Raw genomic sequence first — 288,358 nt, 5'->3', positions numbered from 1 at the left:
ATTTCTCATAGGCTGTATCAGTAAAATATGGAACTCTTTCCAATTTAATTACAATTTCCAATTCCACATAGCAATCAAGAAGGAATGGAACCTCACAGACCCGTACAACAAACTTTGGTTTTCACCTTACAGTGTTTCAAACGGGAAAAGCAAAGAGTAGAAATTGAATTCACTAATAATGTGTAGTTTGAAACTTTTAAAATGTTCCCGCAAATTTTAATCACAAAAATATAAATAGAAGTTTTAATTCAAATTTGGTTAGTTTATGACAATAGTGCATATCATAGACCTAGCTAACAAGATAAACAATCAGTTTCTGAGAGATGGGACTTAAGGTGGCTGCTCTTCTGAGGGCAATTTACTTTATGTGATAAGTTATACAAATAGCCTTGTTTCTATATAGCAAATAGTGCCAGCAACAAAAAGAATAAATTTATCCAATCTGAAGTGTGGCATCTTTATACTCACTGCTGCGAGAATCAATTGAGTTTTGTGTAGGGAATACCCCACTCAGAGTGTGTAATTGGTGCTATTTCCTACAGAATGTAATAACTTAAAGGGGGTAACATTATTAAATATTTTTCTTTTTTTTAATGAAGATTTTCAGACTGGACTCTGTTACCCAGCATTGAAGACAAGAAGATAATCTGTTCCCAGGCTTCTGTTACTGGAGCTTCTAAGGTTGTTATGGGGAGGTGTGTGAGAGTATCCTGGAGTGATATTCTCTTACTTCTATTCAGTGTTTCTAAGACGCCATTCAGAATTACGATAGAACTAAAAGCAGTATCAATGGATCAAGATTCCTGCTGTTATATCAGAAATGAGCATCCTCTATATTAGCACAGATAATTCCTTTCTTTAAGATCTGATGTAGCAAGGCCAAAGGTCAGACAGACAATTTGAAGACAATCAAAGCAGAGATCAAACTAACCACTGATTGGGTAGGTCTGGGTATTCGACTACCTATATCCAACAGTGCCTTGTGACTGAAGTTTCAGGACAATGAGAAGGAATTTCTTTAGCCAAAGGGTGGTGAATCTGAAGAATTCATTGCCACAGAGGGCTCTGGAGGCCAAGACATTGGGTATATTTAAAGTAGAGGTGGATATGTTCTTGATTAGTAAAGGTGTCAAAGGTTATGGGGAGAAGGCAGGAGGGGGAATAATAAATCAGCCATGATGGAATGGCAGAGCAGACTTAATGGCTGAATGGCCGGATTCTGCTCCAATGACTTATGGTCTAGTGGTCTGATTAATAAAGAATGGTTGCACCAGAACAGTAACATAACAATAAATCAGAATCTACAAAGACATCTACAAGGAGCACTACCACAAGAAAGCAATATCTATCATTAAGGACCGCGCGCACCGTTCAGGTCATGCTCTCTTCTTACTGCTGCCATCGGAAAAGAGCACAGCAGCCTTTACTCCCATACCACCAGGTTCAGGAACAGTTAATACTCTTCATCCATCAGACTCTTGAACCAGCATGGATAACTTCACTCCTATTGACTTACTTTCAAGCACTCTACAACACTTCTTCTCAGTACTGTTTATTTATATATTTATTGATCTTTTAAATTTGCACTGGTTGTCATCTATTGCGCTTTGGCTATTGTGTGTAGCTTTTCATTGTAGTTTTCTGTTCGACTGTGAATGCCTGCAAGAAAATTAATTTTAAGGGAGTATATGGTGACATATGAGTACTCTAGAAAAAAAATGTACTTGTTAAAGATGACAGGCATGCTATTTCCTTGGGCAAGTTTATGACAGAGATGGTGAGATCTCTGTTGGAGTTACTTCACTGAATCTTTGCTGGGTTATTGAATAATAAACCCATTATACCACTGGTAGGAATCCTTAGCAGAGGGGAAACTTTCACCATCAGCAAGAGTCACTTCCTTTGGCACCTGTGTTGAATGCTGATGGGATTGGTCAGAGAATAAACAGATGGTGGAGGAAAGAAGACAGAAAATAATCCCATAGTTTTATGAAGATGAAACTAATTGAAAGAATCATATTATATCAAGCAGAGGGTTTGGTCAATGGATTCATTCCAGGATGAGCCAATTCATTCTTCTATGCACCACAGAGAAGCATGGCCTTCATCAGTTTTCAAGAATGCATTTTGTAAGACATTGTTAACCATCTTAAACAAAGACCATCAGACCATAGGACATAGGAGCAGAATTAGGCCATTCAGACCAATGAGTCTGCTCCGCCATTCAGTCATGGCTGACTTATTATCCCTCTAAACCCCATTCTCTTGCCTTCTCCACGTAACCTTTGACACCTTTACTAATCGAGAACCTATCAAACACCACCTTAAATACACCCAATGACCTGGCCCCCATGGCCGACTGTGGCAATGAATTCCACAGATTCACCACCCTCTAGCTAAAGAGATTGTTCTTCGTCTCAGCTCCACAGGAATGTCTTTGTATTCTGAAATTGTGCCCTCTTGTTCCAGACCCCTCCCCTTCCCACTGTTAGATGTCCACTCTATCTAGACCAGGGGTGGGCAAACTTTTTGACTTGTGGGCCACAAAGGGTTCTAAAATTTGACAGGGGGGCCGGACCAGGAGCAGATGGACGGAGTGTTTTGGTAATACACCTCATAAGAGAAAATAAAATATCATGGGATATGTAGAAAACGTGCTTTAATTTCAATTGAAAATGAACAAATGCATTCCAACAAAATATCTGTCTTTGAAGTCCCATGGTATTTAGCTATTTATTGAAATGACTTTTAAAACACTGAAAATTAAATGAATAAAATACAGCTTTTTTAATAGTAACAGTTATTATTTTAAAGCACTGAAAATTCTGTTATCCTTCAAGATATTATCATCATCACTCTCCTTTTGACTGTCTTTATTTCAAAAACGGTAGGAGATGCAGATCTACTTGACCTGCTCCTTCTTATTCAATTGTCCCCTGTGCCAAAACTCAACAACGACCCGCACAAGGAAAGAACAGTGATAGCGCGCCAGTATGCGGAGCGCGTTATTTGATCTGGAGCGCATTTTTTATTTTGAGAACGTACGTGCACCTGCGCACTACTCATGTCCATCACTTAACAGAAATGACATGTAACATGTAAGGCTTATTGAAAAAAATATTTTCAAATGCATTTTTCACACAACACAACGAAGAAACTTATTTTTAATTTCAGTGGGAACAGTGTTGTCGGTCTCCCTTTTTAGCCAGCGCATCAAAGTCTGGATTTAGTTTTGTTGTGGCGATTTTCAGGATGGATCTGAGGTGTTGGTCAGTTAACTTGGATCTGTGGCTGGCTTTGTTGATGTTCATGACGCTGAATGCCTGTTCACACAAATAGGTCGAGCCAAACAAAGAGTAAAGCGCAAATGTGGAGTAATACGCTGCACCTCAACAAAGATCAATGTGTAGCGGTGTGCTACATGCAGTGCTAAAATTACGACACGGAGTCGGTAACTGCAGTTGAAGAAAAAAACTTTATTCGAAATCCCCAGCCTCATTTTTAAGCCTCCTTCAACCTGCCCCCCGTGGTGCAGAGGCTCCAAAGCTCTGTGCTCGCAAATCCCCGCAGGCTATCTCCCTTAGCCGGAACGCTGGCTAATTGTGAGCCGGTTTGGATGTGCCAGGAAATGGGTCGCCACAAATGTATATAGAGTGCGTCATCTATTGGGAAAACGCCAGAATTGCGGGGAAAAAACGTTAACAAGGTTTATTAATATAATTTCATCAAGTTCTGCGGGCCGGATTAAAAAGCTTAATGGGCCGCATATGGCCCGCGGGCCGTAGTTTGCCCATGCCTGATCTAGACCTTTCAATATGCAAACAACTACGAGGGGTGATTGATAAGTTTGTGGCCTAAGGTAGAAGGAGTCAGTTTTATAAAACCTAATACATTTATTTTTCAACATGGTCCCTGCCTACATTTATACCCTTAGTCCAGTGGTTGTGGAGCATACGGATCTTGGACCTCCAGAAACTGTCCACAGCATGGGCAATTGATAAGTTTGTGGCCTAAGGTAGAAGGAGATGAGTTATACAGCTCTCATTACATGCACATGCAGCTCAACTCTTTGAGTGATTATGCAGAAAGTTTGAAGTTAATAACTCATTCACGAACTTATCAATTACCCCTGATGAGTTATTAACTGACGAGTAAAAGAGGAAAGCCAGCAAGTTAGGTGGCATTTGTGGATGAAGTAATAAAGGCAATGCTTCAGGTCTATAACCTTTGGTTCTATTTCTTTGGTTCTTTCTCTGTGGGTTCTGGTCAATCTTCTGAATCTTTCCAGCATTCTTTGTTTCAGGTTGCACTATGCAATTTTTGCTCCATTCATCTTAGTTCATCCAGAAAAATGCACTGAAATGGTGGTGTGAGTGCGGCTCAGGCTAACTTGTTCCAATATAGCACATGTTATGCATGAAGCATGCATGTAACATGCATTCCAAGACCAATTCTGCAGCAGCAAACATTAGTTGTCAGCCCATAATAAAATGAATCTATGCAATGTGCTGACATGGCTGAACTTCTCACAGTAGCAGAGCACTTGATTACAACTGAACGTATTACAGTAGAGGAGGCATGGTGGCGTAATGGTTAGCACAACACTTTACAGTGCCAGTGACCAGGGTTCAATTCCCGCCACTGTCTGTAAGGAGTTTGTACATTCTACCCTTGACTGCTTGTGTTTCCTCCGGGTGCTCTAGTTTCTTCCCACGGTCCAAGGATGTGGTCAATTGGTTACTGTAAATTGTCCTGTTTAGGCTAAGATTTAATCAGAGGTTGCTGGTGGCAACCTTGAAAGTTTGGAAGGGTCTATTCCACACGGTATCTCAATGAATGGATGGGTAGATCAGGATAGACAGGTAGTTAGATAGATAGATATCTTTTTAAAAAAAGATTCCGGTTAACTGGGACAACACATCAGGACCAGTGCATTTTGGCTCAATTAAGCAACTAACCCAATCAGCTGAAGGTTCATGGAAATAGTTCAAAATGTATAAAAAACAAAACTTAATAACAAATTATGCATTTAAATGAAATACAGAGCAAATTAGAACATTGCTAATAGTCTACAGTACTATAAAACTGTGTATTAATTCTTGTTAGTTATCAGTGGAGGAATTTGCTTTATAAGACTCACATAGGCTCATTATAGCAAATACGTAGGATAATATGGCAAAGGTTCATTTCACTACAATTGGTGTCACAGCTGGTTAGCCGGCATCCTTCTTGTATGTATACACACTACATGTACATAAGTAACAAATTCAACATTTCAGCATCTCAATTGCATTTTTCAACCAATTTACATTGCACTTGAACTAAAAATGAATTTCAATCAAGTCACATAAATTATTTGTGTTACTCATTTGAATTGCATCTTTAGACCAGATTACACATAGTCTGTTCATTTATTTTAATCCTGAATGCCACTCTCATTGGGCACAGTACTCACTGTTGTCCAGATCGTATTGCGCTATCTTTAGTTATGTTACAGTTTGTTTTGAAGAGGTCTATCATATCTCACTCCACTAACAACTGGCAAGACATAGAATTCCGGCAGTGATTTGATAGCTTATTTTCATTGACTTTTGAAGTAGGTTGTCATTTTTGAACAGTTACCATGAGAACAGACAGCCCTGGGAAATTTGCTCATGATCTTCTGGTCGAGTGTCTGGACCATTTGTGCCTCTGGAGGTTTCAGTTCAGAATTTTAAACCACATTAGCAGCAGGGGCATCCAACCAAGGTTTTCAAAGCATGGATGTTGATTGAATTATGAGACAACCACGCAGCCCATCTACAAGAATTCACTAGGGCTTAAGGATGACCAAACCTCACAGTTCAAAGTTCAAAGTAAATTTATTATTGAAGTAGATATATGTCACCATATACAACCCTGAGATTCGTTTTCTTGCAGGCATACTCAATAAATTAAAAAAAAAATTAATAGAATCAATGAAAGACCACACCACCAGTGTGCAAAAGACAACAAACTGTGCAAATACAAAAGAAAAATGGGAAATAACAATAATAAATAAATAAACAATATATATATGAAATGAAGAGTCCGTGAAAGTGAGTCCATGGATTAGGGGAACAGTTCAGTATTAGGGCAAGTGAAGTTGAACATAAGAAATAGGAGCAGGAGTAGGATATCAGGCCTGTCGAGCCTGCTCTGCCATTCAATAAGATCATGGCTGATCTGGCCATGGGCTCATCTCCATCTACCTGCCTTTTCCCCATAACCCTTAATTCTCCTACTATGCAAAAACCTATACAACCTTTTCTTAAATATATTTACTGAGGTAGCCTCCACTGCTTCAGTAGGCAGAGAATTCCACAGATTCACCCACTCTCTGGGAAAAGCAGTTCCTCAAGTTGAGTGAAGTTATGAAGTTTTGAAGTTTAACATTAATGGAGGAAAAGTCATCTCTGTAATAAACACTCAAAGAGGAATTTGCCTGCACTTTCTGTTATGTCTTGTAACACCAAAATAAATCAAAAGAAAAATATAGGAGCCCCAGGGATAATTCAGTTACTTCGTTTTTACTTGAAGTGAGGCACGTATGTATGATGTGGTGGCATGATGATGTATGTCATTCATGTGCTTTTACAAATGACCCAGAATGAATTAGTTATATGAATTAATCCATCAATATATTTACAATATTACTGAAATATTATTCTGGGATATTAAATACACAATATTCCTGCCTGCTTAGCTGTAAACTCCATCTCAATACAGAATGCATCTCACCTTATATATACAAATATATAGACATCCACACCATAATAAATTATAAATTGTCCCATTTAGGACTAAGTATTTAAGTACTGTGGAGGAGTTCTTACTCACGTGGAACTAACATCAAAGTTAATTTGTTCAAGACAGTGGCAGCAAAAAATGTGACCAGTGGCGACAGTCTGCAGACATTTCATGAAAATACTTCTTTTATTTCTTTTACTTCTTCTTTCAAATATGATTCTGCTATGAAGCTGTGTGTGAGTGAAGCCTGTGATTTACATGTTAAAGGTGTGTTTTTGGGACAATTGAACAATCTGGCAATTTGCTGTTTCCGAGTGGGTTCGGCGAGCTTGCGAGTGGAGCGTGCAGCCTGAAGGCCTGGAGGCCTGGTCGTGGGGCACAAGCCCATGATTGACTCCGTTGCTTCTCTCCGATTGAGGCATCAAGCAAGCTTGAAGTCAACAAAGATGAGAGCGGAGTGCAGGCAGATTTTCGGTGCCATCTGCCCTTGTTTGACAAGTCTTCCTCTCGCTCTCGCTAACCGCTGTCGAAGGTGAATGCCGGAGTTTTAGGTTCCACGTTGTAAAGATTGACCAAGAGGGCTGTGGACTCATTTTGGAGGGATTTTGAGGTTAATGTTGCATGTGCTCCTGGATTCTGGTTCTTCCTTTTTGCTGTTTATGAGCAGTTTGATCGGGGCGATCGGTGCAGACTGGGGGACCTTGGCAAAGATTGGCTCTGCGGCCAGCAGTTGGAGAGTGGCACAGAGCTGTACTGAGCTAAACTGAATAGTGCTGGACTCCTGGTTTGCTGTTTGATATTCTATGTGTAGTTTAATCGCTTTTTATCTCTGTGCAATTTGTTCTTTTTCACACGTTAAGTGTTCAATGTTTCCTTTGAACGTGTTCCATGGTGCTTCTTTGTTTCGTGACTGCCTGTGGGAGAACGAATCTCACAGCTGAATTCTGTATACATACTTTGATAATAAATGAGTCTTTGAATCTTTGTATAACATCTTTCCTTGAAAGAGGGCAGGAGAGACTTGTGACAGTGAAACAATCTCAGGTTCTGGGGCCTCTTCCATGGTGGTTGTAGGAGTTCAGTCTGGGGCTGCAGGAAGTGGATCTAACAGCTCTGGAGACCTGTCTTATGAATGTGTTGGCATCCTGAAAATGCATGGCAAACTTCGGTGGATGATGTGGCTCATAACGTGTGAAGACAGTGTCTGATGTCACCATTTTCTTTACCTTTCAAAAAGCCACTTCACCCTGCTTTGTCCATTGTCATAGCTTCCCGATCTCTAGTAATGAGTTCAAGGGATGGAGCACATTAATATGGTTTGGCAGGAACCTGTTATAGTAATTGACAAATCCTAAAAAATGACTGCAACTGAGACATGTCCTTTGGCCTTGGGGCATCCATCACTGCATGAATTTCCTCAACACACTTGGGTAATTCTTATTCGTCAATAGTGCGACCACAGTAAGTGATGCTTGGTTAAAGAATTCACATTTGTCGTGTCATGCCCTGAGCCCATAAATTCTAATCTCTTTGGCACTGTCTTGAGATTTTGGAGATGTTAATTGTCACCCTTGCCGGTAACAATGATGTCAACCAGGTAACACTGTGTTCCTGGGCAACCTTGCAGCACCTGGTCCATAGCTTTCTGCCAGAGTGCAGGTGCAGAAGCTACTATAAAAATAAACCAATCATAGTGATAAAGCCCTTGTATGTGCTCATATTGAGAAATACTTTGGACTCTTCTTCACTGAGTCTTGCTTCATGTTGAAGATCCTGAGAGGCAGGATTTATGAGCATATGGAGAGACATAATTTGATTAGGGATAGTCAGCATGGCTTTGTCAAGGGCAGGTTGTACCTTACAAGCCTGATTGAATTCTTTGATGATGTAACAAAACACATTGATGAAGGTAGAGCAGTGCATGTAGTGTATATGGATTTCAGTAATGCATTTGATGCAATTCCCCATGCAAGGCTCCTTCAGAAAGTAAGGAGACTTTGCTTTGTGGATCCAGAATTGGCTTGCCCACAGAAGGCAAAGAGTGTTTGTAGCTGGTTCGTATTCTGCATGGAGGTCAATGACCAGAGCTGTTCCATGGGGATCTGTTCTGAGACCCCTCCTCTTTGTGATTTATATAAAAAACCTGGATGAGGATGTAGAAGGATGAGTCAGTAAGTTTGCTAATGACATAAAAGTTGGGGGTGTTATTACCCTCTAATTTTGAAAAAAATTAGAAGAAGATATTAATAGATGGAGACACCTGCCAGCATCAGTCCCAGCCCGTATATCAGTCATTAAAATGAACATCTTACCCTGCATTAATTTTATCAGCTCAATGATCCCACTTGCGCCTCCAGCAGGATATTGGCAGAAACTGGACTCCTTACTACCATGCTATGTTTGGAACGGTAAACGTCCCAATATGAAGTGGTCAGCTCTACAATTCAAAAAGTCGGATGGGGGATTGGCATGTCCAAATTTTAAACCGTATCACTGGGCATTTGTATCAAAAAGTCTTAGCTATTGGATGGAGGAAGATAAAGTTTTGTCATGGAAAAATACAGAACAAGAGCTAGTAGCACCAATAAGGTTGGAGTACTTTCTACTTATAGGTATGTCTATCAAAAAATGTGATTTGTATTACGGTCCAATTTTAACCCATATGCTACAATGCATAGAGCAGGAGAAAAATTCCTACAGTTTAAAAGCGTATGGTGCAAATTACCTCCATTGTGGAACAATAATCATCTTCTATCTGGGGGAAAACCATTCACTAACAGAACTTGGGAGGATAAAGGTATTACTACTCTTCAAGATATTAATGGGGCAAATACTATCCTTAGCTTTCAAGAAATGGTATCTCAATATAATATTGATAAACACTCTCTTTTCTTCTACTTTAGAGTAAGATCAGCTTGTAAAGCCGACAGGGTTCCCTGGGGGGGTCAGATTTAAAGGACCATCCCATTTTAAGGTGGATACAGAGTGTCCCAAGACAGATAGTGTCATATATCTATGATAACTTAAACTCCCAGAAGTATATGGCCATATCAGGAATGAAAGCCTGGGATAGGGACATATCTGAATTGAGACAAGACAGACTGGGATGCAATTTAGGATAACGATGCCAGTGCTTCAAAAAACCCGAATTATCGGTATATACACTTGAAATTTTGTCATAGAACGTATCTAACAACGAGAATTAGACATCATATGGGACTGGTTCCTGACCCATATTGCTCATTTTGTCCCACGGAACCATTGGCTCTTTTATACATGTTGATTGGGAATGTCCAGGGGTTTTTGGTTTGTGGGGGAAAGTTATCAGTACACTTAAAGAACTAACGGGGGTACAGTTATCCATGAACCCTGCTGTACATCTTCTAAGTGATGACTCCCACCTTTCCCTTACGGAAAAAACATGCAAAGTCCGGCCGGCAGACCTGACTGCAGCTCAGAAGATTGTAGTCCAGCATTAGAAACCTCCTCTTGATATTTCCAGTACTCACTGGCTTCGGAGCTTTTTGGACATTTCTTGCCTGGAATTATCATCAGCAAGAGTAAATGATGCACGACCAAACACAATCTTAATGTGGACAAATCTGATATCTAATTTTAAAATCTTCTGTTAAAATAGGAATGCTCTGTCTGTGTATGCACTACTATTCAGTTGGTTGGTGGAGGGGGGATAGCGATGAGGGTTGGTGGGGTGACTGAGTTAAACAGTCAAAATGTAATCAGCAACTGGTTGTATTGAATGTAATTTGTTGGTGTTGAAATAAAAATTACTGATATAAAGAAAGTTGGGGGTGTTGTGGATAGTCTAGAGGGTTGTCAGAGGTTACAGTGGGACATCAATAGGATGCAGAACTGGACTGAGAAAAGGCAGATAGAGTTCAATACAGGTAAGTTTTCTTAAGTATATAAAAGGTAACAGAGAGTAGAGGGAAGATATGGGACCAACAGAAAATGACACTGGAGATATCGTAATGAAAGATGCAGAGATGGCAGAGGAACTGAATGTGTGTTTTGCATCAGTCTTCACAGTGGAAGACATCTGCAGTATACCGGACATTCAAGCATGTCAGGGAAGTGGAATATGTGCAGTGAAAATTATGACTGTGAAGGTGCACAGGAAGCTTAATGGTCTGAGGGTGGATAAATCTCCTGGACCTGATGGAATGTACCCTTGGGTTCTGAAGGAAGTAGCTGGAGAGCTTGCAGAGGCATTAACAATGATCTTTCAAGAATCAATAGATTCTGGCATTGTACTGGATGACTGGTAAATTGCAAATGTTACTCCACTATTTAAAAAGGGTGGGCAGCAGCAGAAAAGAAACTATAGATCTCTTGGCCTGACATCAGTGGTTGGGAAGTTGTTGGAATCGAGTGTTAGGGATGAGAATACAGAGTACCTAGAGACACATGACAAGATAGGCCAAAAACCAGCATGGTTTCCTGAAAGGAAAATCCTGCCTGACTAACCTACTGCAATTTTTTGAAGAAATTGCAAGGAAATTATCATTACCCAAGGGCTCCACTCAAACTTGGAAAGAATTTCTTTAGCCTCCATGCGATCTAGTTCACTGACTACTCAATCATAGATAGCCATAAGGAACCATTTGGGCTTTGTAAAACTTAGTCGTATCATTTTCATTTAACACTATTTTACTCTGATATATTTGAGTTTTCCAATGCCATCCTTGAACATTGCTGTGATATCATCCAGTATCTTTTTTAATTCTATCGCATGGGATGTGGCATGCTAATGCTGGATGGATCTCCAATTGAGCTGTAGTTGTTTCAGCCGATCAAAACCTCACAATCCTGGCCCTCCTGTTCTAATGTCATACATGCACAATGTGGCATGTTGATTGTTGTCCTACTTCTGTTGCATTTTCTGAAAGTTTCACCTTTAAATCTGCATTGAACCCCTGCCACAATACTAAAACGAGTTGTTCAGCCAGACAGGTTTCTGATTAGAAGTTCCAATTTTGGTCACACTTACTGCAACTCAGTTGCATCTCTTTCTGCTGTTTCCATTGATGCAGCTATTTCAACTGTTCTTTTAAATGTAAGCTCTGCTTCAGTTAGATGCTGTTTTCGAATGCTTTGTTGTCAGATTCCACAAACTAAATGATCTCTCAGTGCATCATTAAGCCCGTTACTGAACTGGTAAAGCTCAGACAACAATTCAACCACGTACATTGAAATGGATCCCCTTTCCTTTTGATTCCACTTATAAAACTGAAAGCATTCCACAATGAACAATAAACGACAACTCACACAAAATGCTGGTGGAACACAGCAGGCCAGGCAGCATCTATAGGGAGAAGCACTGTCGACGTTTTGGGCCGAGACCCCTCGTCGGGACTAACCAAAAGGAAAGATAGTAAGAGATTTGAAAGTAGTCGGGGGAGGGGGAAATGCGAAATGATAGGAGAAGACCGGAGGGGGTGGGATGAAGCTGAGAGCTGGAAAGGTGATTGGCGAAAGTGATACAGCTGGAGAAGGGAAAGGATCATGGGACGGGAGGCCTCGGGAGAAAGAAAGGGGGGGAACACCAGAGGGAGATGGAGAACAGGCAAACAACTAAATATGTCAGGGATGGGGTAAGAAGGGGAGGAGGGGCATTAACAGAAGTTAGAGAAGTCAATGATCATGCTATCAGGTTGGAGGCTACCCAGCCGGTATATATGGTGTTGTTCCTCCAACCTGAGTTTGGATTCATTTTGACAATAGAGGAGGCCATGGATAGACATATCAGAATGGGAATGGGACGTGAAATTAAAATGTGTGGCCACTGGGAGATCCTGCTTTTTCTGGCAGACCGAGTGTAGGTGTTCAGCAAAACAGTCTCCCAGTCTGCGTCGGGTCTCACCAATATATAAAAGGCCACAGCGGGAGCACCGGACGCAGTATACCACACCAGCCGACTCACAGGTGAAGTGTTGCCTCACCTGGAAGGACTGTCTGGGGACCTGAATGGTGGTGAGGGAGGAAGTGTAAGGGCAGGTTTAGCACTTGTTCCATGTACAATGAACAATAGTTTTGTTTCTAAATGTTCCTGCATTACTTTCATAATATAAGCCAAGCTTACTTGCGTTGTTTTGATTGGGGCAGTTAAACTTCGAACCCAACTGTATGCTTTGAAATCCAATGCACTCAACAAAATTGACACTCGTTTCTCATCAGTTATTTCATTTGCTTTAAAGAACTGTTCTATCATTCAGTACGTATCTCCTAGTTATCCTTTGTGTAATTAAAAGTGTCTATCTTTCCAATGTAGCCAGCCATTTCTGTTTATTTATTTATTTATTTATTATTATCACCCAGTACTCACTGTTTCTGAACCCATGAATTCATCTGTTCCCTGCCTTTTTTTTTAAACTCAAATGGCTCTTCCCTCTGAAGAACACATTCTGCGTTTTTTTAAACTCAAACTTCTTGCTGCGTTTCAACAGTTAAGTTGTCAGTTCAAGTTTGTTTTAAACTTCCTCATTGCCGCTGTTACGTTTTGTAACTTCAAAACTAATCAAATAAAAAACACAGGAGAGCCAGGGATAACTTCTGTACTTCGTTTTTACTTTAAGCAAAACAAGCATATATGACATGGTGGCATTCACATATTTTTACATATAACATATAATTAATTACTTAAAATAACAGTAATTTGCAATACTGTAATATATTTGCAATATTACTCAAGTATTAAATACACATTAATTTTTTTCTCTCTGAGCATCAGTAAGATAAGCAGGATGAAGAATCTGGGAAATGGAAACATTTTACAATTTAAAATGGAGAGAACTTGTGCAGATGGAGTTAATTAAAGATTAGCAATATATTAAATGTCCTGTTCAGATTTTGTTGCTTAACGTTACCTGTCCCGCCCCATAAAAACCTAAATAACTCCATTAATTATCAAGTGAATTTGGTAAGGTCTGTTGTTCCACTTAAATTCTCACCTCTAAACTTTAACAGGAAGTATCGCACCAGTCCTTTAACCCGAGTCTGCTGCAGGTGAGCAAAACTGGAAATACAGCATAGTGCTTTTGGATCCAAATGACATCTAGGTAGAGCTCTCAGAGGACTTCTCCAAAATTGCACCCCCTCTAATGATTCCACCAATTATCAAGCTAAGGATTTAAAGTGAATGGCCTTTACTTCCTGAGAGTTAGACTCACTACAAGTCTTTGCTTGCCTGACTAGGTATCTGGGCTATAATCAGGGAACAGATGTCCTGACCCTCATTGGACTCTACAATCTCCTCTCCTTGCCTCCCTGTGCAATGGGAGTGATTCCATTATTTTGTTCGATGCTTACAATTTTTCAGGATAACTGTCTGTCCCCAGGCCTCGAGCAATCTGTTTCACTCAACCCCACAATGGAGCATGACCTACAATGGGGTCAGTTTTTCCATTATGGAAACTAGATACACCAGCCTCCACTGCAATGTAGAATTTTACCCTGGGAAAAAGAATCTCCAGAAAAGTTTCCTATGCAGAGTCTCACTTTTGCCAAGTTATCTGACTTAAATGGCCTAAGGGGGCTCCACCCTTTGCAAGGCCAAGCATAGATATTTTCAGCTGATTGACCAGGTCATTTGTTTCTCAGAGCAAAATAGCCAATTGTAAATGGTCATTCCATCCCTTCAATCATTCCACTTCACCCTGCTGCTGAATAATTCCTCATACTTCCCCAGGGGAATGGTCTGACTACTATTCTCTTCACAGGTGCTGCTTGATCTTCTGAGTTTTTCCCAGTATTTTCTCTTCTGTTTACATATCTTTTTAATTTTGGATTTCCTGAACCAGCATTATTTTATTTCTGGATATGTGTCTGTGTTGGAAGGTTCTGATCTTGGACACAAAGGTAAAAGAAACATCCGTATTTCTATTTCTGTTGCTACTGTATTTCCAGTTTTGCTCACCTGCAGCAGACTCGGGTTAAAGGACTGGTGCGATACTTCATGTTAAAGTTTAAAGGTGAAAATTTAAGTGGAACAACACACAATTTAATATATTTTTACGCGATGACTTTGCTATCCCCATGCTCAATCCACCTTCTTTTGCAGCCGTGCTTGGAAACGTCCATAGCGGATTTAGCAAAGACAGAGCAGCATGTTCAAGGTTGTCAACTGTATTTAATCAAAATATGGAGAAGAAAGACAGGACACAGTGGTCAACGATGATAACTTTCGATAACTAAGCCAGAGCAGAGTAGTGAAAGTCGTACGCTATCGGAAGTCACGGGATTGTTCTTCTGAATTAATAAATATGCTTGTGTAAAAAAAATGAGTTTGTACGAAACAAGTAAACAGAAACTAAGGAAGATCATGAGATGGATCCAGCATGTTAACAGACTGCCATCTAGGGGGTGAAATTCCTCCCATTGATAATTTTATCAAAAAAAAATCATCATGGTTACATAACAGGATTTAGCATTTTGAACTTACATTAACCTTTTCAGTAAAATCACGCAGGAGGAATTTTACTCCTTAATGCACCAAAAGCATGCTTTGCCATCTAGTTCCTGTTTTGCAATTTAATCAGTCTGGTTCTTATTTTCCTACTCACAAGTAGTATTGCTTTACTCTTTGCTGAAACAGAAATTAAACTAATCCCTGCTTGGGTATCTCAATAAAGTCAATTTGTTTTTAGTTTGGTAACAATTAGCCTCACAAGAAATTATTCTGCGTGATAAGTGCTTTATTCCATGTGACAAGTGCACATTTTCTTCTTTTCTTGTCCAGATTGTGTGAAATGTGACTTAGAAACATGGAAATACTGAAAACAGGAGGAGTAGGTTATTCAGCCCTCAGATCTGACCTACCATACAACATGATCATGTCCGATCATTCACAATCAGTACCCCATCCCAGCTTTCTTCCCAAATCCCCGAATCACTTTAGCCATTCTAACTATATAGACAATAGACAATAGACAATAGACAATAGGTGCAGAAGTAGACCATTCGGCCCCTCGAGTCTGCACCACCATTCTGAGATCATGGCTGATCATTCACTATCAATACCCAGTCCCTGCCTTGTCCCCATATCCCTTGATTCCCCTATCCATCAGATATCTATCTAGCTCCTTCTTGAAAGCATCCAGAGAATTGGCCTCCACCGTCTTCCGAGGTAGTGCATTCCACACCTGCACAACTCTCTGGGAGAAGAAGCTCTTCCTCAACTCTGTTTTAAATAACTGACCTCTTATTCTCAATCCATGCCCTCTGGTACTGGACTCTCCCAACATCTGGAACATATTTCCTGCCTCAATCCTATCAAATCCTTTAATTATCTTAAACGTTTCAATCAGATCCCCTCTCAATCTCCTCAATTCCAGCGTGTACAAGCCCAATCTCTCCAATCTCTCTGCGTAAGACAGCCCTGCCATCCCAGGAATCAACCTAGTGAATCTACGCCTCACTTCCTCAATTGCCAGAATGTCCTTCCTTAAACCCGGAGACCAAAACTGTACACAATATTCCAGGTGTGGTCTCACCAGGGCCCTGTACAAATGCAAAAGGACATCCTTGCTCTTGTATTCAATTCCCCTTGTAACAAAGGCCAACATTCCATTTGCCCTCTTCACTGCCTGTTGCACTTGCTCATTCACCTTCATTGACTGGTGAACTAGGACTCCTAGGTCTCTTTGCATTTCTCCCTTACCTAACTCTACACCGTTCAGACAATACTCTGCCCTCTTGTTCCTGCTTCCAAAGTGGATAACTTCACATTTATTCACATTGAATGACATCTGCCAAGTATCTGCCCACTCACCCAGCCTATCCAAGTCTCCCTGTATTCTCCTAACATCCTCTTCGCATGTCACACTGCCACCCAGTTTAGTATCGTCAGCAAACTTGCTGATATAGTTTTCAATGCCCTCATCTAAATCATTGACATAAATCGTAAAGAGCTGTGGTCCCAATACAGAGCCCTGTGGTACCCCACTAGTCACCTCCAGCCAGTCCGAGAAACACCCATTCACTGCTACCCTTTGCTTTCTATCTGCCAACCAGTTTTCTATCCATGTTGAAACCCTGCCCCCAATGCCATGAGCTCTGATTTTACTCACCAATCTCCTATGTGGCACCTTATCGAATGCCTTCTGAAAATCTAGGTATACAACATCCACTGGCTTACCCTCGTCTAACATCCTTGTTACACCCTCAAAAAACTCCCACAGATTAGTCAAGCATGATTTGCCCTTGGTAAATCCATGCTGGCTCGACCTAATCCTATTTCTGCCATCTAGATGTGCCACTATTTCGTCCTTAATAATGGACTCAAGCATCTTCCCCACGACTGACGTTAGGCTAACAGGGCGATAGTTCTCCGTTTTCTCCTTCCCTCCCTTCTTGAAAAGTGGGATAACATTAGCCACTCTCCAACCTTCAGGAACTGATCCTGAATCTAAGGAACATTGGAAAATGATTACCAATGCATCCGCAATTTCCTGAGCCACCTCTTTTAGAACCATCGGATGCAGACCATCTGGACCCGGGGATTTATTAGCCTTCAGTCCTACCAGTCTACTCATCACAGTTTCTTTCCTAATGTCAATGTCTCAATTCCTCTGATATCTTATGACCCTGGCCCATCCATACATCTGGGAGATTGCTTGTGTCCTCCCTGGTGAAGACAGATCTAAAGTACGCATTAAATTCTGTTGCCATTTCCCTTTTCCCATAACAATTTCTCCCAATTCATTCTTCAAGGGGCCAACATTGTTCTTAACTATCTTCTTTCTCTTCACATAGCTAAAAAAGCTTTTGCTATCCCCTTTTATATTCCTGGCTAGACTGAGCTCATACCTGATTTTTTCTCTCCGTATTGCTTTTTTAGTTAAGATCTGCTGCTCCTTAAAACCAATCATCTGTATTCCCACTCATCTTAGCCCTGTCATACTTCTTTTTCTTTAATGCTATACAATCTCTGACTTCCTTTGTCAACCACTGTGGCCCCTTCCCCCTCTTTGAATCCTTCCTTCTCATTGGAATGAATTGCTTTTGCATCTTTTGTATTATGCCCAAGAATATCTGCCACTGCTGATCCACTGTCTTTCCTGCCAAGGCATCCGCCCATTTAACTTTGGCCAGCTCTTCCCTCATGGCTCCGTAGTCTCCTTTATTTAATTGCAACACTGACACCTCTGATCTGTCCTTATCCCTCTCAAATTGTAGATAAAAACTTATGTTATGATCACTATTTCCTAATGGCTCCTTTACTTCAAGATCACTTATCAATTCCTGTTCATTACACATCACCAAGTCCAAAATAGCCTCGTTCCTGGTTGGCTCAAGCCCAAGCTGTTCCAAAAATACATCCCTTAGACACTCCACAAACTCCCTATCCTGGGGTCCAGCACCTACCTGATTCTCCCAGTTCACCTGCATGTTGAAATCTCCCATAACGACTGCATTACCTTTAGCACATGCCAATGTTAACTCCCTAATCAACTTGTACCCAATATCCACGCTACTGTTTGGGGGCCTGTACACAACACCCATTAGGGTCTTTTTACCCTAGCTGTTCCTCAGCTCAATCCACACAGACTCTACTTCCCCTGTTCCCAAGTCACCTCTTGCTAAGGACTGAATCTCATTCCTCACCAACAGGGCCACCCCACCCCCTCTTCCCATATTTCTGTCTCTACGATAGCACGTATACCCTGGTACACTCAATTCCCAGGCCTGATCCCCTTGCAGCCATGTCTCCGTTATCCCAACAATATCGTAGTTCCCCATTTTCATCTGAGCTTCAAGCTCATCTGCCTTATTTCTGACACTACGTGCATTCAAGTATAGAATTCTTAGCCCATTCCTCCTCTCTTTGCTTAAAAGACTGTCTACTGTACCTAACCCAGCTCCTTGAACTTCCATCGGGCTAATTGCACCCTGAATTTTGATGACCTTCTCAAGATTACCCAAACCTTCTACACATTTAATCCCATGCTCCTTCTGACCAACCCTCTGGATCTGGATCCCTGCCCCCTGCACATCTAGTTTAACCCCCCCCCCCCCCCCCCCCGAGCAGCACTGGCAAACACTCCTGCAAGAATGCCAGTACCCAGTTCAGATGTAGACCGTCCCTTCGAAACAGATCCCAATGTCCCTGGAACAAAGACCAATTATCCAAAAACCTGTACCCTTCCTTCCTGCACCATGCTCTCAGCCTCGTATTAATGTGCATAATCATTCTATTCTTCGCCTCACTCGCACGTGGCACAGGTAGCAATCCCGAGATTGTCACCCTGGAGGTCCTGCCTTTCAGCTTCACTCCTAACTCCCTGAACTCTCTAAGCAGGACCCCCTCACTCACCTTACCTACATAGTTGGTCCTGGATATCTTCCAGAACATGAGTTTCCAACCTGAGGTCAACAAACCCCTCACTTAATGGTAGGGGTCCATGGCAGAAAAAAGGTTGAAAACTCCTGTTCCAGAATAAATTTAATGACTTGGCTTCAACTGCTTCTGTGCTGCAGAAATCCACAGGTTCTCTAGTCTCTGCAAGGGGGTTCTCCATGTCTCAGTCTTTGGTGGTCGACTCTTCTCCCTTGCACTATCCTTCCTTGCCCCACACTCATCCATCATTAGGAACATTCTTGTCAGCTTCTCCTCTCATTCTTCTACTCCCTTGAAAATGAGTCCAAGTGACCCGAGTTTCCTTCCATGTCACTTCTAAAGTTTCAGCAGTAAGTAATAAAACCAATGACAAAAAAGGCACATTAGTTGATAAATCCAATTCAATGCACAAGTGATAACATTGACTGGTTAATGTAAAACCAGATTCCAGGTCTTCACAGGACTCTTAAATCATTAAATTTATTCTGGAACAGGAGTTTTCAACCTTTTTTATGCCATGGACCCCTACCATTAAGTGAGGGGTTTGTTGACCTCAGGTTGGAAACCCATGTTCTGGAATAATCCTAGGGAGTTCCTCATGCTAGACACAGTTATAAGTTGCAAGTGGGACATGGTACAGAAACTGCACTGTGGCAGAAAGGAGGACTCTACAACAGGTAGTCAAAACTTCCCAACGCATCACTGGAACCAGCCTAGACACCATCAAGGAATATGTACAGAAAGATGACAGAAAAAGGCCCATAACATCATGAAGGATCCCTCCCAACCTGCTCATGGACTGTTAAAAGGTTCAAAGACTCAGTTAGTATAAAAGTATACAACTTGAAATTCTTCTTCTCCAGGTAGCCATGAAACCAAAAAGAAAAAAAAGGCAGCATGATCATCAACCCCCAAATCCACCCTCTCCGCACAAAAAAACAAACAAAAACGGAGCTGTTTGCTCAGTCCCATCAGGGAGAAGTCTACAGAGCATCCATGCCAGGGTCACGAGACTCAAAAGCGGCTAATTTGTCCAAGCAGTAAGGCTGATCAACACCTCCACTCACTATGCAGCCACCCTAAACCCCAACCACCACTACTTAATCATTTTCTGTCATGTCACCTTACGTAGAGACACTCCTGTGCTTAGCATCATTTCATAGACAAACAATCAAACTAGGTTATCTTATGTATTTCTATTTGTTGTGTTTTTAATTATTGTGTTCTTTATCTTGTGTTTTTTGTGTTGCATTGTGTGTGGTGTAACAAGTATTTCATTCTGCTTTACACTTGCGTACCGGAAATGACATTAAATAATCTTGAATTTTGAAATGTGTTCTAATAATACATCAAAGAGCTGCAGTACTAGCAAATTAGAAATGAAATGAATTTTCAAGTCACAGGGAAAGAAGGGAGAGGCATGGACAGCAAAATAGAAGTTGTGTGACTAGAAGAGATGGAATAAAGCAAGCAGAAAAAGGCACGCTTGGAGGAGGAGATTAATGAAAGCTAAAACGGCAGAATACGTGAGTGAAAGAGAAATGGACACGATACTGAATAATTGATTACCTGATATTACTAAGCATGGGAATGGTCATGTCTAGTCAGAAGATGGGATGCTGAAAGGTCATCGACTTGAAACATCAACTCTTCCTTTGTCCACAAATGCTGTCTGACCTGTTGAGTATTTCCAGAACTCTCCGTAATTATTTCAGATTTCCAACAACTGCAGGCTTTGGCTGGTAGAGTTGAGAAAACGAGCTCATATCATTTTGCTCAGTCTCAACCTTCCTTTGCTATAAACTGTCACAGTAATTCAGAAAGGCTAATGGCACAGACTCCATGAACTTCAAATTACTAGAAAGTGGAAGTTCAAACAAGTTATTTACTGTCATTTGCTTTGTGATGATCCATAGCACGATCTCCTTATGATGCAAAAAGGGTCGATCTCACTGTTTAACACATTCCAAGACACAGTCACTGTTATGATGACAAATGTAACAGTAGCCTAAGAAAGCTTTCCACTTAAGGTTATAGTTAGTTAAATATACATTCTGATAGCCCTGATTTTGTTTAGGAAGAAACTGAAGTTTAAGAGAAGAAAAATGAAAACATTTTTCTTTTTTAATATGCGACATGACAAGTATCACATGGAATGCTTTTCATTTCTCAGGGATGAACTGATCAAATGTACCCCATTGACTTACACAAACAGTTCCGGCAAAAAGATCAAGTCAACTCATGTGAAGGGTTGTTTTGTATTAAATATGAAATACCTAATGATCGCACAACTTTCCTGTTTCAAGTAAAAGAAACATAGAGCCAGACCTTATACTGATCCCTTTAATATGACGACATAATTCCTTTACTAATCCATAACATGTGAAAGAACTTATTCTACACTTTGAAAGAAAGCAGCAGATGGAAGAATACACTCTCTTGAACTATTGCCAGCCATCCTTCATGAATTTCTATGTTGTTTTGAGAGAAATATAAAACACTGGATTGCATTTAAAAAGATGGTGGTGAGTAATAATTTAATTCTCAATTTTCTCACTGCAAGTTATAAGAAAGGGTATTTTAAAATACTTATAAGCTACTAACACAGCTGTCAGTTTCTCTAAGATTCTTGTCAACAAATTTAATTTGTATCTTAAAATCATGGAACATATTTCAAAAGTAAAACTTTTTGGAGTGAGATAATAATACTGTTCTACAAATATGGAATCCTGATAACAAGCAATATAATCATAATTTGCAGAAATATCCCATAGAGATTAAAAAAAGGAAAAATAAATTTGATTTTGGTGGCATGGAACAATTATCAATTAGCAGATTTTTAATAACCTTTTATTTTCATGTTTTAGTTAGAATCTGATAAATTCATTGGTGAAGATGGGAACAGATCACAATTGTCTTCATCTGCTGCTCCCAACATCAAAATGATCTCATTCACTGTAGCTGTGGGATATGAATAGGGTAAAAATGTGATTGAAACTAACAATCCTTCAAATAAAATTTTACAAATTTGTACATATAATTGCATTTTTAAACATTTACTGTCATAACCTTAATGTCTTGGTTACATTTATTCCCTAGACTTTTTTTTTATCACTTATGTCCAAAGGATACAACTCGGAAAAATTAACTCTGAGAATGATATAGCTCATATACATACATATGAGTTCCTTTGACTGTTGGTCCGTATTTTAATAACAGTGGTACTTGGACTTCATAACATTTTATTTGAGCCTGCATTTACTATTGAAATTTATTTCTCTCTTGTAGTGTACATCGATTCAGACAAATTATTTTTCCAATGGCACTTCTCATGCATAAGAATGGTAGGACCCACCTCATCAATTATTGACTTATATTCAACCACACTAAAATGAGCAATATTGTACAATTCAAATGCTGACAAAGCTTGCCAGATTTCTTCAATATCACTTATGAACAATGCAAATAGCACAAATTCTTATCTATCCAGGAATAACAGATTTGCATATTTTTTCTTCCCATCTATCACTTTCTGAAAATTCCCAAGCCAATTTTCAATTCAACTAGACTAAGAACCATTGATTTCACGTGGCATGAAATTCCTTTCATAAACTATTGACTCACCACATTTCCCAGAGATTTCACTCTTTTTTTCAAAGCTGAAACCTTTCTTAGCTCCCTTCAAGGTACATGGGACTGTGCAGGAACTTGCCAAGCTGGTATCCAAGAGCGAAATGAACCAGCTGGTGATGGAGTTGGCTGAAGGGGAGTGATTCATGAATGATAAATACCATGATGCAGGAGCTATAAATGAGATGCAACATATTCAATATTTTGTCATCTGAGAGGAGATGAATACGCCGAAAATGGTATGTGAGACACAGAATGGCAAATCATATGAAATTGCTGAATTCAGTGTTGAGAACTAAAGCTTGAAATGGAGGAAGCCAGATTAGTTGCTGATTCTCTATTATATTGGTAAATTGGTTTATTATTGTCACATGAACTGAGGTACAGAGAAAACCTTTGTTTTGCCTACCATCCTCCCAGATAATTTCATCACATCGGTGCATTGAGGGAGAAGCAATAGCTGAATGCAGAGCAAAGAGTTACAGTTACAGGGAAAGTGTAGTGCAGGCAGACAGAATATGCAAAGGCCATGATGAGATAGATTGTGAGATCAAGAAGCACCTTATCGTACAAGAAGTCCAGTCAACAGTCTTAGTGGGAAAGAAGTTGTCCTTCCACCATGTGGTAAGTGTTTCAGGCCTTTGTATTTTCTGCCCTGTGGGAAGGGTGGAGAAGAGCAAATTCCTGGGCTGGGAGTGATCTTGGATTATGTTGTCTACTTTACCAAAGTAGAGGGAAGTGTAGGCAGTGTCCATAGAAGAGAGGTTGGTTTTTGTGATACGCTGAGCTGTGCTCACACTTCTCTATGGTTTAATGTGGACTCAAGAAAAGTAGTTCTAACATCTACAAGAGGTTTCACACCACCCAACGAAAAACAGCTTGTTTGATTGGAACAACACACACAAAATGCTGGTGGAACACAGCAGGCCAGGCAGCATCTATAACGAGAAGCACTGTCGACGTTTCGGGCCGAGATCCTTCGTCAGGACTAACTGAAAGGAGAGATACTAAGAGATTTGAAAGTAGTGGGAGGAGGGGGAAATGCGAAATGATATGAGAAGACCGGAGGGGGTGGGATGAAGCTAAGAGCTAGAAAGGTGATTGGCGAAAGTGATACAGAGCTGGAGAAGGGAAATGATCATGGGATGGGAGGTCTTGGGAGAAAGAAATGGGGGGGGGGGGGAGCACCAGAGGGAGATGGAGAACAGGCAGGATGATGGGCAGTGAGAGAGAAAAAAACAAACAACTAAATATGTCAGGGATGGGGTAAGAAGGGGAGGAGGGGCATTAATGGAAGTTAGAGAAGTCAATGTTCATGCCATGAGGTTGGAGGCTACCCAGCCGGTATATAAGGTGTTGTTCCTCCAACCTGAGTGTGGTGAACTATGTGCCTGTCGGGACACGCCCTCTGCTGAATGCTCCTTTGGCTCCTCCCACAGGCCCCTGTATAAAGGCGATCTGAGGCCTGACGCTCGGCCTCAGTCTCCAGGACATAGTATGATGGACACTCACTCCTGGTTCCTTCTTCCAGTCAATAAAAGCCGATATCTCACCTTACGTCTCAGTGTGAGTTATTGATGGTGCATCAATTTTATTGACTGGAAGTTTTAAAACATGGAAACTGTTTTGCGTCCGGACCGGTTGGATTTGGATCCTCAAGACCCTGACGCAGCTCTCGCTTTTGAACACTGGCTTGCATGCTTCCAATCGTACTTGGAGGAGGTTCGTGTAACTGAACCCGCCGTTATGCACAGAATTCTACTCTCGAGGGTCACCCCCAAAGTTTACTCCATTATCCGGGACCTGCCGACCTATGAAGGGGCACTGGACGCCCTCAAAAGACAGTACCTGCGGCCGGTGAACACCGTCTACGCAAGACATCGTTTAGCTACCCGGCAACAGCGGCCTGGCAAATCGTGCGCTGAGTTTCTCCGAGCAATACAGACGCTCGTCCGAGCTTGTGACTGCAAGATGCTCACGGCAGAACAGCATGCGGAGCTGCTGGTGTGAGACGCTTTTGTGACGGGACTGAGGTCAGTGTACATGCGCCAGCGACTGCTGGAAAATGCCGACCTTACCTTACGCTCGGCAATAGAGACGGCCAACGCTCTGGAAGCTGCGCTGCACTACGCCGACGCTGTCCAGTCGCGCGATTCCCCGCCGGTTGCGTGGACACCTCAGACCCCGCCACCGCCGGCTCCCGGGAGCGAATTCGCCAACGCCGCTGCCAGTCGCGATTCCACGAGCTCCCCGAACCCGACCATAGCGGCAGCCCGTCGGAAGCCTGTGCTTTGTTCTTTCTGTGGCCATAAAAAACACCCTCGACAATGCTGTCCAGCGCGAGAAGCGACCTGCTCCAGCTGCAGAAAGCGGGGCCATTTCGCCAAGGTCTGTAAGTCTCAACCTCGAGCGGAGTGCAGCGCTGCGGGTGAAATGTGGGGGCCGCCATCTTGCATGCCCGGATGTGAGCGGCCATCTTTGTCGATGTCAGCACGCCCCGCCCCCGGCCCTCCGATGCTTACCGGGTACCCCGGATGTGAGCGGCCATCTTTGTCGACGTCAGCATGCCCTGCCCCCGGCCCTCCGATGCTTACCGGGTACCCCGACGGCGATTCAACTCTGGCCACTGTAACCCTCGACCAAAGCGCCCCACACCAGCTTGCAAGGTCAATGATGGACATCCTGGTGGAGGGGCACAGGACTAGATGCCTGTTTGACATGGGCAGCACTGGGAGTTTTATTCACCCGGACACAGTGCAACGCTGCGGACTTGCAACGCGGCCGGTAAGTCGGAGGTTCCATTTGGCTTCTGGGTCGCAGTCCGCAGACATCCGGGTGGGTTGTGTAGCGATTTTGGTGGTGCAAGGCACAGAATATCGGAACTTTGCGCTACTGGTCATGCCTAATCTGTGCGCACCTGTGCTATTGGGGCTGGACTTCCAGAGCCATCTCGAAAGTGTGACTATGGTGTATGACAGGCCCCTCCCACCACTCACTGTCAGGAATCCTCAGTTTTGTGGGACTTCTTCACGTACCCCGCTACTGACCACACACACACACGGGCACACACATCCCATCCAGAACCATGCCGACAGCTGCGCTACCGACACCACTTGCAGCCTCTCCACTCTCAAGGTCCCTCCCCCACCGCTGTTCGCCAACCTGACCCCTGACTGTAAGCCTGTGGCAACTAAAAGCAGGCGGTACAGCGCGGGGGACAGGGCCTTCATTCAGTCGGAGGTGCAGCGGCTGCTCAGGGAGGGGATCATTGAGCCAAGCACAAGCCCTTGGAGTGCCCAGGTGGTTGTTGTTCGGACTGGGCAGAAAAATAGGATGGCGGTGGACTATAGTCAAACCATCAATAGGTTCACGCAGCTTGACGCATACTCCCTACCCCGCATCGCGGATATGGTCAACCAGATTGCTCAGTACAAGGTGTACTCGACAATAGATCTGAAATCCGCTTATCACCAGCTCCCCATCCGCCCAGAGGACCGCCCCTACACCGCCTTCGAGGCGGGCGGCAGGCTCTATCACTTCTTGCGCGTCCCTTTCTGTGTCACGAATGGTGTCTCTGTCTTCCAGAGGGAAATGGACCGGATGGTGGACCAGTACCAACTGCAGGCCACATTTCCCTATCTGGATAACATCACCATCTGTGGTCACGACAGGCCAGATCACGACGCCAACCTCCAATGATTTCTCCAAGTTGCCGCAGCTCTGAACCTTACTTATAACAGGGACAAGTGTGTGTTTGGAACCACCCGCCTTGCTATACTTGGGTATGTCGTGGAAAACGGGGTTATTGGCCCTGATCCCGAACGTATGCGCCCCCTGTTAGAACTCCCTCTTCCCACCACTCTCAAGGCCCTCAGACGGTGCCTGGGTTTTTTTTCCTATTACGTCCAATGGGTCCCCCATTACGCAGACAAGGCACGCCCCCTGGTCAAGTCTACCTCGTTTCCCCTCTCTGCTGAGGCCCGCGCGGCCTTCAGCTGCATTAAAGAGGACATTGCCAAAGCTACGATGCATGCGGTGGACGAGACCGCTCCCTTCCAAGTGGAGTGTGACGCCTCCGATTTCGCTCTGGTTGCTACCCTCAATCAGGAAGGCAGACCAGTAGCATTCTTTTCTCGCACCCTCCAAGGCTCCGAAATTCGGCACTCCACGGTGGAGAAAGATGCCCAGGCCATAGTGGAGGCTGTTAGGCACTGGAGGCATTATCTCGCCGGCAAAAGGTTCACCTTGCTGACCGACCAGCGCTCGGTTGCGTTCCTGTTCAGCAACCAACAGCGGGGCAAAATCAAAAATGATAAGATTTTGCGGTGGAGAATAGAACTCTCCACCTACACCTATGATATCCTGTACCGGCCTGGCAGACTCAATGAGCCCCCTGCTGCCCTATCCCGGGGAACATGTGCTAGCACACAGCTCGACCAGCTGTACACCCTTCATGCACAACTTTGCCATCCGGTGGTCACCCGATTTTACCATTTTGTGAAAGCTCGGAACCTGCCATACTCCCAGGAGGACATCAGGACGATGACCAGGGACTGCCAAATTTGCGCTGAGTACCGTCCTGACACGGCACAACTTGTCAAGGCCACCCGCCCTTTTGAACGACTGAGTGTTGACTTTAAGGGCCCCCTTCCCTCCACTGACCACAATGTCTATTTTCTCAGTGTTATCGACGAGTACTCACGGTTCCCCTTTGCCATCCCCTGCCCCGACACCACTGCCACGTCCGTCATAAAAGCCCTGCGCCAGCTCTTCACTCTGTTCGGATATCCCTGCTATATCCACAGCGATAGAGGGTCCTCCTTTATGAGTGAGGAGCTGCGCCAGTACTTGCTAGCTAGGGGCATTGCTACCAGTCGGACCACGAGTTATAATCCCCAGGGTAATGGCCAGGTGGAGCGGGAGAATGCCACAGTGTGGAAGGCCACACTTTTAGCCCTTAAGTCAAAAGGGTTGCCGGTCTCTCGATGGCAGGAGGTCCTCCCTGAGGCACTGCACTCTATCCACTCTCTGTTATGTACGTCCACCAATGCCACCCCTCACGAACGCCTATTCTCTTTTCCCAGTAAGTCTGTCACTGGGACCACCGTACCAGTTTGGCTGACGTCCCCGGGGCCAGTGCTGCTCCGGAAACATGTGAGGAGCAATAAATACTCCCTGCTGGTAGAGAGGGTTCACCTTCTACATGCGAACCCCCAGTATGCTTACGTGGTCTTACCTGATGGGCGGGAGGACACGGTCTCCATCCGCGACCTGGCACCCGCAACAGACCACTACCCTGAAGGCTCTCTGGTAACTATGAACCCTGCACCAGAGGTGACACCGTGCTCACCAGGCCCTACACAGACTCCTCACGACACTTGTATACCGGGCGTTTCGTACGCATTTATACCAGGCGCCTCGCACATGCGTGAGGGATCACCGGCGCCTAGTGGGCAGGAACAAGCGCAACCTCCGTCCCCTGTGCAATCACCAATGTCTTCGGCATCCATGCGATCACAGCCGGTGCTACGTAGATCGCAGCGACAGATTCAACCACTTGATAGACTTGACTTGTAAGAAACTTCGCCACATGGGGACTCTTTCAAACAAAGGGGGGGGGTGAATGTGGTGAACTATGTGCCTGTCTGGACATGCCCCCTGCTGAATGCTCCTGTGGCTCCTCCCATAGGCCCCTGTATAAAGGCGATCTGAGGCCTGACGCTCGGCCTCAGTCTCCAGGACATAGTATGATGGACACTCACTCCTGGTTCCTTCTTCCAGTCAATAAAAGCCGATATCTCGCCTTACGTCTCAGTGTGAGTTATTGATGGTGCATCACTGAGTGTGGATTCATCTTGACAGTAGAGGAGGCCATGGATAGACATATCAGAATGGGAATGGGATGTGGAATTAAAATGTGTGGCCACTGGGAGATCCTGCTTTCTCTGGTGGACCGAGTGTAGGTGTTCAGTGAAACGGTCTCCCAGTCTGCGTCGGGTCTCACCAATATATAAAAGGCCACACCGGGAGCACCGGACGCAGTATTCCACACCAGCCAACTCACAGGTGAAGTGTCGCCTCACCTGGAAGGACTGTCTGGGGACCTGAATGATGGTGAGGGAGGAAGTGTAAGTGTAAATAAATATTGACCTTGCCAGGAATTCCAAGGCTTTTCAAATTTAAGAATTTTCAAAGGCTTTAAAGTACATTTATTATCAAAGTATTTATGCAATATCAAACTTGGAGATTAGTCTTCCCACAGACAACCAGGAAACAAAGAACAACCATAGAACCGATTCAAAGTAAAAATAGCATCACTCCCCTACCCTACATGCAAAAAGAAACAAAATCACATAACCTGCAAAAAAAAAAATAAGCGAAAACACAGGATACAAAACTTAAAATGAAAAGGCATATTTCAGCTCCATTCAGTGTTCATTATCTGCATGCCGTCCTGATTTTAGAAACTAGTGACAAGAAAAGAGAAACCGGAACACATAATAAATGTGAATTAGAGTCCGCAATCCACAAACCACGTCACTTGAACCTTGCTCTGGCACCATCCCTCTGAGATCATCGAGGGAGAGAGAGAGGGATCGCTCAACACAAGGACCTTCCTTCGAGAGCTGTGAGTGAGAGGCAGAGAGAGACCCTCACACAGCCGCCCTCCTCAGGCAGCAGCAAGCTACCGGACTATGAATAAATGATGAAAAAAATGTATAACAACCTAAAATTCAAAACACAAGAAAAATTTCATCCTACTTCCTTTTACTGATCTAATACTTTTTGCAACATAAGCATATCAATGAGGGCTGATGTCACGTCTGAGGTAAAAACAGACAATTGTGCTGGTAATCCAGAGATCAGACAATATTTGTCAAGAGAGAAATGGAGTTAAATATTCATGTGGATGACCTTTCATACAGTCAATACGTGCATTCAATCTATGTAAGCTATATAAGCTTATCTTATGTATTTATATTTATGCTGCTTTTTTTCTCATGTTCCTTAACTTACTGTGTTTTTTCTTGTGCTGCATCGGATGCAGAGTAACAACTATTTTGTTCTCCTTTCCACCTGTGTACTGGAAATAACACTAAACAATCTTGACTTTTCATGAGTTAACATGTCAAAGCAGATAATGTAACAAATAAAACTAACGACGACAATGAACTTTACCAAAAGATGTGCACGGACAGTAATAATTGACCCTTTCACACAGCGAGTACTAATTGCCCATAAACAAAGGCCAGCCCTGATCTACTGTAAATACAATCTAGGCGTTGTGAAATCCTCCGCATTGATTCTGTCATTATTTTTCAGCACCAACCTTTTATGCAATCTTCTGTTTATGTCAAGTGACAGATTATATCTTCCTTGGATTACTATTGTGTCAACCTATGAATATCAGCCTCTTTTTTAAATACTGTAAAAGATTAGAAAGCCTTAAGTGTGCAGTAACAAAACTTGAGATTTTGATTTCATGTAGAAGACGGAAATCTGCTTAACAGTTGGTTTCAGTGAAAAATGAAGCAGTAGCTTTAGAACAAGAAACCAAGGCACTTATTGCAGCTGAGAAAACAAGGAATCAAACATGAGCCTTCTTCACCGACTTTACAGTTTGAGTTAGGTCTACAAGAGTTTGAAACTGAGAAACAGTAAATGCAAAAGAACCCTGTTTAAAACTAGGATGTAATATTCCTGTTAAATATCAAAATGCTGGCAGGCAACCAAAGCATTTGTGGGACAGTGTGAAGGATAGTCCTGTACCCATCAATTTGGGCTTACATAATAAACAATTATATTTATTTCAATACACATGTTGAGATAATAGAATTCAACCCACAAGCTAACAGGACTGTGTTACAATACTGTGCAAAAGCCTTCGGCACCCAAGATTTTCTATATGGTTTCAGGTGGTGTGGCCTCCACAGAGCCCTGATCTCTACATTATCGAAGCTGTCTGGGATTACCTAGACAGCCAGAAGTAAGCGAGACAGCCAAATTCTGCCAAAGAACTATGGCAAGTTCTACAGAATGCTTGGAACCACCTACCAGCCGATTTCTTAGGAAACTGCACTACAGTATACCTAAGATAATTCACGCAGTTTTAAAGGCAAAGGGTGGTCAAACAAAATATTGATTTGACTTACAAACACAAACAGATCTGCCATTTCTGGAAATCCAAGCAAAAGGATGCAGGGTGTCGGCCTGAAACATCCTCTGTTTACTCTTTTCCATAGATGCTGCCTGGCCTGCTGAGTTCCTCCAGCACTTTGTGTGTGTTGCTTAGATTTGATTTGTTTTTTTATTATTTTTTACTCTTTATAGTAACCTTTTTTGATATTTAGAAACTTTTCAACTCACTATTTTTGAGAGCATCTTTACTTTGCTGAGTTTTCTATAGGCGCCCAAGTCTTTTGCACAGTACTGTATATACATATCCATATGTAGTTTGTATTTTCTGTTCTTTGTCAATTAGTGGTGTGCTTGAAAGGCAATGCTATTAATCCTGTTTCTCTACATCGCACAAACCCAAAATCCTTTTTGCACACACTTGCCTTTCCTACCAGACTGCAGAGCTCCACAAACAGTCAACTACACAGACACTACAAGGCTGGCAAAATAAACAGAGATCAGTGAACTAATAAAAGTCACAAAAACAAAAATAAGCACAAGTGGGGTGTGTACACAAATTTATTTTTCTGTTTTTTGAGTAATCTCATCCTTACTTTTTTTCAGAAATCACTATTCTGTGTTTTCATTTCTTCATTGTGTATGTGCCGTCGCTCAGATATTGCTTGATTAAAGTACAAATTACTAATAACTTACAAACAAGTGTGCAGACAATGTGTAAAAAATTCTGAAATCTTGAACTATTCTAAGATCAATCTAACCCTCCCCTCCTACATAGCCCTCCATTTTTCTTTCGTCCATATGCTTATGTAAGATGTTGGAATCAAATTTTATAATAAGAGTTGTCTTCCTCATGTGTAAGCATTTTCTATTTTATGTGGTGCTCTTATGATCTTTCCATCTAAATTAGAAAAGATATTCACTCTGCCCAGTTGGTCCAGTGTGAGCTGCCTTGAGGAGGGTGAACCCACAAAAAGCATCCAAACCAGACGGGGTACCGGGCCAAGTACTAAAGACCTATGTGATCAGCTGGCTGAAGTGCTTAACCTCTCGCTCAGGCGGTCTGAAATACCCACCTGCTTCAAGCAGGCTTCACTTACTCTGGTGTCTAAGAAGTATATGATAACCTGCCTCAACCACTATCATCCAGTAGGACATACGTACATCCACAGAGATGCAGTGTTTGGAGAGGTTGGTGATGAAACATATCAACTCCTGCTTGAGAAGTGAGACATCTACACAAATTTGCCATCTGGCTCAACAGGTCCACAGCAGAAGTGATCTCATTAGCTCTTTACTCAACCTAGGAACATCTAGACAGTAAAGATAAATACATTAGGATGCTATTTATTAACTGCATTTTGGCACATAATACCATCATTCACTCAAAATGAATTAATAAGCTTCAAGACTTTGATCTCAATACCTCCCTGGGCAATTGGATCTTCGATTTCCTCACTTGCAGACCCCAGTCAATTTGGATTGCAAACATCTCCTCCACAATCTCCATCAGCACAGGTGTACCACAAAGATGTGTGCTTAGCCCTCTGCTCTACTTACTTTACACATATGACTGTGAGGCTAAGTACAGCTCCAATGCCATCTTTATGTTTGCTGATGCCATCACTGTCATTAGCCAAATCAACTGTGGTAAAAGGAAGATTGAAAGTCTGGTAGAGTGGTGCCACAACAACAACCTCTTACTCAATGTCAGCAAGACCAAGGAGCAGATTATTGACTTCAGGAGGAGGAAACCAGAGGTCCATGAGTCAGTCCTCACTGGAGGATAAGAGAAGGAGAGGGTCAGCAACTTTAAATTCCTCAGTGTTATCATTTCAGAGGACCTGTCTTGGACTCAGGGCAAAAGTGAAATTATGAAGAAAGTTACGCAATGCCTGTACTTCCTTAAGAGTTTGCCAAGATTTGATATGTCATCTAAAACTTTGACAAATTTCTATAGAAGTGTATGTGGAGAGTATGTTGACTGGCTGCATCACGGCCTGTTATGGAAACACCAATGCCATTGAATGGAAAATCTGTCAAAAAGTAGTGGACACAGTCCTGTCCATCACGAATAAAGCCCTCCCCACCATTGAGCGCATGGAGCTCTGTCACAGGAAAGCAGCATCCATCATCAGGAAACCCCACCACCCAGGTCATGCTCTCTTCTCACGACTGCCATCAGGAGGAAGGTACTGGTTCAGGAACAGTTATTACCCCTCAACCATCAGGATCCCAAGCCAAAGGGGATAACTTCACCAAACTTAATTTACCCCATCACTGAAATGTTCCCATAATCTATGGGCTTACTTTCAAGGACTCTTCATCTCATGTTCTTGATATCTATTGCTTATCTATCTATCTATCTATCTATTTATTTATTTATTTATTTATTTATTTGTTGATTGATTGATTAATTATTATTTTATTTGTGTTTTGCAAAGTTTATTGTCTTTTATGGTTTTCATTCTATTATGTGTTTATTGACTGTGCCTGCCAGAAAATGAATCTCACGGTTATCTATTGCGACATTATGTTCTTTGATAAAAAAATTAATTTGAACTCGTCATTATACAACATCACAATATCTTTGGCTTTGTTTCATTGGAATAGAAACAAAGATTATGTTTTATAAAGATGCCAGATCATGGATATTACGATACAGTCATTGCTAAGGACTCAGTCAGCAACCACTGCCACCAGGGTGAATTCAGAGGGGATCAGCAATCGATCCCAATAGAGGCCTCCGGGGCAACGACGGTCAGCAGCTGGGTTGGCAGCATTCAGACTAAGTGTGAGTCCTGAGCCATGGAAGGACTGTTCAATATTCTGAAAGTTATGTGATTATTGAACTGTATTTTATATTAGTCCCCTTTGTTTTTTTGGCATTTTCTTTCCTGGGGCCATTTGGCGGGTGGGTGATCCATAATTTTTGTGTGTGAGAAGGGGGAGCGTGGGGGTTTTGATGGTACTGTCACCGTTCTTTGTTGCAAGTGAGGGAGTCGGGGATTGCTATTGTCAAGTTTTATTCTGCAGGGGAGAGGTTGGGGATTTGTTGCTATAGTTGACGTTTTTCCTGCAAGTGAGGGGGGGGGGGTGTCAGGGATTATTATTGCCCCTGTTTTTTTCCTGCAGGGGAGGGGTTGGGGAATTTTGCGAGTTCTGTTTTTGTTCTTTCTCGTGTCAGGAGGAGGGGAGGGGATGTATTTTCTTTCAACAACTTCCATGGTCGTTTTGCATACTATGGCTATCTGTAGAAGAAAAATATCAGAGAGGCATTTCACATGCAAAATTAACCTTTGAACCTTTGATCTTTGGACTTCTATGTGACAGAGACTGAGCAAAAAGAGATAGAGAGCTAAAGGTGTATCAACCTGTACTGTGCTGTAATGTCCTATGTTCGATATTACATGTGTAACTTGTATTTAAAATATATTCTGTAATGTACAATACTAATTTCTAAAATTCCTTTCAAGATTTAAATTATATCTCAATTTAAATAGATTTCAATTACATATTGCTTTCTCTTAAAGTTTACCCTGAGAGCAGTACTCAATAAATATGCACAAATAAACTCTATTCCTTTCAACCAACATATGCTAGCATACCATGATCTTCACGTGTGGAAAATGACACATTGCACTCAAACTTAACCAACGGACATGTGGAAAATCGCACAATGCATTCAGACTCAATCAAAGTCCAGAATGAGGATTTGAACCTGCCCAGATCTTGTGCATCAATAGGCCTTACACTCCATTTATTTTGCAGGCAATGTGCTTTGCCTATTTTCTTTGCTGTAGAATCTGTTCTGTTTATATTGTGGTAATGTAGTTAATTGGGAGCAGCATGAACGTGAGATTTGCAATTGAGCTGTTACAAAATCAAGAGTCTACCTTCAGAACACCTCAGGCAGATCCACAGATAGAAGGGGCAATACTTATCACCAAGATATAGAGACTCTTCTTTATTCCTACAAAATCTTCTAATCCAGAAGGCTGTGGATGTTCAGTTCTTGAATGTATCCTTTGCAAAAATCTATTCATAATAATAGTGCTATCAGAGAATTCAGATTTATAAAGATTAGAATAGAAGTCCATATATATCTTACTAATTTCATAAGGATCTAAAGTTTCTGGTCAAAGAATTTTAAAAATCTGTCTTCTGACCATCCCAGTCTTTAACTGACCCACTAAAAGCTTAGCAGATTTTACCCCATTCAAGATGTTTATCTGTCAGATGCACCTATTAAACAAGAGGAGATAGCCAAGGCTATCTCCTCTATGCAATTAGGTAAAGCTCCGGGACCTGATGGTTATATGGTAGAATTTTACAAGACTTTTTATGAAATGGTTATACTACATCTTCACCAAACGTTTACCAATTCTACATCCTCTGGGAACCTTCCTAAAACTTTTTATGAGGCACTAATTTCATTGATTCCAAAATAAAGGAAAAGACCCACTGGAATGTGTATCCTATAGACCTATTTCTTTATTGAATGCAGATTTTAAAATCCTCTCTAAGATTCTGGCAAATAGGCTTGAGAATATCTTGCCTAATGTTATCTCAAACGATCAAGCAGGATTTATAAAAAATAGGTACTCACATTTTAATATTCGAAGATTGTTAAATATCATTTATTCCACCTCAGCCAAAGAATCTGAATGTATTGTATCTTTGAATGCAGAGAAAGCCTTTGATAGGGTGGAGTGACCTTATCTACTTCAGGTTTTGAAAAGGTTTAATATTGGTCCAAGATTTATTTCCTGGATTAAATTGATTTATCATGCCCCGGTAGCTGCGGTTATAACTAATAATCAAAAGTCCCCTTATTTTAGATTATATAGAGGTACCCGTCAGGGTTGTCCCCTTAGTCCTTTATTATTTAATTTGGCTTAGAACCACTTGCTATTGTTCTTAATGATTCTAATTCTGTACAGGGTATTAAGAGAGGGGATAAATTACATAAGGTTTTATTATACACGGATGATTTATTAATTTACTTTTCAAATCCTAGGAAATCTATTCCTTTTATGTTACCTATATTTATGGAATTTGGTATTTTTCCTGGATATAAACTTAATTTACATAAAAGAAAATTATTTCCTAGTAACAAATATTCTGATTATTATGATCAAATACCTTTTAATATTGCCAAAAACCATTTCACTTACCTGGTATCAAAATTACTAAATATTTTAAAGACCTATATAGGTATAATTTCTCCGCTTTAATTGAATATACTCAGCAGGCGCTTTCTAAATGGTCGCCTATGTCGATGTCATTGATAGGTTAAATAAATGCTATAAAAATGATTATTCTACTGAAATTTTTATATATATTTCAAGCAGTTCACTCTTCTGTTCCAAAAACATTTTTTGATAAAATAGATTCTTGTAGCGACGTACTACATACAGAGCTAGAGACAATGACACGCAGTCGGTAAGTCGTTTCGAGACTAGTTTATTCAAACTTCGCGGCGCTGGCATTTAATCCCTAGCACCCGCCCTCTCCGGGCGGAAATGATGTTAGAGGTGCATTACCAAAGTCTCTCCCTGCGTGCTGGCTATTTGTGAGCCGGTTCGCCTGCGCAGAAAGTGGGTTGCCACATAACCCCCCGCCCCCCAGAACCAGCAATACACCCCCCAATGTCCACAGTCTGGATCAGCCTCTGTTTGGGAAGTCTGCCTCTGCGCCGCGGTGCCTGAACCTCGACCGGCTACGCCAAGTCCACATGGGCTGGTTTGAGTCGGTCCACCATGAAAACCTCCTCTTTCCCACCAATTTCCAGAATGTACATGGACCCATTGTTGTAGATCACCTTGAATGGCCCCTCGTATGGCCACTGTAGCGGTGCCTGGTGTTCACCCCTTCGTACAAACACAAACTTACAGTCCTGCAGGTCTTTGGGTACATGGGTAGGGGTCCGTCCGTGCTGTGAAGTTGGTACAGGGGCTAGGTTGCTGAGCCTTTCGTGTAGTCTGTCCAGGACTGCTGTGGGTTCTTCCTCTTGCCCCCTTGGGGTTGGTATGAACTCTCCTGGGACAGCCAGGGGCACGCCGTACACCAACTCAGCCGACGAGACGTGCAGATCCTCTTTGGGTGCTGTACAAATTCCAAGCAGGACCCAGGGAAGCTTGTCCACCCAGTTAGGTCCTCTCAGGCGGGCCATGAGAGCCGACTTCAAGTGACGGTGGAAGCGTTCCACCAGTCCGTTCGACTGTGGGTGGTAGGCAGTTGTGTGGTGTAGCTGCATTCCCAACAGGCTGGCCACAGCCGACCACAGGCTGGAGGTGAACTGGGCGCCTCTGTCGGAGGTAATGTGGGCCGGTACCCCGAAGCGTGCTACCCAGGTTGCAATCAGTGCTCAGGCACAGGAATCGGCAGATGTGTCGGTGAGCGGTACTGCCTCTGGCCACCTCGTGAATCGGTCTACCATAGTTAGGAGGTACCGCACTCCTCGGGACACTGGTAGGGGGCCCACGATATCCACATGAATGTGGTCGAACCTCTAGTGGGTGGGTTCAAACTGCTGTGGCGGGGCTTTAGTGTGCCGCTTCACCTTGGCTGTTTGGCACTGCGCGCACGTTCTGGCCCATTCACTGACCTGCTTACAAAGTCCATGCCATGCGAACTTGCTGGAGACCAGCCGGGTGGTTGTCCTGATAGATGGGTGTGACAAACCATGTATGGAGTCGAAAACTCGCTGCCTCCAGGCTGCCGGGACGATGGGGCGAGGTTGGCCGGTAGCCACGTCGCACAGGAGAGTCCTCTCACCCGGGCCTACGAGAAAGTCTTGCAGCTGCAAACCCGAGACTGCGGTCCTTTAGCTGGGCATCTCGTCGTCTGCCTGCTGCGCCTCCACCAGTGCTGCATAGTCCACCCCCAGGGACAGGGCCTGGACAGCTGGTCTGGAGAGTGCATCCGCCACGACGTTGTCCTTTCCCGAGACATGCTGGATGTCCGTCGTGTACTCGGAGATGTAGGACAGATGTCGCCGCTGGTGAGCCAACCAGGGATCGGACACCTTCGTGACTGCGAAGGTCAACGGTTTGTGGACTGTGAACGCAGTGAAGGGCCTGCCTTCAAGAAGTACCTGAAATGCCGGATTGCCAGATACAGTGCCAACAGCTCCCGGTCAAAAGCACTGTACTTGAGTTCAGGTGGTCGTAGGTGCTTGCTGAAGAATGCCAGGGGTTGCCAGCGTCCCTCGATGAGCTGCTCCAGCACCCCACCGACTGCTGTGTCGGATGCGTCCACCGTGAGGGTGGTCGGAACGTCTGTTCTGGGGTGCACCAGCATCGCGGCATCTGCCAAGGCTTTCTTGGCTTTAACGAAAGCGGCCGCGGCCTCCTCGTCCCAAGTAATGTCCTTGCCTTTACCCGACGTCAGGGTGTACAAAGGGCGCATGATACGGGCTGCTGAGGGGAGGAAGTGGTGGTAGAAGTTCACCATACCAACGAACTCCTGCAGGTCTTTGACCGTGTTGGGCCGGGCAAAGTGGCAGATCGCATCTACCTTGGTGGGCAGAGGTGTTGCCTCGTCTTTGGTAATCCTGTGGCCCGGGAAGTCGATGGTATCGAGACCGAACTGGCATTTGGCCGGGTTGATTGTGAGGCCGAAATCACTCAGGAGGGAGTAGAGCTGGCGGAGGTGGGATTGATGCTCCTGATGACTACTACTGGCTATAAGGATGTCGTCCAAATAGATGAACGCAAAGTCCAGGTCACGTCCCATCACGACAATTAGCTGCTGGAACATCTGTGTGACATTCTTCAGGCCGATCGGCATTTGGAGGAACTCGAACAGGCCGATCAGGGAGATGAGTGCTGTTTTGGGGATGTCTTCAGGGTGCACCGGGACTTGATGGTATCCCCGGACGAGGTCTACTTTGGAAAAGATTCTTGCCCCATGCAGGTTTGCTGCAAAGTCCTGAATGTGCGGCACGGGGTAGCGGTCTGGAGTGGTAGCCTCGTTCAGTCTGCGGTAGATGCTGCATGGTCTCCAACCCCCAGCTGCTTTGGGCACCATGTGCTGGGGGGAGGCCCATGGGCTGTCGGACCTCCGTGCAATCCCCAATTCCTCCATCCCCTTGAACTCCTCCTTTGCCAGGTGGAGCTTTTCCAGGGGGAGCCTTCGTGCACGGGCGTGGAGAGGTGGTCCCTCGGTCAGGATGTAGTGCTGTATCCCGTGTCTGGGCATGGCTGCCGTAAACTGCCGTGCCAGAATCGATGGAAAGTCCGTCAGGATTCTGGTGAATTCGTTGTCCAACAGTGTGATGGAGTCCAGGTGTGGGGCCGGCAACTTGGCTTCACCCAGGGAGAAAGTCTGGAAAGTCTCGGCATGTACCAGTCTTTTCCCTTGCAAGTCGACCAGCAGGCTGTGAGCTCACAAGAAGTCCGCCCCCAGGAGTGGTTGGGCCACTGCGGCCAGTGTGAAGTTACACGTGAACCAGCTGGTGCTGAACTGCAGCTGCACTGTGCGGGTGCCGTAGGTCCATATCGTGCTGCTGTTTGTGGCCCTTAGGGTGGGTCCTGGCTTCCTGTTGCGGGTGTCGTACCCCGTCAGGGGCAAGATGCTGATTTCCGCTCTGGTGTCGACCAAGAAGCGGCGTCCCGACTGTTTGTCCCAGACGTACAAGAGGCTGTCTTGGTGGCCAGCTGCCATAGTTCTTAGTGGCAGCTGGCCCTGGCCCTGGCCCTTGCAGGGCGGGTGACAATGGCGGGCTTCTGTGCCCCACCGCTGGTGGTATAAACACCACTGTTCACTGTCCTCCTCACTCCTGCCTCTGTGTTGTGTGCGCCCCCCCCTGCTGGGCCTGGTCTGGTCTGCTGTTGGGCACGTGGCCTGGTACTCCCTCTTGGCTTTCCACAGCACGTCTGCCCAGGCTGCCACCTTCCGAGGGTCAGTGAAATTTGCGTCGGCCAGCAGCAGATGTATGTCCTCGGACAGTTGCTCTAGGAACGTTTGCTCGAACATGAGGCAGGGCTTGTGTCCGTCAGCCAGGGACAGCATCTCATTCATCAATGCTGACGGCAGACTGTCTCCCAAACCGTCCAGGTGAAGCAGGCGGGCACCCCGCTCATGCTTTGAGAGGCCAAAGGTCCCAATGAGCAGCACTTTGAATGCTTCATATTTGCCTTCTTCCGGGGGCGACTGTATGAAATCCGCAATCTGGGAGGCCGTCTCCTGGTCAAGGGCGCTCACCACGTGGTAGTAACGCGTGGAATCAGATGATATCTGCCGAATCTGGAACTGGGCTTCTGCTTGGCTAAAACACACGCGTGGTCGCAGCGTCCAGAAAGTCAGCAGTTTTAGCGAAACTGCGTGAACAGATGACGAGTCGGTCATCTTTGGTCCAAATCCCGTTTGGACCGTTGGGGTCACCAATGTAGCGATGTACTACATACAGAGCTAGAGACAATGAGACGCAGTCGGTAAGTTGTTTCGAGACTATTTTATTCAAACTTCACGGCGCTGGCATTTAATCCCTAGCACCCGCCCTCTCCGGGCAGAAATGACATGAGAGGTGCATTACCAAAGTCTCCCCCCACGCGCTGGCTATTTGTGAGCCGATTTGCCTGCGCAGAAAGTGGGTCGCCATATTCTCTGATTTTGTCTTATGTTTGGAATAATAAAAGCTCCAGAGTGAATAAACTTTTATTGCAAAAACAAAAAAAAAAATTGGAGGACTGGCCTTACCAAACTTCAGATTTTATTATTGGGCAATTAATATTCGTAATATTACTTTTTGGATTTATGATATAGATGACCAAGATCGCCCTTCATGGTTACAGTTGGAGGAAAATTCAGTAATGGGGTTTTCATTAGCTTCTTTATTAGGAGCTCCCCTTCCGTTTTCGCTCTCCAGAAGCTCTCAACCCTATTGTTAAACATACTTTAAAAGTTTGGTTTCATTTTCATAGATTTTTTTGAATTAAATGATTTTCTACTTTCTGGTAATATTAATTCTAATTTCTTTTTTAAACATCAACTTTTTTAACATGGAAAATTAAGGGAATAAAAACTTTTTTAGATTTGTTTTTACTGGACTGTTTAATGTCCTTTTCACAGTTAATGGATAAATATGATATCTCTAATGCACATTTTTTCAGATATTTACAGGTTAGGAATTTTTTACATGATTTTTTACCGAATTACCCCTTGGCCTGCTCTTTAAATTTGGCTTATGCCATTTTTCAGCTTAAACCTTTTCAAAAACGATTAATAGCTATCATTTATAAACAGTTAATGAATACTCGCACATTGCCTAATGATAGGGTTCAACGCACCTGGAAAGTAAAACTTCAACATTCACTTTCAGACAATCAATGGAGTAAAATTTATTATCTAGTCAATAACTCATCTATCTGCGCACACCGTATCTTAATTCAGTTTAAGATTGTACACAGGGCCTATGTGTCCAAAGATAACTTGGCGCATATCTTTCCTAATATAAGCCCTACTTGTGACAGATGTAACGCCGAAGTGGCTACTCTAACTCATATGTTTTGATCATGTGTAAGCTCATGTGTTATCTGTTTGCTAAACTCCTCCTCTGATTTGTATATTCTTTATTTGAAAATCAATAAAAAGATTGAAAAATGAAATGAATTGAATGTAACCAAACTTGTGCCCTAAACTTGCCATGACTATGACCAAGTTATTCCAGTATGACTACAACACTCATGTCTACCTTACAATGGGAAAAATTGCTCCAGTATCACACACAAAATGCTGGAAGAACTCAGCAGGCCAGACAGATTAGCCTTTCTCCAGAGTTCCTCCAGCATTTTATGTATGTTGCTTGGGTTTCCAGCAAAAGCAGATTCTATCTTGTTTGTGAATTGCCCAGGTATGCCCAGTTCACAAGGAGTACTTGAATAGCCATGATCATATTGAATAGTGGAGTATGCTCACGGGGCTGCATAGTTGCAGAACTTTTCCAACTTCTATTTCTAATGTTGGGACAGATCTTGCTCATTCAAATCACCACCCACGCTCAGTCTCCCTGCTGCTCCCAAAGCCACAGTTACTGCAATCTACTGCACTGGAAGCCTGAATTCTGAATGCCCTTGGCAACAAGGCCTTAGCTGGCAATACCAGAGGTCCTTCCACCATCCACAGCACTGCCTGATGGCCTTTGATAATTCTCTGTAAATACATTTTAACTGAAAAAGGATCTTGTGCTTTCCTGGTGTATTTGATGAATAAGCTGTTCTTGGACTTCCAGCTGGGTATAGATATCAATTTTAACTGATATTTTGGTGACAAACTCTGCCATCTTTATCAAGTATGTCTAGTCCAGTGGAAATTATACCCCCAGGTATTGATTCATCCAATCAGGTTTCTGCTGTGTCACCTGGTTTACAATTGAATTCCAGTTCTTTCTTAGAGTGAAACTTTCGTCTTTGACTAGACATATCCAGGCATCGTCCCTGATGAAGATGACAGAGTTTGTCATCAAAATGTTGGTTAAAATCGATACATGGGCCCAGCAGGAAGCCCGAGAAGAGTTTATTCATCATATTTTCAGTGCTTTTAAATGTACATTCAAAAAGCCATTTAAATGTATTAAAATCATGAAGAAGTAACAATTTAGCAAATCTTCCTCTGAGTTTACTGAACCTTGGCCAATCCATGACCATTCATTCGTTCCTCCTCTGGCGTACAGCAACAGCAGTTTGCAGCATCTACAGAATGCTTTGCAGAGACTCTCGAAGACCCCAAAAAAAAACTTTCCTAACATACCAGATGAAAGGGTAAGGAAAACAAAAACCTGGGAACACTGCTACCTGGAAAACACCCTCCAAACCATTCACCATCCTGACTTGGAACTATGTCACTGTACCCTCACCGTCACAGGGTCAAAATCCCAGGACATCATCACGGGAATATCGACTCTCAAAGACCACAGCAATTCAGAAAGGCAGCTCATCTCCTCCTACTCAGAGCAATAAGGGACAGGCAAATAAATGCCGGCTCAGCCTGTAACAAACCATTGCAGTATTGTGCAAAGCTCTGAGGCACATATAGATAGAGAGAGGGTACCGAAGACTTTGGCACAGTACTATATTTGTCAGTGTAGAGCGAAGAGTGAGTTTTAAAGCTGGCGGGAACAAAGGATGTTGGGAATGGTGAGGGTGAAGTGCCATGGGAGGAGTGTGGACAGGTGGCAGAGGAGTGCCAGGGCCTGGGGGTGGCCAGGGAGAAAACAGCCAGTCCTGTGTCTCCAGGAAAGGCCATTTGATTCCAAACAATTGATTATTACAGAATGTCCCTCTGGTCCTTCCCACTCCCTTCCCTCTCCCGCTGACCTTCCCGCTCTCAGTCCACAATACAGACCCATATCAGAATCAGGTTTATCATCACTCACGTCATGAAATTTGTTATTTTTTGTGACAGCAGTGCAGTGCAATACATAAAATGACTACAGTACTGTGTAAAAGTCTTGGGCACCCTAACTATATAATTGTGCCTGAAACTTTTACACTCTTTAATGAACACAAAGAAAAAAAACTAGTGGCTGGTGCAGAGGGAAGAATGCCATTTGTAAAGGAGAGACACCCATCCCTAGATCAAAAGTTAAAAAAAAACATTCTTAAAGTCTGTGGAAGTCAAGCATTCACAATCACACAAGACACACCAAGATTCAAGATTCAAAAACTTTATTGTCATTCTAACCGTACATCAGCTCTGCAGGGTAGAATGAGACAACGTTTCCCAGGGGCAGTGCAATCATAACATAACAAACACAACACTAAATAATAAACATAACAATAAATAGTAAAACACAATGGCCACATGTCAGCTAAAATCAAGTTATAAGTGTCCAGTGCAAGTTAAAAAGATAAAGTTACTTTCAAATTATCAGAAGGTAGCAGTAAACTTACATGCACACTCCTAACCATGAAATGCTGAGAGTGCCTGTCAGAAGGATAGCAGGCGTAAGAAACCTCAGGTTTCAAGAGATATTGAGGTCCTGGTTAAGAAAAAGAAGGAGGAGCATAGCAGGTATAGGCAGGTAGGAACAATACTTATGAAGTATACAAAATGCAAGAGAACACTAAGAAAGAATTCAGGATGGTTAAAGAAAGCATGAGTTTGCCTAGCAGAAAAAGTGAAGGGAAGTCTTGGGATTTTACAGATATGTTAAGAGCAAAAGGATTGCAGGGGACAAAATTAATTCCCTGGAAGATCAGAATGGTAATCCACACGTGGAGCCAAAAAAGATGGAAGAGATCTTAAATATTTTTTTGCATCTGAATTTACCCAGGAGAGCGACGCAGGATCTATAGAGGTGAAGCAATGCAGCACCAGGATCAGAATGAGGTTTAGTAGCATTGGACATAAGTTATGAAACCCTGTTAGGTTAGTGGCAGCAGTACATTGCATTACATGATAATACAGAAAAATAAATAAACAAGTAAACCAGTTGCAGTAAGCATATATATGTATATTAAATTGTTAAATTAAAAATAGTGCAAAATCAGAAATAGTATAAATACATGAGGCTGTGTTCATGGGTTCAATTGTCACTTAGGAATCAGATGGCAGAGGGGAAGAAGCTGTTCCTGAATCACTGAGTGTATGCCTTCAGGCTCCTGTACCTCCGTTCTAATAGCAACAATGAGAAGAGGGCTTGTCCTGAGTGATGGGTGTCCTTAATTATGAATGCTGCCTTTCTGAGGCACTGTTCCTTGAAGATGTCTTGGATATTATGATAGCCACTACCCAAGATGGAGCTAACTAATTTTACAACTTTCTGTAGCTTCTTTCAACCTTGTGCAGTAGCACTCCCCCCACCCATACCGAACAATGATGTAGCCTGTCAGAAGGCTCTCCATGGTGCATCTATAGAAGCTTTCAAATGTTGTGGGTAACAAACCAAATCTCCTCAAACTCCTAATGAAATATAGCTGCCGTCTTGCCTTCCTAATCGCTGCATTAATATGTTGGGACCAGGTTAGATCTTCAGAGATCTTGACACCCAGGGACATGAAATTGCTCCCTCTCTCCACTTCTGGATCATTCTATGAGGATTGGTTCATGTTCCCTGGTCTTACCCTTCCTGAAGTTCACAATCATCTCTTTGGTTGTTGCAAGGTTGTTGCTGTGATACCACTCAAATAACTGGTACATCTCTCTCCTGTACATCCTATTGTCTCAATCTGAGCAATCTCATTGTATCATGGTTCATGATAATGGTTGTTCCATGGACCCAATACATACTACAGAGGAGGAGATGTTTGCTGTCTTGAGTCAAATTAGGGTGGATAATTCCCCAGGGCCTGACAAAATGTTCTCTTGGACCCTGTGGGAGGCAAATGCAGAAATTGCAGAGGCCCAAGAAGAGAAATTTAAATCATCCTTAGCGACAAGCGAGGTACCGGATGAATGGAGGATAGCTAACGTTGTTCTACTGTTTAAGAAAGGCTCTGAAAATAAACCAGGAAATTGTAGGCCAGTGAGCCTAACATTAGTAGTGGGAAAGTTATTGGAAGGTATTCTAAGGGACTGAATATGTGAATATTTGGATAAACATGGATGGATTAGGGATGCTCAGTGTGGCTTTGAGTGTGGTAGGTCGTGTCTAATCAATCTTATAGAGTTTTTCAAAGAAGTTACTAGGAAAGTTGGAGGCAAGGCAGTGAATGTTGTCTACATGAACCTTGGTAAGGCATTTATCAAGGTCCTGCATGCAGTCGCTCAGCATTCAGGATGATGTATTACATTGGATTAGACATTGGCTTTGTGGGACAAGCCAGAGAGTGGTGGTAGAGGGTTTTCTCTCTCCCTGACTGGAGGCCTGTTACGAGTGGTGTGCCACAGGGATCGGTGCTGGGTCTGCTGTTGTTTGCCATCTATATCGATAATCTGGATCATAATGTAGTTTACTGGATCAGACGACACCAAGACTGGGAGTGTAGTGGACAGCAAGGAAGACTATCAGAGCTTACAGTGGGAGCTGGACGAGCTGGAAAAATGGGCTGAGAAAACTAAAAGATGGAATTTAATGCAGACAAGAGTGAAGTGTTGCACTTCAGGAGAACAAACCAGGACAGGTCTTACACAGTGAATGCTAGGTCACTGAGGAGTGTGGTAGAACAAAAGGATCTGGAAATACAGGTACATAATTCATTGAAAGCGGTGTCACATATAGATAGGGTTGTAAGAAAGCTTTTGGCACACTGGCCTTCAGAAATCAAAGTACTGAGCTCAGGAGTTGGGATGTTATGATGAAGTTATATGGTGGTGAGGCCTAATTTGGAGTATTATGAGCAGTTCCAGTTACCTACCTGCAGGAAAGATGTAAATAAGGTTGAAAGAGTACAAGGAAAATTTACAAGGATTTGCCAGGACTAGAGGACCTGAGTTATAAGGAAATATTGAATAGGCTAGGACTTTATTCCTTGGAGAGGAGATTTGATGGAAGTATACAAAATTATGAAGGATATAGATAGGGTGAATAGATAGGCCTTTTCCACTGAGGTTGGGTGGGATTACAACTAAAGGTCATGAGTTAAGGTCAAATGGTCAAAAGTTTAAGGGGAACATGATGGGAAACTTCTTCCTTCAGAGGGTCATGAACAAGCTGCCAGCACTAGTAATGCATGTGAGCTCGATTTTTAAGCACTTGAGTCCCAGTTCCGAGCAGCACTGCTAAATCATGATCGTCTTAGGAGTGGTTATATAACTTCTAATTTCATTCTCTCACAATGTTTTAAAAGGCATGCTGATGGGAAATAATGTCATCCCATGGACAAACATCATTTAGAATGCTCTTTGGAAGGATGAATCCTGCCAAGAGGTGGCTAGCTGAGACTCTACATCAGTGTGACATAGTGCCTAGTCTTACATGATTGAATTCTGCAAAAAACTTTCTTTTAACTATTATTCTTGTGTAGTCAGTAATTTGTATCCATTTCACTTACTTTTTCTCTCACCTCGTACTAAGCATTTAATTTTACAATTCTTACATACTCATTTATGTGGCAGATTCAGGCACAAATACTGCATGAATTCAGCTATGTTGAAATACTTAATAGTTTTGTTAAGCTGCATGTGATAAGAGCAGTTTGCCAGGGGAAGAACTCTTTCCACATTAAGAATTGTACACATTCGGAATATTCCACTGCCTGGTTACTAATTTACTGTTACTGGCAGATACTGGATTTGATCTTTACACATCCATTGCTCCTCTATTAAGTTTCTCAATCCTTTTAAGTGGAAAAACTTGGAAAACACAGTACAGCGACCTTTCAAAATTTTCATGGAAGATTGTTTGTCCAGAATTAGGATATCTAATTCAGATGCAATCTTTGCTTTCTTATTTTAGAACCCTCAGGACTGAAATATAATTTAGCAGAAGTAACTGTGAGAAAACATACGTATACATAGCCTGCTGCATGAAATCTTATGCATATTTAGCAAAATTGAAAGAGCCTGAATGGACTAACAAAAACAGATCACATATGCAAAGAAATACATTTTGAAAATTAACATTTTAATATTTATACATTTGCAGCAATTATGTTCAGTGTAATACTAAATCCTGTTTTATTAGAAAAACTGATATATATTGTAAAGCAATTCTTGTTATTCTGTAGTTTCTAAATGTCAAAATGTGCTTTACTATAACTGCCTAAAAGTAAATAGATAGAACAAGGATGTTGCCTGGATTGGGAAGCCTGCCTTATGAGAATAGGTTGAGTGAACTCTGCCTTTTCTCCTTGGAGTGACAGAGGATGAGAGGTGACCTGATAGAAGTGTATAAGATGATGAGAGGCATTGATCACGTGGATAGGCAGAGGCTTTTTCCCAGGGCTTAAATGGCTAACACAAGGGGGCACAATTTTAAGGTGCTTGGAGGTAGGTATAGAGATGTCAGGGGCAAGATTTTTACGCCGAGGGTGGCGAGTATGTGGAATGAGCTGCCAGCAAAGGTGGTGGAGGCAGATACATAGAAACATAGAAACCCACAGCACATGCAGGCCCTTTGGTTCACAATGCTGCACTGAACATGTATTTATCTTAGAATTACCTAGGCTTACCCTTAGCTCTCTATTTTTCTAAGCTCCATGTACTTATCCAGAAGCCTCTTAAAAGCCTTTATCGTTTCCGCCTCCACCACTATTGCCGGCAGCCCATTCCACGCACTCACTACCCTCTGCGTAAAAAACTTACCCCTGACATCTCGTCCTACGATAGGGTCTTTTGAGAGACTCCTGGATAGGTACACGGAGTTAGAAAAATAGAGGCTACAGGTAACCCTATGTAATTTCTAAAGTAAGTACATGTTCAACACAGCATCGTGGGCCGAAGAGCCTGTACTCTGCTATAGGTTTTCTATGTTTCTATGTTTTTAACATTTTTATGAAAGTCATTTGTTGTTTTCTTCGGGTATTATCCAGCACCTACATAAAAATTTCAATTATAATGCAACATTACGTTATTTATGTAAGGCTTTTCTGAAAACGTTTACTATAAGGAAAGATAGGCAAGAAATTATTTATTGCCTATCTAGTTAGCTGACAGCCATACAATTTTTATGTGTTTGGCACCATTCGATAGAAAACTACATTAGAAATCTATAACATTCATAGTCCTCTAAGAATTAACATGATTAGACATCATGGGAAAGTCTTAAAGTTTGAGGGAATGATCCTCATCAAAATGAATCTATGTCAATTTAAGAGCAAACATGAGGAAATCTGCAGATGCTGGAAATTCAAACAACACACACAAAATGCTGGTGGAACACAGCAGGCCAGGCAGCATCTATAAGGAGAAGTACTGTCGACGTTTCGGGCCGAGACTCTTCGAAGGGTCTCGGCCCGAAACATCGACAGTGCTTCTCCTTATAGATGCTGCCTGGCCTGCTGTGTTCCACCAGCATTTTGTCTATGTCATTTTAAGCATTTTATTCAAGGTGAAAGTAACTGACAATACACAACAATGCACAAATACAGATTGTTCTAAGTTCAAGCATTCTTGTCTTACCCTAGGTAATTTCTGAGGTAAGGACATGTTGGGCACAGCTTTGAAGGACCTGTGTTGTGCTCTAGGTTTTCTATGTTTCTATGTTACATTTTACAGAAATGTTGAGTATTCTACTGACTAAACAAAAGGGTTACTACAAAAGAGTGATCAAAATACAAAGCTTCAAAGTTCACAGTAAATTTGGCATCAAAACACATATATGTCACCATATACTACCCTGAGTTTCATTTTCTTGAGGGGATTGACAGTAAGTACAAAGAAACACAATAGAATCAAAGAAAAACTGCTCACTTAGTCAGAAATATAACGATTGTGCAAGACAACAGATTGTGAAACTACAAAAAAAAAGTAAGTAAATAGATAATATTGAGAACACGTTCTGAGGTAAACAAATTGAGAATACTTAGTGGTTTGCTATACTATCAAGTATCAGTATTAGCTATGACCAAAACCGAGCTGCAGAAAGAAAAGCGGAATGCATAACCGCAGTAGGGATCACAGACTTGTCACAAGAAGCACATGCTGCTTAGTCTTACTGAGTGCCAAAAGAAAGCTTTCTTTCACTTAAGTCTCAAGGAGAAATCTGTCTCAGTAATCAAATTATAATGAGCAGGGATTTAAAGTATTAAGCAGTTCTGTAACCTTCTTGCTGTCCTTTGAGTTTATGGTAATTTTCGGTTGTCTGCAGAGTCATTTCACCAGTACACAGATAAACCCTTGGAGGATTACAGACCCTAATCAGAGACTCCTGACCTGCACTGTTGATTACTCGGTGATGGAGCAGGTTCAGTCTTTCTCGCCAGGTTTTGCCAGACTGACTCAGATGCGAGAATGACTGTCAGATACTGTTATTTGAGAGGCTCTTTCTAGTGCCTGTGTTCCTGTATAAATTCAGTTTAGCAATCTGCTCTTCAAACAAAGGCTTAAGTCATAAGATCATTAATGACATCCATACATTTAATTCTTATTGAAGTACATATTTAAGAGCTATGCAAATCATCACGTTTTCCCATCAAAATGAGTAAGACCATTCTTTCACATTTACAACTTCACTTTTTGTTTGAGGCCAATGCAATTGCTTTCTAAATATCTTTCAATTATGAAGTGTCTTTGCCCCTTTTCTAATGAGGAGGCACAACTATGTTAAGTACAAATATCAGGGCAATTAAGATGTTACATTCAGCTGAGCACATGAAGTGTTTAAAAACAATTCTTTCCGATCTCTCTGCGTTTTTCTCTTTAAAAAGATTGAGTAAAATACATGTATTTGGGTGAACATATTATACTCAACAGTGTGAATAAAAGGCAACCTGCAAAATATAGTATATTTAGATTTCCAGTAAAACTTACTGCACAAGATATTAGCACAAATGATGGACAAATATATTGTGAGTAATATGGATAAGAAACTGGCTAACAAGTATAAAGCAATGGGATAAATGGATCACTTTTAGATTGATAATCACTATCTAATAGGGTTCCACAGGAATCATTGCTGGGGCTTAACCATTTATAATCAACATTGGTGATTTGATAGTGTACTGCAGGCAAATGCACTGATGGTACTGAAAATAGATGGGTAAGTAAGTTGTGAGAAGGTCTCAAAGAGCTTGCAGTGGATTGTAGATGAGTTAAGTGAGTGGCCAAGTTGACAGATGAACCACAATGTTGGAAAATGTGAAGACATCCAATTTGGTAAGGACAAATGAAAAAATGGAGTGAGACAAAGGGGTCTAGGGATTCTAGCACATGAAATCCAAAAAGGCACCGTGTATATACATCATTCACTTGGAAGTGTCATTGAAACGTTGGCTATTATTGCAAGGGATATGCTGTATGATAGTAGAAAATTCTTGAGGGGAGCTGGTGAGATAATCTCATTGAAAAATGGTTAATTTTGAGGGGTGCTTTATCAGATGCAGAAAAGATGTTTCTCCTTTTGGTGGCATTTAGAGCTTGGAGCCATAATGTCAGAATCATGGGTTACCCCTTCCACGTGGAGATGAAGAAGTATTTCATCTCTTTGGAAGTGCCATGGCACTGGAATTGACTAACTCAGAAGGCTGAGGAATTGGAGCATCGACTTCCAGGCACTGTCTGAAATACAATTAAACAGCAGGGAAGTTAAGAGATAGAAAGATTGGGAAAATGGTGCTGAAACAAGATTGATCTTATGATATATCATACACAGTATATTGATACTGTATATGCTTATTGAATGGTCAACCAATCCTGAGGGGTCATATAGTCTTCTCTGCTCCTGCTTATGTTACTTAAAGACTGTTTTCTTCATGACATATTTTAGGACACAACTGGATTTACAAAGAAATTACAATCTGGCACACTGGCATCTGTGCAGAAAGTGAGTGTTGTGAGATTCAAGAAGCACAACGTTATGCAAGACAATGCAATTCACTTGAATGGAAACCCATCTAGCACATTATCCTGAAATTTATTTCCTCCATCCTCAGAGGCTGTCAGCTAATAACTGCATAGCAATTTCTCACCCAGCCTACTCCAGATGGAACCTCTACTTGCCAAGAAGCGTAAGGACTTCAAGAGCATGGAGCACCACCACCTGCAGTTTACTTTTAATGTTGCATGTCACCATGACTGTAAGTACAGTGCCTATAAAAAGTATTCACCCCACCCCATAAGTTTTCATGTTTTATTGTTTTACAACATTGAATCACAATGGATTTAATTTGGCGTTTTTTTTGACACTGATCAACAGAAAAAGACTCTCTCGTGTCAAAGTGAAGACAGTTCTCTATAAAGTGATCTAAATGATTACAAATATAAAAGACAAAATAATTGCAAAAGTATTCACCCCCTTTAATATGACAAAACAAACCATCACTGGTATAGCCAATTAGTTTTAGAAGTCACGTAATTAATTAAATGGAGATTATGAAACCGTTGAACATATTCTTTTACAATGTGAAACATATAAGGTTGAAAGAATGCAAATGCAGGGTGCACTATTAGATTGGGGGGTTGAAAGTTTTCATTTAAAAAATTTAAGTTATGGAAGTGACTTTAATTCACAATATTGTCTTTCATTATTTACTCTTTGGGGTAATATGGCTTTCATCTGATAAAGAACTAGTAGGGGTTTTATTTTCAACTCTCTATGCCACATTCCAGTCAGTACCGTAATGCACTTTCAGTTGGACTGCCAACCACCATTAAAAGTCAGAAGAAGAAGGTCTAACTGCTGGTGAGTCAGTATCCTGGCAAAAACTACACCATGAGGACAAATCAACACTCCAAGAAACTCTGCAAAAAGGTTATTGAAAAGCACTAGTCAGGAGATGAATTCAAGAAAATTTCTAAGTCACTGAATATCCCTTGGAGTACAGTAATATCAGTCATCAAGAAATGAAAGGAATATGGCACAGCAGTTAATCTGCTTAGAGCAGGCAGTTCTCAAAAACTGAGTGACCGTGCAAGAAGGGGATTAGTGAGTGGGGCCACCAAGAGACCCATGCCAACTCTGGAAGAGTTACTAGTTTCAGTGGCTGAGATGGGAGAGACTGCTCTGACAACAATTGTTTCCCAGGTGCTTCACCAGTTGTAGTTTATAGGAGATTGGCAAAGAGAAAGTCACTATTGAAAAAGTCTCTCATGATATCTCAGTTAGGGTTTGCCAGCTAGCATGTGGTAGACTCTGAGGTCAGCTGGAAGAAAGATTTATGGTCTGATGAAACCAAAATTGAGCTTTTTGGCCATTAGACTAAATGCTATGTTTGGCGTAAGTCAAACAGATACTTCACTGCAGCAGGCCCTGGAAGACTTGTAAAGGTAGAGGGTAAAATGAATGCAGCAAAGTACAGGGAAATCCTGGAGGAAAATCTGATGCTGTCTGCAAGAGAGCTGCAACTTGGGAGAAGATTTGTTTTCCAGCAAAACAATGACTCAGCAGGTTGGCAGTTCCTCCAGAGTGTTGTACGTGTTGCTTTGAGCACAGCATCTGCAGTGTACTTCGTGTTTACTTTATCTGTTGATCAAAAAAGCCAAATTAAGTCCACTGCAATTCAATATTGTAAAACAATAAAACATGAAAACTTCCAAGGAGTTGAAGACTTCTTATGGGCATTGTATATTGTCAATGCTTTATCACTACACCTAAATCCTGAAACTATCTACCACACAGTATTATGTAAGTACTTTCACCAAAAGTTTTAAGTAGTCAATAGCACATTCTCAACAATAACACAGAATTTCCAGCATCTGCAGATTTCCTTGTGTTTGTTCTCAACAATAATTAGGGTTAGCCTATAAAAGCTTGTCAAGCTGGCAAAGCCCAGAACTTGAAAAAATGAATGTGTCAGAAAGAAAGTCTGAAATAAAACTTTTCAAGGGAAGTTGTAGATTAACTCTAATGAAGAGAATCATTAAATGTTTATAATGCTTCTATTAATACCCACACATCACCAGGTTCAAGAACACCTACTGCCCCTCAAAATCAGGCCCTTGCACAAAAGATGACTTATTTCATTTCTGGTGTTCCCACAGCCAAAGATCTCACTTTAAGGACTCTATATCTTACTATTTCATGCTCTTCTTATTTATTGCTATTTTTGTATATTTGCACCGTTTGTTGTTAATTGATCCTGTTTCTAGTTACTATTCTATAGACTTGCTAGGTATGACCACAGGGAAAAAAATTCTTGGTGTTCTATGTGGTGACATGCATGTACTCTGATAATAAATTTTACTTTGAACTTTCCTTTAAATAAAGTGCAAAGTTAAAGATGGTACTGGTATTAAGTCAATATTCTCTGCCACAGACTAGGAAAAATGTCAAGGCTGTGACAAGGGTGTATTGTAAACTTGTACAAGGTAATGAGAGATAGGGATGAATGACAAGTTAGGGATAGGGTTGTTTTCAATGCAGAGCGTGTTATGGGAAGATGTGTTTAAAATTATTTAGAGTACTGATGGAATTGATAAGGAGAACCCATTTCCACTTTCAGGATACAGATCTAAGATAATTGGCACGAAAACCAGATGAGGAGATTTTGTTTTCATGTACTGAGTTGTTGCAATTTGGAATGCACTGTCTGCAGGTTTGGTAGAACCAGACACAGCAATAAGTTTAAAAAATAAGAACATGTGAATTCATAATACAGATACACATCGTTAAATTTTTCTTTATAACGATTTACCTTTGTCTCTAAATCTTGGATCTACATTGAAAAGGAATTTTTAAAAAATGCAGGGCAGTAGGGAAATGAGACTAATTGGGTCACTTGTTCAAAGAACCAGTATGAGCACTAGGGGTAAAATAGTCATTTCCTTCGCTTCCCTGAAGACATATAGCCATTCAGAATAAAATGCTACATCAGTATTTATATGAACCCTGAGAATAAGACTAAAAAATTCCAAAAATATTTAAAGGTATTCTACAAGGCAAGATATCTACACATTGCTATAAATACTTCAAATTAATGGTGGCTGTTGAATCTGTTGGTGAGATCTTCTTAAATAAAATGTTAAGTCAGATACAAATGCAACTTCTTAATAGAGGACCTCAGAGTTTGAGGTCAGATTCAAAGCAATGGTGCTTCCTACGTCCATCCATGAAGGTCCATCCATGTCTGAGACAAAAACTTGCACTGTGATTTCTCGGAGAACTCCTATCACAAAATTTCCCATTAGGAAATCAGTAGGAAAGTCTAATTAGCATTTCAAATGCTACGAGAGTGCTAAAAAAAAAGTCAGGAATTTGCACATTTAATTAAAGAAGAAATTAAAATATCATAAAAATGTTTAATGTTTTAAATCTCTTATATCTCTTTGACCAATAAAAGGAAATTACAACAGACATAAAATTAACCATATGGACAAATATTTTGCATGTATAAGTTCGGTGTTTGATTAAGATCTCACTTAGATCTAAGTGTGGGATGTTCACATTTTTTAAGGAGGAACCACTTTACCTGTTTAGGTGATATACCTAGGCTCTAGTGGAAAAGGTTCAAACTAATCAGCCTCTAAAGTGCATTGGACTGTGGTTGACATTGGTTTTATTGGCGTAATGATGGCAAATGGTTGATATTGGTTTCACTAGCATAATAATGGCAAACTGTAGTATTACTGATGGTATAACTACATCATCACAGAGAAAAAAACTAATAATATTATCAGCAGTAATTTTGAAATCTGTTGGGAGGCATATTAATTTACAGGAAGTTCCCAGATGAAAGCACTTTAAGGATTAGCTTCATTATGACAAGTTAGGACATAAGGACACACAACAGAATTTTAGCTCCTTCACAATATTGCTGCAGCCAGCCTGTTGGTGATAAGGCTCAGCAGATAGTTTTAAGTATGGAATATGTTCAAGGACATAAGATATGTCTGATTTCTTATTTATTGAGATAGAGAGCAGAGTAAGCCCTGCCAGCTCTTCAAGCCACGCTGCCCACTAACCCCCTGATTTAACCCTTGCCTAACTACAGGACAATTTACAATGACCAATTAACCTACCAACCAGTACAACTTTGGACCATGGGAGGAAACCAGAGCATGCGGAGGAAACCCAGACAGTCGCAGTGAGCATGTACAAACTCCTTACAGGCAGCGATGAGAATTGAACCTGGATCACTGGTATTGTCAAGTGTTGTGCTTACCACTATGATACCATGTTGCCCCTTCTTCTGTATCATGAAGACTTCGGACTGATTGGAAATCACCTAACTTTTCTAGATAATTAAAAGTAACATTTGACATCTATGTCAATGCATTAGTAAGAAACTATGAAAAGCCAAGTGATTTTGGATGAGAAGGACCTCTAGGGGCCCTCTAGTGGAGAAGGTAAGAGTTTCTTTCTATGAATCGATTTGAACACAGTCTTGATGAAGGATCTCGGCCCCAAACAACGACTCTTTATTCCTTTCCATAGATGTAGCCTGACCTACTGAGTTCCTCCAGCATTTTGTGTGTGTTACTCTGGATTTCCAGCATCTGCAGAATCTCTTGTGTGTAAGAATTTCTTTGTCTGTCACAAGGCTGCATCAGGGCAAGCATTCACTGTCCATACAAATAATGCTAACTTGGTTCAGGCAGAACGCTACGTATCATTTACTATGATGCTTTCCTGCTAGAATATCATCCCTGAGGTCTTAATGCACAAGCAAAGAATAAATAATTTGCACGAGATAGAAGTATAAATGCTACCCAAGTTAGTCAACATGTATAAATGCTACCCAAGTTAGTCAACATGTAAGGAAGGAATAACAATGTGTTTCCCCGTGTTTTCCTGGCGAATGATATAGAAACCAAACTTTAATGTTAGATTTGCTGCACGTGATTCCATTCTCTACTTTGATTCCAGTTGCCAAAGTAAGAAGGGTAGAAGCTCAGCTTCTTCCAGAGTTTATGGTAAAGTTTTTAATTAAAAGAGACTCTAATTCCACATTCCAAAGCTAAATTTGACTATAGAAATATAAATGGTGACTGTGCAATATTCACTGCCTGCACTCTCCAATGACCTATTGAAAGTTAACTATTCTAGCAGGCAGCATACTAGATTTGAGCGGCCAAGTTCTGCACCGTCTTCTTCTTCGGTTGTCCATCAGAATCTGATGACTACATCTACTCCTTTAATGGTGAGATCTTTGATGACTATACAATCCTATCCTGGACCCACAAGTTCTATTGCAGGTGGGACATGTATATGTGGTAGTGATGGCAACCATGGCTGCATTTCTCCTGGCTCCCTTCTGCTGTCTTCTGGTGGTTCTTTCCATCTCCAGGATACCTACACAGCTGTCACCAAGTGATATGATCAACATCCTCCAGGTCCTCGGATCTGATCTTGCACTTCCTTAAAGCATTCTTCATCTGATCCTTATAGCACTTCTTTGGCCCTCTAGCTGAACGTCGACCATGATATAGCTGGCTGTGTAACACTCTGTGGGGTAGCTGACATGGGGACATCCTTATCACGTGCCCCAGCCACAGCAACTGACGCTGGGTGATCATGGGCTCAATACTTCTGCAGTTGGTCTTTACAAGTATTTCAGTGTGAGGCACCCACTCACACCAAGTAATTCCCAGGTTGCGCTGAAGGCAGCTTATGTGGAAGCACTCCAAGGACTTGATGTGACGGCTGTAGGTTACCCAAGCTTCACAGCCATAAAGGAAGGTGCTGACACAGACCACTTGGTATACAGCGACCCTTGTGGACGGACGAAGGCTCCTGTTCTGAAAGACTCTACGCCGAAGTCTCCCAAAGGCAGCTGATGCCTGTTTAATGCGGCTCTGGATGAAGTTGTCAATGCCGCTATCCTCAGAGAGGATGCTCCCCAGATATTTGAAAGATGGCACCACTGACAGCTTTTCATCATCATCAGTGAAGGCACGTAGGGTGGGTGGGACACTAGTACTCCATTGGCAAACCACTTCTGCCTTGGTGGTATTGATGGTCAGCCCCATCCTGCTGTACGCTCTCACTGCCACAGCAAGGACAGTCTGAAGATCCTCCGGAGTATGGGCCACAAGAGCACAGTCATCTGCAAACTGCAGCTCCAGGACCCACTCTCTACGGAGTTTGGTGGTTGCGTGGAACCTCCTGATGTTAAAGAGGAGCCACCTAATCTGAAGTCCACTGCCACACTGCTGCTATCCTCAATCTCATTGTGGAGAAGCTAGGTAACACACAGGAGGAAGATGTTAAAGAGCAGTGGCGCTAGCGCACACCCCTGCCTCACCCCTGTGCGTACAAGGGCTCGAACTCTTGTCCTCCTATGCTCACCTGAGCAGTCATCCCATTATAGAACTGTCAGAGGATGGTAACAAATTTATTGGGACAGCCAAACCTGAGGAGGACATCCCATAAGAGCTCTCTTTGCACTGCATAGTACAAAGGCTTTGTCCAACATAAGAGGGATGTATGGCTGAGACCTACCCTTCCTGAGCAAAGCTTTGATTCAAGGCAACGTTCAGTAGTCCTGACATTCAGAACTACTAAAATACTTCCAAAAAAATTAAACAAAAATCACGAATGCTTGATACCGCTCTAATTAAATGTGACACTACAACTAAATGACCTTTAAAAACGTCATTTATTCTTGGCTTTCTTTCTCACAAATAGGTCAGTTCAAAGGAATGGCCTTGTGGACCCCAGGCCAAGTCTAAACTGATAACAAATCGGAGTGCAAAGACCAGTAGAGCTGACAAACAGATGGCAGAATTTACCCAGCAAGTTCACATCTCGTGCATCTGAGCAGCGTTTCCAAATTTGCCGGGTAATAATTTGCCAGAAATGTCAGGGAAAACCCAATAATTTCAGGCCATTGGCCTGAATTTGCCTAATATACTGGTTTATATTGTTAATTCAAAATATCCACTGTAGAGGACAGGCACAAAACGATAATGATTAATTAATAAAGAATTTTTCAAACTGCAATCTTAGCACTTCTGAATTAAAAAATTCTATCATTCGGGAATTTTGCTGGGGGTGCCCTGGCTTTAATCTCAGTATCCAGCCACTGCATGAAATAAGATTAGTGCACAACAGAAAAGATGCCCGGAAGTCACTATGAAGTTTAAAGTTCCAAATCCTTCTTTAGGCCACTGGTTGTTATGACAACCTCTTAGCACTAAGCATAACATTATCCTCTTATAAATACTAATATTGTAATAATAGATCAGGCCACCGTCAGACATTGGTCTCTCTGACCTACCTCTCAAAAACTGCAATCCGATTTAAAAAAAAAATCTCACACATTTATCTATATTTCCTTTTACTAACTGGAATTCATGTAGTTCTTTTGTAACATCTGCCATGCTTCATCTGTTTCATCACATATTCTAGTAGCTTGTTATAAAATTCTACTATTTTCATATGTGTAAAATAGTCCAATTTCCTAGTTTATTGACAATTTTAAATTGTATCCTCTATCCTCTATTCATGTGCGTCAAGAAGTAGTATTCTATTTCCAAAGTCTCCTTATCCGTGAGAATGTTTGGAAATCTTAGCAAGCCTCATTTATTCTACTAGAGTACAAAGTTGCTTGAAACAAAATTTATCAGAATTCAGTCTTCTAAGTTGACGACCAGAATCTTGATTCCTTCAATTCATGCCAAACTTTTTTTGTTATATGGAGTCCAAAGTTTCAGTTCCAGATGCTGCCTCACTAATGTCAGTATGATCTGGTAATAAGAGCTTTCATTGGTACACAAGCAGGGAATTCTCTGGTGAACCAAATTAACAATGCCTGAAGGCTACATTTTAAAGTCCAAGTATGTAGTTACTTTATTAGACCCTTTTTGGAATCAAGCACAAACTTAAGCACTTAAGGAAATATTCAGCTTCTGTCACCATCAGACATTGGTCTCTCTGACCTACCTCTCAAAAACTGCAATCCGATTTAAAAAAAAATCTCACACATTTATCTATATTTCCTTTTACTAACTGGAATTCATGTAGTTCTTTTGTAACATCTGCCATGCTTCATCTGTTTCATCACATATTCTAGTGGCTTGTTATAAAATTCTACTATTTTCATATGTATAAAATAGCCCAATTTCCTAGTTTATTGACAACTTTAAATTGTATCCTCTATCCTCTATTCACGTGGGTCAAGAAGTAGTATTCTATTTCTAAATTCTCCTTATCCGTGAGAATGTTTGGAAATCTTAGCAAGCCTCACTTATTCTACTAGAGTACAAAGTTGCTTGAAACAAAATTTATCAGAATTCAGTCTTCTAAGTTGACGACCAGAATCTTGATTCCTTCAATTCATGCCAAACTTTTTTTGTTATATGGAGTCCAAAGTTTCAGTTCCAGATGCTGCCTCACTTATGTCAGTATGATCTGGTAATAAGAGCTTTCATTGGTACACAAGTAGGGAATTCTCTGGTGAACCAAATTAACAATGCCTGAAGGCTACATTTTAAAGTCCAAGTTACTTTATTAGACCCTTTTTTGGAATCAAGCACTAACTTAAACACTTAAGGAAATATTCAGCCTCTGTCACCCTCAAAAGCTTTGAATTGTGTCTTCAAAACATATCTCTGATTAACAGTTTTGAAAGTATGTTTTAACTCTCTTGCCTCCCAGTTTACCACCACTAAAAGACAAAGAAAACTGTCAATTAAATAGCAAATCATTGTACTATAAGGACATATCAAGAACCTTTCTAAAATTTAGATAGGATATTAATTTAATCCTAATTTAGAGTCTCAGTGCATCTTTAAGCCCATCACTGAACTGACAATGTTCAGACAATCTCTTCAATGAAGCACATTAGCTGAAATACACTACCCTTCCTGATGATTCTGCTCACAAAATCTAGTGTTCAGCAATCAACAATGGTTTCAGTTCCTGATGTTCCTATATTATGCTCACAGTATCAGCAAAGCTCTATTCGGCTGGTTTGGTTGGAACAGTCAAAGTTCTAAGCATACTATATGTTCTTGTGAGGTGACACTTCACCTGTGAGTTGGCTGGTGTGGTATACTGCGTCCGGTGCTCCCGGTGTGGCTTTTTAAATATTGGTGAATCCCGACACAGACTGGGAGACCGTTTCGCTGAACACCTACACTCTGTCCGCCAGAGAAAGCAGGATCTCCCAGTGGCCACACCTTTTAATTCCACATCCCATTCCCATTCTGATATGTCTATCCATGACCTCCTCTACTGTCAAGATGAATCCAAACTCAGGTTGGATGAACAACACCTTATATACTGTCTGGGTAGCCTCTAACCTGATGGCATGAACATTGACTTCTCTAACTTCCATTAATGCCCCTCCTCCCCTTCTTACCCCATCCCTGATATATTTAGTTTTTTCCCCATCCTTTTTTTTCTCTCTCTCTGCCCATCACTCTGCCTGTTCTCCATCTCCCTCTGGTGCTCCCTTCCCCCTTTCTTTCTCCCTAGGCCTCCTGTCCCATGATCCTTTCCCTTCTCCAGCTCTGTATCACTTTTGGCAATCACCTTTCCAGCTCTCAGCTTCATCCCACCCCCTCCGGTCTTCTCCTATCATTTTGCATTTGCCCCTCCCCTCCACTACTTTCAAATCTCTTACTATCTTTCCTTTCAGTTAGTCCTGACGAAGGGTCTCGGCCCGAAACGTCGACAGTGCTTCTCCCTATAGATGCTGCCTGGCCTGCTGTGTTCCACCAGCATTTTGTGTGTGTTGCTTGAATTTCTAGCATCCACTGATTTCCTCGTATTTGCTTCTTCCACCCAATTCACTCAGTTGAACGAGCACTTACTTTTCATGGGCTGTTTCATTTGCTTTAAAATACCCCTCAATCCATATTCCCCAGTTTTTTATGCAATCAAATGCTTCTATCTTTTTGACGTAGGCACCCATTTGTACTGTTTATTTATTTATTATTATTATTATTATCACCTGGTACTCACAGTTTATGAACCGGTGAATTTGTCTATTTTTCTGACTGCTTTAAAACTAATGTCTTGCTACACTTCTTTTAAAACTTGAAAATCTCAATGCACTTCAACAGGTAAGTAGCCATCTTGTGTTTATTCAAAACTTACTCATCACCACTGTTATACTTTGTAATTCCAAAACTAATCGAAAGAAAAACACAGGGAGACCATAATAAATGTGTACTCTGTTTTCACTTTAGTGAGTCGCGCACATATAATGTGGTGGCATAATGATATATGCCATTCATGTACTTTTACATGTAACCCATGACGAATTATCTAAACAATAAAGAATGCTTAACAAAACAGTTTATTTAAAATATTACTCAAATATTACTGAAATGTTAAATACACAAGGGTTAAGAGGGATAATAAATCATCTATGATGGATTGGTGGAACCGACTCAATGGGCCAAATGGCCTAATTTAGCTCCTATGTCTTATGATCTTATGTTCTAATTCACACTGTAAAGCAGATACAAGCAGGTTCCTGTGGAAGAAAAATTTGTACAGTACAAAATGCATTTGCTTTTTTATTACGCTCTCTTGGAAATGATCTTGACAATGTTTTGAATGTTCAAAACTTTGCTATGTAATGACTGGGATTAAAAATGTGGTCACACATTCTGGAGCACCTATACTGTAGTTCTTTGATGTTCTTGGTATTCTTAGTATAGTTTAGATGTAGAAAATATCAATAACATAATAAACCATTTTTGAATTCTAATTTGTATCTTTTCGCTCTAATCTGTAAAGTTTAAACTTCATCTCTTGTACCTGTGAAGTCAATGTAATGCTGTTTACTTGGGCCCCTTATCCTGAACAAGACAGGGTATTGTTCACAGATGATATACAAATGCAAAAGAATGAGAATGTTTTGCATTTGGTAGACAGTTATGTACTATAAGTTTATTTACAGATATCGCAGTAATGTCATTATGACAAATCATGCACAAAAAGGCCTTTTTGAAAACATCATTTGTAATGTAATCCTCAGTGTGCCATGTGCTTAAAACAAGTCAGATATCAAGCAGGTCAGATCTGTTTTATTTTAAGATATTTGGAATGCATGACAAATTCAAAGTAAATTTCAAACATATTTGAGTGAATAATAACTTACGTTTGCAATGTAAAAAAAATTGCAAGCGCACATTGTCATTTCTATCAACACGTAGGCAGAACAGTACTTGCATACCTGAAACAAAATCAGAATCAGGTTTAATATCACGAAATTTGTTGACTTTGTGGCAGCAGTACAATGCAATACATAATAACAGAGAAAAAAGTTATTAAATAAGTAGTGCAAAAGTAGAAATAAAAAAGTGGTGAGGTAATGTTCATGGGTTCAATGTCCATTCAGAAATCAGATGGCAGAGGGGAAGAAGCTGTTCCTGAATCACTGAGTGTGTGCCGTCATGTGCTGTACCTCCTTCCTGATGGTAACAATGAGGACAAAGTATGACCTGGGTGATTTGGGGGTGGGGGGGGGGGTGGTCCTTAATGACAGATGCCACCTTTGTGAGGCGTCCCTCCTTGAAGAAGTCCTGAACACTATGGAGGCTAGTACCCATGATGGAGCTGAATATGTTTGCAATCTCTGCAGCTTATTTCGATGCTATGCAGTAGCCACCACCACCCCTCCCCACCCCAAACCAGACAGTGATGCAGCAAGTTAGAAGGCTCCTCATGGTACATCTGTAGAAATTTTCAAGTCAGAGTCAAAATAAATTTGTTGTCAAACTTTGTACAGTGTATGTTACCATACATTTTCTTGAGATTCATTTTCTTGCAGGCATTTACAGGACAATGACTTAAATAAATTAAATGACTTAGCACAAGATAAAGAGCTTTAAATACAGCATTCCTTCCACAAAGGATGTGACATGCCTGTCAGAGAATTATAAAACAGCAATCCAACTGAGTATTTGAAAAGGCATTTTAATCCATGAGGGCGAAGCTTGGTTTATCATTTCCAGCTGAACTTAAGTGTCAGAATATACTTCTAATCAAGCAAAAGAATTAGAACTTACCACAATTTAACTCTTCGACAACACCTTCAAATAATTCAGAGAAATTCACAATTACTCTACATTAGTTACACTTTGTGTATATCGATACAGGAAAGTTTGAATTCACTTTCCACTTTGGAGAACATGCAAAATTGAAAGTATAGTATGCACATTCTACTTGCAGCAAAGAATACAATTTTATCTTGAACCCCTATGCTCAGAAATATGAATGCAGAAATCAATGCTATGGAAGTCTCAGAATGCAACAGTTAAAATAGATGCCTTCAAGTCATAGAACTGGTTTCAATAGTCTGAATTCATCAGTAAACGTTTCCGAAGGGAACGAGCAGCTGTTTTCAGCTCTTCACATCTGGGATCTCGGCATGAACGTTGTGAAAGGAGGCAGATCAAGATGACTTGGAAGTCAGTTGCTGACACATTTGCCAATCCGTCCTGTTACTGGACCATCCTCTGGACCCATCACCAGAGAAGCAAGAGGGTAAAGAGACACCTGGACCTCATTTGGGAGGAAGACCACTCCATCCATTTGGTGAAATATCTTATCCCTGATCTTCATTTTGATGTTTTAAACATTAATTTAAAGTTTAATTAATCATCTTCAATACTTCTAAAATACTCAATGATTTTATTTTCATTATTTAAATCACTTGATGGTGTCTTTTTTAAACATTACCCACTATCTGAGACATCTTGAAAAAGCAGTGATCTGTTGAAGGTTGTTAGTGAACTTCAAGGCACACTAGCTGGAATTGATCCATCACTTAAATCCTTTCCACCTCACAGGATGAATCTCCAGTGCAAACATTTGGCCCAATTGGTTTCCATACAAGGGTAAGAGGGCAAAGCAGGCAGCGAAATTAGGTACTGGGTTAAATACACAGGGCAATTGAAACCAATCTTGCATGCTATTCTTTTGAAAACATGATCTTAAGGTGGAAAAACTCACCCGGTGCAGTGGCGGCATCATTTAAGATTTATTTTAAAATGCAATCACCAAGTACTCTATTCTTCCTTACAGTTATGGAATCACATTGCAGGATGATACTCTTCGGCAGCATACGTCCAAATAAATAATGGAGCTAATTACGCTACATTTGTTTTTTTTAAATTTTTGGTTTAAACATTTGTATTGCCATTCAATTTTTATTTCCCTACTTTTTCAAAAGCATCTCAATAAAAATAAATTTTGAAGGACTGAAGCTCTGTTTACACACAGGACAAAATGGCAATTCCTTCTAGTACAGGTAGTCCCCGAGTTACGAACATCCGACTTACGGACAACTTGTAGTTGCGAACCGAAGAAGGAGAACGCCATCCGCCATTTTAAGTCGGACTGCGAAGCCGTACGCCATTTTACGTTGTTGCCGTTGACACTTTGTTGAGTGTTTAACTTTGTATTTGGCTTAAATTTTTCTTAGTAAGATTCACCCTGAACACCCCCCCCCCCCCCACCTTTCCGGTTGGATGGTAGCGCAGTGAGATCAGCGCCAGGCTCGAGAACAGAGGTTCAATCCAGTGACAGTCCGCTCCCGTGCCGGGTTGATGTCCAGCTCGCAACTCGACCTCGTAAAAAAAAAACTGCCACCTCCAGTTTAAGTACCCACACGGAATATTGTGGAGGATCAAATGCCCGAACCCAGCACAGCCCCCACTTGTTCCATTTTGCCTGTCTCAGTGCGATGGTCCTTAGGACCCAGCGGACCTCAGGAGCCGGCAGAGCTCGGGACCCTCCGCCCGCAGTATTTCTGTTCCATTGACGGGAAGCGATCACGATTGAAAATAAAGTGGAAATAATAAAGCATTTGGAAAGAGGTGAAACTCCATCGGTCATTGGAAAAGTGTTAGGCTACAATCGGTCAACGATCGGAACAATTTTAAAAAGTGAGGATAAAGTGAGAATAATGGAGCATGTGAAGTGCCCGGCCACAATGAAAGCTACAATTATTACTAAGCAACACAGTGGTTTAATTATTGGAATACATACGTTTTATATGCATGGAAAGGTAAAATATATACTATATATTAAGACAAACACTTGACGAACTGACGCTAAATAATACTGGATGTACTTGTTCTGACTTACGTACAAATCCGACTTAAAGATGGACTCAGGAACAGAACTCGTACGTAACCTGGGGACTGCCTGTACTAGAATACTGGAAGGAATCACTGTTATGGTATATTGGCTATGCTGTAATTGCAATTCTAGGTGTGGGTTAAAATACTGTTGGAAATGTGTGTGTATTTTTTCTTATAATTACAAACTCCTTAAGTGCAAACCATTTGTCACTCAGAAATCTTCTTCAGTAGCTATCATCTTTCCAGTTTAATTTAACTGATAATATTTTAAGAGCATTAGTACATTAAGGATTTACTGGAAATTATGTTTAAGTCAGAAAGGATTCATTTTAGAAGAGAATTTGAATTGACCACATAGATTTTCATGACAAACTGTCAAGGATAGACAGTTTTAGAGAAGTCCAATTTATCACGGGAATTGCATGACATGATTCTCTTAACGTTATTAACATGGTTCTAAGAAAGGATTAGTTATCCAATGACCACAATAACCTCAGCCAGAAATTCTAATTTTACTGCCATGCAACAGTCCTAATAAAGTTAGAACTTAAATTAGGCAAATGGTAAAAATTGCTTGCATAAAATAACATTTTGTCAACACTACATTCTCCTCTATTGTAGGTTTACAATTGCAGTCTGTGATTAATTGCGTTTTTTGTAACTTTACTCGTTGCTGGGTCTTATTTAGACATTTCATATTGATATTGCCAAGAACCATTCCAGATACAGCACATACCTTATAAGTCATTTCATGCTCACTTTGGCATGTAGCCCTTATTTGAAAAATGTAACAAAATTAATTTTGTGTAATTTTGTATACCAAATGGGAATATTACACAATGTGCACAATATTCAGTAATTAACAACATCTAATATTCCTCAATCCTTCAAACATTTGGATTGTTGTTTACATAACTATGGATATATTTTCAAAAATACGGGCTCTAGTATTTTAGTTGTCTATTCCCCCCTGTGCTGTTGCACGCTGTGAGCTGGCATTTCCTCTTAGCTATATCACATCCAGAAGAATGATGCAGTTAACCTTGCCTCACTATATCTAAAATGGCAGCAGTCTTAGTTTGAATAAAATATCTTTACCTCTGATCAGGAGTTAGGTTAGGGTATGTGAATTGATGACCTACTACATAATTTAATAGCATGGCCCAGATGCCATCCTTAATTGTGAGTTTCTTTAAAGCAACATTATAGAAATATTATCCGTTGCATAGCAAAGAGCCTTACTTCATAGGAGGCTGCTTATCTAAACGGAAATTGAAGTGGTATGCCTTGGGGAGAAAGACATCCAAGGGAACTGCGATAGCGCTGTCAAATTATATGATCATGGCAGAAATCTTACCTCAGTAATTTCACATTCTATGATCAGCATATGGCAAATAGACTGGATATATAGAGTTGTAGAATAACACAGCACAGAAACAGGCCCTTCAGTCCTACTGGTCTATGCTGACCAGTCTTAGTTGCCCACCTTTGATCCGTAAATCTTCAATATCCTCCCCTCCAGTCTATCCATTCAAATGCCTCTTAAATGTTACAACCTTAGCTTTCCTCGGCAGCTCATTCCAAGTACTCACTACCCTCTGTGCAAACGAGTTACAGCTCAGGTCTCTTAAATCTCTCTCCTGTTATCTTGTAACTATGCCCTCTAGTCTGCCCAGCCCTGGGGAATGTCTGTCTTCTCTATACTTTTCATTATCGATTCTGTACATCCTGTCAGTGCAGAAATGGGTGATTGACACTTCTCTGGAATAAAATCAAAGATGCTCAAAAGGTTCAAAATACATTTGTTATCAAAGTGTGTACACTGAATACATCTCTGATATTCATCCTCCCACAGGCAGCCGCTAAACAGAGAAACTTCATGGAACCCATTCAAGAAAACATCAAGCACACAATGCATAAAAAATTGCACAAATGACATAAAGCGAGCAAACAGCAGACAGAAGATCGAACATCAAACCACAATTCCAGTCGTATTCAGTTTAGTTCATTTCAGTGCCGTGCCACTAGTGCTCTGCAGGCTGCTGGGCCATTCTTCACCAAAGTGCCCCAGTCCGCATCCGTCACCCTGATCAAACTACTTAAAAACAACAAAAAAAAAGAGTGACTAGAGTCCAGAAACAATGTGACTCAAAGTCCCACAAAATGTCTCCACAACCTTACAGATCAATCCTTGTAACTTGGGTTCCCAGACTCCTTCATTTTCCTCTGACAGCAGCTAGTGAGAGGGAGAGAAAGACCAGTCAAAAGCTGGCAGATGGCACCCAACACCCGGCCTACTCTGCTCTCGTCCTTGATCAGTCAGAGAGAAGCAATGAAATCGACCATGGGCTCGCGCCCTTGTCTCCAGGCTGCCCAGTCAGTTCCAAACCTCACAGAACTCCCTCAGAGACAGTAAAGTGCCAGATCGTTCAATTGGCTCCAAAATACGCCAACAAAATGTAAATCATAGGTTCCAATTGCACACAGCTTCAGAGTGGAATCATGTTTGAAAGAAGAAAAGATATCACCCTCAGTAAAAAGGGAGTTGTGAAACCAATTGTTCTAAGGCTGATATTATGAGTGTATCAAAATCACAACAGGAATATTGAACTCTCAGTGTTTTCATTGTCTGGGATAACTAGAAGACAGGTACATCTTCAAAAGGTTAATCCATGAAATCTGGCAAATGTATTTGAAACCCACAAAATCTGATGTGCTCATCAGCTAATTATGCAGCTCTATATTCTTCAATGATGAAACAGTGGATAATGAACATTATAATCTGCAATAAGGCAAGCTAATATTAAAATTATTTATTCAAATAAGTCCATTGTATTTCACTAAGTATTAATTTACTGCCTAATTGTTCTTTCTCTAAGAGGTTCTGATTCAACAACGTTCAACAGTTGAACAGTATCGAGCTCAAGCAGCCAATGTAATCAGCGTCAATACCATCTTAAGAAATGGACTACAGTAGATCACATTGGGCAGGACTGTGCTTCTCCAGAGAAACCCCAATCAGCTGCAGGACCGACATCAAGGATCAACTTGACTCACCATAACTATTTATATGTGTTTGGAATTTGCTGTGGTGTGTTGGTCATGGCATGACATGGCAACAAAAGACAACATTCAATAATTATAGTGAATAAAGAATTATATAACAATAAAGTAAGAGATTAAAGGATAGATATGGAATAAAATGGGAATAAATACACAAAATTCCACCATGTGTTTACAATGTAAATAACATTCTGAAGCATCTATAGTGCAGCACAATGACGGACTAACTAGAATAAACTGATCAGATTAATTACCTGAGGGAAGAAATTTATAAAATGACTTAACATTTTTTTTTTGTTTGTTTTAATAGTCCCAGAACACTTTCTAGAAGGAAGCTTTTGGAAAAGGCAGTTTGCAAGGTGGGTAGTCTCCACAATGATTTTTCTTGCCCATTCCTGGCTTCTGGCTTCTGTAAACATGGGCATCACCATGGAGTCAGGGCATTCTGAAACATGGTGAATCAAGGAGCCAGATAAATTTCTCAGCTGACTCATCTAGTATGGATATAGTATCGAGCACACCTGGCATATCTAGTGTGGCTCCAAGAATACTGCTGTCAAACATTTTCAAAAGTTGAATGAAGATTAATAACACACGCGTGTTGCTGGAGGGACTCAACAAGTCAGGCAGCATCTATGGAGCAGAATAAACTACAACACTTCAAGCTGAGACACTTCATTCCCACCATTGGCTGAATCTCCTGTATTTGTGAAGATAAATAACCCAATAGCTTAATAGTTCCATTTATTATCAGAGAATTTATACAACCTGAAGTTCTTGTTCTTCCTTGACATAAAAAACTTGTTTTTCAACTTTATTTTAACTTGCATTAGTTTTTATAACTAATTTCTATCAACTGGCATGGGAACACTAATGCCTTCGAGCAGAAAATCCTGCAGAAGGTAGTGGATTTGGCTCAGCATATCGTGGGCGAAGCGCTCCCAACCATTGAGAACATCTACAGAAATGTTGCTATCGAAAAGCAGCATCTATCATCAAAGATCCTCACCTCCCAGGCCATGCTCCTTTCTCTTTGCTACCATTAGGTAGAAGGTATTGGTGCCTCAGGACTTGCACCACCAGGTTCAAGAACAATTACTACCCCTCAACCATCAGGCTCTTGAGCAAAAGGGGATAGCTACACTCCTTTAAGGACTCATTATATTGTTATTTCATGCTCATTATTTATTGCTATTTATTTATATCTGCATTTGCACAGTTCACTTACAGTTTACAGTTACTGTTCTATAGATTTGCTAGGTATGGCCGCAGAAAAACTATCTCAGGGTTGTATGTGGTGACGTGTACATTTTACCTTGAACCTTGAATATGTTACAAATTAATTATTTTTAATTGTCTCTAAATGCCTCTCATCAGGCACACTTAACTTGATTCCACAAGAGGTCAGGCTATTAGAATTAGCTGCACCTAGGACTATACTTTAGACACTGACCTCACCTGATAGGTCAAACGAAACAATAATGCTGGCAGTATATAGCCACGAACTGGGCCAAGTGTACTCCAGCCTTTTGTGATGATAGTCACATAAAACAAACCTTGTCCAGTACCCACAACTTCTCAAGTTCTGGTAAGGTCAATAAGGCAATATTAGATCATTTTCCTTTCTCTAATCAAAATGACCTGAGAAGCAAGGTGGCGGCAACGACCAACGCTACCAATGGTGACGTCCTGCAGACAGTTCACAAAACAACTATTTTATCTTCTTCTTTTAAATATGCTTCTACTACTACACTATGTGCAATTTGAGCCTGTGATTTACATTTTGATTAAGTGCTTTGCACTGTCTGAGTGATCTGGCACTTTTGTTGTCACTGGGGGAATTTGACAAGGTTGAGAGCAAAGTGAAGTAATGGTGGAGCACCAACCCATGATCGGCTCCAATACTCCCTGCTGATTAAAGCGTCAAGCAAGATTGAAATAAACAAGAACGCAAGTGGGTGTTCAGCGACTTCTGCCTGCATTCAATTGGTCTCCCCCTCCCTCTCGCTCACTACTGCTGGAGGAATGTGCAGGAGTCTTGGGTCCCACAATGCAAGGTTTGATCAGCGCTGCTTATGGCTGTGGACATGCTTCTGGAGGACTCTGCTTCATGTTACTTGCGTTTCTGGTTTCTGGGTTAATTTTTTTTTGCTTATTTGCCTGATTTGATCGAAGACCTTAGGAGTGGATTGGCTTCGTAGTCAATGACCTACATAGCTTTAACCTGAACTAACTGGAGCTAAGCTGAACACTGTTAGATTGTTTCAAGGTCTCTGCGGTTTGATGCTCAATATTCTATGTGTTGCTTTTTGCATTTGGGCAATATGTTCTCTTTCTCACGTTGGGAGTTTGACATTTTCTTTAAATGGGTTCTATGGTGTTTGTTTGTTTCGTAGCTGCCTGTGGAAAGACAGATCTCAGGGTTGTATACAGTATATATACATTGATAATGAATGTACTTTGAATCTTTGAACTAATGACAAAAATCCTCAAGATGGCAAGACAGCCATCTCAGTAAGCTAAGGATCCCAAAAAGGGGCTCCAAATATTTCAAAGGAACTAAATGTAGACAGCAGAAGAACTCTCACTCTAGAAGAAGAAAATTCAACTGTTAGTATTTGCAGAGAAGATTCTAGAGACATACTATAGAGAAATGCATCAATTAAAACTGTGCTCTCAAGAGCAGAGATGGACATAATGAGAATCCCTTAAGAAATGGTGATACAGATTGAGTATTCTTTATCCCTTATCTTTCCAGCTTAGGGCTGGAGGCGTTTTGGATTTCAGAGTTTGGAATACATGCATCTATATAGTGAGATACCCTGCACATGGGATCCAAGACTAAACACAAAGTCCACTTACATTACATGTACAGCTGGCGTGAAGCTCACAAAATGAACAGTCTGCAGTCAACCGTTCCACAACAACTACAACAGGAGAGTGGGTAGTTTTATATAACATTTGAAAAAATTTTGTGCATGAAACAATTACATGAATTTTCAGTTCTTTGTGAAAGATCTTTGCTTGTTTCATGAACAGCCTAACATTAAGCAGCATATGTTCATTGCAACGCGGACGTATCCACTCTTTCAACACATGACTGAGATCTTAATTTTTCACCTTATGCAGCACATTTTCTATTTTTCATTACATATGTGAGGTCACTTCTCAGAACTGTCTGTGTTTTGTAGAGACCTGCACATCACCTGGGAACATTCCCAATGCCTTGTGGGATTTTCCATTTGTGACATCATCTCAAAAAAATTCAAATTTTTGAGTTTTACAGATTTTGGGATTTTGGATAAGGGGTATTCAACCTGTACTAAGATACTTTGGTTCAGGAACCAAATCCTTTCAACACCCTTTTACGAACAATTACTTGCATTTGTATATCTGAAAAGTGAAATTGTTACATCAGAACTAACAGAACAATTGGCTTAGTAAGTCTCATGAGAACTGAATTACTATTAAACATAAGAAATAGGAACAAGTGCAGGCCATCCGGCCCATCGAGCCTGACCCGCCATTCAGTTAAATCATGGCTGATCTGTCCATAATCTCAGTTCCATCTACCTGCCTTTTCCCCATAACCCTTAATCCCCCTACTATGTAAAAACCTATCTAACTGTATCTTAGATATATTTAGTGAAGAAGCCTCATCTGCTTCCCTGGGCAGAGAATTCCACAGATTCACCACTCTCTGGGAAGAACAGTTTCTCCTCATCTGTTCTAAATTTTCTCCCCTGAATCTTGAGGCAATGCCCCCTAGTTCTAGTCTCACCTACTAATGGAAACAACTTTCCTATTTCTATCCTATCTATCCCTTTCAAAATTTTGTATGCTTCTATAAGATCCCATCTCATTTTTCTGAATTCCAGAGAGTATAGTCCCAGGTGTGGTGATATCACGTGTCACATATAAGAACATGATTGGACAGAGTTTGGAGCATGCGCAGAAATGACAGAATGATCTAGGAGCATGGCTGTGTTAAACGTGGTTGCTGTTTGCTATTAACTAAAAGTTCTATTATGTTCTTCCAGAATAAGTTTCTTTATGAGTAACCCACGGTACGTATAAAGAACACAATATGGTGTCAGAAGTTGGTCTGGAAGAATAGTACGTTGCTAAATACAGGAGAAGCGAAGATAATAGTGTTTGCTATACAAATGGAAGTGTTTCAACATCTAAAAACACTTCAGCTGACTGGGAACATAGCTGAAAACTGGAAAAGATTTAAAACACGATTTGAAATTTATTTATCAGCAATTGGAGCTGAAAATAAATCATAAAAAATGCAAGCTGACATTCTACTCCACATGATTGATGATTACGCAATTGAGGTATATAACCATTTTACTTTTGAGAATGGAGATAATCTGAATCTAAAAGCGCTAATGGACAAGTTTGTTGCGTTTTGTATACCGAAGCGCAATGTGATGTATGAGAGGTACCAATTCTTTACCTGTTGGCAGAGAGATGGTCAAACGATTGATCAATTTGTTACGGAGTTGAAACACCACAGTAAAACTTGCGAGTTTGCAGAGCTCATAGACTCTCTCATTAAAGACGGAATTGTTCGTGGCATTTTGGATAATGGTCCGAGAGAAAGACTAAGAGAACGTGACATTGACCTGGAAAAAGCTTTGAGGCTGTGCAAAGCTTCAGAAACTGTGATGTTGCAGGCAAAAGAGCCTGTTATTGAGAACTGCTGTGTAGACGTTGTAAAGCACAAACATATTAGAAAAAATAATGAAGCGACAACAAAACTGACAGAGAGCAAGATGTCATCTGAAAGAAAAAAAATTATGCTGTAGGTGGCAACACCAACCTAAAAAGTGTCCAGCGTATTGAAATAAGTGCAATCACTGTGGTAAAAATAATCATTTTTCATGCTGTTGCAGAAGTAGAAAGAAAATAAAACAAGTAAATGCAGTGCTTGAAAATGAATTTGAGGAGTTTTATATAGATGCGCTTTGTGAAAACAATCAAGGTAAGAGTGACTGGACTATGCCATTGCAAGTGAACCAAAACAATATTCTGTTTAAACTGGATATTGGAGCACAAGTAAATGTTCTTGCAGAATTGGAGTTTAATGCATTAAAGCCAAGACCAAAGTTACATCAGACAAATATAAAAGTGAATGGGTATTCAGGTGCAGACATTCCAGTTAAAGGAAGATCTGTGGCAAAAGTATCACACAAAAATAGTGTGCACACGCTTTCTTTTGTGGTCGTGCCAAAAAATGTAGAGTCAACACTTTGCTTATCTGCCTGTGAGAGACTGAATTTGGTGCAAAGTCTTAGTCGTGGATAGTGACAAAGAGTCAGAATACAGTGACTTCATGAAAGAGTATGAGGACTTGTTCAAAGGGCTTGGTGTCTTCCAGGAGAGCACACGATTAAAACTGAAAACACAGTGCCACCCATAGTACATTCATGTAGAAAACTGCCTTTTGCATTACGTGATCAACTGAAAACAGAACTTGACAGAATGGAATGGATAGGAGTCATAAAAAAAAAATCGATGAACCAACTGAATGGGTCAATTCGCTTGTTACTGTTGATAAGAAAAATGGGAAACTGAGGATTTGCTTAGATCCAGGAGACTTGAATCGAGCCATTAAAAGAGAGCATTTCAAATTGTCTACTCGTGAAGAAATTATGTCACAGTTTGCTAATGCAAAGTACTTTAGTGAATTAGATCTATCTTCTGGATTCTAGCAACTTAAACTAGATGAACCGAGTTCAAAGTTGTGTAGCTTTAACACTCCTTTTGCCAGATATTGTTTTCTTCAGCTTCCATTTGGAATTGCATTAGCTCCTGGAGTGCAGCATAAAACCATTCACATGCTATATGAGCACATTGAGGAGTAGATACTTTCATGGACGATATTATTGTTTGGGGATCATCTAAACAAGAGCATGAAGCCAGACTCAGACAAGTCTTTGAGGCAACACACAAGGCAAAACTGAAGTTGAATAAAACAAATGTCAGCTAGGAGTGACTGAATATACCTTTGTGGGAGATACCATCAGCAATGAGGGTGTGTGTCCTGATCCATTGAAGGTTTCTGCTATTGAGAACATGCCAAGACCACAATGTATAGAGGATGTTCAAAGGTTTATGGGAATGGTCAACTACATGGGAAAATTCATACCCAATCTTTCGGGACAGCTTGCTCCATTGAGGCAGCTAACAGAAAAGGAAAACGAATGGAGCTGGAATCATGAACAGGGTTGGCAAACTCTCAAGAAGATGCATAGCAAAATCTCAAGAAAGTGCTCACCAAAGAACCTGGGTTGAAATTCTATGATGCGGAGAGACCCATCAAAATCTCATGTAATGCATCTCAGGCAGGCTTAGGGGCAATATTACTACACTACCACTCTCTGACTTCTCCCATGGAGCCAATGTCTAATCCAATTTACCACCTCACCATGTATACCTAGCAAATGAATCTTCCTAACTAACCTCCCATATGGGACCTTGTCAAAGGCCTTACTGAAGTCCATGTTCAGAATTCAAGGTTATTACTTCACTCAGAAATGCAAATTAGATAAACTTCTTTCTCAAACCCATTTTAAAAAACAGTATACCATTAATAGTAGATATGATCCTGTCAGCTTAGCACTATAGAGAAGAAAAAGCACTTCAGTTCTTGGCTATTCCATTGTCATTTTAGCAGACAAAGAGTAGTAGTTATCATTAATATTCAACTCTTTCGTTGCATTTTAATGACTACCAGGATTGTTAAGACATGGCAATTTCCACTGAGAAAGTTTTTATTCTTTCTTATGACAGATGCTTCCTCTTTTAGACTGCCTTCCAAAGATTTCTACAAAGCCAATAATTGGAAGTTGTGGAAATCTGCAATAAAAGCAGGAAGTATTTGAAGTATTCAGCAGGTCAGGCACTTCTTGTGGTGTGAAAAACAAAGTCAATAATCTTTTTATCAGAATTCATTCTTTTAGTTGAAAATACATATACATGTTTATCCTCTGGATGGGATAAGACAACTGATAAGATTTGCCGAAGGCCTACAATAGATCTGGGGCTGCTCTAAACATGTTGTAAGGCAAAGAAAAATTCTGAATGAAAAAACTGGGTCAACAGAGGACAGGGCTATCTGTAAGTAGAATTCCAGATGATAGTACAAGGCAAAACCATTTGGCTCATTAAGTTGTGGAAGAAATTTCTTCCATACCACCTAATCCAATCCCAGTCTCCTGCTCATTCTTCATACCTAATAGTATTTCCTCCAAAGAGCTTATTGACTGTGCAGCATATAGCTGCAACATTCTAGTTAACTGGTATGTTATGAAGTCACCATTAATTTTATCTTCTCAGGATTTCCTCGACAACCAGCAGTAAATTGCACTCATCAGTTAATAAATTTCTCATCAAGATTAGCTTTTACTCCTTACTGTCTCAGGTTCTGGTATCTCTATTCACAGCAGTATCATGTCATGGCTAGTAATAATTGTTGTGTTGTTCTGTATTCCTATCATAAACAGGTGCTTAAAACTACATAATACTCTGTATATAACCACAGTGCGATCTGGCATTCTATTTCTTAAGAGTTATGCATTCACTTTGACAGTTTTGTGAGTTGATCCACCTAGAGGGATAAGGGCAGATTGGAGGTGTCAGTGTTGCAATTAAATAAAGGAGACTACGGAGCCATGAGGGAAGAGCTGGCCAAAGTTAAATGGGCGAATGCTCTGGCAGGAAAGACAGTGGATCAGCAGTGGCAGATATTCTTGGGCATAATACAAAAGATGCAAAAGCAGTTCATTCCAATGAGAAGGAAGGATTCAAAGGGGGGAAGGGGCCACAGTGGTTGCCAAAGGAAGTCCGAGATTGTATAGCATTAAAGAAAAAGAAGTATGACAGGGCTAAGATGAGTGGGAATACAGATGATTGGGAAAGTTTTAAGGAACAGCAGATCTTAACTAAAAAAGCAATACGGAGAGAAAAAATCAGCTATGAGCTCAGTCTAGCCAGGAATATAAAAGGGGATAGCAAAAGCCTTTTTTAGCTATGTGAAGAGAAAGAAGATAGTTAAGAACAATGTTGGCCCCTTGAAGAATGAATTGAGAGAAATTGTTATGGGAAACAGGGAAATGGCAACAGAATTTAATGCGTACTTTAGATCTGTCTTCACCAGGGAGGACACAAGCAATCTCCCAGATGTATGGATGGGCCAGGGTCATAAGATATCAGAGGAATTGAAACAGATTGACATTAGGAAAGAAACTGTTATGAGTAGACTGGTAGGACTGAAGGCTAATAAATCCCTGGGTCCAGATGGTCTGCATCCGAGGGTTCTAAAAGAGGTGGCTCAGGAAATTGCGGATGCATTGGTAATCATTTTCCAATGTCCCTTAGATTCAGGATCAGTTCCTGAAGATTGGAGAGTGGCTAATGTTATCCCACTTTTCAAGAAGGGAGGGAAGGAGAAAACAGAGAACTATCGCCCTGTTAGCCTAACGTCAGTCGTGGGTAAGATGCTTGAGTCCATTATTAAGGATGAAATAGTGGCACATCTTGATGGCAGTAATAGAATTAGGTCGAGCCAGCATGGATTTACCAAGGGCAAATCATGCTTGACTAATCTGTTGGAGTTTTTTGAGGGTGTAACAGGGATGTTAGACGAGGGTAAGCCAGTGGATGTTGTGTACCTAGATTTTCAGAAGGCATTCGATAAGGTGCCACATAGGAGATTGGTGAGTAAAATCAGAGCTCATGGCATTGGGGGCAGGGTTTCAACATGGATAGAAAACTGGTTGGCAGATAGAAAGCAAAGGGTAGCAGCGAATGGGTGTTTCTCGGACTGGCTGGAGGTGACTAGTGGGGTACCACAGGGCTCTGTATTGGGACCACAGCTCTTTACGATTTATGTCAACTATTTAGATGAGGGCATTGAAAACTATATCAGCACGTTTGCTGATGATACTAAACTGGGTGGCAGTGTGACATGCGAAGAGGACGTTAGGAGAATACAGGGAGACTTGGATAGGCTGGGTGAGTGGGCAGATACTTGGCAGATGTCATTCAATGTGAATAAATGTGAAGTTATCCACTTTGGAAGCAGGAACAAGAGGGCAGAGTATTGTCTGAACGGTGTAGAGTTAGGTAAGGGAGAAATGCAAAGAGACCTGGGAGTCCTAGTTCATCAGTCAATGAAGGTGAATGAGCAAGTGCAACGGGCAGTGAAGAGGGCAAATGGAATGTTGGCCTTTATTACAAGGGGAATTGAGTACAAGAGCAAGGATGTCCTTTTGCATTTGTACAGGGCCCTGGTGAGACCACACCTGGAATATTGTGTACAGTTTTGGTCTCCAGGTTTGAGGAAGAATATTCTGGCAATTGAGGAAGTGCAGCGTAGATTCACTAGGTTGATTCCTGGGATGGCAGGGCTGTCTTACGCAGAGAGATTGGAGAGATTGGGCTTGTACACACTGGAATTGAAGAGATTGAGAGGGGATCTGATTGAAACGTTTAAGATAATTAAAGGATTTGATAGGATTGAGGCAGGAAATATGTTCCAGATGTTGGGAGAGTCCAGTACCAGAGGGCATGGATTGAGAATAAGAGGTCAGTTATTTAAAACAGAGTTGAGGAAAAACTTCTTCTCCCAGAGAGTTGTGGAGGTGTGGAATGCACTGCCTCGGAAGACAGTGGAGGCCAATTCTCTGGATGCTTTCAAGAAGGAGCTAGATAGATATCTGATGGATAGGGGATTCAAGGGATATGGGGACAAGGCAGGGACTGGGTATTGATAGTGAATGATCAGCCATGATCTCAGAATGGCGGTGCAGACTCGAGGGGCCGATTGGTCTACTTCTGCACCTATTGTCTATTGTCTAAATGCACAAGAAGGTGCTACTATTCCATTACTAAGAAAATGGGCATTTAATTTCCTCATTATGTACAGGACCAGCCTGTTCTAAGAAAATTAATCAATACAAACAATCTCATTAGTAGCCTAAAAACTTTCTCTGTAATACCATGTAGTTAATCCTTTCCTTTGAAACAAATGCAATTTAGATAATAGCATGATTAGATTAAAGAGCATGATATAAATCGAATGTGGGAAAAATGTGTTTACTGCATTGAAGTTTGTAACAACTTTTTCTTTAAAAAGTTAAAATCCTTTTATCATCTATTTAAATATGCTCATAGCTACTGAATTTTAAGCATGCTTGTGCTAAACATAAGCATCACATGACCTCCTAAAATCTTCCTGCAGGAGTGTAATCAATCTTCAGAGATAATGGAAAGCTGTTCAATGCCCCAGAATTAAGGTGACCCAAATCTCAGACATAGTTTACATTTATACACGTTCAATGGACAAGCTTCAAGCCATCACTGATGACTTCACTGAAGCGAACGAAAACATCTACAAGACAAAGACCTCAACTAATCTGCTCATTCTGCACCATACTACCAGATGACAATAAAGACTATGCAACCCTCTGGAAACCTGCTTACTTCCCAGATCCCAGCAGCCAAAAACAGACATCGATGTTAAAACTCATCATCACTTGCAAGATGTCAACACGGCTTTTTGTTGTTTGCAGAAAGAGTTTGAAGATCAAGTCCTCAAACCTGGCACAAAGGTCATGGTTAATTGGGCAGCAGCGAAGCTGCAGGAATGGAATGACATGTATATTATGCAGATAGATAGGATTAGTTTAACTATGTGTCATTAGTTGAATTGGTTTGATATAAAATTGTGGGCTGAAGAATCTGTCCCTGTGTGGCACTATTCTCGTCCTACAATAAAAAAATGTTTATGAAAGATGAACATCGTATTTATATAAAAATTTTGATACGATTTGTCAATTGATTTTGTTTTTATTCTTGATCCACCTGTTACCTAAGACTTCCTGATCAACTAATTTTTCTCATTTATGAACAATTCTCGGAGCAAATTGGTAAAGGTTGAACACAGAACTTCAGCAAAACAAACTATCAATATCTTGCACACACAGTCCTTTTATGACATTTACTACAATGTAAACCATTACAAAGATATATATGTATTGAAATAAATCTCAAAATGTGTTGCAAGTAAAAACCCAGAGTGCCAGAATTGAATCCAGCTGCAAAATTCTACATGTCAGTGCAGTCTGTAAAGGGTTTTTCTTTATACAATACTACAATCTTTTGCAGATCACTAGAGTATTACCAAATGCCATATGTTTGGCATCATGTGCAAAGCATCTGGTATTCTTTAACAAACAACAAAAAATTTAAAATACAATAAAACAACTGTCAGTCACATAACATTTACTTTCTCATGTTTCAAATAGTTGATTTGCATTTGAAAGTTTATACATAAAAATAAACAAGTGTCAAAAACCCAAGTCCTATTTTCGCACACATTATTCACTGCCTCACCTTTTGGCTTCTTGCTACTGTAGGCAAACTTTGAAAGATGTATACCAAATCAAAAGGAAAGTAAGTATAGTCAAGAACAGAGTTTTAAACTGTAAGACCAGGCTCCGCTGTCTATCAATAAGTATTGCAGTACTTTTCTATCCACTAAAAAAAATAAGACGACAAAATTGTTGAAAGCTGTCGTAAATATTTCTGTACTGGAGAAACTAATGATATCTTTGATAATCTTAAATACATTGCATATTTTAAAGCTATCTACCATAAAGCAATAATATTTAAAGCTAAGGTGAACTTAATTACAGGCATAAGCTCTAATTTATGGAGCTAGCTGCCAGAAGCAGCACAGATTGGAAAGATTTAGAGGGATGTGGGCCAAATGGGACTAGCTTGTGCAGCCATCTTGGTCAGCAAGGACAGGATAGGCTGAAGAGCCCATTATTCCATACCTCTTACTTGAAGACTGTTAATTTAAAAAATTATATAAACGTCAGATGTAACCTGGGCTCATTGGGTGTTTCAGGTCTTTCAAATCAGACACTCAGTCAGATGGACTAGGCTTATGTCCCAGCACTGGTCCACAGCCCACACCTCTTGATCCATAGCCATCTGGAGACTCACTCAGCAGACTCTGTGATGGTCTTGATGGCTCTTTTCTTTACAACCCCCATAGTTCCAAGGTGAGAGTAGGTTCTGCACAGTGACAGTCAGCTAAACCTCTACAAACCACCACTATAGGCTTGCATCATGTCCTCCACTCCTGTCTCTGGTAATAACCATATAACAATCACAGCACGGAAACAGGCCATCTCCTCCCTCCTAGTCCGTGCCGAACTCTTAATCTCACCTAGTCCCACATACCCGCACTCAGCCCATAACCCTCCACTCCTTTCCTGTCCATATACCTATCCAATTTTACCTTAAATGACACAACTGAACTGGCCTCTACTACTTCTACAGGAAGCTCATTCCACACAGCTATCACTCTCTGAGTAAAGAAATAACCCCTCGTGTTTCCCTTAAACTTCTGCCCCCTAACTCTCAAATCATGTCCTCTCATTTGAATCTCCCCTACTCTCAATGGAAACAGCCTATTCACGTCAACTCTATCTATCCCTCTCAAAATTTTAAATACCTCGATCAAATCCCCCCTCAACCTTCTACGCTCCAATGAATAGAGACCTAACTTGTTCAACCTTTCTCTGTAACTTAAGTGCTGAAACCCAGGTAACATCCTAGTAAATCGTCTCTGCACTCTCTCTAATTTATTGATATCTTTCCTATAATTCGGTGACCAGAACTGTACACAATATTCCAAATTTGGCCTTACCAATGCCTTGTACAATTTTAACATTACATCCCAACTTCTGTACTCAATGCTCTGATTTATAAAGGCCAGCATTCCAAAAGCCTTCTTCACCACCCTATCTACATGAGACTCCACCTTCAGGGAATTCCTAGATCTCTCTGTTCCACTGCATTCCTCAATGCCCTACCATTTATCCTGTATGTTCTATTTGGATTATTCCTGCCAAAATGTAGAACCTCACACTTCTCAGCATTAAACTCCATCTGCCAACATTCAGCCCATTCTTCTAACTGGCATAAATCTCCCTGCAAGATTTGAAAACCCACCTCATTATCCACAGCACCTCCTACCTTAGTATCATCGGCATACTTACTAATCCAATTTAGCACCCCATCATCCAGATCATTTATGTATATTACAAACATTGGGCCCAAAACAGATCCCTGAGGCACCCTGCTAGTCACTGGCCTCCATCCCGATAAACAATTACCCACCACTACTCTCTGGCATCTCCCATCTAGCCACTGTTCAATCCATTTTATTACTCCAGCATTAATACCTAACGACTGAACCTTCTTAACTAACCTTCCACGTGGAACTTTGTCAAAGGCCTTGCTTAAGTCCATATAGACTACATCCACTGCCTTACCCTCGTCAACATTCCTCGTAACTTCTTCAAAAAATTCAATAAGGTTTGTCAAACATTACCTTCCACGCACAAATCCATGCTGGCTACTCCTAATCAGATCCTGTCTATCCAGATAATTATTAATACTATCTTTAAGAATACTTTCCATTAATTTACCCACCACTGATGTCAAACTGACAGGTCTATAATTGCTAGGCTTACTTCTAGAACCCTTTTTAAACAATGGAACCACATGAGCAATACGCCAATCCTCCTGCACAATCCCCGTTTCTAATGACATCTTAAAGATCTCCGTCAGAGCTCCTGCTATTTCTACACAAACTTCCCTCAAGGTCCTGGGGAATATCCTGTCAGGACCCAGAGATTTATCCACTTTTAAATTTCTTAAAAGCGCCAGTACTTCCACCTCTTTAATTGTCATAGGTTCCATAACTTCCTTATTTGTTTCCCACACCTTAAACAATTCAATATCCTTCCCCTTAGTGAATACCGAAGAGAAGAAATCGTTCAAAATCTCTCCCATCTCCCTCGGTTCCACACATAGCTGACCACTCTGATTCTCTAAGGGGCCAATTTTATCCCTCACTATCCTCTTGCTTTTAATATAACTGTAGAAACCTCTGTAGAATGCTCTACCAGCTCCTGGTAACTGGCTTTCTTACATTCAAACGTCTCAATAGTAATGCATATTAAAAGTGTTTTAATTGAAGGTAGCTTTGTGCATATGTGTGCTTGTACATCTGACAATAAACTCAACTTTGTCCCAATCACTGAAGATACAAGAATTTAAACTCTGTGCAGGTGTAAATCACATGGTAGTTGATGAAAGCCCATTCTCTCCCAGGACTAAACAATTGTGTGTATGAACACTTAATTTTCCTTTTATTCAGACCTCCATTCTTCTTTTTATCTATACACCTTAAAAACATAAGTTTACATTAATGATCATTTTCCCTTATGTGAAGGTAACTTTGTCTCTTGTCCATTCAATCTTCTTTTGATATTTTGAATATATTTTGTACCTTAAATCTACATTTTAGCCTTTCTGCTGCATCACATTATAATCTTAAGTATCAACAATTGATTGATCTCACTCCGGCTGACCCAACAACTATAATCTTTTGAGAGAGAATTGATTTTATGCCTCTGGACTGTTTATAATTCCCATTTATAAATACATTAACATGGTAATAGTTGTCACAGACAACTTCATAGGAATATATTCAAACAATAATTGATGCAAAGTTCACATTCAAAGCTTAAAGGCATATTTCAAAAACAAGGAAAAGAACACCTGGAAAATTTCAGAGCCTGGACACACTGGAGGAATGGACGTCAATTCAGAACAATTAAATTTAGGAAGTAATGTACCTTATATTCATTCAGTTACTGTGTCCAAATTCTCCCCCTGTTGTCAACAAACTAATCTATAACCTCAAAGGACCTGAATCAAGATGTGTGTTTAAGTACACATTTTTATTTTCAAGTAGTTAAATACTGTATATGAATGCTTCATTTAAACCTGAACGATTTCGTTAAATGAGACAAGGGCAAACTTGTGTCTTAAGGAAGAGAAACATTCTTAATTTATATATATCAGGGATTACACAAGTAAAGGATGACAAAAGTTAAAAGAATAAAATCTTTCTGGTGATATGTGTGAATGATGACTCAGTAAGCCGTTTAAAATTTCTTTAGCAGCACTAGTTTGATATTAAAAAAATCATATCATTGCAAAATATTTAGTAATCTGTTTCATTTTGTATACTGACTGAAAGCAGAATCAAAAACTAAAATGATCTTCCATGATAGTAAATTGCTCTGGGCAAACAATTTAATCAGATTCATTCATTTTAGCTTCAAATTCAGAAGAGAAAATCACATGTGATTTCTATTCTGCTGTACAATGCACTACATGTATAGACCAGGTATTAGAATTAATGCAAACCAGATAGTTTTTTCGATGGTTGATGTAAAATTATCTCATGTATGAAATGTACTAAAGGTTACTACGGTTACACATCAGATTGTGGCTGATTTAAGGTAATTTTACACTCAATGACTTACCAGGTACTGCAGATGATTTTCTCAGAACCATTTAAATGTCATCTTGCATAAAATTGTTCAAAAGTTTGAATCATCTATTTGTTTATATTTTGAGAGCTGGTGTTCTAAAGATCCTGTGTGTTGGGAATAGATTTTAAATCACCTTGAATGTTCAAAACAAGCTACAATGTTTTAAATATGGTTGTGTTGCTTAGGATATAGGAAATCAAACTGCACTGCATACTTGTATGATATGTTCCTGTCTTCCTAGGTGTCCTTAAATAACCTGAAAGCTTTTTAAGATTGTTGCGACTAGCATTTGAGTTTGAGACACAATAATGCCAGTGGATGTGAGAACTCAATTGAGGAACTGGGTGCTGGTAGTGGTTAACAATATGGTTTGGCCCTGCAAAGCTCAACCAGATGTGTTATTGAGGGTATTTTCCATTCTTCATATTGTAGACTTTGATACATGCATGTAACCACGTAAATATAGCCATTTTCTTCCTAGCCTTGAGCAACATTTTGAATTGAGTTTGTGGTTCGTAAGCTAACACAAGGTCTTTATAGAAAGGGCGTTTACTTAAATGCGAGGCTAGGATTTGAGGACATACATTACTTGAATCAGTTATGTAGCTGTATTGCTAGTGTCACAAATAAGGTGGGAGATGACAGTTCTCTCAAAGCTATAATGCTAAATGAAATATCAAGACTAATGCCATTAAGTCAATAATCACTGTTAAGTAAAAATCAACTCCCACCACTGCCTACTACATCTATGAAGGAATTTTCAACCGTGTTATTTACAATACATTGAACATCTTGGCATCAATAGGTACAACACATAAAAATCTGGGTTTATGGAATAGTCACTGGTTCTGCACTCCCAAATGGAGTTGTGCCCAATTGAGGATGTGGATTTATCTCATTCCTTACACTTTAATTATTATGAAAGTTGTTTAGGTTAAAAATAACACTATGTCACATTACATCCTTCTCTTTCTTAGCTGTTACCTAAAAGCTTAACTATTGGTATTAACAGATAAGTGTGGAAAAAAAAAACACTGAAATGACCATCGACCATCTCTTCTGTCTCTCCTTAATTATCAAAATCTGGGCCACAGAACCCAAATAGTGTGGTGGACACTGGTACTTACACAGGTAGGTAATACTTAAATGAGCACTTGAAACACCATGGCAGAGAAAACTACAGACCTAAACGCCCACTCCCAATGTAAGCCTCGATAACTTATTAATGCAGGGAAACAGCAAAAAATCGTGGAAGGAACTTTAACATGCACACGACAGAGAATGAAATACAAGGTTGCAGGTAGAAAGGGAATGGAATATTGCATTGCTTTACTGGGAGGCAGCATGGGCCATATGGGTTATTTTGCTTCATACTATTGGCTTAGATGATTATATTGGATGATGGAGCAGGCTTGAAGAGCTGAATGGATTACTCCTGCTATTTTTTTCTTAAGTCAAATGATCTCTCAGTCAAAGGATCACAGCAAAGCTCTGTACTCCTGCCACATTCAGTGATAAACAGTGCTACTCAGTGCGAAGCAGCAGCTCCATGAACATCTCAATACTTTAGAAAAAGACACAGGCAAGAATATTTTCTTCAGAAATGTTGCATTTTGACTCTTGTTTTAGGCAATGATTGAACCACACTGTAGTGGAGCAATTTTGCTTCAACAATGCAATGGAACAGAAAACATTTTCAACACTTAACAGCTAGAGATATCATGAACGTCCCTTTTGCTTGACCCTTCTTTGTTTTGGATGTTGATGATACTAGCAAAGCCAATATTTATACTTCCTTAATTGCCCTTAAGACAGTGATAAGCAATGCCTTCCAGCAAGTTCTAAGGGTTTATATCAAGCAACAATGATCAATACATGAATAATTTCCAAATCAGGATGGCATGCCTCTTGGAAGGGAAGCAACAACTGGTGGCATTCCCTTATCCTTGAATAAACATTTACTAATACAAAAGGGAAACACTGTCCCAATTTTATAATATTTCCAGTGGGGAGGATAAAGTATAATTGTGACAGGAAAAGATCTTTGCACAGGGAAAGGGAATATTATAGTATTTTCTTTGTCATATCACTGACGTAATGTTGTGTATATTCAATTGATATTAAATCAGGTATCCTAATATAGTACCAACATCTGCTGTAAAGTCAAACTGTTCTTTGTGCATGACCATAAGCAGTTTTCAAGGCTCCTTCATAGCAAGCACAAATTGGATTGAAAGTCAACTAATTGGTGCAAAAAAATAAAGAAACCATGAGCCCTTGATTAAGTACAGCCTTTTAAAATCAGCAAATATGTATTTTTTCTTTTAAAAATTTTTATTTATGAACAAGTTAAATATACTGATCATTAAATCATTTTCCATCATACAATTTAACATGTCAAAACAACTTTACACCTTCAGCAAATCAACTCCTTGGATTAAAATGTGGATTATCCATATGACCAGTTTAACAAAATATGCATGCTACTTTTGTAAAAGCTGCAATGTGCTGTAGGAAAGTACTTAATTTTCTCACCCCCATCATGGTAAAGTACTATAAATGTACCAATGAAATATCATACCAAAACAAAATATCACATGTAGCACGATTTTAGCAAGGATCTTTTGTCTCTTCAAAATTTAGTATATTTTCTAGACTACATGCAGTTCAGTATTTTAAGATATCATTGATTTATCATATTCATTAAATACAAAAAATATAACGTGCACAGTTTCCTTTCAGCCTCTGCTCTTCTTCAAAACAGTCTGCAAATTCAAAAGAGAAACATTTTTTCAGTGGTTCAGCATGTTTTATGATCTATCTTAAGCTTTGAACACAATGAACTGAGAGCAGGTTGTCATGTCTTAACTCAGAAGGTCACAACAAATATTTCTACAAGAAAATAAATTTTATGTAGTTAGAAAACCATCAAAGAAGAATTATAACTGCTTGGAATTGTGTATACAAGGTAGATGCATATTTTAAATCAGAAAAAAATACACTTTTATAAACATTGTTTTGTTTAACATCTTAAAACTAATCTACCAAAAATGATCTACCTGATTATCTTGAAAGGGAGATCAGAAGTGCAATTATTGTGATTCACAAATGAAAAACATTACTTCAACTTAGATTTTCACATTTCCTCCATCACTTCCTAAAAAGGCATTCCTATCAAAGAATGTGCCTACATTTAAAATTTGATTAAGCTGGTGTTTCAACACAGTGCTTTTGAGATTTATATCTGAATCACCATCTTCAAGGCAAAAGGTTTAATAATTTCATTAATAACCTTGAGTACTCAAATAAATTCCAGTCCACTTCAGTAAAATAGTCAAATTTAGTCCTATTTTCAAAAATACAAATTATACACATTTTGGTAAAAGTGAAAGTAGTGTTGCCTTGTGTTCTCTGTGCTTAGCCAGCAAATGAAACCTCATACCTAGAGCATGCTCTGCCTTTGCTTTACTAATTCATCAAATACAATAGTCCCTGAAAAGGTCTTTATTTATTCCATCCATAATTAAGTAAATAAATTCTATCATAAAGAGTCAAAGGAATAGCTGGATCACCTATTCAGCACTTCTGGATGAAGACAATTCCAAGTATTTCAGTCTTGTTTTTAGCATTGTGAGAATGAACTGAACTAGACTGTATTTCCAGATTCAGATAAATTGCACAGACTCTGCCATTGTAGGACAGGAATGTATCACTGCCACTATTACAACTACAGCAGCAGATGAGAGTAGCAGCAATTTACAACATACAGCCTATACCATTCCCTCATTGGAACATATATTAATAAATGGCCTTTCAAGCTTCTTTGCCTAAAAGTACAAAATACCTCACCCAAATCCTGTAGCAAATACTTAAAACAATCACTAAATTTTGCCTAAGTTTTCTCTTCCACCCTATAAATAACACTATAAAAACAAAATTTGTTAGGCAACATTTGAGATTGAGATGTGTAATTAATTCAAGAACAGATTACTAAAATAATGACCAGATAGTATAGTATCCTGTGTTACAAACCCCGTAACTGGGTGTCTTACCAGCAAAGATAGGAGTATCCGTTGAAGTCTGATGATACTATTTTTAACAGTATTTATTAGTAAAAATACACAAAAGTAATATCAATGCAAATATACAGATAATATACATCATCAATACTAAACCTAAAAGTGCGGGTATAATAACAACTAATAAGAAATAAGCTCTATCGTTGTCTAGGGGATAATGAATTGTCCGATGGAAATCTAAAGTTCAGTGCAGTTCATACAGGCTGCAGCCGTTGTTGACCACTGTGTTGCAATTGTTGGAGAGAGAAAAAAAAATCTTGCCGACTTTCCTTTTACGATCTTGATTCGTATCCGTCCTTTAGCTAGACCGTTCCGTGGAGGACTCGTCACCCAGGCAAGTGTGGACACACACACAAGCCCCCACTAGTCTCGTAGCGTCTCTCCTGGTGCGTCTGAGGGGTGTTCCCCAGACCCTACTTTTATCCCTACTCAGATGTCAATCAGGTTGGGATGATGCAATCCCTCAACCAGACCACTCTGGCTGCCCCCTGAGGGGTTTTAATGAATAGTACAGTACTCAATACACAATTCCTTCTCCAAGAGACAATAGCAGTAATCAGTGGTTCCGTTCTGCTTTTGTTAGAAGGAGACATTCCACTTTTGCGTATTCCTGCGTTGTCAATAACAACTGCCTTTTCTGTTATCCTGCGTCTCTCTCTCATTACTGACATGCTGTGTATCTCTCTCATTTCCTGAGTATCAGACCCGAAATAATAGCGAGTTTGCGATTCTCAAAGGGGGAGGGGCATTGGCGATTCTGTACCCTTCTGCCCATCAGAGTTGCTCCTCATTTGTAACACCTGTCCTAATTTGTGTCAAATCATCTATCATGATCCCACTGCTCTTATATCCCATGTTTCAATGCTGCATATAACTCATCTACCTGTTCTGTTAGTTTAAGGGATCTACAGATTTACACTTGAAAGCCCCTCAATCTCTCAATGATACATGGCTCATTTATTGCATACTTTCTTACTTTATTTGTTCTTGCCACACACTGCTAGACTGAATGATTTGCTACTTTTTCACCCATCTAACTACTTCATTGATATCTTCCTAAAGACTATGGTTTTCTCAACCATCTCAACAGCATGACAAATGTTTCATCTTTTCCATTATCGAAATATTGCTAACAAGAATACATTTTACTGATAACACTTAGGATTTCTGAAAATTATAATGTTGCACCACTAAAATCGATGTTCACTGGATTTTTAATATACAAAATTTCTAAAATCAAAAAAAAAGACCACATTAGTACTGAATATAATTTTTACCTTTGCCACATCTAGGATATGGTTTGGTTGAATTGCAGAACATTTCGCTTCAACAGCTTTAATTCTTGCCTCTTGCGCCAAACGTTGTAGGAACAAGAGACAGTTTAAATGGACCTACAATTCAAATAAAAGAATACTTTTTCTCAGCATTAGATATCATTATTTAACAGTACAGGGGCTGAAGGGAAGAGGACAAAGTAGAAACATTCTGTCCAGAACCAAGCAATTTGCATGGTCAGCACTACTGAAACAGTCAAATAAATTATCTTTGTAGCTTTAGAGGCAATTAAACATTATAAGAACTCTGAACAGATGATAGACTTGAATCAATCCAAGAAAGGGTAGAACTAGAGGGAAAGGAAGGATGAGTAGAACAACAAAAGTGTACAAACTAAGATGGAAAACATGAAAAAGTAATAATGAAAAGGGTTCACAGCAAAGAGGATAATAGGGCAAGACATATAAAACCGGAGGTATATTAGAATATTTAGTTCAATTTACATAACAATAAAGAGGCTGGAAGTTTTATTTTCATCTCAGCCTATTGACAAACACATGGACTCAATGCCAAATGTAATGCACAACATATTAAATTTGAAATTACACTAGAACAAATTTGAAATTAGACAAATTTACTGTATACAGAAGGCTATACTTAAAAGACATTTTTCTAATTCAACCTGCAAGACCAGCACAGCAATATCAATTTGATTAAGAGGCCCTGAAGTATAATATTCAGAGCCTTTGAGCTGCGCCACCCAATAATCCCCAGATTTAATATCTGAGCCTAATCACAGTACAATTTACAATGACCAATTAACATACCAACCGGTATGTCTTTGGAATGTGGAGCAAACCAGAGCACAGAGATAAAATAAACTCACACGGTCACAGGAAGAATGTACAAATTCCTTACAGGCAGCGGCTGGAATTGAACCCATTTCGCTGGTACTGTTAAGCTTTGTTCTAACCACTGCGTTACCGTCTGTAGCTTTTGATGAAACACCCTGAATGAGATTTCATTTCTGACACCATGTAATACATGCCAATATAGAGCCTTGAAACAGATAAGAACCAGACAAGACTTTTTACACTGATATAAACTCAAAGCAAATACAGCAATTAGGATTAATTATACATACCATCAAGTGCTCTTTTTGCATTTTTTTAAAAATACCATTTATACTATCATTATTCTATCCATACACAAATCGAGATAATTTAAGTCTTTGGGCGATTGGTGCAGTAATTTTTGCCATCTGAAATGACAGAAGCAACCTGAAAGATCTTAAATGTTCTTCTGTAAACAAGTTTCACAAAGTTTTTACTGCTTCTAACCATAGCACGAAAGAAAACAATACTGGGATAAAAGAAATCAGTGGAACATATCGCCAAAGCTTTAAAATAAAATGAAATATGAGAAAACATTTGAGTAAATGATTAATTATCACCACTTCACAAAAGGAAACACTATCAACCAGCTTGAGAAAGGTTGATGCAGTGTTTAAACCTGGAGTATCAACAATTCCTTTCCTCCCAACAGATGCTGTGTTTTTTCAGATTGTTTGTTGCTCCAGATTCCAGCATCTGTAGTTACCAGCATAAGAAAGTACTATAAAGGATTCTGAGTCTTTCACTCATCCTTTTGCTCTACCTACAACTGTGTCTATTACTGAAGCTGATGATTAGATGCATTAAGTCTCCAAGAACCCCTGGTTCTGTTAGTTTCTCTCTAAATCTATTGGCCTGTTTGCTAATTTTGTTAAACTTGCTAAACCTGATTACCTGTGTCTCTCACCTCTCACTCAATGTTAACAAAACCAAAGAGCTGATTATCAACTACATGAGGAAGAAGCCAGAAATCCATGCAGCAGTCCTCATTAGGGGATCGGAGGTACAGAGGGTCTATAGCTTTAAACTCCTCGGTGTTATCAGAAAATCTATGCTGAGACTAGCACATTAGTGCCAATCGAAAAATGGCATGCCAGTGCCTCTAATTTCTTAAAAGTTTGTGTAGATTCTGCCAAAGCTTTGTCAAACTTCTATAGAAACACAATGGAGAGTATCCTAATTAATTGCATCACACCCTGGTAGGAAACACCTTTGCCCGAAGCCTGAAGAAACTGGTGGATAACCCAGTCTGTCACAGACAAAGCCACCTCCCACCATTGAGTGCATTTACATTAAGTGGTGCAACAACAAAGTAGCATCCATCATCAAGGACCCCATCATCTAGGCCAGGGGTCGGCAACGTTTACCACTAAAAGAGCCAATATGGACCCATTTCCCACAGAAAAGAAAACACTGGGAGCCACAAAATGAAATAACACTGCATACAACGTGTTTTTTTTTGCCTTTATGCTATGTATAAACAAACTATAATGTGTTGCATTTTTGAAATTGATGAACTCCTGCAGAGAAAACGAAATTACATTTCTGCATGCAACAAAAACATTTTGAACTCCGAAAAAAAGACGTTGGGTTGAAGGTTACTACATAGGCAGCCTACCTTGGATCGAAGAATTAAAAGAAAGCGCGCACTGGCGGGTGTCAGGCATTGGCTGTGGTGATGTATATTAATAGCGATAAAAAACACGTTGTAGCGGTGTAGCGCTACACGCAGCGCTAAAATAAAGACTGCAGTCAAAGGTAACTTTATTCGAACTAAACAGCCTTGCTTTTAAGCCTCCCTCAACCCATCCCCGTGGGCGCGGATGCTGCAAAAGACGCGTACTCACAAACCCCCGTAGGCTATCTCCCTTAGCCGGAATGCTGGCTAATTGTGAGGAAATGTGTCGCCACACTTAGATTGTACAAGATCACCATAATCTTCAAATTTAGAATTACATTTCAAAAGCTAACAAACTAACATAAAATACATTTTAATTAAATACTGACCAATTATTTCCCAAAGCCACAGGGAGCCGCAGCACAGAGGTGAAAGAGCCACAAATGGCTCGGGAGCCGTAGGTTGCCGACCCCCGATCTAGGCGATGCCCTCTTCACACCATTACCATCAGGAACGAGGTACGGAAGCCTTAGGTCCCACACCACCAAATTCAGGAATGGGTATTACCCTTACCAGCGGGTTCCTGAACTGGTGTGAATAACTTCATTTACCACAACTGATTCCACAACCTACAGACTCACTTTCAAGGATTCTACAACTCATGTTCTCAATATTTGTTTTTATTTGCACAATTTATCATTTCTAGCACATTGGTTGTTTGTCGGTCTTTCTTTATGTATATATAGTTTAAAATGCTATTGTATTACCTTATTTTCCTGTAAATGCCAACAAGAAAATGAATCTAGGCAGCACATGGTAATATATAGATATATACTTAGAGAAAAAAATTAACTTTCATTTTCTTTAGGAGCAGGCCCACAACAACCAACCACTCCACTCTCATCGCATTTGCAGTGCATTTCTTGGGGAAAATTTCACCAATGTAATTCCATTCTTTTTGGTACCAGTCTCCATATTATAGTCTTTAAACACTCCCAAGTCATTTTCAGTAAGAGGACATACACAAGACCATAATATATAGGAGCAAAATTAGACAATTTGGCCTCCAGAGTGCTCTGCCATTTCATCATAGTTGATTCATTTTTCCTCGTAGCCCCAATCTCCTGCATTCCCCCCCCACCCATGTATCCCTTCATGCCCTGACCAATCAAGAATCTGTCAACTTCTGCCTTAAATATACATAAAGACTTGGCCTCCACCACTCTCTGGCTGAAGAAATTCCTCAACTCCGTTCTACAGGGACAGACCTCTAACTTGAGGCTGTGTCCTCTGGTGTTCGACACTCCCACCATAGGAAACACCCTCTCTACATCCATTCTATCAAGACCTTTCCCCATTCAATAGGTTTCAATGAAGTCACCCATCATTCTTCTAAATTCCATTGACTACCAGCCCAGAGCCATCAAACACTCTTCATATTACAAGTCATTTAACCCTGGAACCATTTTTGAGAACCTTTCAACACTCTCCAGTTTCAGCAAATCCTTTCTACAATACAGGGCCCAAGACTGCACACAATACTCTGTGAGGCCTCACCAGTGGTTTATAAAGTTTCAACATTACATCCTTCAACATTATATTCTAGCCCTCTTGAAATGAATGCTACCATCATATTGCCTTCCACACTGTAGACTCAACCAGCAAGTTAAATTTTAAGGAATCCTGCACAAGGATTCCTAAATCCCTTTGCGCCTCAGATTTTTGTATTTTCTCCCAATTTAGAAAATCAACGCTTTCATTTCTTCTACTAAAGTGCATGACAATTTCATTTGCCACTTCTTTGCTCATTCTCCCAATCTAAGTCCTATAGCCTCCCTATTTCCTCAAAATTACTTTTCCTCCACCAATATTCATATTGTCTGCAAACTTTGCAACAAAACCATCAATTCTGTCATCCAAATCATTGATATAGGACGTAAGGAGAATTGATCCCAACACAGACCCCTGTGGAATATCACTTGTCACCAGCAGCCATCCAGAAAAGGCTCCCCTTATTCCCACTCTTTGCCTCCTGCCAATAAGCCACTGATTTGTCCATGACAGAATCTTTCCTGTAATACCAATGGGCTCACAGCTGGTTAAGTAGCCTCATGTGTAGCACCTTGTCAAAGGCCTTCTGAAAATCCAAGTACACAACATCAATTGATTCGCCTTTGTCTATATTGCTTTATTTCTTCAAAGTATTCCAACAGATTTGCCAGGCAAAATTTTCCTTTGAGAAAAACATGCTGACTACAGCCTATTTTATCATGTGCTTCCAGGTACCCGAAACCACATCCTTAACAACTGACTCCAGCATCTTCCCAACCACTGAGGTCAGACTAACTGGCCCATAATTTCCTTTCTTCTGCCTTTCTCCCTATTTGAAGAGTGGAATGACATTTGTAATTTTCCAGTCTTGCGGAACCACTCCAGAATTTAGTGATTCTTGAAAGATCATTACTAATGCCTGCATGATCTCTTTAGCTAGCTCTTTCAGAACCCTGACATGTATACAATCTGGTCCAGGTGACATTTACCTTCAGACCTTTCAGTTTCCCAAGAACTTTCTCTCTAGTAACGATAACTTCACACTTCATGATCCTTGACATCTGGAACTTCCACTGTACTATTAGTGTCTTCCACAGTGAAGAACAATACAAAATACTTACTCATCTGCCATTTTGTTGTCCCCTATTACTACTTGTCCTGCATCATTTTCCAGCAGTCCAATAGCTACTCGCCTGTCTTTTATAGGTATCTGAAGAAACTTTTGGTATCCTCTTTAATATTATTGGCTTGCTTACTTTTGTATTCCACTTTTACCTTCTTAATGACTTTTTAGTTGCTTCTATTGGTATTTAAAAGCTTCTCAATCTTCTAGCTTCCTACTAATTTTTTTGACTTCCCTTGTTAACCATGGTTGTGTCATCTTGCCTTTAGAATACTTCTTCCTCTTGGGGATGTACGTATACTGGGCCTTCAGAATTGCTTCCGGAAATTCCAGCCATTGCTGCTCTGCCATCATCCCTGCCAGTGTTCTTTTCCAATTCTGGCCAACGCCTCTTTCATGCCTCTGTAACTCACGCGTTGTGGTGACACAAACCACAACAACTGTGATTGGTCCGCTTGGTAGCATCGCATTTCCTCCTATGCATTTCTGGTTGCTTCTTCTCCACCATGTCTGTACACCGATGTGAAATAGATTAACCAAATCGTCAAATCTATCTGCCAACATGCGAAAATGTTTGAAATGTATTTCCTCATCCATGTCTCTCACTAAGTACTCAAAAACAGTGGCATAGAAACCCCACCGCCAACTAGCATTTTGGTGCACACCAACATGGTTAAGTAGCAACTACAGCGTAGAGCTACATAGAAGTGAAAATCAGGGCTATGGCGTAGCCTGTACACACAAGTATAATTCAGCCTTAACTGTGAGGCAAGTTCGTCAACCTTATTCCGCATACTGATTTCAAATACAACACCTTTAGTGCTACATTCACCTTTTTCAATTTTATTCACCTTTTTCATTGCAAATGATCCTGTTGACTGCAATTTTGCCCTATAATCAGCTTCTCCTTGCTTGGAGTCTCATTGCACATTGCCTTTGTTTGTAAACCAACTACCTTATCTTCTGCATTATCACTCCTGTTCCTATCCTTCCGCCAAATTAGTTTAAACCCACCCAAACAACTCTGGGCTATACAAAATTGACAGTTTCCCCTGAACTTCCTGAATTTCCCTAGGAACTTTTAATTACCATCTCAGAACAAGTAGTATGAATCATAATTTTGAAATTAGAATCTCTCTGCTAATAACAGAGGTTGTGTTCAAGCAGTGGTCAAAATCCAAAGTGGTCATTGATAGAAAATAAAATACAGAGCACCAATATTTTTTATAGTCAACTTTTGTCAACGCTTCAAAAGGAAGTTAGTTCTCATAGGTCTGGGCGTTCATAACTCACATGATTACACACCACAGGGTCAATGTCTGACCCAATTAAGTTCATGGACCAAAAAACTGCTACCTCAATTTTATTGCTGCTGTGGTTGGCATATTTGTCAACCATTAATCTGTATGGTGATGCTGAACTTCATTAAAATCTGAGATAGCATTTTTGTTTTTTACCACTGCAAATTTAATATGCACTTAACCAAATTGTTTTAAATTAAAATTAAATATTCTACAACTAATTTTTAAAAATACTTCATAGGTGGTTATCCCAACACTTTACAGGACCAGCCATCTGGGTTCATTTCCCGTCACTGTCTATGAGGAGTTCAGTTCAGCATTCAACACAATCATTCCTCAGAAACTGTATGGATAGCTGAGCCTACTGGCCTGAACACCTCCCTCTGCAACTGGATATTAGACTTCCTGACTGGAAGACCTCAGCCAGTCCGGATCAGAGGCAACTTCTCCAACACCATCACACTAAGAACAGGGGCCCGCCAGGGCTGTATGCTCAGTCCATTACTGTTCACTCTGCTGACCCACAACTGTGCTGCAACACACAGCTTGAACCACATAATAAAGTTCGCCGATGACACAACCGTGGTGGGTGTCATCAGCAAGAACGACGAGTCAGCATACAGAGAGGAGGTGCAGCGGCTAACGGACCAGTGCAGAGTCAACAACCTGTCTCTAAATGTGAACAAAAGAGATGGTTGTTGACTTCAGGAGGGCACGGAGCTACCACTCTCCGATGAACATCAATGGCTTCTCAGTGGGGATCGTTAAGAGCACCAAATTTCTTGGTGGTCACCTGGTGGAGAATCTCACCTGGTCCCTCAACACCAGCTCCATAGCAAAGAAAGCCCAGCAACATCTCTACTTTCTGCGAAGGCTGAGGAAAGTCCATCTCCCACCCCCCCCCCCCCCCCCCCCATCCTCACAACATTCTAGAAAGTTTGTATTGGAAGCATTCTGAGCAACTGCATCACTGCCTGGTTCGGAAATTGCACTGTCTCAGATTGCAAGACCCTGCAGCAGATAGTGAGGTCAGCAGAGATGATCATCAGGGTGTCTCTTCCTGCCATTACAGACATTTACACTACACGCTGCATCCACAAAGGAAACAGCATTATGAAGGACCCCACGCACCCCTCATACAAACTCTTCTCCCTCCTGCCATCTGGGAAAAGGCACTGAAGCATTCAGGCTCTCACGACCAGACTATGTAACAGTTTCTTCCCCCAAGCCATCAGACTCCTCAATACCCAGAGCCTGGATTGACACCAACTTACTGCCCTCTACTGTGCCTATTGTCTTGCTTATCATTTATTGAAATGCCTGCACTGTTTTGTACACTTTATGCAGTCCTAGGTAGGTCTGCAGTCCAGTGAAGTTTTTTTTCTCTGTGTTTTTACGTACTTCAGTGCAGTTTTTGTACTGTTTCATATAGTACCTTGGTTCTGAAAAAGTCTTGTTTTTACTGTGTACTGTACCACCAGTTGTGGTTGAAATGACAATAAAAAGTGACTTGACTTGACTTGAATTTGCTCGTGGGTTTCCTTTGGGTGCTGTCCTCCCAGTCCATAGACATACCGGTTGACAGGTTAATTGACCATTGTAAGTTGTCCTGTGATTAGGCCAGGACAAGGATCTGTAACTGGATCCTTGGCTTCCAAACTGGAAGATCACAAGCTGTGCCGACTGGAAACAGCATCTCATTGACAATCACCACAGGGATGCGTGCTTAGCCCACTGCTCCACTCTCAATACCCACAACTGTGGCTTAAATGCCATCTATAAACTTACTTATGATCGAACCACTGTTGGCAGAATCTCAGATGGTGACAAGGGCATATAGGAGCAAGATACACCAGCTAGTTGAGTGGTGTCATAACAACAACCTTTCACTTAACGTTAGCGAGTCCAAGGAATGGGCTGTGGACTTCAGAAAAGATAAATCCTCATAGAGGGATCAGAAGTAGAGAAAGTATGCAATTTCATGTTCCTGCTTGTCACTATCTCCAAGGACCTAATCTGGTTTCAACATATTACGGTAACGTAGTTATAAAGAAAGCAAGACAGTGCTATGCTCCATTAGGAGTTTGAAGAGATTTAGTTTGTCACCTAAAACACTCAAACTTCTACAGAAGTATCATGGAGAGAGCATTCTGACTGGCTACATCACCATTTGGTATGGGGGAGGGCACAACTGCACAAGATAGAAGTTGCAGAAAGCTTAAAATTAGTCAGCTCCATCATGGGTACTACTGTCCATTGTATCCAAGACAGCTTCAAAGAGCGGTGCCTCAGGAAGGCAGAGTCTGTCCATCATTAACGACTCCCATTACCCAGGACATGTCCTCTTCTCGTTGTTGCCATCATGAAGGAGGTACAGAAGCCTGAAAGGACACACTCAGCAATTCAGGAACAGCTTCTTCCCCTCTGCCATTCAATTTCTGAATGGACACTTGTCCACCATCTCACAAATTTTTAGTTTGTTTTTGCACTACTTATTTAACTATTTAATATAAACATATAGTGTAATGTTTTTTTCTATATACATCATGTATTGCATTGTAGTGCTGCCGTAAAGTGAACAAATTTCACGATATATAGTCGCTGTCTTGCCTTCTTAATAAATACATCGATATGTTGGGACCATGTTAGCTCCTCAGAGATCCTGACACCCAGGAACTTGAAACTGCTCACTCTCTCCACTTCTAATCCCTCTACCAGGAGTGGTATGTGTTCCTTTGTCTTACCCTTCCTGGAAGTCCACAATCTTAAGACATTAGAAGTAGCGGTAAAAAGCAAATGTGTCTACTGTGATAGCACAACAGGCACCTATCACGTGATAGCAATATCATATGATATGTCCTCAAAAGTATTACAGCACTTAGAACTATTTGTTTCCGTGAGGGAACAGGCCTAGTCTTATAGACAGGGCATCCCACTAACACCACACTCCCTCACAGGGAGCATTCACAATGGGTTTTTTTTTGCATTCTGGAGTAGAACTTGGATCTTCTCCCCTCTCCTTTTTCGCCAACCCCTCCTCACCCCCCCCCCCCCCAGCAGACTCTGCACCCTCTGCTCTCCCTGTCACTGCGGAGGGACCTTTGGGCCCGGCGGCCTCACCATCACGTGGACGTCCTTGCTGAGCCGGAGCTGCGGCGCCTGCCGCCTGAAGACGGCGCGCAGGCTCTCGCGTGGGACCGCGCGCCTCACCTTCACCATCGCCGCCCGCCGCCTTCAAACTCCGGCGCGCGCCGCCAACGGCAGGGCACGTTCTGTGACGTCACGCGCGAGCCGCCAACGGCAGGGCGCGTTCGGTGACGTCACGCGCTCGCTTCTCCGCCTCCTGTCCGCGACTTTGTTTCGTCTGCCGAGCCCAGTCAGGTCTGCCGTGTATGCGTACTGTCAATATACCCATCGTCTGTCGGTTAAGTTCTTTACCTTTCCCCCATAAATTAACTCTGATAACTGTTATTTTGCAACGGCTCTGAAAAAAGCACCTCGAACAAATTATTTTGGATGTAACGTTACCCCAAATACACAGATACTTAATAATATGAGATCTGCAATCATAAGTAATAATGAGGTGTTTGCACAGAGAACAATGCAGCACAGTAATGCCCTTCGACCGTGATGTTGTGCCGACCCTTTATCCGACTCCAGTATCAATCTAACACTTCCCTACCAAATAGCCCTTCATTTTTCTTTCATCCCTGTGCCTATGTGAGAATCTCCTAAATCCTCCCTGCAGCACCTTCCAAGCACCTGTCATCCTCTGTGGAAAATAACCACCTCTGGCAGCCCCCATACTTCTCCTCCCAATGCCTTAAAAGTTCTATGTTCCCTGGAATTTCTGTCTGGGGGGGGGGAATCAAAAGATTGGCACTGAAGTATTTCATGAGGACAGAAGAGACTGCAAATGCTGGAACAAAAAATAACTGCTGGGGCATTCAGGGTCAAGCAACATCTGTGATGGCAAAAGAATGGTTAACACATGAACATCGATATCTCGAACTTCCAGTAATGCCCCCACTTCTCCATACCCATCCCCTTTGCTCTTTCTCACCTTACCCCCTTGCCTGCCCATTGCCTCCCTATGGTGCACCTCCCCCTTTTCCTTCTTCCATGGCCTTCTGTTCTATCCCATTTGATTCCCCCTTCTCCAGCCCTGTATCTCTCTCGCCAATCAACTTACCAGCTCTTTACTTCATTCCTCCTCCTCCAGGTTGCACCCGTCACCTTGTGTTTCTCTCCTCCCCCCCCCCCCCCCACCGCCACCACCTTCTTACTCTGATTCCTCATCTTTTTCTCTGATGAAAGGTCTTGGCCCGAAACACCTACTGTACTCTTTTTCATAGATGCTGCCTGGCCTGCTGAGTTCCTCCAGCATTTTGTTTGTGTTGCCCCCAACTCAATGTCGGTGGTTATGAATTATGTACATTTCCACAGGCCTCCCCAGAATTCACTAAAACCCCCAATGAGAGCCTGTCCGGAGCTCAGACGATTTGCCCGGTTTGGCTCCTATCTTCCATGGGTGAAGGAACAGCAGGTGCCTCTGGCTCATTCCAGAGCTGTGTTGACATGCCATGCTGCCTGAAGCATGTTAGCAGAATCCTCCAAATGTTGGTTGGCTTGTTTAAGGTGATTTACCAAAATATGTTCAGGCTTACCCCTCTTATCTATGATAAAGGTCTTTTCTCTCTATTCCAAAACACAGAACAAAACATCATAAGGGAGTCTAAGGAGATGTTGGTGTGCATCACAGTGGACGAAAACAAAGAAAGTGGAATGTAGGTCAACAGGAACCCAACAGTGCAGTACGCCATGATGGGAGGTAGGAATAGCGGAAAAGGAGTTTACCTAGGAGGGTGAAACGCTGATGAGTAAGCGTCAGGAAGGAAATCACCTGGCACTCGTAACAGTTGTCTGTATAACAACTCAGCCACGGACAACTGCAGGCCCTCTTTTGGAACTGTTCTGAAAGCTGGCAGGACTCACGGGAGACAATAGACGGTAGGTGCAGGAGTAGGCCATTCGGCCCATCTAGCCAGCACCACCATTCATACACAATCAGTACCCCGCTCCTGCCCTCTCCCCATATCCCTTGAACCCGCTATCTATAAGAGCTCTATCTAACTCCCTCTTGAATGCATCCAGAGACTTGGCCTCCACTGCCTTCTGGGTCAGAGCATTCCACATATCCACCACTCTCTGGGTGAAAAAGTTTTTCCGTATCTCTGTTCTAAATGGCCTACCCCTTATTCTTAAACTGTGGCCTCTGGTTCTGGACTCACCCATCAGCGGGAACATGCTTCCTGCCTCCAGTGTGTCCAATCCCTTAATAATCTTATATGTTTCAATCAAATCCCCTCTCATCCTTCTAAATTCCAGTGTATACAAGCCCAGTCGCTCCAATCTTTCAACATATGACAGTCCCACCTTTCCGGGAATTAACCTTGTGAACCTACACTGCACTCCCTCAATAGCAAGAATGTCCTTCCTCAAATTTGGAGACCAAAACTGCACACAATACTCCAGGTGGGGTCTCACCAGGGCCCTGTACAGCTGCAGAAGGACCTCTTTACTCCTATACTCAATTCCTCTTGTTATAAAAGCCAGCATGCCATTAGCTTTCTTCACTGCCTGCTGTACCTGCATGCTTGCTTTCATTGACTGATGTACAAGAACACCTAGATCTCGTTGTACTTCCCCTTTTCCTAACTTGACTCCATTTAGATAGTAATCTGCCTTCCTGTTCTTGCCACCAAAGTGGATAACCTCACATTTATCCACATTAAACTGCATCTGCCATACATTTGCCCACTCACCCAACCTGTCCAAGTCGCCCTGCATTCTCATAACATCCTCCTGACATTTCACACTGCTACCCAGCTTTGTGTCATCAGCAAATTTGCTAATGTTATTTTTAATCCCTTCATCTAAATCATTAATGTATATTGTAAACAGCTGCAGTCCCAGCACTGAACCTTGCGGTACCCCACTGGTCACAGCCTGCCATTCTGAAAGGGACCCGTTAATCACTACTCTTTGTTTCCTGTCAGCCAGCCAATTTTCAATCCATGGTAGTACTCTGCCCCAATACCATGTGCCCTAATTTTGCCCACTACTCTCCTATATGGGACTTTATCAAAAGCTTTCTGGAAGTCCAGGTACACTACATCCACTGGCTCTCCCTTGTCCATTTTCTTAGTTACATCCTCAAAAAACTCCAGAAGATTAGTCAAACATGATTTTCCCTTCATAAATCCATGCTGACTCGGACTGATCCTTCTACTGCTATCCAAATGTGTCATAATTTCCTCTTTTATAATTGACTCCAGCATCTTTCCCACCACTGACGTCAGGCTAACCGGTCTATAATTCCCTGTTTTCTCTCTCCATCCTTTCTTGAAAAGTGGGACAACATTAGCCACCCTCCAATCTATAGAACATTGGAAAATGATTACCAATGCATCCACAATTTCTAGAGCCAACTCTTTAAGTACCCTGGGATGCAGACCATCAGGTCCCGGGGACTTATCAGCCTTCAGACTCAGTCTATCCAACACTGTTTCTTGCCTAATATAAATCTCCTTCAGTTCATCCTTTACCCCAGTTCCTTTGGCCAATATTACATCAATATTACATCTGGGAGATTGTTTGTGTCTTCCCTAGTGAAGACAGATCCAAAGTACCTGTTCAACTCATCTGCCATTTCCTTGTTCCCCGTAATAAGTTCATCCGTTTCGGTCTTTAATGGCCCAATTTTGGTCTTAACTATTTTTTTGCTATTCACATACCTAAAGAAGCTTTTACTATCCTCCTTTATATTCTTGGCTAGCTTACCTTCGTACTGTAGCGGTGTGCTACACGCAGCGCTAAAATTACGACACGGAGTCGGTAACTGCAGTCGAAGGAAAAAAACTTTATTCGAAAACTTCAGCCTCACTTTTAAGCCTCCCTCAACCGGCCCCCCATGGCGCAGAGGCTCCAAAGCTCTGTGCTCGCAAACCCCCGTAGGCTATCTAATTGTGAGTCGGTTCGGATGAGCCAGGAAATGGGTCGCCACAGTACCTCATTTTTTCTTGGCGTATTACCTTTTTTGTTATCTTCTGTTGCTCTTTAAAAGCTTCCCAGTCCTCCGGTTTCCCACTCATCTTTGCTATGTTATACTTCTCTTTTATTTTTATACTGCCCTTTACTTCGCTCGTCAGCCACTGCCCCCCCTTACTCCCCTTAGGATCTTTCTTCCTCTTTGGAATGAACCGATCCTGCACCTACTGCATTATTCCCAGAAATACCTGCCATTTTTGTTCCACTGTCTTCCCTGCTAGGGTATTGTTCCATTGAACTTTGGCCAGCTCCTCCCTCATAGCTCCATAGTTCCCTTTGTTCAATTGTAATACTGACACATCCGATTTTCCCTTCTCCTTCTCAAATTGTAGGTTAAAACATATCATATAATGGTCACTATCTCCTAATGGTTCCTTTACCTTGAGGTCCCTGATCAAATCCTGTTCATTGCACAACACTAAATCTAGAATTGCCTTCTCCCTGGTAAGCTCCAGTTCTAAGAATCCATCTTGGAGGCACTCCACAAACTCCCTTTCTTGGGGTCCAGTACCATTCTGATTCTCCCAGTCTACCTGCATGTTGAAATCCCCCATGACAATTGTATCATTATCTTTGCGACATGCCAATTTTAACTCTTCATTCAACTTACACCCTACATCCAGACTGCTGTTTGGGGGCCCGTAGATAACTCCCATTTGGGTCTTTTTACCCTTAGAATTTCTCAGTTCTATCCATACTGACTCTATATCCCCAGATTCTATGTCCTCCCTCGCAAGGAACTGAATATCATTCCTCACCAGCAGAGCCACCCCGCCCCCTCTGCCAGTCAGTCTGTACTTTCGATAAGATGTATATCCTTGAATATTCATTTCCCAGGCCCTGTCCGCTTGAAGCCATGTCTCAGTTATTCCCACAACATTGCACTTGCCAATTTCCAACTGAGCCTTATTCCTTATACTTCGTGCATTCATATATAATACTTTTAATTCGGTACTCCCCTCTCCTTTCATATCAATTCCTATTTCACTTGGCCAAACTGTATGATCTCTTCTTGAGCTTTCTACTCCATTGATTCTGTCCTTTTCAACTTTTCTTATTTTCAGTTTCCCTTTAACTCCATCCTTATATTTCCAGTTCATCCCCTCCCCCCCACTACTTAGTTTAAACACATCCGTGTTGCAGTGGCAAACCTGTCTGCCAGAATGCTGGTCCCCCACCTATTAAGGTGCAACCTGTCCCTTTTGTACAATTAATCCCTGCCCCAAATCAGATCCCAGTGGTCCAAGAATGTAAATCCTTGCTTCCTGCACCAGATCCTCAGCCACACATTCAGATCCATTATCTCCCTGTTCCTGCCCTCTCCAGCATGAGGAACTGGAAGCAAACCAGAGATAACCACCCTGGAAGTCCTGCTTTTCAGCCTTCTTCCGAGTTCTCAGAAGTCCCGCTACAGAATGTCCTTCCTCTTCTTCCTGATGTCATTTGTGCCGACATGCACTACCACTTCCGGCTGTTCACCTTCACCCTTGAGGATTCCCTGCAATTGGTCCGTGTTGTCCTGGATCCTAGCACCAGGGAGGCAACACACCATCCTTAAATCTCGCCTGTTGCCGCAGAAACCCCTTTCCGTACCTCTTACTATGGAGTCCCATACTACCATGGCTCTTCCTGATGTCTGACTCCTCGGCTCTGCTTCTGCACCAATTTTCAGCTCGCAGACCTGTCTGCCTCTCAGACTGGCAGTATCTTCTGTCCTGACAGCTTCCAAGAAGGTGAACCTGTTTACGAGAGGTACATCCCCTGGGGTCTCCTGTACTTCAAGCATCCTTTCCTTCCTCATGGTTGCCCCCGTTTTCTCTTCCAGTATCCTCGGTGTAACGACCTCACTGTAGGTCCTGTCCAGGACACCCTCATTTTCACGGATAAACCTGAGGTCATCCAGTTCTTTCTTCACTGCTGCAACATGCTCCTTCAGAAGCTGAATCTGGACATACTTTCCACAGCTGTAGCAGCCGGGGGCACCATCACTGTCCCTGACCTCCCACATCATGCACGTAGCACACTGAATCAGCTTAGTAGTCATGTCTTCACCCTCTGCAATTGTGCCTGGCGAAGTCTCCTCACCGAAGACTCTCGAGCCAAAGACTAGCGCTTGAGCTTTGCAAGCTGCAAGGTCACCTGACCTCGATTGCCCACTCAGCAGTTTTCTGCTGAGTCTGAGCTATTCAAATCTTCATTGCCAATCAACTGCTAATCAATTCTTGATTGCACTATCCAATTGCCAAAACTGCCAGAATCTCACGAGCCAAAGACTAGCACTTTTCACACCAGGTCGCTTCCCGACTATCCCTACTATCATGCCAACACTCATCGGTCAGGAAAGCTCTCAGAGCAGCCTTTAAGGAGTGGTGAAACCACTTGCAGAGGCTATTGCACTGAGGGTAATACATGGTGGCATGATGTAACTAACACCAAAGTTCTGCGCCATCACAGCCCAGGGGTTTGATATAAGTTGGGACCATAGTCAGAGGAAGTATCAGATGGGGTGCCAAATTGAGTAACTCAGATGCTGATGAACGCCTGAGCCACATCTGCAGCTGCTGTCAATGCAAAGGGGATGATCTCTGGCCTGTTGGTGGTGCAGTCAAATGGAAAAGGACCAACAAAGTCCACATTGAAATGGTCAAACTATCATTCAGGGACCTCAAAAGATGCCAATGGCACCTAGACACGATGGTGAATTTTCACCTGCTGGTACTCCACACAGGCTGCGCTCCAGTCTCACACGTCCTTTCTAAGGCTATGCCACACAAACGTTAGTTCAACCAGTTTCTGTAAGGCCTTCTGTAAAAAGTCATGTATGAGGTTAAAAACAGTCCACTTCCAGTTTGCGGGCACTATGGGGCGAGGATGACCAGTTGAGACATCGCAGAGGAGAGAAACCCCAGGTTCCTTAAACATAATACCAGCCAACTGCAGGCCTGTGATTGCCGTTCAGTAAGCCAGGACCTCTGGGTCAGTAGATTGGTCGGCTGCCATACCAGCATAATCAACCCCTAAGTGAATGTCCTCAATGGCTGACCATGAAAGGCATTCAGCCATGGCAATATTTTTCTCCCTGATATGTTGTATATCAGTTGTGAACTCTGATATGTAGGCCAGGTGGCATTGCTGATGTGCAGACCAAGGTCTGATATTTGGCCATCATGTGCACGAGGAGATTGTGGTCAACGAACACTGTGAAAAGGCAACAAAAATGAAGAAAACAAAAATGGCAGACAGCAAGATAAAAACCAAGAAGCTGACGGTCAAGCGTGCTGTACTTCCTTTCAGGTGGACTGAGCTACCAGCTGAAGAAGGCGAGCGGCTGCCACATGCCTCCAATTGACAGTTCATGCACAACACCACAGCATAGCCTGAGGCAACAGTAGTGATGGCTATAGGTACATTGGGAGTGGGTATGCTAGTAGGATTGCATTGGAAAGAGCTCGTTTAGTATCATCAAATGCCCTGGTCCTGTCCACTGACCAGTCCAGCATGTGATCAGGAGTATTGCCTTTAAGTGCTCTATACAGGGGGAGCAGAATGAAGAGGTGATAGAAATTCACCGTACTAAAAAAAATACTGTAGTTTTTTAGTAGTGCAGGGTGGTGGGAAATCCATAACAGCAGCTACTTCTGATGAGGGGTGTTCTCACCTTCTGCGAAGATGCGAAGATGAAGAAAGTCAATGGTTGACAACCCAAACTGGCATTTAGCAGGGTTAATAATCAACTTGCCTTGGCTTATGTACTCAAAAAGCATGCAGAGATGAGATACTTGTTCAGATTTGGATGCACTGCTGACAAATATGTCGTCCAGGCAAATGAAAGAAAAACTAAGTCTTTTAATACATAAGAACATAAAAAATAGAAGCAGGAGTAGGTCATCCAGCCCATTGAGCCTGCCCCGCCATTTAAGGCATCAGTAATCGCCACATGGGCAGCAACTACCACTAGACTTAGGGACCATATGGAGGGGCAAAACCCAGTGGCTATTACACTGGAGTTTTCATATGGGCAAACTCAGCCTTCGCAGTTGCCAGCTGTTCTGGGTCCAGTCTACATGCACGAGCATGGACTGGTGAGCTAGCTGTGGAAATGTGGTGCCTGACCCCAGGTTTTGTGACTGTAGTGGAGAATGTGAGCTTGGTGAGGCTTGGGAAATTGCCCAGCAGTCAAGTAAACTCACATGCGATGCGGCATGTGCTTGACAGAGTCGTTGTGGGAAACATACTGGCGAAGCAAATGACCCAAAGTCCTCAACATCCACAAGCCAACAGCTCTTAAGATCGACTAATAGTCCTTGGGCTCAAAGGAAATCTGCAATGAGCAGAGGTGTAGCCACTCCAGCCAGGAGCATCACCTGTCGTGTCCCGTAAGTCTGGTTCCTGCTTCCATTGGCAGCCTCCAGTGAGGTTTTGTCACTTTCTGCCTTCTCATCAGTTGGCGATGCTGAAGCACACTCAAGTGAGCACCCATGTCACACAGGAAGCATCATCCTGAAAGGTTGTCCATAAAGAACAGTAGACAACTCTGGCAGCTGGAACCCATGGTGTTCACAGACCTCTGATATCCCAAAGTGCTGGCACTGTCAAAGTTTGCAAGGCGGGTGGCACTTCCTAGCATTCGTACCAAAGTGAACATGGTAAAAGCAAAGGCATGGTATCATCTGTTTCGCAGGTGCGGGCATCCTTATGTTGAGAGCCTTGCTGACTGGGCAAGGAATTATGCACCTCTACCTGGCTGAGTGCAGACTATCAGCATCTTAGCAAGCTTCCTCTGGTCTTTCATGGGCGCATTAGCAAGGGTTATGTGAACTTGATCAGGCATTTGCTGCATGAAGATTTCTTTAAAAATAAAACAAGGATGGTGATTTCCCATTAGCTCCGATAGCTCAGCATCGCCAAGGCTGAGCAAGGAGAGCAACTGTTTGGTGTGCTCAGAATCCGACAGTCCAAAAGTCTGTAAAAGGTGAGTTTTCAGCAATTGGTATTTATCGAGTTCAGGTGCCTGTTCTAGTAAACTCACCAGTCTCACAGCCATGGAGTTACTGAGCAACGCTACCATATAGAAATATTTGGTGCTGTTGGCGGAGATTTCTCCAAGTGCGTATTGGGCCTCAGCTCTTACGAACCAAGCAACGGCACTTTGCTCCCAAATCTCCAGCAGTAGGTTCAAAGTAACTGTATTGGCCAACATGTTCAATAACTCTGGAAACGTCCTAGAGCATCAGGGTCACCAGCATAGGTTTTCACAAATAAAATAAAGCGAGGCATTTTATGTTTAAGGAAAACCATAACATATTTTATTGAACTCAAAAACCTGAGCACAAGAGCACACTAAAAAAAACCCTTCACATAATTATTACATCAGACCAGCCTCAATGTTGGTGGTTGTGAATTATTTACATTTCCATCAATTACATCACCCTACAAATGTTTGGAGTGCCTCCGTATCAGGATTAACAGTGTGGAGGGAGAGGTAAGATGGACTGGGAGGAATTTCATATCATTGTAGATAATCTTATGAAAGATAAAAGAATAAACAGGTTTGCTTAAATGAAGAAGCATTGGGAAGAAGCTCAGTGCAGCATAAACATTCAAAGGTGCCATTTAGACACACATACCAATTCTGTGCAGTGTATTTCATATATAGCAATGATAGGATAGCTGAAAGAAATGTTTTAAAAGCAAATGAGATGGCATGGGATTGTTGGGCCTACCTTTACACATTCTACAGCTGGCAGCACAATAGACTGTAAAATCTCAATATCAAAAGCATAGCTCTGCCATGTTCATAACACATCTCCACTCCTACCTGCTTCCCCAGCAAATGGATGCTCTGATTCCAATGGTTAGTGGCATCATCCTTTCTTAGAGATGCCAGTTCCTCCCATCTTAAAGACACAGTTTCAGACCACTCAGTTTAGGTATACTTACAGGAGGCTCAATTGCAACTTCTTTCTCAAAATCAAATATGTTTTAAATGATTATTTATATGGAAGACAGTTTGATATGTAGTTAAAAACGAGACAAAGCTTTTCAATTTATAGTTAGGTCTCTGTGTCATAAATCTTTAATATTTTGCCAATGTAAATATCTCAAATATACACTCTTGACCTCTCTATTCCTGCATCCTTTGAAAATGGTTCAAATTTTTTACCCTACAGCTATTTTCACAAACAAAACTTACTGAAGGAACCTTTGAAGAATAGGCATTACGAGCAATTTTTTTCAGAACTTAAATATAAATAGCCAATGTAACTCCTTGTAGTTGCTCCATCATTTAGTAAGATCATGTTTTTGTTATATCTCAGAACCACCTCACCTATGGATTCACTTTCAAGGAATCTTCATCTCATGTTCTCTATCTTTATTGCTTATGACTTACGATTATTTCATTTTTTCTTTCTCTTTGTATTTGCACAGTTGGTTGACTTTTGCATACCAATTGTTTGTCTGTCCTTAATAGGTGCAGTCTTTCATTGATTCTAAGGTGTTTCTCATATTTACTGTGAATGCCCACAAGAAAATAAATCTCAGGGTTGAATATGATGACATATATGTACTTTGATAATAAATTTACTTTGAATTTTCCTGACTTGATTTCTTAATGTCTAAAAGTCATTCAATCTTTGTCTTGAAGATAGTTATAACTTGAATTTCAACAGCTCTTTTGCGTAAGATCCAAAAGATCCACTACATGCTATGTGAAGAAATTCTTACTCATTGTTGTCCTGAATGCCCATCACCTTTTCTTTGAGATTGAGACTACAGACCATCACCAGGAGAAATATCAGATCAGCAACTATTCTGCACAACTCCTTTCAAATTTGGTATCAAAATAATCACAAATGCATAGGTCTGAAATAAAGACAAAGTGCTGGGAGCACTCAGCAGATCAAATATTCCCAGCGGAAGAGTCTATGTTATTGGGTTAAAGTGCAGAGAGGGGGAGCGTTGGAAAGAACAGAGAGAATGGTTCTGACGAGGTACAGACCTGTTATCAAGGTAGCAATTACTTTAAAATATATCAATTATAGACAAAATTTGAAACTGAAATGTACAACCATTCCTGAGAGAGAGAGTGAAAAGAGGTCCATGTTTAAATGCTAAGGGAATTTACCTGAGTGATATGAGGGCCTCATGAGTTGCAAACTGAAACAAAACAAGCTGCTGGAGAAACTCAGCAGGTCAAATCAGCATTTTTGGATGCAAAGAGATAACCAAGATTTGGGGTCAAAATCCTGCACCAGGACTGTGATGCGGAGGAATGACAGGCTGTATAAATGGATGAGAGGGAGAGGTGAAACAGGGGCTGGTAGTGATAGGTGGAACTAGTAGGAAATAGTGCCAGATGGAGCCATGTGGGGTGAGAGATGGGGAAGGTTTGAGCTTCTGTCATTTAGTGTCATATTATTGTCATATGTACCAAGATACAAACTTTAGTTTCTATGCCATCCAGCCAAATCACTCCATACGTTGAATAGTGCAAAAGGAAGAGAAAACAGCATACAGTATTGAAGTTACTGATGCACCATCAATAACTCTCTGAGACGTGAGGCGAGATATCAGCTCTTATTGACTGGAAGAAAGAACAAGCAACAATTGACCACCATGCTACATCCGGGAGACTGAGGGCTGGGTTCAGGCCTCAATCGCCTTTATACTGGGGTCAGTGGGAGGAGCCACAGGAGCAGTCAGCGGGGTGGGGTGGGGGGGGGGGTGTCCAGACAGGTAAATGTAGTGAGTATCATGCTGATAGGATAGAAGCTGTCCTTGAGTCTGGAGATACATGCTCTCAAGTTTTGTATCTTCTGCCCAAAGTTAAAGGCAAGATGAGAGGATGACTGGGATGGGAGGGATCCTTGATTATTTTGTCTGTTTTCCTGAGGCAACAGGAAGTGTAGACAGAGACAATGGAGGGAAGTCTGATTTGCCTAATAGGTTAGACCACATTACCAACCATTACCAAACTCTGTGCAATTTTTTTGTGGTCTTGGGCAGAGCAGTTGCCATATCATAGTGACTTTTACCTCAGTGGTTGGTAAGCTATTGGAGAAGATCATGAGAGGCAGGATCTATGAACATTTGGTGAGATATAATACGATTAGGAATAGTCAACATGGCTTTGTCAAGGGCAGGTCCAGCCTTACGAACCTGATTGAATTTTTTGAGGATGTGACTAAACACATTGATGAAGGTAGAGCAGTAGATGTAGTGTATATGGATTTCAGCGAGGCATTTGATAAGGTACCCCATGCAAGGCTTATTGAGAAAGTAAGGAGGCATGCGATCCAAGGGGACATTGCTTTGTGGATCCAGAATTGGCTTGCCCACAGAAGGCAAAGACTGGCTGTAGATGGGTCATATTTTGCATAGAGGTCAGTGACTCAGTGTGCCTCAGGGATCTGTTCTGGGACCCTTACCCTTCATGATTTTTATAAATGACCTGGATGAGGAAGTGGGGGGGATGGGTTAGCAAGTTTGCTAATGACACAAAGGTTGGAGGTGTTGTGGATAGTGTGGAGGGCTGTCAGAGGTTACAGCAGGACATTGATAGGATGCAAAACTGGGCTGAGAAGTGGCAGATGGACTTCAACCCAGATAAGTGTGAAGTGGTTCATTTTGGTAAGTCGAATACAATGGCAGAATATAGTATTAATCGTAAGACTCTCAGCAGTGTGGAGGATCAAAGGGATCTTGGAGTCCGAGTCCATAGGACACTCAAAGTGGCTGTGCAGATTGACTCTGCGGTTAAGAAGGTGTATGATGTACTGGCCTTCATCAATCGTGAAATTGAATTTAGGAGCCGAGAGGTAATGTTGCACCTATATAGGACCCTGGTCAGACCCCACTTGGAGTACTGTGCTCAGTTCTGGTTGCCCCACTACAGGAAGGATGTGGAAGCCATAGAAATGGTGCGGAGGAGATTTACAAGGATGTTTCCTGGATTGGGGAGCATGCATTATGAGAATAGGTTGAGTAAATTTGGCCTTTTCTCCTTGGAGCAATGAAAGATGAGAGGTGACTTAATAGAGGTGTATAAAATGATGAGAGGTATTGATTGTGTGGCACAGGTTTAAGGTGCTGGGGAGTAGGTACAGAGGAGATGTCAGGGGTAAGTTTTTTTACTCAGAGAGTAGTGAGTGCATGGAATGGGCTGCCGCAACAGTGATGGAGGCAGATACGATAGGGTCTTTTAAGAGACTTTTGGATAGATACATGCTTAGAAAAATAGAGGGTTATGGGTAAGCCTAGTAATTTCCAAGGTTGGGACATGGTCGGCATAACTTTGAGGGCCAAAGGGCCTGTATTGTTCTGTAGGTTTTCTATGTTTCTATGTTTCTATTCTATGTTTACCCAGCTATAAAACATCTGAATCTTGAATGTAACGGTTTTAGTGCTAATGACCAGAATTAATGTATGTAAGGTTATGTGACTGAATATTGTTTAACAGCAAATTGACATGCTGTCCATTTGATAGAAGTACAAGACAAATGCTAAAACATTATCTTTTAAAGTTTACCCAAAATAGAAATATCATAATTTTAAGATCTTAGTCTGGAAGTCTTTAATTGAATGAAGTTTTGAGGCCCTCCATTGCTCAGGGTCGACTATAGACGTTGCACCCCAACTCTGTACGTGATAAGCAAGCCAGGCCAGTGAAATTTGGAGAGAAAGGTACTGTCCATGTAATAGGCTCACCCTCTCCACACAGCTGATGAATCCAAAGAAAACGGCAAAGACCGATACAGTTTGGCACTGGTGGTGTTGCAGGAGTTGCTGGTCAGCATTGAACTCAACATAGGACTGCCTTAAGGACTCCGACTCCAGATTTTTCATTGTGGTTTACTCTCGAAGCCTTCCCCATGAGTGGGTATAGACTCAAGGCAGCAGAGGTAGGAGATCAGATTTTCCTTCTAGATGAGCTGCCAACCATGGCTGATGAGTCCCATCCACCTGAGGCTACTGGTTTTAAGATGCCAGTAACCCACCTTTGCCCCTTCTCCTGTCAGTTCTGCTGGGCTTAGTAACTAAACAACACATGAAAGCCAGGACCTGGATTTGTTTGAGATGCATGCCATTTGGAGTATTTAATATGTCATGGGAGCTTATCCCCACTACCACCCCCAGCTATAACAACCTTAAGTGTTTTATAAATCCTATAAACCAACCATATTCACCATTGTCTTAGTTACATCCTTCATTAAACTAACACCATCAGAAGATCTAAATTATGTCCTGAGGCATCAGATATGAAATGAATAGATTGAAATGGGTTGCCACAACAAAAATAGTTTGTACAAGAAATGCCAAAAAGAACACCTGTGCTGATTTTTCCCCTTGTACGTTCAGCGCATCTTATAAAGATTAACATGCAGTGTCAAAAGCATTTCTGTATCTGGCAAAATATGCTGATTTAAAATTGACATGTTTGGAGAAAGCCTGCATGAAAAAGATATTGACTTTAATTGTAGTGAATGGCCTGGACAGATTAAATAAAAATATTTAGAATTCACCATAAGTTTAGTCAAGGTAAAATGGTGTCAAACATCTGAAATACGTCACCTTCTCTTCAAATAGCCTCAGGATAATTTATTTCAAGGATGACTGTAGTATTGGAATGGGAATCTTTAAGATGAGTTGAAAATTTAGCTCTGTGGCACCTGCAGGTGTTAAGAATGCCCTATAATTCGAACATGGCATCTATAGACCAGCAAATCGTGAGGAGCGTCATCGTGTGCTCTCAAATGGTGAACGTATGCAGCAGAGACAAATCATGACGACAGTCATTGTACCACCACTGCCAAATTGGACCTCAATGCCCTAATGTTTAGCTTTCATAACAGCAGCAGGAAGGACTCCCTCCCACTGCCTTCAGCCTCTGGACACCTACAATATTTAAAGAGATTTCTTTCCAATTTGTTGCTAATACATTTACAGAGTGTTATATATATGTGCGAAATGTTTCTGATCTTATGCCAAGATTTGATGGTTGCAAAAAGCAGAATTGTGTTATTTCTTCAAAATAATAGCAGAATAAAACCAGAAGACCATAAGACAAGAGAAGAATTAGGCCATTCAGCCCATTGAGCCTGCACCGTCATTCCATCAAGGCTGATTTTTTATCCCTCTCAAACCCATTCTCCTGACTTCTCCCAGTAACATTTGACACCCTTGCTAATCAGGGACCTATCAACCTCCACTTTAAAGATACCCAATAATTTAGCCTCCGCAGCCATCTATGGAAATTAATTCCACAGATTCACCACTGTCTGGCTACAGAAATTCCTTTCTTATCTCTGTTCTAAATGGGCATTCCTGTATTCTGAGTCTGTGCTGTCTGGTTTTAGACTCTCCCACCACAGGAAACAACCTCTTCACATCCACTCTATCTAGCCCTTTCAATTTTTGATAGGTTTCAATGAGAACCGCCCCCTTGCAGCCTCCATTCTTCTAAACTCTGGTGTGTGAAAGCTCAGAGCCATCAAACGCTCCTGATGCGTTAACCTTTTCATTCCCAGAATCATTTTTGTGAAGCTCCTTTGAACCCTCTCCAATGCCAGCACATCTTTTCTTAGATAAGGGGCCCAAAACTGCTCACAATACTCCAAATGTGGTTTGACCGATGCCTTATGAAGCCTCAGCATTACATCCTTGCTTTCATATTCTGATCCTCTCGAAAGGAATGCTAACATTGCATTTGCATTTCTCAGCAATGACTCAACCTGCAAATTAACCTTTAGGGAGTTAACCTCTCAAGTCCTACATGAGTTCCCTCTGCACCTCTGATTTTTGAATTTTCTCCCTGTGAAGAAAATTGTCTCTGCCTTTATTCCTTCTATCAAAGTGCATGATCATATACTTCCCTACACTATACTCCATCTGCTACTTCTTTGCCCATTCTCCCAATCTGTTTAACTCCTCTGCAGGCTCCCTACTTCCTCAACACTACTTACCCCTCTACTTATCTTTGTATCATCCACAAACTTGGTCACAAAACCATCAATTCCATCATCCAATTCATTGCCATATAATGAGAAAAGAGGTGGTCCCAAAACTGACCTCTGCAGAACATCACTAGTCAGCCAACCAGAAAAGGCTACCTCCACTCCCAATCTTTGTCTCCTGCCAGTTACCCAATCTTCTATCCATGCTGATATCTTTCCTGTAATACCATGGGCTGTTATCTTGTTAAGCAACTTCATGTGAGGCACTCATCAAAGGCCTTCTGAAAATCCAAGTAAACAACATTCCTTGACACTTCTTTGTCAGTTCTGCCTGTTATTACCTCAAATAATTCCAACAGATTTGTCAAGCAAGATTTCACCTTAAGGAAATCATGCTGACATTGGACTCCAAGAACCCCAAAACCTTATCCTTAATAATGAACTCCCAGCACCTTCCCAATCACTGAAGTCAGGCTAACTGGCATTTAATTTCCTTTCTTCTGCCTCCCTCCCTTCTTAAAGAGTGGAGTGATACTCACAATTTTTCAATCTTCTGGAACCATTCCAAAACCTAGTAATTCTTGGAAATTCTTTACTAATGCTTCCATGATCTTTTCAGCTACCTCTTTCAGAAATGTGGAGTGTCCATCTGGTCCAGCTGACTTATCTACCTTCAGATCTTTCAGCTGCCCAAGGACCTTTTCCTAGTAATTCTGCACTCACTTCTGCCCTTGACACTTGATGCACCATCAATAACTCACACTGAGACGTAGGCGAGATATCGGCTTTTATTGACTGGAAGAAGGAACCAGGAGTGAGTGTCTATCATACAAGGTCTTGGAGACTGAGGCCGAGCGTCAGGCCGCAGATCTCCTTTATACAGGGGCCTGTGGGAGGAGCCACAGGAGCAGTCAGCAGGGGCGTGTCCCGACAGGCACCTAGTTCACCACAACACTCAAATTTCTGGCATATGGATAATATATTTCACAGTAAAGACTGATGCAAAATACTTCCACCAAATTCATCCACCATTCCACAAATCATATAACCATATAACAATTACAACACAGAAACAGGCCATCTTGGCCCTTTCAGTCCGTGCTGAACACTTACTCTCACCTAGTCCCACCTACCTGCACTCAGCCCATAACCTTCCATTCCTTTCCTGTCCATATTCCTATCCAATTTTACTTTAAATGACAAAATTGAACCTGCCTCTACCACTTCTACTGGAAGCTCATTCTACACAGCTATCACTCTCTGAGTAAAGAAGTTCTCGTGATATCCCTAAGCTTTTGCCCCTGAACTCTCAGCTCATGTCCTCTTGTTTGAATCTCCCCTACTCTCAATGGAAAAAGCCTATCCATGTCAACTCTATCTATCCCCCTCATAATTTTAAATACCTCAATCAAGTCCCCCCTCAACCTTCAACACTCCAAAGAATAAAGACCTAACTTATTCAACCTAGACCTAATTTGTTCAACCTCAGTGCAATCCACTTCCTTCTGGCTAAAGAAACTTCTCTGCATCTTTGTTTTAAAATGGACACCCCTCTATCCTGAGGCTGTGCCCTCTTGTCCTCAACTCCCATACCATGGGAAGCATTCTTTCCACATCTACTCTGTCTAGGCCTTTCAATATTCAAAAGATTTCACTGAGATCCAACCTCATCCTTCTAAATTACAGCGAGTGTAGAGAGCCATCAAACATTCCTCCTATGAAAGCCCTTTCTTTGCTGGAATCATCCTTGTTTACCACCTCTAAACATCTTTTCTTAGATGAGGAGCCCAAAACTGTTCACAATACCCAAGGCTAGGCCTCACCAGTGCCTTATAAAGCCTCAGCATCACATCCTTCCTCTTGTATTCAAGACCTCTACAAATTAATGCTAATATTACATTTGCCTTCCTCACCACTGGCTCTACCTGCAAGTTAACCTTTAGAGTGTTCTGCACAAGGACTAATCAGAATCAGGTTTATTATCAACAGCATGTGATGTGAAATTTGTTAACTTAGAAGCAGCAGTTCAATGCAATACATAATCTAGCAGAGAGAGAAAAAATAAATAAAATAAAACATAATAATAGATGAACAAATACAATCATACAATCTCTTCTCCCTCCTGCCATCTGGGAAAAGGCTCCGAAGCATTTGGGCTGTTACGGCCAGACTATGTAACAGTTTCTTCCCCCAAGCTATCAGACTCCTCATTACCTGAAGCCTGGACTGACACCTTGCCCTATTGTCCTATTTATTATTTATTGTAATGCCTGCACTGTTTTTGTGCACTTGATGTAGTCCTGTGTAGGTCTGTAGTCTAGTGTAGCTTTCTCTGTGTTGTTTTTTTTTACGTAGTTCAGTCTAGTTTTTGTATTGTATCATGTAACACCATGGTCCTGAAAAACGTTGTCTCATTTTGACAGTGTACTGTACCAGCAGTTATGGTTGAAATGACAATAAAAGTGACTTGACTTGACTTGATTTGACAAGTAAATCAATTATGTATACTGAATAGATTACTAAAAAATTTGCAAAAACAGAAATACTGTATAGTTAAAAAAGTGAGATAGTGTCCAAAGCTTCAAAGTCCATTCAGGAATTGGATGGCAGAGGGGAAGAAGCTGTTCCTGAATCACTGAATGTGTGCCTTCAGGCTTCTGTATCTCCTACCTGATGGTAACAGTGAGAAAAGGGCATGGCCTAGGTCCTGGAGGTCTTTAATAATGGACACTACCTTTCTGAGACACCGTTCCCTGAAGATGTCCTGGGTACTTTGTAGGCTTGTGCCCAAGATGGAGCTGACTAGATTTACAACCTTCTGCAGCTTCTTTCGGTCCTGTGCAGTAGCCCCTCCATACCAGACAGTGATGCAGCCTGTCAGAATGCGCTCCACAGTACAACTGTAGAAGTTTTTGAGTGTATTTGTTGACATGCCAAATCACTTCAATCTCCTAATAAAGTATAGCCACTGTCTTGTCTTCTTTATGACTGCATCATTGTGTTGGGACAGGTTAGATCCTCTGAGATCTTGACACACAGGAACTTGAAGCTGCTCACTCTCTCCACTTCTGATCCCTCAATGAGGATTGGTATGTGTTCTTTCATCTTACCCTTCCTGAAGTCCACAATCAGCTCTTTCGTCTTACTGACGTTGAGTGCCAGGTTGTTGCTGCGGCACAATTCCACTAATTGGCACATCTCACTCCTGTACGCCCTCTTGTCACCACGTGAGATTCTACCAACCATGGTCACATCGTAAACAAATTTGTAGATGGTATTTGAGCTATGCCTAGCCACACAGTCATATGTATACAGAGAGTAGAGCAGTGGGCTAAATATACACCCTTGCGGTGCACCAGTGTTGATTGTAAGCAAAGAGTATATGATGTCACCAATCCACACAGATTGTGGTCTTCCTTTTAGGAAGTCGAGGATCCAGTTACAGAGGGAGGTAAAGAGGGCCAGGTTATGCAACTTCTCAATCAGCATTGTGGAAATGATGGTATTAAGTGCTGAGCTATAGTCAATGAACAGCATCCTGATGTAGGTGTTTGTGTTGTCCAGGTGGTCTAAAGCCGTGTGAAGAGCCATTGAGATTGTTTCTGCCGTTGACCTATTGTGACGCTTGTTACGTACCCCATAACTGGGTGTCTTACCAGCAAAGATAGAAGTATCCTTTGGAGTCTGGTATTATTTTCAAAACAGTGTTTATTAGTAAAATATACGAATCAATATCAACAATGGAAATATACAGACAATACACGTTAGCAATACTAAACCTAAAAGTGTATAATAATAATCAATAATAAACAAGCTCTATCATTGTCTAGGGGATAATGAATTGTCATATGTGAGTATAAAGTTCAGTTCAGTTCATACAGGCTGAGGTAGTTGTTGGTCGATGTGTTGTAATTGTTGGAGAGAGAGAGAGAGAGAGAGATCAAACAGTGACAGCCAGTCAAACCTTCCTTTACGATCTTGATCCATCGATGTGTTGTTATGGCTATTCAGGTATGACCCCTCTGTCCTTTAGCTAGACCGTTCTTCTATGGTGGACTCGTCACCCAGGCAAGGGTGGACACACACACAAGCCCCCACCGGCCTCGCTATAAACACTGTGAGTTAAAATTTGACCGATGCTTCGTTCTGTCTCCGAAGCCCCACACTTTTTTCGTGGGTTCCAACACTTAAACGGTGCTCACTAGTTTGTCTCTTGATGCGTCTCCTGGTGTGGCTGAGGGGTGTCTCCCCAGACCTCACTTTTATCCCTACTCACGGGGTCTCAGGTGTCAATCAGTTTTGAATGGCTTAGCCCATCAAACCAGCCCACTCCAGCTGTCCACTGAGGAATTTTAATGAACAGAATAGTACCAAGTAAACAGCCCTCTCTGAAGCCGTGAGTCTTACAGGAGTCATAATATGGTCTCTCTCCCCCGGTGTTATCTCACCCTTGTCTGAAGCAAATGTTCCAGTCCCAGTATGTTTTGTTCCAACTCTTTCTCTCTCATTAACAGCCTGGCAACAGTAACGGTTTGTAATTCTCCCGGGGAGGGGGACATGGGCAACCTTGCACCCTTCTGCCCATCAGAGCTGTTCATCCTTCATAACACGCTAGGCAAATTGCAATGGGTCCAGGTCCTTGCTGAGGCAGGAGTTCAGTCTAGTCATAACCAACCTCTCAAAGCATTTCATCAATGTCAATGTGAGTGCTACCAGGTGATACTGATTAAGGCAGCCCGTGTTATTCTTCTTTGGCACTGGTATAATTGTTGCTTTTTTGAAGCAAGTGGGAACTTCTGCCCTTTGCATCTCAAATTTTGGATTTTCTCCCCATTTAAAAAATAGTCTGCACATTTATTTCTTCTACTAAAGTGCATGACCATGCATTTTCCAACACTGTATTTCATTTGACACTTTCTTGCCCATTCTCCTAATTTGTCTAAGTCCTACAGCAGCCTACCTGTTTCCTCAACACTTCCTGCCCCTCTACCAATCTCCCAGCTTTCAGTTGCACTGTCAAATTCATCAACTTTCCCAACTAAAGCCATTGCTATGTTATTTTCACTTTAACTTTGCTAGATGTGCATCTTTCACTGTATAGTTTGCAGTGTACTCACACGTCCCTTTGTTAGTGTCTGTCATGGCCTACTCTGTACTGTTTAACTCTTTTCTCTCACTGTTTAGTCCAGTAACTGTCGGTGCAGTTTGTGATATTTTCTGATATTCAGGTTCATACTCGTCTCCAATGTGTTGCTTCTTTGCAACTACATATCAATTAAATAAAAGCATGCGTGCAGGAGATGGCTTTAACTGGTGTATTCACATTGCAGCGGAGAGAGAGAACAATGCACATGTACAGACAGCAGATCACGTGCATGTGTAGACCAATACGCACAAGTAGGCACAGATCAATATGCATACATAAACAACAGTTTATACATAGTGCTAAGGAGAATCTTTGCTCTAAAAGAAATAGATCCATACATTACATGCCTTATTCCTTATGCTGTGTGTATTCAAATATAACAGCTGTAAGTCCAGCATTCATCACCTTTTTTGTTTCTGCCCCTATGATACAATTTAACTCATCTGACTAACTGCAACTTTGCCCTACTGTCCGCCTGTCCTTCTTCACAGTCTCACTACACACTGCATCTACTTGCATATTAACTGCCCATCCTCAGCTCCATCACTCCAATTCCCACCCCCCTGCCAAATAAGTTTAAACCCTCCCCAACAGCTCTAGCAAACCTGCCTGTGAGGACATTAGTCCCCCTCAGGTTCAGGTGTAACATGTTCTTTTTGCACAGGTCATACCTTCCCCAGAAGAGATCTCAATTATCCAGAATTCTGAAATCCTGTCCCCTGCACCAGTTCTTCAGCCATACATTCATCTGCATATGGGAAGAATGAGAAGAGGCCACACAAAGCATGTGTATTTTGTAATTAAAGGAAGAGGAGCATAGAAAGAGAATGGCTAACCAGTGAAGGTCTTCAATTCTTCTCACTGTAGGTTTCCAGAAGGCTCTACCACCTTAAAAAGATGCAGCAATGTTAATGCACTCACTTACACCCTGGAACAAGACAGGTTTGGAATTGTCATTTATTGTTCGGATCACTGAAGTCACCAAAAAGCAAAATATTGAATACTGGAGATATGAAGCGAAAACACAATTTTGGAAAATCTCAGGCAGTGTCTGTTGGGAGAGAACAATAAAATTAATGTTTTATTGTTTTAATGTTTTAATGTTTTTAAAGGTCAATGACCTTTCATCAGTGGTGATCAACTTTTACAGTTCTAATTTATTTCAGGCTGGAACTTGTGACAGCTCCAATATAGCACAGTTTACGATATAAAAAAAGCCATTAACAACCTGGATGCTCTTAAAATATGGAATTCACCTTAATAAAATATGGAAGTGACAGCAACACTTGGCTCTGTGAACATTGCAGGGCACTCTTCACTGATGCATATCACAGTGAGGGCACCACCCGTGAATTAAGAAATTCACTTTAACTGTTCCCCTCTTTAGCAGCTGAATATTTTTTACAACTTGATTTAGTTTCTATTTCAGATTTCATTCATCTTCTGTTTTTGCTTTTTAATTGCTGTTGTATGCTTTAAAGTTAAAAGTGGAGAAAGATGGACTGATAAGGGTCCAGCACGGAATTAAATGATAAGTACTAGATTGTTGAAACAAAGATCCAAGAGATACAAAATGGGTAACTGGTCTGCCTCTATACTCTAAACATCCGTCATCTATGTTTGCAAACTGGTTTCATAGAGTAATCTTTTTGGTCTTTGCTGAATATGTAAGTTATAAAATAAAGCAAAGTACTTTAAATTAACACAAATGATTCACTATAAATTTATTGAGACAAATAGTCAATACAATTTAGGTTTATTTCAATCTGATAAGGTAACAACTGTATTATACTCCAGCCATTTTGAATTTTAATGGAAGATCTCTTGATGATAGTGGAAATTTTTTAAAAATATATCTTGCTGTTAGAATTTACCATTTTTTACACTTATTGTTACCCAAGTAAACTAGTTTCTTTGTTTCCATATAATTAAAAATACTTGATAGTTTCAGAACTTTATGTTTAATAAATTAAGATGCTACTAAGGTAATCAACACCAGCATTCATTGTCTGTGGATTTTCACAGTTCCAAGTTTTTTTCTAATGTAGATCCGATTGGTGGATTGTATGTTCATTGTGTACCGTGCACTGATTGGAAAACAAATAACACCTAATTTCATATATCAGACTCGCAGAGGAGAAAGTACAAGTGAGCTTATGTGCATATAGAAGTTGGCTTATGTTCTTGCATTGTGTTCTTGCCCAAGTTGAAATTTACTAGAAAAAAAAGCATAGCTAACTGCAGTTAAACCCAAGGCTAAACAGCATAAGTGTTGTAAGGATTTAATACTGGGGCAAATCTTATTGCAAACTTGCTTTGAGTTAAAAAAATATGTTTATCACGGAACAAATCATCCAGTTAGTTCAGAGATGTGAAAGTCCGTAAGGTGCGAATTGATTCATCATTTGCCTCAGATAAAATACTTCCTCTCTGTCTTCCTGTTATTCTTGAGAACATTATGGCTTTGTGTACTGAACTTGCCACAGAAAGTGAGGACTCATACTTCATGGCATGAGTACAATTCTAATGATGTGATCTTTATCAGACAATGCCAGTAAACCTCTCTAGCACAGGAAAATAGCAACTTAATCTGGAGCCTCAGCAGGAAAACTGCACCTTTTCTTACCTTTCTTGATCTTCCTTCCACCTTTTGCTGTTACAGTACCTGCTTAGATATGCTCGTTCACTCTCATTCCTCATTTTATTTCTCAAAGTCGATTGGTTAAAAGTTGTTAATCCAGATATCCAGCATTTGCAATCCCTCTCGTGTCTTGAATAAAGAATTTGATTGTTGGTCCCATGACTTACTAACATCCCTGTTGTCTCACTGTCCTCGCAATGCAGCCATCAGGACACATTTCCAGGTTATGGTGCAAATTATGTTTGATTTGAAATGTGAGGACATCTTTCTAATATTGCATGCCATGCATTTCCCTATTACATCAAAATTTTGTCCAATGATTTCGTACTTGAAGAAGAACGAACTTGAGAAGAACGAAGTATGGGAGTACAGCTTGAATAAATACAGGAAGTTTGTTTTCAACTGAGTTTTGCTTCAGCAAGTTGTGTAAAGGTACTTAGTAAATTACATTGGTCAAAAACAGAAAAAAAGTCAATTTACAATTCAGAAGGAGGACATATCTGCAAGGTTTATGTTTTAAATTTAGAGATACAGCACTGATCAGGCCCTCCCAGTCAGATAAGCCCCACTGCCCTGCAACCCAACTATTTAACACTAGAATTGTCACAGGACAATTCACAATGACCAATTAACCTACTAATCAGTATGCCTTTGGAACGTGGGAGGAAAACAGAGTCCCCACAGGAATCTCATGCACTCTGGGGAGAACATACAGACAACATCGGAATTGAACTCCAAACCCCAGAACACCCCGAGATGTAATAGCATTCTGATAACTGCTATGCTACCCTGATGCCCTAAAGTTGTGAGTATAAAATAAAAATTTCAGGGAATAATACTTTTGTATAGAATTTGAAAGGATTTGATATTTACAAGGAGGTAGGTGAATAATTTCCAATACTAGCACTTGGTTCCACGTCAATTAGACTTTCTGAAATCTAAAATGATATCATTCGGCACTACTGATTAACTTTTAAAGGACTAGTTTCCATAGAGGTATCTATGCATATCACCAGGAGCTTACAGATCCATCTTTTCTGTATAGCACATTATTTGTAGATTACCATACTAATGCTAAACCTCTCACTGTTACAGGTGGAAGTTACCATTTGCTTCAAAAAGGCAACAATTATACCAGTGCCTAAGAAGAAAAATGTGGGCTGCCTTAATGACAATTGCCTGGTAGCAATCACATCGACAGTGATGAAATACTTTGAGAGGTTGGTCATGACTAGACTGAACTCCTGCCTCAGCAAAGACCTGGACCCACTACAATTTGCCTATTGGTCAATGGCAGACACAATCTCAATGGCTCTTCGCACGGCCTTAGACAACCTGGACAGTACAAACATCTATGTCAAGATGTTGCTTATTGACTATAGCTGAGCATTTAGCACCATCATTCCCACAATCCTGATTGAGAAGTTACAGAACCTGGGCATCTGTATCTCCCTCTGCAATTGGATCCTCAACTTGCTCACCAGAAGACCACAATCTGTGCGGATTGGTGATAATATCTCCTCACTGACAATCAACACTGGTGCACCTCAGCGGTGTGTGTACTTAGCCCACTGCTCTATTCTCTCTATGCCCATGACTTGTGTGGCTAGGCATAGCTCAAATACCATTTACAAATTTGCTGATGATACAACCATTATTGGTAAAGTCTCAGGTGGTGATGAGAGGGCGTACAGGAGTCAGATATGTCAACTAGTGGAATGGTGCCGCAGCAACAACCTTGCACTCAACATCAGTAAAATAAAAGAGCTGATTGTGGACTTCAGGAAGGGTAAAATGAAAGAACACATACCAATCCTCATAGAGGGATCAGAAGTGGAGAGAGTGATCAGTTTCAAGTTCCTGGGTGTCAAGATCTCTGAGGACCTTAACTGGTCCGAACATATCGTTGCACCTATGAAGAAGGCAAGACAGCGACTATACTACATTAGGAGTTAGAAGAGATTTGATATGCCAACAATGACACTCAAAAACCTCTATAGATGTACCATGGAGAGTATTCTGATAGGCTGCATCACTTTTTGGTAAGGGGGGGAGGGGCTACTGCACAGGACCAAAAGAAGCTGCAGAGCTTTATAAATTTAGTCGGCTCCATCTTAGGTACTCACCTACAAATAACCCAAGACATCTTCAAGGTGTGGTGTCTCAGAAAGGCAGTGTCCATAATTAACAACCCCCAGCACTGAGGTCATGCCCTTTTCTCACTGTTACCATCAGGTAGGAGATACAGAAGACTGAAGGCACACACTCAGCAATTCAGAAACAGCTTCTTCCCCTCAGCCGTCTGACTCCTAAATGGGCATTGAAACCATGAACACAACCTCACTTTTGAAATATATATTAATTCTATTTTTGCATGATTTTTAATCTATTCAATATACTTATACTGTAATTGATTTACTTATTTATTTATCTTTATTTTTTTCTCTTCTATATTATGTGTTGCATTGAACTGCTCCTGCTAAGTTCACAAATTTCACGACACAATCCAGTGATAATAAACCTAATTCTGATTCTGATTCAGCTTCTAATGGCACGAAAGGGAATGAAGTTTTTGTGAGAGTAATCTAAAATATGGAAGCCGAAACATTTAGAGTTGTAGAGTCTAATTTTTAGCCTTGGACAATAGTTTGTTTAATGAATCAAGAATGGTGAGTCAGGTGACTGAGCTTTCAGGCCATTGTAGCTGGATTCTTGAGTAACCACATTGCTCCAAATTGATATGTGTTTACAACACACAATTTTTTTTCCTTATTTCATTACATCCCACCCTATCAGGACAACAAATTTGTAAATACACTTCAATATGTGGTTTTCTGAGGAAGTTCATTGTTTTGTTAGAATCTGGTATGTGAGAATAAAATAGATATTGGTACTATTTTCAACTATATTTCAAACAGCATTTCCACAATATTCAACAAAATAAGCCATAGTTTGCCAAATTCATGATGTAGTTTTTTGAGATATTCAATATAAATATTGAATTATATTTAACATTCTGTTAATTGCTGACATTGCATTGCACAACAAGGATCTCAGCCAGCCATTTTCTCAAGAACTTTTTGATTTATTTGAACTAATCACGCAAGTTACATACTTTTTTCTCAATGCAGCCAGTCCTAAGTGACTGGGGACTATTTGGGAGAAAATAAAGTTTTCTTAAAGCAACGTTTTCACTTTTTTTACAGCATGATTTGTTGTATTTGGGTGCTAATATTGATGAATGGTATTTCTGTTTCAAATCTTAGATTCCAGTTAAAAGTGATTAAAAAACTGCAGGTTCTTAGCTGACATATAATGTCCATATGGCATATGGATAACTAACTTACCACTATAATTACCATGCCTGTACACACCACTTCCTTGTACTTTTAATCAGAGTGCAAAAATAGGTCTGAAAAGCAGACTTCATCGTTCTGTTGCACTTATTGCAACAAAATCCAAAATGTTTATGGTTCTTAATTTTGGCCTTCTTTGTGCTACTAATGGCATCCACTCTAATTTTATATAATATTTTGGTCACTGCTTTAACAAAGGAAATGTTGATATGGCACTGTTCCCAAGCCTGCAATATAAAGGCAGCTTATAATAGATGTCCATAGTTTTCAACAATGAAAGCAAGTTAGCAGCTTCTGTACCCTGAGCCAATAGAAGCCGTGTTGCCAATCAGTACACGGCATCGATTTTCATTCCATGCTGTGCTATGTACCAAGAGACAAATATATTCAAGCATGACAAAACAAATCTAGTGTATTAAATAACTTTGGCCTTCTAATAAAACAATCCCATATATCATATTGTCAATTCAAACAGCTGTTTGAAAACCAATCTTCTGTCAATCAAAACAATTCTGTCTACTAAATTGACAATAGAGGCATCTATTAACGTTTAATCTAACAAAGAGAATCAGAGCTATGAGGCTTCTTATTATAAAACAAGCTTTTGCTTGCATGAAGAACTAGCTTGCAGAGCTTGGTGTCTGAAATGTTGTACAGTTCTTGGTCTTGTATAATCATTCAAATATAATATCTAAACTGGAGCTGATCAGAAATGTTACACTCTGGTATGTTTCAAAATTAGTTAGTGATGGATGTTTCCTGTAGTGGGCAAATCTAGGACCAGAAGGCACAGTTTCACAATACAATTACGTCCCTTTAGAACAGAGATAAGGAGGATTTTTTTTAGCCAGAGAGTGGTGAATCTGTGGAATTTATTGCTACAAATAGCTGTGGAGGCCAGGATACTGGGTATATTTAAAGCGGAGGTTGATAGGTTGACAGGTTCTTGATTAGTCAGGACGTCAAAAGTTATGGGACAGAGGCTGGAGAATGAGGTTGAGAGGATATTAAGTCATCCATGATAGAATGGTAGAGCAGATTCGATGGGCCAAATGGCCTAATTTGCTCCTATGTATGTCTTGTGGTCTTAAGGTACAATTTTATAAACAGCTGGATGGGGTGAAATATTTATAAGCTTGAGATATTTTAGCAGATTTGCTAAATCAGTGTGCTTAGGGCTGCTTTTTCAACACAGTATTCAGTAAAGAGGGAATTTGTCAAAATAGTAAAAAGAGAACCCACCAAGATGATCTCTCTTGTGAGAGAACTAAGTTGGAAAAAACGATATGAAAACTTTTTAGCCATTAAAGGAGATAATCAAGTTCAAGTTTCAAGTTCCTGGGTGTCAAGATGTCTGAAAGTTTATCTTTGGTCCAACATATTAATGCAACTAAAAACAAGCAGCTATATTTCAATATGAGTCTGAGGAGACTTGGTACATCACCCGCAAATTTCTACGTGTTTATTGTGGAGAGTATTCTAACTAGTTGCACAACCATCTGAGGAGCCACTAGCTGCAGAACATTGTAAACTCAGCCAGCTCCATTACGGACACTTGTCTCACCAGCATTGAAGGACACTTCAAAAGGCGATACCTCAAGAAGGCAGAATAAAGGACTCCCATCGCCCAGAACACACCCCCTTCTCATTGTTATCATCAGGGAGGAGGTACAAGAAACTGAAGACACACACGCAATATTTCAGAACAGCTTCTTCCCCTCTGCCATCAGATTTCTGAATAGACAATGAACCCATGAACACTACCTCACTATTTTTCCTCTCTTTTTTGCACTACTTACTTGATTTAATTTTTACATATACATATTATTGTCATTTATAGTTTTAAAAAAAATTGTTATGTACTGCTGCCACACAACAACATATTTCACAACATATGCCAATGATGTTAAATGTGATTCTGATTCTGATTCTGATTCTGACAGCAGGATGGGTTTTCAAAGCTCTGCATCCAGGCATCTCGGTTCAATTGATTGTCATTGTAAATTCATGCCTGTTAGTGTACATATATGTACAGGGACCCATAAGATCTTCATCAGTAGGCCCAGGAAAATCTAATTCATCAAAATGAAAATGTTAATCTAGTCATTCAGGGTGGTGGGGTGGAGATACGTCTCTATCAAAGGTGCTCCTTCCCTCCACTAGACTGCAGGTCACCCTTGGGCAAGGTGTAGCACCTGCTTAACTCTCCCTACTCCCCACCCCCCACCCAATCAGGGTCACGTGAAGCCATGGAGCAGGTGTTGGATGGCTATATGAGCAGCCGGTGCACATCACGTCTTTGTTATGCAACCACTGACGCCTGGCTGACAATCTCTGAGGAGTATTGATAATGGCTGGGGTCACCAATCTTGTAAAGACACTGCCCAGAAGGAGGCACCAGCAAACCACTTCTGTAGAAAAATTTGGCAAAAACTATCATGGTCAAGACCATGATTGTCCGTGTCATACGACATGGCACATAATAATGATGATGATGAACCCAGTCATTGTTTCAAGTTAAATCTAACTGTAGGGTAAATAAATAGACTTAATAAGAGCAATATACAAAGAATTATTAACAGTTAAAGTTATTTTCTGCATAATTAGATGTGACTATTTCTGTATGGTTTTGATTAACCAAATTATAACATAAGACCATAAAGTACAGGAGCAGAATTTGGCCATTTGGCCCATCGAGTCTGCTCTACCATTTCATCATGGCTGATCTAATTTTCCTCTCAGCCCCAAGCTCCTGCCTTCCTGCCCTGACCAATCAAGAATCTCTCAACCCCTGCCTTAAATATACACAAAGTCTTGGCTTCCACAGCTGCCTGTGGCAAAGAGTTCCGCAGATTCACTACTCTGGTTAAAGAAATTCCTCCTGATCTCTAAAAGGACTCCGTTCTATTCTTAGACACTTCCACCACAGGAAGCATCCTCTCCACATGCACTCTTTCAAGGCCTTTCACTATTCAATAGGTTTCAATGTGGCCAGCCCTCAATCTTCTGAATTCTAGTGGACAGAATCCATGTAATATGTGGATGTTGTAGTTTATAGTAGTTAAGTTACCAGAGTAGTGATGCAGAGGCACAGATCAACAGAACAAGTTCAAATCCACCAGGGCAGTTGTAAGTTAATCATGAGAAAAGACTGCCAAGTAGTTACAAAATCAAACTTGGTGTCTGAAAATAAAGAAACTGTCCCACTCTAAAGAGTGTAATATGTGCAATATGATTCTGCTTTACATATTTAGTACAGAACTTTCCAGAAGCTGTCAGAATATGTGGATGAAAGCCAGAATAAGTCCCTGACAATGCAAGATTTTCTTTTCTGTAATAAAGTGCACTTGTTGTTTGTTTGAATTACTGTTTTTCCAGTGTCTCTCAGCAAGAGACTGACTTCCTTCCAATTTATGTTTCGTTAAGATCTTGAACATAATTCAAAACCTTGAGCAGCATTTACCTCCATGACTCTGCAAATTCAGCAAGCCATGATTCTTGATATCCAACAGTCAGCCATATTACAGTACTTTCAATTAGGTTCTGGCAGGTTTCCATCTACATTGGTGTGTCAATCTTGTCATAAGAACCAAAACAGTATTGCCTGCTATGGCTGGTTCCTTCCAGAGCAGCCAGGGGAAGAAGGTGTTCCCTTTTCAAAGTATCAAAGGTCCTGGCTGCAGGGAATTAACTAATCTGTCATTGATTAAATTCTGTAAATGTTATACGAATATCAAGTTAAAGGATAAAAAAGAACTGTATTTGTAAATATACAGCTTCACAAATGGCTCTTATTCTTATAATCTGCTTAAAGTGTTGTTCTCCGAAAACTTAAAGCACACTCAGCTGAACAAACATAACCAAAACAGCTTTGAAATCAGTGGGATTTGCATGTTGGTCTGAAAGCTAGATGCAGTGGCAGGGATCTCCGAAGACCAGAAAAGGCCCCTCTCTGTCAGACTGCAAGCCACTGAGGATTTACCTGACATGTGTACAACCGGTAGAGTCCAGAAATTTTAATGGAAAATACTTACTTCCACCATATTGACTGATGCCTCCATGAAATTAGAAGAGTAAGATCACAATTTCTGGTTTCCAGCCTCCCTTTACAGATTCCAAATGGTTTGCACCAAACTGATCCCTTTGTATCACAGGCTGCTATGGATAGTCCAATGTACAGAATCACAAGAGAATGTAGAGGTTTATAGACTCAACCAGCTCCAGCGTGGACAAATGACACATTCAAGAGTTGGTGCCTCAGGAAGGCAGCAGCCATCATTAAGACCCTCACCATCTCAGACATGCCCACTTCTCATTGCTACTGTTAGGGAGGCAGTACAGCAGTTTGAAGATCTGCACTTTACAATTCAGGGACAGCTGCTTCTGTTTTTGCTTCATGGCACTCAGAAATGACACATGATTCAGGACGGAGCAAACCAGCTTACTGTCATTCCAACCACTGTAAGAAACATTCAGTCCCTTGACTATCGGCACACGGCTGCAGTTCATCAGTAAAATGTACTGCAGCAGCACACCAAGAATTCTCCTGTGCTACGGTACACCCTAATACAGGGCTGCAGCAGCTCAAAGCAAAGACAATTAGATATGGTCATTAATGATGGGAATCAAATTAGATATGGTCATTAATGATGGGAATCATTGCAGTCCATTCAAAGTAGTCCAGACACTCTCCTTCCCAATGAAGAGGCCAAAGCTACTCAAGGAAAAGAATGTTCATGCAAGCACTGCACTCCAAAGTTGATAAAAACCCGCATTTGTAATGATAGGTGCTATGCAGTCAAACTTTGTGGCTGTGCATTGTTCCTCATATAGTTCACTTCAATGCTGCATACACACTGTTAATGCAATTTGCATTTTTCAACTGCCCTCTCTTTCCTCAACACTCATCACACAAGGAGTCTGTTTTGTTCTGCAATGTTTCTACTTCCTCCAGATCCATCCCAGTTCTGAGATAAAGTTCTCACCTTACATAATTCCTAAAAAGGCTTTAAACACAAAATACAATTATCTTGATGTGTTAATATTCTTACTATTGTTAGGTAGGCCTTGCATTCGAATAATTGTTATAGACTGTGAAACAGTACCATCCTGTGGCAAGGTTCAATTTTAGTGAGGCGCTTCCAGGTGGGGGTCAAGTGCAGATGGCACAAAACAGCTTAACTCCTACCTGAACCAAAGAGGACAAAACTTGCATGTGTACTTTTGAAAATAAAACTAAGCATGGAGAAGATGAGTTTGATTGTAGGTGAAGTATGATCTTAAGTTTGGATTGTGCAAAATTCAAGTGCTTATATTTACTTATTTAGAGATACAGTATGGTAACAGGCCCTTCTGGCCGAATTACACCAATTAGCCTACTAACTGAAATGTGGGAGAAAACTAGGTCATACAGCACAAACCCGATCAGTCACAGAGAGAACATACAAGCTCCTTCCAGCCAAGAACCTGAGTTGCTGCACTGCAACAGCATTACACTAGCAGCTCCTCTACTGTGCTCCACCCCTTCCCCATGCAATATCTGTGCATGATATTCTTAGATACAATCAAATTTTTCCTTCCGAAATTTAGAATTCCCTAATGCTCCACTGGAAACCGGATCATCTTGTGGGACACTGTAATTTCTGGAACCAAATTTAAATTAATATATCAAATCAGCTTATTTTTGTCTGAACATTTATAACATAAATTTAATACTTGTCCCTGGTCGTGTCAATTGCATTCATGTATGTACATTTGTTTTGTAGATTTCAGGAACACTGTGTGCTGCAACCCCAGATATCTCCCATAACTGTCATGCATATATTTTTGCTGATTTCTCAAACGGATTTAGAAGGCTGGAAAACTCGTAGGCTTCAGCCCCTGCTGCAGCTTTCTATCATTTCTGCAGTCACTGAAGTCATGAGGAAGACATTAACCTGTCAGCAGCATTGACGAACGGTTTGTGTTGTCCAAAAACAATGATTACATCTCAGTCTCGCTGATAGGTACGTCACACACTTTTTGAAAATGAAGGTATGGTGACATTCATTTTCATCAGATAATTCCTTGCAACATATTAAACATTTGTCTCACCTGCTTGATTATGACATGTTACAAGTGTGAAACACATTTTTCAAAGTAAAACAGTTAGAAAGTGTAAAACTTAGACATTCTTCCAGGATGTTTTAACTAGCAACAAAATCTGTGTTCTAAGCTATGATTACAAAATCAGAAAAGTCACAGCTTACAGGACCAGAAGCCCTGCCAATATTTCAAAAGGCCTTTAACAAGGTCCCACACAGGAGATTAGTGTGCAAACTTAAAGCACACTGTATTGGGGGTGTGGTATTGATATGGATAGAGAATTGGTTGGCAGACAGGAAGCAAAGAGTGGGAATAAACGAGACCTTTTCAGAATGGCAGGCAGTGACTAGTGGGGTACTGCAAGGCTCAGTGCTCGGACCCCAGTTGTTTACAATTTATATTAAAGATTTAGACGAGGGAATTAAATGCAGCATCTCCAAGTTTGCGGATGACACAAAGCTGGGCGGCGGTGTTAGCTGTGAGGAGGATGCTAAGAGGATGCAGGGTGACTTGGATAGGTTCGGTGAGTGGGCAAATTCATGGCAGATGCAATTTAATGTGGATAAATGTGAGGTTATCCACTTTGGTTGCAAGAACAGGAGAACAGATTATTATCTGAATGGTGGCCTATTAGGAAAAGGGGAGATGCAACAAGACCTGGGTGTCATTGTACACCAGTCATTGAAGGTGGGCATGCAGGTACAGCAGGCGGTGAAAAAGGCAAATGGTATGTTGGCATTCATAGCAAAAGGATTTGAGTACAGGAGCAGGGAGGTTCTACTGCAGTTGTACAAGGCCTTGGTGAGACCGCACCTAGAGTATTGTGTGCAGATGTGGTCCCCTAATCTGAGGAAAGACATTCTTGCCATAGAAGGAGTACAGAGAAGGTTCACCAGATTGATTCCTGGGATGGCAGGACTTTCATATGAAGAAAGACTGGATCGGCTAGGCTTATACTCACTGGAATTTAGAAGATTGAGGGGGGATCTTATTGAAATGTATAAAATTCTAAAGGGATTGGACAGGCTAGATGCAAGAAGATTGTTTCCGATGTTGGGGAAATCCAGGACGAGAGGTCACAGTTTAAGGATAAAGGGGAAGCCTTTTAGGACCGAGATGAGGAAAAACTTCTTTACACAGAGAGTGGTGAATCTGTGGAATTCTCTGCCACAGAAAACAGTTGAGGCCGGTTCATTGGCTATATTTAAGAGAAAGTTAGATATGGCCCTTGTGGCTAAAGGGATCAGGGGGGATGGAGAGAAAGCAGGTACAGGGTTCTTTGGATGATCAGCCATGATCATACTGAATGGCAGTGCAGGCTCGAAGGGCAGAATGGCCTACTCCTGCACCTATTTTCTATGTTTCTATGTTTGTCATCAGTCAGAAGTACTTTGAAGTTTTTATAGACTTATCTGCAAATACTTTGATACAAAAAAATCTATTGTCAGTATTATTGGAGGCCTTGTAGAGTACACTCATGTAGTTATACAAATTAAAAGTTGATTCTTTTTATAAATTGTTAATTTTTAAGTCATCAGGGTGCCAGATTACTTGGGTTTTTCTGGTGCCTTTATAGGATTTTTTTGCTGTTATACTCAAAACTTCAATCCAACATAAAAAATTATGCACATAATTTTACAGTCTGGAGAGAATAGAACCTAATATTTTATTTACAAAGATTAATTTAGTTCCATTGGCAACATTGTTAAATATTGTGAGAAAGATTGTTTTTGTTTATTTATTGAAGGTCCATACAAGAAGCTGGTACCATTGTTGATAGTGTAGAATTTCGTTAATGGTCACAAAAGGGCATTAACAAGATGCAGAGCTGGGCTGGTAAGTGGCAGATGGAGGTCAATCCAGAAAAGTGTGAAATGATACACTTTGCTAGGTTGAACTTGAAGGCAGAGTACAAGGTTCATGGCAGGATTCTTAGCAGTGTAGAGGAACAGAGGGTGCTTGGGGTCCAAAACCATAGATCCTCAAAGTGGCTGCACAAGTTGACAGGGTTGTTAAGAAGGCATATGGTGAGCTGGCCTTCTTTGGTCTGATTAGACCACACTTGGAATATTCTGCTCAGTTCTTGTCACCACAGGATGTGGAAGCTTTAGAAAGGGTCCAGAAGAGATTTACCAGGATGCTGATAGGGTTAGAGATTGTGTCATAGAGTCATAGAGAAATACAGGACAGAAACAGGCGTGTTGGCCCATCTAGTCCTTACCAAAACCATTTAAACTGTCTATTCCCATCAAACTGCACTGCGACCATAGCCCTCCATATCCCTACTATCCATGTACTTATCCAAACTTCTCTTAAACATTGAAATCGAGCTTGCATGCACCACCACTTGTGGTGGCAGCTCATTCCACACTCTCATGACCCTCTGAGTGAAGCAGTTTCACCTTATGTTCCCCATAAACTTCTCACCTTTAATGCTTAATCCATGACCTCTGGTATATTCCCACCCAACCTCAGTGGAGAAAGCCTGCTTGCATTTGTACTGTCACTTTAAACTTGCACAACCTGCCTTTGACAAAACCATGCTGACTATTCCTAATCATATGATGCCTCTCCAAATGTTCAGAAATCCTGCCTTTCAGGATCTTTTCCATCAATTTACCAACCACTGAAGTAAGACTCACTGGTCTGTAATTTCCTGGGCTATCTCTACTCCCTTTCTTGAATAAGGGAACATGTGCAACCCTCCAATCCTCTGGAACCTCTCCTGTCCCCATTGATGATGCATCATCACTAGAGGCTCAGCAATCTCCTCCCTTGACTCCCACAGTAGCTTGGGTTATATCTCATCCAGTCCCGGGGACTTATCCAACATAATGCTTTGCAAAAGCTCCAGCAAATCCTCTTTCTTAATGTCTATATGCTCAATCTTTTCAGTCCATGGTAAGTATTCCCAACAATCGCCAAGGTACTTTTCCGTAGTGAATACTGAAGGAAAGTATTCATTAAGTACCTCCATTGCCTTCTCCAGTTCCATACACACTTCTCCTCTCTCGCACTTGATTGGTCCTGTTCTCTCACGTCTTATGCTTTTACACTTCACATACTTGTAGAATTCCTCGGGGTTTTCCTTAAACCTGCTTGCCAAGGACTTCTCATGGCCCCTTTTCTTCTTGACTAGATTTTCAACAGCCTTTGTACACCATGGTTCCTGTACCCTACTGTCCTTTTCCTGTCTCATTGGAACGTACTTATGCAGAACACTACACACATATCCCCTGAACATTTACCACATTTCTGCCTTACAGTTCCCTGAGAACATCTTCTCTCAATTTATACCTCCAAGTTCCTGCCTGATAATTTCATATTTCCCCTTACTCTAGTTAAACATTTTCCTAACTTGTCTGCTCCTATCCCTCTCCAATGCTATCTCTCTCTATCTATCTATCACTATCTCCAAAATGCTCTCCCACTGAGAGTCCTGACACCTAACCAGATTCATTTCCCAATACCAGATCAAGTACAGTCTCTCCTCTTGCAGGCTTATCTACATATTGTGTCAGGAAACCTTCCTGAACACACCTAACAAACTCCACCCCATGTAAACCCCTTGCTCTACGGAGATGCCAATCAATACTGGGGAAATTACAATCTCCCATCACAACAACCCTACTCCTATTGCACCGTTCCAGAATCTGTCTCCCTATCTGCTCCTCGATGTCCCTGTTACTATTGGGTGGTCTATAAAAAAAACACCCAGTAGAGTTATTGACCCTCTCCTGTTTCTAACTTCCACCCACAGAATCTCCGTAGACAATCCCTCCATGATTTCCTCCTTTTCTGCAGCTGTGACACTATCCATGATCAGCAGTGCTATGCCCCCACCTCTTTTGCCCCCCTCAATGTCCTTTCTGAAACATCTAAAGCCTAGCACTCAAAGTAACCATTCCTGCACCTAAGCCGTCCAAGTCTCTGTAATGGCCACAATGTTATAGCTCCCAGTACTGATCCACGCTCTAAACTCATCTGCTTTGTTCATGATGCTTCTTGCATTAAAATAGACACATCTCAAACCATCAGTCTGAGCACATCCCTTCTCTATCACCTACCTATCCCCCCATCACACTGCCTTCAAGCTTTCACTACCTGTGAGTCAACCAGCCCTTCCTCTGTCTCTTCAGTTCAGTTCCCACTCCTTAGCAATTCTAGTTTAAACTCTCCCCAATAGCCATAGCAAACCTCCCTGCCAGGATATTGGTCCCCCTCAGATTCAAGTGCAACAGGTCACACCTGCCTCAAAAGAGGTCCCAATGACCCAGAAATATGAAACCCTGCCCCCTGCTCCAATCCCTTAGCGACACATTTATCCTCCAACTCACTCTATTCCTTTGCTCACTGTCACATGGCACAGGCAGTAATCCCGAGATTACAACCCTTGTGGTAGTGCTTCTCAGGTTCTTTCCTAACACCCTGCCATCTGTTTTCAGGAATAGGAACAGAATTAGGCCATTTGACCCATTGAGTCTGCTCCACCATTCAATCATGGCTGATTTGTTTCTTTATCCCTTCTCAACCCTATTCCCCAGCCTTCTCTCTGTAACCTTTGATTCCATGGCCAAACAAGAACCAATCAATCTCCACCTTAAATACCATAACACAAAGGAGCAGAAGTCGGCCATTCGGCCCATCGAGTCTGCTCCACCATTTCATCATGAGCTGATACAATCTCCCCTTTAGTCCCATTCCCCCGCCTTCTCACCATAACCTTTGATGCCCTGACTACTCAGATACCTGTCAATCTCTGCCTTAAATACACCCAATGACTTGGCCTCCACTGCCACCTGTGGAAACAAATTCCATAGATTCACCACCCTCTGGTTAAAGTATTTTTTCCTGTCTCTGTTCTGAATGGGCACCCTACAATCCTCAAGTCATGTCCTCTTGTACTAGACTCCCCCACCATGGGAAACAACTTTGCTACATCCACTCTGTCCATGACTTTCAACATTCAAAACGTTTCTATGAGGTTCCCCCCTCATTCTTTTAAACTCAAAGGAGTACAGTCCAAGAGCGGTCAAACGTTCCTCATATGTTAACCCTCTCATTCCCGGAATCATTCTAGTAAATCTTCTCTGAACCCTCTCCAATGTCAGCACATTCTTTCTTAAATTCAGAGCCCAAAACTGCACACAGTATTCCAAGTGAGGTCTTACCAGTGCCTTATAGAGCCTCAACATCACATCTCTGCTCCTATACTCTATTCCTCTAGAAATGAATGCCAACATTGCATTTGCCTTCTTCACCACCGACTCAACCTGGAGATTAACCTTAAGGGTATCCTGCACGAGGACTCCCAAGTCCCGTTGCATCTCAGAACTTTGAATTCTCTCCCCATTTAAATAATAGTCTGCCCATTTATTTCTTCTACCTGTTACGGATTCAGCAACAATAAATATATAAATGAGGCAGGGTTTTTTTTATAACAAATAAAACATTTATTAAACACTGAAAAACAAACCGCCAAAGGTAAACAAATCACTAACGTAACCGGAAATCAGCTGCTGTGCGGCAGCTTGAACAGTTCTTAAAGGAATAAAGTGAAAACAGTTCTTAAAGCGATGTTGCAAAAACAGTTCAAAGTAGTACTGCAAAAGTTCAAAATGCTTACAGTCCATTAAAGGAGAGACTTTTTAGATGATTTAAATTCTCTTTCACGTCGTGTTGCCGCAGTTCCCAGTCGAACTATACTTTTCCCGGAGAATTTACGAAGATGAAAATGAAACGGCTTAAAGGCACTGACCTTTCCTTTACAAAACTGTACCCAACCCTTTCTGCTATTATTCGCAGGGGTTACCACGGGGACAGCCAACGAATTCCTTCCGAATGAGGATCAAACAAGGTCGAACCTGTTTCACCGTTGAAATCGACTTTCCTCGATCTTTTAGCTCCCAAACTCCGATCTTCACTCTCCACTGATTTTTAACTGGCAGTATTATAAAGAAACTGCCAGCAATGACCTTTTAACCTTTAGACATTAAATAAAACTCCACCTTTCAACCAAACTGCGTCATAATATTGGACCACGCAGTGGCATGGAGACAAAATGGCAAATCCAGCCACGAACTGCCCCTCCTCACAGGGAGGGGTCCTCCTTTTATACCCTGTAAAAAAAAACCTGTCACATGACCTCTACTGGCAGGAAAATGACGTCACTCCACCATCACAAGACCACTACCTTAAGTCCAGTATAGCTTCAACACCACTGTCATGTGACAAGTACAAGATTACCCACGGGTACATAACATACCAAAGTGCATGACTGTATACTTTCCAACATTGTAATTCATTTGCCACTTCCCCCAATCTATCCAAGTCTCTCTGCAGACTCTCTGTTTCCTCAGCACTACTGGCCCCTCCAGCTATCTTGGTATCATCAGCAAACTTAGCCACAAAGCCATCTATTCCATAATCCAAATTGTTGATATGCAACACAAAAAGAAGCGGCCCCAACACGGACCCCTTTGGAACACCACTGGTAACCGGCAGCCAACCAGAATGGGATCCCTTTATTCCCACTCTCTGTTTCCTGCCAATCAACCAATGCTCTATCCACGTTTGTAACTTTCCCATAATTCCATGGGCTCTTACCTTGTTCAGCAGACTCATGTGCAGCACTTTGTCAAAGGCCTTCTGAAAATCCAAATACACAACATCCACTGCATCTCCCTTGTCTAGCCTACTCGTAATTTCCTCAAAAAATTGCACTAGGCTTGTCAGGCAGGATTTTCCTTTAAGGAAACCTTTTCAGGACCTCCTTGCTTTTCCTACCCATGTCATTGGTACCAATATGTACCACGACCTCTGGCTGTTCACTTTCCCACTTTAGGATATTGTGGATGCGATCAGAAACATCCTGGAAACTGGCACCTGGGAGGCAAACTACCATCTGTGTTACTTTCTCTGATTATGTTTTCATAAAAAAGATGTTTTCTGAAAATCCAGAAAATAATTAATACTTATTGTTCAATGATGCAGGAACATCAGAGATAAATTGATGTTTGTCACTGTTTACATAATAGGATTTACGTATAACTGTTAACAGCTTCCTTATTAATTTATTTACTTCCAATTCACTTGACTCATTGGAAAAGAAATTTAATTCTTTTCTCACCTATCGTGAACATATACCCATGTTTTTAAGATAATGATCAGGAGAGGGGAGCCAGTTTAAATCCGTAAATTTCTAACAAACCAAGTGGCTCAAACTACAAGACAATAGCATATGTCAGGCTGGGAAACTATATTTAAAGGCAAAACCTAACCATCTTCATTTGTCTGCTTTTAAAGAAATATTAACAACAGAGGCAAGTTCATTACAGAACTAAGTATTTTTAAAGAGTCAAAGGAGGCAAGAAAGTTAGTAAAGTTTGGAAAGGAATTTCTGAGCTTAAATCCTCAGTTGGGGGATTAATATCAAACCAGAAATGGAATAGGACAGGTATTTCAGATATTGGTATGACTAGACCAGATCACAGAGTTGGGAGGGTGCGGTGCAAGGTAATGGAAAATACAAAAATTAAATGAGAACTTTAAGCTTGAGGTGCTCCTAAATGGAGCCATTTTAGGTCAGTAAGCACAGATAGCTAACTGGGATAGTGCAAGTTTGGACACAGGCAGAGTTTCAGATAATCTTCAGTTAATGAATAGTATGTGGGCCGTCAACAAGGAATGCAGTGTCATAGCAAAGACTAGTATAAGGGATGTTGAAATATAGTTGGCTAAAACATATTCCGCTAACTGTCTGCCCCTTTCCATTCCAACATCAGGGTATTACATTACTTTGTGCAAGATATTATGGATACAGTAACAAGTTGAAGGTTTGAGAGGAAAGGAGAGAAGATATATTTAATGATTGGTTCATTGAAATGGGATAAATATTTTGATACCAAATGCTCATCAGAAAACACAATTCACAAAAAAATCTTCAGGTGCAGCAAAACCAACAGGAATTTGATAGTGTAGTGGAAACATCTTTTAATGTTTATATTTAAGCAAGCTGTTGGTACATGGAAACCATATGGCATGATTTCCTACTTATACAATTAATCAGATATGAATACCATTGCACTGAAAGCAGTTTATATGCATCAGTTTACAGACTAACAGACTAACTACATCCAGATGTTCTGATCTCTCTATTCCGAAGCCCACCCGAGACCCATCGCCTTATTCATCTACTGCAAGCTTCATTCTTCAGAGGCTCTTTATTGCTCCCATCTATTATCAATTCCTTTCCTTTCTTCACCATTGAACTCTTTGTACCAGATACGAGGGGTGATTGATAAGTTCATGGCCTAGGGTTGGAAGAGTCAATTTTAGAAAACCTAGCACATTTATTATTCAACATGGTCCCCTCCGACATTTACACACTTAGTCCAGCAGTCGTGGGGTATACGGATCTTAGACCTCCAGAAAGTGTCCACAGCAGGGGTGATTGATAAGTTTGTGGCCGAAGGTAGAAGGAGATGAGTTATACAGCTCTCGTTACATGCACATGCAGTTCCTTTGAGTGAAAATGCAGAAAATTTGAAGTTAATAACTCATCAGTTAATAACTCAGGGGTGATTGATAAGTTCGTGGCCCCAGGTAAAAGTAGATGAGCTATTAACTTCAAATTAAGTGTGTAAATGTAGGAGGGGACTATGTTGAAAAGTAAATGTGCTAGGTTTTCTAAAATTGACTCCTTAGGCCACGAACTTATTAATCACCCATCATATCTTTTCAAACATCAGGGCTGGACTTCCCACGCATTTTTGAAGCAGCACCTGCATCCCAGAGCTAGTTTCAACCCATTACATCCTGGAGCTTGCTTGGTCTCACTTCTTTTAACTATAGACATTTTAATGTAAGAATTACATGGCTAAATCTTTTGGGCAGTAAGTGAAGGAAAACTACATAGTAGTCTGTTTTGTTAGATTTTAAATAAACTCTGGCATTAGTGCTATTGAAACAATCCAGGATTAAGATCTGATAAATTAATGTTTGTGAATAAATGAGCATAGATGCCATAAAGTAGTATTTGCATCAATCCTCACAATTCTCATGGAAACTGCCCCTAATCACAGTTCTAAAAAGAATCATCTGCCTTTTTCAGTTACAGGGAAAGGAAAGGCTATAGAATCAGAATGAGCCCCAGGCAGAGACTCAAGAATGGATTTCACACTTGCTGTGTCTTGAGTTTATCCTACAGACTGTGATGGATTTTCTCTTAAAGTGATAGTTGATGTTATTGATGTACTTATTGAGGTGTTCCTCAGAAAATGCTAGCACAGCACCTAACTTACCTTGGCGCCAGTGAATGTAAAGGCGCCTGCTTGATGGGAATCATTTTTTTAAAACCATGAATACCTTACAGGATTATTTATAAGACAAAATATAAAATTATATAAATTTCAATACCCAAAGGGGCTATTTAGTTTATCATGGCAATACCATGTCTAAATTAAACCTATTTGATGGACCAGATAGACTATTTCATGTTCATAATTTTTAATTAATTTTCCTTCAGAATTATTAATTTCACCCAATAGCCTTTTAAAATATTCCACCTTTCTTCCTAAAACCTTCGAGTAATAAAAAATTTCAAAACTTCCAACATTTTGCTTATTGGAATTAAATTTATTCCTTTCGAAGATAAGGTTGTAGAGTTGTGCATATACAGTCTGCACATGACGAATCTGATTAGATCCTTTGATACTTACGGATAGAAAATCCTGAAAGGTTCATTAACATCCTAAATCTGAGGTGCTCTGCAAATTGTACCCTGCTACCAATTCACTGCCCAGTGAACATAATCTTCTAATTACTTCCTCAAACCATTTCAGAACTTTGAACAGTTCCAACTTAAACCTTTGTGCTGCGGTGTGAAGCAGTGGTGCCTGGGATGGGGTTTGTGAGTGCTGTTATAGTCTGCTTGGTGCAGGTGGCAAAAATCCTCTTAACCTGATTCTGGCTAGATAGGTGATAACTTTGCATTAGTGTGCAGGAATAACAGTGGCCAGTTTAGCAGAATGAATTAATAGCAATCAAGTGGAAAAATATACTGTGAGTTCAGACAACAACACACACACAAAATGCTGGTGGAATACAGCAGGCCAGGCAGCATCTATAGGGGGAAGCGCTGTCGACGTTTCGGGGCGAGACCCTTCGTCAGGACTACAGATGCTGCCTGGCCTGCTGTGTTCCACCAGCATTTTGTGCGTGTTGTTGTTTGAATTTCCAGCATCTGCAGATTTCCTCGTGTTTGCTGTGAGTTCAGACATCAGTTTCAGTTGAAATCATGAGCAGATGGTAATTATGTGACTATAATTCTGTTACTGAAAGTTTACTGAAAATTAAGTCATGTGCCACATGATTTTCTAAATGGCCAGAAAAGGCTTGAGTTCATTAAAAGTACTAAATTCGCATCCAGTTCTAATATGGACCTACAAATTAATGTGCAGGTTTTCTGCTGCCAGAAGGAAGGCTTTATTTAGATGTGCAGAAATTCCCTGAAACTCACTTTGGACAGCTTCACTTCTAAAACTCCAGTCAATACAGACCAAGTCAATCCAGTCCTTCTGCATACAACAGCACTTCCATCCAGGACTCCCTCCAAAGTATGGATATACTTTTTTTAAGTAAGGAGATCAAAACTCCACCATATTTTGTATGTTCCTACCAAAACTCTTTATAGTTGTATGTCTGGGGAATGGACAGATGAAATCAGGCAAGACAGGGGTATGAGACTTGGTATCAGGGGGCTGGTGGAGTGGAGGGTTGGAAAAAGGGGTGAGGGGGCCTGGGTGGACCAGAAAGATGAAGAAAAGAGCACAGGGGTGTGGGTTATCTAATGGCCATGGGCTTGGGAGGGTGGGTTAAAAAACAGCACAACTCTAAGGGGTTTGTTCAGCCAGGCAGATTTTCATGTCCGTTATTTTCTAAAGGTGGTACATAGGCGATTGAGCCTTGTACAGCCAAGGACGAGGGCCTGTCTATGCCAGCCACAAGGCTAATCTAAACTAATCCCATCTGCTCGCACATGGTCTGTATCCCTTTCTTCTCTGCCTGTTCATGAGTCTGTTAAATGTCTCTTAAACAATGTTGTATCACTTCTACCAGTTTCCCTAGGTGTAGTTATGCTATTTGTTGCATTTTTCAAATCAATACTAATGATACAAAAGTTGTGAGTTTAAAAATCAAACACGGCCAGTTTGCATTTGGTTTAGAAATAAGGCCAAAGATTGCAAAGTTCCAGAGATGTACAGTGCAGAGCATTCTAACTGGTTGCATTAAAAGCTGGTAAAGTGGGGGGTGGGGGGGGCACTGCACAGGATCAGAAAAACCTGCAGAAGACTGTAATCTCAGCCAGCTTCATCATGGCCACTAGACTCCCCATCATCCAGGACACCTTTAAAAGGTGATGCCTCAATAGGAGGTATCCATTATTAAGGACCCCCACAACCCAGGGCATGCCCCATTCTCCTTGCTACAAACAAGGTGGTGGTACAGGAGCCTGAAGACACACTCAACATTTCAGAAACAACTTTTTCCCCTCTGCCATCAGAATTCTGAATGGACCATGAACCCACGGACACTACCTCAGTATTATCCCCTTCTACTTAATTAATTTAGTTTTCTTTTTTAACTATATTTCTTACGGTAAATTGTGTTTTTTATTATTATGTACTGCAATGTACTGCTGCTACAAAACAACAAATTTCACAACATGCGTCAGTGATATTAAACCCAATTCTGAACTCCTCACAGTGTGTAGTTGACTTTTAATTGGTCTTCCAAACTACTCAGCATTGTTCTTTCAGCAATTGGGATTTTACAAGGTACAGTTATACCTTCCTTAATAATAATAATGTGGCGTCCAGGGAGGGGTAGCATCTCTGGTCAAGGAACTTGGTGTATCCATTTTTGGGTAACTCACTCACCATCTGACACTCGACTCTCACCTGTGGCTCTAAGTAGTTGTTTGTATGTGACAATGACCACAGCAGGGTACACAGCTTCAAAAGGCTGGCTGCACCAGGGAAGGGTAGGCAGCGAGCCTCATATTCAGGCAAGATAGGAACATGCCTGTCCTTGCATGTGAAGTGAGCTCCAGTGGAATGGACAGATGAGATCAACAGTGAGATCCATCGACCAGGAAGGTTGGTTCCGCAACACTTTGAGGAGAGCGAAGGGCATGACAAGGCACAAAAGAAGTGATGGTCATCCATTGAAACAAGGAAACTCACAGTTTTGACCATTACTTGTACCAGTGGACACAAACTTCCAAGCTTGAGAGAGTGAAACTGTCCCAGTGCAATGGCTTTTCCAGTATAACCACATTTCCACTCAGATTTCTTTGTGCAGTTCACATTTTCTAAATCCAGCATCAAGTCCATTCAAAAGAAATACTGTACAACTCTAGCCATCTTTGTTGGATATGACAAACAACCAATCAGTAATAATAAAAATCCAATGAATTCTTTCAAACACTTCTTTTATTGTAATCTATTAACACTCAGAGAATATCTGTTTTACATCTGTGGGTAATTACTAATTTATAGTTACCTTCGATGATGTTAAATAGAATAACTTAGTTGCTTTAAGAAATGGGAATCTGTCCATTGCCATACAAGGCATTATCCCAATACTGCTGATGAAAACATACATCAAAATGTCATATTGCCATGTAAGGAATACAGCAGGGCGCAGTTCATCTCCTGTAAGTAATGACACCTTCAAGTTGCAGCTGTAGAAAACAAAAATAATGTAAATTACAGTGAGTGAAAACTTTTTTTTAAATACGTAGTTTAATTCTAATGAACAACGTTAAGTATTCTTCATGACATTATATTCTACTTCTGAAATTCAGTTCCATTGACTTATGAAAGATTATGCCTATGACATAAATGCAAGCAGGCTTTTTCCACTGAGGTCATGAGTTAAGGGTGAAAGGTGAAATGCTTAAGGGGAACACGAGGGGAAACTTCTTCACTCAGAGGGCTGTGAGAGTGTGGAATGGGCTGCAGGAGCAAGTGGTGTATGCGAGCTAAATTTCATTGGAGAGATACATTGATGGAGGGTATGGAGGGTATTAGTCTGGGTGCAGACCAACGGGACTAGGAAGTTTAAATGTTTCAGCATAGACTAGATGGGCCAAAAAGCCAGTTTCTGAGCTGCACTATTCTATGACCCTATAAAGTTACTATTCTAGAAATATACCAGCCAATATGGGCACCGCAATCTTCTACAAACAGCAAGGAAAGTTGCCAGCATCTGGAAATTCAGTCATTCCTAACTCAGGCTTTTTCATGCCAGTGCAATGGGAGTGTGGCAATCAACTGTGTTCCTTATGAAAAATGTCTATTTGAGCTCAGAGCATGCAGTGTTTAATTTCCCTATGAGATAAGGACAAGTGGCTCAATACAACACACTTCTGAATGCATTAATGCCCAGGTTGGCTCCAGTGATCAAAGAGCATCTGTCCACTGAGACACAACACAGTTGAAAATGCCTTTGGCATTCTGAATTTTGCTGGCTGGTAGAAAACGAAAGCAGTGGAGGGAGCACTGCCCTTCATGACAATATGGAACCTGCATTAGAAATGGAATGAACGTGGGCAATGAAATCACTGCTACAAATGAGTCTACTGCCCTGCTTACTTGATTCAGCTGTCATGTCTACACACACACACACACACACACACACACACACACACACACACACACACACACACAATGTTCTTGCTGCTGAATTCATTCCTTGCCATCTCAGCACTTCTGAACATCTCAAACAACTTGAAGAACTGGCCTCTTTCTCTACCACACAACCAAAGTACATGCTTCTCCAGAGCACAAACACACACAATCAAAGCACACTCCTCTCTTCCTTTCTCACAATGAAAGAATGATGAAATAGGATCTCTCACAGGCCCTCGAGCCCACTCCATCAATAAACAACATCAGAGCTGGCCTGCTACCCTGACTATTTTCTACCCTGAATTCCGAATTCCTCTAAACATTCAAATAATCTATTCATCTCAGTTCTGAATTAAGTCAATGACTGAGCACCCATAACCATGAATTATGAATTAAGGGAGAGAATTATGAAGAACAACACCATTTGAATGAAGGAACAAATATAATTCTGGAAGAACATTGCCAACTCTCAGATCAAAACACCGGCTCTCTAGAGTCCAGGATCTACAGTCTCAGTGTCAGCTTTTCAACAAACTGATTTTCATTTCAGTTTTAAATGGCCAAACTCACACTTTGAGATTGTAACTCCTAGTTGTAGACCCCTCAGCTAGGGAAACATCCTCTCCATACCTACTAAAAATTTTGCACGATTCAAAGGATCACTTCCCATTTTTCTAAACTCTAAAATTGTGGAGTAGACTAACACTCTATCTCTAGTGAATCATTACTATATTCTCTCTTTAGAAAGTATACCCTTTTTCTAAAGCAGGGCAACCAAAATAAAATATTGTAGGAGTGTCGACAAAAATCGCCACAAATGCAATTACTTCTGACTGACCCTGGTAAGTCTAGTAAAGTCTCTCAAGTCCCCCCAAACTCGTGAGATTGAGATGGCTCAATCCTACCCCAAACCTTGGTTTGTGTGGATGCTGTGTAATCTGCTACCCTGTTACAAATCAGTGCCACGAAATAATCGACAGTAAACTGCATATGATTAAAGGAATTATATTTATGAATCTTAACTTGACTAAAGGATTAGTAAAAACATAACAAAAAGAAAAGGGCCTATTTTAATTAAACAGTCAAATGTGCACAAGTTGGAGCTCACCTTGAACTTCTGTCACTCTCACGCTGGGCCCTCAGTCTGCGTTAATGCCCACACCACCTTCTGAACTTCACTCACAAACCACCTCAAACCAAAGGGACTCCCACCGGATTGTACACTACGACTGGTTCTCCCACCGGATCGTACAGCATGACTGGTTCTCCCACCGGATCGTACAGGATGACTGGTTCTCCCACCGGATTGTACACTACGACTGGTTCTCCCACCGGATCGTACAGCATGACTGGTTCTCCCACCGGATAGTACATTACAACTGGTTCTCCCACTGGATCGTACAGCACGACTGGTTCTCCCCCGTGTCTTCTCTCCATCTCCCACCGAAAAAAAACCCCAAGCCCAACCTTAGTGACCCTCACCAGAGAAACCTTCCTTAATTCTACCATCCTAATTGGATGGCACACATTTCTCCTCATCTCTTATCTTCAAAAATAACCCAAACAAGCTGAAAATGGAGTAAGCTGCTCCTACAGAACTGCCACAATGCAATTCACAAGGCGTAACAGTAAAAATGTCATTTTGTTCCAACCCCCAAACAAGTGGTGTATATATAAAAAAAAACCAGCCCCGAAAACGAAATAACATACAGTATAACATTTAACATACACGGCGAACTTAACCCTTAATGGTCCGAGTTAATTCTGCCTAATGAAATTAACGAGTCCCTACAACATTCCTAGATGTGTTCTAGCCAAGACTCTGTACAAAAGCAGTAAGCATTTCTATACTTTACTCAAATCCTCTAGAAATTAAAGTTACCGTTGTGGGTCTAACTGCTGCTCTTCCTGCATATAGGCTTTCGGTCTTACCTAGGGAACCTTTGAATAACAACAGGTCTAAATCTCTGCCCATATTAAAAACATCAGCATTTCTGCTCTTCCTCGAGCAAAGTGGATGACCTCACATTTTTATAGATTGTACTCCGTCTACCCACGTGCTCAACTTGTCTTAGATTATTTGGATTTCTAGAAGGTATTCAGTAAGGTTCCACATAAAAGGCTCAGGAACAGAGCAAGAGCTTTGTTGGCTTTGTTGGAAATGTGGTAACTAGCCATAAATCCAACAACATTGATCAAGATTACCTTAAAGGCCATTACTTCCAATGAAAGAGTATTCATCTTGCAAACACATGAACTTTCCCTCACTTCTTACAACACATTACAAAACTGATTAAAAATTCCTAATATTGACTTAAAGGATGACAAAAAAACAACTCTTGGCTTGTCATCTTTAAAGAATAGCTCCCTTGATTTGATAACTATACCTTCAATTGTTGATTGATTTTTCTAAGGTTAACAATTTCTTCTGAATGTTTCTTGTCATCCAGCTCTTTCCTCTCAGTAAATCGTTTCTCAGCTACATTATATTTGTTCTTCATTTCACTGAGTTCATTTTGAAGAGTGGCTATTTCTTGTTTAAGTTCTTCAATCTATTGTAAGAGAAAAAGACAATCAAAAGGTCTTTCAGATTTTGATCAATAGACAAAGTAACACTACACTTACACTACAGGAGTTTACAAGATAATTCAAAATAACATTACAACTTCTGCAACAATATCAATTTTAGGATTCTTAATGTTTTTTCTCTCTCTGAACTGAGTATCTAAACTTAAAAAAACCCAGAAATACCAGAAGTACATAGCAGATGAAACAGTGCCAGGAACAACAGAGCTTGCATTTCAAAATTTCTTCCCGGTTCAAGACATTGCTTGTGGTTATTCATAGTAAGTTGGTTTATTAAGTAGAAATGTGTCAAGACGTGTCAAGAAGGCAACAGAAAGGAAATTATAGACCATTTAGTCTAGCCTCAGTGGCTGGGAAGTTGTTGGAGTCAATTGTTGAGGATAGGGTGATTAAGTACTTGGTGACATAGGGCAAGATAGGACAAAGTCAACATGGTTTCCTTAAGGGAAACTCTTGCCTGACAAACCTGTTGGAATTCTTTGAGGAGATTATGAGTAGGATAGATAAAGGGGGATGCAGTAGATGTTTTACATTTGGACTTTCAGAAGGCCTTTGATAAGGTGCTACACATGAGGCTGCTTACCAAGTTAAGAGCCCATGGTATTGCAGGAAAGTCACTGTCATGGTTAGAGCATTGGCTGATTGGTAGGAGACAGTGAGGGGGTATAAAACGACCCCGTTCTGGTTGGCTGCCAGTGACTAGTGGTGTTCTGCAGAGGTTGGTGTTGGGGCCATTTCTTCTTATACTGTATACCAATGATTTAGATGATGGAATAGATGGCTTTGCAGATGATACGAAGATTGGTGGAGGGGCAGGAAGTGTTGAGGAAACAGATAGGCTGCAGAAGGCCACAGAAGACAGATTAGGAGAATGGGCAAGAAAGTGTGCAAATGAAATACAATGTTGGAAAATGCATGTTCATGCACTTTGGTAGTAGAAATAAATGTGCAGATTATTTTCTAAATGGGGAAAAAAATCCCAAAAATTTGAGGTGCAAAGGGACTTGGGAGTCCTTGTACAGAACACCAAAAAGGTTAACTTACAGGTAGAGTCAGTGGTGAGGAAGGCAAATGCAATGTGTTATGAATGTACCACAGCTCTGAGGGGCCGAAGGGTGCGGGGTAGCCCCCTCCTTTGTGAGAATCGCAAGAGCATTATTGGGTTGGGTCAGAGGACCCAGGAAATGAGAGAGAGACATGGCCATTGTCTCCTGGAGACAACGTTTGTGGATTGGGGACTATGCTACGTGCAAGCCCTCGGGCAAAGTGGGCTGGTTGAGAGAGAGATTGCATCATCCCAACCTGATTGACATCTACTACCCTGCGAGTTAAGATAAAAGAGGGGCTGTAGGGACAGCCCCTCAGACGCACCAGAAGAAACGCTAGCGATCCCATAATAGCGGGAAGCCACTTGAAGGAAGCCATGTGCGTTCGGTTCCCTTGCCTGGGGACTGGTGGCTGGTACCACGGAAAACGACTTGGAACTAACAACGGGGAACCAACTCCCCCCGACAGAACGGATTGGCCTCATAAAAGACCCAGGCAAGTTTAAAACCATCTCTCTTAAACCCAAAGAGCTGCAGCCTGAAAGGACAGTGACTTTTATCTTTCCATCGGACAATACAATATCCCCTAGACCAGGGGTCAGCAACCTTTACCACTGAAAGAGCCACTTGGACCCGTTTCCCACAGAAAAGAAAACACTGGGAGCCGCAAAACCCGTTTGACATTTAAAATGAAATAACACTGCATACAACGTTTTGTTTTGCCTTTATGCTATGTATAAACAAACTATAATGTGTTGCATTTATGAAATTGATGAACTCCTGCAGAGAAAACGAAATTACATTTCTGCATGCAACAAAAACATGTTGACCTCCGAAAAAAAGACGTTGGGTTGAAGGTTACTTTTAAGTAAAATACTCAACGTCTATTTGAGTCCTTCTTGTATTTATGAAAAACGCCAAACTTAAATTTGCCGCCAGCAGCAAACCAAAAATAACGTCAGCCAGCTGTCAACCTGAAAAATAAAAGGACTATTTCACTGAACAATGAAAGCATATGAATATACGTAAAATAATAGGCAATTAAAATATTTATCATCCTTGTTCAGGTTGACTCACACCTGACAATGCAGTCGTATTCAGTAGGGATGGATCGATGCTTAGGGGAGTGACCAGGAAGGATAATGTGTTTTTTTCCTCTCTGAACTCACAGAAGCGTTTCCCAAACGATGTTTGCATTGCGATGATTGCCCAATGTAAATACTCCGAATTTATCATGTCGTGACCTTTTTTGAACTCTCTCAAATTGGGGAAGTGAGACAATGTGCCTTTCTGTAAATCTCTGGCAAGCAACGTCAACTTGCGCTCGAATGCCAAAACATCCTCCAACATGTGCAGGGCTGTACGTCCTTACCCCGTTGAAGAGCTGTGTTCAGCGTGTTCAGGTGCGCTGTTATGTCTACCATGAAGTGTAGCTTTTCCAGCCACTCTGGCTGTTCCAGCTCAGGAAAGGTGAGCCCTTTGCTGCCCAGGAAAGTTTTCACTTCTTCCAGACACGCGACAAAGCGTTTCAGCACCTCCCCTCTGGACAGCCAGCGATAAAAACACGTTGTAGCGGTTGCTACACGCAGTCAGTAAACTGCAGTCAAAGATAGCTTTATTCGAACTAAACAGCCTTGCTTTTAAGCCTCCCTCAACCCGCCCCCCATGGGCGCGGATGCTGCAAAAGACACGTACTCACAAACCCCCGTAGGCTATCTCCCTTAGCCTGAACGCTGGCTAATTGTGAGCCGGTTCGGATGTGTCAGGAAATGGGTCGCCACAAAGTCTTATTTAGATTGTACAAGATCACCATAATCTTCAAATTTAGATTTACATTTCAAAAACTAACAAACTAACATAAAATACATTTTAATTAAATACTGACCATGTAGCGGTGTGCTACACGCAGCGCTAAAATTACGACACGGAGTCGGTAACTGCAGTCGAAGGAAAAAACTTTATTCGAAATCTTCAGCCTCACTTTTAAGCCTCCCTCAACCTGCCCCCCATGGCGCAGAGGCTCCAAAGCTCTGTGCTCGCAAACCCCCGTAGGCTATCTAATTGTGAGTCGGTTCGGATGTGCCAGGAAAAGGGTCGCCACAACCAATTATTTCCCAAAGCAACAGGGAGCCGCAGCACAGACGTAAAAGAGCCACATGCGGCTCTGGAGCCGCGGGTTGCCGACCCCCGCCCTAGACAAACGATAGAGCTATTGCTTAATTGATGATTATTATTATACCCGCGTTTTTTAGATTAAGTATTGACAATGTATATTATCTGAATGTCTGTATTAATCTTATTTTTGTGCCCCTTTATAAATAAAGACTTTTAAAAATAGTACCATCAGACTTCAATGGACCTCTCTATCTTTGCTGGTAAGTGATCCAGTTACGGGAATTTCATAACAAATGTTACCATTCATTTTAAGAGGTCTAGAATAAAAGAGCAGGGATGTGATACTGAGGCTTTATAAGGTAATGGTGAGGCCTCAACTTGAGTATTGTGAACGGTTTTGGGCTCCTCATCTAAGAGAAGATGTGCTGGCATTGGATAGGGTCCAGAGGAGGTTCACAAGGATGATTCTGGGAATGAAAGGGTTATCACATGAGGAACACTTGATGGCTCTGGGTCTGTACTCGCTGGAATTTAGAAGGATTGGGGGGAGCATGACCTCAATGAAACCTTTCGAATGTTGAAAGACCTAGGCGAAGTAGGTGTGGAAAGGATGCTTCCCATGGTGGGGGAGTTGAGGACAAGAGGACACAGGCTCAGGATAGAGGGGTGTCCATTTACCATATAACAATTACAGCATGGAAACAGGCCATCTCGGCCCTTCTAGTTCGTGCTGAACACTTACTCTCACCTAGTCCCACTGATTTGCACTCACCCCATAACCCTCCATTCCTTTCCTGTCCATATACCTATCCAATTTTTTTTAAAAACAAAGATGCAGAGAAATTTCTTTAGCCAGAGGTTGGTGAATTTGTTGACACATGCAGCTGTGGAGGCCAGGTTGTTGGGTGTATTTAAGGCAGAGATTGATAGGTTCTTGATAGGACATGGAATCAGAATCAGGTTTATTATCACCAGCATGTGACATGAAATTTGTTAACTTAGTAGCAACAGTTCAATGCAATACATAATCCAGAAGAAAGAAAAATAATAAAAGATAATAATATGTAGACAAGTAAATCAATTACATATATTTACAAGAATGGTGCCTGGATTGGGGAGCATGCTTTATGAGAATAGGTTGAGTGAACTTGGCCTTTTCCGCTTGGAGCGATGGAGGATGAGAGGTGACCTGATAGAGGTGTACAAGATGATGAGAGGCCTTGATTATGTGGATAATCAGAGGCTTTTTCCCAGGGCTGAAATGGTTGCCACAAAAGGTCACAGGTTTAAGGTGCTGGGAAGTAGGTACAGAGGAGATGTCAGGGGTAAGCTTTTTTTACACAGACAGTGGTGAGTGCGTGGAATGGGCTGCTGGTAATGGTGGTGGAGATGGATATAATAGGGTCTCTTAAGAAGCTATTAGATAAATATATAGAGCTTAGTAAAATAGAGGGCTATAGGTAAGCCAAGTAATTTCTAAGGTAGGGACATGATTGGCACAACATTGTGGGCCGAAGGGACGGTATTGTGCTGTAGGTTTTCTATGTTTCTATGAATAGATTAAAAATGTACAAAAACAGAAATACCGTATATTAAAAAAAAAGTGAGGTAGTGTCCAAAGATTCAATGTCCATTTAGGAATCAGATGGCAGAGGGGAAGAAGCTATTCCTGAATCGCTGAGTGTGTGCCTTCAGGATTCTGTATCTCCTTTCTGATGGTAACAGTGAGAAAAGGGTACTGGAGGTCCTTAATAACGGCATCAATGTTTACAGGCAGAAGGCTGCGGAATGGGGTTGAGGAGGGGCAAAAAGGATCAGCCATGATTGAATGATAGAGCAGACTTGATGGGTCAAATGGCCTAATTCTGCTCCTAAGACTTATGGTGCTAGGATATCTCAAGCCTGGGGAATGTGTTGTTAGTTGATAAGACTTCCAGTTCAATGTTAGTGTTCTAGGCAACCCAAAGTGCATAATATGTTGTTAGCTTGAGAAATTCAAGGCCCAGGTTTGAAGAACAGGGCTTCATACAACCATTGGTATCACTGAGTACTAGCAAATGTCAGATGGTCATCTATCAATTGACTTCAAAGAGGATTCTGGGTCTGTAGAGAAGAAAGTAAGATAGTTTTCTTAATTACTTTGTTTTAGCTTGTCATATTTCAAAGTGCATTTTAATGTTTTTAATTTTAAAATGAATTGTTTTCCTTTAGTATTTTACTTTTGATGCATTTTAAATGTCTGTGAAAACTCCAACTTTACCTTTTGTCAACACCTAAGACAACTGTTTGGGTCATCACTACGAAGTGGGCTCTCTGCACCTGGCCCAGGTAGAGCCGTGCCAGGACCACAGGTGGTGCTTTAGAACAGATAAAGGAACAAATCCAGCATCTTCTGACCCACTGTTTTACCTTTGTTAAACCAATAATCTCTTATATTACAGGTATTCATCTTAAATCCTCTCACTATTGTTTTTGGAATAATTTACCTGTTGGCGCAGTGAAATTTTTTCTAAATCTCCTTGGAGAGCCTTCCTCAATCCAAATGCAACGCTACTTTCATACAAGGTCTCATACGCTGCAAGAGTCATGAGAATCTCATTACGAACTCTAAGGAGCAGCAGTCCACGTTCTGGACAGTTGATGGTCACCTGTCTAATCAGCTCATCTGTTCAATAATGCAAATGAAGGACAACTTTCAGATATTAAAATGAATAGTTTCCACACTGCAGAGTTTTAAAACTGCAATATTTAGTGTTATTTAACCTGTTCTCCCTGTCGATGTCCCCACTTAACCAGCTGAGTCTAACTAGAATCTCAATTCTGGGGACGTTAATCCAGGGAAAAAATTTTGATATTAGGCCCCTTTTCCTTCCAGTAAGTTAGGAGGTTTGTGAAAAGGCAAAATTGGTAGTACTTTTCCAGTGCCTTCATATAAATTGTGATCTACCTCACAGTAGTATTTGCATAAACCTACAAAGTGAAGTTCCCGTTTGTGAAAGTGATAGGAAATCTGAGTACGGAAATTAAATAAATTAAAAACACATTTTAAGAAAAGCATACCAGGCAGGTTGATGTGAAAGTAAGAGCTACTGAAAACCATCGAGATCAATTGCGATTACAACTGCAGTATGTGTCTGCAGCTCAAGAAACAAAGAAACTTTAATTGATTTAACACTAAAGTTTGTTAGAGGCGGGGAAAGTTGACCAGACAATTTGTTCTGGAAGGAAATCATAGCTCTCAGATTACATACTATTCCATTGGTCAGTCAAAGAGACTGCTTGTGGAGAGTCCTGCAGTTAAAGGGATCTAGTAGGAGTTGCTTATAAACCTCCAAACAGTAATTGTATTTCAGACATCATACAATTGAGGATGGTTGGCAGGGTGGAGATACATCTCTATCAAAGGAAGTGTCAGGCACACCTTCCCTCCACTAGTTTGCAGGTCACCCTTGGGCAAGGAGTAGCAGCTTCTTAGCCCCCTGATCAGGATCACGTGAAGCCTTGGCAGCAGGTGATGGATGGTTATATAAGCAGCTGCGTATATCACAAGTCCTGTTTATGTGAACTCCAACACCAGGTAGACAATCTCTGAGGAGTACTGACAATGGCTGGAGTTACCTATCTTGTCAAGACACTACTCAGAAGAAGGCAATGGTAAATCTCTTCTGTAGAAAATTTTGCCTAGAACAATCATGGTCACCGTGATCGTATACATCGTATGACAAGGCACATAATAAAAGAATGAATAAATCATGAAATTAATAGTGCATGCATCTAGGGTAGTGTGTACAATAACTATAGGATCTATTGTCCACATAGAGACCAGGCAAACCAACAAAGCTGTAAGAGCATGGAAGATGAAGTTATGGAGGTTATAAGAAATAATTTTGTTAGTCTATATGTTGATGAGAAAATGAAGGAGAAGGCCATTTTAGCACTTTAGCATGATGATGAGAAAGGGTTAACTGAGGTTCTGATAGGTCTTATAACTGTAACACTTACCCACAGGCTGGTATATGTCTAGGGGAAAAAGGAGATCCAGCCACTCTCCAACCCACCTCCCGTACACACAGGTGCTGTGAGAATCGAGTTAATGCCTCGCGCCCACCAACAGTATCAAACCCACAACAAATACCGTTATGAAATACACTTTAAAGAGTTTACTAAAATTAAAAAAATAGTAGGCAATACTATATATATATATATATATATATATATATATATATATATACACAAGGAAAAAAAACAAAAGGCGCCAACTTATCAAAGTTCAGTCTGTTTAGTGCACTCGTTGGAGCTCAATCCACGAACCAATCGACCCATCCGGCCGTCGCACCTGGGACCACCCTGGTGGTCTTACGAGCAGTCCAGCACACGTCCACCTTCCTCAGCGTCTTCCTCGGCCTCTCCAAAAAAAACCCGCGAAAACCCCTCCCCCAAGTTCCCAGCATCACAAGACACAATGACATTCCCCATTGATTAACAAATGAAGACAATTACCATATCAGCCATTCTAAAGTGAACCAACGGCGAGAGAAACACTTATCCGACAAAGAAACATTCCTACTTGTAACAAACCAACGAGGCCATTTTGAGTAACATACCCAGGACATTGTACATAACCATGGTTAACACCCAGATGACATTAATTGAGCATGATTTATACGAAATTATCACCAAACTGTATTTCAACTTTTTCCTCAGTCATATAGCACAGATGCAAGACAATGTGCAATCATGTTCATCCTGACCATTGAACATTCACATGCACCAACTTTTATTCTGTAGCCCTTTGTGCTTTTGCAATTCATGGGGAGACACTTCTCTTTGCAAATGCTGCTTGACCTGTTGAGTTCTTCCAACAATTTGCTCTTTAATAATTCAAGTACTCATCTAGAAACTTCTTAAATGATGTGAGAGTACCCACCTCTGTTTCCTTCCTCAATCTGCAGTGTTTCTTGGCTTATTCATGACAGTATAACTATCAATAACCATTAATAAAAACATACATTTAGACAAAATTAAATATCAGGTCAGAAAAAAAGTCGATTTGGAATGTTGCTAGAGCATAAAATTAATCAACTTCCTTAGGAGTTTGCAAAGACTTGGCATGACATCTAAAACTTCGACAAACTTCTATTGATGTGTAGTGGAGAAAATATTGACTGGCTACATCTGTCTGGTATGGAAAAACCAATGCCCTTGAATGGAAAATCCTACAAAAAGTAACAGATACAGTCTAGTCCATCACGAGTAAAACCCTCCCCACCGTTGAGCACATCTACACAAAGCACTGTTGCAGGAAAGCAGCATCCATCATCAAGGGCCCTCACCACCCAGGACATGCTCTCCTCTAGCTGCTGCCATCAGGAAGAATGTATAGGAGCCTTGTGACTCACACAGCCAGGTACAGAAACAGTTATTACCATCAGACTCATGAACCAAAGGGGATAACGTCACTCAGCTTCACTTGCCCCATCACTGAAATGTTCCCACAACCAATGGACTTGCATTCAAGAATGCTTCATCTCATGTTCTCAACATTTATTGCTTACTTATTTATTTATTTCTTTTTGTATTTGCACACCTTGTTGTCATTTGCACACTGGTTGAATGCCCAAGTTGGTGTGGTCTTTCATTGATGCTATTATGGCTATTATTCTATTGCAGATTTATTGAGTATTGCCCACAAGAAAGTGGATCTCACAGTTGTATATGGTAACATGCATGTACTCTGACAATAAATTCATTAATAATGTATGAACATCGGCACTTCAGAGTGAAGAATTCACTTACCAAAGCATTGTGCATACAACTCCCGGCGAATAGGGCAAATGCTTGTTTCCCGAGCCTGCCTTTGCTGCAGCTTTCTATCCAAGCTGTCCTGCAGGTTTATCACATCTGTTCGAATGGCTGGAACAGTAGATATTTGTTGAATCCACATCTGCCCATTCTCCGACCATTCTCTTGAAGGGGACGTAATATTAAAATTAAATTTCCAGTTTTACGGGATACAATTTCATTTTCTCAAACATTCTTTATGATGCCTTTACAAAGATTTCCACTTACTGTGTCTAACCTTTTTACAAAAAAAGGGATGCTATTCAACCCACCAAAATGGATCTGTATTTCCAGATTTTCCTCCATTTTACCTCTTCTTACCAATGTCCCTGATTGGCACATTTCTCTTGGTAGCCTCTGCATCTGCCTCACAGTTTTCTGTTCTTTTAAACGTTTTCTGAAGCACCACTATTTACTGAACTCTACAGGGCCTTTCACTTCTTGTGTTTATGAACATCAGTTGAAATAAAAGCCAATTTCACTCCGTGTTTTTGTTTAATCAAGCTCTGTTGAATAGTGAAATATTTGCTTAGGAGAAGACTATAGAGGGAAGAGACAAAGTAGAGAGTGAAGTCATGTTTGCGTGTTCAGTGAACATGGGGATGTGGAAAGGCCAGCAGGAAAATGGATAAATATTAAAGATTAGCCTAATTTGACACGGGCACATCGAAACATACAGTGAAATGCATCATTGGCATTAGTGACCAACACAGTCCAAGGACGTAGTGTGGACTAGCCTGCAAATGTCACCATGCTTCCACCTCCAAGACAGCACGCCCATAACTTACCACCACAGTCGTCTTTGCAATGTGGGAGGAAACCGGAGCACATGAAGGAAACCCACATGGTTACAGGGAGAACGTACAAACTCCTTACAGACAGTGAGGGTAATTGAACTGCAATTGCTGGTGCTGGAATATTTTACACTGGTTGCTATGCTACTTTACCATCCATCACCAATACCAACACACAATCTCCACGAAATGCTGTGTCAGCAAATTGTTCGTGAAGGCCACAGTAGGCACAACTGGCCAGGCGGACTGTACTTGCTTCTGGTTCTTTTGCTCATAATTCTATTTAATTTGATAAGGGGGAAAGTAGAGGCTATAATCTACTTCTAATTCATTAACCCAGAGGTAAATTCCTCTGTACATTGCAGTAAAATAATTTGTATTTCATATTAGACCTCAATTTCAATATTTAGGGCAATGTGGTAAATTAGTACAAGCAACTGTATAGAAGCTTATTAATAGTTAATCCTGCCATGAAACCCAAAGCAAAATGTCAAGAGCAAGCACTTGTGAACTAGATTGAATGACAGCATCCCTATTAATCCTTCCTTTGCATTCCTTAGTAAAAACCATTTTTTTTAAAATCAAAATTGAATTTTGAAGTTGCTGGGAGACTAGCAGCCATTGCAGATTTTCAGAACAATTGATTTTTAAAAACTGTTTGCCTACACTGTCAAGGAAGACCCACTACAAATATTGGATAACATTGTCTCAGGCAGGTCTTTTGGAAATTGATGACGCCCAAGAATATTAGGAGGATGGAAGTGAGCAATAAAGCTCACTGAAATCACTTACCTTGGAGGTAATATTGCATTCAAAATGCATTCTATTGACTGTTTATTACTTTCTTCTGCTTTCCTTGCTTCTGTAAGAACACATTTTGTGGGGCTTACTTTTGTGTGTGCCTGGATAAACAAAACATATTGAATTAATGGTCTTCTGGTAAGAGAGTTTTAGACTCGATATTTTTGCTTAATATTTCTTCTAATTTATGAGATTCTGTGAGAAGCAGCACCACTTAGTCAGCTGTACCCATACTTTGAGAGCTACAGCCAGACAGAGCAAAACTAGGTCTGGAAAACCATCTCTACTCTGCTTCAAGGTCATGTTTATCACCCAAGCTTAAATCTTAGGAAAACTACACAAAGAATATTTGTATTTTGGATGAGTCCAGCAAATGATGGATGCCCTTATATGGAATAAAATACTGCTTGGGTATGAATTTAAAACCAACTTGGCCAAATGCCATATCAAACCCAAGCCAAGCATTTCTACATTTTCCATATCTAATCCAACCATCACAGCAAACATAACAATCTCAAACATGTCACTGATCTGTTTGAGCATAAAATATCAAACCTGAACCTCACAATTCACTCAAAGTTACTTTATTACCAAGTGAGCCTGAACTGGATACATTATTGGAATAGCCTAGCCTGGCTCACATCAGAAATCTTTATTAAGCAGCAGTCCAATTTGACCTGAGCAGGCCCGATCCTGTCATGTGCAGTCAGCTCGCGTTGGGAGTGGGTCAGGTAAGCTGGTTTATTTATTTAGAGATACCGCCTGGAAGAGGACCTTTTGGTCCTCTGGGTCACACTGGCCAGGAACCCATCTATTTAACCCTATAGTAATCATAGGACAAAATAACCATTTCACCTAGTAACAGGTCTATCTTTGGACTTTGAGAGGAAAACCAGAGCACCCGGAGGAAACCCACGCACTCACAGGAACAACGTACAAACTTTCTTACAGAGGATGCTGGTCTTGAACTCTGAACTCTGACACCCTGAGCTGTAATAGCGTCACATTAACCATTGCGCTGCCATAGGGCTGTGTATCAGAGACCTCCAATTTCCAGTCCTTGAGCAAGCAAACAGCCAATGAACCGTCTGTGTGTCATAATCACTCCAATGAAATCATACTATAAAGGGAATTTTGAAAAAGGCTTGTTAATCATGAACCTGACCTTCTGTACATATATCCGTAGGCTGAAACTTCATCTCTTGGCTCTTCTACTCCCTTTGAAATTTGACAATCAACTATGTACATCTTCCCACCCAACTCCCATCTATCAGAGTCAAAGAAAAGCACAAGGACAGACCCTTCAGCCCATTTAGTCCAGGTCAAACAATTTTAACTGCCTAGTCCCATCGACCTGCACCAGGACCATAGCCCTCTAGACTCCTAACATCTATATACCTATCCAAATTTCTCTTAAACATTGAAATCGAGCCTGCATGGACGACTTGCACCAGCAGCTCACTCCACATTCTCACCACCCTCTGAGTGAAGAAGTTTCCCCTCAAGTTCTCCCTAAAATTTTCACCTTTCGCCCTTAACTCATGACCTTTGGTTGTAGTCCCAACCAACCTCAGTGGAAAAAGCCTCCTTTCATTACCTATCTATACCTCTTATATTTTGTATACCTCTATCAAATCTCCTCTCAGTCTTCTACATTCTAAGGAATAAAGTCCTAACCTGTTCCATCTTCCCTTGTAACCTAGATCCCCAGACCTGGCAACATCCTTGTAAATTTTCTCTGTATTCTTTCAACCTCATTTACATCTTTCCTGTAGGTAGGTGACCAAAACTGCACACAATACTCCAAATCACAATGTTTTATACAACTTCAACATAACATCACATCATCCTTTATTATATTAAATTTCATTCCATATCCATCTTCCCAATTTGCTAGCTCATAACTTCTTAATCTCACTGATTCTTCATACCTAACCACCATTCTTCCTTATTTTGCTCATGTTCCCCCATTTAACATGACTAGTTTAGGTTCCACTGGGAAGACTTGACTCTAGACATTATTATATCGTTGGCCTACGCATGAAAAAATGAACTATATTTCAGAGGCATATTAGTGCCCAATAAAGTTACAAGCCTGCACCAGTTCCCCACCATTCACAGTGACTTTCCTGCAGCCACATGCACTCTTGCACATCTGTGGTACCAATTTCTTTTGGGATCCAGCTCCTGCAACTATGCCGTGAGATGGAGTGAGTTGTGAGACGCAGAGACATCGGGAAGTGCATCCTGAGGTGCAGACCAAATGGCCTTTTGATAGCTAGCCACTGTCGAGGGCCTTCAAACTTTTTTTTAACTGACAGATACTTTAAATAGACCTAAAAGGATGTTGCCTGGATTGGGGAGCATGCCTTATGAGAACAGGTTGAGTGAACTCAGCCTTTTCTCCTTGGAGTGACAGAGGACGAGAGGTGACCTGATAGAGGTGTAGAAGATGATGAGAGGCATTGATCGTGTGGATAGTCAGAGGCTTTTTCCCAGGGCTGAAATGGTTGCCACAAGAGGTCACAGGTTTAAGGTGCTGGGAAGTAGGTACAGAGGAGATATCAGGAGTAAGTTTTTTTACGCAGACAGAAGTGAGTGCGTGGAATGGGCTGCCAGCAACGGTGGTGGCAGCGGATACAATAGGGTCTTTTAAGAGACTTTTAGATACATACAGGGAGCTTAGTGATGTGCTTTAAATCCTTGTGTGAGATAAATAGATCTCAAAAAAAATATAGACCTTATAGTCTCCCATGTGAGTATAATTTTTATATATTGACCATTATTCAGATCAAGAGACAGCAAATCAAATCACGTTGAATTACCATTCAAACCATACACAGATATAGCTGACCTCTGGGGCATAACATACATTCAAAATAGCGAAAGAGAGAAAACACACATCATTACGCAAGAAAACACATGTATAATCCCTTCTAATCTCATTTTTTTCTCATTCCCTTCTTTCTCTTTCCTTTCCTTTCCTTTCAGAATTTATATTAAATCTCCACTGGACGCATCTGCTTTGTGAATGTTCTTATTTTTTTTTAATTAACTATTCCCAAACTATCTCATTGAACTAGATCAGTATAACTCAATCCCTAAACTAAAAATGTCATAATGTAGGAAATCAACAAGGTTCTTCCATCTCCTTTTACTGACCACTGTACTGTAATAATAAACTCCCAGTAGAACAATGGTCATCCGATCGTTTGAAACGCATACGCCCGAAACAGGGAAAGAACTTCCGAAATTGCAGTGTTGCAGACATCTACATTGTTCATTTAAATTTGCCGAATGGATATTCACTGTTCAATATAGATTCGAGATAACGACGTGGGTAATGAAAAATAACATTTTGCAATCCATCATATTTCAATTTTATAGATAGAATTATCTACAAGACAATCGCATTTGGGAAGATAAACGCGTCGTCAGCACTTAATGCAACACCGCTGAGTGAGCCTGTTTTAATTAACTATTCAGTCTAAAACTTAATTCATGTGCTTATCTCGACTTGATACTTGAACTTCCACGTATTTAAAATCTCGTGTCTAAAGCTTGGTTAGATACTTGCTTGAGAAGGTGACGCTCCAGTTTGTGCACTAATGAGAACTGGCTTTGCAAACTTCAGCAGCGTTTCCGAGGCGGGGATCATTGCTCGGACCCTTGCTGATGAATTGAACTCGCAGTCAGAATCAACTGGGAAACAGGGGTCCTGTGTAAATCCGCGGTTTGGCGTCCAGCAGGCTAACAATACGTCTCCATGGAAATTGCCTGCGTATCCCACCCCCTCCCCCCTCAGTCCCGTGTACGCAGGTGGTACGGAAATTGGCGTGGGGTCTGGACTTGAATTTGCAATACACCATGCATTGAGGCACATGCACCATGAGCATCTTAATCCCAATTTTGGATGCCAACAGATGATCCCAGGGCCCCAATCCCGATAATATAATAATCTAGGATTCTGAAACTGGTTTGGACACCTGGAAAAGGAGAAGGCATGCCTGTGGTGTAGCTGGTACGGAGACCCCGACTGCACGTGATTCCTGTGAGTGGGTGGATTGCTGGCAAATGCTCCCACCATTTCGAAGACCCCAAGGCCTGCTAGGTTAATTGTCCCTAGTGTACAGACTAGTGGTAAAATCTGACGGAAGTTCAAAGTAAATTTATCTGCAAACATTAAACGTTCACCTTCTTGCAGGCACCCACAAAGCAAAGGAACACAATAGAACAACAAAGAAGCAAATTGAAAAGAAGGAAGATGAAAAAATATGGGGAAAATGTAATATTGCTTACTGCCTGTTATGTCACTGGCATTTAGGGCAGCAATAAAGCTCCTCCATCTCTAATGGTGTTCGGAGCTTCCTTCACCGTGTCGGGATCTTCCTCCTGGTTTTCGCTACCGTCAATCGTGCATGTCCTGGGTGGGGACTCGGGCCAGAAACGGGAAGATCCTCACACTCAGATGCAGAAGGATTCTGTAATTTGTTTTACCAGTCAAAGTGGTTAGCCCTGAGCTGAGCTCCCATGCCTGGGATACCAGTGGGCCACTCTTGGTCTGGCCTCGACCCTTTGAACTGTTTGATGTGGGTGACCGTGCCGACGTCCAAAGCAGAAAGCCCTGACTCCAGTCAACATTACTCACCAGGACACTGAGGGAACCATGACAAGATCATGGTCATCCTGAAGGACTAATGCCAGTGTAATTGGTATTTGATGGTCAGTGTTGACAGTGGGCCTTAAGGGCCACTAATCACACATACCTCTTGATTATTCTAAGACTTTATGATCTAACTTCATGCACATTGAAACTACTGAAATAATAACCTGGACAACATTGCATGCCACTGGTACCTGCACAAATGCCAATTTATAGTGAGTTAATCTGTGGTCTTTCCTACTGACTTAAATATTTTTTTCCCAAAGAAAAGCCTAAATTCAAACAATATTAAATGACCAATATCACAGCATGGCAGAGATGGTGGTGTCTGTCGTGTTTGACAATGACGGAAAACCTGTGCGGGAGAGTTTTTAAAGTGGATAAACCATTGCACTGGGGCAGTTCCAGTCTCTCTACCTCAGGCATCCGGGTTCGACGGTATGAACAAGCATCACAAAATGGTTGTTGTGGATGATCCTGACGTCTTCTGTGTGTTGTCATACCTGTCCACCGAGTGTTATTTCTGCCTCTCTGGCTGTTAGATCATACTGTAGATCTCATCTGCCTGGTCTGCTGGAGCTGACTTCACATACTAGGACAGATGTGTCCCTGTCTCACCAGGGCGTGAGGTCGCAGGCTGTTCAGCCTGGATATGGTTACTGTCGCATGCAGCTACTTGGACCAGTAGGTGTGAGTGGAGTGTCTGGTGGGGACCAAAGGTAAACAAGCTGGCTCAGAATGGACAGGACAATGCAGATAAAATAGCATGAAAGCTCATATCACCAGGCTTAAGGACAGATATCGGTCTGTTACAAGAATAGTCCCTCATACGACACGATGGAGTCGACCTCACAGTCTATCTTGTCATGGCCTTGCACCTTATTGTCCGCAATGTACTTTCTCTGAAATTTGAACACATTATTCTGCATTCTGTTATTCTTTTCCCTTGTATTACCTCTGATACTGATCTAATGAAATGATGTATAGTGGGTTCCAATTATTTGAGACACATCTGGACCAGTACATTCTGGCACAATTAAACAGCTGTCCCAATTAGCTGAAGTTTCATGGAAGTAATTAAAAAGGTATAAAAAGGACAAACTACTGTTTAATTGAGTGACAAATTATTTATTTAAATGAAAAACAGAACATACCATAACACTATCAGAACTACTACGGTACTATAAAAATACTATATATTAGTTCATAATAATTATTTATAGAGGATATCATACTCATTTGTAAATGAACAAAATCCTCTCAGGCACCAAGTGCATTTGCCCACATATGGGCCAGAAACCTAAACTTTTACTATCCATATACAAAGTCTTCAATTCACAAAGAACTACAACACAGAAGCATGCCCTTCGGCCCATCTAGTTCATGCCAAACTATTACTGTGAATGCCTGTAAGAAAATAAATCACAGAGTTGTATATGGTGACATATATGTGCTTGGATAACAAACTTACTTTGAACTTTGAGATAATGGACTACCTTCAGACTATGCTACTAATGACTGCGTCCTCCAACTTTTCATTATAATATTCAAGACGGTTGTTGATACCTTCAAATTCTCAGTAGTTCCTAGCTCGCTGAAGTAGTGGAATAACTTCTTCTTCATTCCCCACAGTTTATGACATCTCCAAGTCTGAATGCTTGAAACCACAATGAGCAAAACAGTACTGAAATGGCTTACTGCTTATTTCTTACCAACTATCAGTGACAAAAAAATCACTGCTTTTTGAACACAAGCACATGCAACTAACACTATTTAAAAACTGTTCACCCTAAGCATGATGTAGTGTCTAACGGCCACACAAGTGCACATGTCTGATGTGATACTAGTTAGAAACTCTTTGGCAGCAGTTTCCTGTCCTAATTAAACAGCATAGCATCTCAAATAAATTAAGAGAACTGTGAATATTTTCTCAATTAGTGTTTGTTCTTGAAGTGTTGATCGAAATAAGTGGCTGCCCTGATTAATCAAAGGCCAAATTAACTGAAATGCACTCTAGGTGGACAGCATGTAGGGCGAAGTTTTTCACTATATCTTGGTACATGTGACAATAGAACCAACTTACCTAAATTTAGATTAAGTTAATCTTTATCAACATAAACTTTCACGACAATTGTAATAAATAACATCTGTTTGATTTTTGTAAGACTTCTTGGATTAAAAGTGCTTGTGCTGTGTCAATTCAGAAAAAAGAAACTTTGCATACTCATATTAAATTCTAAAATATTATTGGTGAATGATGCTTATGTTCAAGATTAAGGGTAAAATATTAGCTTTATTTGTCATGTGTACATCAAATCATTGAAACATGCGGTGAAATGTGCCTTTTGAATCAACAACCAACACTGTCTGAGGATGCACTGGGGGCATCTATGGAATTTGTTACCGCAGGTGGCTGTGGAGGCCAGGTCATTGGGTATATTTAAGGCAGAGGTTGATTGGTCAGGGCACGAAGGGATATGGGGAGAAGCAGGAGACTGGGCTGAGAGAAACAGGATCAGCCACAAGGAAATAGTGGAGGAGACGCGATGGGCTAAATGGCCTAATTCAGAATCAGGTTTATTATCACCAGCAGGTGACGTGAAATTTGTTAACTTAGCAGCAGCAGTTCAATACAATACATAATCCAGCAGAGAGAAAAAAATAAAATAAAAATAATAATAAATAAACAAGTAAATCAATTATGTATATTGAATAGATTTTTTAAAATGTGCAAAAATAGAAATACTATATATTTTTTTTAAAAGTCAGGTAGTGTCTAAAGATTCAATATCCATTTAGGAATCAGATGGCAGAGGGGAAGAAGCTGTTCCTGAATCGCTGAGTGTGTGCCTTCAGATTTCTGTACCTCCCTCCAGACGGTAACAGTGAGAAAAGGGCATGCCCTGGGGGCTGGAGGTCTTTAATAATGGACGCTGCCTTTCTGAGACACTGCTCCCTGAAGATGTCCTGGGTACTTTGTAGGCTAGTACCCAAGATGGAGCTGACTAGATTTACAACCTTCTGCAGCTACTTTCAGTCCTGTGCAGTAGACCCACCCATACCAGACAGTGATGCAGCCTGTCAGAATGCTCTCCATGGTACAACTGTAGAAGTTTTTGAGTGTATTTGTTAACATGTCAAATCTCTCCAAACTCCTAATAAAATATAGCCACTGTCTTGCCTTCTTTATAACTACATTGATATGTTGGGTCCAGATTAGATTGTCAGAGATCTTGACACCCAGGAACTTGAAGCTGCTCATTCTCTCCACTTCTGATTCCTCAATGAGGATTCGTATGTGTTCTTTCGTCTTATCCTTCCTGAAATCCATAATCAACTCTTTCATCTTACTGACGTTGAGTGCCAGTTTTATCTGTGTAATCACTCCACTAGTTGAATATCTTATCTCCAGCTAAGATTCTAACAACAATGGTTGTATCGTTGGCAAATCTATAGATGGTATTTGAGCTGTGCCTAGCACACAGCCATGTGTATACAGAGAGTAGAGCAGTGGGCTAAGGACACATCCCTGAGATGCGCCAGTGTTGATCGTCAGCGAGGACGAGATGTTATCACCAATCCACTGGTGGTCTTCCAGTTGGGAAGTCAAGGATTCAATTGCAGAGGAAGGTACAGAGGCCCAGGTTCTGCAGCTTCTCAATCAGGATTGTGGGAAGATGGTATTAAATGCTGAGATATAGTCGATGAAAAGCATCCTGACGTAGGTGTTTGTGTTGTCCAGGTGGTCTAAAGCCATGTGGAGAGCCATTGAGGCTGTGTTTGCTGTTGACCTATTGTGGTGATAGGCAAAATGCAATGGGTCCAGGTCCTTGCTGAGGCAAGAGTTCAGTCTAGTCATGACCAACCTCTCAAAGCATTTTATCACTGTCAATTTGAGTGCTACGGGGCGATACTCACTAAGACGGCCCACATTATTCTTCTTAGGCACTGGTATAATTGTTGCCTTTTTGAAGCAAGTGGGGACTTCCGCCCATAGCAGTGAGAGGTTGAAAATGTCCTTGAATATTCCCGCTAGTTGGTTGGCACAGGTTTTCAGATTTCCTGAAGTGAGGGCGTGGAATAGCATGATAGGCATTATTGGTGGTGGTGTAGCAATGGTCTAGTGTGTTGTTTCCTCTGGTATTGCAAGTGATCTGTTGATGGTAGTTGCTTAGTGATTTTTTTCAGACTGGCCTGGTTAAAATCTCCCAAAATGATGGTGAAGGCATTAGGGGGCGCTGTTTCATGCATGTTGATCCCATTGCTTAGATCATCTAAAGCCTGTTTGACATTGGCCTGAGGTGGAGTGTAAACTGTTACCAAAATGACCCCAGAGATCTCTTGTGGTAGGTAAAAAGGACGGCGCTTTACTGCCAGATACTCCAGGCCTGGTGAGCAGAATTGGGACAGCACTGATACATTTGTGCACCAAGAAGAGTTGATCATGAGGCATACTCCTCCACACTCTGCTTCTCAGAGACTCTATAGATTATCCTGATGGTGTATAGTAAACCCATCGATCTGGATCACTGCATTTCGTATAGAAAGGGTTAACCAGGATTCCATGAAACAAAGGACATACGCAGTCCTAATGTCCCTCTGATTCAGCACCCTAGCTCTGAGATCATCGATGTTATTCACCAGAGACTGCACGTTTGCCAGCAAGATAGTCATTATAGGGAGTTTAAAACACTGCTTCCTTAAATGCACTTGTAACCCCGATCTGCTCCTAATTCTCATATCTGTAACCAAATCTTGCCAACTGACATGTCCCAAAGCAGAGCAGAACGTGCTGAGGGGTAATATGCCACCGTAAAGAATCTGTAGGGAACGATCTCAAACTAGGGTGCTACCACATCTGTATCTAGCATAACAACCTCTGCACTGTTAGGAATTGAAGCCTCAGTGACATTGATATATTCCATACGAATATACTGAATTTGTTAATCCAGTCAGTGAAGATAATGATTTGCTCTGATTGTGTTCTAAAGAGAGTTTATTTTTGGAAAAACTGAGAGCTAAGTAATTTAAATTTCAAACAAATCCACCTGACGGCTCAAGGATTGATCATTTTAACATGTCAGAAAGCCTGAAGATTTAAGATTATTTTTACGTAACCTTTTTTTTGTGAGGAGGTAGGTTTATCTGGTTCAATAAGGTTGTAGCTTTTATGGACAGTTTAAGTACATCTAAGTGCATTTTTATTTTTACTTCAGCAGGTCCCACTAACAACCATTTGGTGAACTTCACTTTATGGCCTTCTTTATTCTGAACAAACGCAGATGTATAAAATTGAAATATAATCCAGAACATTTAAAAAATATAGCAGGGGGACTGTTTTTTGAAGATCTGGCACTTGATGTATTTCATTAATGTAATTTATTTCCACGTTAAACTAAAAGACAGAGTGCTAACTTATTTCCCTGCTTGTCTCCTGAACTGGATTTGCAAACACTGCAAGTTACCACTTTCTGAGATGTGCCAGCTCCATTTCATAATGTTTTACATAATTTTTTAAAAATATGAATGGTAAATGTTCAAATAATTTGCTCAATATTTTTCAGAAAAAATGGATTAGGTTTGCACAAACTAGAGTACAATGAGGCAACAGCCATTTAATTGATTCTCAAGCAGTATTTCGAGTAGAAATCCCAAACAGAATGGCTTTTAGTTTGCAGAAGGCAAGTTAAGAGAAATTCTTGCACTTTAAACTGGGAATGCAGCCAGAGAGAATCCTCAACTGCAGAGCAGTCAAATCTATATTTTTGGCAAACAATAGGCAGACAATCACTGTTGCTTAATGTAACTGAATTAGAGGTGGTAGGAGAAGTCATTGTCATCATTATGTGCCATGTTGCACAGAAGAAGCAAGGCAGCCAAAGGGTATCATTGCCAAGTTAAGCATGCTTGTTTATTTGGTTTGCAATATCAGAAATCTAAAGTATTCTTCAGTGAGACCACAGGAGCAGTCAGCAATTAACAATATCAAGAAAGATCAGTTTGTACAGTGTCCAGAATTCACAAATATTCTGTGTTCAAAAAGTCAAATGATTAACTAAGCATCAGTATAGCCTGCAGTATTAAATTTACCTAATTTTCTCTTTGGTAGTTAATGATAGAGTCAAATTTTGTTTATCAGCGTCCAAAGGTGAAGATTATTTGGGGATTTATTTTACTGTTTTGTGAGTCATGGAGGTCACTGGAAAACACTGACATTCATTGTTTCTTCCTAGTTGCCTCTGGGTCTGAAACCCTTCCTAGTCATTTCAGAGGTTAATTAAAGTGTCGATCACTTTGGAGGGTCTGGAGTGACAAATGGATTGGGTAAGGATCTGAAGGACATTAGGGAACAGGGGCAGAGTAGTGGGGAGGTTAACTAAAATATTGTGGCTTCATTCTAGAAGCACACTGTCACTTGAAGTGCCATCATTAAAAGATTTAAACACAGTGCATTGATTAATATCCCAGGCTTCTAGCTTATAGAATAGCATAACAAAATATTGGTGCTTATTTAAAGGATACATTCCATAGTAAGTTGTGTTAAGGATTTAATTACCAATGTGTTTTGCCAATGAAACAACAAAACCAAATCTTTGACATCAAGCCAGAAGATGACAAGTAAAAGATGTTTTCATGGTTTAGTGCTTAACTATATGTTGCTCAGGAAGAACTGCTGTGCAGGAATATTTAGAAAATAGAATGACATAATATCAAATATTATACTACATAAGAGTTTAGTCATCTGACTAAGTCTGTGACAATTTATACAGGTATATAGCAAACATTATAATTTTCAGTAAAGAATTACCAGATTAAATACCCTCAAAGACTCTGAAGAATAATAAGCCATTGTGTTTTAATCATTCTTTCTTCCTTTGTTTTTGCGCATACTTACACTCACAAACATACACTCAGTAGCTACTTTTTTAGGTATAGAAGTGGAACGAGATGTGACCTTCTGCTGCTGTAGCCCATCCACTTCAAGGTTCGACATGTTGTGTATTCAGAGATGCTCCACCGAACACCACTGTTGTAAAACACGAATATTTGAGTTACTGTCGCCTTCCTGTCAGCTTGAACCAGTCTGGCCATTCTCCTCCGACGTCTCTCAGTAACAAGGTAATTAACAAGGTTCTCCCACTGGACTGTGGCTCACTGGGGGCTTTTTTTTCAATTTTTCCTACCATTCTCCATAAACTGTGGGAATGGTGTTTATATAAAAAAAACAGGAGATCAGCAATTTCTGGGATACTCAAACCACCCTGTCTGGCCCCAACAAACCAATGGTCCAGACAGTCAAAGTCACCTAGAGCGCATTTCCTCCCCATTCTGATGTTTGGTCTGAATAACAACAACCTCTTGACCGTGTCTGCATGCTTTCATGCGTTGAGTTGCTATTACATGATTGGCTGATTAGATTTTTGCATTAACGAGCAGGTGTACAGGTGTACCTAATAAAGTGGCCATGAGTGTATAACCATAACCATTGTTTTAAAACGATCTTGTTACTTCCTTCTGGGATATGGATGGAATATGGTCTTACCCTGGCTGACTTTGAGCTCACTCCACCTCCATGATCACTATAAATTTGAACGCTCAACAGCTGCATTCCTAATCCCGCAGACTTGTCTTAGTCACTCATCCTAGAAGATGGTATAGATTAACTTATTGAGTTCCAGAGAGTCAGGGCAGAAGTAAAATTCATTTCACTTAATTAAATCTGTCAGGAACATCTCAGTTATCAGTACATCATGTTTACATCAGACTTAAATAAATAAAGACGTGTTATAAATGAGGAATGTAAATAATTTTTTGTAGGCCTCTGCCAGAAACACTGCGTAGATATTAATAGTGATAAGAGCAAAATAAATTCAGGCTGAGAAATAAATGCACTTGGTGAATTTTGTGGATAGGGAATGCAGTACACTGTATCAATAGCTTTCTCATATGCATTCCAGAAAAGCAAAACCTTGTCCAGCACCTGGGTGTCCACCACTCAAGGATCATTGCAAGGACTTGCTTTCTCACATGTGGATAAGTTGAGCAAAAGCAAAATTAAAAATATAAAATCTGCTGACAGGAGTTAGATTTATTATTGCAGAGGCTGTAGGCTATTGGTGATAGAGTCAGAGAGTCACAGAACACTACAGCACAGAAACAGTCCCTTTGGCATATCTAGTTCTTACCGATCTGTCTAGTGCCATTGACTACACCAGGACCATAGCCCACCATACACCTCCCATCCCTGTACCTACTTAAATTTCTCTTAAGTGTTGAAATTTAACCCGTTGGCACTTCCCCATTTCCACTGGCAGCTCATTTCACACTCTCACCAACTCCTAAGTGAAGAAGCTCCCCCACATATTCCCCTTAAACATTTCACCTTTCGCCCTTAACCCATGACCTCTTCTTGTTCAAGTCTCAGTCAACCTCAGTGGAAAAAGTCTGTTTGAATTTACTCCATTTATACCCTACATAATTTTGTATACCTCTTTCAAATCTCACCTTGATCATTCATGTTCTAGTGAATAAAGTTCTAACCTATTCTATCATTCCTAATAACTCACATGCTTCAGACCCAGTAATGTCCTTGTAAACTTTCTTTTAATCTTATTTACATCTATTCTGTAGGTCAGTGACCAAAACTGCACACAATATGCCAAATTAGGCCTCACCAATGTCTTAGACAACAAAAGATTCCATCTCCTGAACATTGTACATTGATATATGAAGTCCAATATGCCAAAAACATTCTTTACGACCCTATCTATCTCTGTCTCCATCAAATTTCCATTCATTCTCCTATGCTGTAGGGAATTGAAAGTTCAATTCTTTCAATTTGGTGATTACAAGACAACATTATGTGATGATATGACAATGAGCGTCTCAGGGCTGTACTAATATTTAGATTGAAATCTATTTGACAAGCAGTTTATTCCAGCTCCAACAAATTTGATCTTTCAATTGCTAGCCAACCATTTCTCCCTGTCCCTTCCCCTTGCCAATATTACTGTTGACATGTCTGATATGCCAGAGCTGATCATAAGATAACAGATATAAGACAAGTCTTCCACACCTTTCCGTAAGTCCGCATTCTCTGCTGGTATTTTACCTCAGGCCCGTTCACCCATTAAATTCACTCTGTCTTCACATATGAACACAAAGTTCCCTCTGTTTTAAGCAGAAATTTTAATATTAGTTCAATAATAAGCACTGAGGTAGCAAAGATTATTTCCAAGGGCGGCAGTTTTGTCAAACCACCTACCCCTTCACCGATCGTCATATCATCTGCATACTTAGCAACAAAGCCATCTATTCCATCACCTAAATCATTGATATACAGCAGGAAAATAAATGGTCTGGTTGGTTTGTGCCAAGCACTGTGAAAAGCTTAGCAAGAGAAGATCAGTAGCAGTAGATGCAGCAGTATCTGCTACTGCTAAATTGTTCAGTGCTTTCAACCAGCCAACCAGATCATGGTGTCTAATCAATGTCCATTCGAACCCCAGGGGAGTATATAAGCTGGCATTCTGAGGGGACAATGCGCTCAACTGCACACTGATGATGGCTTCCCAATTGGAGCTGAAATGTCTGCAAATAACTTGCCAAGCTTGGCAGCAAACTGAACTTCCAAATAGCCAAACCAAGCTCCAATATTTAGCAATATGTCAAATAATATTTCTTATATACAGACTGAACAAAGCCTACATGTAATGGAAGTTGCCTGTCATAGAGATTGTTACAACAGAGAGAGATCTGGGATGTGGAGAGCTGTGTTATATTACTCTTCAAATTTATCCTTCTTTTCCATTTCTGATGAAGCATCATTGACCTGACTGGTTAAGTCCATTTTGCTTTCCACTGTCACTGTCTAATCAGTCCAATTTTTTTTTATTTCAAACTTCCAACATCATTTTAATTTATCCTTAGTTCAATTTGTTTTCTATGGGTTGCTCAGATTTAAAATAAGTCTTTATTTTACTAGTATGTCATTAAAGTATGCTTTAATAGTAATGGTAATTTCCTCTTAGAGTGAAATCACACTGTAAGCAAACATTGGAGAAATTTTGTCTGGAAAGCACTTCAAGCAAATCCTCCTTATCCAAGTAAAAAAAAAGTCAAGTTTGTTAATAAAGCATCTAGAAAAAACCATTCACTGGTAGAAGCATCAATTATTATCAATGAATATAGATTTAAGATTACTTGCAAACACAGTTTCCTATAAACTCATCCAAATGAAAAATTCTGAAAAACTACACATCAATGCTTTGTAATCTGCCTGTGAATAGAACGAATTGCAACTGACACCATATCATCAGAGCTGAGACTTTTGTTGGACCACATTTGGAGTATCACGATGAATTTTGGGCCCCCTATCTAAGAAAGAATATGTTGGCATTGGAGAAGATCCAGAGAAAGTTCATGGAAGTAATCCCAGGAATGAAAGGTTAACATATGAGGTGCATTTGATGGCTCTTGGCCTGTACCCACAGGAGTTAAGAATAATGAGGGGGTTTTCATTGAAACCTATTGAATATTGAAAGGCCTAGATAGAGTGGACATGGAGAAGATTGTTTCCCAAAGTGTGGGAGTCTTGGACCGGAGGACAAATCCTCAGAATAAAGGATTTTTAGAACAGAGATGAGGAGAAATTTCTTTAGCCAGAGGATGATGACTCTGATGAATTCATTATTCACAGACAGCTGTGAAGCCTGGTCATTGGGTGTATTTACGGCAGAATTTAGAACGTCCTCGCTTACTAATGGCGTCAACGGTTATGGGACGAAGGTAGGAGAATGGAGTCGAGACAGATAACAAATCACCACGATTGAATGGCAGAGCAGACACAATGGGCCAAATGGCCCAACTCTCCACCCCTGTTTTATGGTGTTATGGTCTTTACTGACTGTAGATAGGTTAGTTGTTACTGGAATACACTACCTGAAAGGATAGATCAAGCAGTTTCTGCAGAAAATTGGCTATAACTGGAAAAACAGACTTGCAGAGAATTGGGGTAGGAGCAGGTGAAGGGATTAAAAGGATAATACCTTACTGCCTCTGGCAGAATGTGAAATAGGTCCCCATCTTCTTGGCTTAATATGATGCAATAAAGAACAAGAGTCCACAGTACTTTATAAATTGATATGGTTGATGATAAACTGGTTCATCGTATCTAAAATCATGTCTGTAAAAAATCCAGCATGTAACTGTAATGCTTTGGTTATTGGACTTCAAAGTATCAGAAATATATAAAAAAATGTTTCCTGACCTCAATAAATAAGCATGTCTGGCCATGGAATGCAGAGTTTTCTGACCAAATGTCAACCAAAATTTCTCTAAAAATTGACTCATTTGATCTAAAAGCGTGTCCATTTCCATTCACATTCACAAAATTGAAGTACTTTAGGGCTAATGAAAAAGGGTAAACTAACTATTGCAGCATCATTTTAAAAGTTAAGTATCAATAATAGCTTGAAAAGATTTATCCAAACCCAAAACATACTGTCCTTTAATTCTTCATTTTTTGAAATACTTGGAAACAATCAAAGGAAAGTTACAAAAATTAGAACAAAACAGAGGGACAAAATACATGATGGTGGTGAAAATAGGTAGTTATATAATTTGGTTGCATTCTGGAATAAGAGGTTTGTAGGTGTGTTTTTTATATGTATTGAAAAGGATTCAGTTTGCTTGGTTTTCTTACATTCTCCCACACATATCGAGGTGGGTGGGGGGGGGGGGGGTGGTGTCACAGACAATCTTGCCATTTCTTTAGTATTTCTCTGTTTTATGAAGCCAAGTTGCTAGCTCAATGCTCGAGTTTGAGGAGAATTGGTATGTCATCAAATACACTCCGAATTTCTACAGATCTACCATGCTACCATGAGGGCATTCTAACTGGCAAGGAAGGTCAGTGCACAGGATCAGAAAAAGCTGTAGAAAGTTGTAAACTCAACAGCCCCATCTTAAACACTAGCCTCCTCAACATTGAGGACAACTTCAAAAGGCATTGCCTCAAAAATGTGGCATCCATCACTAAGGACCCCCATCACAGAGAATATGCCCTCTTCATCAAAAAGATGGTACAAGAGCTTGAAATTACATAAGCAGTGTTTCAGGAACAGCTTCTTCCCCTCCACCATCAGATTTTTGAATGGTTAATTAACCAATGAACACTTTTGTAGTATTTTCCCCTCTCTTCTTGTACTACTTATTTAATTTATTTTTCTTTTTTATATACTTCAATGCAAAAAGTATTGTACAAAAGGTGGAGATTGACACCTAGAATTATGACATAGTGAGATATGATTGCAGGTGAGGCAGGACTGGTATCTCAATATTCTGGAATTCCATTGTTTTAGATGTGACAGAGAGGGAGAGATATAAAGGGGGAGGGGTGGTGTCACTAGTCAGGGAAATGTCACAGGACAGACTGAGAACTTGATTAGTCAGGCATTATGGGCAGAACTGAGAAATAAGATATGGATGACCACGTTAATGGGGCTATATCACTGACCACCCAACAGTCCTAGGGATTTAGAGGGACAAATTTGTAAAGGGAACACAGTCTGTTGGAAGAAACATAAAGGTGTTACAGTAGGTGATTGTAACTTTCCACATATTGACTTGGAATCCCATACTGTAAAAGCCTGGCCTGCTGTGTTCCACCAGCATCTTGTGTGTGGTGTAAAAGCAGTAGATGGGATAGAGTTTATCAAATGTGTTCAGGAAAGTTTCCTCCATCGGTATGTAGAAACACCAATGAAAGAGTGTGTGAGAGAGCATGAACCTGCTATTAGGGAGACAGGGCAGGTGATAGATGTTTGTGTAGGGGAACACTTTGCATCCAGTAACCACAATGCCATTAGTTTCAAAGTAAATATGCTAAGAGATAGGTCTGGTCCACGCATTGAGATTCTAAATTGGAGAAAGGCCAATTTTGATGGTATCATATATGATCTGGCAAGTGTGGAGTGGGACAGGCTGTTTTCTGACAAATGTGTACTTGGAAAGTGGGTGGCCTTCAAAAGCAAAATTTTGAGAGTACAAAGCTTGCATGTGCCTGTCAGAATAAAAAGTAAACAATAGACAATAGGTGCAGAAGTAGACCATTCAGCCCTTCGAGCCTGCACCACCATTTTGAGATCATGGCTGGTCACCTACTATCAATACCCGGTTCATGGCTTGTCCCCATATCCCTTGATTCTCCTATCCATATGATACCTATCTAGCTCCTTCTTGAAAGCCTCCAGAGAGTTGACCTCCACTGCCTTCCGAGGCAGTGCATTCCACACCCCCACAACTCTCTGGGAGAAGAAGTTTTTCCTTAACTCTGTCCTAAATGACCTATCCCTTATTCTCAAACCATGCCCTCTGGTACTGGACTCTCCCAGCATCTGGAACATATTTCCTGCCTCTATCTTGTCCAATCCCTTAATAACCTTATATGTTGCAATCAGATCCCCTCTCAATCTACTTAATTCCAGCGTGTACAAGCCCAGTCTCTCTAACCTCTCTGCATAAGACAGTCCGGACATCCCAGGAATTAACCTCGTGAATCTAAGTAGCACTTCCTCTACAGCCAGGATGTCCTTCCTTAACCCTGGAGACCAAAACTGTACACAGTACTCCAGGTGTGGTCTCACCAGGGCTCTGTACAAGAGAATTTCCTTGCTCTTCTACTCAATTCCCTTTGTAATAAAGGCCAACATTTCATTAGCCTTCTTCACTGCCTGCTGCACTTGCTCATTCACCTTCAGTGACTGATGAACAAGGACTCCTAGATCTCTAGTAAAGATGACAAGTACAGGGAACCTTGGTTTTCAAGAAATATTGAGGATTTGGTTAAGAGAAAAAAGGAGGTGCATAGCAGGTATTGGCAGGTAGAAACAAATGAGGTTCTTATAGTGTATAAGCAATGCAAAAGAACACGTGAAGAAATTAAGAGGGCTGTAAGAAGACATGAGGTTGCTCTAGCAAACAACGTGAAGAGGATCCTGATGGATTCTACAAAGATGTTAAAAGCAAGACATGTAAAAAATCCATCTGTGGAGCCATAACAGATGTGGAAAATCTTAAGTGCATTCTTTGCATCCATATTTACTTGGGAGACAAACACAGAGTCTATAGAAGTGAGGCAAAACAGAATCAACTTCATGGACCCTGTACAGATGACAGAGGAAGAGGTGTTTATAACTTGAGGCAAATCAGGATGGATTAATCCTCAGGACCAGAAAAGATGTTCCCTCGGACCCTATGAGAGATGAGTACAGAAACTTCTGGGGCCCTAGCAGAGATATTTAAAACATCCTTTGTGACAAGGGACGTACAAAAGGATAGGAGAATAGCCAAAATTGTTCACTGTTTAAAAACGGTTCTGAACAAAACCAGGAAATTATAGGCTTGTGAGTTGTGGGAAAGTTATTGGAAAGTATTCTAAGGGACCGGAAATATGAGTATTTGGATAGACATGGAATAATTAAGGATAGTTAGCATGGCTTTGTGCATGGTAGGTCACATCTAATCAATCCAATAGAGCTTTTCATGTAAGTTACCACAAAAGTGGATAAAGGAGAGGCAGTACATGTACTTTAGTAAGACATTTGACAAGCTTCCACATGGGAGGCTGGTCGAGACGTTTCAGTCGCTCAGCATTCAGGATGAGGTCATAAATTGGATTAGACATTTGTTCAGAGGGAGAAGCCAGGGAGTGGTAATAGAGGGTTGCCTGTCTGACTAGAGGCATGTGACTAGAGGTATACAAAATTATGAGGGGTATAGATAGGGTAAATGCAAGTAGACTTTTTCCACTCAGGTTGGGTGGGACTACAACCAGAGGTCATGGCTCAAGGGTGTAAGGTGAGAATTTAAGGGGAACATGAGGGAAAACTTATTGACTCAGACGGTCATGAGAGTGCAGAATGAGCTGCCACCACAAGTGGTACATTTGAGCTCGATTTCAACATTTAAGAAAAGTTTGGATAGGTATGTGGATAGAAAGATTATGGAGGGCTATGGTGCTGGTGTATGTTGATGGGTGAAGGCAGCTTAAGTGGTTTCAGTATTGACTAAATGGGGGGAAGGCCCCTTTACTGCACTGTGCTTTCTAAAAATCTATGACTCTATATACCTATTGTAATTTATAGTTTTACTTATTATGTATTGCAATATACCACTCCCGTGAAACATTGAGTTTCACAACACATGCTAGTGGTATTAAATCCGATTCTCTCTCTCTAATATTTGGCATAAAGTGAACACTAGAGCAGTCGAGCATGCTACCTATCAGTGACACTTAAGATTTGCATGGGTAGAATTTCAAAGCTTGCAACATCATTTGATACATCTTGGTGATTACTTTAACCAACTTGATTCCAATTTAAGACAATGTCAAGTCCAGATTTGATCAGCCTCATCCATGCATTCCAGAAACCAGAGAAGCAATTTCCAGACTGGGCATGTATTTACAGGATTGTCCTATAACTTTGGTTGATCTTCATGCAGCCAATTTAGGTAATTAAGTTAATTTATAGCCCTTGTTCAATTTCTGTAAAGACTTGATGAACCAGCAGGTTTGAAGCCTCCTACAAAACTGACAAGTGTTGAAAGGCTCAGTTAGTAATTACTTGTGGTTCCAGCTAACAACTTGAAATGTTTTAGTGATTTGTTTTCTAACTCCTTCCTGTTTGGTACATCACTAATTTTTGAATACTGCGCAATCATTGTTAGTCAAGCATTGCAAATTTAGTGATCTGTGTAATAAATATGTTTTATTTTTATTTATTTAGAGATACAGCATACCAACCGGCCCTTGGTCAAATAGTTTTGCATATGATTTCAATTAAGTATTATGAGGCCTGGATTTCATTTGCTTCTCAGAAAGAAAAACTGTATTGACTTGATTTGCCAAGTCAGTCAATCCCAAAAGACAGATCTGATTCTCTAATAAATTAATTAGTTGATAAGCGATGGACAAAGGAATCTGATCTGATTTTGTAACAATTGTAACTAGCAAACATGTCCAAGCCACCCTAGCTGGAAAGAAGGAATCTGCAGAAATCCTGAGAGTTCGGCACAGTGACATTCAAATGACTCTCCGTGCACTGTTCACTGACCGTGTTGCTCTGTTTGTAGGCACCGAAACACAGACACTTCTACGGGAGAGCTGTGTTGAAGCGGTAGGTAGCCAGAAGGTCGAGAAGGTTTCTAAAGTTACAATAGCATCTGAAAATTGCATGAAACAATGATTTGCATCAAAAAGGAAGGACAAAGAAAAGTTAATTCACAACAGAAATCTGTATCTAATATTGTTTTAGCCCTGAGGATATACAGTAAGTAAAATCCAGATGTACTCACAAAGAGAAAAAAAAATAATGTGGACTGAATTGAGGTAAGCCAAATACTCTACCTACTGAAAGAAAGACCAAACCCGTCATTTAAATCCACTTTATTTTGTGTTGTTTTGTGAATCCATTGCAAATCACAGTACTGTTGCAGCAGTTAGCACTGCAACTTGTGTAAGATGAGGTAATATTTAATTTAACTTCTTTAATACACACAGAAAGGGTTTTTGCATTCATATGTGTGGTAACTTCTACTTTACAAAAAGACCACTCGACAACTTGGTGGCCAAAAGAGCATCTTTATCTGGGATGGCAAACGATATTTACAATACAGAGGTTTCCAGGTACCTCGTGCGGCATGGGTGGGGGAACTATATACAATGCGTACTGGGAGTAAAAAGAGCAGAAGTAAAGACCCCGCCAACCCCGGTAGTATTAACTTACTTTTAATAATACTCACATTACAACAATATGCATTCTCACAAATATATCTACTTCATCAGACGTTCACAAAAAAAAAACAAGATCCAACTAGTGACTAACTTGTGTCTGAAGTAACAAGCCCATGGAGTAGACATTTATTAATAAATGGTCATTGTTCACAACTACTATGCCCAGGGAAAGGTTGGGTTGTGATGGCATTAGACAACACTTAGAGAAAGAGATGATTTGTGACTCTCGAAAAGTTGATTGGAAAAAAAAACATTACTGTTATGTGGAGTCCAGCAGAGCATTTCTTATAGGTACAATTCAGCTACAACAGGTTCATCTTGCCCCTCCAGTAATTAAGATCCATCACTGTAATAATCAGCCAGAAGGGAGAAACCTAAGTGATCTAGAACACCTGGAGGAAACACCCATGGTCACGGAAAACCATACAAACTCCTTACAGTCAGCGGCAGAATTGAAGTCAGGTTGCTGGAGCTATAATAATGTTATGCTGAATGTACCGTCCCTGTTGTATTACTGCATCTCAATGTGTTGGGCAAGAGAAAAAAATGAAACCAGCATTGGAACAATTTATTAACACAAAATAAAACTCCACAGCTATTGCCTCCTCAGTTTTCTTTCAAGTTTGCCAAATCTGCAGGTTTATTTTTAATTTTCCCTTGGGTCTTTCTCTCTTCATCTATGATCTTTCTTTTATTATAAGATCAGAATGGATTAATGGTTACACAATTTAAAAAAATATATATTCAGTATACGTAATTGATTTACTTGCTTATTTATTATTATGTTTTATTTTATTATTATTTTTACCCTCTCTGCTAGATTATGTAACGCATTGAACTGCAGCTGCTAAGTTAACAAATTTCATGTCACATGCCGGTGATAATAAACCTGATTCTGATTCTGACAATGTTCAGTTCTTTCCACAGACCATCAGCAAGTGGAAGTAGCCCATTCCCTGAAACATCAAGAACTGGAAACTTTCATCAGAAAGGTTACAATCAGGAGCCATTTCCAGCATGTCAGAGTCCAACCATACATTCCAGATTGTCGAAGGCATTGTAAGTGTCAAGTTCCCTACAATAAATGTCCTGGAAGTAACCACTGACCAGAAGGTCACCTGGATCAGCTGTTTAAATACCGTAGCTACATGATAGAATCTATACACTTATTTTAACATTAAAAACCTTGACACCATCCCAGACGATGCAGCTTGGTTCTGATCCAATACCCTAAATGCTGTCTTCACTATTGGTGCAATAGCAGTAGCCCACACCATTTACAATATGTACAGCAGTGATTTGTTTATGATGCACTTCAAACAGCACTTTACAAATCCACGTTCTCTCTACCATCAAAAAGGAGAAGGGTTTTAGATGCCTGTGAAAATCTCAACCTATAGGCTCCTATCCAAGTCGAACCACCACATTTGTATTGTTGCTGGGTCTAAATCCTGAAACCCCTACACAGCAGGACTGTAGGAGCTTTTTTTTGGTAGTTCAAGAATGTGGCTCATGACCAGCATCTAAGCACACCAGACAACAAAGATTTTGCTTCCTGAATACCTTTAGGTGTATCTTATGAATTTTGGGCTACTGATCATGAAAATCACCATGAAATTTCCCTGTCACACACCATTTTTAAAAATAAACTTTATTATTTCAATTCATAATTCATCAATTAAAATGTTGCCTATAGTGTAAGCTGGAAAGTTTCCTATCTTGTCCAGGCGTGCTTAGGTAGCGCGGCTGCTGTATGTCAGGACAGGTTTTAGTAATAATTCTTGGGTTCAGGACTGTGAGGATGGAACCAGGCACAAAAATTTCTATGAAGGATTTTAATATTTGAGACAGATGCTTCCTAGAATAACTGATGCCAAGATTAAGGAAAACACTTTTGTTGGTCCACAAATCAAACAGGTCATCAATGACAGACAATTTGAAGAATTTCCAGTGGGACCGGAGAAAATCACATAGAAGGCATTCAAAGAAGTTGTTGAAAATTTTCTCACATATATAGAGCACCAAACTATATGCAGCTGGTTGAAAGCATGCTTCAAGCATATAAAACCTGAAATACAACATGTCACTAAAGATTCATTTTCTGCATTCCCATTTAGACTTCTTCCCTGCAAATCTTGGTGCTGTTAGTGATGAGCATGGTGAAAGGTTTCACCAGGACATTGTGGTCATGGAGAAAAGATACCAGAGCAACTGGAATCCATCAAAGCTGGTGAATTATTGTTGGACACTTAAGTGAGAAGCCTCAGACACTGAGTACAAATGAAAATCATTAACAAAATATTTTTAACTTAGTTGAACTATTGCAAAGCATCAGCACCATTATGCAATCAAACATTGTATTCAATAAAGGTTAATTTGTTGTTTCTCCAAATTCTTACGTGATGCAAGTATTCTGAAATTATATTTGTGTTCATCTTCAAGCAGTCTATTATAAACAAAAAAAATTGTCCAGTGATATTCCCAAATTATTTGAATTTAGTGGAAACTGGAGCACCTGAAAGAAACCCACACATTCATAAGGAGAACATGCAAACACACGGCAGATAGGACTGGACTGAACCCAGGTCTCCAGTACTGAGGCTTCAGCTCTACTATCTACACAGCTCTGCTGTCTTTTTGTAAATGATGTAAATGGTGCAGTTTCCACCCAGAAATTATCACCTAGAAAAACTTGATCATAGACTACAGGAAGGGGAAGTCGGAGAACACACACCAAACGTCACTGAGCGATTAATTTCAAGTTCCTGGACATCAGCATCTCAGAGGATCTATCCTGGGCTCAACATATTAATCCATTCACAATGAAGGCATGCCAGCAGATATGATTCATAAGGCACCCAAGGAGCTTTTGAATGTCAACAAAGAACAACTTTCCTCAGATGTACAGTGGAGAGCATTCTGACTGGCAAGGGGGCACCAATGCATAGGATTGTAGACTCAGCCAATTCCATCATAGGCACAGGAATACCCATCATCAAGATCATGTATTTATCTGTTTTCAATTTGCTTATTGGAACAGGCCTTCCCAGTCCTTCAAGCTATGCTGCCTAGCAATCTCCCAATTTAGTCCAAGACTAATCATGTGCAATTTACAATGACCAATTAACCTACCATCCAACACATCTTCAGACTGAAGGAAACCCACACGGTAATGGGGAGAATATGAAACTCCTTTTAGGCAGCGGTGGGAATTGAGCCCGGGTCACGTACTGTAAAGCATTGTGCTAACCACTACACCACTGCGCCGCCCTTCAAAAAGCAGTGCCTCAAGAGGGCATCATTCATCATAAAAGGACCCTCACCATTTAGGATATGCCCTCTTTTCCCCTCTGCCATCAGTTTCTGAATGGTCCAGGAGCTCATGAATACTACCTTGCTATTCGTCTTTGCACTACCTCTTTACTTTTAATTGTAGTTTGTAATAATTTGTCATACTGCACTATACTGCTGCCACAAAATAACAAATCTCACAACTTACATCAGCGACAATAAACCTGATTCTGATTAGTTCAATTATTAGGATGGGAAGGAAATTTCTAATCTTTTTATAAATTTCTTATTAATTAGACAACTGCTACACTAAGGGTGCTCATACTATACATGTATCAGAATGGGAAAAGGGCCCTTTCAGCTACAGTTTCCTCTCCTTTTTTTTAGCCATCAAAAAGAAGCCAAAAGCAGAGCTAGTGAAATAGGACACATGAGGAAATCTGCAGATGCTGGAAATTCAAGCAACACACACAAAATACCGGTGGAATGCAGCAGGCCAGGAAGCGTCTATAGGGAGAAGCTATAGGGAGCAGGTTATCATTCCTGTATACCACCCAACATAAAAATCTATCCCGTGGGCATTCTTATATGTGTATAAATTGATCAAAATTTGTTCCATTATCATTGAATTGTAAGCAAAGAACTCCTAATCAAGTTCCCCAGGATCAGCTCCAAGAGCTAGGTCAAAATATGTAGGATTTGTGATATGTTTAGAAAAGTTATATTTCTTTGTGATATTATGCATAATCTATTTTAGACTTTATTCTTACTTTCCAGTTATTGTGTGTTTTATATACAACTGTGTTTTACATCCTGTTCTAGAGAAGCTTTGTCTCATTTGATGGTATAAATGTATGTAAGCTAAATAGCAATAAACTAGACTTGACTTGATTTTAGCACCCTAAGATGAAAAATTAAAAATCGGTATAACATTCTAATTCTATAAAGTTTATGACTTAATCCAATTTGATCAATTGTTGCAGAAGTGTCATTTGGGATATAGAGTATTTGTTATTTAATTAAGATTTAGGGTAATCTAATCGCAACTGGAGAAATTTCCCACCCCATACTAATGGCTGAGCAAATCAGAATTTGCATTTGGTATTTATTCCATGATAACCACATCTGAAGTTTTTAAGTTTGACCGAAGCTAAAATGAGCTGCCAAGTGATAGATTACCTCAGATGGATGAGCTGGATATGAAACAAACAACACAATGCTGGTTACATAAAAGCCACCAAAGACCTTTCAAATATTTTAAAACATTTTTTTAAGTATGGAATTGTCATCTGACATCTGGACTGTGGGCCAATTTATTGGATCCATTAGGATGTTATAAGCAATACATCTGATATTAATAAGGCTACAGACATTTTTGTCAACAGTTCACATAACTCAAGGCTGCCTCCAATTAGCAGTTGAGTGTGGGAGATTTGCAAACCCATCTCACAGCTTTCTGAAGGAGGTTCCACATGAGTAGGTCCTTTACCAATACATTGGGTTTATAAACACCAACTAATCCTTCCCACATGCCCACCTGAAGAATATCAGAACTGACAGTTGTTTAAATCTGCAGGGAAACAAATGACTTTTTAAGAGGCAGGCTTATCATCATTTGGCAAAACCTGATAATATAAAGCCATTGAGGAGTAAAATGTTTATAAGTGTTCTTAAGTGCCCCAGCTTGTAGGTCCTTTTTAGAAGTTGCCATTAACAGTATCTCTTTTATGTCTGCATTGACAGAGGATAAGCCTATAATGAGGTGAAAGTATCTAGACTGGAGTGTTAGTTTGGTGTTGGCACACTGTACAAACTATTCTAAGAAATGTGGAACTTGTGTTATGTTAATATGAATCTCATCTCCAGGAATCAAAACATTTTTCAGAGATTAAAGGGGAGTTTTATTTGTCATATGTACATTGAAATATTGAAACAAACAGTGATTTGTGTTGTTTGTGTCAAGATTGTGCTGGGAGCAGCTTCTAGCGCCCATATAGCATGCCCACAACTTACTAAATCTAACCCGTATGTCTTTCAAATGTAGGAGAAAACCATAGTACCTTGAAACCACACAGTCGGAGGGAGGATTAACTTATTCAGACGAGTGTGCAATAGATCTTTGAGCCAATTTGCCCCCAGCCTAATCACAGGACAATTTATGATGGCCAATTAACCCACCAACTGGTACCCCTTTGGACCGTGCACTGTGATATCCCACGCGGTCACGGGAAGAAAGTACAAACTCCTTACAGGCAGCAGAGGGAATTGGACCCAGGTTGCCTGGACTCCAAAGAAGCGTTGTGCTAACCACTGTGCTCTCATGCTGGCCCATTTTGTGAATCCATCGCAAATCATATTATTGTTGCCGCAGTTAGCATCACAACTTGTGTAAGCGGAGGAACGTACAAACTCCTTACAGATAGTGGTGGAATTGAACCCCAATTTTACAGCTGGTGCTGTAAGAGCATTACACTCACCGCTACACGACTATACCACCCCAGGCCATGGCATCAATAGCAATGAGTAAAGGAATACGCAGAATTTGAACTTTCTTTTGAAACCTTGTGTGCAGTACTTGACGGAAGGGTGGGACTGCAAGACTGTGACATCACTAACAACTGTTTTCAAATACAAAGATAACTGGAACATCTGCATCTCCTGCCTAGGTGGTGCTCAAGCCAAATCGTGGAGCAATCGGCATTTCTGTCAATGGTAAGAGGTCCTATTCAAGGACAACGAACTCTGCAGAGGGGAGTAAACAGTCTGAGACTTTCCATCAGGACTAGAAAATGAGGGGGGCAGAAGCCAGAATAAAAAGTTGGGGGGGTACGGGGGGGAGGGGGAAAGAGTACAAGTTGGCAGCATTAGGTGAAACCAGAGGGCATCTCCCCCTCATCTGGTTTCCAGTCCTGATGAAGAGTCTTGCTCCAAAATGGTGACTGTATGTTCCCTTCCGTCAATACCCTGTGACTTGCTGAATTCCTCCACTGTTTTGTTCACGTTGCTCAAGATTTCCAGCCTCTCGTGTGTTTATAGCTTTTGAAATCAGTGTCCATTTGGCTGTGGCTTTGGATTCTTGCAAAGCCTTTTTGGTGTGTCGCAAAGCTGAGCAGGGGACTCCCTCATGGCCTGGAAGGTACTGGAGCAACTACTTCACCTTATGCAAGCAACGTGTTCAACAAACTACACTGTTTTATCAATAACTACAGTTTTTTTACAACTTGCTATTTAGTACATTTGCATTGTTTGAAATAGTTTGATGAAGACACACTAAGGTTGGAGGAACAACACCTTCTATTCTGTTTGGGTAGCCTCCAACCTGATGGCAGGAACATCGACTTCTCAAACTTTTCAGTAAAGCACCTCACCCTGCCCCACCCCCAACTTCACCATTTCCCATCCTCTTATTCCTCTCTCTCCTTGCCTCCCTCTGGTGCTCTTCCCTGGCCTTCTGTCTCTTTCACCAATCAACTTCCCAGCTCTTTACTTCAGGTTTCACCTCTCACCTGGCTGTTCTCTCTTCAACGCCCCCCCATCTTCCTAAAATCTACTCCTCACCCTTTTTTCTCCAGTCCTGACGAAGCGTTTCAGCTTGAAACATCAACTGTACTTTTTTTCCATAGATGCTGCCTGGCCTGCTGTGTTCCTCCAGCATTCTGTGTGTGTTGCTCAGATTTCCAGCATCTGCAGATTTTCTCTCATGTGTGCACGTTACCGCAACTTTACTAATGACTAGTAGTAGCTCGATCATTCAAGTCGAGTATGATGTTCTCCTAAGGGGTTGTTTATTGGTGGGCCTTCAGGTGTCTGCAGAGACTGATCCGGGATTCACACATCCCGGTGCAGTGTGGGCAAGAGTAAGTGGTGGCTGTGGTTAGTGGCTGGGTCTTTTGTTTGTTCAGTCTCTCCTTTTACAGTTGCCACTTGTACTCTGAGGCTCCGCGGAGGTTGATCTCACGTAGATCACCTCCCTCTTCGTCAGATATCCTCAAGGTGTATCTATTGAGTGCATACCCTCCCAGTTTTTAGATGTAATGTTGAATTTCTTCCGGTTGATTTTGATGTTGCCTTTCAAGCATTTTCTTTGCTCACTGGGGGCCTGCTGGCCTTCATGCAACTGGGAGTAAAATATCTGTTTAGGGAGACATGAGTTAGGCATCCAGATTAACATTAGAGCAGGTATTGCTTTATCGAACGACTACAGGTAACTGTTGAGAGAGGTTTCCAGCCCAAAGCTGTGAGTGCAGAGTAAGTCCCAAATGTCAATGCATATGTATTAGGTATCCCTTTATGAATTCATTATCCACATCCAAATAATAACATTCTGTAAATCACCCCGACCATGTATAAACACCCCAACATAACAATTTAAATACAGCAGCAACTAAGAACAATGAAGGATTGGAGAAGAAAATGGTAAAAATGGTGCATTTCTGTGCAGAAACAGCACATTAATTATTAAAAACTAAAATTATTAAAAACAAAAAGAAATGTAAATTTTCATTTTTCAGAAACCTACTTGAAAGGTAGGTTTCAAAACAGCTTGGGCTTCAATTTTCCATGGTGAAATTCACAATATAGCCATATTTAGCTAACTAATCCACTCTAAGTATGTATTTCTGTGCATGCGCACCAGTAATTACTGGTATAGTGACTTAAATATCACAATACAAAACACGATGCAACGAGAAATGCAAGATCCAGGGACACATTTCCCTACCAATGACTGGAGAGTCAAGATAACCTTAGACCATTGGGTGTTACGAGTTATTTTAGCAACTGCATGAGTCATACAGATTATATTCACCCAGAAACCATAATGCTGAATTAAAATTCTAATGATAAGATAGCACTTGATATAAAAGTTGCAAAGCAGTGTTTCCTCATTTTGTTTCTGAGGGAATAAATCAGCAAATAGGTGAAAAATAAAGTAATGAAACACAAGAGATGATACTGAAGATGAATTTGGGGAAGCATTGGGGCCACCCTGCACAATCCAAAGACTTGCAGGTTTCCGCAGATATACCGTGGAGACCATTCTAATGGGCTGTATCTTTGTCTGGTTTGGGGGTGGGGGAAAGAGTACAGCACAGGGCCTAAATAAACTGCAGGAATTTGTAAACTCAGTCAGCTCCATCGTGGGCATGCCTCCCCAGCATCCAGGACATCTTCAAGGAGCGACGCCTCAAAAAGGCAGTATATATCATTAAGCACCCCATCACCAAGGACATGCCCTCTTCTCATTGCTACCATCAGGTAGGAGGTACAGGAGCCTGAAGGCCACACACTCAATGATTCAGGAACAGCTTCTTCCCTTCTGCCATGAGATTTCTGAATGGACATTGAACAAATGAACACTACCTCACTACTTTTTTTTAAATCTCACTGCACTACTTAATTAATTTGATTCTTAAAATTCTATATATACTTACTGTAATTTACAGTTTTTATTATGTGTTGCTTTGTACTGCTGCTGTAAAACAAATGCTGGTGATGTTCCGATTCCGATTCTAATTCCTTCCTATAACTCCAGACTCTCCTGTGCAAAGCTCAGATGAGATTCCCCCTTCTTGTCTCATGCACTCTGCCACTAAGGTGAAGGGAACTTATGTTAGATGGAAATCTCTGAGAGAACGGGAGTTGCAGAGCTCCCACTCTATCAGACACATCGCAAGTCTCCGAATGGGAAGCATGCAGCCATTTTCCTCTTGACTGGAGGCTGATGCTCAGCTCCAGAAAGGAGCAGACATCTCCGCTTGTCTTTGCTGCCGTTGCCTCTCCATCTCATTCGCGGACGGCTTTAAGGGGTAAACATGGCCCTTGTAAAACTGCTGAAGCCCTATTACCTGCCTGCGTGGAATAATGCAATAATGTGCCCGAAATGGGCCTCATGAGGCAACAGGATATCTGGATTCTCACGCTATCCGTTGATAGCTGGATGTGGCAGAAAGAAAACAGGCTCTCCCACCCATGAATCGTTAAGCCTGCAGTTATCCCACCTCAGAAGGGAGGTCGAACCCCTCACGAGGTGTTTTTCAAGATGCAGTTCAGCTCAGTTTTTATTGAGATTGTGGCTCAGACAGGTTTTTTTAATTCATAGGGATGGATTTGGTGCTGGACAGGGCAGGTTAGGTTTTAGGAACAGGGATGTGGAGGAATTAGAGGTCAAGTCTGTGCACAATGATCTGCATTCCGCACAATGATCGTGCTCAAAGGCCTTGCAAGCAGCAACCATGAGGACGAGTCAGTCAGCGTGCCCAAAGCTCAAGTCTGGAGTTCAGAGTCCCATCATCAGCTAGTCCAGGGCCTGGTCCAGAAGTCGAAACCTGACGGCGGAAGTGTGGAGCAGGCTGCAGGCCTGTCCTGGAGTTTGAGAACTGTCTGTTTGTGTGGATTGGTTAGGAGGGTGAAAAGGGCTTATTTCGCTGTTGTTGTTTTATTGCTGGTGATGTTCTGTGTTGTTTTGCCAAACATTATTGACGTTTTATACTGGTGTTGGATTGTGTGATGACACTTGCAGGCTATCCCGAGCACGTCCCTAGATGTTGGTTGTTAACGCAAATGATGCATTCCACTCTCTGTTTCTATGTACACGTGATAAATAAGTGAACTTGAGTTTGAGAAAGCAACAGAGCATCCACATATACAATGTGTTTGCGTTATTCAAGGACAGGTAGATCTGAAGCTCAGTAAAACCTTATCACTCTTTGCAATGGTTTGCCATCTTGTGTCTTCCAAATGCAGAAAGATGTATGATTTAACACAACACTGGAGTGTCTTATCTCTGGAGATTATGGAACAGAGCACCGTTCGTGCTTTTGGGACATTTTAAAGTTAGAAAGTTTGCTGTAATAATTGTGAAACAACTCCTTTGCATTTCATTCTGCAGCTTCATTGGGTGCCTCCTGCTCTCCTTATTGTACCAGGGTCTTTCTGCCCAAAGGTTTCACACTGAGGTATTATGCAGCAGGAAAAACATCTTCCAGGATGAATAAGCAGCCTAGTTTTAGCATTGTCACTGCAGCTCTGTGTCTTGTGATCAAATGTATGAAGGTTTGGTGTCCTGGGATATCTCAGAATTGTGATGAATTTAACTTTGGCTAGCAGTTTGAGATGGTTGCAGATGAGTTCAGTGTTTGGAAGTGCAATCTTTTGCAGTTCAAGACATTCCATTATGTAACTGAGCTCTTTGTCCACATGGATGTAATTTATCAACCACCACAACTTTTAACGATGCCACGCTTGCACAATTATATAACTGTATTGTCATGCTCCTCTCCATGGGTAGATACTAAAAAATGTAGTGGATATGGCCCAGTCCATCACGGGTAAAGCCCTCCACACCATCGAACACACCTACACAGAGCGCTGTCACAGGAAACCAGCATCCAGCATCAGGGACCTCCACCATCCAGGCCATCAGGAAGGAAATGCTAGAGCTTCAGCACCAGCACCCACATCATCAGGCTCAGGAACAGTCATTACTCTTCAGCCATAAGGCTTTTGAACCAGAGAGGATAACATCACTCCTCCCAACACTGAACTGTTGCACAGCCCATGAACTCACTTTCAAGGACTCTTCACCTAATTTCCTCAATGCTTATTACTGATTTATTATTTTTCTTGTTGGTGCTTTCTTTCCTGTTTGTGTATTTGCACAGTTTGTTGTATTTTGCATATCGGTTGTTTGTTCATGCTGTTGTGTGCAGATTTTCATTAATTCTATTGTGCTTCTTTATATTTACTGTGAACATCTGCAATAAACTGTATCGAAAAGTAGTATATGGTGAATGATGTGTACTTTGAAAATAAATTTACTTTGAACCTTGAATTCTAGGACCCCATGTGGAAGTTCTTTCTACTACAGAAGTTAAGCAAAATTGATCCAAGGCAGCAGTATTCAAGGCATGCTTGAATACTGCAGTCTCAACAAGAAATTATTAAATAAACTAATTCCTTTAACAAGTGCAAGGCGATTTTCTTGAAATACTTCAGTTGGTGGTGCCATAACAGCAACCTTTTGCTCCACATCAGCAAAACTAAAGAGCTGATTGTTGACTTTAGGTAGGGCAAACAAGAGCCAGTCTACTTTTGGGGTTTGGTCGTGTGGCTTTCTGTTCGTGGGCATTAACGTATCAGATGACAGGTCTCAGGCCGAAATATCAACTCTACTTTTTCCCATTGATGCAGCCTGGGTTCCTCCAGCACTTTGTGTGTGTTGCTCTGGGTTTACAGCCTCTGCAGATTTCCTCATGTTTGTGAATGTATCAGATGACCTGTCCTGGGTCCAGCAAATGGATTCCACCATAAGGAATGCCAGTGTCTTGAATTTCTTAGGCCTTTAAAGAGGTTTGGCTTGTCACAAAGCGCTCTAACAGACTTACACAGAAATGTTTGTGCCACGTTCTGGTTTGGCAATTTGAACAGGCAGGAACATAAGAACATAAGAACATAAGAGATAGGAGCAGGAGTAGGCCAATCGGCCCCTCAAGCCTGCTCCGCCATTCAACAAGATCATGGCTGATCCAATCTTAACTCTAGTTTTCACCAAATCCCACAAGGCAACAGCGCCAACCAACAGGGCACCATGCCGCCCATTTTATTTTATTATTCATCCCGCCCAAACCCATGTGATCACCCGGGGGGAAAAAAACGATTTGCCAATTGAGGAGAAAAAATCTGGAAAATTCCTCTCTGACCCATCCAGGCTATCGAAAACTGGTCCAGGAGATCACATGGCTGATCTAAACCTAGCCTCATGTCCACTTACCTGCTCGCTCACCGTATCCCCTAATGCCATTTTTATCCAGGAAAATGTCTATCTCCGTTTTGAATTTATTGAGTGTAATAGCTTCCACAGCTCTCTGGGGCAGTAAATTCCACAGCCCCACTACTCTCTGAGTGAAGAAATTTCTCCTCATCTCAATCCTGGAACGGCATCCCCTTATTTTAAGATTATGCCCCCTAGTCCTAGTTTCACCCATCATTGGGAACATTCTCCCCGCATCCACCCGATCAAGCCCCTTCACAATCTTATATGTTTCAATAAGATCGCCTCTCACTCTTCGGAACTCCAATGAGTAGAGTCCCAATCTACTCAACCTCTCATCATACATCAACCCACCCATCCCCGGAATTAACCTAGTGAACCTTCTCTGCACTGCCTCGAGAGCCAGTATGTCCTTTCTTAAATATGGACACCAGAACTGCACACAGTACTCCAGGTGTGGTCTCACCAATACCCGGTACAACTGCAGTAAGACCTCCCTGTTCTTATACTCCATTCCCCTAGCAATAAAAGCCAGCATTCCATTGGCCTTCTTGACCACCTGCTGCACTTGCATACTAACTTTTTGTGTTTCCTGCACCAGGACCCCCAGATCCCTTTGCACAGAAGCACTTTCCAGTTTCTCTCCATTTAGATAATAACTTGCTGTATTATTTTTCTTGCCAAAGTGCAAGACCTCACACTTCTCAGTATTATATTTCATCTGCCAAATGTCTGCCCAATCACTCAGCCTATCTATGTCCCCCTGCAGGGTTTCAATGTCCTCCGCACTCATTACACTCCCTCCCATCTTTGTGTCATCAGCAAATTTCGATACGTTGCACTTAGTCCCTTTCTCCAAATCATTAATATAGATTGTAAAGAGTTGGGGTCCCAACACCGACCCCTGTGGAACACCACTAGTCACCAACTGCCAGTCTGAGAATAAACCATTTATTCCAACTCTCTGTTTTCTGTTAGAAAGCCAATCCTCCACCCATGCCAGAATATTATCCCCAATCCCATGATTTTTTACTTTAAGTAATAATCTTTGGTGTGGCACCTTGTCAAATGCCTTTTGGAAGTCCAAATACACCACATCCACTGGTTCCCCTTTATCTACCCTATATGTTATGTCCTCAAAGAACTCCAACAATTTTGTCAAACATGACTTCCCTTTTGTAAAGCCACGCCGACTTTGTCCTATTAAGCTATGTTTATCCAAATGCCCTGTTACTGTTTCCTTAATTATCGATTCCAACATTTTGCCAACCACAGATGTTAGGCTAACTGGCCTATAATTCCCAGCCTTCTGTCTATTGCCCTTTTTAAATAAAGGAGTTACATTAGCATTTTTCCAATCTGCCGGGACCATTGCCAAGTCCAGCGGGTTTTGAAAAATTATCACTAATGCAGCCACAATCCCGACCGCCACTTCCCTTAAGACCCTAGGATGCAAGCCATCCGGTCCAGGGGATTTATCCACCTTCAGTCCTATTAATTTATCAAGTACCATTTCCTTGGTGATTTGAATCGTAGTTAGCTTCTCTCCCCCTAGAGCCCCCTGTTTATCCAGTGTTGGGATATTTTGAGTGTCCTCTACTGTAAAAACTGATACAAAATATTTGTTCAGCGTTTCCGCCATCTCCATGTCCCCTACCATTAATTTCCCGGTCTCATCTTCTAGGGGACCAACATTTACTTTAGCCACCCTTTTTCTTTCTATGTAACTATAAAAACTCTTACTATCTGCTTTTCTGTTTTTCACCAATTTACTTTCATAATCTATCTTCCCCTTCTTAATCAATCTTTTTGTTATTTGCTGCTGATCTTTAAAAACTTCCCTATCTTCAATCCTCCCATTAGATTTAGCTACCATATATAACTTTCTTTTTAGTCGTACACTTTGCTTTATTTCTTTACTTAGCCACGGATAACTATTTTTTCTTTTACACCCTTTTTTCTTCAGTGGAATATATTTTTCTTGATAGTTGTAAAATAACTCCTTAAATATACACCACTGATCAAGTACCGATCTACCCTTTAATCTATTTTCCCAATCCATCTTAAGCAATTCCGCTCTCATACCATCATAGTCTCCTTTATTTAAGCTCAGTACGTTTGTTTGAGATCCAACCCTCTCATCCTCTAATTGAATATGGAATTTGACCATGTTATGGTCACTCATTCCAAGGGGATCCTTTACTAGGACATGTTTTATTAGTCCTGTCTCATTACTGGTTCCCCCTTAGTTGCAGAGTTGCAGAAATCATCGGACCCTACTCAATACATTACGGGCACATCCCTCCCCATCGATGGTGGTATGTGTAAGAGACGTTAATTCAAAAGTTCAATGTCCATCATCAATGAGCCTCACCACCTTTTTGCAGCTACTATCGGGCAGGAGATGCAGGAAGCTGAAGGCTCAAATCAAGTCAGGAACAGCTGCATCCCTTCAACGATTCAATACTTGAACCAATTGGCAAAATATTTATCACTACAGTTTAGTGACACCGTCACCATTTTGGAAAATGGACATTGTTTATTTTGTCCTAATTGTCATAAAACTCTACAGCAGAGAACAGTCTCTTCAGTCCACCTAGTCCACACTGAACTATTAATCTGACTATTCCCACCGAACTCCACCTGGACAATAGCTCTCCATAAGCCTCCCATCCATGTACCTATCCAAATTTCTCTAAAATGTTGAAATCAAACCTGAATCCATCACCCCCACTAGCAGCTCAGCCACGCTCGGCACCTTCTGAGTGAAGTTCTTTATGTTCCCTTTAACATTTCACCTTTCACCCTCAGCCCGTAACCTCTAATTGTAGTTTTACCCAATCATAGTGGAATAAGCCTACTCACATTTACCTTATCTATACCCCTCAAAATGTTGTATTACCCCTATCAAATCTCCACTCAATCTTCTACATTCTAGGGAAATAAAATTCCAATCTATTCAATTATCCCTTAACTGTTGTCCTCTAATTCCAGTAACGCCATTGTAAATTTTCTCTGTATTCTTTCAAACTTATTTATGTCTTTCCTGTAGGTAGGTGAGTAAAACTGCACACATTAGGCTTCACCAACATGTTACACAGCTTCAACACAACATCCCAACTCCTGTACTCAGTACTTTGCTTTATGAAGGCGAAAAGCTTTCTTTCCAACCATACCTAACTATGATCCCAGATCCCTCTGTTCTACTGCACTTCTCAGTGCTCTACCACTCACCGTTTGACCTACTCTGGTTGGTCCTCCCAAAGTGCAACACCTCACTTGTTTGCATTAAATTCCACCTGTCATTTTTGTGCCCATTTTCCAGCTGGTCCAGATCCTGCCTCAAGTTTTGATGGCATTTGTTGCTACCCATTACGCCGCCCAATATTTATGTGATCTACAAATTTGTTAACCATATTGCCATCCAGATATAACCATATAACCATACAGCACAGAAACAGGACATCTCGGCCCTTCTAGTCCGTGCCGAATGCTTACTCTCAGCTAGTCACACTGACCCGCAATCAGCCCATAACCCTCCATTCCTTTCCTGTCCATATACATATCCAATTTTACTTTAAATGACAATACTGAACCTGCCTCTACCACTTCTACTGGAAGCTCGTTCCACACAGCTACCACTCTCTGAGTAAAAAATTCCCCTTCGTGTTACCATTAAACCTTTGCCCTCTAACTCTTAACTCATGTCCTCTTGTTTGAATCTTCCCTACTCCCAATGGAAAAAACCTATCCACTTCCACTCTATCTATCCCCCTCATAATTTTAAATACCTCTATCAAGTCCCCCCTCAACTTTCTACGCTCCAAAGAATAAAGACCTAACTTGTTCAACCTTTCCCTGTAATTTAGGTGCTGAAACCCAGGTAATGTTCTAGTAAATCTTCTCTGTACTCTCTCTATTTTGTTGACATCTTTCCTACACAATTTTACAATTGTATTACAATTTTCCTTGTACAATTTTAATATTCCATCTGAACTCATACACTCAATGCTCTGATTTATAAAGGCCAACATACCAAAAGCTTTCTTCACCACCCTATCCACATGAGGTTCCACCTTCAGGGAACTATGCACCATTATTCCTAGATCACTCTGTTCTGCTGCATTCTTCAATGCCCTACCATTTATGTATGTCCTATTTGGATTATTCCTAGCAAAATGTAGCACCTCACACTTATCTGCATTAAACTCTATCTCCCACTCTTCTAACTGGCGTAAATCTCTCTGCAAATTTTGAAAACCTACTTCATTATCCACAACGGCACCTACCTTAGTATCATCTACATACTTACTATTCCAATTTACCACCTCATCATCCAGATCATTAATGTATATGACAAACAACATTGGACCCAGTACAGATCCCTGAGGCACATCACTAGTCACCGGCCTCCAACCTGACAAACAGTTATTCACCACTACTCTTTGGCATCTCCCATCCAGCCACTGTTGAATCCTTTTTACTGCTTCAATATTAATACCTAACGATTGAACCTTCCTAACTAACCTTCTGCGCGGAACCTTGTCAAAGGCCTTACTGAAGTCCATATAGACGACATCCACTGCTTTACTCTCATCAACTTTCCTTGTAACCTCTTCAAAAAATTCAATAAGATTTGTCAAATATGACCTTCCATGCACAAATCCATGTTGACTGTTCCTAATCAGACCCTGTCTATCCAGATAATTATATATACCATCTCTAAGAATACTTTCCATCTATTTACCCACCACTGATGTCAAACTGACAGATCTATAATTACTAGGTTTACTCTTAGAACCCTTTTTATGCAATGGAACCACATGAGCAATACACCAATCCTCCGGCACCATCCCTGTTTCTAATGGCATTTGTAATATTTCTGTCAGAGCCCCTGCTATTTCTATACTAATTCAATAGATCATTGAGATAGATGACAAATAATGGACACAGCACAAATCCCTGTGGCATACCGCTAGTCATAGGTCTCCAGTCAAAGCGGCAACCATCTACTACCACTCTCTGGCTTCTCCTCCAAAGCTAAATATTTAATCCAATTTGCTACCTCATCTTGAATGACAAGTGACTAAAGTTTTTGACCAACCTCCCATGCAGGATCTTGCCAAAAGTCTATGTGGATCACATCTACTGCCTTGCCTTCATCAACTTCTCTAGTAACTTTCTCAAAAAACTATAAAATTGGTTAGACATGATCTACCATGCACAAAGCCGTATTCCTAATCAGTTCCTGTCAATCCAAGTGCTTACATATCCAGTCTCTTAGAATGCCTTCCAATAACTTTCCCACTACTGACGTCAGGCTCACTAGCCAAAAATTTCCTGGTGTATTCTTAGAGTCTTTCTCAAACAATGCTCCAGCACCTCACGCATTGCTAAGGATGTTTTCAATATCTTTGCTATGAAGCTGCATTTTCTGCACTAGCTTCCACAAGGTCTGCAGGTATTACTTGTCAGGCCCTGGGGATTTATCTACCCTAATTTGCCTCAAGACAGCAGACACCACCTCCTCTAATCTGTCTGCAGTTCATGAACTTACTATTGTTTTTGTTTTACTTCTCTGTCCGTCTCTAGAGTAAATACAGAAGCAACAAATTCATTTAAGATCTCCCTCCATCTCTTTCAGCTTCAAACATAGATCTATTTTGTCCTTTGCAATCTTTTGCTCTTAATATATCTGGAAAAGCCCTTGGGATTCTCCTACACCATGTACGCTAGAGCAACCTCATGCCTTCTTTTAGCATCCCTGATTTTTGGCCTATACTTGCTATAGGCAGAAAACCAGGCATTTGATATTTCTCAATAACCAAGTTTCCCAAAACTTGCTGTCCTTGCTTTTACTTCTGACAGAAAAATACAAACTCTGTACTCTCAAAACTTCACTTTGAAGGCCTCCCATTACCAAGTACACACCTTTGCCAGAAAACAGCCTGTCTCAATGCACACTTGTCAGATCCTTTCTGATACCATCAAAATTGGCCTTTCTCCAATTCAGAATCTCAACTTGAGCACCAAAGCTATCCTTCTTCATAATTATATTGAAACTAATGGCATTATGATCACTAGACGCAAACTATTCCCTACATAAACTTCTGTCACCTGCCCCGTCTCATTTCCTAAGAGGACATCAAGTATCACACTTTCTCTAGTTGGGATTTCTCTGCTTTTGATAAACACATTTGACAAATTCTATTCCATCCACCCTTTTTAAAGTATGGGAGCCCCAATCAATATGTGAAAAATTATTATCTCCTACTATCACAGCTTTGTGTTTCTTGCACCAGTCTGCAATCTCTAAACAAATTTGTTCCTAGAAGTCTCACTAAATATTAGTTGGTCAATAATATAATCTCATTAATGTGGTCATCCTTTTCTTATTCCTCAATTCCACCCATAGAGCATCTGTAGACAAGTTCTCCAGTCTGTCCTGTCTGAGCACTACCGTGACATTTTCCCTGACTATTAGTGCACCCCTTCCCCTTTAATACCTCTCCCACTCCATCACATCTGAAACAACTGAACCCCAGAATATTGAGTCTCACTATTGGCTTCAGTGTTATAATTCCACATTTTGATCCACGCACTAAGCTCATCCACTTTTCCTATAATATTCCTTTCATTGAAATATGCACAATTCAGAACATTAGTCCCACCATGCTCAACCTCTTGATTCCGGACTTTGTACATAGCCTTAACGTTTTTCACCACAACCACTGCACTACCTGTGCTGACACTTTGCATCCCATCCCCCTGCAACTCTGGTTTAACGCCCCCCCCCACCCCACTCCCCATGTGCAGCACCAGAAAACCTTTTCCACTAGGATATTAGTTCCCCTCCAGTTCAGGTACAACCCGTCCTACCTGTACAGGTCCCACCTTCCCCGGAAGAGACCCCAATGATCCAAAATAATAGTGTATAATCTATGATAACCTTATATTCTCCTTGTGAATGCTGTTTATATGATGCAATGTGCCTGTGATGCTGTGACAGGCTTTCCTTGCACCTGTGCAGACACGCTCTGTGAATAACACGATAAACTTGACTTTGACTTTAGTGACAACAATTCAAGAAGCTTACTTATGCGAAGCAAGTCAATCAAGAAGCAGCGCTGCTGCAGGAACGCTGGAAATTCCAAGTAAAATGTCAACTTTTCATTGTGACCGAAACTACACATGCAAACCATCAATCTGTCACATGTCATACATTGCACAGGAGACAGAATGAGTGATGAGGCTCAATTTCAAATAATTTTCTCCTCTTTTTAATCCAGTTCACTGATTAAAATGATAACAATTGCCACACCATCCAGGTGAATCTGCTGAACGTGGTTATGAAAGAGTATTACAAGCTCCAAGAGTTGCCACTCTATGAATTCCACAGCTCCAGTGCCTCTGACCACAGGATTCTTTCCTCTTCTCATTACTTAACTACACATCGCTAAATGCTTCCAAATTTCTTTTTATCTCCAATTACTTTGTTCCCTTTTTCCCATTTGTAACAAACCCTTTCCAGAACTGAAATGAAAATACAATCACAGTTACCATTTGGCTAAATGTTTTGGCAACACATCTCTCACTCAGAATTTAAAAAAAAATTTGAACTATGATTTGCAATTAGTTCTGCTTTGGAATCTGATACATGGCTGCTTACTCATTCTGCTCGGTTGCACTGTTTACCATAATGAGAAAAGTAATCACAGGGAGGATAGCAGTATGTGTCTGTTAGACTCTGCAGTACAGGCAAACAAAAGGTTGCCTGTGTTGAAGTCAGTTTCTATTACCAAACGCCAAGTGAGCCAAGTTTGATCTCAGTTTTAATTATGGGGATTTCTTTTCTTTGTTGTGATGAAGGTATTTAGATGCCGCAATAAGTTATCAACTCTGCCAAGTGAGTAGGTGAAATCTTGACAAATGAACTTTATTTGGGAGAGTGTGCAGGCATGCATTTTGGTAGGAGGAATCAAAGGCAGTCTATTATCTGGAGGGAGATTACAATTGATCAGATTGTAATGCCCGAGTTTTATATTCAGATTTATTTATCACATGTATGTCGAAACGTACAGTGAAATGTGCTATTTTCATTAACAACCAACACAACCTAAAAATGTGTTCAGGGCAGCCCGCAAGTGTCTCCACACTCTCCGACACCAACATGGCATGCCCACAATGCTCGGCAGAACAACACAGAACACTACAAAACCAGAATGTACCAAGCAAAAAAGCAACAGTAGCAAAATCATCTCTGATCCTGTCTCCCACCCACACACATACACTGTTCTCTAACCACAGGAAAGGTCATTGCAGCAATTACATGAAAACAAACTAAAAGTCACTGAGAGATGAAGTGAGGAAGTATCACAATGAATGACGCACTTCCATCTAACTGAATTCCAAGTCAGAAGTTTAATCCTTTATCACAAACCAATAATAAAATCATTCGACTCTTCAGTAATTCATGTAAAACAAAAACAAGGGAGACTAGCATAATTGGATCAAATTCAAGCAACGATGAGCAAAATCAACAAAAAAAAATGTGCTCCCTACTCAGCCCCTCTCTATGCCACGAGGCAGGTGAACAGGTGACTATATTCATTGACTTCTTCTGCCACCCAAACCCACGTGACTAATTCCCTCAATCCAGAGTGTGGATGTGTGACACAAATACAATACAGACAGATAGATGCACAGCTCTTACAGCTGCCTCTGGCCTTCAGAAGATTTGTGGATTTGCAGACGTTGGGTCTTCTGCTTCCCGAGTGGATGTGCAGAGATTTGTAAGCTTGAGGCTCCGTCCATCAGCCCTCGATTTCTGGACATTCCATCACCTTCTTGGTGGGATTTATTTCGATTCCATCCTCCGTCTCTGTTTACGCGCTGAAAGTCAGATGATCAGTATTAGAAAACAGCAGCATGTGCCACTCTCTGTCCCCACTTTCCCAGTCATCAGAATGAAAAGGAGTGCTTACCTCACACTGGGGGGGGTTACATATCAGTTCCGAGAGTTAAAGACTCATAGAGACAAATGGATCGGAGACAAACACTTTGCTGCTACATATCCATGCTAGCCATCATTCATGAGAATTATTTTTATTCCCTTGTGTTGTTATTTCTGTTAAGAGGTCGAGAAAGGCATCTCACGGTGAAGTGGCATCTCTGGGCCAAACTTGAATCAACGAAGGTTGCTCAACAGCTGTGACGGGGCTTGATTAACGTCACCTCTTATAGGTAAAAACAAGTGACATAGGTGAGCATTGGTTTTCACTTCCAGATGAGCTCAATGCTCGCTTTGACCTTTAAAACATGGAGGCTTCATGAACTCCCGCAGGCCCTAATGATCCTGTGACTTTAGTCTGAGGCTGACACGTGAGCAGCCTTCAGAAGGGTGAACCCACAGAAAGCATCTGGCCCAGATGGGATGCCTCGGCAAGAACTAAAAACCCCACAATATCAAATGGCTGGAGTGTTCACTGAGATCTTTAACTTCTCACTTTGGCAGTGTGTGTATATGCCCACTAGCTTCACGCAGGCTTCAATTATACCAGTGCCCAAGGCTTTAATTATACCAGTGTATAGCGACTTGCCTCACTGATTATCACCCAGAAGCACTTACATCCATTGCGATGAAGTGCCTTGAGAGGCTGGTGATTAAAGATATCAATTCCTGCCTGAGAAGCAACTTGGATCCACTTCAATTTGTCTACCAGAGCAACAGGTCCAAAGCAGATGCCATCTCACTGGCTCTTCACTCAACTCTGCAACATCTAGCAGCGAAGATACATGCATCAGGATGCACTTTATTGACTACAGCTTGGCATTCAATACCATCATCCCCACAAAACTTCTCAATATGCTTTAAGACCTTGGCTTCAGTACCTCCATGTGCAACTGGTTCCTTAATTTCCTCACTTGCAGACCCCAGTCAGTTCACATTGACAACATCTCCTTCATGATCTCCATCAGCTCAGGTGCACCACATGTCTGAGTCCTTTGTTCTACTTGCTTTAAACTTATAACCAAGCTCAGCGTAGCCAAGCACAGCTCCAATGCCATATTCAAGTTCGCAGGATCAAAGGTGGTGACGAATCAGTATATAGAGGGAGATTGTAAATCTTGGCTGAGTGGTGCTATAACAACGACCTCTCACTCAATGTCAGCAAGACTAAGGAGCTGACTATTGACTTCAGGAGAAGAAAGGCAGAGGTTCGTGAGCAGCCCTCATCAGGGGATCAGAGTTGGAGAGGGTCAGCAGCTTTAAATTCCTCAGTGTCATATTTTTGGAGGGCTCATCATGGGCCCAGGACGCAAGAATAATTATGAAGAAAGCATGACAGCACCTCTACTTGCTCAGGAGTTCGCGAAGATTCAGCATAGCTTATGTTCTCCATATCTAATGCTTATTTATTATTATTGTTACTTTCTTCATGTTTGCAAAATTTGTTGTCTTTTGCACTTTGGTTGAACACCCAATTTATTTCAGTCTTTCATTGTTCCTATTATGGATTTATTGATTTTGCCCACAAGAAAATGACTCTCAGGGTTGTATATAATGACATATATGAACTTCGACAAAAATTACTTTGAACTTATTAATGTTAATCAACCTCCCCAAAATCTCCACTTTATAATCCCTTAATGAAGCCCTTTTTGCCTGGAATTCAGGTTTTCAGCTTCATCTCCATAAAGCACAGAGCAGTGAGATGTAGGGTGTTCCTTGCCTAAGGTGTTTCCTTTCTGAAATATTGAGAACAAGGTTTACAATCTCAAAATAAGGGGTTCACTTTTAGGACAGATGAGAAAATAATTCTTAACTCAGGAACTGGTGAAGTTCTGTGGTGAGAAATGGAGGCTCTCTGCTGTGTATGTTCTGTACCTAATAAAAAGTGGTCACTGAGTGCATGTTCGGAGTCTCCTACTGCTATAGCATATTTACAGTTCGATGAGCTAGGGTTCAGAGACGCGCTTCTGCACACCACTGTGGTAACATATGGTTATCTGAGTCACAATCACCTTCTTGTCAGCTTGAACAAGTCTGGCATTTTCTTCTGACCTCTCAATAACAAGCAGTTTTCACCCACAGAGCTGCCGCTCACGGATGTTTTTGTTTTTGTTTATCACACTGTTCTCTGTAAACTCCAGAGGCTGTTGTGTGTGAAAATCCAAGAAAATCAATAGTTCCTGAGATACTCAAACCACCCTTTCTGGCACCAACAAACATTCCATGGTCAAAGTTACTTGGATCACATTTCAGAATCAAAATCAGAATCAGGTTTAATATCACCGGCATGTGACCCGAAATCTGTAAACATAGCACCAGCAGTTCAATGCAATGCATTATCTGGTAAAGAGAAAAAATAATAAATAAAATGATAATAATAAATAAACAAGTAAATCAGTTACATATATTGAATAGATTTTAAAAATGTGCAAAAACAGAAATTCTCTACATTTAAAAAAAAGTGAGGTGGTGCCCAAGGATTCAATATCCATTTGGGAATCAGGTGGCAGAGAGGAAGAAGCTGTTCCTGAATCGCTGAGTGTGTGCCTTCTGGCTTCTGTACCTCCTACCTGATGGTAACAGTGAGAAAAGGGCATGTCCTGGGTGCTGGAGGCCCTTAATAATGGACGCTGCCTTTCTGAGACACGACTCTCTAAAGATATCCTGGGTACTTTCTAGGCTAGTACCCAAGATGGAGCTGAATAGATTTACAACCTTCTGCAGCTTCTTTCGGTCCTGTGCAGTAGCCCCTCCATACTAGACAGTGATGCAGCCTGTCAGAATGTTCTCCACAATACAACTGTAGAAGTTATTGAGTGTATTTGTTGACATGCCAAATCCTAATAAAATATAGCCACTGTCTTGCCTTCTTTATAACTACATTGAAATGTTGGGTCCAGATTAGATCCTCAGAGATCTTGACACCCAGCAACTTGAAGCTGCTCACTCTCTCCATTTCTGGTCCCCCTGAGGATTGGTATGTGTTCATTTGTCTTACCCTTCCTGAAGACCACAATCAGCTCTTTTGTCTTACTGATGTTGAGTTCCAGGGTGTTGCTGTGGCACCACTCCACTTGTTGGCATATCTCACGCCTGTATGCCCTCTTGTCACCACCTGAGATTCTACCAACAATGGTTGTATCATCAGCAAAATTTATAAATGGTATTACAGCTATGCCTAGCCACACAGTCATGTGTAAAGAGAGAGTAGAGAAGTGGGCTAAGCACACACCCCTGAGGTGCACCAGCGTTGATCATCAGCGAGGACAAGATGTTATCGCCAATCCACACAGATTGGGGTCTTCCAGTTAGGAAGTCGAGGATCCAATTGCATAGGGAGGTACAGATGCCCAGGTTCTGTAAGTTCTCAATCAGGATTGTGGGAATGATGGTATTAAATGCTGAGCTATAGCCGATGAACAGCATTCTGACATAAGTGTTTGTGTGGTCCAGGTGGTCTAAAGCCGTGTGAAGAGCCATTGAGATTGCATCTGCCATTGACCTATTGTGGCAATAGGCAAGTTGCAATGGGTCCAGGTCCTTGCTGAGGCAGGAGTTCAGTCTAGCCATGACCAACCTCTCAAAACATTTCATCACTGTTGATGTGAGTGCTACTGGGCGATAGTCATTAAGGCAGCCCACATTATTTTTCTTAGGCTCTGGTATAATTGTTGCCTTTTTGAAGCAAGTTGGAAATTCTGCCCGTAGCAGTGAGATGTTGAAAATGTCCTTGAATACTCCCGCTGGTTGATTGGCACAGGTTTCCAGAGTCTTACCAGGGTCCTTCGGCCTCGCGAGGGTTCACTCTCTTTAAAGGCAGCCTAACATCAGCCTCTGAGACAGAGATCACAGGGTCATCAGGTGCAGCAGGGATCTTCACAGCTGCAGTTGTCTTCTCCCTTTCAAAGTGTGCATGGAAGGCACTGAGTTCACCTGGTAGTGAAGCGTCGCTGCAGATTCTGCCAGAGTTGCCATGCATCCGATGTCGCCTCCAACCTCATTCGAAATAGTTGGGAATGTACAGTAAGTCCCCATTCTTCCCCATTCTGATGTTTGTTCCGAACAACGGAACCATGTCTGCATGCTTTTCTGCATTGAGTTACTGCCACTTTAATTGGCTGATTAGACATCTGCATTAATGAGCAGGGGTATAGGTGTACCAAATTAAGACCACAAGGCATAGGAGCAGAAGTAGGCCATTCAGCCCATCAATTTGGCTCCACCATTCAATCATGGCTGATTCTTTTTTCCCCTCCTCAGCCAAACTCCCCAGCTTTTTCCCTGTAACCTTTGATGCTACGTCCAATCAAGAGCCTATCAATCTCTGCCATAAAGACCTAGCCTCCACATCTGCATGTGGCAGCAAATTCCATAAATTAACCACCCTCTGGCTTTTAAATTCCAGTGAGTACAGACCCAGGACTCCAACATCCGGCATGAAGAACCCGCAATAGCCATTTCCTACACGAGGTACAGCAAGAGACCTAAAAAAGTGGCCACTAAGTGTATTTGTTATGTTTTTAAGTCCTCTGATTACTTTTGTGCAGAAAGAAAGTGTGATGAAGGAACTGCATTGGTCCCCAGGAGCTAAGTGACCAATTTTGTGCTCTAATTCCCACCAGCACAGAGAACTACTCCCATCTTTGAGGAGAGATGTGAAACTTTTCCTCATTTATCACGGCGATGACTTCCATATGAATGATGTTTATTCATATTGAAGACTTGTGTGGATTTCACACTTCCTTTAGTATCCCTGAGTAATGATTAATTTCCCGATGAAATTCAAATCCTCGAAGATATTGCACAACAGAGCAGCATACTGGAAAGATGATACGCCCTGTGGTTAAGTCATGATTAAATTGTTTCGAAAAGAAATTCAGAAAGATCAAACAGACAGGTAATCTGTAGTCACAAAGTACTTTAAAGTTCAGAAGTATGTATTGCATTTACAGAGGGTAAAAGGACAGTAAAGTCTTAAGACAAGCATCAGGGAAGGAAAAAGCGGTGGTGGCTGCTTTAGGATAAACTCAAGCAGACATGGCCTACTCCTGCTCCCACGACCTGGAACACCTGGCAGATCATTCTACCATCTGCAAGAGTTCACCACCATCATCCTGACTGAAGTCTACATCTCATCACAGGCCTATATCAAGTGAGTACTCAGGGAACTAAGAATGAAGTGACGTACCCTGATACCGCTCCCTTCATGGAAAGAGGTTTTAGTCAGGGTAGCTTGAAGAAGTCTCTGCCTAACTACCATCACTACGGTACTAGAGGACTGCTCTACCACCATGAAGAACGTCCCTCACTGACACTTTGGTAAATCCACCCACACAACTGTGCATCTTCTGCCCGTGTGCAGACAGAGACTAAAGAGTGCCGCACCAATGAAGTGAACTATGAAGAGCCGGACAGCAGAAGCTAACATCTTTAATTTCTTCAGAGGTTGAGGAGGTTTTGCATGTTACCAAATACTAACAAATTTCCATATATGTGCTGTTGAAAATGTCCTTACTGGTTGCATCTTGCTCTGGTATGTCAATTTGAAAGTGCAGGAATGAAAGGAGCTGCGGAAACCATTGGATTCTGCTCAATACATCACAGCAGCCTCTCTCCCCACTACTGGTAGTATCTACAGGAGATGCTGCCTCAAAAAGGCAACATTCTATCTAGGCCATGCCGCCTTTTTGCAGCTACCATCGGGCTGGAGGTATGGAAGCCAGAGGTCCCACATCACCAAGTCCAAGAACTGCTCCCTCTCTTCAACCATTCAGTTCTTAACCCAGATAACAAAACCCAAATCACTATAGTAAACCAACATTGTGACCATTTTGACTGAAATGGACTGTTGTCATTGTGTTTCCTTGCAAAAATCATGTATACTTGATGTTTAATTTATGATTTTCTTGTTAATGGTGCTTATATAATGTTTACGTGCCTGTGGTGCTGCTGAAAGTTTTTCCATTGCATCTCTACATGCATGTACTTGTGCATATATCGATAGACCTACTTGAGTAATTCCCGAATATTGGCGTTACATGGCTGAAGATGTGATCAGTTCTGTCGGGTGAAGGCAGGAGCATAAATAAGCAGCATCTAAAAAAAGAGTCCCTCCCCTTCCAACGCTCCCTCCCCGTCCACCCTTTCTCTCCATCCCTGTCTGTCTCTCTACCCCCACCTTCTCTTCCCTATCCATCTCTACTCTCTCACCCACCCATTTGTCCCTCTGTCTGTGTCTCCCTGTCTCTACTGGGGTGGGGGGAGGATCCAGAATTGTAGAGGACATTGGATGTTGCAGAGACAGAAACAGAAAAATGACCTAGAGCAAATCCCAAGTATATATGACTTTGGACAAACCAATTTTCCAGCAAAGAAGCTGTTAAACTCTTCATTAGTATACACAAGAACACATGGTTTGTTTTCTACTGTGCCATCACATGCCAAAAAAATTGCTCCTACTTAATTTTTTATGAAAGAAGTTTTTGGTTCTCTATAAGAGAAAACTCAAGTTACTGAATATGACCCCAGCTTTGCCCATCTTTCAGTCCAAAGAGGTATTGCAGGGTCCAGTTTCTGTCCTTAAGAATATGAAACTGATGTGAAAAAGAGGTACAAATATTAATTCCTGCTAACTGTGAAACATATGACTGATATTTAGTCATCATGCAGGTGGGGATCTCATTAAAACTTATCCAATATTGAAAAGCCTAGAATAGACATGGAGATGATTCTTCCAATAGTGGGAGAATATAAGACCAAGGGCATTTCCTCAGAATAGAAAGATGTCCTTTTAGAACGAAAATGAGGAGCAATTTCTTCAGACAGAGGGTGATCATTGGAATTTATTGCCACAGGCATTTCATGGAGGCCAACTCATTGGGTATATTAAAAGAGGAGTTTGATGGCTACTTAAATAGTAAAGATGTCAAAAGTTATAGGAAGAAGATGGAAAATGGGGTTGAGAGGGAAAATAAATTAGCCATGAGTGAATGGCAAAACAGTCTCAACAGGGCGAATTGCCTAATTCTGCTCCTATGCCTTATGGCTTTACAATGAGCCCTTATTCTATGGTGGTCTCATTGCAAATCTTGATCTCTGGTGGTCTATTTGATGGCCTTGACTTAAACTTTAAAATTAGGTATCTTGGGATGGAGCCAAACATTGAATAAACCTTGCTGCTCATCCCTTGCCCTTCTGTAGCAAAAGAATGACGGATAGTTGGGGATCAGTTGCATGTGTACTTGAGAACTTCTCCATTTCAGAACAAATGAACGACACATGGCGCCCGTTCCCAGACAGCTGCTGAGCTGAACATCAAGAAACAGAAACTGAGCAAACGTTTCACATTGCAAATTGCAAACACATTACCCATGGCTGGTTATTCTCTTCATGTATTTGAAGGAACATTATGAAGCAAGCCCTTCTTGCCTTTAGACAGTGGTTAAATGTGGATCAAGCAGAATGTCATTTGCTATTTTGTAGGTACAGCCTTGCATTACACAGAACAGCACAGGTACAGGGCTATCATCCCACAATGTTGTACTGAACTAAAGTTAATGATGCCCAATTACACTAATCCCTTCTACCTTCACATGGTCCAAATTCATCCATTCCTCGCATATTCAAAGTTCAGAAGTAAATTTATTATCAAATTATTACCATATTCTACCCTGCGATTCATTTTCTTGCAAGCATTCAGAGCAGAACAAAGAGATACAAGAGAATCAATGACAGACGAAGAATGTCAAACAGCCAATGTGCAAAAGGAAACAGTCTGTGCAGTACAAACAAAGTAAATAAATAATACTGAGAATGCAAGTTGTGGAATCCTTGAAAGTGAGTCCATACGTTGCAAAATCAGTTCAGAGTTGAGGTGAGTGATGTTATTCATGCTGGTTGAAAAGCAATAGCCATTCCTGAACCTGGTGTTTTTTTTTATTAAGTGCGATTGTGAACAATAGCCAGATCAGAAATGCTGATCAAGTCAACTAGTTCCTAAAGAGAACTCTGATAGGCCAAACAGGTGGTTCACTGCTGCTCAGCGATAGAACACTAAAGAATCATGTGCAATTAAGAAACATTTAAAAATAGTAGAAATACTGGAGTTGTGATGATCAGGATGAAGGCTGCTGGTGAGAGACATTTACACACACGCTGTCCTCCATAATTCAGAGAGATTGAAGGATAAAGTTGCAGGGTGACAAAACGTGACAGGAGCACTTGGAACTAAAAACTAATCCCTACCGGGAGAAAACAGCACCTGATCTTTCCGCACTGTTCTCCAGCAGTTTAAGGACTAAGTCCAGCCGGAACGTAACTCACAAGTGCTCTTGAAAGTCTGCTATTAACCCTACCTACCAACAACCAAGCACTGCCAAACTGGTCCCCTTCATGATAGGGAAGCAATGTGACTTCCCTCCCAGAGACGATAGGTGTTTGTGCACTCGACTCTTGAAGGCTTGGACCCCATCGTCGCAGATGTTGTGGGATCAAGGGGTCCTGTGTCCCTTTCCTGATGACAGAAGCGAGACGAGAGCACGGCCTGGATGCTGGGGTGCCTTGGTGATGGATGCTGCTTTCCTATGACAGTGCTCTTTGTAGATGTGCTCAGTGGTGGGAGAGCTTTTCCTGTGATGAACTGGGCTCTATCCAGCGCTATTTGCAGGTGTCTCCACTCTTGGGCGTTGGTGTTTGCCATACTCGACCATGATGGCATTCATGTGTTAAATCTCTTTGTAACGTTCTCCTTCACGTGTAACGAAACGCCGAATTAAACGTAAAGATAAACCACAGTCAATAAGAACCAGATCGCAGTAAGATTAACCATTTACTGTTCACTCTTCACATTAACATATGGTGAAAACTGTTGATAAAACAATACAAGATTGATACAGTATTTGTTCCTTCCTTAATATCACATTTCAATTGTAAATACTTGCAAAGGTGACTATAACTACATTACACTAAGGTGCAGTATACAGGGAGAGTTTACCTGCTCCATTGACTACTTTAAATACACTTCCATGCAAACTATCCACAACTCTTTAACTAACGAAGGCATAAACATTATCGACCGTCGTTACTTCTAACAGGATCGGCATTAACATCTTAGTTCAATATATCGATTATCTATTAACTTACAGCGTTGCTCTCACTGTGATTTCTCATGCCTGCAAAACAACTTCTGCTCAGGTGTGCCTCGTGGTAAGCCCCCACCCTCGCGCTAATTTCAAACCGGTACTTTCCCACAAGACGCGGCGAAACCGGATGTGACGTCATCGCATGCCGATATATTTTACATGCAATGATTATACTTTAAACACTTCTAATTCTAACTAGAAAATACTATCGAATGAATTACTAAGCAAAAATATTATAAACTAAATAACTGTCGTAAAGACAGCACACTCCCCGCTTGACCTTCGTAAGGTCGCAATGAGCAGAGTACAAAACTTAGTCTCTTAATCAGTCATTGGGTGGAAGTAGAATAACTTCTGTAACTGGCCTTTGGTAAATTTTCACATCGCCTTGGTCGGTAGTCTTCAATTCGATCTTCCTGACATGTCCATCCTCGATAGGGAATGTAGCAGTGATTCTGGCCGTTGGCCAGCTGTTGCGGGCGATTTGCTTGTCCCTGAGCAGGACTAAGTCTCCAACTTGAAGATTCCTGTGGGGTTCTGTCCACTTTTGTCTCTGTTGCAACAAAGGTAGATATTTTTGTCTCCAGCGAGGCCAGAACTGATTTGCCAGAGCCTGGACTTGTCTCCATTGCTTTGTGTACAAATCCTTGTCTGAGAAGTCTCCTGGTGGAGGAGGTGCTCCTGCCTTCTGCGTAAGGAGCGTTGATGGCGAAGGTATGAAGGGGTTTTCTGGGTCAGAAGACACAGGTAGGAGTGATTGTGCGTTTATAATGGCTGTGACCTCTGCCATTAGGGTGCACAGTACCTCGTGGGCCAATCGGGTGCGTTGCTGCATCTCAGGTTTCCTTTTCTGGGTTTTCCATAAGGATGTGAACCGTTTGACTGCCTGCTCTTTGTTATCTGGTGAGCGCTGGCGTGGTTCTCTGGAAGGCAATGGGGCAACCCCATTATTTGCTTCATCTCTGAAGACCTTGGTGTCTTTGGTTTTTAAAGAAATGGTATCTTGAGCTGATTGTGCAAGTTTGTTTCCGTGCTCGGTTCGAACGAAAACTGACTGACCTAGCGTCTCGTCAGTTACTTTACGCTTGGTAATGTCTTGTTGTGCTTCTTTAGGGTACACCTTAGTGAGGCAGATCTTGGAACAAGAACGGCTTGACTGAGTTTGACCGCAAACTTCTGTACAGTTCGAGCTGACAATTGTTGTCCTGGAGTGAACCTCTCCCTCCCCGCCGTCCTGTTGTGGGGGTGAAGGAGCGTTGTCGGTTCTTTCATTCTTGACTTCATCACGGAGCCGTGAGGGTAAATTTCCTTCCTCGTATGGATGTGATGCAATCGTGACTCTCTGAGGTTCCTCGTAGCTGGGGAAGTTATCGAATACGTATGGAGAGGGGAGACGAGCCTGCCTGTCTGTTTGATATTGTACATAGTCGCTTGTGCGTTCCAGTCTGGTCCTTTCTAAAGTAGATCTTACTGCGGTCAGATCACGTGACCCTTCAGCTTCTTCTATGTACTTTGCTTCCGCCATGGCAGCTTCTTCTTCTCTTTCTAGCTGCAGCACTTGCAACTCTGTCGATATTTTTGCCATTTCCAACTGGGTTTCAGCTTCTCTGGCGGCCTCTTCTCTTTGTCTGGCGGCCTTTTCGACTTCTCTGGCGGCCCTTTCTTTCTGGATTTCGGCTTCTCTGGTGGCCTGTTTCATTTTCAAAACTGCTTCTTGTCTGGCGTAACGCAGTCGCACCTTGGCGGCTTCTGCCTTGGCTCTTGCCTGGGTGGACTTACTTGATGTCGGTTTACTGCCCTTGTCGCTAGGCGGCATCGACTTGATCCCGGATCGAGCTGACATTGCAGCACTTGGAACACCTGATAACGCCTGGGTGGGCTTACTTGATGTCGGTTTACCGCCCTTGTCACTGGGCGGCGTCGACTTGATGCTGGATCGAGCTGACATTGCAGCACTTGAAACACCTGATAATGCCGTTTTTTCACTGTAACGTTCTCCTTCGCGTGTAACGAAACGCCGTATTAAACGTCGAGATAAACCACAGTCAATAAGAACCAGATCGCAGTAAGATTAACCATTTACTGTTCACTCTTCACATTAACATATGGTGAAAACTGTTGATAAAACAATACAAGATTGATACAGTATTTGTTCCTTCCTTAATATCACATTTCAATTGTAAATACTTGCAAAGGTGACTATAACTACATTACACTAAGGTGCAGTATACAGGGAGAGTTTACCTGCTCCATTGACTACTTTAAATACACTTCCATGCAAACTATCCGCAACTCTTTAACTAACGAAAGCATAAACATTATCGACCGTCGTTACTTCTAACAGGATCGGCATTAACATCTTAGTTCAATATATCGATTATCTATTAACTTACAGCGTTGCTCTCACTGTGATTTCTCATGCCTGCAAACAACTTCTGCTCAGGTGAGCCTCGTGGAAAGCCCCCACCCTCGCGCTAATTTCAAACCGGTACTTTCCCACAAGACGCGGCGAAACCGGATGTGATGTCATCGCATGCCGATATATTTTACATGCATTGAATATACTTTAAACACTTCTAATTCTAACTAGAAAATACTATCGAATGAATTACTAAGCAAAAATATTATAAACTAAATAACTGTCGTAAAGACAGCACACTCTTTGTGGTATCAGCTGTCAACAACTCCTCTGACAGCATTTTCCAGGCACCTATCACTCTATTACAAACTCACCCTACACACTTGCTTGAATCTCCTCCATCTCCTAAAAGCATGCCATCTGGTATTAGACCTTATCCACCAGGTCAGGAACAACCAGCTGATAGGGTGCCAGCACGCCCAATCTCCCCCTCCAGCTTGGACTTTACGGATGAAAGAAAAATGGAGGGCTATGTGTGAAGGAAGAGGCAGATTGATCTTGGAGTAGGTTCAAAGGTCAGCACAACAGTGTGGGTCAAATGGACTATGCTGTGCTGTACTCTTCAATTCTCTACGTTTATGTTTTATGTTCATCCCTTGACTCACCAATGTCAAGGCCAGCATAGAGCACTGAGGGACAATGGCACAATTTAATTATTTACAATACCCATGTTACAACAGGGCTCAGTTCCTGGGAACTATTCATAACCAGATCCATTGAAAATCAATATTTTATGACAGAGAATCACAGAAGCAGCTTATTGAGAGGAGAGCAAATGGCCACGGGAGGAGTAGTTGCTGATTCTGAGTGAGTCAGTCTGCTCAGCGCTCCCAGCTCTGCTCGACCTGGCCTGGCTCCCACCTGTTGCAGCTTGAGAGTAGTGGTGGGAAGAGAAGGCATGCAGGAGTGCCCAGTTCCCATCTGGCAGAAGACGCCTAGAGCCCTGCGGGCAGAAAATCCAAGCCCATCCATCCCTCCCAACTCCCAAATGTGCAGACTGTTCTTAAATCAGGTCCTGTAAACCATATACACCCCCTTCCCCCTTGGAAGTGTTCATGTTGTATTGTTTTACAACATTGAATCATAGCAGATTAAATTTTGCTGTTTTTAAAATCTGATTAACAGAAACAGACTCTTTCATGTCAAAGTGAAAACAGATCCCTACAAAATGATCTAAATTCATTACAAACACAAAATACAAAATAATTGATTGCACAAGGTTTCACCCCCTTCAAGTCAGCATTTAGTAGATGCCCCTTTGGCAGCAGTTACCGCCTTGAGTCTGTGTGGACAGGTCTCTATCAGCTTTGCACATCTGGATTCTGCAACTTTTCCCCATTCTCCTGTACAAAACTGCTGAAGCTCTGTCAGATGATGCGGGGATCGTGAGTGAACAGCCCTTTTCAAGTCCAACCACACATTCTCAATTGAATTAAGGTCTGGACTCAGATCACAAACAAGAGAAAATCTGCAGATGCTAAAAATCCGAGCAACACACACAAAATGCTGGAGAAACTCAGCAGGTCGTGCAGCATCTAGGAAAAGAGTACAGTTGACATTTCGGGCCAAAACCGTTTGGCAGGACTGGCTGAAGGGTTTTGGCCCAAAATGTTGACTGAACTTTTTTTTCCATTGATGCTGCCTGGCCTGCTGAGTTCCTCCAGCATTTGTGAATGTTGGTCTGGACTCTAACTTGGCCACACCAGGACATTAACTTTGTTGTTTTTAAGCCATTCCTGTGTAGCTTTGGCTTTATGCTTGGGGTCATTGTCTTGCGGGAAAACAGATCTTCTCCCAAGTGGCAGTTCTCTTGCAGACTGCATCAGATTTTCCTCCAGGATCTCCCTGCATTTTGCTGCATTCACTTTACCCTCTACCTTCACAAACCTACCAGGGCCTGCTGCAGTGAAACATCCCCACAGCATGACGCAGCCACCACCTTGCTTCACGGTAGGGATGGTGTGTTTTTGATGATGTGCGGTGTTTGGCTTATGCCAAATATATCATTTAGTCTGATGGCCAAAAAGCTCAATTTTGGTTTCATCAGACCATGGAACCTTTTCCAGTTAACTTCAAAGTCTCCCACATGCCTTTTGGCAAACTCTGGCCGAGATTTCATGTTTGCCTCTTTGTCTCTCTCCCTAATGCTGCGACTGGTGAAACACCTGAGTTGTTGTATGGACAGTCTCTCCCATCTCAGCCACTGAAGCTTGTAACTCCTCTAGAGCTGTCGTAGGCCTTTTGATGGCCTTCCTCACTAGTCCCCTTCTTGCAGTCACTCAGTTTTTGAGGTCAGTCTGCTCTAGGCAGATTTACAACTGTGCCATATTCTTTCCATTTTTTGGTGATTGACTTAACTGTACTCCAAGGGATATTCAGTGACTTGGAAATTTTCTTGTGTCCATCTCCTGACTTGTGCTTTTCAATAATCTTTTCACAGAGTTGCTAAGCATGTTCTTTTGTCTTCATGGTGTAGTTTGTGCCAGGATATTGACTCACCAGCATTTGGACCTTCCAGATGCCGTATTTTTTACTACAGTCAGTTGAAACACCTTGACTGCACACAGGTCTCCAAAACAGATTTCCATTTAACTAATTTTGTGACTTCTAAAACCAATTGGCTACACCAGTGATGATGTGTTGTGTTATAGTGAAGGGGGGTGAACACTTATGCAATCAATTATTTTGTGTTTTATTTATGTAATTCATTTAGATCACTTTGTAGAGATCTGTTTTCACTTTGACATGAAGGAGTTTTTTTCTGTTGATCAGTGTTAAAAAAATTAAAATCCATTGTGATTCAATGTTGCAAAACAATAAAACATGCAAAAACATGGGGGGGGGGGAGCTGAATACTTATATAGGCACTGTACCTATACCTAGCTTTTTCTTTGCCTACCATCAGGCAATTAATAAGTTATAGTATACAGACTAACTAATTTCTAGAATTTAAAGATATTTTACTCAAATTCATAATTTTAATTTATTTTGAATAAGGAAAAATTAGTATTTACTGTAAACATATAATTTATTTCCAAAGGTCTCTAATTATGGGCACATGTAAGAACAGATATTGAGTGTCATTTTCTTATCCAGGTAATGTCTTGTTAGGCTATTGGGCCACCAGTTGATGAGTTCAAGCAATGGAGCACATGAAATTTGATCTGGCCCAATGCAACATGGCATAAGATGACTGGCAAGTTTCTGAATCTTTTTAACCATCTCACAAGCAGGCAAAATCCTATCAACATATCTATATCTATTTTGGTTTCTGATTTATTTAAAGGTTCTTTTATTATCAAAGTATAGAACTCCAAAATTCTGCTTCTCCAGATAGCCATGAAACCAAGAAAAGAAAGGAACGGCAGCACAATTATCAAAGAGCAAAACATAGGAATTCACAGCACATTACAGGCCCTTCAGCCTACAATGTTGTGTCGACTATGTAACTTTATCTACAAACTATCTATAATTACCTTATCGCATAGCCTTCTATTTTCTAAGCTCCATTTACCTAAGAGACTCTTAGAAGACCCTATTGTATCCACCTCCACCACCGCTGCTGGTAGTGCATTCCACGCACCCACCACTCTCTGTGTGAAAAACCTACCTCTGACATCCCCCTTGTACCTACTTCCAAGCACCTTAAACTATGCCCCCTTGTGTTAGCCATTTCAGCCTTGGGAAAAAGCCTCTGACTATCCACACAATCAATGCCTCTCATTATCTTATACATCTCTGTCAGGTCTCTTCTCATCCTCTGAGGCGCCAAGGAGAAAAGGCCAAGTTCACTCAACCTATTGTCATTAAGCATGCTCTCCAACCCAGGCAGCATCCTTGTACATCCCCTAACCCTCCTCCCAGTACCAAAAAAAAATGAAAACAAAAAAAAGGCTCGTTGACCCCCAAATCTTCCCCCACCCCCACACACTAAAAAAATTGGAAAAATTGGGCAAAAAACGCAGAATAAAAAAAAAATTAAGACTGAAAAAAATGTCTATAGACCAAGTTAATATCCAAAACACAGAAAACTTGGGTAACATTCTCTGGGTCCAACAGATGGCCTATTCCCCCCCTCCCCCCCGCAGAGCGATCTCACCAGCAATCAAAAGGCGGTCTCCCCTGAATCAGAGTAATTCCACCAGCGGGCAGCCGGCCTTCCACATTCTCCCACGACACTTCAATTGGTGAACAATGGAAGCTTTAATCATCGAAATGGAGTTGAACATTGGCCCGCGTCCCATCCCGCAGCCTGCTCGCAAGTGAGGTTGATCATGCTGCCTCTGCCTCCAATAATTATCACATATTGCAAAGAAAAATCTGATCACAGTAAAGAGATACAACAGCGTTCATGATGTCAATTATGTATCAGAGGAAACACCCATCTCTTGATGGCAGAGGGCCGTGGATTCAGGTGTCCTTCCATTGACTTGAGCAGAACTGTCACTAATTTAACACCGAGGGAATGCTGTACTACTGGACAGATCATCTTTAGGATGAATGGCAAAGAGATGCTATGTCTGTGGTCCCCATGATTTTTCTTTTATTCTGCAATTACCAGAACACCACTCTTGCTAGCACTATATCAAAACTAGGTGCTCAAAGAATGGATTTCCTAAACTGGCAGCTTGACGGACTTATTGAGAGAAGCGTCTTCTGACACGACCATTTCGAATGTTCATTTACTTAACTATTTATGAAGGTAGTTTGAAAAGAAAATAACAACAGTCGAACTACAGCTTGTAATAGAGTTCCAGTAGAATGGGGCATCTTATTTATTAGCAGTGGGAGAGTTAAGAACCTTCCCAGGTTTTCTTCAGTGAGAGCAGACTTGAGACAAAATTGCTGGCAGGTTCTGTACCTTTTTAAGTCAGTGAATCTGATGAAGTAGTTTAACGTTATAACAAATTTTATTAACAAACAGCAATTTTGTTAAAAGCATTGTGCGTGCGAGGCAAGGCAGATTTCATGTAGAATACAGCTCCAGCGTTAGCATCAGACTGAATAAAGTGCAATAAAGTGTGCTATGTTAAGTTACCAGACCAGTATAATAAAGCACATTAGTGCTTCAAGATTACGTGGAAATTTAAGACTAACCACAAACTCAAGCTAAACAAAAGGCATTAAATAAAAGGTCTGAAGCAGTGACTCACACAAAGCCCTACACAGTCCAGCAGTGTACGATTCATAAGTAACACAGATACACATGGCTACTGAAATTAATCAACCAAAAGTAACAGCAATTGCTACCATTCACTTCCCCTTATGCACTAGACACGGGCCCAAGCATGTGTGGGGGCTCGCTTTGGAGGCCACCTGGGGAAGAAGGTCCCATGCTATTTTACCTCCTGCTAGAAGCAACAGGCACAATTCTATTTTCTACTTGGCTGCAGTAGCTTCTGGACTAAAACAGAGGGGAGATGAAAATTTGGAAAGTGCTGCAAAAGATGTGATGTTCCTTTAACTAAAAGGACCAACCAGTGTCTGTAAAGAATTTGTACATTCTCCCCATGACCACATGCGTTTCCTCCGGGCGCTCCGGTTTCCTCCCACAGTCCAAAGATGTACCAGTTGGTAGGTTAATTGGTCATTGTGAATTGTCCCATCATTAGTCTAGGTTTAAATTGGGGATTGCTGGGCGGCACAGCTTGAAAAGTCGGAATGGCCTATTCTGTGTAATATCCCAATAAATGCAAAAATAATCTGACAAAGGGTCTCATCCTGAAACGCCGACTGTTTATTCTTTTCCATAGATGCTGCCTGACCTGCTGAGTTCCTCCAGCATTTTGTGTGTGTTGATTGGATTTCCAGCATCTGCAGATTCTCTCATGTTTGTAATCTCTGTTCAATCTGTGTTCCTGGTGAACCACAGGTTTCAGACTTTGAGGGGGGGAAAAACAATTTGGTATCTTACATCAGTTAGGATGGTGGGCAATTCTCGGTTCACTTGTTTTCACTTCATTTCTTTTGAAGGTTTCCATAGACACACTTGCTGTAGTTATTGTCAATTAAAAAACCCCATAACGTGAAACGTGAATGGAATACTTTGTCTCATGGGGTTAGAGTCTGATTGATTCCATTTAGACGTCCTGCTCCTTTTACCTCTCACCTTTTGCCAAATTGCCCAGGAAGATCAAATATTGGTTGTTTTTCTTCAGTTCTGGATGAAACACCCACATGGACAACTGGTAATTGTTCCTTTAAAAAAATAGACACATATTGTAGTTCTAGCAATTACCCAAGTTAATCTTCTTTAGGTGTAGGCATTGACTGCTGCAAGCATTGGATTTTAATACTCCATTCTTTACGATGGAAGGGAGCCAGTGATTCTTGTTTTCCTGAAAAAATAGATTATTTTCTCTGTATGTGATTGCAAAACCTTCAAAACCTTGACATTCCTTTTCTGGGAGAAACTTATGGATCAAATTAAAGTAATTATCGATGTACAGATTGCAACCTTTGAACAATGTTAGGAATCTACAAGCTATAATAGTAATGGTGGTAGAAATAAACATTATAGTGATAAAAATACAAAGGGACCATGAGATTTTTGAGGCTCTGACATGGAATTTGAGGGTATTTATATTTATCTTGTTCATTCATGGGTTGTGAACATCACTGACAAGGCAATATTTAGAGATATGCATCTTGGAAGCAGGACCTTCACCATCCACTATGACATCCAAGGAGCCATTATATTAATCCCATTTTATATCTTCCACATTCCTATTTACACTGCTCTAATCCTACCAATTGCCTATGCACTGGTCATTTAACCAAACCAACTATAAGCCTCAGAGATGTGGAAAAATGGAGAATCTGGAGAAAACTCACATGGTGGGCAAACTCCAAACAGATGGTATCAGAGGCCAGAATTGAACCTTGGGTTACCAAAAGCAGCAGCTCTAATGACTGAACCACTCTGGGCAATTAATGCCCAGCCATAATTGCCCTTGAGATGAATGGCTTGTAAGGTATCACGAAGGGAATTAATAATCAAACATATTGGTTAGAATCTTCTTAAATGTCTGGTTTCATATCCCAGACAACCCAAAATGGGAAATTATAGCAGATTCCAATAAAATTTTTGATAAAGAATTTTTAATTGCAGATCATGGAACTGGAATTTGTGACTTGAAAGTATCAATTCATGATAATAGACAATAGACAATAGATGCAGAAGTAGACCATTCGGCCCCTCGAGTCTGCACCGCCATTCTGAGATCATGGCTGATGAGTCACTATCAATACCCAGTCCCTGCCTTGTCCCCATATCCCTTGATTCCCCTATCCATCAGATATCTATCCAGCTCCTTCTTGAAAGCATCCAGAGAATTGGCCTCCACTGTCTTCCGAGGCAGTGCATTCCACACCTCCACAACCCTCTGAGAGAAGAAGCTCTTCCTCAACTCTGTTTTAAATAACTGACCTCTTATTCTCAATCCATGCCCTCTGGTACTGGACTCTCCCAACATCTGGAACATATTTCCTGCCTCAATCCTATCAAATCCTTTAATTATCTTAAACGTTTCAATCAGATCCCCTCTCAATCTCCTCAATTCCAGCGTGTACAAACCCAATCTCTCCAATCTCTCTGCGTAAAACAGCCCTGCCATCCCAGGAATCAACCTAATGAATCTACGCTGCACTTCCTCAATTGCCAGAATGTCCTTCCTTAAACCTGGAGACCAAAACTGTACACAATATTCCAGGTGTGGTCTCACCAGGGCCCTGTACAAATGCAAAAGAACATCCTTGCTCTTGTATTCAATTCCCCTTGTAACAAAGGCCAACATTCCATTTGCCCTCTTCACTGCCTGTTGCACTTGCTCATTCACCTTCATTGACTGGTGAACTAGGACTCCTAGGTCTCTTTGCATTTCTCCCTTACCTAACTCGACACCGTTCAGACAATACTCTGCCCTCTTGTTCCAGCTTCCAAAGTGGATAACTTCACATTTATTCACATTGAATGACATCTGCCAAGTATCTGCCCACTCACTCAGCCTATCCAAGTCTCCCTGTATTCTCCTAACGTCCTCTTCGCATGTCACACTGCCACCCAGTTTAGTATCGTCAGCAAACTTGCTGATATAGTTTTCAATGCCCTCATCTAAATCATTGACATAAATCGTAAAGAGCTGTGGTCCCAATACAGAGCCCTGTGGTACCCCACTAGTCACCTCCAGCCAGTCTGAGAAACACCCATTCACTGCTACCCTTTGCTTTCTATCTGCCAACCAGTTTTCTATCCATGTTGAAACCCTGCCCCCAATGCCATGAGCTCTGATTTTACTCACCAGTCTCCTATGTGGCACCTTATCGAATGCCTTCTGAAAATCTAGGTACACAACATCTACTGGCTTACCCTCGTCTAACATCCTTGTTACACCCTCAAAAAACTCCAACAGATTCATGATATTGGGTTTCTAGTTCAGCAATTAAACTATGACACTGAACGTCCATAAAGTAGGGTGTAGAAAATGATGAACCTCATCCCAGTAAACTGGCATAGTTTAGATTTCTGGGGTTTCCAATCTTTTTAACCCTGGAGTATTAATTGAAGGGTCTCTGGACTCCAGGATGGGAACCCCCGGTAGATGAAATATATAAATGAACAGAATACAATTTCACAGTAAGATCCAACTGCTTGTTATATTCCTTATTTCAAATAACAAAAAATATTTTTTTTGAAGTTACTTCACTCGTCAAATAAATTTGCACTGATGTGATGAAGCACTGTACAAGGGCTGTTGAATAAGGTTGTAGCCTAAGGTAGAAAGAGTCAATTTTAGGAAACCTAGCACATTTATTTTTCACCCTCCCCTAGTTTTGCCACCATGTCCTCATGGACCTCCTTGGGTAATAAGCCCTTGAGACCGAGGTAGCAGGTGACTGCATGAAGCCCGATGTTGTCCATTTTCTCAAACGGTGCTTACTTGCAATTTTCAATTATCTGAAACAGAAATACCACAAAAGTTATTAACTTCAAACTTTCTGCATAATCACTCAAAGATTTGAACTGCACATGCATGTAATGATAGCTGTATAACATATAGATGTATGTAATGTTAGGCCACAAACATATCTATCACCCCTACTGTGGACCACTTTCTGGAGGTCCAAGATGCCAGCTTCTACAAAGAAGGGATCCGTATGCTTCATGACCGCTGGACTAAGTGTGTAAATATAGGAGGGGACTATGTTGAAAAATAAGTGTGCTAGGTTTTCTAAAATTGGCTCCTTCTACCTTAGGTCACAAACTTATCAATCACCCCTCATACTTCTCGTTTGATATTACCACCTAACACATTGGCAGGGTGCAGATGGTTCACTACTTGAATTATCCCATCAGTTTTCTTGGCGATTGTAGTGATGACTTGCAGCAGACTGAAAAGCTTGAGCATGTAGATATTATGTAAGAGGATGTGCTGGAGCTTTTGGAAAGCATCAAGTTGGATAAGTCACTGGGACCTGACAAGATGTACCCCTGGCTACTGTGGGAAGCGAAGAAGGAAATTGCAGAGCCTCTGGCGATGATCTTTTCATCATCAGTAAGGACTGGAGAGGTTCTGGAGGATTGGAGGGTTGTGGATGCTGTTCCCTTATTCAAGAAAGAGAGTAGAGATAACCCAAGAAATTATAGACCAGTGAGTCTTACTTCAGTGGTTGGTAAGTTGATGGAGATGATCCTGACAGGCAGGATTTATGAACATTTGGAGAGGTATAATATGATTAGGGAATAGTCAGCATGGCTTTGTTAAAGGCAGGTCATGCCTTATGAGCCTGATTGAATTTTTTGAGGTTGTGACTAAACACATTGATGAAGGTAGAGCAGTAGATGTAGTGTATATGGATTTCAGCAAAGCATTTGATAAGGTACCCATGTAAGGCTTATTGAGAAATTAAGGAGGCATGGGATCCAAGGGGACATTGCTTTGTGGATCCAGAACTGGCTTGCTACACAGGTTGCCTCTGTGGTTAAGAAGGCATACAGTGTATTGGCTTTCATCAACCGTGGGATTGAGTTTAAGAGCCGAGAGATAATGTTGCAGCTATATAGGACCCTGGTCAGACCCCACATGGAGTACTGTGCTCAGTTCTGGTCGCCTCACTACAGGAAGGACGTGGAAACCATAGAAAGGGTGCAGAGGAGATTTACAAGGATGTTGCCTGGATTGGGGGAGCATGCCTCATGAAAGCAGGTTGAGTGAACTCGGCCTTTTCTCCTTGGAGCGATGGAGGAAGAGCGGTGACCTGATAGAGATGTACAGGATAATGTGAGGCATTGATCGTGTGGATAGTCAGAGGCTTTTTCCCAGGGTTGAAATGGCTAGCACAAGTGGGCATAGTTTCAAGGTGCTTGGAAGCAGGTACAGAGGAGATTTTTTTATGCAGAGACTGCTGAGTGTGTGGAATGGGCTGCCGGTGGCAGTGGTGGAGGCAGAAACAATAGGGTCTTTCAAGAGGCTCCTGGATAGGTACATGGAGCTTAGCAAAATAGAGGGCTACGGGTAAGCCCAGGTAGTTCTAAGTTAAGGACATGTTCAACACAGCTTTGTGGGCCAAAGGTCCTGTATTGTGTTTTCTATGTTCTAAGTCTTGTAACTGACTTTGAATTCTGAGCCCAGGACAGGGCACTGGCTAAAATAAAGGAATGACAATTCGTCTTCCTGCTTGGACAGTATGCAAGCCTGATTATAAGAGTGCAAGTATTCTTTCTCTAATATTTATATCTGACCCCATCCTATAAATTGCTTCCTTAATCTGGGCATGAAATCACAAACAAGAGAAAATCTGCAGAGGCTGTGAATCCAAAGCAACACATACAAGATGCTGGAGGAACTCAGCAGGTCAGGCAGCATCTATGGAAAAGAGTAAACAGTCAACATTTCAGGCCAAGACCCTTCTTCAGGACTAACAAAGAAGGGGCAATATGCCTGAATTAAAAGGTGGGCATGAAGTATTTGAGAGGCACTTGTGCTATTGCATGATCTAGCATTGGTTTAGTATAGTCACACATACCAAAGATTCATTTATTATCAAAGTTCACAACTCTGAAATTCTTCTTCTCCAGTTAGCCATGAAACTAAGAGAAAGAAAGGCAGCACTATCAGCAACCCCAAATCCCTCCTCCTCGTACAAAAATATGAACAAAAACTGAACAGGCACATCGACCCTCAAATCTACCTCCCCTACACACAAAAAAATGAGAAAAGTAGGGTGAAAAACATCGAATACATGAGTCTGAAAAAAGTCCACATTCCAAGTCCACATCCAAAACTCAGAAAACTTGGGCAATGTTCTTCCTCTCCATCGCAGAGTGATCTCACCTGTGATAGAAATGCAGTGTCACCTCTCTGTGTCCAAGGCATAGTGAAAAGCTTGTCTTGCATACTATACTTACAGATCAAACTATTACATAAGTAGAACAAGTTAGAACAGTAACAACGCAGAATAAAATGTAAAAGCTATAGAGAAATTGCAGTGCAGATAAACAATAAAGTGCAAGATGATAACGAGGTAGATTGTAAGGTCAAAAATCGTTCTTATCATACATTTAAGAGTCTAATATCATTTGGGGTAGAAACTGTCCATGAGTTTGAGCAATTCAAACCTAGATTACAAAGTTAGCCTCTTTCTGATATGCTGTTGAGTAGTGAGATTGCACACTAAGGGTACATCTCTAAGCATAGTGCTGGTTATTACCTCAGAAATTCCTCTAGTAGTGTTTTACTCAATGATGTTACTGAGCCCGTCAAGCAAACCCTCAAAATAAATTCCTGACAATGTTTACTATTATCTCTATTGTATCCAAGTAACTACCTAAGGCGGGAGGCTAAACTTGCCATAGGTACTGCTTGTTGCAGGACCATCTTCTCAACTTTCCGCAGTCCAACAATGAATTGTTATCATTACCTCTTATCAAACAAAATACGTGCAGATTTAGTGTCACCTGGCAACCCTGACATCTCTAACCACTCTAACAACTGCTGAGGGTGGAGGTTGACCTATGCTCTCCCAGTCCATCTGGTGCTTTGGGTGGCAGAGTCCATTTTGTGCTTTGCGGTGAGGGAAGGTAGAATCCCATTGAAGCTGGACACACCACCTGCCCCAAATGTCTAAACATTAGGATGCTACTAACGTTCATATATTCCTTAATCTTGTAATGCTACAGAAAAGCAATGTCCTACCATGTGCCTTGCTGACAATATGTGAATAAAAGAGAAGGACTCTTTGTAATGTGCTAAGTACCAACTAATTTTATTGGGCATAACCCCTATAAGACATTCACAAAGTTAATAACTCCTTCATTAAAAAAACATGCTCTCAAAAGTACAGCACTTCTAAATTTGCCATATTTGGAGTTACACTGGAATTAATTAAAGAGAATTTGATTCAGGATTTTGCTTGTTCTCTGTTTATTAGTCTGGATTAAAGTAACAAATGTTCCCACGTACAGTGGATTCCTTGATGTGTTTGCTTTCAGCTGCAGCTAGCGTGATGCTCACTATCACACTTGAGTTTTGTGCCATTGGTGATTATTGTGCATACCCACATATCTGGAATAAGCTGATAATAGAGAAAAAAAACTGTGAAATACAATAAGTACACACACACACACAAACACACACAGATATATAAAATAGTTAAATGAAATAAATGGTGCAAAAATAGAAATAAAGAAGTAGAGGTGTTCATGAGTTTAATATCATTCAGAAATTGGATGGCAGAGAGGAAGAAATTATTCCTGCATCATTGAGTATGTGCCTTCAGGCTTCTGTACCTCCTTCCAGATGGCAGAAATGAGAACAGTGCATGATCTGAATGATGGGGGTCCTTAATGATGGACACTGCCTTTTTGAGGCATCGCACCTTGAAGATGTCCTGGATATGACAAAGGCTGGTGTCCACAATGAAGTTGACTAAGTTTACAACTCTCTGAAGATTACTTTGATCCTGTGCAATAGCACCCCACCCATACACTCCCACCCCCATACCACACAGTGATTCAGCCACTCAGTTTGCTCTGTACGGTATATCGGAAGAAATTTTCGAGTGCTTTTGGATATGTTACGAACCCCGTAACTGGGTCACTTACTAGCAAAGATCGAGAGGTCCGTTGAAGTCTGATGGTACTATTTTTAAAAGTCTTTATTTATAAAGGGGCACAAAAATAAGATTAATACAGACATTCAGATCATATACGTCATCAATACTCAATCTAAAAACGCGGGTATAGTAATAATCATCAATTAAGCAATAGCTCTATCGTTTGTCTAGGGGATATTGTATTGTCCGATGGAAAGATAAAAGTCACTGTCCCTTCAAGCTGCAGCTCTTTGGGTTTAAGAGAGATGGTTTGAAACTTGCCCGGGTCTTTTATGAGGCCAATCCATTGTGTCGGGGGAGTTGGTTCCCCGCTGTTAGTTCCAAGTCGTTTTCCGTGGTACCAGCCACCAGTCCCCAGGCAAGGGAACCGAACGCACGTGGTTTCCTTCAAATGGCTCTCCGCTATTGCGGGATCACTAGCGTTTCTTTTGGTGCGTCTGAGGGGCTGTCCCTACAGCCCCTCTTTTATCTTAACTCGCAGGGTAGTAGATGTCAATCAGGTTGGGGTGATGCAATCTCTCTCTCAACCAGCTCACTTTGCCCGAGGGCTTGCACGTAGCATAGTCCCCAATCCACAAACGTTGTCTCCAGGAGACAATGGCCATGTCTCTCTCTCATTTCCTGGGTCCTCTGACCCAACCCAATAATGCTCTTGCGATTCTCACAAAGGAGGGGGCTACCCCGCACCCTTCGGCCCCTCAGAGCTGTGGTACATTCATAACAGTTACATACCAAATCTTCTTCTTCCATACAAGTTGCATGTCATGATTACAGGATTAGGGTCACTTCAAGAGTAATAGAATTCATGAAAGGCACAACGTGAATGCAATTCAGAATTTATCATTCATCTCCCATCATGTGACATGTGAAATACCAATTAAGAGATCTAAGCACAAGAGATCCTGCTGATGCTGGATCTCTAAGACCTGGATCAAAAAGGATCTTTTTTTAAGTTCAGAATCAGATTCTGAATACAACTGATTTACTATCACTGAAATTTGTTGTTTTTTTTGGCAGCAGTATAGTCCAATATGTAAATAAATTGCAATAAGAACTATAAGAATAAGTCGTGCAAAAAGAGAGCAAAATAGTGAAGTAGTGTTCTTGGTTTCATGTACCGCTCAGAAATCTGATAGTGGAGGGGATGAAGTTGCTCCTAAATATTGATTTTGTGTCCTCAGGCTCCTGTACCTCCTCCCTGATGATATTAATGAGAAATGGGTACTTCCAGAATGGCGAGAGTCCTTTATGATAGATGCTGCCTTTTTGAGGCATCAACTTTTGATATTGCGGAGGCTCGTGCCTGTGATGGAAATGGCTGAGATTAAAACTGATATATTAATATCCTTCAAGGAAGTGAATCCAGCACCCCAATGTGATCTAGCCCTCTTTTAAATGAAGTGTCTAGCTACTGTGGTGAACTACATATACCTGTCTGGACACGCAACCCCCCCCCCCAGCTAACTGCTTCTGTGGCTCCTCCCATAGACCCCGGTATAAAGGCGATTGGAGGCACAACCCCTTCCTCAGTCTCCAGGATGTTGTGCGGTGGTCGCTTGCTGCTTGTTCTTTCTTCCAGCCAATAAAAGCCTATATCTCGCCTCACGTCTCCAAGAGTTATTGATGGTGCATCAGCTACATTTACTACTAATGATCTGTGAGGTAGCGTGACCAGTCCCTGAGAAATGTACAGTGCCTATAAAAAGTATTTGCCCCCTCCCCCCGGAAGTTTTCATGTTTTAACATATTGAATCACTGTGGATTTAATATGGCTTTTTTTCAACACTGATCACCAGAAAAAGATCCTTCTTTCTCAAAGTGAAAACGTCTCTACAAAATGATCTAAATTAATTACAAATATAAAACACAAAATAATTGATTGCATAAGTATTCATCCCCTTAATATGACACACCAAATCATCACTCGTGTAGCCAGTTGGATTTAGAAGTTACATAATTAGCTAAATGGAGATCGATGTGTGCAGTCAAGGTGTTTCAATTAACTGTAGTAAAAGTATACCTTATCTGGAAGGTCCAACTGCTGGTGAGTCAGTATCCTGGCAAAAACTACTCCATGAAGACAAAAGATCACTCCAAGCAGCTCTGTGAAAAGATTATTGAAAAACACAAGTTAGGACATGAAGGCAAGAACATTTACAAGTCACTGAATATCCCTTGGAGTTAAGACAATTATTAAAAATTTAAAAGGTTATGGCACAGATCTTGGTTACTAACCTACAAAGCACCTAGAATATCTTCAAGGAATGATGTCTCATATTAAGGACTCCCAGCGCCCAGGGTACACCCTTTTCTCATTGCTACCATCAGATAGAAGGTACAGAAGTCTGAGGACACACACTCAGTGATTCAGGAACAGCTTCTTCCCGTCTGCCATCAGGGAGGAGGTACAGAAGTCTGAGGACACACACTCAGTGATTCAGGAACAGCTTCTTCCCGTCTGCCATCAGGGAGGAAGTACAGGAGCCTGAAGACACACACTCAGCGATTCAGAAATAGCTTCTTCCCCTCTGCCATCAGGGAGGAGGTACAGGAGCCTGAAGGCCCACACTCAACAATTCAGGAACAACTTCTTCCCCTCTGCCATCAGGGAAGAGGTACAGGAGCCTGAAGGCACACAGTCAGCGATTCAGGAACAGCTTCTTCCCCTCTGCCATCAGATTTCTAAATGGATATTGAACCCATTAACACTACCTCACTTTTAAAATATATATTATTTCTGTTTTTGAATGATTTTTAATCTATTCAATATACGTATATTGTAATTGAATTACTTACTTAATTACTTTTATTATTTTTTCTTCTATATTATGTATTGCACTGAACTGCTGCTGCTAAGTTAACAAATGTCATGACACGTGCTGGTGACAATAAACCTGATTCTGATTCTGGTTCTGGGTCACCAAGTACTCCATCACCTCATTGTTAACAATTGACTCCAACATCTTCCCAGCCACTGAGGTCAGGCGAACTGGTCTATAATTTCCTTTCTGCTGCCTTCCTCCTATCTTAAAAAGTGGAGTAATATTTGCAATTATCCAGTCCTCTGGCACTATCCCAGAGTCCAATGGTTTTTGAAAGGTCATTGCTAATGCCTCCACAATTTCTAATGCTACCTCTCTCAGAATCCTTGCACGCAGTTCATCTGCTCCGGGTGACTTGTGTGCCCTGAGGTCTAACAGCTTTTTGAGCACGTTGTTCCTTGTAATAGTAACTGCACTCACTTCTCTTCCCTCACACCCTTCAACACCTGGCACACTGCTTGTGTCTTCCATGGTGAAGACGGATGCAAAATACTCATTTAGTTCATCTGCCATCTTCATGTCCACCTTATTATTTCTCCAGACTCATTTTCTAGCGGTCCTATATTCACTCACAACTCTTTATTTTTCACATGTGAAAAAGCTTTTACTATCCTCTTTGATATTGTTTGCTAGCTTGCCTTCATAATTCATCTTATCCCTCTTAATGATTTTTTAGTTGCTCTCTGTAGGTTTTTAAAATCTCCCCAATCCTCTATCTTCCCACTAGTTTTTGCTTTGGTATATGCCCTCTCTTTTGCTTTTACATTAGCTTTGACTTCCCTTGTCAGCCATGGTTGTACTCTTTGCTATTTTAGTATTACTTAATTTTTGGAATACATCTATCCTGTACCCTCTTCATTTTTCCCAGAGATTCTCGCTATTGCTGCTCTGCTGTCACCCCTGCCAGCAGCTCCTTCCAAATTACTTTGGCCAACTCCTCTCTCATACCACTGTAATTCCCTTTATTCCACTAGACATTGAACCCATGAACACCACCTCACTTTTTTATATATACTATTTCTGTTTTTGCACTATTTTAATCTATTCAATATATACTTACAGTAATTGATTTACATATTTATTTCTATATTATCATGTAGGGTATTGAACTGCCGCTGCTAAATTAACAAATTTCACAACACATGCCAGTGATGATAAAACTGATTCTGATACTGCTTGTACTTGTGTGATTTGTCTTTTTTTGCTCATTGCTCAGTCTTTGTTATTTATAGTTTCATCATAAATTCTGTTGTAGTTCTCTATTTTCCTGTAAAGTTCAAGTCTGCATACTTTGATAATAAATTTAATTTGAACTTTCAATTTTGAACATTCAAGCATGAGTTGACCAATGACAAATAATATTTGTGCTAAGTAAGTTACAGACAATATCACGTCCAACAGGTGAATATTTACCCATTTCCTCATGGTATTCAACTGCATTTTACCTTCATTGAATTTTCCACCATCAATGTCCAGGGGGCAGAATACCCAACAAAATCTAACAGAGCAGCCACAAAATAGTGAGCTGGTTTGGGCCCCTTATCTTAGAAAGGATGTGTTGAAACTGGACAGGGTTCAAAGGATGTTCAAGAAAATTATTTCAGCATTGAATGGCTTGTCTTCTGAAGAGCATTTGATGGCTCTGGGACTGTATTCACTCGGATTCAGAAGAATGAGGGGTGACCTCATTGAATGGTGAAAGGCCTTGATAGAGTGGATGAGGAGAGGGATGTTTCCTATGGTGGGAGAGTCTAAGACCAGACGACACAGTCTCACAATAGAGGGGCGTCCTTTTAGAGCGGAAATGAGGACCAATTTCTTCAGCCAGAGAGTGGTGAATCTATGGAATTCTTTGCCAGAGGCAGCTGTGGCAGCCTAGTCTTTATGTATATTTAAGGCAGAAGTTGATAGATTCTTGATTGGTCAGGGCATGAAGAGATACGGGAGAAGACTGGAAATAGGAGCTGAGAGGAAAATTGGATCAGCCATGATGAAACCGTGGAGCGGGGCGATGCGCCAAATGGTCTAATTCTGCTCCTATGTCTTATGACTTTATGGTCTTCTAATTGTTAGAAGCTGGGAGAATTGTTTGGAAAAGCAGGTCAGAGTCTGGATGTCCTGTGACAAGTGACTCAGAATCAGGTTTTAGAGAACCTGACATAGAGTACCATGGAAAAGCCTTCGGGTAATTTCATAACACGTGAGTGATGATAAACCTGATTCTGATATTGGTCTCTATTGTGGACTGAGAGTAGGAAGGGGGCAGGGAGAGTGGATTCAAGGTTGGGAAAATGTGAAGGGAGGGAGTAAGTGGTACCTTAGAGACATTCTATTAAGATCAGTAAAGCAATTGCTTGGAATCAAATGACCATGCCTGGTGTCTCAGGGCTGGGTGTATCCGCACCCCCCCACCCCCACTTCCTTCTCTGCCACCAGTCCCACTCACCTCCCATGGCACTCCAACCTCGCCATTCCCAATATCCCTTGCCAGATTGACAAACTTGCTCTCCGGTGCATGTTGACAAATACAGCCACCATGATAGGCACACTAGTTATATACAGTATATGTTCCTAAGACTTTTGCACAGTACTGTATGTTATGACAGTTGTTTTGTGGCAGCAGTACAGATCAAGGTGTAAAAAGTCACAGCAACCTAGAAATAAATATTGCAAAAGAGCAATATTAAGGTGGTGTTGATGGGTTCATGGACCATTCAGAAGTCGGATGGCAGAGGGAATGAAGTTGTTTCTAAGGTTCTGAGTGTGTGTCCTCAGGCTTCTGTGTCACCTCTCTAATGGTACTAATGAGAAGTCGACATGTCCCAGAGGGTGAGAGTCCTTAATGATGGATGCCACCTTCTGTGTCCTCTAAATCTTGCACCAGCTACAGGGCACCAGCTAGTATTGTGATGGAATATTTCCTCATTTGAAAGCAGCTCCAACCTCACTCAATAACTCAACACAGTTTAGCCCCCAGCCCCCTAGAATGATATCTAAATATGTATTCCCTGCACCCACCAGCACACAACGGCAGCAGTGTGTGCCATGTATAGTAACTGCTGCTACATCTCACTGTCTGTAACTTCTGCTTGCAAGAAGCCAGTGGGTGAAGGGGAGCATCACCACCTGCAGGTTCCCCTCTGTATGTTGACATTATAACCATATAACAATATAACCATATAACAATCACAGCACGGAAACCGGCCATCTCGGCCCTTCTAGTCCGTGCCAACGCTTATGCTCACCTAGTCCCACCTACCTGCACTCAGCCCACAACCCTCCATTCCTCCATCTCTCCATTAGTTCATCATTACTCTGAATAATGCATGAAAAAACCATTGAACAGCACCATTGGAATACCTTTATAAAAAAAACCTAATTATTCAATACCACAACTCATCCCCCACTTCTCCAGGGCAATTAGAAATTAGCATTTAACTTTGGCCTTATCATTAACAGCCATATCCTTTGAGTATTTTTTTAAAATACCTCCTTTGGGCACACTCCAATTGTCTAGCATGTAATTCGGTGGCATCAAATGCAGTGTTAAGAGCTGTCACTTGTGGGTATGTGGTTTGGTAGAGCTTCCTTTGGGAATTCAGAGTGACATCCTGTGGATTTCAATGCTTCTGTGCAATCCATTTGCTGTCAGACATGGATTCATGAAGGCCATTCCCCATGGATCGGTATGATCTGCTGGAGTGATTGGAGAACAAAGAAACGGAAAACTTGCTGGAAGAGAGTGGGGTGGGTGAAGATCTTTGAGGGGGAGGTCACCTTAGCCCAGGATGTTTGGAGAGCAATTATTTATTCAAACATTTGCAGGGAATAGTGCCTGAGATAATTGAATGTCATTGTAATTGTCTTTACTGAAAACTGCCAGCAACTGTCACTAGAATGTAGAATTAAAATATTAGCAACAGTTGTCAAGTCGAACATGGCTATTAATTTTTAGGTCCAGTGCATTTCCAGATGCTGTTTTGCAGAATGCAGAGCGCATTTCCTCATAATAAAGAGAAGCCACTAGCATACACAGTACACTCAATTAACGTTTGCCTTACATAAATGAGAAAAGGCCATCAAGACTGAAACTGATCAGAATCAGAATCAACACACACAAAATGCTGGAGGAACTCAGCAGGCCAGGCAGCATCAATGGAAAAGAGAGCCGTCAATCTGCTAAAGAGTCTCGGCCTTAAATGTTTACTGTTTCCTTTTCCATAGATGCTGCCCGGCCCGCTGGGTTCCTCCAACATTTTGCGTGTGTTGCTTGGATTTCCAGAATCTGCAGATTTTCTCTTATTAGAGAATCAGAATCAAATTTAATATCACCAGCATGTGTCTTGAAATTTGTTGGTAGGCGGCAGCAGTACATTGTAATACTTAATAATAAAAACTATGAATTACAGTGTATATAATATATATAATAGTTAAATCAAATAAATTACACAAAAAATGTAGTGCGGTAGTATTCATGGGTTGAATGTCCATTCAGAAATCTGAGGGGAAGAAACTGTTCTTGACTTGTTGTGTATGTGCATTGTTGAGCCTCCAGTACATCCTCCTTCATGGCAGCAATGAGAAGAGAGCATGTCCTGGGTGATGGGGGACCTTAATGATGGATGCTGCATTTTTGAGGAATCGTTCTTTGAAGATGTCCTAGATGCTGGTGAGGTTAGTGCCCATGATGGATCTGACTGAGTTCACAGCTTATTTCAGTCCTGTACAGTGCACCCCCCCCCCCACTCGGTGATGCAGCCAGTTAGAACGCTCTCCACGTACATCTGTAGAAATGTGTAGGTGTCTTTGGTGACATACCAAATCTCCTCAAACACCAAATGAAATATAGTCACTATCATGCCTTCTTTGTAACTGCATCAATAAGTTGAGTTCAAGATAGATCCTCAGGGAAACTGACACACAGAAACTTGAAATTACTCCTTCTCTTCTCTTCTGATCCCTCTATCAGAACTGGTGTGTGTTCCCTCGTCTTGCCCTTTCTGAAGTCCACAAGCAGTTCTTTGGTCTTAATGACATTGAACATAAGATTGTTGCTGTGACACCACTAAACTAGCTGCTCTATCTTGCTCCTGTATGTCTTCTCATCACCATCTGAAATTCTGCTAACAATAGCTGTGTTGCCACCAAATTGATAGATGGTATTTGAGCTGTGCCTAACCACACAGTCACAGGTGTAGAAAGCGTAGAGCAGAGGGCTAAGCACATATCTTTGAGGTGCACCAGTATTGCCTATTTGTGAGGTGGAGGTGTTGATTATCAGTGAGTTGAAAATCTCTGTTTTCCTCACCATGCCTGGCCTGCTGAGTATTTGGAGCATTTTCTTTTACTGTTAGCTTCACTTATTTGAGGGGTAATATAGTTCTTTACAGAGTGATAGTGAGAAAGTCTGCTCACCCTCCATTCCAGTGACCGTTGTTACCCTTGGAGGCCATCTGCTCTACACTAGTAGCCCAGTTGTCAACGATCCCAGCTCAACATGGCCACACACTCCTTTGAACCCAACATTGGCAGCATAGTCGTTAGCACAACAGTTTATAGAAAAGGCAACCCTGGTTCAATTCCCACCGCTGTCTGTTGGGAGTTTGTACATTCTCCCTGTGATGCGTGGCTTTCCTCCAGGCATTCTGCTTTCCTCCTACATTCCAAAGATCTACCAGTTGATAAGTTAATTGGTCTTTGTCAATTGGCCCATGATCACACTAGGGTTAAATATGGGATTGCTGGCAGAGCTGGAAGGGTATGTTTCACACTGTATCTTAATAAATAAGAAATTTTAAAAAACATGAATAAAGCACCTTTCAAACCCTTAAAAGTGCTGTCCAGTCCTTAAGAAACCCAGTTATTACACAAAAACTGCATGGTTATCACCTGCTGCCACTTCTTTTGGTGAGCAATAGGAGAGACGTCCATCAGCACGAAAGCAAAACATGATCCTATCTTCTATGTATAAGGACATAGACTGCAGCCTTGGGCAAACACAATGGTTTGAGATGGTAGCAAGAAACAAACTGTTGGAGGAATCAAACGGGTTGAGCAGCATCCATGGGAAGAAAGGAATTATCAAATTTTGGAGTTTGAAACCCTACCTTGCTCCAGATTCCAACATCTGCATTCTCTTTTGACCCTCCAATTAGAGACAGAAAGTCTGCCTTGCTGTTTGCATCTGGCCAGCATTAGATCAGCAAATGCAAACACACAACACTGGCTAAACCTAGTGACCTGTCACAGAGAAGTACCCTAAAATCAGAGATCAAGCTACAGTAAATGGAATTCTGTGAGAAATACTGTTTTCTGCTGAAATACATTCCTGCAATGGAAAACCGGCAAAATCACATTTTCATTAAAAACAGTTTTTCTCAAATTTTAAAATAAACCAAAATGCTTGTGAGTTTATTTTAAAATCTGAAAAATAAGCTGATTTGTTGATTGTATGTTAGTGGCCAACTAGGATGAATTTCCCCTGTTATTGGAGTACAAAGGTGGTGTGGGCACATAGCAAAGCTCCGTGTTAATTCACAATTTTGTGCATTAATTATGGTCCAAGTGAGAACTATGAAAAGCAACCAGGGAATACTCCTAGCCATGAATTGCTTCCCCACTGCCTAATTGTGTCTTTCAACTCCCTCCCCTCACCCAAAATTCTGACCATGTTCCCATCCTGGCCAGAGTCTTCCCTTTGATCAGCCACACTAATGCTTTATTGCAGTAATGCTTCCCTGTCTCTTACCCCACCCCGCCACAGTGCGAAATTAATAATAGACAAGCAATATGGCTTACACCAGATTTGAAGGCAAATTAATTAAAATGGAATTAGACACTGGTTCAGCTTTTTCTATCATTCAACAAAATGAATTTGAATGGCATTTCAAAGGTACTAAACAGAAGCCTGAAGATATCCAACAAAGAACTTATGCTGGAGAAAAGATAATTCTGATGTGAATGACAGTGAAATAGAACAACCAACAAACCATATTCAGCTTGAATGGGAGGGAAACAGGAGGACCAGAATTTTGGGGACACGATTGGCTGAAACAATTACAACCTGGTTGGAGACCCACTCACAATTTTTTAATGCCACTTTCCCTGCAATGAAAGTGAATTAAGAAAGGTTCTGGATGATGCCACAGCTGTGTCCATGCCAAACACCATGAACTGTTGTCCAGAAGACAGGTGTTGGTGCCACCCTCTGTGCCTCTGATTGGAAAGCATATTGGACCAAAAAAGGACCACACTGCTCAGAGGAAGCATGGAAGTGACAAAGGTAATGGTCTGACTACAACAGGATTTGAAGGCAACTTATTGAGAAAGCTTCTGATATGTTAATAAGCCAGTTACTTGCCAAATGTGGCCTGCTTTTAAGCTGGAAGAAAGTTCGAGGGGCTTCAGGAAAGTTGCAAGTATTTGGGTTTTGTGAATATAAAGAGACTACTCTGCATACATTAAGGTTATTGCATGAACTCAAGTGGGAGATAAAAGGCTGTTGGTAAAAATAGATGCAAAGACCAATGCCAAACTGGATGAATTAGATTCTTGATTGGTCAAGGCATGAAGGGATCTGGGAAGAAGGCAGGAGATTGGGCTTGAGAGGAAAAATGGATCAGCCATGATGCAGACTCGATGGGCCAAATGGTCTAATTCTGCTCCTATATCTTATGGTCTTATGGAAGGTCAAAAACAAAGGAGTCAATGGAGAAAAAAAAAACAGAATGTACCTCAGATGAAGTTGTGGATGAGGAAACCAAGAGGAGAGATCAGATTGTAAAGGGAGCAATGGAAGGATTAATAAGAGAATACTCCAGTGAATGAAATGTGCCCTCTTCATGTGATACGTCCACACCTTGCTTAAAGTAAAGACAAATTTACGCCCATATTTTGGGCTCCCTGTGTCTTCATTTGAATTAGTTTAATATTTTGAAGGTAAAAATCATTAACACTTTTCAGTGCACCAAACCTCTTGGGGCAGCACAGTAACGTAGTTGTTAGCACAATGCTTTACAGTACAAGCGACCTGGGTTCAATTCCCACCACTGCCTGGAAGGAGTTTGTATATTCTCCCTATGACCGAGTGGGTTTCCTCTTAATTCTCCAGTTTCATCCCACAGCCCTGGTAGGTTAATCGGTTATTGTAAATTGTCCCGTGATTATGCTTGGATTAAATATTACTGGGTATTGCGGCTTGAAAGCCAGAAGTGTCTATTCCGCACTGATAAACAAATAAATAAAATCCAACAAAGTTTTCAAGTCCCCATCCCCACCCTCATATTTTTCCAAACCTTCCCCTTCCCCTTCCCCTGCCTGGTGCAAGCCAACTAGGAAGGAAAGGTGAAAGCTATAAGCTAAAGCAAATCAAGATTCTGAGATAAAATAAATAAATATGTGACAAAAGTGATCTTGCATGTTTCAGTCTCAAACAAGAGAAAACCTGCAGATGTGAAGTCCAAGCAGTACACACAAAATGCTGGAGGAACACAGCAGATCAGGCAACATCTAGGGGAAATAGTACAATTGACGCTTTGGGCTGAGACCTTTCGTCCTGCTGAAGGTTCTCGGCCCAAAACGTTGACTGTACTCTTTTCCATAGATGCTGCCTGGCCTGCTGAGCTCCAGCATTTTGTGTGCGTTGTTTGCAAGAGTATTTAGAAGGTAATGTGGCAGTTATTTGCATGTTTGCTGGAGTTATGCTGGTTTATTTGCAAACATCAAAGTATTTAAAATGTGTCACAGAAAATGCTAATCAAATTTGCACTGGTTTAAAAGCTTATAACTTATCCAGTATTGAATAGTATATAGAGTATACTGTCTCCTTGTATGTCAAGAAGGTGATATCTATCTCTAAGGACTCTCTCCAAATGGGACATGCCCCGTTCTCATTACTATTATTGGGGAGGAGTTATAGAAACCTGAGGACCTACTTTCTTCAAAGGGCAATGGAAAGAGCAGGTGTTTCAAAATAACCTCAAAAGCAACAATGACATTGCTTACTTCAATATTTTGTGAAATGTTTCCTTTGAAGTACATATTTTCATGGAAGTACATTTTCTTGATTATGAGCAGTGTTTGGCTTATGCCAAACCTAGCATTTACTCTGATAGCCAGAAAGTTCAATTTTGGTTTCATCAGACCATAGAACCTTCTTGCAGCTGACTTCTGGCAAACTCTAGCGTGTGTGTGTGTGTGTGTGTGTGTGTGTGTGTGTGTGTGTGTGTGTGTGTGTGTGTGTGTGTGTGTGTGTGTGTGTGTGTGTGTGTGTGTGTGTGTGTGTGTGTGTGTGTGTGTGTGTGTGTGTGTGTAAGTCTGCTGCAGGATATCATTGTGTTGAGCTGCATCTGTGGAGGCAGAAGGGTGATCAATATTTCATGTTGAGAGCCTGCACCAAGAAAGTATACATTTATTGGGTGGAAAATAAGCCACCAGCAAACATAAAATAATAAGGTCCATTATAAATAGTAAAGTGGAGCCCAAGGCCTTCAGAAACCCCTTTGTAATTTCATCTTGGTATCATCCAAGCTAATGGCATTAATTCATGATTTCTCCCACCTCTGATAATTTTAGCTCTTTCCCCTTCCTTCTTCTTCAATTCCCCACTCTGCCCCCTCCTAACCTCTCTTCTCCTCTCACCTACCACCTCCCTCTGGTGACCTTCTTCCCTCCCTTTCTCCTATGGTCTCTTCTCCTCTCATCAGATTCCTTCTTCTTCAACCCTTTACCGTTCCCAGCTTCTTACTTCATCCCCCTCCCCCACCCACCTGGCTTCACCTATCACCTTGTAACTTGTACTACTTTCCCTCATCCCACCATCTTATTCTGGCATCTACCCCTTCCTTTCCAGTACTGAAGAAGGGTCTCGGCGTGAAATGTTGACTGTTTATTCATTTCCATAGATGTTGACTGACTCACTGAGTTCCTCCAGAATTTTGTGTGGGTTGCTCTGGATTTCCAGCATCTGTCGAATTTATTGTGTTTATGTTCAACTTTCAACAGAAGTTTCCTCTGCATTTTTGTCTATAATTGGGACATGGATAAATACCTAAGGCTGTTTACCTGTTTATTTTCTATCATCGATTGATCACTTTCTATCATGACCTAATTCTGCATACTATATGCTGTATTCATTACCAGTGACAGATGATGCAGAATTTGTTGCTTCAAGAACATTTATAAATCATACAACTTGAAATTTGCTTACTCACAGGCAGCCACAAAGCAAGAAACCTGAAAGAACCCAATTAAAGAAAAAAAAAGAATAAAAAATAAAAATGAAAGACCAAAATTTGATGCCCAAGAGAAAGGAAAACAAATACAAGTCATGCAAATGTTTGCAGTGAACAACAGCATTCGAAACTAAAACTGAACCCTCAATCCAAACCCCAAATCAGCCCGGAGTAGGCCCAAAACTTCGCTGATCAGTTCATCATATCCGTGGTGGGCACAGAGCACAGCAGCCAAGGCAGCAGTACAGTACAAAGGCATAAAAATTTATAAATCACAAAAATAGATTGTGCAAAACAAAAGAATAATTAGGTCGTGTTCATGAGTTCATGGACCGTTCAAAAATCTGAAGGTGGAGGGAAGAAGCTGTTCCTAATTGTGGAGTGTGGGTCTTCAGGCTCCTGTACCTGCTCCCTGATGTTAGTAAGAAGAAGAAGGCGGTCCTGGATGGTGACGGTCTTTAATGAGGGGTGCATCTTGACAACATCTTCAAAGATGGGGAGGGTTGTGCCCATGCGTGTAGCCCTCTGCAGCCTCTGGAGGTCCAGTCAGATTGCTCTTCACCATGCAGCAATAGACATTTGTAAGTCTTTAGTGACATACCAAGTCTCCAGAATCTTCTAACGAAGTAGTGCCACTGGTGTGCCTTTTTTGTGATTGTGTCAAATGTTGGGCCCAAGATAGCTCCTCTGAGATATTGACACCCAGGAACTTTAAGCTGCACATCCTTTCCACTGCTGACCCCTCAACGAGGATTTGAAAGCCCTCGCGAAAAACAATTGCCTGCTTGGCCACTAAGATGAAGCCATCTGTTTGACCCTGGTGCAAAAATGAGTGTGGAAGTCCTGGGAGCTGGAGCAGACCTATCTATAAATGCTTGGTGCTCCCCGAAGGAGGGTGGTGTGAAGATGCAACACCTGACCTCATGAGTACTGAGCTGCACAACCAAAACACATGAGCCCAGGTTTGGTCATCTCAAACCGAACAGAAGCTCTGCAGTCCCACCATGAGTAGTGGTGCACAATAAAATAGTGAACAGAAGGAGGAGATTCAACAAGTAAACATCCATTTCCACTGAAGCACCATGACTTTATCATCATCACCGTCAAGAAAAACATTTGGACCAGCCAGTTCAATACCATGGCTGGAAGTGCAGGGTTGTGGAATGACACAACTGGTATAGCTACACCTTCACGCTGGCAGTAACCTACGTTCAATCCTGACCTTCAGTACTGCCTGTGTAGAGTTTGCACATTCACCCTGTGAGCACATGGCTCTGGGATGTTAATTGCCCCTGATGAGTAGTTCAGTGGAGGCATCTAATTTACAACAAAAAGTTAAAGTCAAAGTAAATTTATTATCAAAGAACATATATGTCACCTTAAGATTCTGCTTCATGCAGGCATTTACAGGAAAATAAAGAAATACAACAGAATTTATGAAAAACTATGTATAAATAAAGACCGATAAGCAGCCAGTGTGAAAAAGAGGGACAATGGGAATGCTCTGAGAGCTAACCTTGGCTCTATAGGCTGAATAACCTTCTTATATCATCAGGAAATAAATTCCCCAAAGCCTTTTCAACATGTACAAGGTACAGTTCAGCATTGCGATGGAAATCTCTCCAACTCCTAGAAAAAATACACCTCTAACAACTGTCAAGGAACTCAACACCATCCAGCACAAAGCATCATCCCCACTCACAAATACATTGGATCCATGCACTACTCTCTCAGACCATTCCAACCGAACCCCATACTCAAGAAGGACAAAGGTAGTGGGGAAGCACCATCACGTTCAGTTTCCCCTACAAGTTACACGCCATCTCAACTTGGAAATATATTGTAGGTTCTTCATGAGCACTGGGTCGAAGACCTGGACCTCTGTTCTTAAAAGAATTATGCGACTGTATTGTAACAGATGGACTGCAGAGGTTCACCATCCTTTCAAGGGCAATTAGGGATAGGAAATAAATACTGCTCTTGCCAATCTAGACCACCTGGGGGTGAATAAGAATGTGTATGGTGTGTTGGCCTTCATTTGTCAGGGGACTGAGTTCAAGAGCAGCTCTATAAACTGTGGTCCGACCATGCTTGGAAAATAGCATTCAGTAATGGTAGCCTCATTATAGGAAGGATTTGGAAGCTTTAGAGAGGGTGCAGAGGAGATTTACCAGATGCTGCCTGGATTAGTGAGCATGTCATATGAGGATAGATTGAGTGAGTTAGGGTTTTTTCCTCTTTGGAGTGAAGCAGGATGAAAGGTGACTAGATTGAGGTGTACAAGATGATAAGAATCATAGATGGAGTGGACAGTCAGATCTAGGGTAGAAATGACTAACAAGAGGGGAATATAGATTTAAGATTGTTGGAAAAAAGTATAGGGGGTAGGTTTTTTTACAGAGAGTAGTGGGTGCATGGAACATTTTGCCAGGGTTGGTGGTAGAGGCACCATCAGCAACATTTAAGAGGCTGTTAGAATGGCATAGGGATGAATGAAAAATCAGAATCAGGTTTAATATCAGCAGAATATGTCATGAAATTTGTTAACTTAGCATCAGCAGTACAATGCAGTACATGATAATGGACAGCTATTTAAGTGGGAAGGGTTAGATTAATCTTAGAATAGGCTAAAAGGTCAGCACAGCATCAAGAACTGATGGGGCTATACCGTGCTGTACTGTTCTATGTTCTTTGTTCGCTCATGCTGTGATCCTGAAAAATAAATACAACAAAATGCAGCCCATAATCATCTGCACAATTGTTTATACGAAATGCATGTAATATTATTTGCCACATGTGAAATTTGAACTAGTCTGCATTGCATATGCTTTTGCATATCCCACACCAATATGGCAGCAGTGATGCCAAATGCTTGTCACCTAGCAACTGAATTCCCTGCTTGTGCCCAACGTCCTTTATGCATTATCAACTTGGACTTGAATGTTCTACTCATAAGGTCACTGGATTCAAAGCAGATGTGGAGTTGCTGGCCCACAGCAACAGCTGCTGGGATTCCAGGTTTAGAAGCTCTTCTCCTGGCTGGAGAGAGGTGGAAATCAGTCAGTGATCATGTCCCCAGTTATTGTGGAGCCTAGTTTTCTGGAAGACGTTGATACATCATATCAAATGAAGGAACCAAGAGTTTGGAAGTGGAGCTCTGACATGCTTCATTATGTAAAATTTTGCATGAAGATTACCATTTTATGAAGCACTGTTGTTGGCAACATTCGTGGATTACAATTAAGGTAAACAAAATAAACAATAACAAGTCTATGTCCTTATTTACAATAAGACTGCAACACATAACCAAGATTCAAGATTCTGGATTATTTATTGTCATTCTTCAGTATGCAAGTGTAAGGGAAAACAAAGAGATTGTTACTCCAGATCCAGTGAAGCAAAAAAAAATACAATACACATAAAGAACACAATTAAAAAACTAAATAACTATAAATACGGTGGATTCTGGTTAATAGGGACACATCAACACCAGTATATTTAGGTCCAATTAAGCAGCTCCCTTAATTAGCCAAAGTTTCATAGAAATAGTTACAAAGGTATAAAAATGATAAACTGTAGCGGTGTGCTACACGCAGCGCTAAAATAACGACACTGAGTCGGTAAACTGCAGTCAAAGATAATTTTATTCGAACTTCACAGCCTTGCTTTAAAGCCTCCCTCATCCCGCCCTCCCCGGGCGCGGATGCTCCAAGGGACACGTACTCACAAACCCCCGCAGGCTTTTTCCCTTTGTTGTGGACCTGGCCTTTGTGCCTGCACGCTGGCTATTTGTGAGCCGGTTCGAGTGCACTAGGAAGTGGGTCGCCACATAACCCCCCCCCCTCCACCAGAACCGGCGATACACCCCCAATGTCCACAGTCTGGGCCGGGCCCTGCTTGGGAGGTCGGCCTCTGTGCCGCGGTGCCGGAAACTCGACTGGTTGCACCAAGTCCACGTGGGCCAGTTTGAGTCGGTCCACCGTGAAAACCTCCTCTCTCCCCCAACGTCCAGCACGAACGTGGACCCGTTGTTCCTGAGCACCGTAAACGGCCTCTCATAAGGCCGTTGCAGCGGTGGCCGATGCCCGCCCCTTCGTACAAACACAAACTTACAGTTCTGCAGGTCTTTGGGTACGCAGGTTGGGTTCCACCTGTGCTGCGAAGTGGGTATGGGGGCCAGGTCACCGAGCCTCTCGCGTAGTCTGCCCAGGACTGCTGCGGGTTCTTCCTCTTGCCCCCTTGGGGCTGGTATGAACTCCCTGGGGACGACCAGGGGTGCGCCGTACACCAACTCAGCAGACGAAGCGTGCAGATCGTCTTTGGGCGCCGTGCGGATGCCGAGTAGGACACAGGGAAGCTCGTCCGCCCAGTTAGCTCCTCGCAGGCGGGCCATGAGAGCCGACTTTAGGTGACGGTGGAAACGCTCCACCAGGCCATTTGACTGTGGGTGGTAGGCAGTTGTGAGGTGCAGCTGAGTCCCCAAAAGGCTGGCCATAGCTGACCACAGGCTGGAGGTGAACTGGGCACCTCTGTCGGAGGTAATGTGGGCCGGTACACCAAAGCGGGACACCCAGGTGGTGATCAGTGTGATCAGTGCCCGGGCACAAGATTCGGAGGTGGTGTCGGTGAGCGGGATCACCTCTGGCCATCTTGTGAACCGGTCCACGATAGTGAGGAGGTGCCGCACTTCTCGCGACACTGGCAGGGGGCCCATGAAATCCACAGGAATGTGGTCGAAACGCCGCTGGGTGGGGTGGAACTGCTGCGGCAGAGCTTTGGTGTGCCGCTGCACCTTGGCCGTCTGGCAGTGCATGCACGTTCTGGCCCATTCACTGACCTGCTTGCGGAGTCCGTGCCAAACGAACCTGCTGGAGACCATCTGGACAGTTGTCCTGATGGAGGGGTGCTCTAAGTTACGAATGGAGTCGAAAACATGGCGCCGCCAGATTGCCGGGACAACGGGACAGGGTTGGCCGGTGGTGACGTCACAGAGTTGGGTCCTCTCACCTGGGCCTACAGGGAGGTCCTGGAGCTGCAAACCAGAGACTGCGGTTCTGTAACTCGAGATCTCCTCATCTGCCTGCTGCGCCTCTGCCAGCACCTCAAAGTCTACCCCTCGGGAAAGGGCATGAATGTCAGGGCGAGGGAGCGCGTCCACCACGACATTGTCCTTACCCGAGACGTGCCGGACATCCATCGTGTATTCAGAGATGTAGGACAGATGGCGCTGCTGGCGGGACGACCAGGGATCGGACACCTTCATGAACGTAAAGGTAAGCGGTTTGTGGTTTGTGAACGCGGTGAAGGGCCTACCTTTTAAGAAGTACCTGAAATGCTGGATTGCCAGGTATAACACCAGCAGTTCCCAGTCGAAAGCACTGTATTTGAGCTCGGGTGGCCGCAGGTGTTTGCTGAAAAATGCCAGCGGTTGCCAGCGCCCCTCGATGAGTTGTTCCAGCACCCCACCGACTGCCGTGTTAGATGCGTCCACTGTGAGGGCGGTAGGGACGTCCATTCTGGGGTGCACTAGCATCGCGACGTTCGCCAAGGCTTCCTTCATTTGAATGAAAGCGGCGGCGGACTCCTCATCCCAGGCAATGTCCTTGCCCGGACCTGACAGCAGGGCGAACAGGGGGCGCATTGATTCGGGCAGCTGAAGGGAGGAAGCGGTGGTAGAAATTGACCATACCTATGAACTCCTGAAGGCCTTTGATTGTGGTGGGTCAGGGGAATTGGCGGACCGCATCTACCTTAGCGGGCAGAGGGGCTGCCCCGTCTTTAGTAATCCTGTGGCCCAGGAAGTCAATGGTGTCGAGCCTGAACTGGCATTTGGCGGGGTTGATTGTTAAACCCTATTCACTCAGTCAGGCGTAGAGTTGACGGAGGTGGGACAGATGCTCCTGACGACTGCTGCTGGCTATGAGGATGTCGTACAAATAGATGAACGCGAAGTCCAGGTCGCGTCCCACGGTGTCCATTAACCGCTGGAACCTGTGCTGCATTCTTCAGGCTGAATGGCATGCGGAGAAACTTGAAAAGGCCGAACGGGGTGATGAGAACTGTTTTGGGGACGTCGTCCGGATGCATCGGGATTTGATGGTACCCTCGGACGAGGTCTACCTTGGAGAAGATCCGTGCGCCATGCAGGTTTGCTGCAAAGTCCTGAATGTGCAGCACAGGGTAGCGGTCTGGTGTGGTAGCCTCGTTCAGCCTGCGGTAGTTGCCGCACGGTCTCCAGCCTCCCGTCGCTTTGGGCACCATGCGCAGGGGGGAGGCCCATGGGCTGTCGGACCGTCGGATGATCCGCAATTCCTCCATCCTCTTGAACTCCTCCTTCGCCAGTCGGAGCTTGTCCGGGGGAAGCCTTCGAGCACGGGCGTGGAGGGGTGGTCCCTGGGCCAGGATGTGGTGCTGTACGCCGTGTCGGGGCATGGCTGCCGTGAACTGCGGTGCCAGAACTGATGGGAAATCCGCCAGGACTCTGGTGAAGTCGTTGTCGGACAGCGTGATGGAGTCGAGGTGTGGGGCCGGCAACCGGGCTTCTCGCAGGGAGAATGTCTGAAAGGTCTCAGCGTGGACCAGTCTCTGCCTCGGCAGGTCAACCAGCAGGTTGTGTGCCCGCAAAATATTCGCGCCAAGAAGCGGTTGGGCTACGGCGGCCAGTGTGAAGTCCCACGTGAACCATCTGGAGCCGAACTGTAGCTGCACCGTACGGGTGCCGTAGGTCCTTACTGTGCTGCCGTTCCCGGCCCTCAGGGGGGGGACCCGGTGCCCTGTTGCGGGTGTCGTAACTTGTTGGAGGTAAGATGCTGATCTCGGCACCGGTGTCAATCAAAAAGCGGCATCCCGACCTCTTGTCCCACACATACAGGAGGCTATCCCGATGGCCAGCCGCCATAGCCATCAGCGGCGGCTGGCCCTGGCGTTTCCCGGGAACTTGCAGGGCGGGCGACAACGGCGGGCTTCTGCGCCCCACCATTGGTGGTAGAAGCACCAGTGTTCATTGGGCCGGGGGTTGGCGGGCTCTGCGGCCGGGCCTGGACTGTTTTGCTGCCGGGAGCGTGGCTGGGAGATCTGTGCGACAGACGCCCCACTCACCTTCTTGGCGTTCCACAGCAAGTCCGCCCGGGCTACCACCTTCCGGGGGTCACTGAAATCTGCGTCGGACAGCAGCAGGCGTATGTCCTCGGGCAGCTGCTCTAGGAATGCCTGCTCAAACATGAGGCAGGGTGTGTGTCCGCCGGCCAGAGACAACATCTCATTCATTAAAGCCGAAGGAGGTCTGTCTCCCAAGCCATCCAGGTGCAGTAAACGGGCAGCCCGCTCGTGCCGTAAGAGTCCGAAAGTCCTTAGGAGCAGGGCTTTGAATTCCGTGTACTTGCCGTCCGCTGGAGGAGACTGTACGAACTCCGCAATCTGGGCCACTGTGCCCTGGTTGAGGGAGCTCACCACGTAGTAGTAACGTGTGTCCTCTAAGGTTATCTGCCGAACGTGGAATTGGGCTTCTGCTTGCTAGAACCACAGGTGAGGTCACAGCATCCAGAAGCTTGGCAGTTTCAACGAAACCGCATGAACAGATGAGGTGTCGGTTATCTCCGGTCCAAAAATCGTTTGGACCTTCGGGGTCACCAATTGTAGCGGTGTGCTACACGCAGCGCTAAAATAATGACACAGAGTCAGTAAAGTGCAGTCAACGATGATTTTATTCGAACTTCACAGCCTTGCTTTAAAGCCTCCCTCATCCCGCCCTCCCCGGGCGCGGATGCTCCAAGAGACACGTAATCACATACCCCTGCAGGCTTTTTCCCTTTGTTGCGGACCTGGCCTTTGTGCCTGCACGCTGGCTATTTGTGAGCCGGTTCGAGTGTTCTAGGAAGTGGGTCACCACAAAACCACAAAACTGATGACAATTTATGTATTTAAATGAAATACAGAACAGATTAAAACACTACTAATACCTCCACAGAACTATAAAACTGTGAATTAGTTCCCAATAGTTATTGATGGAGGATTTCATTTACCATGTTCTTTTGATTGACTGTATATGAACAAAGTCAATGCAGACACCTAGTGCAGATAATGGACTGGATTCATACAATGCTTTAGATGACTGCTCCTTTATTTTCATTTTAACTCAAGATTATTGTCGATACCTTCATTATTCCTAACTCGTTACAGAAGTGAAATAATTTCATTTTTGCTCCCAGCCGTTTCTGGCATCTCCAAGCCTGAATGCTTGAAAGTGCAGTGAGGAAAACGGTTCTGAATTGTATCACTGCTTATTTCTTGCCAACTATCAGTGACAAAAATCACAGCTTTCCGAACACAAACACACACAACCGATGCAATTTAAAAACTGATCACTCTAAGCACGGTGTGGTATCTAACAGCCATGCAAGTGCACGCAACTGATAGTTAGAACAGTTCAACAGCTAGTTAGAAACTGTTTAGAAACTGTCTCCTGTCCCAATTAAACAGCATAGAGTCCCAGATAAAGAAAGAGAATCCTGGCTATTTTCTCGATTTAGTTTTTGTACTTCAGGAGTTGTTCTAAGTAAATAGCAGCCCCTATTAACCAATGGCCCAATTAAATGGAATCCACTGAGATTAACTATGAGATTAGCTAATATACATAGACGGATTGTACAAACATGAAGTATTCTGGGTGCAGGAGTGTCTATACATAAGGTAAGGTGACTCTGACAGGAAATGATACAGAAGCAAAGGTGGGTGTGGTGGTGTGTATTAGTGGGTGGATGTGTAGATCAGTCCGATGACGTGGGGGAAGTGACTGTTCTTGAGTCCAGTGGTTTGGCACAGAAGCTGCATAGCCTCCTCCCTGACTGGAGTGGGCCAAACAGATTATTTCTATTACTACTATTCCATTACATAATACAAACCCAATTATTCATGGATATTTTGAAAGTATTGGTGAGTGAATATCAGTCCAGAACTAAGTCAACTAAATCAAACTACAAGAAGTAATATAGATGATGCCAAGTAAGGCTTTCAAATTTGCTCGTGTTGTATTAACTACAACCAAAAGACCAAAGGTTGATTGACGAAGCTCTGCCTATATTAAGAGATGCTTGGGTTTATATCCCAACAGATGTTCAGTACACAGCTCAATTTGATAATTGCTGCTGATAGAAGATCACACACTGCTCATGTCCGTATAATCCCTGGAATTTGATTTTCATGGGACCTGCAAAAAGAGAGAAGTGAATCTTGGTGCCCAAAGGACCAAGATCAGGTGTATCACCAGAAACTTTTTGCAGACCTTGAATTAACACATTTCAGAATGTTCATGCTACGTAGGGACTTAATGTCACCATGAATGCCGGCAATGACTAAACCCAGGTGTGGGAAATGGCAGACTCTCACGTAGAGACGGAAACAAGAGACTATTCATAGGAATGCCAAGAGAGCACGGGAGCACAAGTGAGTGACACTGCAAGACAACTCATTCTCAACACAGGGACTCCACCACAGCACTAAACAGCAGTCCACATTAAATAACCAGAGAAAGTGGAAAACCCATGCAGTAACAATTAACTTGACAAGATTCAACAGAAAGCACGATGGATTAATATTAGCTGGCCAGTAGTGTAGTTGCATCCAGTGCCACTAATGGACTTCAAGGTGAATGGTCCTGGGTTCAAATCCGGCCAGCTCCCAGCATTTTCCAACCGTGCTGGGTGAAGCGTCAAGCTAACAACTTGGGTTCATAGAAACAGAAAAATGCTAAAGAAACGGCAAGGTTGCCGCCCGATAGCCACAGGGCATGAAGAGGAACAACAACAAGGGATTAATGATTCTCATTAAGGCGACAATTAGTAAATGCAGGCGCTTGAGAAACATGGAAGCGCAGTGCTCTCCAGCAGGCCACAGGGCTCATAACACTTAAGGTATTTTCTCCCTCATCTAGCAAAAAACAGAAACTGTGTGAAAATATGTTGTCATGGTAGGAAAGACACTTTTATATTGCAGTGCAATAGTAACCAACTGTACCAGCCTTTTTGCTTCAAAAGGCTGTCATGACTTTGATGCTGAGGAGGATTATAAATTAAAAGAGCGTTGTAGTACAAGTCGGCAATAAAATGTGCAAGGCAGACAGAGTAATGCTAAAAGGATAGGAGCAGAATGTAAAGTATGCTTAAAATGTTCCCATCAAGCCTTGTTTCTATTACTGAGAGGTCTGAGAGGTTGCTATTTTGTTCTGTTAAGATTAACAGGACTGATAAGAGTTCTTTTTTTTGTTATTATTCTCATCTGATCAGAGGGGAGAACTTCTATCTGTGAGTGGGCTTTTTGTCAGTCCTCTCTGTAGCTTTCTAGTATTTATAGTCTGTATCTTCAGAGAATGGAAAGACGGTGGTGTTACTCAGGCAAGGGTCACAGGTCGCATGGAGTATGGGTAAACAAGAAAATAGCTGTGTTGAAACCTTTGTTATGCTTCTATGTGTAAACCTATCTCAGTACTGACAGGCTTGCTTAATGGGACTGACAGTGTTAAATGTTTTAAAGGAACAGGTGAAAGTTAAAACTACAAGAAACATCACAAGCAATCTCAGTTTAGGATTAATAAGTTTACTACAAATATACTACATTTATTTGTGAAGACATAATGTACAATCTGTGAGTACATGCTCAGGCAATGCATACATATTAGCTCTGAAACTGGGGTAATGCTGAAGCTAGTGGAACTTAATGATCATTTTGAACTGCACATAAGTGCAATTGCAAAGAAAGCAAAGCAGCACCTCTATTCCCTAGGAATTTGCAAAGATTTGGCATGACATCTAAAACGTTGACAAACTTCTATAGATGTGGGGTGGAGATTTTAATGACTGGCTGCATCACAGCCTGGTATGGAAACACCAACGCCCTTGAACAAAAAAATCATCCAATACAGCCCAGTCCCCAGAATTGAGCACATCTATACAGAGTGTTGCTGTAGAAATGCAGCGTCCATCATCAGGGACCTCCACCACTCAGGTCATTCTCTCTTCTCTCTGCTGCCATCAGGAAGAAGGTACAGGAGCCTCAGGTCTCACAGCACCAGGTTCAGGAACAACTACTACCCCTCAACCAACAGGCTCTTGAACCAAATGAGATAACTTCACTTGTCCCTTCATTGACATGTTCACACAACCTGTAGACTCACTATTAACGACTCTTCAACTCGTTCTCGATATTTATGCTTATTTATTTATTATTATTATTTTCCTTCTGTATTTGCGCAATTTGTTGTCTTTTACACCCTGGTCAAACAGCCAAGTTAGTGCAATCTTCCACTGATTCTATGATGGTTATTATTCTATTAAGGATTTAGTAAATATGCCTGCAAGAAAATGAATCTCAGGGTTGTATATGGTGACATTAAATTTACTTTGAACTTTGAACTTTGAATTGCTCCTGACCCAGTCTGGGTAACTTCACTCATCTCAACTCTGAATTGAATCCACAGCCTATAGACTCACTTTCGAGGACTCCACAATTCACGCTCTCAGTATTTTTTTATTTGGACAATTTGTTTTCTTTAGCATACTGGTTGTTTGTCAGTCTTTGTTTATGTGTAGTTTTTCATCAATTTGAATGCATTTCTTTATTTTCCTGTAAATGCCTGCAAAAAAATGAATCTCAGGGGAGTATACGGTGACATACGTACTTTGATAATATATTTATTTGACTTTAACTTTAACGAGGCAGCACATTTTTACTGTATACTTATATACACATTTCAACGCAAGAATTACTACCACACAGTCCAAAGTAAACCAGGTCATTCCAGGAGACAAGGCTCTACATTTTATTCATTGAACAACTATTAATGGTGAATTTAAATATGCCAGATTGCTTAAATCTACAACCTTTTTCTCCTCTGCTAAAGCTATACATATTTGTTTATGTAAAATAAATAAGAAATACAGTATATCTTCTGAATGAAGTTTTTCTACTGAGCTGAAAGCAGCTTTTGCCTTTGGCATTATCTTTTTATCACAAGCCCATACTCTGATATAAATGTAACTAATTTGTGTTTGTCTTCCTTTCCTTTGCTGAAGATGCAGTATTAGTTTTGATTGTGATGCCCTGGAAACTTACTATAAGTGACTTACATGTTCATGGTGTGAGCTACACGTAGCTGTTGGCAAGGCTTTCAACAGTGTGAAACATCATTGTTTGTCTGGACTGACCCCACTCAGCTCCCACACAGTCTTCATTATCCACTGCAAATTTACTCAATATCAAATTCTACAGATCTGGTTCACTCACTTAACCTGTAGCAGAAATGGCCATTTCTGATGGATTTATCCAGCTGTGACGTTGGCTCAATCTTACTCTTACCTTCAGCATACCCTGACCTCTTCGCTATGTCCTACAGCCTTGCATTTTTCAACATTTTACACTCCAATATTTTGCATTCTTCCTTTCCAACTGCCCCCATTTCACAGCTTTATCTCATCGCTCTCCACCTACTGATTGGATAAACTCTAAAACTTAATCCCATAGCAATCCTGGCCTCACTTTATCAGAGATATTCTTTTTGATCTATCCATCCTTCCCCAACTACTCCAACTTAAAAGTAACTAAATATTTATTGTTCTTTACCACATTTGTATCAAGGATCACGGATCAATTTTACTCGCTATATATAGTTACATGCATTAGGAATTTGGTGCGGGGTGTAGGTCAGGATGTGACATACAGCAATTAGAAGTATAAAGAATCATATACCAATAAGAGTAGAGGGTAAAGGACAGGTGTGGGATAAAATGTGCACAAATGCACAAGTACCAGCATGTACTGTGTTTGCAATGTAAACAGCATTGTAAAAAGTGGTTTAAAATGCCTCCAGTGCACTGACAGTTTAACCTGAAATAATGAACTTGTTTCTCTGCCTGTAAATGATGTGTCAAGTGCTTCCAGCATTTTGTTTTTGTTTTCCTCCTGGTATAATTCCATAGGATCCCCTTCTTAGATCCCTCCTTAATACGTAGTAAATGGGCAGCTGACCAATCGCACTAAACAAAATCATCCTTTCATTCGCTGAGCAACCGTGGCAAAGACTATAGAGGAGTTTGTTTTCAATCACCTACCGGGGGTAGAGGTCAGCAGGTAAATGGAAAGGTACTTACTAAGGAGAAATGGAAAGTACATAAAAACAGAAATTGCTGGAAGCAGAAAGTCAGGCAGCATCTGTAGCAAAAAAAGAGTGTCAGTGTTTCAAGTTCAAGACCCATTCAAGTCAAGATCAGTTTATCGTCATCTGCACAAGCTTGTTGATGTGCAATAAAAAACTTGCAGCAACATCACTGGCACTTAGATGCAGACAACATACAGAATCAAAATTAAATATAAATTATACAACAACAAACTGGACCTTACATATGGGAAACCCCTTCACTCAACAAGATTTGCTACCAGTACTCCTTCTACCCAAGATCAACAAGAGAGTGGAATCTTCTGCCGCCAGACCTGCGCAGTATTTCTGACATTTTTAAAGATACACTCAATCAAATCAATTTAGGGATCTAGTCAAAAAAGTTCACTTTACAACTTAACTCTCACGCCGTTCACACCAACTGCGTGTTATAACAGCCGTCCCGCAGTGCTTGCGCAGTACCAAGCTGAAGCAGAGAGAGAAAAAGAGCAAAAGAAAAGTTTAGTGCAAAAAAAAGTTAGAACTTTCCAATTGGTACTTACAGCCTTCCAGTCTCAACTCGTGCTGAGTGACACATAACTCCAGGATTCCTCTCTAGGTGGAGCAAAGATTCCTAAAAGCTATTTCAATGAAAAGATACTCCAAAAAGAAAAAAAAACTTTTTTTCTTACGATTCTCTTCATTGTTGAGGAGAGCTCCTCCAGATTCACAAGGAAGCAGGTGGACTGCTCTCCCCAGAATTCTTTCACACCTTTATCCCATTGGGTGATGTTCCTCCTGCCCATTCCTCAAGACTTCCTTTCGGCGAATACCCTTCATGGATTTCAACATTTGTGCTGCATCTTCCCAACAGTTCCTGTTGTGTGTAACTGAAGGCTCCTTCAAGCAGGCCTAAGTTATTTCAATGAGGCATGATTTGAAGCAAACTGCCTCTCAGATCAGCCATCCCATCTCTTCACCCCACTTAAAGTCAAGTTAGATTCCTTACTTTACTCATCCTTTCTCAGAAGAAATTCCGCTAAGATACTTTGACAGCAGCCTTTTTATGATTACTGATGCTAATAGTTACCCCACCCAGCGATACACCAGGAAATGTGAGAAATTTTAAAAAAGCATAGTAGGCCATTCATTAGAATCATGATCAACTTTAACCTCAACACCACCTTCCTGTACCAACCAGTAGTCCCCTCTGTTCCATTACTATTTAAAAATCCATCAAACTGTCTTTAATGTATTCAGCAACTGGGTGTTAGTTCACTCTTGGTAAATGAACTCCAAATATTCATAGCTCTCCGGATGAATAAATCTCCAAAGTGAATAGCTATTGCCAGATAAGGTCATAAGTTATAGGAGAAGAATTACGCCATTTGGCCCATCAAGTCTGCCCCAACATTCTATCATGGCTAATTTATTATCCCTCTCAATCCCATTCTCCTGCATTCTCCCTGAAACCGTTGACACCCTTATTAATCAATAATCTATCAACCTCCATTGTAAATATACCCAATGACTTGGCCTCCACAGCCATCTGTGGCAAAGAATTGCACAGATTCTCCAGCCTCTGGCTAAGGACATTCCTCCTCATCTCCATCTAAAGGGATACCCTTGTATTATGAGGCAGTGCCCTCTGGTCGGAGATCCCCTATCCTCTTGATGTTGAGAGTGCTACCATTGGATCTAGACACCAAGAGGACTATCTGTTCCTCATCCAGCTTCCTTGGAGCTAGTCACACCCAGTAATAAAACCATTCGATAGCAAAGTACAATTTTTTTTAACTTACTGCATATTTAGCTGACAGTTTTTTTTTACAAATTTGCAAAAAATTATCCTACTCATATTATCATGAGGCATATTTAATAAATAGCCACTGTCGTTGTATCTTAGTCAGCTTTTCTTTCATCATCATGTGCTTTATTAAACCAAAAACATTTCAAGTCAACACTCTGAACTCCAGACAAAGACTTGTCTTGGCTACAGCAAACTGAGAATTCTTATCTGCAAAGAGATGGTAAATGTATGTCATCTTCATTGTATTCCATATTTCTGCCTGTCATTTCATCTGGATACTTGTTAACAAGTGGCTCTAAAAACCTAGAAAATGATTGAAATCAATCTGCGTGTCGAAACATCATCAGTTTGAGAAACAAGACGATTTCTGTGCAAAAGGCTCACAATTCAGCAATGGGTGATTACTTAAGCAAAGGGATTTCATTGCAGACTTGAAATGAAATATCAACAGATAGGAACTTTGGGGCCGATGTCTTGAAGGTCACTGGTGTCGAGCAGGCTGGCAAGGCCATCTGAACATGAAGCATGAATACAATGTTTAGTTTTATTTGTTGTCACTATCAATATCAGGAAATCCGCTCAAGGTAGAAATTACAAGGGAGATTGTTAAATGGTTAGTGTCTCATTGCATCAGAAGGTTTGAATTTCCAAATCAGCTCATTTACTTTTGCATTATCCTCCAATAATACTGGAGAAGCTTGTGAGTAACGGGATGTAGCAGCACAGATGTCTTCCCTATGTGTATATTTTGTATTGGTTTTCTAATCGTTCAGCACCCTGTAAAAGTGATACCTGACTATAAGTGCTGTAGTTTAAAAGATTCCTGCAGATTTTGTAATGATTTTCCAATGTTATATAAGATCTGCAGCTCCAACACTCCTGATGTCATACTACTGAGAGTGTGTGTGTGTACATGCACAAGTGTTTGTGTGTACACTTAGGAATTACTTACGCATATGCACTTATGACTCATTGGGTGTGTAATAATTATTAGTTTTTTAAGCCCATTACCCCTACTGGGGCAAAGGCCACTGACAGCAGCTTGCTGGAGTCCTCTGTCCTGGGCCAGTCTTTCAAGTTGTCCCCAGGTGTAAGCCGTCTTCTTGCTGTCATCTTCAAGGTTACATCACCAAATGCTCTTTGGCCAGCATTGGTACTTGGTGTGTCCTATCCATCCCCATCTACTTTTCCTTAATTCTTCTTCTGCTGATGCCTGATGTGTCTCTGCCATAGATTCATGTTGCCGATGATCTATGGCCAGCAGATCCAGAGGAGTTTTCTCAGATAGCCGTTAAAAAAGATCTGCACTTTCCTGATGATCGTCCTTGTTGTCCTCCAGATCACTGCCCCGTACAGAAGAACTGACTTCACATTGGAGTTAAACAGCCTGATCTTAGTGCACTGTGACACCACCAGATGTTTTGGAGCTGGATGAAGGCTGCTCTAGCTTTGTCAATCCTTACCTTGACATCCACATCAATGACACTACCCAGGTAGGTGAAGGCTTCTACCTCCTCAAGCAGACTTCCCTAGAGAGCGACTGGGTCAGTTCCGGTTGAGTTTATCTTGAGGACTTTGGTTTTCCCTTGATTAAGGCTCTTGATTTTTCCTGCATTTTTTGTGAGCATGGGACAGGAGAGCTACAGTATTTCCTCAGTGAACTCTAGGTCATCCAGAATCCTCTGGAATCCATTGTACGTTTAACATTAGGAATAATTATTGCTAATGTTAAAAAGCAATGCTAATAACTACCTAGTTATAAACAAAGATATTCTGTAGATGCTGGAAATCCAGAGTAACACACGCACAAATTGCTGGAAGAACTCAGCAGGTCAGACAGCATCTATGGAGCTGTCAACATTTTGAGCCAAGACCCCTTTGCAGATTTTTAGCCTGAAATGTTAACAGTTTATTCCTCTCCATAGATGCTGGCAGACCAACTAAATACCTAGTTTTCTTATGCCTGTTTGAGATATATCCTGTTAGCTATTCTGCACATTTTAATCTTGTACTTTACTCTATTATTCAAGTGCTACTCAAACACATGGGGAGCAAGTCACCCTGGTATATTTCATACTTCTTCACAAACTAGTATAATGAGCCAAACACATTTAAACTCTGGCCCTGTTAAAGATGTCCATCTTTGTCCTCCTCATGGGTCAGCATCTCTCTGATCTTTGTGTTTGTATATTGAAACACTGAAGCTAAAGATGCACTGGAGGTTGTATCATACCAATTCTGATCTCTCACCTCACTGCTAGATTCAGTATTGAGCCCCGTGGCAGAGTATTACCTGCCGAGGAGTGGGGCCGGTGTCTGTGTTGTGTCTGTTACCTTGTAAGAGAGATTGCAAAAAAATAATGACTAAATTGGTCCAGAGGCTGAGAGATTTCAGCTCTGAAGTTAGACTGGTAAAGAAAAGGAGGTGAATGACTCAAGGACCAGGGATAATGGACTGAAGTTCTGGGGAGAAAAAACGTCCTCTGCACAGATAGGAGTAGTAGTTCGATCACTCGAGTCCGGTTTGATGTTCTTCTAAAGGGCTTCTACTAGTGGGTAGGAGGTGGCTTTAGAGGCTGATCTGAACCTGGTGGCATGGGTCCAAAGGCTCCTGTATCTTCTTCCTGAATTAAGCTGAAGGGAATTACTGTAGATTGGCATTTGTTCCATAACAATTGATTTATTTTTTATTACTATGTTTTAAGTGCAGTTTTACTGGTCATATTAATGAGAGCAAATGGCAATTCTTGAATATTTCATTTGGTGCTTTGGGATGGGTCATGGTCTGCACCTGTGACGTGCACAGCATCCCCAAGAGCACCTCGCACCCGATGCATTGCAGAGACAGAAGCCTCAGCCACTGCACTGGGTATTAGAGTCATCCTGTTTCTGGCATCTCTGACACTCAGGTCCTCAGTCATTCCTGCTGATGGAGCATCTCAATCTTCTCCAGTAGCTGAGTTTATTGCAGGGTGGGTCCAGACCTATGAGTAAGCTTAAATCAGGGCCAATTAACACTTGTGCAAATTATTTAAATACACAAGTCCAGATAGATTCTAGGTAGATCAGCCAAAATAACGTCCAGGTTCACACAGTCTATCCTGGCCCAGCTGAAAGGGTGGGGAGTAGTTGGCTCCGGGTATTCAAAGTTTAATAACTGAGTTGGAAAAATAAAATATTACCAGCTGAAAACGTTTGCAATCCCTGACCAAAATAAGGTGGTAAGCTGTACATCAATATTTCTAACTTAAGCTATAAATTAAAATCTCAAACAGAAATAACAAAATATATGCTTTTATATGTTGAATTTTATGTTCCTATTTCCTGCCTGTTCCAATGAAGTAATATTAAAGTCATAAAATTAGTAACTTTCAGCATTGGAGTTCATTTGGCTCACTGTGTTCTGGTGGCCAAAGTAAGAGCTTTCTGGTTTAATCCCTCTTCCTAGAATTACTGTCTCTATTGCTTTATGAGCACCACAAACAAAACGTGCAAATAAATACCAGAGGGCAGAACTGAGCTGAATGATGAAATTAATTAACTTTGAATGCTGCTTTTTGAGGACTGCATATTCACAGTTCTTTAGATTATTACCATGTTATACACATAGTTTGAAGCTGCAATTCATTGTCTAATGGGTGTTCTGATTGTACGATATAGTCACATCCACTCATTGAAATTGATGGTGCATCGATTTTATTAGCTGGAATTTTAAAACATGGAAAGCATTTTACATCCGGAAAAATTGGACATTGATCCTCAAGCAGAAGCAGCTCTTGCCTTTGAACTCTGGCTTGCATACTTCCAATCATACTTGGAAGAGATTCCCGTGACCGAACCTGCTATCAAGCACAAAATCCTCCTCTCCAGAGTCAGTCCGAAGGTATACTCCCTTATCAGGGACCTGCCGACCTATCAAGGGGCACTGGACGCCCACAAAAGACAGTACCTGCAGCCGGTAAACACTGTCTACGCAAGACATCGCTTAGCGATGCGGTGGCAGCGGGCCGGAGAGTCGAGCGCTGAGTTTGTCCAGGCCCTACAGACACTCGTGCGGGCCTGTGACTGCAGGGGACTGATGGCGGAACAACATGTGGAGCTCCTGGTACGAGACGCCTTCATTACAGGGATCAGGTCAGTATACGTGCGCCAGCGGCTGCTGGAAAACGCTGATCTTACCTTACGCTCGGTGATCGAGCTGGCCGACACGCTAGAGGCTGCTCTGCACAACGCTGACGCTGTCCAGCCGCGCGATCCCCCACCGGTTCTGTGGACGCCGCAGACCCCGCCACCCAGCCAATCAACCTCAGCTGCTGCCACTCGCGAATCCACGAACTCCCCGAAACCCTCCGGCGAAGCGACCACAGCTGCTGCCAGTCGCAAGTCCGCACAATGTTACTTCTGCGGACTCGAAGAGCACCCCCGAAAACGCTGCCCGGCCCAAGAAGCTACCTGCTCCAGCTGCGAAATGAAGGGCCATTTCGCCAAGGTATGTAAGTCTAAACTATGAGCAGGGTCGAGCAGCGCCGCATGCGCCGTCTTGGTTGCCGCCATCCTGCCTGCCCGCCTCACGCAAGGCATGGGGGTGGCCATCTTTGTCGGCGCCACCTCGCCCCACCTCCAACCCATGGGTGCTTACCGGGCACCAAGACGGTGATTCAACTCTGGCCTCTGTAACCCTTGACCAAAGCGCCCTGCACCAGCTTGCAAGTTCAATGATGGACATCCTGGTGGAGGGGCACAGGACTAGCTGCCTGTTTGACATGGGCAGCACTGAGAGTTTTATTCACCCGGACACTGTGCAACGCTGCGGACTCGTGACACAGCCGGTAAGCCAGAGGGTCACCATGGCTTCTGGGTCGCATTCCACAGACATCCGGGTGGGTTGTGTAGCGACATTGGTGGTGCAGGGCACAGAATATTGGGACTTTGCACTACTGGTCATGCCTTAACTGTGCGCGCCTGTGCTATTGGGGCTGGACTTCCAGAGCCACCTCAAAAGTGTGACTATGGCATATGACGGGCCCCTCCCACCACTCACTGTCAGGAATCCTCAGTTTTGTGGGACTTATTCATATACCCCGCTACTGACCACACACACACACCGAACCACATGTCCCACCCAGCACCAGGCCAACAGCTGCGCTACTGACACCACTTGCAGCCTCTCCACCCTCAAGATCCCTCCCCCAATGCTGTTCGGCAACCTGACCCCGGACTGCAAACCTGTGGCAACTAAAAGCAGGAGGTACAGCGCGGGGGACAGGGCCTTCATTCAGTCAGAGGTGCAGCGACTGCTCGGGGAGGGGATCATTGAGCCAAGCACAAGTCCTTGGAGGGCCCAGGTGGTTGTTGTTCGGACCGGGCTGAAAAATAGGATGGTTGTGGACCATAGCCAGACCACCAATAGGTTCACGCAGCTTGACGCGCACCCCCTACCCCGCATCGCGGATATGGTCAACCAGGTAGCTCAGTACAAGGTGTACTCGACCATAGATCTGAAATCCTCTTACCACCAGCTCCACATCCGCCCAGAGGACCGCCCCTACACTGCCTTCGAGGCGGGCGGCAGGCTCTATCACTTCAGCGCGTCCCCTTCGGTGTCACAAATGGTGTCTCTGTCTTCCAGAGGGAAATGGACTGGATGGTGGACCAGTGCCAACTGAAGGCCACATTTCCCTATCTGGATAACATCACCATCTGTGGTTGCGACTGGCCGGATCACAACGGCAACCTCCAACGATTTCTCCAAGTGACCAAAGCCCTGAACCTTACTTATAACAGGGACAAGTGTGTGTTCGGAACCACCCAACTCGCTATCCTTGGGTATGTCGTGGAAAACGGGGTCATTGGCCCTGATCCCGACCGTATGCGCCCCCTGTTAGAACTCCCTCATCCCACCACTCTCAAAGCCCTCAGACGGTGCCTGGGTTTTTTTTCCTATTACACCCAATGGGTCCCCCATTACTCAGACAAGGCCCGCCCCCTGGTCAAGTCTACCACTTTTCCCCTCTCTGCTGAGGCCCGCACGGCCTTCAGCTGCATTAAAGGGGACATTGCTAAAGCAACGATGCATGCGGTGGACGAGACCATTCCCTTCCAAGTAGAGAGTGACGCCTCCGACTTCGTGCTGGCTGCTACCCTCAACCAGGCAGGTCAGTAGCATTCTTTTCTTGTACCCTCCAAGGCTCTGAAATTCAGCACTCCGCGGTGGAGAAAGAAGCCCAGGCCATAGTGGAAGCTATTAGGCACTGGAGGCACTACCTCGCCGGCAAAAAGTTCACTTTGCTGACCGACCAGCGCTCGGTTGCGTTCATGTTCAGCAACCAACAGCGGGGCAAAATCAAAAATGATAAAATTTTGTGGTGGAGAATAGAACTCTCCACCTACAACTATGATATCCTGTACCGGCCTGGAAGGCTCACTGAGCCCCCTGATGCCCTATCCCGGGGAGCGTGTGCCAGCGCACAGCTCGACCGGCTATACGCCCTCCATGCAGATCTTTGCCACCTGGGGGGTCACTCGATTTTACCATTTCATGAAAGCCTGGAATCTGCCATACTCCCTTGAGGACATCAGGACGATGACCAGGGACTGCCAAGTCTGCGCTGAGTGCAAACCGCATTTCTACCGTTCTGAAAAGGCGCAACTTATCAAGGCCACCCACCGCTTTGAGCGACTGAGTGTTGACTTTAAGGGCCCCCTTCCCTCCACCAACCGCAATGTCTACTTTCTCAACATTATCGACAAGTACTCGCGGTTCTCCTTTGCCATCCCCTGCCCCGACACCACTGCCACGTCCGTCATAAAGTCCTGCGCCGGCTCTTTACTCTGTTCGGATATCCCTGCTATATCCACAGTGATAGAGGGTCCTCCTTTATGAGTGACGAGCTGCACCAGTACCTGCTGGCTAGGGGCATTGCTACTAGTAGGACCATGAGCTATAATCCCCGGGGAAATGGACAGGTGGAGAGGGAGAATGCCACTGTGTGGAAGGCCACACTTTTAGCCCTTAAGTCAAAGGAGTTGCCGGTCTCTCGATGGCAGGAGGTCCTCCCTGAGGCACTCCACCCTATCTGCTCCCTGGTATGCACGTTCACCAATGCCACCCCTCATGAGCGACTCTTTTCTTTTTCCAGGAAGTCTGCCACTGGGACCACCCTACCGGCTTGGCTGACTTCCCCAGGGCCAGTGCTGCTCCGGAAACATGCGAGAAGCAATAAATACTCCCCGCTGGTCGAGAGGGTTCACCTTCTACATGCGAACCTCCAGAATGCCTACGTGGTCTTACCTGATGGGTGGGAGGACACGGTCTCCATCCGCGACCTGGCACCCGCAGGAGCAGCAGACCACCACCCCGAATACTCCACGGTAACTATGAACCCTGTACCCACCGAGGTGTATACCCACGAGACACCGCGCACACCAAGCCCTTCACAGACTCCTCACGACACTCCCATACCGGGCGCCTCGCACACGCATGAGGGATCACTGAAGCCTAGTGGGCTGACACCTCAAGTCAGGCTGGAACCAGCACAACCACCACCTCTGGTGCAATCACAGCCGGTGCTACGTAGATCACAGCGACAGATTCAACCACCTGATAGACTTAACCTGTAAATATACTTGTAAGAAACTTCGCCCCTTGGGGACTCTCTTTTAAAACAAAAGGGGGGGGGGGTGAATGTGGTGAACTACATATACCTGTTTGGACATGCCCCCCCCCCCCCCCCCGCTGACTGCTCCTGTGGCTCCTCCCACAGACCCCGGTATAAAGGCGATTGGAGGCACTGCTCCTCTCTCAGTCTCCAGGATGCTGTGTGGTGGTCTCTTGTTGCTGATGGTGCTTTCTTCCAGCTAATAAAAGCCTAGCTCGACTCACGTCTCCGAGAGTTATTGATGGTGCATCAACACATGATTCTTTAGTGTTCTATCGCTGAGCAGCAGTGAACCACCTGTTTGGCCTATCAGAGTTCTCTTTAGGAACTAGTTGACTTGATCAGCATTTCTGATCTGGCTATTGTTCACAGTTGCACTTATAAAAACAAAATAAATGGAGATGGGAGGTCATCAATGGCCTATGCACCACTGGGAGCTAAGGGCCCAAGAAGAAGGAAAGAGTTTTAGAAACAGAGTTTAACACATAAAGAACTCTAACACATGTTGCACTCTCCAGACAGCTTTGAAATAGGACAAGGGGAATGTAAAACATTCTGATCAATAAGCTCAGGGGCGGTACCAGTCAATATCAGCTTACAATAGACAATAGGTGCGGAAGTAGACCATTCGGCCCCTCGAGTCTGCACCGCCATTCTGAGATCATGGCTGATCATCCACTATCAATACCCAGTCCCTGCCTTGTCCCCATATCCCTTGATTCCCCTATCCATCAGATACCTATCTAGCTCCTTCTTGAAAGCATCCAGAGAATTGGCCTCCACCGTCTTCCGAGGCAGTGCATTCCACACCTCCACAACTCTCTGGGAGAAGAAGTTTTTCCTCAACTCTGTTTTAAATAACTGACCTCTTATTCTCAATCCATGCCCTCTGGTACTGGACTCTCCCAACATCTGGAACATATTTCCTGCCTCAATCCTACCAAATCCTTTAATTATCTTAAAAGTTTCAATCAGATCCCCTCTCAATCTCCTCAGTTCCAGTGTGTACAAGCCCAATCTCTCCAATCTTTCTGCGTAAGACAGCCCTGCCATCCCAGGAATCAACCTAGTGAATCTACGCTGCACTTCCTCAATTGCCAGAATGTCCTTCCTTAAACCTGGAGACCAAAACTGTACACAATATTCCAGGTGTGGTCTCACCAGGGCCCTGTACAAATGCAAAAGGACATCCTTGCTCTTGTACTCAATTCCCCTTGTAACAAAGGCCAACATTCCATTTGCCCTCTTCACTGCCTGTTGCACTTGCTCATTCACCTTCATTGACTGATGAACTAGGACTCCTAGGTCTCTTTGCATTTCTCCCTTACCTAACTCTACACCGTTCAGACAATACTCTGCCCTCTTGTTCCTGCTTCCAAAATAGATAACTTCACATTTATTCACATTGAATGACATCTGCCAAGTATCTGCCCACTCACCCAGCCTATCCAAGTCTCCCTGTATTCTCCTAACGTCCTCTTCGCATGTCACACTGCCACCCAGTTTAGTATCGTCAGCAAACTTGCTGATATACCCTACATGTTTTTGTTTTTCTTTCATGTTCAATCTCCAATGTAATGCAAAACAACATTTATGTCTGCAGAAAACTCTCCCTGTCCATTGCTAACGTCATTAGAAACCTATGTTTGTCTTTTGGCTACTATGGTCTGATAATACTGCATCAATCTTTTAAGAAGTCACATCTGCTTGAAGCAATGCTCACGTAAAACAGATGTAATTAACTTTAAAGTCTCTGTTTAACACATGTTAGATTAACAGAAATTAGAGCTCCCAGAGTCTCATATTCAGACTCATAGCATTTTGATGCTGGGGCTATCATGTGGAGAGAGCTATTGAGCATATATTTGGGTGCTATACTCCCTATTTCTTAAGACTATAGTTTAGAAGGTTAAGTTATAAGAATAGGTGATATCAATTGTGTTTGTATTTCTTTGAGTGTGTTAGATTTTTTATGAACTGATTGAACATTCAGATCAATGAAGTGGACACAGGGAGACTATATCTTGCACATACATTTGGACGTGCCTGTCATATGATGTGGGGGGATCATGGTCTTTTCATGATCATGATTGTTCTTGGCAACTTTTTCTACAGAAGTGGTTTGGCATTGCCTTCTTCTGGGCAGTGTCTTTACATGATCAATGATCTGGATGATGGGGTGTTAAATTGGATTAGTAAGTATGCCGATGATAATAAGATAGGTGGCATTGTGGATAATGAAGTAGGTTTTCAAAGCTTGCAGAGAGATTTAGGCCAGTTAGAAGAGTGGGCTGAAAGATGGCAGATGGAGTTTAATGCTGATAAGTGTGAGGTACTACATTTTGGTAGGACTAATCAAAATAGGACATACATGGTAAATGGTAAGGCATTGAGGAATGCAGTAGAACAGAGTGATCTAGGAATAATGGTGCATAGTTCCCTGCGGGTAGAATCTCATGTGGATAGGGTGGTGAAGAAAGCTTTTGGTATACTGGCCTTTATAAATCAGAGCATTGAGTATAGGAGTTGGGATGTAATGTTAAAATTGTACAAGGCATTGGTGAGGCCAAATTTGGAGTATTGTGTACAGTTCTGGTCACCGAATTATAGGAAATTTGTCAATGAAATAGAGAGAGTACAGAGGAGATTTACTAGAACGTTACCTGGGTTTCAGCATCTAAGTTACAGAGAAAGGTTGAACAAGTTAGGTCTTTATTCTTTGGAGCACAGAAGGTTGAGGGAGGACTTGATAGAGGTATTTAAAATTATGAGGGGGGTATATAGAGTTGACATCGATAGGTTTTTTCCATTGAGAGTAGGGAAGATTCAAACAAGAGGACATGAGTTGAGATTGAAGGGGCAAAATTTTAGGGGTAACACGAGGGGGAACTTCTTTACTCATAGAGTGGTAGCTGTGTGGAACAAGCTTCCAGTAGAAGTGGTAGAGGCAGGTTCGATATTTTCATTTTTAAAAATTGGATAGGTATATGGACAGGAAAGGAATGGAGGGTTATTGGCTGAGTGCATGTCGGTGGGACTAGGTGAGAGTAAGCGTTCAGCGTGGACTGGAAGGGCCAAGATGGCCTGTTTCTGTGCTGTAATTGTTATATGGTTATAAGACAGGTGACCCCAGCCATTATGAAGGCCAGTTTAAGATGGTGCTGGTGAATTTCAGTGATTTCTGGATAGTGACAACAAAACAAGGAAAACAACTAAATACTTTGTTAATCACTCTTTTTCTGGCAAACGATCATTGCAAATAATAGTCAATAACTTCCCGTTGGACTTGGAGGCAATTCAATATGGTAGAACCAATATGTGGCAAAGCAATGGGCCCATCACTGGGAACAAGGAAGACCCAAGGTTCAAATGATTTAAGGACACTAGGCTGAATTAGAATGGTTGGGTACAGGCTAAATTGAGGTGGCGGGGTCCAGGCCCCAGATTGTATCGAAGCAACAAAACCTGATGTTTGGATGATGATTTAGATGCCAGGCCAGATTGTAAAGGTCAAGATGTCAGAACCTGAGGCAAGGACTGGGCCAGTTCAGCTTGCTGCTTTGCTTTGAGCTGAACTGAGGGTCTGTGGATGGAATCTCTTTGTGGACTTCAGTTCTGAATGTTATTTGTTTGCATTTATTGTTTGCTTAATTTGTTTTATTTCTCTGTACATTGGGTATTTTTGGATTTTTTTATGGGTTCCTTTAGGTTTCTTTGTTTCATGGCTACCTGTTAGGAGACAAATCTCAAGGTTGTATAATGTATACATACTCTGATAATAAACTTACTTTGAACTTCAAATTTTATACTCTATACCTTGTGGTGGGGAAATTAAAAACAAGATGGATGTTGAATAAGATTTTTCTTGGATTTCCAGCCAGGTACAGGTATCGATTATAACCAATGTTTTGATGACAAACCTTGCCATGGCGGAGTTTATAATTGAAACATCGATTATCATCGATACTTGCACCCAGCTGGAAGCCCGAGAAAAGTTCATTCATCACATACGTCGGGAAAGCACTGGATCCTTTTTCAAAAGGAATGTTCTTCAGTTTTAGATGCTGTCTTGTTCTTGATTTCCCCATTGAGGAACTTATATTCACCCTGCCAAATGAGCTTTTAACAGAACGTTCAACAACTTACCTAAAATTAAGTGAGTCGGGTGGTAGACCTGGAAAACATCAGGAGAGATAGCCTAAAATCCTGTCTCAAAAGGCAGTGAATGCTGAATAATTCAAGACTGAACTGACTAGATTCTTATGAGGTGCAGGCATCAAAGGTCAGACGTCCATGCAAGATAGCGCTGGGAAAGCATGGTGACACTTTGCAGACAGCTTGCAAAACTTCCAAATGTGCTCCTTCTGAACTACTCTCACTTCAATCTGCAACCTGTAATTTCCCTTTAAGTAATATACTTTTGAACCGTCGTAATGAACTAGCAAAAGGACTAGCAAATCTTCAAAAGGACTCAGCTGACTTAACTCTAAGGAATGCAGATACAGCGCCTTTAAGCAGATGAAGTACGTCACCTGGCCAGTAGAGAGGGAGGAGGGTAGGGCTTTAAGCCAGATTGAGATGTCAGAGTATGAAACTTCCTCCACCTTGTGCATAAAGGAGAGACAGTCGCTGGGGAACAAGATCGAGGACCAAAGGGCAAGATTGCTGGATTGTTGGAAATGAGAGATTGCTGGGTTCTGTGTTTCACAGAGACATGACTGACCTCAGATATACCAGATATTTCGGTAAGATCGGAGGGCTTCGCAATACACCAGATAGACTGGACTGCTGACTTGGAGAAGGCAAAAGGTGGGGAGGTCTGTGTCACATGATAAACTCTTCATGGTGCCTGGACATTGCGGTCATATTGCACTCTTGTTCCCCTGACCTGGAATATCTAATAACTAAGTGCCCACCATTTGACTTCATAATCTTTCAAGAATCACTTGATTCTGGCATGGTCCCGGAGGACTGGAAGATTGCAAATGTCAAAACTCTTTAAGAAGGGAGGGAGGCAAAATAAAGGAAATTATAGGCCAGTTATCCTCACCTCAGTGGTTGGGAAAGTGTTGGAGTCTATTATTAAGAATGAGGTTTCAAGACACTCGGAGACTAATGAGAAAGTAAGTCAAAGTCAGCATGGTTTTTGTTAAGGGAAATCTTGCCCAACAAATCTGTTAGAACTCTCCGAGGAAGTTACAAGCAGGGTGGACAAAGGAGAGGCAGTGCACGTCATTTATTTGGATTTTCAGAAGGCCACACATGAGGCTGCAACCAGAGGTTAGATTAATTGGCCTATAATTTTCTTTCTTTTGCCTTTCTCCCTTCTGAAAGAGTGGAGTGATTTGCAATCTTCCAATCTTCTGGGACCTTGCCAGAATCAAGCCATTCTTGAAAGATCATGACCAATGCATCCGTTATCTCATCAGTAATCTCTCAGGACTCTGGCCCAGGTGACTTATCCTCCTTAAGATCTTTGAGTTTGCCTGGCACTTTTCCTTTGTAATAGCAATGGCACTCACTCCTGCTCCCTGACCCTCACAGACCTCGGGCACACTGCTGGTGTCTTCCACAATGAAGACCAATGCAAAATACCCATTACTTTCAACCACCATTTCTTTGTCCCACATTACTACCTCACCAGCAGCATTTCTAGTGGTCCAATATCAACTCTCACCTTCCTTTTACTCTTTTGTATAACTGAGAAAACTTCTAGTATCCTGCTTTATATTATCAGCTAGTGTGCCCCCATATTTCATCTTTTCCCTTCTTACAGATATTTTAGTTGTCTTTTGTTGGATTTTAAAAGCTTCCCAATCATCCAACTTCCCACTCAGTTTTGCTAACTTATATGCTTTCCCTGGCTTTTATGCAGTCCGTAACTTCCTTTGTTAGCCACAGTTGCCTACCCCTGCCATTTGAGAACTTCTTCCTCTGTGGGGACATATCTAACCTGTGCCTTCTGAACTATTCCCAGAAACTTCTGCTATCTCCGTTTTGCCATCAACCCACGCCAGTATCCCCCTCCAATCCACCTAGGTAAGCTCCTCTCTCATGCCTCTGTAATTCCCTTTATTCCATTGTGATAAAGATACACGTGAGTTATGCTTCTGCCTCTTAAATTGCAGTATGAACTCAATCAATGCCTCCTAAGGGTTCCTGTCTAATAAGATCTGGGTTATTACACAACACCCAGTCTAAGATAGTCTTTTCTGAGTAGGCTCAAGCACAAGCTGCTCTACAAAGCCATTTCATAGGCATTCAACAAATTTCCTCTCTTGCGATCCAACACCAACCTGATTTTCCCAACCTCCTTGCATATTGAAGTCCCCCATAACAATTATGTCATTACCCCATTACATGCCTTTTCCAGCTCCCTTTGCAATCTCAACCCCACATCCTGGCTACTATTTGGAGGCCTACATATGATTCCCATAATGGCTTTTCCCCTTTGCAATTTCTTAACACCACCCACAAAGATTCAACATTCTCTGACCCTAGGTCACCTCTTTCTAAAGATGTAGTTCCATCTCTTACTAACAGAGTCACACCACCACCTGTGCCTTCCTGCCTGTCCTTTCCATACAAAGTATATTCTTTGATGTTAAACTCCCAACCATGGCCTTCTTTCAGCCATGACTCAGTGATGACCACAATGTCATACTAACCAGTTTCTAACTGCGCAAGAGTTCATCCACCTTATTCCAAATGCTAGGTGCATTTAAATACTGTACCTTCAGTCCTGCATTCTTCACTCTTTTGAATTTTGCTCCTGTGGTACAATTTAACTCTTTGCTCTGCCTGCATTTGTCCCCAGTCATTGGCTTGTCCTTCCTTACATTCATGTTACACTTATCATCTACTTGTAACCCTGCTGGCTCGTCCTCTACTCTATCATCCTGGTCCCCACCTCCCTGCCATATTAGTTTAAACCACTCCCAAAAGCTATTGTAAACCTGCCTACGAGAATATTGATCCCCCTTGGATTCAAGTCAAAGGGGGACCAAGAAAACACCAATGCCCAGGGACAGAGAAGTCTACAGAAAGTGCAGGATACAGACCAGTCCATCATAGGGAAAGCCTTTCCTACCATTGAGTACATTTACATGGAGCGTTGCCACAAGAAGGCAGCATCCATCATCAAAGACCCCCATTTTCTGGGCAATGCCCTCTTCTCACTACTACCATTGGGCAGGAAGAGTAGATGCCCTAGGTCCCACATCACAAGTTGCAGGAACAGTTATTACCTGACAACCATCAGGCTCATGAACCAATATGGATTTCTTCACTCAGCAAAACTCTGACCTGATTTTACAACCTACAGACTCACTTTCAAGGACTCTTTACAATTCCTGTTACCAATATTATTTTTTACTTGCCCAGTTTCTCTTGCACAGTACTGTTTGTCAGACTTTGTCTGCTTATGTATAGTTTTTCATAAAATACTTTGTCTTTCATTTTTTGTAAGTGCCTGAAAGAAAATGAATCTCAAGGTAGCTGGGTAATAAATTTTGGACTTTCAACTTTGAACACTTCAGGTTCAATAATCAGAACTGGTCAAAAGTATTCATGTAATGGAGAAAAAAATAAATCCAAGAAGCCCTTTTAATGAAAAATATTAGATTTCTTCGACTCAGCTTGAAGCTGCTCAGTAACTGTGAATACCAGTAGAGTGAAACAATACTCTTCTTTATATTTGTCTAATTCCTACCACATCTTCATGTCTGTGACATGTTCTCACAAAGCCCTGTCAGTAATCTTTTAAATCGATAGTATTGTGGCGACCCACTTCCTAGCGCACTCGAACCGGCTCACAAATAGCCAGCGCGCCGGCACAAAGGCCAGTCCCAAAAGGGCGCCAGGTCTGCTTCACCAACAAAGGGAAAAGCTTGTGCGGGACTGCGAATACGTGCCCCCTACAGCATCCGTGCCCGGGGAGGGCGGGATCAGGGAGGCTTTAAAGCGAGGCCGCGAAGTTCAAATAAAATCTTCTTTAACTGCAGTTTACCGACTCCGTGTCGTTATTTTAGCACTGCGTGTAGCACACCGCTACAATTGGTGACCCCAAAGGTCCAAACGATATTTGGGCCGAAGATGAACGACGCCGCACCTGCTCATGCAGTTTCATTGAAACTGCCAAGCTGCTGGATGCTGTGACCTCACCTATGGTTCCAGCAAGCAGAAGCCCAATGCCACGTTCGGGAGATAACCTCAGAGGACACACGTTACTACTACGTGGTGAGCTCCCTCGACCAGGACACAGCGGCCCAGGTTGAGGAGTTCATACAGTCGCCCCCGGCAGACGGCAAGTACACGGAATTCAAAGCCCTGCTCCTAAGGACTTTCGGGCTCTCACGGCGCGAGCAGGCTGCCCGTTTACTGCACCTGGATGGCTTGGGCGACAGACCCCCATCGGCTTTAATGAATGAGATGTTGTCTTTGGCCGACGGACACCAGCCCTGCCTCATGTTTGAGCAGGCATTCCTGGAGCAGCTGCCCGAGGACATACGCCTGCTGCTGTCCGACGCGGATTTCAGCGACGCCCGGAAGGTGGCAGCTCGGGCAGACTTGCTGTGGAAAGCCAAGAAGGTGAGTGGGGCATCCGTCGCACAGATCACCAGGCCACGCTCCCAGCAGCAAACCAGACCCGGCCTGGCCACAGAGCCCGCTAACCCCAGAGGCAGGGGTGGGGAGCCCAACGAACAATGGTGCTTCTACCACCAGCGGTGGGGCGCAGAAGCCCGCCGCTGTAGCCTGCCCTGCAAGTTCCTGGGAAACGCCAGGGCCAGCCGCCGCTGATGGCTACGGCGGCTGGCCATCGGGATAGCCTCCTGTATGTGTGGGACAAGCGGTCGGGATGCCATTTTTTGGTCAACACTGGTGCCGAGATCAGCGTCTTACCTCCGACGAGTTATGACACCCGCAACAGAGCACCAGGTCCCCCCCCTGAGGGCCATGAACGGCAGCGCAGTAAGGGCCTACGGCACCCGTACGGTGCAACTACAGTTCGGCTCCAGCCGGTTCACGTGGGACTTCACACTGGCCGCAGTAGCCCAACTGCTTCTGGGTGCGGAGTTTTTGCGGGCTCACAGCCTACTGGTCAACCTGCCCAGGAAGAGACTGGTCCACGCCAAGACCTTTCAGACGTTCTCCCTGGGTGCAGCCCAGTTGCCAGCCCCTCACCCCGACTCCATCATGCTGTCCGACAACGACTTCACCAGGGTCCTGGCAGATTTCCCATCGGTTCTGGCACTGCAGTTCACGGCAGCCATGCCCCGACAAGGCGTACAGCACCACATCCCGACCCAGGGACCACCCCTCCACGCCCGCGCTCGGCGGCTTCCCCCCGGACAAGCTCCAACTGGCGAATGAGGAGTTCCAGAGGATGGAGGAATTGGGGATCATCTGGCGGTCCGACAGCCCATGGGCCTCCCCCCTGCACATGGTGCCCAAAGCGACAGGGGGCTGGAGACCGTGCGGCGACTACCGCAGGCTGAACGAGGCTACCACACCAGACCGCTACCCTGTGCTGCACATTCAGGACTTTGCAGCAAACCTGCACGGCGCACGGATCTTCCCAAGGTAGACCTCGTCTGGGGATACCATCAAATCCCGAAGCATCTGGACGACGTCCCCAAAATGGCACTCATCATCCCGTTCGGCCTTTTCGAGTTCCTCCGCATGCCATTCGGCCTGAAGAATGTTGTACAGACGTTCCAGCGGTTAATGGACGCGGTGGGACGCGACCTGGATTTCGCATTCATCTATTTGTACGACATCCTCATAGTCAGCAGCAGTCGTCAGGAGCATCAGTCCCACCTCCGTCAACTCTACGCCCGATTGAGTGAGTACGGTCTAACAATCAACCCGGCCAAATGCCAGTTCCGGCTCGACACCATCGACTTCCTGGGTCACAGGATTACTAAAGACGGGGCAACCCCTCTGCCTGCCAAGGTAGACGCGGTCCGCCATTTTCCCCAACCCACCACAATCAAAGGCCTTCAGGAATTCGTGGGTATGGTGAATTTCTACCACCGCTTCCTCCCTTCAGCTGCCCGAATCATGCACCCCCTGTTTGCCCTGAAGTCGGGTCTGGGCAAGGACGTTACCTGGGACGAGGAGTCCACCGCCGCTTTCATTAAAACGAAAGAAGCCTTGGCAAAAGCTGCGATGCTAGTACACCCCAGAACGGACGTCCCTACCGCCCTCACAGTGGACGCATCAAACACGGCAGTCGGTGGGGTACTGGAGCAACTCATCGCGGGTCGCTGGCAACCCCTGGCGTTTTTTAGCAAACACCTGCGACCACCCGAGCTCAAATACAGTGCTTTTGACCAGGAACTGTTGGCGCTATACCTGGCAATCCGGCATTTCAGGTACTTCTTAGAAGGTAGGCCCTTCACTGCGTTCACGGACCACAAGCCGCTTAACTTTACGCTCACAGTTACTTCCGGGAAGATGGTGACTGCTTAGCTGCTTCGAACTTTTGTTCCGTTATTTTCGCTATCTTTGCACTAAATGTCTCCATTTTTTTAAACCTCAGTTAGGAACTTTATTTGGTTTCTTTCACTTGCCTGTGAACACATCTACCTTACAATGTCTAACAAGAGTTCTAAATCCGGGAGAAAGGAAGTTTCGGCTTTGCCTCCTGAGACCCTCGCTGCGCTGGAACAGCACCGTGATGATATTTTAAAGGAATTTAGAACCGCTTTCAAACAGATGGAAGCCAAATTGGATCGGATCAACGATAGAGTAGACGAACATGCTGAACACTTATATCGAATCGATTCGACTTCTGAAGATTTAGAAAGTCGTGTTCGATACTTGGAGGCTCTCTGTTCCAGTCTAGAGGGAAAATATAACAAACTTCTTTCCAAAATGGTGGATTTCGAAAATCGGAGCAGACTCTGTAACCTTCGAATTCTTGGGTTGCCAGAGGCCACCGAACAGGGATCAACCATGAAGTTTTTTGCCGAGTTTCTCTGTGAGATATTCGGGAAAGATTTGTTTCCGAACCCACCTGAGCTTGAAAGGGCACACAGGGTCTACGTTCCCCCCGGAATTCTGGGCTCCCGCCCGCGACCGGTAATTTTGTGCTTTCATCAATATCACGTAAAACACCATCTGATTATGGAGGCACGTCGCAGAGGTACTTTTACTTTCCAAAACACAGCCATTTGCTTTGTGGAGGATTTTGCACCTCAGATCCTAAAGATGCGCACTGAGTTTAAAGGTGTAATGAAAGTGCTTTTTGATCGTGGTTTTAGACCCTCGCTTTGCAATCCTGCCGTTTTACGAATCACGCTTAGTACTGGAAAACATAAGTGGTTTAAGTCAGTGAAGCAGGCTGAGGCATTTGTTGCAAGTCTTCCGGCTATCCAGCCATCTTCGGAACTCGATCGGACCTCCTAAAATGGGGGATAAGTACTTCACGTAGTAAAATTACTTTTTCCGGACTCAGACTTCACTTGAATCACTCAGTCATTATTTACTGAAACTCTAAGGGCTGTTGACAATCTCTCCCTGGATTTGGTGTGTCTTTCTTTTAAATAGACATTCTGTGCTTAATGTTTCCCTATGGAAACATTGTAGTACTTGTGTAATCTATCTTATTCTTATTCTTATTCTTAATCTATCTTATTCTTGTATAACTTTATCTATAGAGTTCTGCAATTGACTCTAACTTGTTTTGGAGGTTTGAAGTCTTTATTGAAGGGCTCCCTGTTTGTTGGTTCACAGTTTAACTGCTGATTATTTTATTATTTTTTTTATCTTTTATTTTTTTCCACTTTTTTTTAATTTTTGATTTTTTTTCCTCTCTGTAAATGGTTGATAAGTACTCTTCCTGAATCTATAATTTTCCCCTTCCTCCTTTTTTTTTCTTTTTTGTTCTTCCTTTTTCTTCCTTTATTCTTCCATAATTTTTCGCGGGTAGGTTAGTTTTGGTTTTCTTCCAATTTTCTCTGTATTAAGTTTTATATTTCTGCAGAAGATGTTCCACTTTGTAATTATGTTTTCTAGTGCATAAACTAGTTACTATTTGCTATAATATTTATACAGAACTGTTGTTAATGACACAGATCTGGAAGTTATATTTGGGTTAAATTTTTTGGTAGAGCTAGCTGCTTTTTTTGGTAGCCGTCTAGTTTTGGGTTGGGTGGGTGGAGTGGATTTTCCAGTTCCAACATCATTCACTGTATTTATTGTTTTTCTTTATTGCTCAGGACATGTTTATGTTTTGATTTTACAAATCTATGTTTATATTTCTGTTCCCAGACTGCTATTGTATTGCTTGACTTTTTATATGCCTGCTGCCTTTTATGCATTAGTAATTGATAATGGCTAGTGCATTTAAATTCGTGAGCTGGAATGTAAAGGGATTGAATCACCCTGTTAAAAGGAGGAAGGTATTCTCACATATTAAACAACTCAAAGCTGACATTGCTTTCCTTCATGAAACTCATATTCGTTGTTTTGATAACTCCCGGCATCTGTCAAAGTGGGCGGGTCAGCATTTTCATTCATCCTTTGCCGCTAAAGCTAGGGGAGTCTCCATTCTTATTAACTCAAATATTCTGTTTGAACTCCATAATAAAATATCTGACACAAATTGCCGTTTTATTATTGTTTCTGGTAAACTATATAACACCAAAGTTGTACTAGCAAACCTGTATGCCCCCAACTTTGATGATGTTAACTTTTTTGAACGTTTTTTTTCCTCACTACCAGACTTAAACTCATACTCTCTTATATTGGTTGGTGACTTCAACTGTTGGTTAGATCCTAATCTGGATCGATCGTCCTCTGTTACCAGATCATCTACTAAATCTGCCTTAGCTATCCAATCGTTTCTCTCTAATTTTGGTATCTCTGATATATGGTGTTTCCTTCATCCTACTGAGAGAGATTATTCTTTTTTTTCACATGTTCACCATACCTTCACTAGAATTGACTATTTCTTACTCGATAACCAACTTATTCCATTTGTCTACTCTTGTGAGTATCAGAGTATATTGATTTCTGACCATGCCCCAATTGCTCTCTCTTTAAACCTTCCTGGTCTCCCTCAGAGGAATAAACACTGGCGGTTTGATTCAACTTTATTATTGGATGATGATTTTCTAAAATTTATTAAGGATCAGATAACTTTTTATTTTAACACTAATACATCACCTGAAGTGTCATCCCAGATTGTCTGGGATGCCATGAAAGCATATCTGAGGGGTCCAATAATCTCTTACACAGCAAATCTCAACAGAAGATCCTGTGCAGACCGATTAGACCTCATTAACCAGATTAAAGAATTGGATCAACTATATGCTCAAACTAAGAACCCTGAACTATACAAGAAGCGTGTTGAACTCCAAACTAAATTTAATCTTCTGTCTACTCAACCTGTCGGACGCCAACTTCTCGAAAGCAAGAGTCGCTTTTACATTCATGGGGATAAGTCTGGTAAATTTCTAGCCAATCAGCTGAGGCGCACCAAAGCCAAACAACATATTACAAAGATCCGGAAGGAGAACGGAGACTTTACATCGGATCATTTGGAAGTTAATGATTCATTTAAAAAATTTTATTCTCGGCTTTATTCCTCTGAATCTTTGAATGACAATATCTCTGTTGATCAATTTTTAAATAATCTGAATATTCCTTCACTTTCATCTGATTTTAAAGCCAAACTTAATGCGCCTATATCATCAGAAGAAATATCTTTTGCAATTTCTGCACTGTCCTCAGGAAAATCTCCTGGACCTGATGGGTTCCCTGTAGAATTTTATAAATCATTCTCTTCACTTCTTTCTCCTCAGTTACTTACAGTATTATCTGACTCTTTTAATTACGGCAAATTGCCACCCTCTTTTAATGAGGCATCTATTATTCTCCTATTAAAAAAGGATAAAGACCCAACAGAGTGTTCCTCGTATAGGCCGATTTCTTTGCTCAATGTTGATGTAAAGATCTTAGCTAAAGTTTTGGCTGAAAGATTAGAAACCATTATTCCCTCAATTATCTCTGATGACCAATCAGGTTTCATTAAAAACTGTCTCCCTTTTTTTAACATTCGGCATTTATTTAATATTTTATATTCACCCCCAACTGGGATTCCTGAATGAATTATTTCCCTCGATGCGGAGAAAGCATTTGATCGTATAGAGTGGAACTACCTTTTTGCAGTCTTAGAAAAATTTGACCTCGGTCAAAGTTTCATCTCTTGGATCAAATTGCTGTACCTGTATCCTACTGCTTCTGTTTTAACTATTTTTCAGAAATCCCAGGTATTTAATCTCAAACGTGGCACCCGTCAGGGATGCCCCTTAAGTCCCTTTCTCTTTGATTTGGCTATAGAACCTTTGGCGATAGCATTTCGAAATTGTCCTGAATTGACCGGGATTTGGAGAGGGGGTGTTGAGCATAAAGTTTCTCTTTACGCTGATGACTTATTACTCTTTCTCTCAAATCCGTCTACATCCTTACCTCCAATGTTTTCACTTCTTGACCAGTTTAGCCAGATCTATGGCTATAAAATTAATTTACATAAGAGTGAACTTTTCCCAATTAGTAAAGAAGCACAAGAATTAACATTTCGTGATCTCCCTTTTAAAGTAGTCCATAATCAATTTACTTATCTTGGAATTACAGTCACAAGGAAGTTTAAAGATCTCTTTCGTGAAAACTTTGCCAATCTTTCATATACTATAAAACAGAGTCTGGTACAATGATCACCTCTATCTTTGCCTTTGGTAGGTCGTATTACTTTGGTAGGTTGTTAAAATGTATGTTCTCCCCAAATTTTTATACTTATTTCAATCTATCCCAATTTTTATTCCTAAATCCTTTTTTGACTCCTTAGACTCTATTATTTTGTCATATCTGTGGAAGAATAAGCGCTCTAGAATTAGTAAAATCCATCTCCAAAAACCTAAAAAAGAGGGTGGCATGGCTTTACCTAACTTCCGTTTATATTATTGGGCAGCTAATATACGTTGTGCTACCTTTTGGTCGTTTTTCCATGGCCAACCCGAGTGCCCTAATTGGGTGGCGATGGAGTTGAGCTCCACCAAAGAACTATCTATCTCTGCACTTCTTGGCTCTGCACTCCCTAGTAGTCTGTCCAGATTAATAGCTAACCCTCTTGTTAGACACATTTTGCGTATATGGGCTCAGTTTAGGAAATGCTATGGATTCCATGGTTTTTCCATTTCCAGCCCTGTCGTACATAATCACCTTTTTCTACCTACTACGTACGATTCAGCATTCCATGTTTGGTATAGGAAGGGCATTGGGCATTTTGAAGATCTTTTCATTGATAATCGCTTCACTTCTTTTCAGCAGCTCTCTGCTAAGTTCAATCTGCCCAATGCTCATTTTTTTAGATATCTCCAAATTAGACACTTCATTGCTCCTTTAATTCCTAACTTTCCTGAAATGCCTGCAAAAAATACTATGGACTTATTTCTTTCCATTAATCCACTAGGTAAAGGTTTAATATCAATTATTTGAGATAAGTTAGCAGCCTTACGACGGGCCCCTGTGGATAAAATTAAAATGGCATGGGAGCAGGATTTAAATATCTCCTTATCTGATGAGAGTTGGGACTCGATTCTCAAATCGGTTAACACAACCTCTCTTTGTGCTCGCCATTGCCTTTTACAGTTTAAGGTTGTTCATAGAGCCCATATGTCTAAATCTAAACTATCTCTATTCTACCCTAACATTAGTCCGCTCTGTGATAAATGCAAGAGGGGCAAGGCCTCTCTCATTCATATGTACTGGTTCTGCCCTAGCTTGGAGAAATTTTGGAAAGATATCTTCACTACGTTATCGTATATTCTGAATCAGTACCTAGAACCAAACCCCTTAATTGCTTTGTTCAGTTTCTGGGGCGAGACAGATTTACGTCTGAGTCCGACCAAATGCCGAATATTATCCTTTGCCTCTCTCCTGGCTAGACGCTTGATCCTCCTTAGATGGAGAGTTGTTGCCCCGCCCACTCATGCTCAATGGCTTAATGACATTATGGCCTGCTTGGACCTCGAAAAAATCCATTATTCAGTTCTTAATTCAGATTTAAAGTTCCATAAGGTCTGGGGACCTTTTATCGAGTACTTTCATAACCTCCCTCTTGACGAGGGTTTTTTTTTTCTTTTTTTCGGTCCCTTGCTTTCAGCTCCCTTTTTTTTCTGGTAGTAAGCATTATTATCCTCTGTTGCTAAGTGTATTCACAGTCTGGGAGTTTGATTGTCCTGATTTATATTCTCTATATTGTGTTGTGGTTGGTCTGGAGTTTTTTTATTGTGTTGTGGGGCTTGGGGAGGATACTAAGTTTACTTGTCTTCAATTTAGGTGCTTTTTTTTTAAATTCTCTTTCTTTATATCATATTGTCATTGTATGCTTAATTTTGCACTGGTATTACTGTTCCTCATTCTGATTTGGGTTTTTTTTCATTTGTAAAATGTATAAAAAAAACTAATTAAAAAAAAACTTTACGTTCACAAAGGTGTCCGACCCCTGGTCGCCCCGCCAGCAGCGCCATCTGTGCTACATCTCTGAATACATGACGGATGTCTGGCACGTCTCAGGTAAGGACAATGTTGTGGTGGACGCACTCTCTCACCCTAACATTCATGCCCTTTCCCAAGGGGTAGACTTTGAGGCGCTGGCAGAGGCGCAGCAGGCAGTCGAGGAGATCCCAAGTTACAGAACCGCAGTCTCTGGTTTGCAGCTCCAGGACCTCCCCGTAGGCCGAGGTGAGAGGTCCCAACTCTGTGACGTCACCACCGGCCAACCCTGTCCCATTGTCCCGGCAAACTGGCAGCGCAGTGTTTTCGACTCCATTCATAACTTGGCGCACCCCTCCATCAGGACAACTGTCCGAATGGTCTCCAGCAGGTTCGTTTGGCACGGTCTCCGCAAGCAGGTCAGTGAATGGGCCAAAATCTGCATGCACTGCCAGACGGTCAAGGTGCAGCGGCACACCAAAGCCCTGCCGCAGCAGTTCCACCCCACCCACCGGCGTTTCGACCACATTCCTGTGGATTTCATGGGCCCCCTGCCAGTGTCGCGAGAAGTGCGGCACCTCCTCTCTATCGTGGACCGGTTCACAAGATGGCCAGAGGTGATCCCGCTCACCGACACCACCTCCGAATCTTGTGCCCAGGCACTGATCACACTGATCACCACCTGGGTGTCCCGCTTTGGTGTACCAGCCCACATTACCTCCGACAGAGGCGCCCAGTTCACCTCCAGCCTGTGGTCAGCTATGGCCAGCCTTTTGGGGACTCAGCTGCACCACACAACTGTCTACCACCCACAGTCAAATGGCCTGGTGGAGCATTTCCACTCTCACCTAAAGTCGGCTCTCGTGGCCCGCCTGCGAGGAGCTAACTGGGTGGACGAGCTTCCCTGTGTCCTACTCGGCATCTGCACGGCACCCAAAGATGATCTGCACACCTTGGTGGCTGAGTTGGTGTACAGCGCACCCCTGGTTGTTCCCGGGGAGTTCATACCAGCCCCAAGCGGGCTCGACGAAGAACCCGCAGCAGTCCTGGGCAGACTACGTGAGAGGCTCGGCAACCTGGCCCCCATACCCACTTCGCAGCATGGGCAGAACCCGACCTGCGTAGCCAAAGACCTGCAGAACGTTAAGTTTGTGTTTGTACGAAGGGGCGGGCATCGGCCACCGCTGCAACGGCCCTACGAGGGGCCGTTTACGGTGCTCAGGAACAACGGGTCCACGTTCGTACTGGACGTTGGGGGGAGAGGAGGTTTCCACGGTGGACCGACTCAAACCGGCCCATGTGGACGTGGCGCAACCGGTCGAGATTCAGGCACCGTGGAGCAGGGACCAACCTCCCAAACAGGTTCCGGCCCAGACTGTGGACACTGGGGGATCAATCGCCGGTTCTGGGGGGAGGGGGTTATGTGGCGACCCACTTCCTAGCGCACTCAAACCGGCTCACAAATAGCCAGCGCGCCGGCATAAAGGCCAGTCACAAAAGGGCGCCAGGTCTGCTTCACTAACAAAGGGAAAAGCTCGCGCGGGACTGTGAATACGTGCCTCCTACAGCATCCGCGCCCGGGCAGGACGGGATCAGGGAGTCTTTAAAGCGAGGCCGCCAAGTTCGAATAAAATCTTCTTTAACTGCAGTTTACCAACTCCGTGTCGTTATTTTAGCGCTGCGGGTAGCACACCGCTACAGTATATCAGCTCTGGTGACTTTTGGTGTCTTCCCAAGCTTGCCCATTTTGTAAACTATTGCCAGAACCTCTGGTACATGTTCTCCTATCTATTCTTAAACAAGAATTGCAATCTGTGAAATTCTGTTGTTTCTATATAATGAGATTTCTCACATTTCAACTTTGTGCATCTTCATGAAGGGCTTACTGAGAATTCAATGCCACATAAATCTTTTGACATATCAGTTCTTCTGACCTTTACCCAGTCAAAAATACTGATTAAATTCTCACATTTTCTTAAGGGGCCTTGTTCAACTGATTACACTGACTACTTTCCCCCCCCCCCCCCAATATTAAGCAATATTCTTTTTAACGTGCCACAGCCTTCAGACATTCATTTAGATTTCTACTTGAGGATTTTACAGCTTATTTATCTACTTTCTTAGGAATGATTACACTGGCTGTGGCCTGAGATATTTATCACTTCAAATTGCCATCAAACGAAATCTGTAAAACAGCCACAGTGAACTGTCTGTCCAAGGTGAAAAAAAAACATGCTATTTTGGCTTCAAAAACAATTCAGATCAGCAGATTCAAATCCTTCCAGTTTGGAAAGAGGCAGGCCTCAACTTCAGAAGTCAAACAATCTTACATCTGGATTCAAGTTCAATTTCTATCTATCCAGAATGATATACTGATTTGATATTTACCATCTCCACCGATTACATTCTACAATTTATGATCATTTAAGTTATTGAATGAATCTAGAAATTAAAAATATAGAAGTATTTAAAATATTTTAAATATTGTACTAAAAGTACAAAAGTATTTTGTAAAAGCCTGCCAAGGAATTAGTGCACAACCACACCAAAAGGTTATCTGATGATTCAAAAAGAGGAATACTAAACATGGGAGTAGGCAGTTTAAATGGTTTTGGCATGGAGTAGATGGGTTAAAGGTGTCATGGTCCCGATTGTTAATCCCCTATTTTGCCCCTAATCTCCTTTGATTATGCCTTGATTCCAATCGTTAATTTCCCATTTACCGCTGATTTGCATGATGACAGCACAACTGGTCTCCATCAAGAACTGCAGTATAAGAACCCTGGCATCACAACCACTGGTTGCCAGTTCATTGGTCTACTCCCACGTGATAACTTCGTTTGCCGGCTGATTACAGCTGTTAGTTCTAAGTTCAGCTCCAGTTTAAAGATCTTCCCTGAAAACATCGTCTCCATGTCAAGACTCCGTATCAGAGCTCCGTGTCAAGATTCCTCCTGTTTGCTGTTCAACGTTCATGTCTGTGCCAGCATCCCCAACTCAGTCTCCGTACCTGTGTCCTGCACTTGGATTTTCCTCAGTTGCTCTTGCAACAGAATGAACTGGCCATAATGAACCCAGTGAACACTACGCTGGGGATCTGGGGAAGTGCCGGACCTTTCTGCTGCAATCTCCTTGGTGTTCGAGCAGCAGTCATCCATGTATACTTGGACAGATCAAAGATAGCTTACATCTTGGGGTTGTTGTGAGGAAGTGCCTTAACGGGGTGGCCCACACTATGGGATAATCAGCTAGAGACCTGCTCTTCATTCCCCACCTTCATCTCAGAAATGCGGAAGACTTTTGACCATCCTGTCACGGTAAACATCCTGCTAAGCATCTACTCACCCTCCGTCAGGGCTCAATAACCCATGGAGTTCCGGACGCTAGTGGCGGACTCGAGCTGGAATGATGAGGCATTCCAGGAGGTATTCCGGCGAGGCCTCTGTGACTTGGTAAACGACGAGTTGGTGGCTAGGGATGACACTAACAGCCTGGATTCATTGATCTCCCTAGCCACCAGGCTGGACAACTGACTCCAAGAACATCAGAGAGAGAGGTCCGGTCGCCCTACACCTTTGGCCACCCAACGGCACACTTTACCATCTTCACCCAGCCCTAGCCTCTCTCCTCCCACTCCTAGCATAGCTCCCGGTCCAGGCGTTTCCACCACTCTGGGAGAGGAACCAATGCAGCTGGGACAGAACTATCTTTCTCCCACAGAGCCACTCCAGAGATTCAGAGCCAGGGATTGTTTCTATTGTGGTCAGTCTGTCCACTTTCATGCTACCTGTTCCCTTCAGGCCAAAAGGGAGGGCTCACCTGTAGAAAGGGGGACCCAGGTGAGTCAGTCAACATTCCCTTCTGTCCCCCAAACCCGGATGCAGATCCAAGCTACTGTGAACCACAACCAACAGTCCGGGTCTCTGTCCGCCTTGGTGGGCTCCAGTGCTGAGGGAAATCTGTTGGATGAAGACATAGCTGCCCAGGCCGGAATTCCTCGGGAGCCGTTGAGTACCCCTCTGGAAGCCCGAGCACTGGACTTCTGGCCAGAGTCACTGACTGTACACCACCACTGTCTTTGGTTCTTTCTGGGAACCATTGGGAACAGGTACAATTTAACCTAATTTCTTCTCCTCAAGCTCCAATAGTTCCTGGGTACCCCTGGTTAAGCCACCGTAATCCCCACATTGATTGATCCACTGGGAAGATGGCCAGCTGGAGTCCGTTTTGTCACTCCACTTGTCTACAGTCGGCCCTTTCCCCTGTAAAAGCCACCGCGACCTCGTCTGCTGTTGAACGCCCTGACCTGTCCAGGGTTCCAGCAGAGTACCACAACCTGGGACAAGTGTTTAGTAAAAAAAACGGCCTTTCCCTGCCTCCACACTGACCATACGATTGTGCCATCGACCTTCTCCCCAGAGCTCCTCTACCCACCAGTTGGCTGTATAATCTGTCCCGGCCAGAGAGGGAAGCACTGGAAGGTTACATCAGTGAATCTCTCGCGGCGGGCATTATCCAACCCTCATCCTCCCCGGTGGGCGCAGGGTTCTTCTTTGTGGGGAAGATGGATGGCTCTCTCCGTCCCTGCATCAACTACCGAGGCCTAAATCATATAACCATAAAGAACAAGTATCCACTGCCCCTCATAATCTCCGCTTTCGAACCACTTCATGGAGACACCATCTTCTCCAAGTTGGATCTACGAAGCGCCTACCATCTGGTCAGAATAAGGAAGGGAGATGAGTGGAAAACAGCATTCAATACCCTTCTAGGCCACTTCAAATACCTGGTTATGCCATTCGGCCTCACCAATGCCCCCGCCATCTTCCAAGCCCTGAGTAACGACATTGTAAGAGACTTTATTAACTGTTTTGTGTTTGTTTATCTGGATGACAACCTAATCTTCTCCAGTAGTTTCCAGGAACACATCCATCATGTCTGTCAGGTTCTACAGAGGCTGTGGGAGAACAAGTTATTTGTTAAAGCTGAGAAGTGAGTTCCATGTACCCTCAGTCAGCTTCTTAGGGTACATCATTGACAGTGGGTGAGTGACAGCGGATCCCGAGAAGATCCGGGCGGAGGTGGAGTGGCCAAGACCCACGACATACAAGCAACTCCAGTGAATTCTGGGGTTTGTGAACTTCTATCGCCGGTTCATCAGGGATTATAGTCGCGTGGCGGCGCCCCTTACCCAACTCACCTCACCTACGACCCCTTTTCGTGTTGTGTTTCGTGTCCGCTCCCATCCTGGTCCAACCAGACCCCTCTCGCCAATTCATTGTGGAGCTCGACGCCTCTGACTTGGGTGGGGGTGGTCCTCTCCCAACGTTTGGGCCCTGATCATCCTTGTGCCTTCTTTTCTCGCTGGCTATCCCCTGCTGAATGAAATTACGATTTAGGGAACCGGGAGTTACTGGCGATCAAACCTGCTTTGGAGGAGAGGAGGCACTGGCTAGAGTGAGCGGAACATTCATTTATCATCTGGACCGATCACAAGAACCTTGAATATACCCAAACTGCCAAACGCTTGAATTCCCGCCGAGCCCGTTAGGCATTATTTGTTGGCCGGTTCAGGTTTTCACTCACCTATCATCCGGAGTCCAAGAACAGGAAGCCTGATACTCTCTCCCATCAACACATTTCCAAGGAGGGCCTTCCCTACCCCGAGACCATCCTTCCACCATCCTGTGTGGTGGCTGCCCTCACGTGGGAGATCGAGGCCATAGTCAAAGACCCAGGCAACAGACCCTTCAATCGCCTTTTTGTGCCCGATTCCATTCGATCTCAGGTTTTCCAGTGGGGGCACACATCTCGTTTCGCCTGCCATCCCGGGATTGGTCGGATGCTGTCCCTTCTGAAGAGGCACTTCTGGTGGCCCTCCATGGACGCTGATACCTGTTCCTTCATCTCTGCCTGTTCTGTTTGTGCCCATGGAAAAGCCTCCCACCAACCACCTGCTGGATTGCTTCGTCCCCTACCTGTTCCTAGCCGTCTTTGGTCTCACATAGCACTAGATTTTGTTACGAGACTACCCCCTTCACATGGGAACACTGCTGTACTCACTGTGGTGGACCACTTCTCCAAAGCCGTGTACTTCGTAGCCTTCCACAAACTCCCTACAGCTCGGGAAACAGCCAACTTTCTCGCCCATCACGTCTTCTGCCTTTACGGGATTCCTTCGGACATTATTTCTGATCGGGGTCCCCAATTCGACTCTCAAGTCTGGAGATCTTTTTGTCAAGCCCTTGGTGCCTCAGTAAGTCTGTCGTCTGGCTTTCATCTGCAGTCGAATGGTCAAACAGAACGGGCTAACCAGGATTTGGAAGCAGCACTGCGCTGCATAACCGCCAACAACCTGTCTGCCTGTAGCACCCATTCTGCTTGGGTAGAGTACGCCCACAACTCCCTGGTCAGCACCACCACCAGAAGGTCTCCCTTTGAATGCTCCCTGGTTACCAACTCCCTCTGTTCTCCGCTCATGAAGAGAACTTTGCTGTGCCTTCTGTTCAGGCCCATCTCTGCCAGTGCCGCAGGATCTGGGAAGACGCGCACGACCCTGCTCCGCTCAGCTGACCACAATTGGAAGATTGCCCATTGCCATTGGATTCCTGCACCTGATTATTGATCTGGGCAGAAGGTGTGGCTCTCTTCTAAAGACAACCCCCTCAAGAATGAGCCCAAGAAACTTGCCCCTCGCATCCTGGGAGTTTTGAGATTGAGAATATTATCAACCCCACGGCAGTCCAACTCAAACTGCCTAGATCTATGCACATCAATCCTACATGCCACATTTCCCAAATGAACCAGTATCTGTCAGCCCCTTGTACCCTCCAGCCAAACCCCCTTCACCTGCGCAGATTATTGACGACACCGTCCGGCAATTACTGGACGTGCGCCACCAGGGCAGGGGCCTCCAATACCTGGTCAATTAGGAAGGATACGACCCAGAGGAATGCTCCTGGATACCCCGCTGCTTCATTTTGGACCCTTCCCTCATCTGTGATTTCCATAGGGACCATTTAGGCAAGCCTGGTGTATCGCCTGGAGGCTCCCGTTGAGGGGGAGATACTGTCATGGTCCCAATTGTCAATCGCCTATCTTGCCCCAATCTCTTTCGATTGTGTCTTGATTCCAATTGTTAATTTCTCATTTACCGCTGATTTGCTTGATGACAGCACACCTGGTCTGCATCAAGAACTGCAGTATAAGAACCCTGGCATCACAACCACTGGTTGCCAGTTCGTTGGTCTATTCCCATGTGAAAACTTCATTTCCCGGCTGATTAGAGCTGGGAAAAGGATAGTAAGGGATAAAATTGGTCCTCTTGAAGATCAGAGTGGTCAGCTATTTATGGAAGCAAAAGAAATGGGAGAGATATTAAGTGGGTTTTTTGCATCTGTATTTACTAAGGAAACTGGAATGGAGTCTATGGAAAGAAGGCAAACAAATAGGGAGGTCATGGAACTTATACGGAGTAAAGAGGAGGAGGTGCTTGCTGACTTGAGGAAAATCAGAGTAGATAAATTCCCAGGACCTGACAGGGTATTCCCTCAGACCTTGAGGGAGACTAGTGTTGATATTGCAGGGGCCCTGGCAGAAATATTTAAAATGTTGATATCCACAGGTCAGGTGCCAGAGGATTGGAGGATAGCTCATGTAGTTCCATTGTTTAAAAAAGGCTCAAAAAGTAAGCCGGGAAATTATAGGCTGGTAAGTTTGACATTGGTAGTAGGTAAATTATTGGAAGGAATATTAAGAGATAGGATCTACAAGTTTTTGGATAGACAGGGACTTATTAGAAAAAGTCAGCATGGCTTTGTGCGTGGTAGGTCATGTTTAACCAATCTATTAGAGTTTTTCGAGGAAGTTACCAGGAAAGTGGATGAAGGGAAGGCAGTGGATGTTGTATACATGGACTTCAGTAAGGCCTTTGACAAGGTCCCGCATGGGAGGTTAGTTAGGAAGATTCAGTCGCTAGGTATACATGGAGAGGTAGTAAATTGGATTAGACATTGGTTCAATGGAAGAAGCCAGAGAGTGATAGTGGAGGATTGCTACTCTGAGTGGAGGCATGTGACTAGTGGTGTGCCACAGGGATCAGTGCTGGGTTCATTGTTATTTGTCATCTATATCAATGATCTGGATGATAATGTGGCAAATTGGATCAGCAAATTTGCTGATGATACAAAGATTGGAGGTGTAGTGGACAGTGAGGAAGGTTTTCAAAGTTTGCAGAGGGATTTGGACCAGTTGGAGGAATGGGCTGAAAAATGGCAGATGGAGTTTAATGAGGACAAGTGTGAGGTATTGCACTTCGGAAGGTCAAACCAAGGTAGAGCATACAAGGTAAATGGTAGGACACTGAGGAGTGTAGTAGAACAGAGAGATCTAGGAGTACAGATACATAATTCCCTAAAAGTGGCGTCACAAGAAGATAGGGTTGTAAAGAGAGCTTTTGGTACATTGGCCTTTATAAATCAAAGTACTGAGTATAAGAGTTGGAATGTTATGGTGAGGTTGTATAAGACATTGGTGAGACTGAATTTGGAGTATTGTGTTCAGTTTTGGTCACCTAGTTACAGGAAGGATATTAATAAGGTTGAAAGAGTGAAGAGAAGGTTTACAAGGATGTTGCCAGGACTTCAGAAACTGAGTTACAGAGAAAGGTTGAATATGTTAGGACTTTATTCCCTGCAGTGCAGGAGAATGAGGGGTGATTTAATAGAGGTGTATAAAATTATGATGGGTATAGATAGAGTGAATGCAAGCAGACTTTTTCCACTGAGGCCAGGGGAGAAAAAAGCCAGAGGTTGTGGGTTAAGGTTGAAGGGGGAAATGTTTAAAGGGAACAATGGGGGGGGGGGTTCTTCATGCAGAGAGTGGTGGGAGTGTGGAATGAGCTGCCAGATGAAGTGGTGAATGTGGGCTCACTTTTGACATTTGTTACGCCTGTGCCCCAACTTGAAGGGTACAAAGTAGCCCCCTCCTTTTTGAGAATCGCAAGATCGCTAGTAATTCAGGTCAGGAGACCCAGGAAATGAGAGAAAGACATGCAGAATCCACAAGGGGTTTGGAATGTCCTGGCCCCTCAGCGATACAAAGCCATGGGAAACGGCCATTGTCTCTTGGAGACGGAATTGTGTATTGAGTACTGTACTTCATGGAAGCCGTCAGGGAATGATCAGAGGGGGTTGGTGGAGGGATTACATCATCTTAACCTGATTGACATCTGAGACCCCGTGAGTCAGGATAAAAGAAGGTCTGGGGAACAGCCCCTTTAGACACACCAGGAGAAACGCTAGAAATCCAGGGACAGCATTTAATAGCGACAGCCGGTAGAAGGCCCACGTGTGTCCTTTCCCGTTGCCCGGGATTGAGACCTTACCATGGAAGACGGCTTAGCTAAAGAAGAGATCACCACCGATGACATTTCAAAGGATCGACATCATAAAAAGAAAAACGGACAAGTTCTAAAAACATCGTCTCTCTCTCTCTCCAACCAAAGGCTGCAGCCTGAATGAACTAAAGTGACTTTTATATTTCCATCGCACAATACATTATCCCCTAGACAACGATAGAGCTATTTCTTATTGATTATTATTATACCCGCACTTTTAGATTTAGTATTGACAACGTGTATTATCTGTATGTTTGCATTGATATTATTTTTGTGTATTTTTATCAATAAATACTGTTAAAAATAGTACCATCAGACTTCAACGGACCTCTCTATCTTTGCTGGTAAGTGACCCAGTTACGGGGTACGTAACACATTTATGAAAAACTTGGACAGGTACATGGATGAGAGGGGCTTGGAGGGATATGGTCCAGGTGCAGGTCAGTGGGACTAGGCAGAAAAATGGTTCGGCACAGCCAAGAAGGGCCAAAAGGCCTATTTATGTGCTGTAATGTCCTATGGTAGAGCCGTTAGTTTTAGGTTCAGCTCCAGTTTCAAGATATTCCAGGAAAATCCGTGTCAAGACTCCACATCACAGCTCCGTCTCAAGATTCCTCCTGTTTGCTGTTCGACGTTCATGTCTGCGCCAACTCAGTCTCCATAC

At 41.9% G+C, this 288,358-nt stretch overlaps 2 protein-coding genes across 2 annotated transcripts; both read right to left on the bottom strand.

Annotated features, from left to right (window-relative positions):
• Window positions 1–86,229: 86,229 nt before the first annotated feature.
• cenpw (centromere protein W) lies at window positions 86,230–99,041 on the bottom strand. The gene is made up of 3 exons (XM_059981514.1): window positions 98,877–99,041; window positions 89,273–89,386; window positions 86,230–86,681 (listed from the first exon to the last, which is right to left on the bottom strand). The coding sequence occupies exons 1-3, from the start codon at window positions 98,973–98,975 to the stop codon at window positions 86,655–86,657; spliced, it is 240 nt and encodes a 79-aa protein (XP_059837497.1). The 5' UTR covers window positions 98,976–99,041; the 3' UTR covers window positions 86,230–86,654.
• Window positions 99,042–144,756: 45,715 nt separating this feature from the next.
• On the bottom strand, window positions 144,757–281,455 carry LOC132400410 (33 kDa inner dynein arm light chain, axonemal-like). The gene is made up of 6 exons (XM_059981350.1): window positions 281,308–281,455; window positions 158,916–158,985; window positions 157,285–157,454; window positions 153,975–154,153; window positions 148,129–148,293; window positions 144,757–144,792 (listed from the first exon to the last, which is right to left on the bottom strand). The coding sequence occupies exons 1-6, from the start codon at window positions 281,453–281,455 to the stop codon at window positions 144,757–144,759; spliced, it is 768 nt and encodes a 255-aa protein (XP_059837333.1).
• Between the last annotated feature and the right edge of the window lie 6,903 nt (window positions 281,456–288,358).

Source organism: Hypanus sabinus, chromosome 10 (assembly GCF_030144855.1).
Source record: "Hypanus sabinus isolate sHypSab1 chromosome 10, sHypSab1.hap1, whole genome shotgun sequence".
Taxonomy (NCBI): Eukaryota; Metazoa; Chordata; class Chondrichthyes; order Myliobatiformes; family Dasyatidae; genus Hypanus; species Hypanus sabinus.
This window is presented reverse-complemented; position numbering and strand designations above follow the sequence as displayed.

What these genes read in the sequence shown, in the direction of transcription:
- cenpw (XM_059981514.1), bottom strand. Translation starts at nt 98,975, where the DNA reads ATGGTGAAGGTGAGGCGCGCGGTCCCACGCGAGAGCCTGCGCGCCGTC. An exon ending in GCAAGGACGTCCACGTGATG is followed by an intron (nt 89,387 to 98,876) that starts GTGAGGCCGCCG and finishes TTTGAATTGTAG; the next exon opens with GTCCATTTAAACTGTCTCTT. An exon ending in ATATCCTAGATGTGGCAAAG is followed by an intron (nt 86,682 to 89,272) that starts GTAAAAATTATA and finishes TTGAATTTGCAG; the next exon opens with ACTGTTTTGAAGAAGAGCAG.
- LOC132400410 (XM_059981350.1), bottom strand. Translation starts at nt 281,455, where the DNA reads ATGGATGACTGCTGCTCGAACACCAAGGAGATTGCAGCAGAAAGGTCC. An exon ending in GTTGTATGCACAATGCTTTG is followed by an intron (nt 154,154 to 157,284) that starts GTAAGTGAATTC and finishes ATTATTGAACAG; the next exon opens with ATGAGCTGATTAGACAGGTG. An exon ending in AAATCAATCAACAATTGAAG is followed by an intron (nt 144,793 to 148,128) that starts GTATAGTTATCA and finishes TGTTTTCTACAG; the next exon opens with CTGCAACTTGAAGGTGTCAT.